At 40.1% G+C, this 288,358-nt stretch overlaps 3 protein-coding genes and 2 pseudogenes across 11 annotated transcripts; 2 read left to right on the forward strand and 3 right to left on the reverse strand.

The window, feature by feature from the left end:
- Positions 1 to 51,438: 51,438 nt before the first annotated feature.
- On the reverse strand, positions 51,439 to 52,006 carry LOC127682489 (60S ribosomal protein L17-like; annotated as a pseudogene).
- Positions 52,007 to 66,584: 14,578 nt separating this feature from the next.
- Pkn2 (protein kinase N2) lies at positions 66,585 to 168,086 on the forward strand. Of its 6 annotated transcripts, XM_052179047.1 has the most exons (23): positions 67,358 to 67,451; positions 91,756 to 91,892; positions 100,424 to 100,724; positions 120,885 to 121,039; positions 127,921 to 128,038; positions 129,371 to 129,516; positions 129,606 to 129,819; positions 137,778 to 137,963; positions 138,794 to 138,903; positions 148,324 to 148,467; positions 148,776 to 148,851; positions 149,530 to 149,704; positions 149,915 to 150,041; positions 150,479 to 150,609; positions 150,690 to 150,765; positions 150,843 to 150,934; positions 156,234 to 156,410; positions 158,726 to 158,788; positions 159,981 to 160,057; positions 160,815 to 160,957; positions 165,132 to 165,239; positions 165,441 to 165,521; positions 165,608 to 168,086. In XM_052179047.1, exons 3-23 carry the CDS (start codon positions 100,493 to 100,495, stop codon positions 165,809 to 165,811), a joined length of 2,835 nt encoding a protein of 944 aa, XP_052035007.1. In that variant the 5' UTR covers positions 67,358 to 67,451; positions 91,756 to 91,892; positions 100,424 to 100,492; the 3' UTR covers positions 165,812 to 168,086. The 6 variants fall into 6 exon arrangements, with proteins under 6 accessions (XP_052035009.1, XP_052035007.1, XP_052035005.1 ...); XM_052179049.1 differs by lacking the exons at positions 67,358 to 67,451; positions 91,756 to 91,892 and adding an exon at positions 66,585 to 66,662; XM_052179045.1 differs by lacking the exon at positions 91,756 to 91,892 and having other exon boundaries at positions 67,359 to 67,451.
- Positions 168,087 to 175,445: 7,359 nt separating this feature from the next.
- On the reverse strand, positions 175,446 to 198,952 carry Gtf2b (general transcription factor IIB). The gene is made up of 7 exons (XM_052179050.1): positions 198,847 to 198,952; positions 192,711 to 192,817; positions 180,163 to 180,296; positions 179,119 to 179,265; positions 178,861 to 178,990; positions 177,395 to 177,676; positions 175,446 to 175,848 (listed from the first exon to the last, which is right to left on the reverse strand). Exons 1-7 carry the CDS (start codon positions 198,861 to 198,863, stop codon positions 175,715 to 175,717), a joined length of 951 nt encoding a protein of 316 aa, XP_052035010.1. The 5' UTR covers positions 198,864 to 198,952; the 3' UTR covers positions 175,446 to 175,714.
- LOC127683841 (uncharacterized) lies at positions 189,992 to 190,085 on the forward strand (annotated as a pseudogene).
- A 20,473-nt stretch (positions 198,953 to 219,425) lies between the features above and the next one.
- On the reverse strand, positions 219,426 to 261,861 carry Kyat3 (kynurenine aminotransferase 3). Of its 4 annotated transcripts, none has more exons than XM_052179052.1 (14): positions 261,735 to 261,861; positions 256,259 to 256,358; positions 244,741 to 244,799; positions 243,692 to 243,836; positions 241,044 to 241,193; positions 239,143 to 239,229; positions 238,618 to 238,743; positions 238,407 to 238,527; positions 234,768 to 234,844; positions 233,271 to 233,360; positions 229,875 to 230,061; positions 226,709 to 226,782; positions 226,242 to 226,328; positions 219,426 to 219,619 (listed from the first exon to the last, which is right to left on the reverse strand). In XM_052179052.1, exons 2-14 carry the CDS (start codon positions 256,355 to 256,357, stop codon positions 219,557 to 219,559), a joined length of 1,365 nt encoding a protein of 454 aa, XP_052035012.1. In that variant the 5' UTR covers position 256,358; positions 261,735 to 261,861; the 3' UTR covers positions 219,426 to 219,556. The 4 variants fall into 4 exon arrangements, with proteins under 4 accessions (XP_052035012.1, XP_052035011.1, XP_052035014.1 ...); XM_052179051.1 differs by having other exon boundaries at positions 234,744 to 234,844; XM_052179054.1 differs by lacking the exon at positions 256,259 to 256,358 and having other exon boundaries at positions 234,744 to 234,844.
- Positions 261,862 to 288,358: the final 26,497 nt, after the last annotated feature.

Consider the following 288,358-nt stretch of genomic DNA (forward strand, 5'->3'; position numbering starts at 1 on the left):
ACTGGGATTGACTCTGAGGCTGGCGAAAGTGAGAGCTGGCGGGAGTGAGAGCCGCCAGGACTTGGTGCAGAGGCCTGGTGGGGCAGTACTCTTTCTTAATTATTTAACACTACTACTGTGAACACCTTAGATCATTTGTCTTAAATTTGGAGAGAAGTCACCAGAGTTAACCTACATTTCTGTTTTCTCTTAACCCCATCTATAACTTAACATACACATTTTCCAACATTAATACTTTAAATTTGAAGCTAAAACTTAGTAACAAAGAAACGTTGTCAACTTAGGGTGCGGATATGGCTCCAAAGGTGTCTTAGTCGGGGTTTCTATTCCTGTACAACACATCAGGACCAAGTAGCAAGTTGTGAATGAAAGGGTTGGTTCAGCTTACACTTCCACACTGCTGTTCATCACCAAAGGAAGTCAGGACTGGAACTCAAGCAGGTCAGGAAGCAGGAGCTGATGCAGAGGCCATGGAGGGATGTTTCTTTCTTTTATTTTATTTCTATTTTATTTTATTTATTTATTTATTTTGGTTTGGTTTTTTGAGACAGGGTTTCTCTATGTAGCCTTAGCTGTCCTGAAACACACTCTGTAGACCAAGCTGGCCTCAAACTTGGAAATCCACCTGCCTCTGCCTCCCAAGTGCTGGGATTAAAGGCATGTGCCACCACCGCCCAGCTTTTTTTTTTTTTTTTTTTTTTTTTTAAGGGATGTTTCTTACTGGCTTGCTCATATTGCTTTCTTATAGAACCCAAGACCTCCAGCCCAGGGATGGCACCACCAACAAGGGGCCCTCCCCCTTGATCACTAATTGAGAAAATGCCCCACAGCTGGATCTCATGGAGGCATTTCCTCTACTGAAGCTCCTTTATCTGTGATAACTCCAGCCTGTGTCAAGTTGACATACAAAACCAGCCAGTACAAAGGGTATCTCATTCTCTTCTCTGCGTTACGCATTGGCAGGGTACCCAGGCACAGATACTCTGGCTGTATCGTACTTCCCTCCTGGTCTGGGTGAGAAAGCTCAGAGATAAGCCTTGGAATTAGACTTGGAACGAAAAATTTTATTCTACCTCTCATAGTGTGACCTCAGACTTGGCCTTCAGTCAAAATAAGTTACAAATACTTAATGTTGGCATTCAAGTCCACTTAAATCAAGGTACAGCAGCATGCACCTGTAATCCTAATGATCCTGTAGGGAGAGGGGCGGCAGAAACAGGACACCCCCTGGAAGCTTGAGGGCCAGTTAGGGTGACAATTGCTATGACATAACACCATGACCGAAGCAACGTGGGGAGGAAAGGCTTTATTAGATTTACACTTCCACATTAATGTTTGTCACTGAAATAAATCAGGACAGGAACTCAAACATAGGGAACCTGGAGGCAGGAGCTGATGCACCGGGCATGGAAGGATGCTGCTTACTGGCTTGCTCCTGGTGGTTTGCTCAGCCTGATTTCTTACAGTACTCAGGGTCATCAGCCCAGGGCTGACCCATCCACAATATAATGTGCCCTCCCCTACTAATTAAGAAATTTCCCTACCTGCCTGTCTGCTTAAAGTTGTGTCTCCTGGAAGCATTTTCTCCACTGAGGGTCCCTCTTCTAAGGCGACTGTAGCTTGTGTCAAGTTAACATTAAACCAGCTAGCACAACTGGCCCCTTGTCAACTTGACAAACACATCATGGTTAAAGCCACAGCATTTCCTTTCTTGCTCATCCCCCAAATTAAACATCAGTGTTGATAGCAAAATATAAAATATTTTACAAACTTAAGAAAGTTTCACACTCTTCCACATTCAAACACTTTAATAATTCAGTGTCTTAAAATTCAAAGTCTCTGAACTGTGGGCTCCTATGAGATCAAAAGTAAGTTAAATATTTTCTTATTTCAAGTGGAAATAACCAGGGCACAGTCACAATCAAATCAAATCAAAACCAAATTTCAATAGTACATGACTCAATGTCCAATTATCTGGGATTCACTCTGGGGTCCTTTAAGGGGCTTAGGTCACTTCTCTGGCTCTGTCCTTTGCAAAACACACACACACACACACAACTTATATTATAACCTCTGGATGCCTTTACTCCAAGGTTGCTGCTGTTCTTGGTGGCTGACTCATGGTACTGGCATCTCGAAAATGCTGGTGTCTTCTGTTGCAACTGTGTTGCACTGCTACCAGTAGCCTCTCCTGGGCTCTCTTCAGGGACTATAACCCTCCCACACAGTGCTAAGCCTCAGCTGCTCTCCATGACCCCTTGACACCTTTAGAACCAGCACCACCTGGATGACTCTTACACTAGAAAATTTGGCTTCCAGCACAAGGTACAGCCCTGGCCACCTCTGGAACAGAGTTTCTGTTTTCTACTCCTCAGGAAATACTTCCCAGAAGATCTCACCTTAGTGATGTTGGTCTCTTCTTAATCACTAATTTCTCAGATACAGTACCAATTGTTCCAGTAAAGCAAAGGTTTCAGTTTAATGGTGCTGGTCTCTTGGTAATCATGGCTGACTCTCAGCCCCAGCTAACCAGAATCACAAAGTCTTAATTCAAAATATCAAAGGGCCAGGCTAAAGTCTCTTAACTTCCCTGTGAAACTTCACAAGGCCTCCATCAAAACAGCCCACTGCGCTTTCAACCCTCTGTGGCTTTTCTAGCCCTAAGATCCAAAGTCCTCTCCTATCCTAAAAATAACATGGGCAGGTCTTCCACAGCCAATATGGCACTACCCTGGTACCAACTTGTCTTGCTTAGGGTTACTACTGCTGTGATGAAACACTATGACCAAAGCAACTTGAGGAGGAAAGGCTTTATTTGGCTTACACTTCTATATCATGGTTCACCATGGAAGGAAGTCAGGACAGAAACACAAACTGGGCAGGAACCTGAAGGCAGAAGCCATGAAGGGGTGCTTTCTATTCCTTGTTTAGCCTACATGCTTATACAACTCAGGACCATCAGCCCAGGGATGGGATGGGCCCATCCACATCAATCACTAAGAAATTGCCCTTTAGGCTTGCCTGCAGCCTAACAGTATGGAGACATCTTCTCCGTTGAGCCTCCCTCCTCTCCAAAGACTCTAACTTGTGTCAAGTTGACATAAACTAGCCAGCACAACTGACCCCTTGTCAACTTGATACCTACATCACTACTAAGGCACAACCTTTCCCCCAATATCTCACATTAATATGAACATCATATTATAAAATATTCCAAAATTTGAAAGTCCCACAGTCTTTAAAAATTCAAACACTTAAAAGTTCAAAATCCATGGCTTCTTACTGTGTTGCCTTCACAAGCCTTAAGACGAGGGGAGGTACCTGACCTTGTTGCAACTTGATATCATGTTTGGTTGATAACCATGAAAGTCCTGCCCTTTTCTGAACAGAAATGGAGGAGGCACAGATGGGAAGGGAGTAGGTAGGGTTGGGGGACAAAATGGGGGTGAACTGCAGTTAGGATAAAATATATGAGAGACTAAATTAACAAATGAAAAATAAAGTTCAAAACCAGGGGCCAGGGAGATGGCCCAGTGGTTAAGGGCATTGGCTGCTCTTCCAGAGGGTTCAATACTCAGGACCCACGTGGTGGCTTACAACTGCCTATAACTCTAGTTCTAGGGCATCTGATACCCTCACCTGCAAGCAAAGCACCAATACACATAAAATATAATAAATAATTTTTGAAATTCAAAGCCTTTTTAAAATATTCAAACTTTCTCTTAAAACTCCAAAGTCTTTGTAAAAGCTCAAAATCTCTTTAAAAGTTTAAGTCTCTCAACTGTGGGTTCCTGTAAAATAAATCAATCAATCAATTAATTAATTAATTTCATGACTCAAAATGGAAGAACCAAGGCACCGTCACAATCTGAACACATTGTTATGACAAAGCAAACATGCACATGCATCTAAAGATATAGCACACTAGGTACCAAGCTTACCCAGCATACACAGTTCAACCTCCAGCACTTCTAAGGTAGGGATAAGAAGTTCAGAGTGATCCTCAAGTGTATAGGAAATTCAAGACCAGCCTAGGCTAGAGACCTTGTCTCAAAAAAATGCATGTACACAATAATACCATATAAACTATTGATACAAATATGATATGCTCCTATGTATACAATCCGATGTGACAAACTGAATCTCACGTGTTGTTTCAAAGTTCCCCTAAGAACTATATAAACAACAAAACCTTACAGTAAGGAAATGATGATAACAAATTAACCTAGTGATAATATTATCTATGGATTCCCTTATATGGTCAAGTCTTTCTCTGATTCATCCCTTTGCCTGTCCCTCAATTAGATGTCATTCTTTGGGATTGAAGCTGTGTACTAAGGGTGTGTCTGTTTTCCATCTAGAAGGATTAAAGGTATGTCGCATGTTTGCATTCCGGTCAGATCACACAGACCTAGGAGGTCTCTGGATGTAACCAGAGCAGCCATGTTGCTGGATTAAAATTCCTCTGCACCTCCTCATCAACTGACAATTAAGAAGTCCCTCCCAAACCAATCTGATGGTGACAATTATTCAGCTGAGACTCCACCTTCCCAGTTGTGTCTTGTCAACAAAGATCGATGAAGTACTGATACACAATTGCAGGATGCCTGATGCTCTGTAGTGTCCTTGCCTCAAATGCACAACCTCACTTCAATCATGAACAAACATGTACAAACAGAAAAAAAGAACATTCTGTAAGTAATGAATCAGTTCTCTTCAAGTATGAGGGTCATAAGAGCTTAAAAATGATCGGTGGTTAGAGGATAGAGAACACCAATGAAATAACTGCTCAACATATCCCGGGATCCGAGATCAGGGTTTTTTTTGTTTTTTTGTTTTTTATTATATGCTATGTATACTGTAGCTGTCTTCAGACACACCAGAAGAGGGCATCAGATCTCATTACGGATGGTTGTGAATTACCCTGTGTTTGCTGAGATTTGAACTCAGAACCTTCAAAAGAGCAGTCAGTGCTCTTAACCGCTGAGCTATCTCACTAGATCAGGTCTTAAAACGGGAAACAGAAATGAGTAGAAACTGCCAATGCTCAGTGCAAGTCTACCATTGAGCTGGCAGCACTGTACCTTGTTGATTTTCTGGTTCTTGTCCTTGTTCCAGGGTTATTAGGTGACACAAAATAGGCCTCTGCGTAACTGGCACACGGGAACTATTGGGTACTACTTTAACAGCGTCTGATAGTCTAAAATTAGTTCAAAATTAAAATGAAATAACAGACGAAAACAACTGAAAGGATTCTCTGAGTGAGACCCAAACCCCAGGAGTGAAAAGAACAGCGACAGCCACATACTCACAAAGGAACCGGAAGCACCGGCCGGGAGCAAACACATTAAAAACGAAAACAAGTTCTAGCACGGAAGGAAGTTAATCAAAGAAATGCATACAAGGATTCATCCTGGTCTTCGGACAGGCACATTCGATCCTGTACACCAGTCAGCATCGGAGAATGTGAAAAGAAAAGTCACAAAACCAACCTAAGGGGACGAAAATCAGTATAGGCCTCTTTAAGAGGAACCTTTAAAGTTTATGTGTGCATCCTTGACAAAGGTTTTTCCTCTTCTAACAATTAATTCTAATGAAATAAATAAGTCAAAATTACAGAGGTTGTTGTAAAAGCCTAATTGTGAAGGCTAATCATGAAATTTTTCAAATAAATGGGTAAATATTAATTATGATATGTGATATATTATACATTATACATTATATACTATATTATATATTTTATTATATATTCTATTTTTATTATATATTATATATTATGTGTTATATATTTTATTATATATTTTGATATATCCATATGTGAAAATATTTTCCAATGTTAAAACAATATACACATTTACAGTAATAAACACATATGATTGTTATGTGAGATACAAAACTATTCATGATAAACATCAATTACAGCACAAATTATGGTATGAAATATTTATGGTTAAGTACAAATTTGTTTAAAATGTGAGGGAAAATATAGTTTTGATTTATTATCTTTTTATTTCCCAAATTGTAACTTCTAGTATAAAATCAACACGTGATCTCTTTTCAATTAAATTTTTGAAGAACGGGTGTCTTATTTTGAGTTCATTTGTTTTTCAGGGATCTGGAATTCTGGGATGATGATCTCTTCTGCCTTTCTAAAGAGTGGAAAACTCCATGGCTGCACTTTCAGGACCCGCCACTAGGTGGTACACTGCTTCTCCAATGCAGGTTTCAGACATTTTAAACTTCCTGAGCAGAGCATTACTTATTGTGGTGACTCCAGACAATAACCAGCCCCACGCTTCTTTTTCTTTTGCATAAAAATCGTTTGCATTCCCTATAGTAATTATTAACTCAATGGCTGAGTTCACAGCTTTCTTACAGTAGACACTAAATATTTCTTGTACAAGTAAGAGACAAAAATCAAAGCAGCAAAATCCTGGTCAGTTGACAGCTTCACATTTTTGTCAGCTTCCTAAACAAAGTTAAACTGGTTTTTGTGAAGCCCCTTATTGCTCTACATTGTAAGTCTTCAAAAGGAAAGGGAGAGTCTCAGCATTCCCCAAACATATTTGATTCTGTGTGTGAGTGTGTGTGTGTGTGTGTGTGTGTGTGTGTGTGGTGTGTGTGTGTGTAAAATCTGTGGACTATTTAAATCTTTGAAGGAATGACATTCCAGTGAATCTTACCAAGGAAATTCTGCCCTCCTCACCTATCTACATAGCATAGTCACCTGAGATCCCCTGAAGGGTCAGCCTTCTTCCCTCCTGACTGCAGGCACATCTGTCCTGTGCCCATACTGCCTAGTGACATTAAGTCACAGCATGTCAATGACTATTATGCTGGCAGTGTGGCCCTGAACTTTACCCACAAATTCTTTGTGCCTAAAGCCCTTCTTTCTGAGCTGTGCTGGGGGTTCTTAAGTAGATCCTTTTCTTATCCATGCCTGATTGCCTCTGAACTAAACTCAACCAAGTATAAGAAGATATCCATTCTCCGGGCCCAGCTTGTGTGAGATAATAAAATTTCACATACCTGGGGAAGACTGCAAAATACAGCGGTGTGGGTTATCTCGAAGCTTGTCAAGGAAAACTTTGTAAATGTCCTCAGTATTTAAGAAAGACAGCAGGACTGACATGGTGGTACACACATTTGATCCGAGAACTTGAGAGGCAGGGGCAGGTGAATCTCTGAGTGTTCCAGGCCACCCTGGTCTACACAGCAAGCTCCAGGATAGTGGGGGTTATAGCGACAGGCTTTCTCTTTAAAAAAAAAAGAAAGAAAGAAAGAAAGAAAAAGAAAAAGAAAAGAGAAAGAAAGAAAGACAGAAAGAGAGAAAGAAAGAAAGGAAAGAAAAGAAAAGAAAAGAAAGAAAAAAAGAAAGAAAGAAAGAAAGAAAGAAAGAAAGAAAGAAAGAAAGAAAGAAAGAGAGAGAGAAAGAGATAAAGAAAGAAAGAAAATAAAAAAGAAAAGGAAAGGAAAGAAAAGGAAAGGAAAGGTCCAGACAGGCCACTATCCCTTACTGCACTGACATAGTCATAGTGATGCTTAGAAATAGTCTACAAAAGCAATTATCACTAAGTCCCTGTTATCTTCTCCACTAGCATGTGAGCCAGCTGGGACCAGGAGCAAAGTAAAGGTCATCTCAATCCCCCCAATAATTCGCATGGCACCCAGAACCCTATAGGCCTTATTAAGTAGTTAAGGGATGAACCATGCCACTAGTGAATGGACTAGTGTGCTTGTGTTGGTAAGATAACAGAATGAGTATATTAATTCCAAGGTCACATTTTAAACCTTGTTTTAACACGTGGTAATCACAAAAGGACTTCCTTATTTCCTCCGAACTGCCCACAAGCAGATTCTGTGGTTTAGATATAAAGAGGGTGGGAAAGTGCAGTGGTTTGAAATAACTTACATAATTTTTTGCTTATGCAAGCACTTTAAAACAACCCAATGAGGCTGAAATACCCACCCCACCCCACCCCCAGCCACTTGTTTTAAAGTGTTGTAAAGTAATACGTAAGCTCAAAGGATCCTTATAAAATACACATGAGATATGAGGGACACTGACATCACAGATGCCTTTGAAGATGCCAAACAACTTAAAAACAACAGCGTTTAAGTTCTCTGTGGGCCTGGTGCTTCTCCTAAGTGGAACTCTGTTTTTAACTTTGCTTTACTGCCATCTATATTTAACCACATACGGCTTGTTAAATAATAAATTCTGCAATGGAACCACCACGATGTAAACATAACATTTCCACCCCACCCCACCTTTCTCCCTTCCCACCTAAACTCAATCCTGTGGACTATATTTTTAAATATATGGTGCCCAAAAGAATACACACATACACACACACACACACACACACACACACACACACACACACACGCACGCACGCAAAGATAAACTCATTCAACTTCTTCAAATTACGTCATGAAACTAAAGGGCCAAGACCAATCAGGGTGTGATGTTTTTGCAGGGGGTCCGTGTACCTAAGCTGAGGCTCTTTGGTGCATAAGACAGCGAGAAGATTCAACATCCATCCATTCCCCCAGTGTTCTAACAAAACCTTTATTTGTTGTTAGCAGAAGGCAAAGTTACTCCACTAAAAGGCTAGACTTTCTAGCCCTCTTGGCAGGCAGAGATACCTAAAGATCTAAGAGATATAAGCACATGTCTGAAAGTAGGAGAAGAGAAATTCCTTAAAGAGAACACATGGGAAGCACGTTCTGTGTGCCCTTTGGACGTTTTCCCTGCATCTTTCAGTGCCGACAGAGTATCCGGCGCAGCAGCCGTTCACATTTGATGCAGCTTAAAGCCTACGTGGAGCTGCAAAGGTGTCGTGTGTGATGTACTCGCAGCCTCGCATGGCCACTGCTTCCTGGAGACTTTCTGTTCCGTATAAGAAGTATAAAGACTTTTCTTAAGTCATTATGATTTGGATTTCCTATTGCACACAGCCACATTGAAGTTCTATTTGATAAAGCAATAATCAGAGACATTTGCTCTGACATTATACCCAGTGACAATTCTCTGTTCCATGGACTCTAGCATAGAACATTGGTGCCAAAACTCAGTCACTAAGGCAAATCTCTTTCTAATAACACAGAGTAGGCTCCACCTAAATCTGTTATTTAGTGTGTTTAGGTGTTCATGATTCAGCCTGTTGGATAAGCGCTGCAGGGCAAACCCATACCACGACCTACTTCAATGTCCTTCACGTTGTATCGTATATGTATGGATCTATGTTAAGAAGCGTATGTCAATGCTTACAAGTACTTTTCAAAAGATTTGTCAAATCAAAACTCAGCAGATTGAGAGAAGGCATAGCCCAATTTCCTCTGCATTACACACAAGCAGGAAGGTCTACCTTTCACAGATGCTGACCCTCTGACAAAGTATATCGCCAAGAGTTATATACTCTAGTGAAGAAAATGCGCTCATTAGATGAGTCCTCTCCTCTATGTTTGAGACTTCAAACACTTAGGGTAGAGCACTGAGTGCCAAGGTTAACGTGAACTTGATTTCTATCAGTTGCCATGATCCCAGAAGAAAGTGGTATAGTGACAATTTGGTCATCTTCAATGCTAAAGAGCAGAAAGAACATCTCCTTCCTTAAGTGTATGGAAAGGATTTCTGTTCTTTTTAAACTCTGTTCAGGGCTGGAGAGGTGGCTCAACGGTTAAGAGCACTGACTGCTCTTCTGAAGGTCCTGAGTTCAATTCCCAGCAACCACCTGGTGGCTCACAACCATCTGTAATGGGATCCAATGCTCTCTTCCAGTGTGTCTGAAGAAAGCAACATAAATATAAAAAAGTAAAAAAAAAAAAATTAAATTAAAAAAACTCTGTTCAATTTATTTTGCATAATGTTAAAAATCTATAAGTCTCCAACTCCTTAGGATAAAGGTAGAGTGTTCTAAATTAGTTCTAAATGTGATATAGTGGAAAGATAAATGTTTAGGAATCACAGATACTGGTTCTAAGACTCACTAGTGATGTGACCCTGGGCAAGTCATTTAACCTCTTTGCACACCATGTCTTCTCTCTGAGAATATAGCACAGCAACAAGACATGCAGAGGGCCCATGAGGATCAAACAATAAAATGTCCGTGAGATGGTTCATAGGGTGAACACTATGCACACCAGCCTGCTGACCTGAGTTCAATCCCTGAAAACCATGTGAAGGTGGAAGGAGAGAAGCAAATCCACTAAGTTACTCTCTGACCTGTAGGCAGACTTTCAACCACTTTATGCGGTCCTTTTTCTATCACCCTTCTCCACCCATAATCCACCCTTCCTCCACCACCCCCATCAACAGGTAGGAGAGAAAGAAGGCTAGAGGGAAAAGGGGACATCAATTTTGTTAGACTACTTCCTGCTGATTAGCAGAGTTGAGTACCTTGGGTAAAGTTCTATCTTCCCTATCAGGATATCCTGTTTCTTGGTTATCTTACGGTTTCTATTCCTGCACAAAGCATCATGACCAAGAAGCAAGTTGGGGAGGAACGCTTATACTTCCACACTGCTGTTCATCACCAAGGAAGTCAGGACAGGAACTCAGGGTAGGAACCCGGAGGCAGGAGCTGATGCAGAGGCCATAGAGGGTGCTGCTTACTTGGCTTGCTTCCCCTGGCTTGCTCAGCTTGCTTTCTTATAGAACCCAGGACCACCAGGCCAGGGATGGTGCCACCCACATTGGACCCTCCCACCCTTGATCACTAATTGAGAAAATGCCTTACAGCTGGATCTCATGGAGGCATTTCCTCAAGGGAGGTTCCTTTTTCGGTGATGACTCCAGCCTGTGTCAAGTCGACACACAAAACCAGCCAGTACATTGGTCTCTTTGTGTACAACCACTTGATAAACCAAAACAACCACAACCACAACCACAATGGCAACAGCAATGGCAATGGTCATCACAACTGCTCTAGAGGCGCTAGCATTTATATACCCTCTCAGGAGTCCCCAGAGTTTCAAACCTCATACACTTGCAGAAACTATCTACAGCTGGCAGAATCACTCCCCTGCTAGAGGGCAGGGCAAATCAGAGTCAGCTGCTGTGGACAATCTAAAGCAACCCCATGTCCCACACCAGGGATTAAAATGATAACATATCCTGTAACATTTCTGCATTTTTAAAGAAACCAAAATTCTCATTACACTGACCACCTCGTATGCACCATTGCACATCATGCATACATAGTAATACTAAATATTTTTAAGGCCATGAAAATCAAAAGGATACCCGTGGTGAACAAAAGTCATTCTCTGCCTTCAAGTCATCATACTATAATGGATAAATGAGAACATGTATCGCAGTCTCAGTGGAAGACATTGAGAAGAAATATAAAGTAGGCGATGCAATCAGTATCATAACTGAAGATAGGGAATCAAAGGGCCAGTGAAGGGGGGTGGGGGTATTCAGGCTCGACATAAAGAGCATCGTTCTAGTTGAGTCTTGAATTAACTGAGAAGAGCCATGCAGATATCTGATAACACACAGGAGAATACTCTTTTTGTGTGCACACATACAAAAAGACAACTAAAAGGCCAAGGACTAGAAGCTAGAGAGGGTGTGGCCTAGGTGTGGCCTAGCAGGCACCAAGCAGGAGTCTAAAACATGTTTCCTTACTCTGGTGGAGTTTCCAGCTACCCACTTTGCCATGGAACTATAGCAGCTCATCCTCTGTTTCCTGACCGGGTGGCCATGTCTCATGCTCTGTGTCCTTGAGTCTCACACAATGTCTGCCCCCTTCCTCTCTCCCTACTTTAGCCTCATCCTAGATTCTCCACTACAAATATTTAATGTATTCTTCCAAATGTTTAACGTGTTCTTACTTTGAAGTTGATACATTCTGAGGGTTAGCTACATAGCAAGGGCTTTACAGAAAACTTTCTGAGTGTCTAACTTGATCCTCACGAAAATCCTAGGATATAGTTATGCTTTCGTTACAAATATGTGAACAGCTTTAAAGGTCAGTATCTTTCACGTGGCTAAAAGAAGCTGAGTTGGAACTCGAACCAAAGCTCCACCATATTCAGGCTCCTCGGATTAGCCACTACCTTCTGCTACCTCCGGTAAGGAAGGAAGGAGTGGGTGGGCACCAAGTCCCACCCCTACATAAGAGCCTATTAGCATTTGCTAGCCGCAGGGGTTTCGGGGAGGAAGAATCAGTTTCCCTTATAGGGATGAGCCTTGGTGTATCCACCACACTCAAGAGCAGGTCCCTGCACCCCAGAGTATTTGAACAATACAAATTGAGTTTGATGTTGTTATGGAGGGTTTATTTTTTTGTTTTTTAAGAACATGCAGTTACACATGTAGAGAAGTGGGTGTGGGTCTTGGAGGAGTTACAGGGGGTGGGTGTGAGCAAAATGCATAACATGGAAATCTCAGAGAATTAATAAAAAATACTCTTTGTAAAAAATCAGCGGGCTAATTGAATACGACTGACTTTCAAACTAATAAGATGGTGTGGGCTCCGTGAAGGGGCCAGGTACTTTGCATATATTGTTTTCAAAGGAACTGTGAGCTGCAGCTTTGATTAATTATATTAATTCCTGAATTTAGACGCAAACAGAAAGCTGTTTAATTCCTGGAGTCCTTTCATGTCCTGTTCAAGACTTCACTTGAAGCCCTGTGAAAAGCACTTTTAGAAGCTGAAATTTGTTTTCTTTCTAATCCCCTGGAGACCAATACAGTGAACTTTATCCTGTGGTGGTGATGAAGCTGCTGAAATCAGTCTTGATATAATTAGGGATCTATCTATCTATCTATCTATCTATCTACTTATTTATGGTCGGAGTCAAGCCCATGAACTGTAGCTAACACTGCCTATCTTCAAAGTGTTCCAGGGAAAGTTGGCAGCTTATACACAACTGTAACAAGAGAGAACAAGGAATATGACAGGCACGGGAGGCAAGCCAGTGTGCCTGGGACGGAGCACTGAGGAATTTCTACCGTCTTTGAGGCTTGCGTGATATTCTTGTCCATATTTTCAAAGAGACGTTTCTAATGAGCTACTTGGGATGAGAGACCTCAAGGGACATGTTCAAACTAAAAATGGTGGTTATTGAGCAAGAACTACATTCAGAAACAAAAGAACACTTTGTTTTCTTGAGCCCTTTCATGGAGTTGGATGCAGCCAAATTGCTCAGTATAATAGAGAGATGAGTATGCAGAGCCCGGGGTGGGAGGAAGGGAGGATCCAGGAAGAGTGTATGTGGGGGGTGAGGGTGGAGGGATGGAGACAAATACAAGCGTCCCTGGGGTACCACAGCTACAAAGGGACTTAAAACAGCAACAACAACAAAGTATCAAATACTTGTTAGTATACTGTGTGGCCAACTAACCCTATCCTCTCCCCTGTGGATCCCGTGACTCTCACTAAGACCTTTACAAAAGTCAACTTGTGAATGAGAGGAAAAGAACTAAGCCATGCAGGAGATCTATCTCCATGAGAGTAGAAAATTACAACCAGGGTTGCTCTGTGGAGAAGTCTGCTGCTGTCTGGCTGCAATAGTATATAGTGAAAAGTGAAAGAGAGACAAACAGTCCTAGGGAAGGAACAGGGTAATCCTATGAGGGGCAGTGAGAGCAATCTGAAACATTATGCAACTTCTCTTAGTGCAAATGGGCAACAGTTAAAAAGATTTGAAAAGAGGAATGACATCATCGGGTTATAATTTGAAATAATTACTTTGGCAACAATTAAGAGAACGGGCTGAGGAGGCAATGGAGAGATGGAAAGGAAGGAAGCAGCTTTGCAGCAATTCAGGAGAGAAGCCAGTGGCATGAACTGGTGAGCTGTGGAGACAGAGAGGAAGAGAGGAACACACCGTGTAGACACTTGGAAAAGCTAGCACTGAAAGGTCTCCGTTGGTTAAATACGGACCAGTGTTCTGATGTTATTAAAACTGTGGAGTTATCCAGACATGCACATCCTCACTGGTTACCACTCAGTGATAGAGTTCTTGCCTGTTTTGTGCAGGCCTGTAGGCCCAGGGTTCGAGTTCCAGGACCACAGAAGTAAAATTGTGTAAAATGTACAATATATGAAATGATATTGTATTCAATATCATATATACAGAGAGGGGGGATTGTGAGCAAAACATCCTGGCCTCTTTTGGACTAACAGGTTCCATGTGTTGCAGCTTTCCATGTTCAGCCAAGAAAATTTGGGGGAACAAAAATTCAGAGTTCACTCACCTTTCAGACACTGAGGTTGGGAGTAAGGACAGCACTTGGTTTCTGATTTGAAAGGGAAGGCATCGTTGAGGTGAGAAGGCAGGAACAGGCTCGGGGATAAATGGTAAGAAAACTGTGGAGTCCAGTTTTAGACAAGTTGGGTATCAGCAGCCTCCAGGATATAGAAGGCAGAAGAAATATCCAGAAAGCAGATTGACCTTTTTATCTTAACATTCAACTGTTCAAGAGCTAGCTTTAAAATAAAGTTTAGAAAGTTACGAGAGATTTTAAGGCTATGTATATGAATGGATAAGATTTCTCAGAGGTAATTTATGCAGAGAACGGAGAATTGGGGGTGGGGGTGATGAGACAAACCCTGGGAAACATCAATATTTACAACATACACAAAGTTTCTGAGAACAGTTATAATAGCAAAAGAAAAAAGCCTCCAAGAGAGTGCACAGTCTAAAAGTCAGGGCAAGACAATGTTTGAAGAAGCTAGCTAGGGTCAGAGTCCAGTGCTACAGACAGCTCAAGTAAGATAAAGAAGCTGAAAATTATCCCCTGGATTTAACAGCAAAGGGAGTCACTATTGATCTTTGTAAAGTCAGTTTTTGGAAAATGGTAGAGAGAAGTCAGACCAGACAATGAAAGTGAGTAAGAAAACAGAGATAAAGAAAAGATTTTCTTTTCCTCACTAAGTTTCAAAAGAACGGAGATGAAGAGAGATGTGAGAGCAAGGAAAAACATTTTATGATAGATATATTAGCACAAGTCCCCAAGGAAATGGAGCCTGGAGAAGATGCGGTAGAGATAGAGCCCAGGAAAGAGCATGAGAGGAGCATAAGAAAGGTGCTTACTCCCTGGTGCTCCTCACACACAAGCCAGCAGGTGCTCCTCAGTTGCATTGGAAGGCCTTTAGAAGGAGAACTTGAGCTGGGGGCGCAGCATAGTTGGTAGCGAGTGCTTGTATAGCACACATAAGGCCTTGGGTTCCATACTCAACTGTTCATAAAGCAGGCATGAGGGTGCAAATCTGCACTCCCAGCCCGCAGAATATGGGAGACAAGAGGAACAGAAGCTCCTGGACACTTGGCGTATTTGACAGTTGGTCTCAAAATAATTAAGTGAACATGTGGTGTGTGTGTGTGTGTGTGTGTGTGTGTGTGTGTGTGTGTATGTGTCTAGTGATAAGTAGGTAGGTAGGTAGGTAGGTAGATAGATAGATAGATACCACCTCTAATGGTTTGCATAAAGAAAATGGATTGAAAAGTTGCTATCTGCACAGCAGGGTAAAGATGGCCCTGGCTGGGAGGAGGGAATCTAGTGAGTCGCTCTGAGGGCAGAGGCCCCAAGACTGTGAGAGCAGAGAGGCAGGCAGGCTGACCAACTCAGATACCTCTCAGGCCCATTTCCAGGGCTTTGAATTGGTCCACCCCAACATTTACCCAATTGATAAACTGCTGGAATACATGAAGGGACTGGTCCTACAGATCCAAAACTACAGGATCTCCATGACACAGAGCAACAACAGGATATCCCACAGGAGTCCCAGTGAGATTCCAGTACTGATAGAGTAGCGGAAGCCAGAGGCCTCATACCAGACAAACAAGTCATTGCCATGGACATATGTGAGGCTGTGCTTCCTGTCCTGGGACCTGCTGTTTGAGGCTTAGCTCATGAGCAAGCATGAGTAATCTTACACTTCCAGGCTCTGTCCTCTGGCAATCATCAGGAAGTCAGAGTCCACAGTTATCTCAGTCCCCTGGCAACAGTGTACACACCTCTACTGCCCGATCATGCCCTGGTCTGTCAGTGTTTCTTTAGTAACCCTGAATAGATTCAGATTCAGCAGCCAGTCCCAGAAATCCCAAAGCCACTTCAGAAGGCTTATACTTAAACTTCCATCCCTCTAAAAACACTCTTGACATCAACTCTAAGCTATATTAGTCAAAATTGTCCAGAGAAAGAAACAGAATGTGTATATGTATGTATGCATACATATATGTATAGATGTGTATATATAAATGTATACATATATATCTTTATCTAAATATATATACACATGGTTATATGAAGTATGTGTATATGTTTGAATATAGATTATGCATGCATTCATTTGAATACAAGAGATGGAAAAGCTGACTTCCCAGGAAGTTTTCACTAACTTGAGAGTCAATATTTTTGTTCTATTTGGGAACAAAACTGATTGGGTGAGGGTATCTTACATTAAAAGGTATAATCTGTCCTTAAAATCTGTCTATAAAAATAAAGTCAGTCTTACTTTAAAATACCCTTATAGAAATTCCCACCATGATGTTTAAATATATATATATATTTATATATACGTATATATTAATATATACATGTATATATTTGTATATGTATATATTTGTATGCATATATTTATGTATGTATATACTTATATACATATATATTTATATATACATAACACACACACACACACACATATATATATATATATACATACTTTATTGCCAGTTCAGACTCACATATAAAATGAACCATCACAGAAAGTCACAGCAGAATGGCCTAATGATCTTAACAAACTACAACTGAATTGCCCAGGTTGTTCACATCAAATATACCTACGACCATACAGAGCATGAGGGAAAGGTCCCTCTGACAGACTCTGTGGCAAGTACAAGAAATAAATAAGTACAAGACAATGTATAAATGAAATCAAACATATGGAAGAAAATAATTTTTTTAAAAAAAATGAGTAAAATATATTTAGCCGAAATAGAGGAGATATAAATTATGAGTGCTATAAATAGCAATTGGTTGGTTTGAATCTCTAATTCTACACATTGGCTTTGAATTTACAATAAGAAAATTACAAACCTTGATGTGCCCAAGGTTTCTCTGTTTTCATACCTGTACCATCCTGGTGGAAGCATTAATAAGAAGGGAGATTGTGCCTGTCTGGGTGCAAGGTATACTAGAAATTTCTGTACCTTCCTCTCAGAGAAACTAAAATTTCTCTGAAAAATAAAGTCTTTAAAAATGACGGTGTATAAAAAATGTCTAAGCTGAGGGAAGACCTTGAGTGATTGTCTTCCCTCTCCCTATTTTAGACAGCATCACAATAATGTCATCCAGGCAGATGAAGAGCTATGGTATTTTGAAAACCTCTGGTGGAAAAGATGCTATGACCTCCCCAACATTAACAACTCTGGCTGTCAGGAAATTCTTCCATTTATAATCTAAGACTCTCACACTGGGGTTAAATCAGTTTTCACTCTGCAGAGTGGAATCTGTACTGAGAGCAGCTGGTCTTCAGTCTCTATGTAGAAACTCTTCATTTGCTGCTGCTGGAATGTAATCAGAATTTTCTGTGTAGTTTTGATTTGGTGTTTAACTTGAATCCTTGCCCGAGCTGGTTAAGCCTGGTTCTACGACCTCCCAATAAATTCACTCACACTCTCATGTGCACGCTCCCATTGCTTTGTAAGTCGCTACACCGGAGCGTGATCATAATTTAGAGTAATTACTCGTGTGCAGGACCACCTCCCAACACTTCCTCCTCCTGTCTTATCTGTGTGCCTATCTCTATCCCTGCCGTGTAATAGTTCCCAATAAATGACTGTCAAATGAGAGAAAGAATGAAATGGCATCCAGATAAACCACTTACTTTAGCCACGCAGAATTGTGGCTCTGTCACATAGGTTTCTTTCAATAATAAATACCAGCTCTACTTGTTTGAGTGAAGAGGGAGGATGCATTTGGAGATTTCAGGAATATCTTAGAGACTCTAAAGGAAAGTTAAACCCAGGCTGAGGGAAGTTAGGGCCCTGGATATTTTCTCCGAGGGAGGCTGAGGGCTTCCTTCCGACTTCTGTGATGTGCCTCAGGTAGCAGCCTGCCCAACAACACCGTCCAGTCTGGTGACCTTTCTGAACCAATTAGCCTAGGTCATAAGGAGGGATACAGGGGCTAACACGGAAATGGCTGTCAGGGCGAAGACTGGAAGAGAACAATGTTATATGTGTGCCATGGCTCTCCTTAGCAAAGAGAAACCAAGCACTGGAGGGCTACCAAAGAGATTGCACGCCACAAACAACAGCTACCCCCTGGGGCATACCACTGCTGGGTTCTTATGAGCCATCTGAAAGAACTTTGGAAGGAGAAGGGTATTCATTCAATTTTTGGAGAGTTTTTTCCCCTCAGACTTTATTCCTTGACGATTTCTCTTTAGGTCCTCTGGTACTAAGACTTAAGAATGTAAAAGCCTGTCTTGCTGAGCTGAAGGGTAAATTTCCTTTGAACTATGGATCAATGCTTGAGCTAATGACAAATATTATCACAAGATTTGTGGCAGTCGGAGAAATCCCCCTTTCTTAAATCCAGCACGATTCATATGTCTACTGGCAGTAGAAACACACCTGAAATGCTAAATGTAAGAAGCAAAAAGGAAACGGGATGTGAAGGTCCCAAGCCCCGTACCAACGCTCAGGTTGGTTTCCTCCCGAGGGCACAAGCCGTTAAGATACTGGAAACAGAGAGAAAAGTGATAAAACTTTGAAAGAAAAATAAATCCAACCGACTTTGAGTGGAGCCAAACTCTTTCATGGCTCTCTTTCTGTCTTATAATTGAGTTAAGTCACTTACAATGGATTAAAAATGGCCACAAAAAGTTATTTGCTCCTCTTTCTACTAAGAACAGTAATTGATTTCACCACGCCCTGACCTGGGCTGACATTGAGATTTTGTCTGGCTAAAAAAGGAAGGAATGCTCTAGGACCGAAATCTTAGACCTTGTGTACAGGGGGAAAATATATATATATGAAATCATGTGAAGGACCCCTGAATTTAGAGGAGTTTGGTGTTTCAAAGCAGGTAAAATAAACACTACTCTAATTCAGCAGCCTACTGCTTTTTATTTGGTTCCATTTTATGAAAAAAGTTGGGGGTCTGGGAAGGAGCTATGTGAATAAGAGCATTTGTAATACAAGCATGAAGACCTGAGTCCTCACACCCAACACAGAGGAAAATCTGGGTATAGCCACACAGGACTATAAATCCAGCACTATGGAGGTCAAAAATGTTGGGGCAAGGCAGCTGTCATCTGTTGTTGCAAATGATATTAATAACTCAATTTCTTCTTAATATGAGCCAGCCAACCCCACCCCACCCCCAATAACCAAGACAAAGTCCTATCGATTTATTTAATCAGCTTAGCACAATTACTGGACAATTATCCCTAATGCATTTTTTCTATATGATAGACGGGCTAATTCCCAGCTGTGCTCTCCGAGTAACTTGCTGTATGAGTCTTGCCTGGGCCTCTTGGTGCATCAGGCTGTCCACAAGAAGCACTTTTCCTGGCCACATGCTCACGGTTTGTTTCTTCTCTTGGTGGCTTTCTTTTTTTTCCTTCTTCCTTCTCCCTCTTCTGATTATTAGGGAGTTGGCTGGGGCATATAAAGAACTAATAGAGTTACTGATGCCGTTTACAACAGTCATCTCAGTTCCAGTGAGAGGCTCTGTCACAAGAGGACAAGGCAGAGAATAATGGAAGGAGATACCTCCTTCTCAGGTCTTTGTGTATGTGCTCTAGCACACACAAGTACGCATATACCACACACGTGCTTGAGTACATAGCCCAGTCAAAAATTTCTAAAGAGTGTAGTATACATCTATGTATAGGTACACAGGCATAGATATAAATACACACCATCAGATTTATAGGTGTGGTAAGTTTGATGTTTTGACATTTTGGATTAATATCCATACCTAGAATCTGGCTAAACCAGGACTGTTCTTCCACAGAATAAGATATTCAGGTGGTTTATGGAATCTTTAAAATGTAAGACCATTTTTCAAATTCTCACTCTCTCTCTCTCTCTCTCTCTCTCTCTCTCTCTGCATCATTTACTGAGAGAATTAAACTGATGTTTCATGTTTCCAGTCCCGTTCTCCTGAGTGAGTTCACTGAAAGTTAACTGGGTAGTTGAAATCTACGGACCATCTCCCCGGATGGGGAGACTTGGCTCTGCTCCACTTCATCTTCCTGACTTCCTGATTTGCAGATCTGTCACCAGCCCTGCTGTGAGATCTTCTTTATTCTGTGTTCCTTTTATCTTTACCCGGAGACTTTCAAGAATCCGTCTTTGTTCCTTCCATCTCCATAGTTACTTTGGTATTTGAATATTTTCCTATGTCTCCTCCTGCTACTGAGGAGTTTATGGATGCTTAGTTTGCATATAGAATGAGAACTGGGATGCTTAATAATTAGCGCGGAAGGCGGCCTCCAAATCCCCACCGCACCCCATATCATATACCCTTCTGTGCTCATTATTTTTACTGTTTTTGGTAATGTTCTGTTTCTCAAAGACTAAATGAGTCACAGTCTCTTGCCTTGAAAAATCATAGTCACTTTGTATAGCTCCATTGCTTTATTTATTTTTAATCTAATGCCTCTACTGTTCCTTTGTCAGGTTCCGGCTTCTGATTTTCGTTTCTCCCATGATAATTGTCCAGCTTTCTATATGGACAATTTACTCTACTCTCTCCCTTCATAGTCTAGCCTGTCTTCTTACCTCTGAAAGGAGATTGTAAGCACCCTGACCAACACAGGGGCAGCGGGGGTGGGGTGGGGGGACCTAAATTTTTTTTTTTTTTTTTTGGAACACAAGCTAAAACACATTAAAATTTTCTTCGATCCTTAGTATTTCTCTACACACCAGCACAGCCTGGATCCAGACGCCTCTATTCACATTCAGCACCTGCCATACAAAAGCCAGTAATGATGCCCTAAGATGAAGAGAGTGGGAGACGGGCGGGCTTCATGGAGAAAGTGGGACACTATTGACTAAACACATCAAAAGGAAATTCTTCCCATTCTTTTTACATGAAGTTTACATGGGCAGGGGGCGGGGATAAAGCCACGGGTTTGATTCCATGCATCCAAAAGCATTAGCTGAGCACCTGGGTAATGGCACTGACTTCTGCACACTTTAGCTTCCACTGTGTTTATGTCAACCTTACAGAAGCAAGAACTCAGATAATAAACAAGTTATTGGTGGGAGAGATTATAGGTAAAAATGGTATTTGTATATTGTCTATCAGCAAATGGTGTCTCAAAGAAGTTGAAAGTCTGACTTCTTCCTTTCCAATTTGTATCCCTTTGACCTCCTTATGTTGTCTAATTGCCCGAGCTAGTACCTCAAGTACAATATTGAAAAGATATGGAGAAAGGGGGCAGCCCTGTCTAGTCCCTGATTTCAGTGGGATTGCTTCAAGTTTCTCTCCATTTAGTTTGATGCTGGTTACCGGTTTGCTGTATATTGCTTTTACTATGTTTAGGTATGGGCCTTGAATTCCTGTTCTTTCCAAGACTTTAAGCATGAAAGGATGCTGATTTGCAGATGACATGATAGTCTACCTAAGTGACCCAAAAACTCCACTAGAGAACTCCTACAGCTGATAAACAACTTCAGCAAAGTGGCAGGTTATAAAATCAACTCAAGCAAATCAGTGGCCTTCCTATACTCAAAGGATAAGCAGGCTGAGAAAGAAATTAGGGAAATGGACCCCTTCACAATAGCCACAAACAGTATAAAGTATATTGGGGTGACTCTTACCAAACATGTGAAAGATCTGTATGACAAGAACTTCAAGACTCTGAAGAAGGAAATGGAAGAAGACCTCAAAAAATGGGAAAACCTCCCATGCTCATGGATCGGTAGAATCAATATAGTTAAAATGGCCATTTTGCCAAAAGTAATCTACAGATTCAATGCAATACCAATCAAAATCCCAACTCAATTCTTCACAGAGTTAGAAAGAGCAATTATCAAATTCATCTGGAATAACAAAAAACCCAGGATAGCTAAAACTATTCTCAGCAACAAAAGAAATTCTGGGGGAATCAGTATCCCTGACCTCAAGCAATACTACATAGCAATAGTGTTAAAAACTGCATGGTATTGCAGGAGGATCAATGGAACAGGATTGAAGATCCAGAAATGAACCCACATACCTATGGCCACTTGATCCTTGACAACGAGGCTGAAAACATCCAATGGAAAAAAGATAGCCTTTTCAACAAATGGTGCTGGTTCAACTGGAGGTCAGCATGCAGAAGAATGCGAATTGATCCATCCTTGTCTCCTTGTACTAAGCTCAAATCCAAATGGATCAAGGACCTCCACATAAAGCCAGACACTCTGAAGTTAATAGAAAAGAAACTGGGGAAGACCCTTGAGGACATCGGTACAGGGAGAAAGTTTCTGAACAGAACACCAATAGCGTATGCTCTAAGAGCAAGAATTGACAAATGGGACCTCATAAAATTACAAAGTTTCTGTAAGGCAAAGGACACCATCAAGAGAACAAATCGGCAACCAACAAATTGGGAAAAGATCTTCACCAATCCTACATCAGACAGAGGGCTAATATCCAATATATATAAAGAACTCAAGAAGTTAGACTCCAGAAAACCAAACAACCCTATTAAAAAATAGGGTACAGAGTTAAACAAAGAATTCTCACCTGAAGAACATAGGATGGCGGAGAAGCATCTTAAAAAATGCTCAACTTCATTAGTCATTAGGGAAATACAAATCAAAACAACCCTGAGATTTCACCTTACACCAGTCAGAATGGCTAAGATAAAAAATTCAGGAGACAGCAGGTGTTGGAGAGGGTGTGGAGAAAGAGGAACACTCCTCCACTGCTGGTGGGGTTGCAAATTGGTACAACCACTCTGGAAATCAGTCTGGCGGTTCCTCTGAAAACTGGGCACCCCACTTCCAGAAGATCCCGCTATACCACTCCTGGGCATATACCCAGAGGATTCCCCACCATGTAATAAGGATACATGCTCTACTATGTTCATAGCAGCCCTATTTATAATTGCCAGATGCTGGAAAGAACCCAGGTATCCCTCAACAGAAGAGTGGATGCAAAAAATGTGGTATATCTACACAATGGAGTACTATTCAGCCATTAGAAACAATGATTTCATGAAATTCTTAGGCAAATGGATGGACCTAGAGAACATCATACTAAGTGAAGTAACCCAGACTCAAAAGATGAATCATGGTATGCACTCACTAATAAGTGGATATTAACCTAGAAACCTGGATTACCCAAAACATAATCTACACATCAAATGAGGTACAAGAAGAGAGGAAGAGTGGCCCCTTGTTCTGGAAAGACTCAATGAAGCAGTATTCAGCAAAACCAGAACGGGGAAGTGGGAAGGGGTGGGTGGGAGGACAGGGGGAGAGAAGGGGGCTTACGGGACTTTCTGGGAGTGGGGGGGCTAGGAAAGGGGAAATCATTTGAAATATAAATAAAAAATATATTGAATAAAAAAAACCAAAAATAAAAAATAAAAAAAATAAAACAAAAAATAAAAATTTAAAAGGGAATGCAAATAAATAAAATAATTTAATTAAAAAATGAAATAGAATAAACAATCTTCCAGCTCCAAAAAAAAAAAAAAAAAAAAAAGAAGTTGAAAGTCCTGCCCGATCTGATGATCCTGGTTTCTGGACCCCACACTTCCACACTGTGGAAGACACTCCTCTACATCAAATTGCTTTCTTCTGGAGTTCCTTTCCAAGGCCAAGGGATATATTATATGAGAGTCCCTGACTCAGAAGGATTTACAAATCAGTGTTGGAGGGTTGGTGACATAGCTCAGTTGGTAGAGTCCTTGCCTGGTATGTGCCAGGGCCTGGGTTCTATCTCCAGCACTGAAAAACAAATTAGTTATGGAGACAAGCAAGACACATAAAAGCAAATAAAAAGACAATAATGGCAATTGGTGGCATTCGGAGTGCTGCCCTGTGCCAGGCATTGCTTGCCACACAGTGACTCACTCAGCCCTCTCAGCTGTCTTCCGAGAGGGGCATTACTCTTAGCCTTGAGGCAGGGATGAGGCCATGCAGGCGCAGGGAGATCTAGCCTCTTGCCTTCAGTCACCGAGCTAGGGAGTGACTTCAAATCTTCTGAATTCAAGGTGGAAATCAGCTGCCGGCCCCTCTGCCTGTGTTGGGTAACTGTGCTGTATCCTGCTACTTTTCTGGAAAACACTCTGTGGAAGACGGTCCATGTTCATGACCTAAGAAGAATGTTGGACTGTCCGGAAAACTCCTGTGAGGGTCAGAGTGGGAGGGAGAAGCATTTGTCTCTCACATACAAAACAAATGTAGAACAGAAATATGAGGTAAGATTGACCCAACTGGAAGGTGCTAAGACAACAGGAACTATACAATGAGGGAAAAGGAAGTCTTCCTGGTGTTGTCGGGACCTGACAATGAACCAGGCTAAGGGTGGCAAAAGACATCCTTCTGTGACATCGAGGGATCAAGTCGGATGTGTTAGATGTGAATTAAAGTATGACTCATCTACAATGAAATCTAAATCTGCACCCAGAAGGGAACCAGGAAAAAGCCCAAAGGCTATTTTTGGTAAGGGGCTGAAATTTTCAAAAATTTTCCTGTTATAAACAGAACAGTTTGGGGAGGGGCAATGCCAGACTTCAAAGCAGTAATCATAGCAACGATCAGCATCAACAGAGGAGTCTGAGGTCCTGTGGGGACACAAAGGCTGTAAGAGGGGGGGGGGGGGGCTAGGGGGGAGGATCAGGTAGGGGAGCATCTCAGGGCCCTCAGTGACTATCAAAATTTAGAAAAATTTCAGAGATGATGCAAAACCTCCAAGTTTATGAAAATAAAAAGAAATGATAGCATTTACAGAGAGAGTCAGGAAAGCTAACAGGGGGCATGCTCAAGTTTGCAGCACTGAATAGAGCGACTGGGTGGCACAAGTTGAAACATCACGAGTTGATCAACAAGCATTTGTTGAATCCCTATCTCCTGTTAAGGCAGTGTGCTAGATAGAGCCCAGGAGGGGACAGTGACAACAGGGCAGAATGTCTCTCACAGAGCCTGGGGTCGCACCTTATGCAGATGGAAAGAAAGTCCATTGAAAGGAAATGGTGGGAGTTACCATTACCACCAGGATTGCTAACCTCCCTCCCTCCCTTTCTTTTCTAGCTCCCTTTATATGTAACCTTCTAAGAGATTTGATTATTTCAATTTACTGCCTCACCTCAACAAAGGAATTACTATGTACAGTGGCTTTTCTGCATTTTTTAAAAAAAAACCAATATAGGAACCCCCAAAGACACAGGCAAAGATTGAAGGCAAACATTGGTTTGAGTTTATTAATGATAAGGATTATTAGAGTCCAGGGTCCTAGCCAGAGTACACTATCAAAAAAAAAAAAAAAAAAAAAAGAAAAGAAAAAGAAAAAGACTATTTTCGAACAACAATTTCTTCACTAGTGGGTAAGCTGAAGTGCCTTAGCTCTCAGTACTGACCACTAACCCCTGGGCTAGTGACAACTATTTGCAGCTCATATGTGTGCATGTCACTGAGCCTCAGGCTTACCTCCAGAGGATATCAACCAGTTTGGGCTGCTTTTATTATATAGGTAAGAGGTGCCCACGGCTGTTTGAAGTCCATGACCTATTTTGTGTCACCTGAGCAGGAGGCTTTTAAAGTCTTGAGGGAACATTTAATGTTCCTGTTTGGAATTCAGAGGTTACTAGAGCTTTCCTACTGCTCTTGAAATACCAGTTTGGGTGTGCTTGGTGTCTGGCCATATTTGGGGGTGACAGTTCTCAGAGTCCTTTACTGGGCCACACTGAACAATCTAACATTTCAGCAGCCTGTAGAAAAATTGGAGCCTACACGTCTCTGAGTTCAAGGTAAGTGGGGCCCATCTCCTTCAGATACAGTTCAGACCAATCTCACAAGGATACAGCCTAACTTACTCCTTCATCATTTCTATGTGGCCCTGTACTCGCTCGCCCTGGGGAAGTTCAGCAAAGTTGCCTAACAACAGCAGGAAACAGACCAAAGGACTATGGCCTATGGCTGCACTAGCTATGAAGGAGCTATCCTGTAAGGAAGCTCAGGCAAGAGACATTAGAACTAACACTTCGGGCAAGGAATTCAGACTTTTCTGATTCAGCTTCCTAAGTTGTAAATTGAAATGACTAGGCAACCAGCAATCCCACACTACTGGATATAATCAAAGGAAATGAAATCAATCAGAGTTTCAAAGAGACAGACACCTGGGTCCCCTTGTTGTGCTTCTTCTTTTTGTCAACCTGACAAAAATTGAATTATCAGGAAGAGGGAGTGTCAGGTGAAGAGCTGCCTTCATCAGAGAAGCTGGTAGGCAAGTCTATGGGGCATCTATCCCCACTCCCCCGATATTTTATTTTATTTTTGTGAGACAAGGTTTCTCTGTGTATCCCTGGCTGTCCTGGAGCTACCTGTGCAGAGCAGGCTGCCCTTGAACCCAGAGATCTGCCTGCCTCTGCCTTTCAAGTGCTGGGATTAAAGGTGTGCGCCACCACACCCAGCTGACCTTCTCTTGATTACTGACTGTTCTGAAAGGGCCCGGCACCCTGAGGGCATGCCTCCTCTGGGCGTGGTCCTGGATCGTGCCTGAAAGCAAACTGAGCAAACCCAGCGAGGCAAACCTGGGCTCCTCTGTGGTTCTGGTTAAGTCCCCACCTCCAGGTTCCTGCCTAGAGTTTCTGCCCTGATTTCCCTCAGTGATGAACTATTACCCAGAACTACAAGTTGAAATGAACCCTTTACTTTGTAAGTTGCTTTAGGTCAGAGTTCATCACAGCAACAAAACAAACTCTTAGTCACTGCAGTCAAGATACGGAATCAACCAGAGAGCTTATGAATTAAGCCAAACACACACACACACACACACACACACACACACACACACACACACACACACACACACGTTGCAGGAAATATTAAAAATATCCCGCCATCTCTCCTGCCCCATCAGGCCGCAACACCATGTCCCAGCAGAACGAGTTCTTGCCGCCCAGTTATTCTCTCCTAGCTAGCTCCCACAGCATCCGAGCCGTGAACCCTCGCGGCCATAAACCCTTGTAATCGGTGGACCCACATTCCGGTAACCAAGTAAACCAAAACTCTTAAAGCTTGATTAAACGATCAAATTTATGAACAAATAATATTACAATTGACAAGATGTTAATACAATAATTTTAGCGCCAATTGATAATGATAAAAGCATAGCTATGTGTGGCTAGTAAATGTCATACAGGTTCACACCCAGAAGCCATCTTTTTTTCGAGACAGGGTTTCTCTGTACAGCCCTGGCTGTCCTGGAGCTCACTTTGTAGACCAGGCTGGCTTCGAACTCAGAAATCCGTCTGCCTCTGCCTCTCAGAGTGCTGGGATTACAGGCGTGCGCCACCACCGCCCAGCTCAGAAGCCATCTTAGTTCTTCTCCTTCCCCCAACTCCTAGCTCCTCCTCCCTTTTCCTGTCCAATCACAGACCTTCCACTGCCCTAATGTGATTGGACAGGGAAAAGCTGCAAAACACAGACACACACACACACACACACACACACACACAAACAAAAGACTTGATGAAAATTGCAACAACAACACAATGACCCAGGAACATGATGTTAAATGAAATAGCCCAGGTATAGAGAGAGAAATGATCTCATAATCTCATATACAAAATCTAAAAAAAAATCGATCTTATGGAAGAAGAGAACAGATTTGGGAGCTGGAGGTGTAGGAGTAAAAGTCTAAAATTGTGCTCTAAGGATCCAAATTTTCTGTTAGATAGGAGGTTAAACTCAAAACACTTCCTGTACAACATGGTGGCTTCGGTCAACAGCAATGTATGAAGTTCTTAAAAATTATGGCAAGAGTAGGTTTTAGGGGCTGGTAGCAGAAAATAAAAGATAAATTGTTGTAGACAATACTTTTATGTATGGCCAGCTTGTTTTAGCCATCCCCATAAGTGATGTGTGTGCTGAAACACATATTAGCAAACCAGTAAATATATATAATTTTGTCTATTTTTTTTAAGTTAAGAAACTGACAGAAAACTGGTACAGTGGCATTTACCTGTATCCTCGGCATTTGGGAGGCTAACAGAAGAGGGTTGAAATCAAGCTATGTTGAGACTAGCCATGGGAAGGTCTGAACAAAAATTACAGCAAAATGTGTTGGTGGCAGTACATGATATGATAAATGAAAATATTGGTACAGGGCCTAGAATTTAGCAACTCACTTTAGTAGCTAAGTAAATGAAAATAACTATATTCGAAGGCAAACAGTCTTCAGATACAAACACAAGATGGGATTTACACAAATTTTTGCATGCATATTTATTAAGCATCTACTATTGGCCTAGTTCTGTGTAGAGTGTCAATATAAATGAATAATTCAGGTATGGGTGTGTATGCCTGTGCTCGCCACACTCAGGAAGCTGAGGCAGGATGGATGTGAGTTCAAGGCCAGCCTAGCCTAAACAGAATAAACATAGTTCATGGCCTTCCTTGAGGAATTCCCTGGTAAAAATGAGAAGGTATTAATAGGAAAATGGAGTTTCAGAAGAGGATGGTGCCATCTAAGAAGAAAAATTTGGATGTAAATGACTGGGAAGAGGCAAAAATAATTTTAAGATCAAGACAAGAAAAAAAAATGTGTCGTAAATGCCATTCAGAGGTGAGGGGGAAAAGAAGCTGCCCTGTCCTTAAATGTTTGTAAATTTGGATCCAGCACTTCATACTCCACAGGCTAATGAGGATCCACACATAACATTAGAACATCTAATCACTCACTACATAGCAGGCACTGTTCTGAGTTCTCAACACTCATTAGTTCATTTCATTTACAGGACAATGCTGGAGACAGGTTCTCAGATTTCTCTTCTACAAAGAAACAAAGGCTCACAGCGGGCCAGGATCTTCCCAATACTGGTCAACTATTAACCGGTGAAGCTAATTTTAGAATGAGGTGGTATAGTCTGTACACTGAAGTACTTTGTGATATGGTTAAAAGAATCTGTAACAAGAGGTCAGAAGAAAGACACCCAAGTGCCCACTAGGTTGAGCAAATATGTGATGGAGAGATGGGAAAGATGGAGTCTGTGCTGGAGAGATGGAGAGAAGGTGAAGCAGAGGGTGTCACACTCTGTGAAGAAAGGAGGAGCTGGAGAGTCCTTGGAAGTGAAGAACTGGTGGATGTGGGGAACCTGGACCATCTCCTGAGGTCAGCCTGCTGGTGAGGGCCAAGGCTGGGCCCATGGCTCTACTGTAGCTGTGGTCTATGGTGATACATCTGTGTCCCGTGATGCCTCCAAAGACCATCTGATGCTGACCGTCTGGGCTGCTGCCTGAGTCCATGTGGATATCTGGGGGGTGGGGCAGGGGGCGGTGTTATACTGATGCTGGAGGCCAAAATGCTTTTGAGTGGCCTATGCCGCCATCTGAGGCCATGGTAATATCGTGACCCAAGCAGCCACTGAGGCCATCTCTAGGGTTGTGGTCTTGCTGCTGCTGGGGTCTATATTGCTATCAGTGGCCAGCGCTAACATCAAAGGCCATGTGAATATCTATGGTCTAGGATGCCACATGTGGATGTCTGAGGGCCATGCTGCTGGGGAGAGGACATGCTGATCTAAGTGGTCTGTATTTTCACCTAAGGCCATGGAGACATCAAGACCCCCAAGGGGCCATGCCTGGGTCCACTATCCTATCATGGCTGGATCTGTGTTGATATCTGAGGTCCTTGTTACTACCAAAGGCCATGCAGATACCTCTGGTCTGGGCTGTCGTCTGAGGCCATATTGATGTCTGAGCACTGTGCTGAGGTGGCCCCACCCTTCTTTGGCCACCCTTGACAGCTGCAGCACTCCAGAGAGTGGGTACCACCTTTTATCCTCTGTGAGGTGGCATGGGTGAGGGAGAGATGCTCTGACCCTCTTGCCCTTTGTGGCCTGCAAGAGCTGAGCCCCGAGGTCACGAGAGGGGGAGAGCTCACCTGCCGCAGCACTCCACTTAGGGAAATGGTCATGTACCTTGCCTGGGCAGGACACTAGAGGTGGCCTTGGTGACAAGAGCAGGAGAGAGTCAGGCCTGAGGGTGTGAGCCAGGCTGCTGGCCAGCTATTGCATCGGGTGAGCCAGCCAGGGCAGTGCTAGAAAGCAGGCCCTACCCGTGTGGGTGCAGGAGAGCTGGCAGAATGACCACCTCACCTACCCTCCAGGCCCAGATCAAGGGCTTTGAGTTGACCCACTCCATCTACCCCATCGATGAACTGCTAGAGTGCGTTAAAGGGACATCCTTCAGATCCAAAACTGCAGGATCTCCACTATCCAGGGCAACACCAGGATAATCAAGAGGAATCCTTATAAGGATCCGGTATTGGTACTGGTAGTGTAGCAGAAGCCTTGAATTGGATCAACAACTCACTGCAAGGAACATTTGCAAGAAAAAAATGTGTAGACAAAAGGTATACCGTGTGACAGACTATTACACACTATAGCTTTCAGCAGTAGATTTTTTGTTATGCTTTTTTTTTTTCTTTTCGAGAAAAGGTTGCAAGGGGAGAGGGTAAATACAACAGGAAGGGGAGATGGGTGGGATTGCAGAGCATGATGTGAAATTAACACTCAACAAAAGGTAAAATATATGTATATAATACTGTTAAAAGTTTTGTTTTAAAAGCATCTGTGACCAGATGCCAGAAAGGAAAGGTATTTTTGTGGCAGAGAACCCCTCCAAGGACTATGAACACTGTGGTCTGATAGGCCTCATCCTGATCGCTGTGTATAAAACTGGACTCAGGGAGCCGTCTTTCTTGTCTATTCTGACAAGAGTTTGCTCTCAGGAGATACTAAAGCTCTGAGGCCCTGCGTAGGAAGCAAGCTAAGATGCAGCATGCTCTGGAGCAAGCACATCGCTTCTGTTCTCAAAGCGGAAGGAAGCCGAGTTGGGGAGTGAGAGACTGAGCTTTGAAATACCGTCATTCATGGGGGGTCTGGGTTGCTCTTGAAGAATCTTTTCCAGAATGAGAGAGCTTCCCTGAGGGAGGCAAGAGAGCTCAGTGACTCCTAATGGACACCTGACTACTTCTATACTTCAATTATTTATCCAGTAAACATCAAAGCAAAAGGCACACCTGAAACATCATCGGTGGTGAATGTGATGGACACACAAGTGTGCCAGTTTCAGCTGTTCTTCATATTAGGTCTGACTCAACCCCACAGCTCTGGGAGTAACCAGCATCCACAGGACACAGCTAAAAGGTGCTAGCCAGAATCTAGACTCAAGTAGCCCAGCTGCCCTATAGTGCCTGGTTACTGGCAACAATTTGCTATATTTAGTTAAGTGGCTAACCTTTATTTGTAAATATCTTTCTATGACAGATATTTAAGTATAAAACACGGAGCCTTTTCAGTTATTATTAAAGGCTGAGTAAAAATAAATGCAGAAGGTATGACCTCTCTATTAGCATTTTATTCACGTTATGTAGGAAGGCTCCAAACTTTCCTGTTTTTAGTATGATCTGTAAGTATATAGAGAACACACATACACACATACACTCACATACACACACATGCAACATACAAACACACACATGCACTCACATACACTCATGCACTCACACACACAAGCACACACACACACACACACACTGTAGATATCACTTTGATGCTTGTTCCTAGACTCAGGAGGGAAATGGTTATTTCAAATTTGAGTTTGTACAAATATATCCTTAAGTATATTTAAAGTCACTCAGTAGTGACATTTCACATGGGAATAATTTTCTGTTGAATTCAGAGACACAATAAATCTATTAAATACCTTTGTTCTTCTTAGTAAAAATAAAATCTTTAACATGAAAAAGATGAAATCATATAATGGTTTACCACTAGATGGAGCAACTAAATTTAAAAATTTTTTTTCACTCACAGCAAAACTTAGGATTTCATTTTGATTTTAGGTTACTTGTTTATGATTTTACGGTCCTCTTTGTTTTGTTTTTCTTTATGAGATGCTTGGAAGGATATCAGAATTTCTATTGGAAAAATATAATAAGATAACATCACAGTTTGTACATTAATGCCTATGAGTTTAAGGCTTTGCAAGAAGAAAGGAATCAAAACTGTAAGTAAATAAAAAGATTCACCTTAAAAACCTTGATACCATCCTCTCTACTGCCTTAATCTACCACTTTACAAGGTTGCCTATCCAGTCAAACCAAGCAAAAGTGACCTCTGACCTGCCAGAGCAAGTAGTGTGGAGTTCATGTGTATATGGCTTCCTGTGTGTTGTGTACAATTCCTGGTCAGAAAGAGCCAGGCCAGGTGTCTGTTAGTGTGTGCAGGAAGCCGCATCAGCTTAGTGATTCGACTCAGGTACAACTGGAAGGGGCGGGTTCTGGCCCAAGGCTGTTTTCTGTTCCTTTGAAAGCAGCAGCCACTGAGCTCTCATTTAGCAACTATGTGTGGAGCTGAGATCTCTTGCCTGACACACTTGAGGCCCTGGGTTCAATCTCCAGTGCTGGACAATACTAAGGAATAAGTAAATATGTCCTGAACACTCTACGCTCCATCCATTTCCATCCCGGCGGCCGAAGAGTTCACAGAATTAGGCCAGACCAATAAATCTCTGAAAGGTTCGCCATTCCACATTTCTGCTGTGGACAAAGGAGTGGGGGAAGGACAGCCAGAATGGATAAAGCTGAATTTGATGAGATAAAAGAGGACAGGATTTACTCACCACCGACTAGCAGTCACACCAGTTCCTGGACAGCAAAATGTTAGCCATCCTCTCTGTAACCCTAGAGAACAGCTCTGAAAACGTGCCCTGGACAATAGCAGCCTAAAGTAGCTACTGCCAGTTATATGCTTATATCCAGGCTGAGCCTATTTCCCCTGCTATTGCTATTCTAAAGACTAGAATTAAACAAGAATTGTTTTTATAAGATTCAAATTCTCTGTCTAGACTGATAATGGGAGTCAAGACCCCGTGAGTCAGAAGACCGCCGGGTAAGCATCCCGTTGGAAGAGACTGTTGCCTCACTGAAACTTTGTCCTGCCTGAATGACACACTGCGTTAACGCCCAGAACCCTTCTTTCCCAGCAGGCTTTCTGGCTAGACCTTCAAAGATCATTTGATTTCACCTTATCTAGAGTCTGAATAAGCTAGATTGTCTGGTTTTCAAGCCCCTTACTATGGCCAAAGTAACAATAGAGAGAAAGCATCACACACGGAAACAGTTTATTTTTATGGGTGCCTCATATTTATACATGTTGCTATGTGTTCACATTTGCACATGTTTGTGTGTGCATGTGTGTGGGGGTAACAGGTCAATGTCGGGTTGTCGTGTGTCTTTCTCATCACACTACATTTTTTATTGTTTTTTTTTTTTTTTTTTTTTTGAGACAGAGTCTCTCATGAACTCTGGAGCTTACTGATTTAGCTAGACTGGCTGACCAGCCAGTCCCAGGAATTTCCTGGTCTCCACCTCCCCAGTGCTGGGACTACAGATGTATGATTTTGCACACAGCTTTATTTTTTAAAGTATGTTTGTATTATCTTTTGAGAATGTCTTACCTGCATACAATATGCTCTTATGGTATTCACCCTTTGCCGTGTTCCCCTTAAGTCCTTCCAGAGTCTCCCATACTCCCCTCTGCTCCCAACTTCCTGTCCCCTTTCTTTTTTTATATCCCAGCAATCCAGCTTATACTGCCCATAGCTCATGGATGTGTGGTGATTCACTGGGGTGCGATTGACATACTAGGGGACACATGTGTAAAGAATCCTGAGACAGGAACTTGAGGCAGGAACTTGAGGCAGGAATCTAGAAGCAGAAGTCATGGAGGAATGGTACTTACTGGCTTTCTTATAAATTCCAGAACAGCAGTCCAGGGGTGGTACCACCCACATGGGCACTTGCATCCACATCAATCATTGATCAGGAAAATGCCTCACAGGAGACATTTTTCAGGAAGGACTCCCTCTTCTCAGCTAACTCTGGCTTGTGTTAGTTAATAAAGGAATCAATCCAGGGAACATTGGCACTATTTTTATTTACCCTTTTGAGGGCCATGCCGAGGCTACACAGCTCTAAAATGGCAAATCTGAGATCTCTGATCAAACATCCCTGCTCCAGACTCATGCTCAAGACTGCTAGCTTTGAGACAGAACAGCAGAAAAGGGACTGTAGCTAATCTGACAAAAGAAGATTTGCATGTGAAGCAGCTAGATACAGTTAGAGTTCACAACACCTGGGGACATTTGAAATATCAGAAAGTGTCTCTTTAATTATATATTTTCCAGATTTTTTTCAGGGTTTCAAATATGTGTTTCCATTTCCCTTGTTGAGATATAATTTTGCCCAATATTTTTCCTAATTTCCAATTCATAAAATAAAGTTATTGTACCTCAGTGGTAGAGTCCTGAGAGAACAGTCTAGCTCTGAGCAACTGAGAATCTGCTGAGAATGCACATTTGTCCTGCTGGGTAGGGCCATAGGCTCCAAGACCCCAAGGGCCATTAGGGCTCCTAATATGAGAGAGCACCCTTGTGTCTACCAACAGAAGTCTGGCACAGGAAACATTCTCTTGGATGGTCTCAGCTAAGGAGAAAGCTTAAAGAGCAGACATCATAAAAGTAGCAGGACTTGTGCGCCACCCTACTATCATTGGAGTTCCGGACCTGTGTGTGCCCGTGGCATACATGAGCTGGTTCTCAGAGCCGACAGTGCCATGTTTCAGATGAGAAAAGCAAAAGCTGTGATCAAATGGCCCTGCCTAAGACCCAGCATCGATGCCCTATCAGCTGGTTCTACTGACATCAGCATCCTGAGCCTACTTTTGGGAGTTCAGGTTACCTCTCCTTAAAAGATCGAGAAGGAGTGAGAAGAATGAGAAGGCTTTATTGGCTCCTGACACACTTTTGCAGGTGGGTCCAACCTGTAGGTGACATGCAGCTGAGGACAGCAATGAGTGCAGCCATCCACAAAATATTCTACTTACTTAAAACATTTATAAGATTTTCCAGTGAATTTTCTCGCAACCCAATTGTACACGTCTTGAGCATAACTTAATAGATGATAATTCCACGTTACAATGTGGAAAAGTTGACCACACTCAGGAGAGGAAGGTGTGAACGGTTCAGTCAGATAATGGTACCCAGGGAGCAGAGCTGGGACGAGCCTGGGTTCAGGTTTTTAAGATACTTGAAGCTAATCAATTTTAGGAGTGTCATTTAAGAAAAATCAAATATTTATGTATGAGGAAAAAGACATCACAACAAATTACAAGCACTTGGGAGGCTGAGATGGGAGGATTGCTTAAAGTTCAAAGCAAGCCTGGGCTGTGCATAGTAACACATCAAAACCAATTATAATATTTTTTACCATACATATTAGTCCTGTATTTTAGGACTGTAGTTAAATATGGAAAGTATAATATCTCTATTAAAAACTAGTTTTCTTGACAGGAAGTAAAATAAAACATTTACTCTTCCTCCCTCTTTTCCTTCCTCTTTTCCTTCCTTCCGTCCTTCCTTCCTTTGTCCATTAGTTCCTTCAGTTCTTTTTAAAAAACTATTCTGTATGTATTCATGCGTGTACACAACTGTCTTTGGTGTGCGCTCATTGAAGCCAACATTTATATCTACCTTTGGTCCCTTCCACGTTATTTTTTTGAGAGTGAGTCTCTCAAAGAACCTGAAGCTCACTGTTTCCGTTAGATTGGCTGGCCAGATAACCCCAAAGATGCCCCTGTCTCTGCCCTCCCTACCAAGCTCTGGAGTTACAAACACACTGTGCCATGCCCGACTTTTATGTAGGACCATGGAATCCAAACACACGTCCTGTACCTAAACAGCAACCACCTCACCCAGCGAACCATCTCTCCAGCCTCAAGTATTTTGAATCCGAAGTATAGCTGAAGCTGTGGAAGAAGCCAAGATGGGGAAAGAGGGGGTTCAGAAATTCACCCCCAAATAGCCTCCTAATACCCCCAGTGAGCAGACAGTTTCCGGTGCAGGTTGGGGAAGCAGTAGAAAGCTCAGTAAGGCGTAATTCTGTGAGTGAGATGAGGGCAATCACTTACGGAGCATGCTCCTACAAGGGGCCAGTGAGATACTGGAAGCCACCACCAGTGGCTATACCTGCAAAATAACGGGGGAACAGCAGGAATCCAGATGCTTCCAGGCAGTAGTGAGGAAGACCGGAGCTGTGGTACTACCCACAGGGCAAGCCTGCTCTCAGATACCGCAGGCCGGAAGTAAACATCCTAACAGGTGGCTTTCAAACACCGTTATTCCACACAGAGAAAACCCAGAACCAGCACTGCCAGCTGCGATGATTGAGTGTTCCACCTGATCACACACAGTGTGTCAGCTGTGGAATCAAAGGGACTTAAAATAGAATGTTGGCTCCCAGATTCAAAATGCCTTGGTCCTCATGAATCTTGCTTCCTCAAAACCCTAAAACGACACCCAATCCCTTTCACCTCCAGTTATCTCAGAAACACATTTTAGACATTATGATCCTTTGTTCATAAATAATCAAGAGAGCCGGGCAGTGGTGGTGCACGCCTTTAGTCCCAGCGTTTGTGAGGCAGAGGCAGGCATATTTCTGAGTTCAAGGCCAGCCTAGTCTACAGAATGAATTCGAGGATAGCCAGGGCTACACAGAGAAACCCTGTCTCAAAAAAAAAAATGATGATGATGATGATGATAATAATAATAATAATAATAAATACCTAGAATATATCTCTAAGAGAGAGAGAGCTTTTAAGCCAGATGTACACATCTTTAACCACAGTCCTTGGGACACGCAACAGATCCTGAGTTCAAGGTCATCCTGGACTGTATAATGAGATTCTAACTAAACAATAAACCGTGACAAAACTAAAATAAAAATGACCTCCAAACTAAACAACAAAGACCTTAATATAACGTTCATGACCATTCAATCACAACAAAGACCTTAATATAACGTTCATGACCATGCTATCACAACAAAGACCTTAATATAACGTTCATGACCATGCTATCACAACAAAGACCTTAATATAACACTCATGACCATGCTATCACTACCACACTCTTGGCGTGGATACTCTAGGAACTCTAAGAAATTGCTGGTCAAATTCTCCATTGATTGACACCAATAACTGAAAAGCCCACAAACAAAATGAAATTCAGATCCCCAAAGAGTAACTGTGAGAAGGCGGTGTGGAGACGTCAGTTTCACGCTGCCTGCGAACACCGGGGAGCAGATGGAGTCTGACCCCAAACCTCGATGTTCTTTCTGTTTACAAAATGGCCGGCTGGGTCCCCTCTTCATCATTGCCCATGTAGAGTACGTTATTTCATTTTTCTTGACTTTACTGTCTCAGTGTGAAACTGGAATAATGACCAATACTAATGATAGAATACTCTAACAATGCACAAGTTTATTAAGAATATTAAAAGAGGATAAACATGGCGTGCACCCACATGATGTGTAACCATCACTCAAGAATGTTACCTCTCTTTCTTGTTTGAATCACAAACTAATTTGCAGCCATGTTGCTATTTTTAATAGTGTATAATCCAGGCTCTAATTTTTCTCCCTCATGTATTTTCAACAATCTGGCAGAGAGAGTAGTTTAGGTTGAATGGACTCCAAGGCCCAGAGAGATTTATTATCTCGCCCAGAGTGCACAGCTGCTAAATGGCCGAGGCAGAGTTTGCATGGCGAGCTCCTGACTCCCCCTGTTCCTCTGAACCTGGGATATCCAGTGAAAGCTTAAGCTGTGCTTTTGACGTTGTGTTCAGAGAAAGGTTGATATATAACAGCCTCAAGAAAAAAACCTGCCAACCAGAATAGGTACTTTCTATAATTTTTTGAATAGAGAAAAAGGAGCTACTTCAAAAAATGTATTTTTAATTGTGCTATATAGTAGGAGCTTCAGCTTTCACACACACACACACACACACACACACACACACACACACCTGTTATCTCAACACCCAGGAGGAAGAGGCAGGAAGATTGCTGCAAGTACAAGGCTAGCCTGGACTACATAGACATCGCCAGTCTGCTTGGAACTGCAAAGTGAGACCCTGTCAAAGCAAAAGGAAGAAGAGAAGGAAGATGGGAAGGGGAGGGAGGGAGGAAAGAGGCAAGGGGAGGAGAAAGGAGGGAAAGAGAAGGAGAAGAGGCTGAGTATGATAGGTCTTTAAAAGAGGCTAAGGCAGCTGGGCAGTGGTGGCACATGCCTTTAATCCCAGCACTTGGGAGGCAGAGGCAGGAAGATTTCTGAGTTCAAGGCCAGCCTGGAAAAATTAAAAAAAAAAAAAAAAAGAAAGAAAGAAAGAAAAGAAAAAAGAAAGGAAAAAAAGAAAAGAAAAGAAAGACAAGAAAAGAAAAGAGGCTAAGGCAGGCAAATATCTGTGGGTTCAAGGCTAACCTGGACTACATAGGAATAGAGATATAGACTAACCAAGGTCCAGATAATAAAAGTCCATCTTAAAATAAAAATGAAGGGCTGGGGAGATGGCTCAGTGGTTAAGAACACCAACTGCTCTTCTGAAGGTCCTGAGTTCAAATCCCAGCAACCACATGGTGGCTCACAATCATCTATAATGAGATCTGATGCCCTCTTTTGGTGTGTCTGAAGATAGCAACAGTGTACTTACCTACAATAATAAATAAATAAATCTTAAAAAAAAATGAAAAGGATCCAATGTTTATTGGCTTTAAATGAACAATCACATGTAAGATCACAGTAGTTATACATTAGTGAACAAATGGTTTTTATTTTCTCATAAATAAGACTAGGACCCACCCACACCCTACCTACAAGAAACACTGTTTCGTGGCCAAATGTTCAGGGTAGAGTGTTCCTTTCATAACTGAGTGTGATTTGAGTGTTTCAAAAGCCAGAAGTCACAAAGCAGCTGTGTGGCTAGCAGCAGGTCCTGCCCTGGTGCACAGCTCTGGCCGCCAGTGTTGTTGATTAGCTCACACACTTTAGCACCTTCTGGGTGCCTGCTAAGCCTCTGCCACAAAGCGATGGGACTGGCTTCTCATCTCTAATTATCTTTGCACGGTCCTGCCTTTCTTCTCAAGATGTGTTTCTTGGGAGGGAGGGCGGGGTGGATATTTGTAGTTTGTTTGTATTTGGGTGAAAAGTCCTCCCTTAGATTTTTCTCTCAGATACCTGTGGAGCAAAAGTCAATGATCCGGGCCTGGTGTGTGGTATTCCCTGGGTCAACCTCGATGAGAAGATAAAAGTGGCTTTCTCAAACCTGTCTGACCATGGGTAACCATTAACTGTCAAGCAAGGGAGGAATTTCCCACGACCTCAGACTATCAGAGAAACCGAGGGGATAGGAGAAAGGAAAGGTGCCTGGAGCCCTGACAGGAATGACTCCAAACAACAACTAATGTTATCAAGAGGGAGCTGTGGGAGGGATCCCAAGAGGGAGCTGTGGGAGGGATCGCAGCAACTCAGGCAGGTGCCAGCTGGAGACCCTGAGGTCAACAAGGACAGCCGGAGGCCTGGGAGGAGGCTGGAAGCCTTTCTGGCCCAGAAAATTGAGAAGTAGGGTATAAACACCATAAGGAGGGCTTCCCTGTTTGTTTCTGTGTTAGAGACCCCACCACGACACCTCTCAAGTCTAAGAGCCACTACGTTAAGAGAAGCATGGAGGCTTCCAACCTAGGCGAAACAAGCATCATAAAGAGGAAGATGGTGGCTTTGTTTTGAAACAGGTTAGACGGTGGGATTACAGAAGGGATGCTAACAGAGAAGTAGCCAACAGGACACAGAACATCGGTCACGAGACAAGATGAATCCGGCTTAACCTGCGTTGTGACGTCCTGCCTCTGGCAGACGGCAGGTTTATTAATCATTAAAATGAGTTGGCTGTGAGGATGTCCAATTTCCTGTTCTGAAGGAATAATTTATGACTATTGAAATATACTTCCAGGTTTTATGGATATTGACAGCAAGGATCTCGGGTTATTTTTATTTTTTTTATTTATTTTTATTTATCTGTATGGGTGAGCTCTGGATGAGTGTATGCCCATGAAGGTCAGATTAGTGCATCAGATCCCAGGAAGCTGGAGTTGCAGGTGGTAAGGGCAGAACTCGGGCCCTCTGGGAGAGTAATAGCACTCTTGGCTACTGAGTCATCTCTCTATCTAACCACTCAGGCAAATTTTTAAGACGTTAGAGACTAAGTTATTCACAGCAGAGAAAATTAAGGAATGTACCTTACTCCAAAATGCAACGCAAAGGACTTTGAGGTAGGGCCGTTGAATAGCTAGGCAAGGTTACTTTTCGATGCACAGTGAAAGAGGGATCTGCCCTGTTTATAACTGGGAACCATCCACTGTGTTTATATTCATGTCTATGTGCTTATGGTATCTTTTAAAGGGCAGGAACAATCTGGAAAGAAAGCATAACAATGTTGAATCAAAAACAAAGTTGTCTCTTAACTCGCTCATGGCTAAGAAGCCCAACAGCTGAGAAAGGAGCCTCCAGAGTTTTCAATGATGCTCGCATAGGGGCGTAAGTTCACTTAAAAAAAAAACCTTTGAAATCAAGGTGCATGTGGTTAAGATTAGCAAAACAGATTAGGGGAGGGAAGGCACTAATGATGGATCAAGAGGTTTAGAGAGGTGGCTCAGTGGTTAAAGCACCCTCTTAACCACTCCAGAGGACCAAGCCAGCAGCCACACAAGGAGGCTCACAACCACCTCCCACTCCAGCTCCAGAGGACGCAGCAAGCACCTGCCTGTGCAATGGGAACATGCATTAAAGGACAGGGATGAGGAGCTGGAGCAACAGATCGGAGATTAAGGGTGTGCACTGCTCTTGCAAAGGATTCTAAGTCGGTTCCCATTGTGGATGGCTTGCATTGCCTGTAACTCCGGCTCCAGGCAATCTGACCCCTCTCATGTACATATATAGTCTCACATACTTGCATACACATAAACACATGACTTTAAAATTTATTCTAAAAGAGAAGAAGAATGAACGGGGTGTGGGAGTACATGCCTGTGTATTCCCAGTACTCAGGAGGCAGAGACAGGACAATCTCTGTGAACTCAAGACCAGTGTGGTCTCGTAGTGAGCTCCTGGACAGCCAGGTAAAGAGACCCTTCTCAAAAGAACAAAAAGAAGAGGAGGAGGAGAACGAGGAGGAGGACGAAGAGGAAGCCGAGGAAGGGAAGGAGGGAGGGAAAGAGGAGAGAGAGAGAGAGAGAGAGAGAGAGAGAGAGAGAGAGAGAGAGAGAGACATTAGGACCGACAGTGCCAAGTACTATAGCTGACTCAATTTTGACTCATGCTTCATTTCAAATTTTATACCTTTTTTCATAGTAAAACCAGAATATAGCCCTTGGAACTTAAAAAGTTAAAGTTGTGAGTCACGCAAAGGAATTGTAATTTGACAGGTACAGAGGGCCATTTGAGGAATGGTAAAATCTGATTTGCATATTAGAAATAATCTTCTGGGACCGGATAGTTTGGATCGTGCCTGCAGCTGTAAGGACCGTAGACACAGAGCTTTACCCAAGGCCAGAGTGTATCCCAGATGCCAGACATAGAGTTTTAAGATTTACTGTTTTTCCAGTTAAGTTTTGATCTTGCTTTCATCTGACTCTCACTATTTTCTTTGCTTTTGGAGTAGGATTGCTTATCTTCCACTACTGCATCTTAGATGTAGTAACTTCCTTTTCCTTTCCCGGGTGCTCCTAACTAACAGTTTGCCTTGAGTATCAGAGGAGAATTTGGACTTGTTTTTTGTTTGTTTGTTCATTGTGTCTTTGGTTTATTTGTTTGTTTTGAGCGCTATTGGAACAGTTGAGACTTTGGATGTGCTTAGGGGCAGACTTAATTCCTTTTGCATGGTAAGGCCAACAAGAAACCTTGGGTGCCTGAGGTGGAGTGCAGTAGTTTGGATTAGGAATATCAGTCATAACTCCATGTGTTAAAGACTTATTTTTGTTCTTACCTTGGCAATATTGAAAGGTAGTAGAACCTTTGAGAAACAGGACATGTAGGGCTTTCTAACACTGGGGCCATGTTCTCGGGGAGGACTGTAGGTTGTTAGTCTCTTTTGGCTTGTAGCCAACATGAAGGAAGCTCTGCTCCCATCATGAGCCATTGCTTTACCACAGGTCCAAAGGATGGGGCGAAGCAGGGATGGCAGGGCCTCTCAGGAGTCAGCTATATCAGGCTCCAACAGAAAGTGCTTGTTGGCATCCACAATTATGGATGCTTTCAGCCAACAACTGGACTGAGCACAGGGTCCCCAATGAAGACGCTAGAGAAAGGACCCAAGGAACTGAAGGAACTTTTGGCCCCATAGGAGGAACAACAGTATGAACCAAGCAGTACCCCCAGAGCTCCCAGGAACTAAACCACCAACCGAAGAGTACACATGGAGGGACTCATGGCTCCAGCTACATATGTAGCAGAGGATGGCCTTGTTGGATATCAAAGGGAGGAGAGTCCCTTGGTCCTGAGAAGGCTCGATGCTCCAGTGTAGGGGGATGCCAGGACAGGGAAGGTTGGTGAGCAGGAGGGGGGGATGGGGTAGAGTGTTTTTGGAGGGGAAACCAGGAAAGGGGATAACATTTGAAATGTAAATAAAGAAAATAATAAAAATAATAAAGTAAGAAAAAAAGAAAAATAGGGTGAAGCAAATACAGCCCTAAATGTTGGGCTAGTATGGACCCAAACAAGTCTTTCCTCTTTTTTGATTGGCAATAATAGAAAGACAAATATCATGGAGTGGTGGTGGGAGGGGTGCAGTACAGAAGGCATGAGAGAGAGGCCAATCTTTTACAAGGTTGTATTAGTTAGTTTTTGTCAACTCTACACAAACTAGAATCACCTTCGGAAAGCGAACCTCAATTGAGGACTTGTTTCTAAGAGAGTCGCTTGTGAGAATGAATGTCTGTGAGACTTTTTCTTGACTGATGGTTGATGTGCGAAGATCCAGACCACTCTGAGCAGTACTCATCGGCAGGCAGTCCTAAGGTGCATTTAAAGATCTGGGTAAGGGCTGGAGAGGTGGCTCAGCGGTTAAGAGCACTGACTGCTTTTCCAGAGGTCCTGAGTTCAATGGTGGCTCACAACCATCTGTAATAAGATCTGATGCCCTCTTCTGCTGTGTCTGAAGGCAGCTACAGTGTGCCGCTATGTCTGAAGGCAGCTACAGTGTGCTCATATAAATAAAATAAATAAATAAATCTTTTAAAAAATAAAATAAAAATCGGGATAAGCCACGGAAAGCAAATCAGTGAGCCGAGGTTGCTGCCTCTGCCCCCGCTTCGCTTTCTTGCCCAGATTTCCCTCAGTGATGAACTGAAACTGTTCCAGTGATGAACCTGGAACTGTTAAGATGAAACAAACCCTTTCCTCTCTAAGCTGCTTTAGGTCCATGTTTATCACAGCAACAGAAACCAAATGAATACAGAGGTTATTTCAGCCCAAGATCAGATGAGAAGCATCTAAGGGAAGCCCTAAGGCTGTGACAGGAGCGTTAAAAGGAAACCAATTGGTGTCTAAGATTCTTCTCATGGGTTTAACATAACTAGGGGACTAATTAGATGAGAAGAAAAACATGGAAGTAGAGACGCTGCTGAAAGTTATGACTGAATCAGACTTGCCGGCCATTAATGAAAACAGTATAGACCAAGAAGAGAATCAGGGAAAACAATAATGACATTAGTTGAAGATATTTGAGATTTGAAGTTGTTCATTAGAAATGTTGTTTCAAGGGCAAAGAAGTACCAGGAGGTACATACATAAGTAATATCCTACACAATGGAAGTTGGTGAATGAACATTTATGTGAAATGTTGGTTCTAAACCAGGTTCCGATAGAAATCATGAAGGCCCACAGGTAACTATGGCATTCAGTGATTTTTTTTTTTTAAATTCGGATGTGTAATCTAAGCTTACACATTTCACTATAAGCAGACTGCCTGAGACTGGCACCAATGGTTAAACTTCTGCGTCTAAGGCCATTCAATAAGCTTACTAGGATGAAGAGACATGGCCCACTCTTGAAGAGTCTGATTCAACGGATTGCTAGAGTGTTGAGGAATATGCACAGTTAGAAAGCAACCACAACTGGCTGTGGTGGGTGTGCAACTTCGAGCCTAGTGCTAGGGAGGCTAGGGGGAGTGACCAGGTCATCAGTCTAGACTCCACAGTAAAGCCCTGGTTCAGGAAGGAGGAGGAGGAAAGAAAAGAAAAGAGAAGAGAAGAGAAGAGAAGAGAAGAGAAGAGAAGAGAAGAAAAAGCAACTCCAGATGCTTGTTATACACAATAGAGTCCATAAAGTTCTTTCTTAATTGTGTGTGTATGTGTGTGTGTGTGTGTGTATGTGTGTTGTCCACAGAGGTTAGAAGACGGCATTGGATCTCTGTAGCTCGAGTTTAAAGCAGTTCTAAGCCAAATAGAGCTCAGATCTTCTGAAGAGCCCTTAACTGCTAGGCCATGTCTCTAGCCCCCAAGTTTTGTGGCATTCTTTTAGAAAATCTAAATCAAAGGAAGGACCAAAATAAGAGGTAGAACATTGCGTTGTGAATCTTGCTATCACAATGACTATCTTAAACTTCTCTCAGAATATTTTCTTTTAACTTAAAATTTAAACCTAGAAATTATTTCTCCAGAATAGTTCATAATATGTTTGTCCCTGGGCTTAACAGGAAAAACAAGAACAAAGAAAGGTAGAGCCAAAACCATCAGTGCGAAACAACCGGGTGCAAATGTTGACAATGGTCAGTTTTAAAGTCCAGTCATTATGCATTTTAGAGACAATCCTAAACTGACCATCAGAAATCCTACACTGTATAACATGAGCGTTGATGTTGGGCGAGGCCTTGTCCTTTCTGTTGATTGAACCCAGTGTGCCTTGTACTAGGTGAGCATTCCACCACTGAGCTACACTGCCAGCCCTTGTGCTCTGACGTCTCTAACTTGATCTGTGAACATTCTTCACTTGGCTTCCTTCCATTTTTTTTTTTCTCCTAGCGAAAGTCTCTCCATGGCCACAAGCAGCCCTGACCTGTGCATACTGGTTCTGTGAGATCTGTGGCTTCAAAGGTCATTTTATTTTTTTCTACCTCTAAGTTTAAAAGTCCCAGAAAAGCACAGAACATATTCTCACCTCAGACAAGCATTCTGAGTAGAATTATTGGCTAGAACTGCCTCACTAGTCTTCCTCAGTGACTAATGGGATAAAATTCTGTGTATGAGAGTTCCTGAATTTAGCTTCTCTAAAGAGGCTTGGTATGCAGGACATGGCATTGAATGCCTTTAATTCCAGCACTTGAGGAGGCACAGGCAGGCAGATTTCTGTGAGTTTGAGGCCAGCCTGGTATACATAGTGAGACCCTTTCTCAAAATAATTAAATAAAACCATTTTTTAAAGAATTTCATTGTGGGTATGGTAGCATATGTCTGCACTCCTAGCACTCCGGGGATTGTTGTTGGAGGCCAGTCTGAGATATAAAGTAGTATAGCCTTGTCTCAAACAAAACAAGAGTTGAGGAGCTGGAAGGACAACCCTATAGCAAACCAATAGCTCATCCCACTGTCTGTATTCTGCTGCATCTGCAGAGGTTTAAAATATATTCCACTCTAGAGGATGGGGGATGGCTTGGGGTAAAGTGCTTGTCAAGTGCAAGATTTGAATCTGAAACTGCGGGACCTACATAGAAACTGAATCTTTAGCATGACGTCCACGATCCCAGCACATCCCTATAGAGAGAGGGGAGGGAGAAGAATTCCGTAAGCTCATCAGCCTGTTAACCTGGCCTAGACAACAGAGAGATGAGGCCCTGACTCAAACAAGGTAGACTGTGAGGACTGATGCTTGAGGTTGCCAGGTAACCCTCTGACCTCCACGTGGCTGCCGAGCATCCATCTATCCCATTCAGACACATATACACCCACACATTCACAGGTCAAACACAAGCACACACACACTTCATTATTGAAAGGAGAGACTATCATTACACTGAATTAGGCCACAAGGAAGATTTGGATTCAAAATTTTTGTGCCTTAGAAGCCATTTTCCCCTTTTGAATCTATTTTTTTTTCGTCTGATAAGTGCATTATAAATACATCAAAGTGCTATTATGGGATTATATGAAATGGTGTGTCTAAAACTACTTTGAAAGTTGTAAAGATCCATAACTTGAGAGAGCTTTCATTCAGTGAGCCTAGAGGACCTGCTGTGGGTTGTGAACTCTCCAAGGTGATAGGGATGCAGACAGGACTACAATGGAATATTTTTTGCCCTCATATCTTACAGGTCCTTGTTAACAGTTATCCAGTACATAAATAGGCCCAGTACATCTTAACTTGCTAAATCTTTAAAATAGATCAAGTAGTTGAGAATCATGTCAGAGGTTATATTAGTTTAAGAAACATGGGGGATAGACTATATCTTATAGAAATGATAGTCAAAATTTGAGTGTAAAATGAACCACTTGAAGAAAATCTTCTGTTTTGCCACTATCATTTCATGACATTGTTTTTTATTCTGTTCACCTCTTAAACAAATGATTTCCTCTTTAGACAGGGAACAATGATGGCCCATCTGGCATCTTTCTGTAACCACAGTCCCGTGGCTTCTGAAGAGAATGCTTCTCATTTCTCTATGCACAGTTAAACCCGAACACAGCACCACTTCTTACCACCTCCCTCCCTCCCCTGCAATCTCATCTCTTTTTCCCAAAGAAATAAATTTTGAAGTTTAATCATGTTAGTTTTTATTTTTATCTTTTCTTGGTATAATTTTCTTATTAAACTATCTTATGCTCCTCAAGGTTCTTCTTTGAGAAGGAGCTGGTAAGGCTGAGACCTAAAAAATTATTTTATGACTCTTTAGCCATTATACTTAAAATGGTTCACCTTCATTTGTGTCAGTCTATCTGATTTCTCTAATGGTGATTTGAATTTCTACAAAGCATCTTGAACCACCTTTTCAAATAAACCTTACAGATTTAAAGGTGATTAAACTGTAACCTACAATAGATTTTTTGAGAACTACCTGTCAAAAGTATTTGCTTGCCTGTACAACATATTTGCATGTCAAATATATACATTTGTGGCCCAAACTGAGCATATTGTGTTAAGTTCCTACCTACGCCAGAGCTATGTAGAATTTCCAAACCTAGAGCTGCTTAGTGATCATGGTCTCCACTACTATGATGATACCTGCTATCTGTCATTTAGAGTTCTAACTCCCTAACACACTTTTCTTGAAATTCACTGACAGGTTTTATTTGTTCATTTCTTTCCACAACAAATATTTGTTGAAGGCCGATTCCATGCCAGGTGATGCCCTTGGGTGGGTGGGTGGGTGGTATAAAGTTAAATAAGGTAAATTCTTCATTGTCAAGGTTATTATAAAGCAATACAGAGGATGGAACCTAAAGATGAGTATAATATAAGATATATGGTGAACTTGGCAAGGATACGTTTCTCCAACTGCTTCTTCATTTGGGATTGTTTTGCTTGCCTACTTCATTAAACTGAAAGCTGTAGCTGGTCTTTGCTAACTTGTTCTTCTTTTTTCCACTAGTTATCCCCAGTTCCACCCCTATTGTTAGATAGGTGAGAAAGAAGGATAGAGGAGAGAGATCTATGAATATAAGTTTTCTTCTTATTTCTTCTTGAGCATGACTACTTACAAGCTACGACCAACTTCCCCAAATGGCCAACAACCACTCACCCCACCTCTCGAGATCCTAGCATTTATCTTCCCTGCGGAAAGTTTCCAGAATTCTAAACATTACACAACTACAGAAACAATCTGTTACTGGCAAAATCATGTCTCTGCTAGAACATGAGGCAGATCATAGCTGCTTTGGACAGTCTAAAGCAGCCCTACATCCCTACACTAGGATCAAGATGAAAGAACATTCTTATATTATTTCTGTGATTTTTAAAGAAACCAACATCCCAGAATTCTCATTAGAGAATAGTTTAATAAATATTGGTTTAGAAATGGCCACATAATCGTTTCAGAGTAGGTGAGGAACTTCTGAAGAATTTTTTAAAAGGAGGTATTATTATTTGTCTCACCAAAAGCTTATAAGTTAAAGGCTTGATTGCCAATCTCTAGTACTGATGGGAGATGATGACACTTGAAGAGGTGGGACCCTAAAGTGGGCATCTGTAGGTCAATGGAATTATATGTGTGAAGAAGGTTTGGGAAACCTAGGCCCTGTTTTCTCTCTCTCTCTCTTGATCCCTGGACTTGAGGAGAATGGGTTGCTCCTCTCACCCCGCTCCTCTCTCCCTCCCTCCTCTCTCCCTCCCTCTCTCCCTCCCTCCCTGACCATGAAGAAAGTACACTTGCTGCTCTCACTATGATATGTTGTTTTCATCATAGGCTCATGTGATCATGAACTACATCCTTCAACACTGTGAGCCAAGGTCAATTCTTTTAATGAATCCACTACCTTTCATGCTACCTAAGGATCACATGTAGAGCCATATACCTCATGCAAGTAGCACAACCCACCTTCCAACTCATTTCCTCATATCCCATGCCTTATTTTTATCCTTAGAAATTCTGACTGAAGTAATATGAAATCTCGAAGTAGTTTCAGCTGCCATTTTCCTGGTGGCTAAGGATGTAGAACATTTAAAAAAATTATTTCCTCCAGTATACCTACAAGGACCCTTGATCTCTGTTTGTAGCAACTTTTTTCATACTAGCCAGAAACTGGCTACCCACATGCCCCTCAGTTGAAGAATGGATGAAGAGAATGTGGTGTGTCTACACCACAATGGAATACTATTCGGCTATTAAAAATAAGGACGTCATGAAATTTGCAGGCAAATAAATGGAGCTAGAAAATCACATCCAGAAAGACACATACAATGTGAGCTCACTTATAAGTGGACATTAGCCATAAAGTATAGAATAACCATGCTACATCCCACAGACACAAAGAAACTAAATAATAAGGAGGGCCCAAGGGAGGATGCGTGACTCTCGCTCAGAAGGAAAAACAAAACAGTCAATGAGGTAGATGGAGAGAGGGAACTCAGTGGGAGAGGGGATGAGGAAAGGAATGAGAATCGTCATCAAGTATGGTGAGGGGGCCTGGAGAGGGCTGGGAGAGAGAATGGAGATTGGTGGGGGCCATCTCTGGGACTAGCTGGAGGCCTGGGATGGGGAAGGCTATAGTGAGTCTATGGAGGTGGCCCTAGATGCTGAGATTCCTACCATCAGGGGATGTAGAGACTGAAATGGCCACCTTCTGTAGCTGGGCACCAGGAAGAACTTCCAGTGGAGGGAGGGGTGACATTAAACCATTCAGAAAACCTTCAACCCCAAATTTGTCCTGTTTACAAAGATGTGCAGGGATAAAGATAGAGAGAGATCGAGGGAAAGGCCAACCATTGGGACCCATCCCATGTGAGACAGCCAACTCCTGGCACTATTGATAATACTATGCTCTGCTTGCAGACAGGAACCTAGTATAAATGTCCCCTGAGAGGCTTCATCCAGCTGTGGATGGAAACTGATGCAGAGACCCACAGCCAAACCTCAGGTGGAACTCAGGAGTCTTGGCGATGAGTGGGGATAGAACTGAGTAAGCCAGAGGAGTTAAAGACAGCACAAGAAGACCTACAGAGTCAACTCATCTGAGAAGGGCGAGTGATGGGATCTGTGCGGGTGGGCCTGGGAGGAGAGTAGGAAGATGGGGTAGCAATAGGGATGTAAAGTGAATAAATAAGTAAGTGAAAACAAAAACAAAAACAAAACTATTTCCCAGCCATTTGTATTTCTTACCATAGACTTTGCTCACAAATCCAGGTCTTTGTCTCCAGATACTCTAGGATTAAGTGTATGTACCACCATGTCTGATACACGCCCCAATTTTAATTGGGTTGACTACTTAGTGTTCAGGTTGGTTGTTGTTTTAGCTCTTTTTGTATTCTAGCTACTAGACCTTGTCAGATATATAGATGGTAAGGACATTTTTATCCCATCTAGCAGTCCATCCTTAAAGTAATAGTCTTTTAAATGCAGTGTTATTTGCAGTACAGAAGCTTTTTAACTTCATGAGGTCCCATTTGCCAATTGTTACTTTTAAGAACTGTGTAACTTGGGTTCTGTTCCAAAATTCCTTTCCTGGCCTGTGACTTGAAGTATATCTCCTGCTTTCACTCTTAATGTAATCATGCTCTAAGGTCTTAATGTTGAGGTCCTTGATCCATTTGAAGTAGAATTTTGCCCAGGATGAAAAACAAAGATCAGTCTTTATTCTACTGTATGTGTTTTCATCCAGTTTGGCTAGCACCATTTGCAAGAGATGCCGTTTTTCTCCAGTGCATATGTTTTGGCTTGCCAAAAACATACGGCTGTAAGAGTGTGGCTTCTTATATGAGACCTCAATTCTATTAAGTGGATCAATGTGATTCTATTCAAGAACATGCTTTATCACTACACTTCTACAATATAACTTGAAACCAGGGATGATGATACCTCCCAGTAGTGTTTTTATTGTTCAGGACAGCTTTGGTTATCTTGAGTCATTGTGTTTCCATACAAATTTTAAGTAATTTTTTTTCTGTAAAAAATGCATTGGAATTTCAAAGAGGATTGCATTGAAACTGTAGACTGCTTTTGGTAGGATGGACATTTACCTAGTATTGATCCTACCTATTCACGATTATAGGCTGTCTTTTCATCTTCTTAATTAATTTCTTTCTTCAGTGTCTTAAAAGGTTCTCTTGTTTGCTTGTTTTTGTACAAGTCTTTCACTTCTTTAAATTCATTACAAACATTTCTTTGGCCATTTTTAATGAGATTGTTTCTGATTTCTTGGTATGTTTTTTCCAGGTATATGGGAAGGCTTCTGATTTTTTTTAACTTTATATTCTACAGAATATAAAATATATAGGCATTTTCTGGTGTAGTCTTTATAAACTTTTATGTATAAATCATATCATTTACAAATGATGACACTTGGACTTTTTCCCTTCCTGTCTGTGCTTCCTTCATCCCTGTCTCTTGTCTTATTTTTCTAGATAAGACCATAAGCACTGTGTTAAAACAAAACACCCATACACATAAAATGAAAGGTTCCTAAAAAGTCTTGTAGGAGAATGATAGACTGAGTCTCAGCAAGAGTCAATGGAGTAGATTTCATAAGCTCTCCTATTGGGTCAGGGGATACTTAGCCCAAAATTAAGTGATCAGACTCATCGATCTTTTTCAGTATGCCCAGATGGCATCAATGGCTCCATAACAAATTCCTAATTGATTTTATATATTTTGCACTAGTAAAATTGGTAGGGTTTCTCATTTATTTATTTTAAATGGTATCTGCATTTATTTTATGCTGAATATATCCCTGGGTGATAAGGTTAGTTTCTTCAGTTTCTTCTGGGATACTGTTTTCTTCTCTGCAACCTCCTCTTCTGGCTTCGGGACAATTTGATCTTTTTCAGTGAACATCTCCTCAGTGTGACAGGTACTTCATGTATGGACTAATCTGGCCACGAGCTTCGTTGTAAGCTCATGGCCCATCAGAGGGGCTTGGTTCACTGGATATGGTCAATGCCGGAGAATCTACATTTAAACCCTTAATTTCAGGATTACTCTCTGCATTTTTAAGCATGGGCAGCAAACATTCAACACTCTTTTTGGACCACTGGCTCTTTGTCCAGCCCCAGCGTTTGGCCCGGGTGCACCTACAGATTCCTCCATTATATGGCTAGAAAGGCATACATGGCTTCCTTAAAGACACATCCTTCAGACACTAGAAGGCTTTCTGGATATACACACCCCTAGTGCCTGGGAAGTTTTCATCGGTGTTCTTAAAGTGAACACGAAGATTTTAACCTCTTGATTTACATGAATTGGTAGGGGTTTCTGGGTCAATGGAGTAGCAAATCATCTTCACAGGTCACCTCAGGCATTTGGGAAGAGGACAGAAGCTATAGGGACCTTAAAGAAAGCACAAAAGAGGACAAAAAAAGTGACAGTGGTTTATATTTGGCAATATCTTTTTCTTTTTTAAATTATCATATAACTGTATAAAATAGCGAATTTTATTAAGGCATTTTCTAGCATACATATCAGGTACTTCAATCTTACTGACCGTTCACAATCCTCTCATCCTGCTGAGCACTGCTACACAAAGCCTCCCTCTTCTCAAATATTCCCTTCCACTTCCATGTGTTATGTTTGTCTATGTTTTCTAGTTGAGATTCCACATAAGGGAGAAAATGTGCTATTTATTTTTCTGGCTTGTTTTGCTTGACAGGATGACCACTGGTTCTATCCATTTTCCTGAGAATGACATAATATCACCCTCCTTTGTGTTTGTGTACATTTTTTAATCCATCTACCTACCAAGGCTCACGTGCCTGGTTCCATAATTTGTCTATTATGTATAATGCCGCAGTAAACATGTGTTAGCAACCACTATTATATGTTGCCTTAGAGTCCTTTGGATGTAAACCTGGGATTGTTATGGTTACTGGGTCATTTGGTATTTAGTACAGCTATTTTTGGTTTTTTGAGCAACCTCCATTCTGATTTTCCATAGTGGCTACACAGTTTACATTTCCACCAAGAGTATAAAAGGGCAATCTTCTCCCTGTGATATCACCAGAATTTGTGCTTTTCTTGGTGCAGCCAAGGGTAAGAGGGTAACTCAGATCTTGGATAAGGATGTTGAATTCTTGTTTAAATATCTATTTTTATTTGTATTTCTCTTTCGAGAACTATGCCTACTTGATATAGTAATCCAATTACTGACTGGACAATTTGGGATATTTGGTGTTTGGGGTTCTTTAAATGGTCTAGATATTAATTTCTTGCATCAGGTGTGTTTGGGGAAGATTTTTCTCATTCTGCGGGCTGAGTCTTCATTTGGTCAGTTATGTCCTTTACTATACAGAAGTTTTTAATTTGACATTTATCCGCCAACACTTGCTCTAATTTCCTGAGTTACTGAAGTCACATTCACAAAGCCACAACCTATGTTGAGAACATGAAGCATTTCCTCCGCTTTTCCATTAACAGTCTCAATGTTTTAGGACTTGCATTTGAACCATTTTGAATCTACTTTAGCACAGGATGAGATATGAGGGCATGGGTTTAGTATTCTACATGCAAATATTTTTGATATTTATTTTTATTTCATGTGCATTGGTGGTGTTTTGCCTGCATGTATTTCTGTGTGATGGTGTTAGATCATGGAGTTACAGACAGGTGTGAGCTGCCACATTGGTGCTGGAAACAGCCCAAATCTCCTGGAAGAGTAGTAATTTCTCTTAACCACTGAACCATCTTTCCAGCCCCACAAAGACTTTTTAAAGCAGTATTTATTGTGGAGATTATCTTTTCTCCAACATAACATCTTTGCCAGTTTTGTCAAAAATCAGAGGCCTGTAGCTGGGAGCTCCTTTCTGAGCACTACATTCTGTTCTGTTCATCTACCTATCTGTTTTGTGCGAGGAGCACACTGTTTTATGACTATAGCTTCATAGTATAATCTGAGACTGGCACTGTTAGACTCCTTACACTGCCTTTTCTGTTTAAGATTACCTTGGCAACTTTCAGGACTTTTTGTGTTTCCATAAAGATTTCTAAGTGTTTTTTCTCTAGTTGTGTGAAAAAAATGACATTGATGTTTGGCGTAGTTTGAATATGCTTGGGCCAGGAAGTGGTACAATTTGGAAGTGTGGCCTTGTTGAAGAAAGTGTGTCACTGTGGGGGTAGGTTTTGAGAACCTCCTCCTAGCTGCCTGGATACCATGAATACTGTCTTTACCCTGCACATCTTCAATGCATTTCAGGTAATATCTGGTAATGATGTTGGATAGAGAACATGGAGAGGAGGGAGGGGCAGAAGGAAGACACAACTGTATACTGAGGAATCCATCTTGCCACTTACAGCAGAAACTGTTAATTTGTCCCCAAAACATTGCTACCAGAGACCATATCAGGATCACCGCAAATGCAGCAGGAATACTGAGAAAGCCCTGTATACCACACTCAACTCTCTCCCAGGAATGTCTTATCTTTCATCTATTAATACTGCCTTAGGCCAAGGATGTTCTTTATGAACTGTATGTGGAGAAGATATCAAGTCTTTAACACTTTGAATGAGCTTTAGTTTTTATAAGTCTTTATAGCTACTGGCTTCATTTACCTTTCAAAGAATAAATGAGCTGACTGCATGCATCATTATAGCTGGGGAAGTTAAGTTCTTTTGGCACTAAAGTGATAGGGAAGGCAAAAATTGAGATCAACTTTTGGCATGGTATCTAGGGCAAGTTAAGCATGTACTAATGAAAAATGATTCATTCAGAGATGTTAGACTATATCATGAATCAGTAGAAGAAAAAACATTTGAAGGTTAATGGGTTTAGAAATATGATTCAAAAGTAAAAAATAGAAGTGATGTAAAAACCTTAATAGGTTGTAAGAAATTATTCAATTTATTATTCTATTACTATGGTCACATCATGTCCAACCAAGGAGTTGAAACTGAAAAATCCTGCTAATAGGTGCTATTTAGGCAAATATAACTGGATTTGAGCATTGTGTCATTGTAATAAATGGCTCCTACATAGTGAGTCTTAACATGTTACAGACTCAATGTACATAACATCTTTACCAACAATTGACTTAAAATGCATATTTTTATCATTATGATAAACCTCTTTATCTTTCCCCTTTTTATTATTAAATATAGTGAAATTCAAAGTTGAATACAATTTGACACCAGAGATCATAAGACAGTTTATTGCTATAATCATTTTATTAACTCTATTAGACATTGTGTATTCTGAGGATCAAGTCAAAATGACATGACATGAATGTTTAGGTAAATAGTCACTCCAAATACAGATTTTTTGTTAGCATGGGGAAAATGTTGATAATATAGGTAAGCAAGTAAGCTATATTTCTGAAGAATTTAGAGTAAGACCAATATAACACAGAACAAAGCCAAAAGCATGCCAAATTCTGTGTGATATCCCTTAAAATGTTCTTACTGTCAATGGAATAGTGTCTACAACACTACAGATTTAGTAAAAACTCAATTTATAAGACTGATCATTTTTAATCTTTGTTTAAAAATAGCTCTTAGTTTCCATTCTTAGTACATAAAAAATAGAAAGTGTCTTTAGCAACTGAACTCATGAGGAAAATCTTGAATCTCTTGTCTGCAGTCCCACCTTCAAGTCAAGCAACTAAGTGTTCACATGGCTGGCAGCTAAATCGAAGTTGTGTAAACTGCTTCTGAGGTTGTTAGCAGATTGTTTTACAGCACAGTCTTAAACATGGTTCCAAATACATTGTGCTGATATCTTATAAGCCTCATTCTAGTGATGAAGGACAGTATTTGAATCCTCTACATATTTCTCTAAAGAAGGACTTTGGGAGGTTCTCCTGTGATGGGTAGCACACAAGGCAGCTGAGTATGGATTTCAAACTCTTTGCATATGTGTATATAGTTAGATACCTTAAATATAAAACATTTGGTGAGCAGCTTATAGTTAAACTGTTAAAGCAATACACAGATCATGTGAATTATCAGCATATAAAAATAAATATGCAAATGACTATAATACACTTTTCCAAAATAGCATCATTAATAGGGCATCTTTCATAAAAATCTTTATAAAGTGATGTACTTTAGGTTCTTTTATATTTTAGAAGTGCTTATAACTAGTGGTTTTTATTTTTAAATAGAAAAATGTCTTTCTAGGCATACCCGAATCCGTGAGATGTGTGCACACAATGAATGAGTACTTATAGCCTGGTTTATTGTAAATTAAAAATATCAATTAAATACGTTTTTATAAGGCATGTGATACTTATCAGCAACCTCTGATGATACTGAAAGCTCTGGGATACAAAGCCCAATGGGTTTCTTTTTTTCACTCAAGAAACTGTTAAGTCTATACAGAAATTCAACAGCCAATACAATTGGCTTCTATAAGGTGTGAGTTAATGCAACTGCACTAAAATATAGTACTCAGCAAAATTTATAAAATGAGTGAATAAACTATAAAAGTTAATTTTTTTAATTGGGTAGAGAATTTAAATATTTCAGAAAAATTCTATCAAGGGCAAGTTTGAGAAGTGGGAGCGTTTAACTACACAACTAAGACTGTACTCAGTAAAGATTAATTGTACCTGCTGTCCTCCACTCCCTTTAAAAATCAAACTAAGAAAACCTTTTTATTATGCTCAACAATGATATGGTTTGGGAATTTGGACAAGGCATAGGAAGGCTTGTTTGTCGCTTTCCTTGATGTCTACAGCTTCAAGTTGGAGGATTTAAGCAACTGAGAGCCAGACATGATGAGAACAGAGACCACTAGTGACAGGTTTACCAGCTTGCCTCAGCTATCGCGACTGCCACAGCATCCGTGCGAGCTCTCTCCTTGACGCATCATGTTCTTACAGAATGGTTCCTGGGTTCTAAGAAGGTTCCAGCCCAAGCACTCAGAACAGCTTTGTACTGCCACAATTAACTTATACTAGGTCCTAGAGAATCCTGTAGCTACTCATTTGGACTTAAAGAGCTTAAAAACTTGAATGCTTTGCTGATAGCAAAATCCACAGAATATATAGTGGGTACGCTTAATTGTCCATCATCAAAACCTCACCTTCTTGAGGAGGAGCTGTGGATAGGCCCATGGCATTTGCTCAGAGACTTTCCCCAGCTCCATCTGTAACTAGATATGATCAAGTGACTACCTTCTCACAATAGACTGGGAATGTCTATTTTTGAGTCTTACCCTCAAGACATTAGAACATTATTCCTCTCATAATTTTCTTCTCAGAAAGTAGGTCATGGAATTCCCTGTCCTGCTTTCAAATATGCAACTGCAAAGAATGCCGTAATGACTAGTGGCACAACAAGGATGTGAAGACTAAAGTCCTTACTGGTCTTCCAGGGCAGTCAGTCTGACCACACGCACTGTTCTGTGCAGTCCAATGCACAAATAAGTGTTTCATTACAAGAACAGAATTCTTTTAAATAGGTTATTTATGAAGAAACTAAATTTAACTAAACAAACAAACAAAAATCAAGTTCACAGTCCTTTCGGCTTGAAGTCCAAATGGCTTCACCTCTGTAATGAGGGTCACTCCTGGGCTGCACTGCCTCATGGTGGATAGTGACAGCAGCAAAGGGTGTCGGAGTAAGTGGTCACATGTTGTGAGGCCTAGTCTTAGTTGTCGCCTTGACCGCAACTGGATTAACCAAACCCCAAGTAGTTGAGTACACCTGCGAAGGATTTTTCTTAATTAAATCATTTGCAGTGGGAAGACCTACCCTAGATCCAAATCTTTTGAGGTAGTATGGTAGTTTGGTTGAAAATGGCCCTGATGGGTTATATATTTGCCTGCTTAGTATCCAGTTGGTGAAGTGTGGCCTTGTTGAAGTGTGTTGCTGTGGTTGGGGTTGGAGGTTTCAAACGTCTCCTCCAGGCCCAGTGTCTCCTGATCTGCTGGTGAATCAGGATGTAGTTCTCACCCACATCTCCAGCACAATACCTTCATGCTGCCATGCTCCCTCCCTCAATTAAATGCTTTCTTTTCTAAGAGGTGTGATGCCCCTTGACAGCACTAGAGCAGTCACTAAGACAGATGGGAAGACCCATCTTAGGTCTTGGCCATACCTTCTAGTGGCAGCCTAAAGAAAGGAAAAGAAGAACCCACTTCTTCAGGATTCCAAATGTACACTGAAGGCCAGCCTCCAGATGGGACAATTACTGGATTCTTGGACTTTGTTGGTAGAAAGTCATTGTTGGTCTAGCTAGGCCACAGCCTGTAAGTAAGCCAATCTAATAATCTCCTTCATATATATCACATGTAAATAATATATATTATATATGTGCATTCACACACACATTAGTTCTATTTCTCTAGAGAATGTATAACATACATATGTGAAGCTTGGAAGCAAAGCATGGTGAGGAGGGCGAAGCTTGTTTCTTCCACAGCAACCTCAAGAGAGTCAGGAAGTATCTCCCTGCCAGTAGGCAGATTCTTGAAAGGTTCCACAGCAGTTCCCAGTCATGCCATTTTAGGCAGGCTGCAAACGCCGCAAGCTTTGAGAGGACATAAGACCATCCAAACTGTAATCGGAGGAGAGGAGCACAGCCCTGGGTTCTTTCAGCCAGTGTCTTGGAGTCTGTTCCAACAGTTTCATTATACACATAGTAGCCTGGTGCTGAGGAGCCGACTGGAGGAAGTAAGTGTCCCAAGGTGCTCTTTGTCCTCAGCCCTCTGGGTGTTGTTCATGGTCAGTAGTTTTTGCACCTCTTCATCTGCACTGCCTTTTACAGTTGCTGTTTTGCTCTAAAGTAAGCACTGGTAAAATGGGCATGTTTTACGTAAGCATTCTCCTGCTCATGTTTCTTTTTCATTTTGACAAAGACAACTATTTTGTGTGTGTGTGTGTGTGTGTTTGTATTAACAACTACTCATGGGAAAAGCCCATGGCACTTGCTATGGTTTGAATATATATGGTTTAAGTGGGGTACAGCCCCACTTAAGACTCATGCTGGAATTTGGTTCCTACTATAACAGAGGATTTGGACATTGAGGGAATGACTGCTGGGTGTGGTGACACAAACTGATAACTCTACTCTGGAGACTGAAGCAGGATCGATTTTGAAGCTAGATTGGGCTGCATAATAAGACCTCAATAAATTAATATCTGAACAGGGAATAGAAGGGACTAGTGCCTTTCTCATGGGACAGGGTTAATTCTCATAGAACTGGATCACACAGCCCTACAGCAGGTCATCCTAACTTGGGCTGTGCTGGATAGTTTTATGTCTCCCTGACAATACACTAAAGTCATCTGAGAGGAGGGAACCTCAATTTAAAAAATTCTGAACTCTTATTTGGGGTTTCTACTGCTGCAACAAAAACACCATGACCCAAAAGCAAGTTAGAATGAGCTTAGTAAACTTAAACTTCTACAAAGCAAGTCATAACAGGAACTCAGGCAGGGAAGGAAGCTCAAGGCAGGAACTGATGCAGAGCCATGGAGAAATGCTGCACCCTGGCTTGTTTCACGGGGCCTGCTCTCTTATGGACCTCAGAACCACCAACCCAGGGATGGCACCTCCCACAATGGGTGGAGCCCTCCACCTCTGATCACTAAGAAAATGCCTTACAGCTGGACCTTAGGGAGTCATTTTTTCTCACTTGAAGCTCCTTTCTCTCTGATGACTATAGCTTATGTCCAGTTGACATAAAACCATCCAATAGAACTTCCATTTAGCTTGAACTATAGGCAAGCCTGTAGGACATTCTTTTAAGTAATGATTAATGTGGTATAAAGCCCAGTCCGTTGTGGGTGGTGTCATCCTTGGGCTGGTGGTCTTGAGTTCTATAAGCAGGCTGAGCAAGCCATGATAAGCCAGTAAGCAGCACCCCTCTATGGCCCTGTCCTGAGTTCTCTCAATGTTGGACTACAATGTGGAAATGTAAGCTGAATAAACACTTTCCTCAACTTGCTCTTTGGTCACAATGCTTCATAGCAACAATAGAAACCCCAAGAGAGTGTCCTTTTTGTGTCTTCTCTTTTCTATATAGGAATGTTTGACTTCTGCTTTTGTCTTTTTAGTTAAAGCAGCATGAGGTCTTCATTAGGTCCAGCCACTTGGATGTGGACTTCGCAATCTCCAGAACTATAAGATACAATCCGTCTCTACTTTATACCTTATCCAGCCTCAATCACTTCTTTATAGCAACAGAAAATGATTAAGACAGAATAGACAGTCAGAAGCTCTGGAAGCACAGAGATCTCATTTCCACTATTCACACAGAGTATTGCAAATCCAGTCATCAGAGGCAGCCCTACAGGTTAGCTATTCTCCAACTGTGGTTTGGGGGACTGCAAAAGATATATAAGGTCCAACCTACTTTTATAACAGTATTAGGATAGCAATTATCTTTTTCACCCTGATGGCATTTTTTCAGGGGGTGAGACTATTACTTTAAAGGTTAGATGTATGCCTATATATTCTTACATTTTCATACTTCTTTAGGGGGTTCAGCAGTTAAGAGCACTGACTGTTCTTGCAGAGGTCCTGAGTTCAATTCCCAGCAGCTACATGGTGGCTCACAACCATCTGTAATGGGATCCCCAATGCCCTCTTCTGGTGTGTCTGAAGACAGTGACAGTGGTAACAAAAGTAATCTAGGCTCTCTTCGTAGGATGAAAGCACTGACTGAAGGGCTTATCTTCTGACATCCCATCTGATGTTAGGATTCTGGGATATTAAAGTTAGGGTGGACATTCAGTTCCCAAGACAGGATAATGTTAAAAAACTTTACATATAAATTATGGTTTCCAGTTGTGTGCTTTTATGGATTCCTGAGTGTAAGAGCAAATAGGTTTCTGAATATATAGCTTAGGTTTTTTTGTGCCTTTTCTTGGGCTCTTTTCCTTTTGCTTATTTTGTCCATGTGCACTGTGTTAGATATTATCTTATTTTTTATATAATCATTATCTAGACATTGGTTTATGTAGATCAACATATCTAGAAGTTGGTTTGCTTTCTAATGACAGAAAGGGGTAGATTTCGATGGGAAGGAAGGTAAAGAACTGGGAAGAGTCGGGGCTGGGGGAACCATAATCTGGATGTCAAAAAAACAAAAAAATCTAGATAGTAAAAAACAAACAACAAAAACACTATTTTCAAATAAAATTTATTTTCAATAAAAGGAAAATTAATTGTAAAAACATAACTTTTATTTCCCAATTGTGGTTTAAACACCTTTCCACTACTTTAGACTTCAGTGACCATGTATCAAGGAAGAAAGTAGAATTTTCTGATATCTCTCTTAGGAGAACTTTTTATATACTTGGAAGAAATTTCCAAATAATTTTATTTGGGATAACCACTGAGCTCTCAGGATCTGAGAATGATAAAAATATGACAGGAAAAGGAGAGAGATTCCTTTGTTTCTGGAGGGTAGGAGAGAGGTGGACTCAGTGTGGAAAAGTGAAAGACATCAGAGCGTACAGTGTGACCTTTGTACACAGTGAACTTTGAGATGCTGGAGAAGTAGGTTGAGGATAATGGCCACGGACTGAGTTCCTGGTCCACAGCAATGTCAAGAAACACAGGCGGTGTGGAGGCTGCCATTATATGTGGGAAGAAGGGTAGCAAGCTGGTGAGGACAGCCTGCCAGAGCGCTGGAAACTAGAGTGGAAGGAAGAGGCTCTGACACTGAACACCCAAGGCAGGAATATCTCATTCTCGGGCTGGTGAGTTCCTGGCTAACGCTGTTATACATTCAGAAACATAGAGAAAAACAGTTATTTACTACTTGTGAAATACTATATTGGGCTATATAAAACACGCAGGCCTTTCTAGTGATTAAAGCCCAATAGAAGAGCTACATTATATACATTTTAAGTGCCTATAAAATGTGAAAACAAAGTACTGTGTGGCAAGGCTCCATCAGACATAGATGTAATTATTATTTATAATCTGTCCATGTGCTTGGGCCGGGATTTTTGGGAATGAGTGCCTGACAGTGAAGGAGTCTCTGGAAACAAAGGCTCCATCAGATAACCTGTGTTGCTGTGCTGCCATGCTGTGCCCGCCAGTCAGGCTGTGGTCACTCTTCACTGGGAGTTAGCCCCTTGACAATCCAGTTAGGTCAGTATAGGAACACATACACACACTACACATACACACACAAACACACAACACACACATGCACATATGCATGCATGCTCACATTCAAAGATTAATGAACTTCAAAGAACACCCAAGTAAATATAGCAATAGGACTTCCCTGAAGACTGGCAGACGCAGGGAACAAGCTTTGCGTTTCACCTCCCTTCCTGACAGACTCTCTCATCTCTGCTTCCGCTTGCACATCAGTTTATGCTCCTATTTTTTGCTGTTGCTTGAGGCAAGGTCTCGCTATGTAGCCCTGTCTGGCTTGTACTCAGAGTGCTCTGTCTGCCTCTGTCTGCAGTGTGCTGGGATTTTAAAAGCATGCACCACTCAGCCAGGCCCTCTTACCTATCAATAAAATGGGCATCTTTAAAAGCATTTTCACTGTTATGACTCTAGAAAGTACAACTTTGGAGGTGAAAAACTGAATTGACCTAGTTTTCTTCTTCAAACTTAATTCTCTTGCTTCGAAATTGTTGTTTCCCTCACCGTGTTCCAGCATGTCTATTAAAATGGGAAATTCCTGCTGCTGTTAGGATAAACAGGGGAATAGCTCAGTCATGAGGGTGTTTGCTCTGCAGGCATGAGAAACCTGTATCCCCGAGATCCCAGGTAAACAATGGGAATGCTGGGCTAGGGGTGTCAGAGGAAACAGGCAGATCCCTGGGGTTCATTGGCCAGCCAAGCTTGGTCAAGTTGCCTGAGTTTCAGGTGAGTAAGAAACCCTGTTTCAAAAAGGATGATGGCAGCTGAAGAAAGATTAACCTTTAACCTCTGTCCTTCATACACGTGTGTGCACCTACACAATTGTGTGTACACACAAATACACATTTTTTAAAAGAATATCTTGTCATCACCTTTCCTTCCTTAAGAACAGCCTTACAAAAATCATTCTTTTGTATACCCTCTGAGGATAACTGAGAAAAAGCTTGAGGTCCGGGACACAGAAGAGTTAAGTCAGCTGGAGTGACTGTGGCCAATAGGTTTGAGAATATCGCTCAGCCCTCAACTCCTGCCCTGGAAATCTCCCCACTGAGAAGACATCTCTGAAGCCATGGTGACTAAGCTTAATTTAGATCTTCCAGTAAACTGACTTGAGTGCTGAGGTCCATATACAATTGAATCTGCCTGGGAGTTTGAAGATGCTAGACTAGGGAGAAAGTACTACGGCTGGGATAACATTTCCTACCCTGTGATTCTAAAGCATATCTAATCTGTCTTCATGGAACTTGTTGCTTTGTGAAACAGATGTAATAATGAAAAGTTAAACTCAGGCTTACTTATTTCTCTTTTGTGGTTCCTGGATTGGCCCAGGGCCTTGCCAGTATCAGGCACATGCTGTACCACTGAGGTACACTGCCAGTCCCCTTTTAACTTTTAATTGGAGACAATCTTGCTAAATTGCCAAGCTGGCCTTGAACTTGCAGTCCTCTTTGCCCCAGCCTCCTGAGTTCTAGGATTACAGTCCTGTGCCACAGTGAGTTTTTGCCCAGGTTACTTTACACGAAGGTCAAGCAATCCTTTTCTGGATTCTTAGCACTTCAGCTAGGATAAATGTAGGCAAAAGAAGAAATGATAAAACAAACTCCAAGGACAGACAATAGAACCAAGTTTCCAGCTACTGAAAGGCCAGTCCAGCTACAACAAAGAGATGGGGCAGTGTGAGAGCTCATAGCTATCTCCCTCCATCAGGACAAGCTGGGCTATAGAGAGATTTGTCTCCTGCTGTATGCCCTCATGGCTCTGCTCCTTGTCATCTTCAGTTTGAACCCAGACCAACAGAGCAGCCGAAGGTCTGCATGCTGAGGAGTGAGGGCCTGGGTACAGAAGCCTCACGGAGAGGAACGCCACAAGCAGGGCTGAGTGAGTGAGTGAGTGAGTGAGTGAGCAGGGGATCCCATGCCGCACGAAGATTTAGTCCTGAGCTCTAGGGACCTATTGTCATTACTGTTTCCTCTCTAGACACTGCACAGACAGGTCATCTGATAGCTGTCTGTTTCAACAGGACTGAAAGAGCACAAAGTTAATTCTACCACAATTTCCCCTAAAACATTCTCTTATGGAAAGAGCATCAAAAAGAGGAAGACAGAGAAAGCATGATCTATATAGTCAGCAATTGAAACTGTGTGCTCTGCTCTATGTAAAGATCTTTAACATGTCTGTGAAAAATTGTAAAAGATGCTGTATAGTGAGTGAGACAAGCTAGGGATTTGGTGACTAAGAGACATTTAAATCCCCTCCTCTTTGTTTTTGTTAACGATAACCTAGAGACTACAAAGGTGTGAACTGGACCTAGGCTCTTCTGAGAACATTTATAAGCGGGGTGGAAACACACCGGACACACTTCTGTGTGAAAGCAATAAGCAATAAGCCTTTCTATTACAACTTTTTAAAGCATGTATCACGCTGATAAGTATGATTCACTTTCGAGTATCTCCCCCCATCCCCACCTCCACACACACAGAGACTGAGCTGGGTGGTAGCTTTTAGCCTAAGTTAATTTGCTTTTTTTTTTTTTTTTTTGGATTTTCGAGACAGGGTTTCTCTGTGTAGCCCTGGCTGTCCTGGAACTCACTCTGTACTGTGGACCAGGCTGGCCTCAAACTCAGAAATCTGCCAGCCTCTGCCTCCCAAGTGCTGGGATCAAACACGTGTACCACTCACTGCAGCCACCACCACTCTGCAGTTAACTTGCTTTTCAAACTGCATTCCTGAAGGGTTTCTGCCTCCCCTTTGTGTTGTATTAGTTTCCCAGCACAACTAATTTCAGAAATAATTCATATACTTTTAAAGACCCGTGCACTTGTTTGCACTTACAGATGATCTGTAGCATTAAAGTTATTATACTGGTTTTAACACTAGGACTATGAAAGATTGAAGTTTTTTCCTATGGTAACTATCTGAGGGTCATAATGCTCTTTGAATTCAGTTTATAAGGATTCTATTTTAAAGTACAGTGCAGATTAAAACCAGCCCAGGTGCCAAATGGAATGGACTTAGTTCTTTTGCTGTGTCACTTAGCAATAGTACCATTTTCTTCCAATTAGCTAAACTAGGGTTTATTATTTGACCTTACTGTAAGAGCTAAGCTACATGTTTGTTTCCTAGGTTCAAAATGCCATGCTGCTGAAATGTGAACATTTTCTCTTTATATCTAAGTTTGTTTTTCTAAAGAACACTCATTTTTTTCTTTTTATATTTGTTTTTCTAAAGAAATCTCATTGTATGTGTTTCTATTTGTCTAGCATCTATATAACCCTTACTGGACTGGAACTCATGTAGACCAGGCTGGCCACAAGCTCACAGACTTCTGCCAGCTTCTGCCTCTCAATTGCTGAGATTAAAGGAGTATACCATCACACCTGGCATTGCACAAATAATTCTTAATAGTTAATCACTTGTTATGTATATATGGAGTTTCTCATCTCTTTCCTGGAGAAAGGTAAAATATAAAAAAAGAAAAACACATCAGTAGGAATCTAGTGACCCACTTTAAATGATGTTTTGTTATGTATACTTTACAATAAAAACCATACTAGCATTATCTCCCCCCTACCACTTTGTACCTACCATTTAAAATTGTAATACAGTATTTTGGACACAACACTGCTTCCTCAAGAGGACTCCCCACTCACTTGTTATAGACTCTTTCTTAATCCTACTCATAACTCCAGGGTGTAACTCTGACTATTAGTTACTAGGGAAGGTAATTATATATCCTGGCCTTTCCAAATGTTGTTAGTTCCTTGTTGCTTCCTTGGTTAATAATCCTTCATGCTATTAGCAGGAGTCAAAAACGTTACTCACACTATAGTAAGTATAAAGACAAAGTGATGTGTCTCAGATTTACAGATCTGCCATTCTTGAAGCAAAGGTTAATAACAAGCCAATTCCAGCTCTATCAAAGTATTTCAAGTTCTGCAGTATGATGAAACTGGATGTATATTTATAAATATTTCACTTTAGCTATAATCAGTATCTAGAGTGAAACAGTATTTCTAAGACAAGGTTTGGTGAAGTAACAGTGTTTAGCCACTAAACGCATTTTAAAGTTGATTATGTAACTAATTGCTTTTTATTGTTTTTCAACCCAGGCTATTCATTAAACATATAAAAAGTAAAACTTTGGAAGTACAGACTGGAAAAATGTCACTCTATTGTGAGTTGGAGTCATAGAACTCTAGATTTTCAATGATTTCATGAGACTCTCGAGACAAATCTGCAGGAGCCTGCATCCATGTCACATGAAAGGTAAAGTGCTTCTCAGATTTGTAGCCACCCCACCTGGATCCTGCCATTTAACTCCTCATACTCACCTAAAGAGCCACCACCACTTTCTCCACATTGCTTTTAACCAGCTATATGCACTTAATCTTCAGAATCCCAAGTGAAGCGTAGACGGAGTGTCCACTCATTGATTAGACAAAAGCTACAGCTTAGAGTCTCTGTTGATACTTGTGATACATAGTGTTACTTGTAGCCTAATTTTTCACAAGTTACACTATGTTACTAAGTAGACTATGCAACTAAGTAGCTAGTTATGGTAGGCTACTAAGTAGTTAGCTCTCATTTATACCTCCCCAAGTAAACTCGGCTCTGGGTCCTTCCCAACGATGATTCTGCCTCATCTCTTTCCATTAAACTTAGTTAAAAAAAAAAAAAATCAGCAAATGACCTAATTCAACTTTGAGCTCAGTAGTTGGCTCGCCCCAACCACACAGGCCAGGGTAGCGCTCGAGGAAAAGGCAGCCAGTGGGCGGCTGCACTGAAAAGTTGTTGGCGCTCTAACCACGCCCACTTGTCCAAAGCGCCTCTTCCGCGCCGGTTTGGCTCGCGGTGCAGCTCACTGGTGGCGACGTCGCGCGAGCAAAAGGCAAGAGGGTGACTCGGTTCGGCCGGTGAGGGAGGGAGAGAGGGAGGAAGGGGCAGCACGGGGCGGGCGGGCTGGCGCCCGGACGCGGCTCCCCGAGAAGGGCAGGCCGAAGGTAGGCCCAACCCGCGGCCGCAGGCCAGACCTAGCGTTCGCGCTGAGCCGTTAAGCGCGGCCGCGGTGGGTGTGGCCTGCTCTCCTTCCCGCCTCCCGGCGACGCGAGCCCGGGCCTTTCGCCTCCTTGTCAACCCGGCCCGCCCACAGTCCGCTCCGCCCCGCCGCGCGCCAGGCCCCGGGGTCCCCGCCAACCCGGTCTTCCCAGAGCCCGCCCAGCTGGGGGCGGCGGCCGCAGCCGTCACGTGCGCCGGCAGCCGCCAAGTGCGGCCGCTTTTGCGACGCGGTGACAGCCAAATGGTGCGACAGGAGGAGCTGCCGCCGCGGCCGCTGCGCCCCGCACCGAGAGCTCCGAGGCGGCTCCCGGCGTCGCCCTGAGGGAGCGGCTGAGGGAACCGAGTCCGGCGGGCGGCGGCGGGCGGCGAGGGGGAGCCGCGCCGAAGGCCCTCGCTCCCCGCCGCTCTCCATGAGCCGGGCCGCCTGAGCCGCGCCTGCAACCGGGCCGCGCCTCCATGACTCCCTAGCTGCTGCTTTCTCTCCGCTCCTCACCCCCCGCCCGGCTCCCGTCCCGCCTTCTCCCTCGGCCGCGCCGCTGGCCGCCTTCAGGTGCGGAGTCCCGAGCGGAGCGCCATGGCGTCCAACCCCGACCTGGGGGAGATCCTCCTCACCGAGCTGCAGGTAAGGGCCGCGGCCCTGCGGGAGCGCCGCCCGGGGGACGCGGGGGAAGGCGGCCGCGGGGTAGGGGACGCTGCGCGGCGCGCCCCTGGCCCGCTAGGTGTGGAGACTCGCGGGGTGTCGGACCGGAGCGGCTTCTCCGCCCCGGGACCCGGTCTCCCACGCGCTCTCGGAGGCCACCGGGCGGAGGGACCCTGTCCCCGCGGGCGGGGCCGTGTGCTCGCTTGCTCGCTCGCTCGCTCGCCCGGGTCCCCTCCCGGTGTCACCGCCCCGCCCTCCCCCCCAACCCCGCTCCCTAACTCCTTTGAATGACTCCCAGGCTGTGGGCGGTTCCCTCCCCTTCCCCTCGGACCGCACAAAGAGCGCCCCCAGAACTCCAGCCCCGGAGGACTCGCTGCGAAGTGATGGCCTGCGCTGCCAGCCCCCTTCAGGTGACCGAGAGCCTGGAGCGCGTTCTGCGGCCCGGGTCTTTCTTCCCACTTTTCCTTTTTAACTCCAGGAGAGATAGGTGGTCTCTCCAACGACTCCCCCTGCTCACGTCCGGAAGTTCGGATATTGATGCTGCTTCCCCGCACCCCAGACTTTCATTTTCCCTCTGGTTTGGACACAAGAAATAGCTACAGGAGTTGTTTACAAGCCAGAGAACAGTTCATTAAGTGAAAACGTTAGGCAGCACATGTCCGCAGAAGATAACAAAGTAGATCCCGTAATTAATGTAGTCCGTGTCGAGGCAATATTATTCTTTCCTGTTTCCAGCTAAATATTTGGTGAAGTAAGCACGATTTTTGTTTTGAGATCTTTATGGAGTAGGAGACCTGTTGGTTATTTTTCATTACTTTTGAGTATTCAAGAGATGTTTACATCTTGATTAAAATTTTGTCTCTAAACTTGTATTGTTTTGTTTTAATATATTCAGATTTTGGCTACTCAAAGATTAGAGATGAGAATGGAGACACTTTTATTTCTTTTGGAAAAGTTTGGGCAGGTTTTTTTTTTTTAGCAACTTCATTAGAGGGTTGATTTTTTTTCTTTTATGACGATAAAATTACTAATTGCTTCAATGTGTAAATTTATTTTTGAATGTATTTCTTTCTAGATCCCATTATAAGCCTGGTATATTTGGGCAATCAGATGTAAGTTTAAACACATTGCTATGATATTTGCTAGATCTTAAACAAAAATTAGAGACTTAAGCAGGGTGCACTACTGCACTTGTGGAATCCTTTGGAAATGTAAAGTTGAATTTCCTGTCATTTGAAAATGTCAATATAACCTCTTAACTACAGTTAACTTTCAGTAAGCAGCTATTCACAACTCTCATTTGCTAACTGATTCTTACTGAAAAACTTACATGCTTCTAAAAGTAAGCATATACTTTTTGGTCTTAAGTTTTTTGGAAATAGTATATATTGTCTTATTTTGAAATATGAAAAGCACACGTTGATTTTGATAGAAGAAAATGACATTAAAATGGCAGTTTTTTTTTTATCAGTGGTGTTAGAATTATAAAGTAGTATTCTTGTATTTTCTGGGGGTTGGCATAGATGGCACTTATTTTGGCATTGTAACTGAAAGCATTTTTTATTATATTTATATTTAGTTATTAGTTATATTTAGGACCTTTTTGTTAGTAAGTCAATTTTAGCAGTAACAAGCAGTTAAAGAATGAAAAAAAAACCTTTAAATATGACAGTTTAAAAAGTGGAAACAAAAGAACACCCAATGCAGTTATGTTTTACAATAAAAGTATAGCTTCCTCTGAAAAGTAGGTTTTATTAAATGGTACTTTAATAATAACTTTTACATTGTCATTATATATCAAGGACATTTTTTGTTTATTGTATTCTCAGGTCTTTTTATTTATTTTTTTCTCCCCCGAGACAGGGTTTCTCTGTATAGTCCTGGCTGTCCTGAAACTCACTCTGTAGACCAGGCAGGCCTCAAACTCAGAAATCCGCCTGCCTCTGCCTCCCAAAGTGCTGGGATTACAGGCATGCACTACCACTGACCAGTTGTATTCTCAGTTCTAATAAAAGTTACTGCATTTAAAGTTTATTATGTTTTCTAAAATATTTATATTGTTCCCTATCATCACTTAAAATACATGATCATAAATATACACCTCATTTTTTCACTTATTTTGTTTAGTCATGAAAATTTATATTGACCTAATACTTGCCAAAATTTATTCAGAGAGTCATTTTTTTTAAAGCTTATTGTTTGAATGTATTTGGATGGAAAATTAGTTCTTAATGATTTTCTGTAAACACACTAAGTATTTAGCATGTAGCCAATTTTAAGCTGTATTTAATGGCTGAACACTTGTTACTTCACCATATCTTGTCTTAAGAATACTGTTTCACTCCAGATACTGATTATAATTTCAATGAAATATTTACTTATAAACATACATTCAGTTTTATTTTTAACCCTGTTGCAGAATTTGAAATACTTTGCTAGAGCTAGAATTGACTTGATAATAACCTTTGCTTCTAGAAAAACAAATTTGTAAACCTGAAACACATTATTTTGTCTTCATTCTTACTGTAATGTGTCTCTGAGCAATGTTTTTAACTCTTTAACTCTGCTAATAAGGTGGAGGCTTATTAAACAAGAAAGTGTTAATAGAGTATTCACTAACTTTATTAGCCTGAGACTTGAAGGCTTAAGGAAGAATATTTGTTATAATAAAAACAAAAATAGGCTGTTTAAAAATTTAAACAGTTTCTAGCTTTTATATAATAGTATTATAAATTGTTTTTATTTGATTCATAACAGGAAACTTACTTTTGTGAGGAAAACAAAAACAAAAAAAACCCTAAATTTTATTTCTAAGAAAACTGGGATTAATGAAAAGTGTTAAGAATTTCCAAATGGCTATTGAAGTAATTTTAGAGAACACAGAAGCAAATATTGAGTAGAAGAAACTATTTAAAATAATTATGTTGATATTGGTGATTCATCTTCATCAGTTCCTAAAGTGTTTGTTTGGGTAAAGGAAACTTATTCAAGAGAAAAGTTATGGTAGGTAGTTACCCTTAAATTACAGTTAATGTCAATTGAATATCTACCAAAACTGCTGAAGGATCTAAACATGACAAGATGTTTTTTTTTTCTTTTCTAGAATAGTACAAATAGCATTCGTACTAGTAGAGAGTTTTATGAAAGTGCAAATAGCATTATTGCTACATATCAGATATTGTTCTTAGGTATCTTTTATATCTATTTGATATTTCCAAAGATCTAGTAAGGTAAGATATGTTACTTTTATTTTATGAATTAGGGAACTAACCTCATGAGTATTAAGTTGTCAGGCATGGTGGCACATGTAACTAATTCCAGCACTCAGAAGGAGAAGCAAAGAGAGTGCTCTGAGTTCAAGGCCTGCCTGGTTTATTATAGTTAGTTCCAGGCTAGCCAGAGCTAAATAGTAAGATGCTGCCTCAAAAATAAAAAGAAACAGGAGAACAACCAGCTAACAAACAAGAATATTAAGTAAATTTCCCGTGGTTACAGTGTTAAATCTGAATTTGAACTCTGATCTATGTATTTCCTAGACTAAGTTGTCTCAGTTCTGTGAACTCATAAATGCTATGTATTTTTGTATGTCGGTTTCTAAAAATTGGTCCAATTGTTGATCAGCGGTAACTTTGATGTAAACTTTAAGATCCCACTGGAATCAGGAGCAGTGGTCTTTATTTGGTAGTGTATGATAGAGGCACAATTCCACAAAGTAACAATATAAACCACCTTCTCCACCTTTGCTTCACAGTGACTGTTTCTGATGTGAGACATGGGTTGATTTCTCAAGTTACTATTCATAGTTTAAGTTTTAAGTTTGTTCACAGCCTAGTTCAGTGTTGGTACTTAGAACGTGCTCGGAATATTAATAGGAAGGTTCATTTGTTACCTATAATGAGGACTGTCTTGATCATTTTATGAGAAATTTATTACAGTTATTGTTATACGCAGTTACAGTTAACCTTTGTATTCTTGGGTTCTTCATTCATGGGTTCAGCCAAATGTCTCTGCCTCCCAAGTGATGGGATCTGTGAGTTCGAGGTCAACCTGGTCTACGTAAAGTCTATGAAAGCCAGAGCTACATAGAAACTATTAATCTCAAAAGGGTGTGAAGGAGGGGGGAGGTGGCGGTGTCTGTGTGTCTATGTGAGTCTATGTGAAGAAATGGAAAGATGGCTCAGTGGTGTGGAGCACTGGCTGCTCTTCCAAAGGGTCCAGGTTCAGTTCCCAGCATCCACGTGGCAGCTCACAGATACCTCAAACTCCACCTCTGGGGGTTTGACACTCTCAGATATATATGTAGACAAAACACCAATGCACATATAGTCAAAATCAAAATAAGTTATTTTAAAAAAAAAAAAAAAAACAACTGCATCTGTACTGAGCATGCAGAAACTTTATTTTCTTGTCATTTCCCAAACAATAATAGCATTTGCATTTTACTAAAGGATATGTGTAGATGATATTACAAATACAATTGTTCCTTGAAGTCAATAGGGAATTTATTCCCTGCCACTCTAGATCTCAGGATTCTTAGATGCTTAAGTTTTGTATGTGAGATGGCATAGTATCTGCATATAACCTACAGTCTTCGCTTTTGCCTTCAGTCACCTGTAGATTATTTATAATTCCCAATACACACTTGCTAAACTACTGCATTATAAAGATGAACTGATACACAAGAATTACATTGGGTTGATAATAAAGTGTATCCATTTAAAAGATTTGCAACTCTACTTTGTTTGCCTAATTAGTTAAAGGTTTACTGGCTGGGCACATAGGCATTTTAATTTGTTGGAAAGAAATTATGATAGACTTTGGAATTTATTTTTGGCTGTAGAATATTTGCCACCTACATTGCTAAAGTGTGCTAAGTAGCATGCATTTTAATACATTAGCCCTTTTGTTTTTCCTGCCCTGTAGTTACAAAAGGATGATTATTTTGGCTGTTTCAGGGTTTTCATTGAATAAATTCTATGTAATTTTTTCTTTTATTAAGCTTCAGGCATACACACTACTGAATCATTAACTGTCTTAACAAGTACTCATGGACCACCGCTTTGCCTCCTCCAGTATCTACATATTGTTTTCCTCTCCTTGATCCCCAACTTCAACTCCTGTTGGGTCCAGATAGTCATCACCGAGAATAATGCGGGTTAGTCTCTTCCCCATGTGTAAGTTTATAAAATGTGTAATCCTAAAAGATGGGTCACTTACCTTAGTTTTTACATAATTGTGTTGCATATAATCTTGGGTTTCCACTTATATTAGATAAATTTATCCATGTATATTATTGTAGTCATTCAGTATAACTGCTATGTATTTAGTTGAGTGGATATATCTCATTGTTGAATATTTTAAGTATTTAACTCGTTAGTAATTTATTTTTTTGTTTTTCATATTTGTGAGTAAAGATATTATAGACTGTCTCTACATGTTTCCCATGTATGTCTGTGAAAGAGCTAAAAGTATATGTAGAGGCTCAGTTGCTGCTTTACAGTGTAGGTGTGAGACTTTTGGCATTAAGAGGCAATACTGAACTTCCAATGGAGTTATATGAAGTTGTGCTCATGTTAACAAATGCATACGACTAAAGTTCCTTCTCAACACTTGATATTGTCATTTTTAACTTTTACAAGTCAAAAGGCCATAATACATTGTCTCTTGGTGTTTCTGATTCTCATGTTAGAGAATATTTCCCTTATAAAACTTAACTTTTATTATTTTTAATCGTGTAGGTGTGTGTGTTTGTGGGTATATGCATTTGAACGCAGGTGCCGACTGAGGTCAGAGAGAAGCATTTGGTTCCTCTGGAGTTGAAGTTACAGATGGTTGTCAGCCTCTGACTTGGATGTTAGGGACAAAATTCATGTCCTCTGGAAGAGCAGCAAGAGTTCTTATCCACTGAGCCATCTCTCCAACACCCTTGGAGAATTTCTTTTGTCTTCTAGACGTTTCTATGTTTTCTTCAGTTGAATTCCTTTTCTTTTCTTTCCAATTTGTTCTTTTTTCTTTTTGATTTGTAAGATTTATTGTCTTTATGCTAAATATTTACATATTGTAAATATCTTCTCAGTTTTTAAATTGTTACTTTGAGTTTAGGGCATTGTTTCAGAGGAACAGTTTTATTTTGGGAAATATTAAGAATCATTATGATCAACAAGCAAGCTTGTGGTTATTATCTGTTGCGGGTTTGATTAAAAAAAAAAGCATAACACTATAGGTTGTATCTGGATTTGTTAACTTTCCAAATGAAAATCGCTAGGCAGTTGTATAAAATCTTATACATAGCATGTCACACATGCTAGGCACTTAAATGTTAGTTGACTTAGAGTAAATGTAAAAACAAGCAAATAAAAGTGTTTGAGTATTTTATCAACTCAGCTCTCCATTCCATTTTTCTTAAATTACTTAATATTGTTATTTGTTGTCATTAATATTTAATACTTATGTTTAGTGAATAGTATACCTGAAGTATATCATTTTGAATCAGTTATTCACATATTCACATATTCACATTTACTTCTGGAGTTGGTCAGATTTAATATTGAATAAAAAATGATATTCATTATCACAATTTACTAACTAACGTTTGTAAACTCAGAATCCTAACTGCAATTTTTCTTTCTTTCTTTCTTTTTTTTTTTTTGTTAAAGATTTATTTATTATTATATGTAAGTACACTGTAGCTGTTTTCAGACACACCAGAAGAGGGCATCAGATCTCATTACAGATGGTTGTGAGCCACCATGTGGTTGCTGGGATTCTAACTTAGGACCTTCGAAAGAACAGTTAGTGCTCTTAACCACTGAGCTGTCCCTCTAACAAATAGTCTCACAATCTTTCTTTCTTTCTTTTTCTTTCTTTCTTTCTTTCTTTCTTTCTTTCTTTCTTTCTTTCTTTCTTTCTTTCTTTCTTTCTTTCTTTCTGTCTGTCTGTCTGTCTGTCTTTCTTTCTTTCTTTCTTTTTTTCTTTCCTTCCTTCCTTCCCCTCCCCTCCCCTCCCCCTCCCCCCTCCTCTCTCTCTCTCTCTCTCTCTCTCTCTCTCTCTCTCATCTCTCTCTCTCTCTCTCTCTTCTTTCTTTCTTTCTTTCTTTCTTTCTTTCTTTCTTTCTTTCTTTCTTTCTTTCTTTCTTTCTTTTCGGTTTTTCTAAAACCAGGGGTTTCTCTGTATAGTCCTGGCTGTCCTGGAACTCACTTCCAGGCTGGGCTTGAACTCAGAAATCCGCCTGCTGCTTGCAGTTTTTCTAATTGTTCTGGTGTCCTTTGATGGTGAAAATTATTAATTTTTAACAAATTTAAATTTGTCCATTTTTCTTCTATCATAATTCTTCTAAGAAATTCCTTCTTGAACCCAATTCCTGGGTTTGAAGGACACTTACTCGTGTTTTCTAGTAAGAACTTATTTTTGAGACAGTCTCCCTAAGGAACCTAGTCTGGTATGTAAGAATTATGCCTGAAGTTATTCTTACTTGTTGTTTATTTATTCCTTGTAATATTAGTTTGTGCTTTATCATTTTATTCCCTAAAAACTTGTCTATTGACTTCCACAATATTCACCATTTATAGCTTAAGCTTTACATTTTCCTTAAGTCCAACCCATTCCTGTTCCTTTGTAATAAAGAAATTCCTTGTCTTGTCATTGTCTCTTGAGTGATGTATGGTAAGCTGTATTGCAGACCTACTCAACTTTTTCTCTTTAAACTCTGAGCTTGTCCTTCTCTCCCTGTACCTCATCTCTACCGCATCTTAAGGAGAAATTGTTTTTCCTTACTGTTCTTTTTCATTCTCTATAGCCTACACAAGCCTATGGCTAACTGGTTTGTGTGTGTGTGTATGTGAGAGAGAGACAGAGACAGAGACAGAGAGACAGAATCAGAGACAGACACAAGGTCCCCAGACTACTAAACAGGAAACTGAACACCTTCTTTACCTTCCTTCCCTGCTCCCCTTCTTTTCTTCTTTTTCTTTTCTTTCTTTTTTTTTCCCCCAAGACAGGGTTACTCTGTGTAGCCCTGGCTGTCCTGGAACTCACTCTGTAGACCAATCAGGCTGGCCTCGAACTCAGAAATCCGCCTTCCTCTGCCTCCCAAGTGCTGGGATTAAAGGTATGCGCCACCGCCGCCTGGCTTTTTCTTCTTTTTCTTGATTCCATGTTCTTTTATCTCTTTGACCTTCCAATTCAAATGCCAAGTAAGCCCATGGCTAACTGACCCAGTGTATATTGTACATTGGTTTCCAATGTTTTGAGCAAATCTGATTGGCTTTATTTACCTTGATCCATTTAGCTATGACACTTGGGGAATGGGATTATTTTAGAGATGGCAATTATTTTCTGAGAAGGGTATATAAGCTTCAAAAAAGTACATGTGTTTAAACTCAATAACTTTCTTTTGATTGTACAACAAAGTGAATCTTCCGTTTTCTGGTCCTTGTAAGTCCTTTTAGACCTTTCTCTCTGTCTTAAGCTAGGACATATTAAACTATTTGCATATGCATGAATCACATTTTTTTTTGTACTTTTGTGTCCGTATATATGATACTTTGAAAATACTAATGTCTATCTACATGAGTAGTATTTGCTAAATTGGGCAATCCTCTAACTCTACTACAAAACAGTTGTATTCATGTAGAATCAAAAAGTTTAGTCTTCCCACTTTCTCTCCTCCAGTTTGTCTTTCTCTTACCTCAACTTCCCAAGTACTAAGATTACAGGAATGTATCACCATACTTTTATAAATTAGTAAATTTAGTGAATTAGCCATTTAGCTTTTGTAACCATTTTCAAAGTAAGTTATTTCTAATTTTACAGGTCCTGTCCTTGAATATATCACGTGGTATAGTGGTCAGATGACATGTTACTACTGTTTTACTCACTTGATGTCCTTGCGCCTGACATACTACTTATGTTCAACAAATGCTCAAAATAAGTAATTGCTTTTAGTCTTCTGACCAATCCACCATATTTCTCTAAATTTTTAACATCTACTCTCCTTGTTGACTATGCTAGAAATCTGGTCTTTTTTATTAGTTACTATCTTAACTTCTGAAGTTAACTCTTATACTAACACTATTTTGAAATCGTTTACTTTTTCACCAATGTGGTGAAGAAGAAAATTCTGCTTCTACCCCTTTACTCTTTCAGCTACTCATAAGGTACCTGATATATAGTGGATGCAATTTTTCCCTCATCAGGTGTAATTTAATTAATTATATTATGTAATTAATAGTTTTAAGATAGTTTCATTTTGCAGGGTATGGTGGTAAATTCTCTAATCCTAACACTTAAAGGTGTAGCAAGGTATTTGGATTTGAGGATCAGCTCAGGCTACATGGTGAGACTCTATATTACACACTTGCCTAATATCTAGATAATTGATCATACTTAATAGATTAACTTTGTTACCCCTCCTTCTTTTGTCTTATAGAGGGAGAAGACAGGAAAAATAACTATCTTAACATGGAAATATTTCCATGACGATCTTAACTTAAAATAACAGCAAACTGAGTTTGTGTGCATGAATGGTTGAAATCTTTCTAGGATGAAGCATTCATTGAAAAATTTAACATGCTGACTTTATTTGTGCATTGTAAATACTGAACTGTACCACCACTTGAAGACTCTGTGGATCTGCTTAAATAAATTCATAGCCTGCTTTTTTGATTTCCCAGAGATTTTGAGATATTTTATCAATTTGAAGTAAGATTGTATAGCTAAAAAGTACAAAAGGTCCTATACATTTTTTTACTACAGAAAAAGGTTTGTGGCAATATTCTAAATTACTAAATAATATAAACTCTGTAAGTGAATATATTTGTTCTTTGTTGTGTAAATTATACTAAGTGCCCAGTTGGTTTCTTGTTTCCCATAATTGAATTTCCATTTTGTTTCACATAAGCTCTATTTTTGTACTTCAACATCAAGAGAGAATGTTCATTTTACTATAAATTTTTGTTCTAGTTTTGAGTTTTACTATGTTAAAACCTCAGAGAAACTTCACAAAATTTCTATACTTAGGGTGGTTTGCCCTTTTAAAATATTGTTTTAAAGGGATTGGAGAGATGACTCAGCAGTTAAGAGCATTTGTTGTTACTACCCACATAATGGCTCATAATTCCAGTGTCAGGGTATCCAGTACCCTCTTGTGATCTTCATGGTCAATAGATATGCAGTTGGTGCACATACAAATGCACGTACATATATATACATACCAGCAAAATACTCATAAAATAAATCTCTAGAGTAAACTAAACAAAGAATTGTCTTATACCTAATAGAGGATCTTAAATGTTACATATAAAGCATACACTTTGCTTTACCAAGTTGCTAAGGCTGGCACAGTGGTAGTCTTTGTTTTATTATGCTAATTATACTAGAGTTATTAAAAATAACCACTGGGATTGGTAATAAAATTTATTTTATACAAAATGAAGACAATCATGCGCAAAATATTAATAGTGATATGTTGCATTTATAATGACATATTTGTAGAATGTTCTTGAATTACAGTGTACTTGATGTGCATTTTTGCACATGATCTTTGTATTTGGTGACAGGTCTTTTTTGGAATTCACTATGTAGCCCAGGCAGGTTTTGAACTTGTATCTGTCCTCTTACCTCAGTCTTAAGTGTTTGGGTTTCAAGAGTGAGCCACTGGCTGTACTCTTAAACTGCCCTTTGTTAGGGTTAAGAGGTAATTAGGCCCAGTCTACAGGATTGTATATATCCAGTCAATGTCATCTTTAACCTGAATCTCAATCTGTAAAACCCTAGAATTTTCAAGGATATATATTCTAGTCTTGTTTATTTTTAGTTTTTCAAAATACCCAAAATGTGTAAAAATTTCAAAGATACTAAAAATGATTGTGAAAAATTAGGTTTTATCAAGAGAACTGAAAATGCATCTGTAAATTTGCCACCTAGTCATGGTAGTACTGAAGTCTTTGACATAGTAATATTAAAATTAAAATTATATTATCTTTATTTAGAGTTTATATAAAACTTTTTTTGTTTTGTTTGTTTTGTTTTTTGGTTTTTTGAGACAGAGTTTCTCTGTGTAGCCCTGTCCTGTCCTGGAACTCACTCTGTATACCAGGCTGCCCCCAAACTCAGAAATCCACCTGCCTCTACCTCCCAAGTGCTGGGATTAAAGGCATGTGCCACCACCGCCCAGCCTATATAAAACTTAAAAATCATTTGAAGAAGCTATTACAAATGAAGTTGGAAGATTTTTTTTATATATTTATAAATTAAATTATGTGTTACATAGTATACAGATTTGCAAAACAATTTGTCTCATGATTCTGGTAGCTGTTGGCTATGTACAGGACAGTTCCAGTGTTCTAACAGGGGATCCTCCAGGCTATGTCACAACACAGCTCAATTGTGATGGTAAAGAAGCAGAAAGAGAACTTGGGAAACCTCAGAAGGGGGAGCATATTTGAAGTAGACTAGTGTTCTAACAACCATCATCTCGTTAGTCACAGGACATAGAAGACCCACTCTTCATGACCTTGTTTATCCAACACAACCCACCAGATCTAAGTTTCCAGCACATGAACCTTTGGGACACAGTTCAAACTATAGCAGGGACAAGTATCTTTCGGTGATAAAGTGTTTTAAATTTAAAAATGATATTTTAAAGCCCAGGAGTAAATTTATTTTCACTTGACATCCAACAAGCTTTCCTAAACTATTTAAAAAATAATTTTGAGAATTTTTATAAGTGTGCAATGAAATATATCCACCCTCCATTTTCCCTTCCAGCATCCCAAATATCTCCCCATGTGCCCCTCTCCCAATTTGCAAGCCATTGCTTTTCTTTTTTTGGTAGTATCTAACACTCAGTGATTCTAGCCTTTCAGAATTAAATACAGAATAATAAGGAAAAGGATATTCTACATTATTTTCTTGTCAATGTTAATTTTATCCTGACAGATGCACTTTTTCTTGATGGTGTTATTTCCATTCTTACCCTCAACTTTTCCCTTCTATCATCTTTAAACCTGGGAGCCATGCTTTTTGTTGTGCCTTTCCACTAAAATTGTCTTTTAAGGAAAGAAAGTTATTGAGTGCAATTCATTTTTGTTTTTTGTTGTTCCTTTGTTTGTTTTTCCTTTTTTGTTTTTTGTTGTTCAGTATGTGACATGCTAAAGCCAGCTCTATTGCCATTGCCTAAAAACCAACAAAACAAAAAATAACCAAGCAGTAGGAAGTCCTCTGAAATTCAGCTTTGATTTTTATGTTATCTAGACTTGGACCTCCTGAAAAACCTCACTGTTCTGTCAGCAGAGCCTGGCACTTGATGATGTACAGCCTGTTACATCATCAGACTTCTGTAACTGTGTTTTTGTACATCTGACGTTTCTACCCATGAAAAGCACTTCATTTTCTTTGGTGACATTAGATTTTTGTTACATAGGCTGTCAGAAGTGCTTTGTCAGATTAGGAACCCAGGTGAGCCCCCTGAGTGGGTAAGGGCCAAATGTGAAGGCTTGAGACATTACTGTGCATTGTTGAAGATTTTATAGATGCTGAATATAAACCTCTTTAAATTGGTACAATAGTATACTTTTTATAATAATTAATGTGGCTTTTTGGAACTTTATACTTCATAAACATTTGAATTTTTTAAAAAAACTTTCATGTTGTGTTTTTAATCCCAGCACCCTGGAGACAGAGGCAAGCAACTTGGTGAGTCTGTGGCCATCTTGGTCCATGTGGGGAGTTCCAGGCCAACCGGGGGTGTAGTGTGAGACTATTTCTCAAAAATCCAAACCCCAGAAAACCCACTGTGTATATTTGCCCCAAAATATTATTTATTCTGTAAGGTTCTGTTTCAAAACTAATTTACTTTTTATTTTTATACTTTAGTAACTTTTTTGATAACTAGGACACTAACATAGACTAGGGCTTCAGGGTAAAAATATAATTAATATAACTTTTCCACCTGTATATCTTGTCTTCGAGAGAGATAACATGTAGAGCTGTCATCTCATGTTCTGGGTGTCTTGTGACTTGTTTGAGGCTGTTTGGTAGCTAACTTTATTTTTTATTGGTAAGATATAGCTAATGTGTAACTATTAACATTTAAATTAGTGGAATTTAATAAAAGTACTCCCACATTTAGCCAGTGGCTGTTATATTGGATAGCATCAATTTTGCTTATCATACAATATTTTATCATGGAAATTTTATAGAACTGTTCTAGAAAATTAATTTACATGCCAATTTAGATGAGACAAAAAAGTCCCTTATAGATTATATTTCTGCCTACCTTGAAGTAATGTATTAGTGTTGCTGGAAAATAAGTTATTCCACTTAAAAATGCTTTCCTAAGCCAGGTGGTGGTACCACACACCTTTAATGCCAGTACTCAGGAGGAAGAAACAGACTGATCTTTGTGAATATAAAGCTAGCTGGTCTACAGAGCTAGTCTCTGACAGTCAGTGCTACATTGAAACTGTATTAGAAAGCAAAATAAAACAAAACACAACAAACAAAAAATGCTTTCCTAGCCTGAGTCCTTATGATTTTATTTACAGTTCAGCTGAGAAGTGTCAATGTTGGCAGTTGGTTTATTGTTTTGTTATTTTGGTGTCTCAAGATGGGGTTTCTCTGTATAGCCTAAGTGTCCTGGAACTCACTCTTTAGATAGACAAGGCTGGCCTTGAACTCAGAAATCTGCCTGCCTCTGCCTCCTGAGCATTGGAACTAAAAAGGCATGCAAAACTACCATCTAGCTGAATATTATATAAATGTTAATGTGATACTTTCAGATGAGAAATAAATTATAGATATATTTGGGGTTTAGTATATTAAGATATAAATTTATGTATTCTTTAGTTTTGAAAAATAGAATGGATAGTATAGAAAAATAGTGAGTCTGAAGTCATTTTGTAGCCATTTTCTTGGCTAGATTCTTTGAGGAATTAACAGGATTCATTTTAGGTATGGAAAACATCAGGTAATTCGGATTTGTTTAGTGCTTTTCCCATATTGTTCTCTTAAAACAAGTTGTCTTAGAAATTGTGTGATTTGAGTATTTTTCTTGTCAAAGAGATTAAAGTGAAACATTTCTGGTGACAGCCCCAAATGTCATCTTGAGGGAAGTAGAAGAACAGACATATTTGTATCAGCAGGATTCTCTGAAATCATAGATTTGTTTGGTTTTTAATAATACTAGTTTGTTGACTTGTAAAATTAGTTTTAAAAGATCCTGCTAATTTTTTTTTAATTTGCTCACTATATTTTTTTATCGCTTTTAAAAAGTCTTTTTTGGGGTTAGAGAAATAGCTCAGCGGTTAAGTACACTTGTTCTTGCAGAGGACCTGGGTTTGGTTCCCAGCACCAACATGATCGTTCACAAACGTGTGTAACTCTAGTTCCAGGGGATCCAAAGGCACCAGCTAGCAATGTGGTGTGCAGACAGGGATGCAGGCAAAGCACAACCAAAATAAGATGGGTAAATAAAAATTTAAAAAAAAAACAAAACTCATAAACCAGAAGAATAAAATACCTTATTTCTAAGGATGATAGTGATTGTGTGTATGTGTGTGATAACTATCTTTTTTTTTTTTTTGAAGAGTAAATATGAGGAAATTGAACCAATCTCAGTTTTTGTCGCTCTGATGCATTTTCCCGTATTTTAACATGAGACTGACTTTGGGTCCATACCAACATATACTGACCTTGAGTGATATGTTTTTTTTTTTTCTAGTCACAAAGAAAAAGCTTCAGTTCATCTTTTAATTTTTTTTGAAAAATTCCTGACATTACAGAACTAAACTGAAATGTATTAATAATCCACTCTTACTTAACATTTCCATGACAAACAAAAATTCATATGTTTGTTTGAACCCCAGTCTTACACGTACTGGAAACCATATGATGAAATGAGCTACTTCACCATCCCTTCTGAGAACAATTTTAATAAGCAAAATACATGCTTTTAAGACTATTCTGTCCTCAGCATCCCACATTGAAAAACTATATAATAAAGGTTTATTACCTTAAGAAAAATTTAAAGAGGGGATAAAAATAGGAACAGAAAATTAAGTTTTGTTTTCCTATCTCCTTACCTTGGTGGTGGTGGTGGTGTGTGCGTGCATGCGTGGGCGTGCCTGTGTGTCTGTGTGTATCTGTCTGTAATATAATATCCTCTGCAGGGGATCTCTGGTTTTGTTGTAGTAGTTGGTCTAAGAAAAAATACTAGTTTACAGTCCAGTTCGTTATCCAAGTAGAAGCTTTGGTTTTTTAGTTTCTTAGAGTTCTTAGTTCTTAACTACAATTGAAATTAATGAGCTAATACTAATACTAGTATAGAGACACTATAATTAACTAACAGTAATACTAGTGTACAACAGTAATACTAGAGTGTACAGTAGAGGAAACATGATTTTTTAAATACAGTATATGTGGATATCTAGAAAAATCCCGTCTATAATGAAGAAAGATATATTTAAATGGAAACTGTCCATTCTTTATAGGTTTTGTTTTCCTGTAGACGTGCTAGAAAATAAACCTTTTGCTTTTGTATCAAGAAAAAGAAAAAAAAGAAAAAGAAATAATTGAAAAAGCAAATGCTGAACTCATTAAAATGTTTCTAACCCAGAATTTCATAGTTGGCTCTTTGAATATTAGCATTTTATCTGACTATGCTTGCAGCACTTTTTCTTTCTATATAAGCGAGAGTACATTTCACTCAGTAATTTAGAATACATGCTGTCTACCTTTTCCCTCAGACATGATAAAGTGTCATAAAATTAAAGTAGACCCATTATCATTTCACTTGTCCCCAGAGAAACTATTGCTATTCTCCAAAGTTGTATTGTTAGGAGTTGTGCATTTGAATGACTTAATTCCTTCCCAGGCAATGCCAACTAAACACCAAATGAAATGTTTTTTATTCAGAACTTTTATTTAAATAAAAAGAGCAATTAAGGGCTTCCATTGTTAAAAGAAAATACATACCTAAATGGAGCAAAAGAAACTTCATACCTAAGTGTGGATCCGTAAAGCACACCACGTATGGCTGAGAAAACATATCTGAAACAATTGCATTATGTAATAACTAATGTGTGAATCCCCATACAATATAGAGCTCGAGTCAGAATCCATAGGCAGGTCATCAACTGAAGGTAAGTTTGATGGATGCCTTACAGGAATGACAGTGACTGAGGAACTCTTTAAGTGCCTAGAAAAGTCAGTGAGTTGCAGCCACTCTTGATCTGTGGTCATTTGTTTCCATGTTACTGCTTCAAGACTGCTAAGCAAACAAGATGTGTTGGTAGAACTGCATTTACCATTATAGTGATTAGTTGTTATCAAATCAAATATTTGCTAGGCTCATACTCACACCTGTAATCCCTGCATTTGGGAGGCTGAGGTAGGAAGGTTGCTTTGAGCTTCAGGTCTGCCAAGGCATTGTAGTGAAATCCTGTCTCAAAGGAAAAATACATCCAAATACTTCATAGTACTTACCCTTGCCAGGTCTGCTATGTTAGAACTATTGTCTGTTGAAAGAAGTGGACTGGGCCATCAACCATTAGAACTGCATTGCTGAGCAGCAGTGCCTGTTGTGCTTGATAACCACTGAGCACACTTGTTAGCCACTTTAAATATAAAGCTAAATTACATAGACAGACATGATTGATACTGTGACCTAGACAGTGGCACTCTAGATTCTAAGTTCTCATGCTGAAACAATCATGAACAGCTACTGCTTATGATTTAAACAACAGGTTGGAGGGGTGACTTAAGTGGTTAAGAGCACTTGCTGGATATAAATGTTGTCCTTAGCATCACCATCAGGTGGCTCACACTGCCTGCATCTAGTTCCCAAGGATCTATTGCTGTTTTCTGCCCTCCATGGACACTGCATGCATGCACACATACTCATAAATTGAAAACATTTAAGTTACATATGTGAGGAGCAGTAAGTCCAAGGGCATGGGATAATGAGACCCACGTACGTGAAAGCAAGAAATGGAAAAGGGGGTTGTATTTTTTCTTTTTTTGAGGCAAAAAACAGCAACAAAGATATAAGGAATATACATTTTAAAAAACCGGCTGTGCTTTACTTTGTTCTCGCTTCCTCTGCTTGGTAGACTGCCTCGTTTCACCGCTGCTCCCCTCTGCGATGGCAGCTCAAGTTGAGCAGCTCCAAAGGAAGGCAATAGGACTCAGCAGAGTGGTGTTCATGTATGGCTGGGTTTTGTTTTATTAGTTTTCATCGGATGGGGATCTATTTAATATTTTTTTTTTGCTTTGTTCTTCAAATTCTGTTTAATCCTATAGCATTATTTTTACAATTTCTTAGGAATAAAAACTATGTTCTGTATAGCTTTTCAAAAGTAGGCTGGACATGGCGGTAGATCCCTTTAATCCCAGCACTTGGGAGGTGGATTTCTGAGTTTGAGGCCAGCCTGGTCTACAAAACAGAAGAGGGAATGGTTCAAAAACAGAAGAGAGAAACGCTGTCCTGAAAAAAACAAAAATCTAAAACAAAAAATCCAGAATTAGAAAGTCTGGCTAATGATCCAGTGCTATTCTGTGTAAAAATTGATTTATTGAAGATAAATGTGTTATTAAAATGTCTATAGTAGAGCGTTTAACTGATCATCTTATATAAAAATAAAATGACAGTTATTTCATGCATTACTATAAAATATATGGCACGTAAAAGTTGCATGATTTAAATTACTAATTTATTATTTTGTTAATTACTAAGTTACTAATTTATTAATTGGCTATTTTAATTATCACTGAATACCTTTTATGTATCATGCATATGTTGATTTTTAATTTACAATAAAAGTAAGAGGTATTTATTAATTTCTGTTACTGATTTTTTTTAAATGAGCTGGAGATATACCTCAGTTTTAAAAGCTAGGCTCATGACCAAATAATTATATAATACTTCTGTCTTCCTTCTGTCTTATTTATTAGTTTACTGTATAGATTGAATGAAATATAGCATTATTTATCCTATGTAATTGATATTAATGAACACTCTCACTATTGTTGCTGTCGTACTTTTTATTGCTGTGTTAAGACACCATGACCAAGGCTACAGTTAGAAGAAAAATAGTTTATTAGGGACTTGCTGTTGCAGAGAGGGAGGTTCTAACCATTGCGGTGGGGATGGGGTGGTGCCGTTTGCAGGCAGTCTTGGCACTGCAATGGTAACTGAGAGCTTATATTCTGACCCACAAACATGAGGCAGAGCTAACTGATAAATGCATGACTTTTGAAACCACCCCCAGGTGACACCACCTTCAACAAGGCCAGTCTTTCCCAAGCACTTCCACTAACTGCGGACCAAGCATTCAAATATATAAGGGCTATTCTCATTTAAACCACCACACTTGACCAGCAGTTCTCATCCATACAGAACTGCTGAATGATTCTTTTTAAAATCAGTAGTTATCTTTTAATTGATGATACAACAGTTACTTACATGTAATACTGTAAAACCTAAGGCATGTAAAAGTTTCATGATTTAAAGATTCAAGATTCACTGTTTTTATTAAGAATTATTTTAATTAGGACTTACTTTTTTGTTTGTTTGTTTGTTTTTTATTTTGGATTTGTTTTTTTCCGAGACAGGGTTTCTCTGTGTAGCCCTGGCTCTTCTGGAACTTACTCTGTAGACCAGGCTGGCCTCGAACTCAGAAATCCGCCTGCCTCTGCCTCTGCCTCCCAAGTGCTGGGATTACAGGGTGCGCCACCACTGCCCAGCTAGGACTTACTTTTTATGTATCATGTATTTGTTGCTTTTAATATGCAATAAAAAAGATATTTATTCATTTCTGTTACTGATTTTTATAATGAGGTACAGAGAGGTAAAGTTTTATGGCCATATTACATGATAAATTAGCCCAATTGGAATATAGAAATAGTTCTGTGTAAACCTAAGATAATATTCTTTGTTCTGATTTTTTATATTTTAAATGATAGTGGGAGTTTTCATATTTTGAAGTATTTTCTTCCATAAATGTGATTTGTAAAGTTCTGGAAAACATGGAGTATTAGTGTATAGGCCCATGACATTTGAGAAAAATGTCAATTTAGCTTGCTATCATTTTACAGCCATCAACATGAGACTTGGTGAGGTTCGGTGATTTGTCCACTAAATTTGTTTCATTTTTACCTAACAGTATTTGCCATAATTTAAAGGAGGTGAGTATTTATTTGGCTAACTATCCTGGAAGTTCTAGGCTCAGATCTGCTAGATGACAATTGTCAGGAGCATGTAACAGAACAAATTACTGGTCTTGTGTTTAGGAAACTACAGAAGAAACAGAAGGAAACTAAGGTTCCCCAGTGCCGACAGCGCATGTTGTCACTTACCAAAAGACCTTTCTGCTAGGTACATCTGCCAGTAGCATCATCTGAGTGATCAGGCCTTTGACACTTTGACAGACACGTAGCCAGACACTAGCACTAGAATAATTTTATTTTTTAATATTTTAAAAAATTTTATGCACAGCACAGTGGTGTTTTTCCTGCATGCATGTTTGTATAACTCTGAAACTGGAGTTACAGAGAGCCGTGAGCTACTCTGGAAGACCAGCCAGAGCCATCTGTTCAGTCCCAACACCTTGATTTTATTACTATGGAGAAAATATTAGTCTATAGTAAGTGACTTATAGATATGATGTGTATATATATATATATACACACACACACATCATATATACAATTGGTAAGCAGCAAACCACATGTTTAAATATGTAGTTAGACTTTTTGACATACTTTCATGATTGTGAAATTATCACTATAACCAATATAATAAAAATGTCCTTTACTCTAAAGAGTTTTTGCGTAATCATTTGTAATCCTATGTTCCCGCCATGATTTTCTTTCTCTCAGTTTCTGGCAACTTATGCTTTCTGTCTTTATCCATTCTTTTTGTATTTTCTAGAGTTTTCCTGTGTGTGTGTGTGGGGGGGGGATGATAAATGTAATATGTGCTTTGCTAGGGACCTGAAATTCATGCAACTACTGATTTAAGAATATACCATGTTCTTTGAGTATATTAATAATTTATTTTTTTATTGAGTAAGTTTTATTGTGTGGATTGTGCTGGGATTCATTTATCTCACTATTAATAGGCAGTGTAATTATTGGTAGATTTGGGATATTAATACAAGCTTTTTCAAAAACAACTTTATTTAATGTATGTGAGCACACTGTAGCTGTCTTCAGACATACCAGAAGGGGACATCAGATCCGGATGGTTGTGAGCCACCATGTGGTTGCTGGGTTGAACTTAGGACCTCTGGAACAGCAGTCAGTGCTTCTAACTGCTGAGCCATCTCTTCAGCCTTAATATAAACTTTTTATGTGAAGTTTATTGATTTATTGTGATAAAAATCAAAGTGACACTGTTTTCAGTATTTATCTAAGGAAATGTTTGTCTAAAGCATTTAGCAGCAATATATTTTTTAATTCATTTATACCTATATTGTAAATCTTTTTTGTGCTACGGTCATATATATTGGTTATAGTATTTTTCCTGCTACAAATTATGGCATGACCAAAACTTTTGTATTTTACTTATCCCTCTTTCCCCCAAACCCCACTTACACACACACACACACACACACACACACACACACACACACACACACTGAACTCAGTACCTTTATGTCTGCCTGATAGGCAAGTGCTGTACTGCTGAGCCAACTTCTCAGTCCTATATGTTTTCATTTTCAGTTTATTACATATCTAGATGGAATTGCAGGTTCTACAAAGCTAAATACTGTAAAGTTCATCTCATAATTACTGACAAACTGCCCTCTATACTATAGTTTCCTTTTTACAAGGTTATATATTAAAGATTTCCAAATACTTGGGTGAAAGGATGTACTGTTGATTGTATCTCCCTGATTATTACAGAGAATTGTTTTTTTCACTCACTTAATTCCTATTCTGGATTAATTTTGTATGAGTTACATAGTTCTATTTTCCTAGTCAAAATATTAAGGGAAGACAATTTGTTTGTTTTGGTTTGGTTTTTTGAGACAGGGTTTCTCTGTGTAGTCCTGGCTGTCCTGGAACTCACTCTGTAGACCAGGCTGGCCTTGAACTCAGATATCTGCCTGCCTCTGCCTCCCTAGTGCTTGGATTAAAAGCGTGCACCACCACTGCCTGGCGGGAAGACAATTTTTAATCTTAACATTATGTCAGAGCAGTAGATAATGACAGAAGTAACCTGTATAATTTAAAGTGTAAATGTTCTTTGGGGGGGTGTCATTGTTGCTGCACTTCTCTTTGGTGTTTGAAGAAAACCTTACTAATGTTCAGTAGCTTATTGGATATAATATTTACTATTCTGCCCTCTTCCCAAGTATATTGTGTATGTGTGTTTTCTTATGTGTGCTGGAAACTGAATCATAGGTTGTGTTCGTGCTAGGTAAACAGACTACCATAGAGCTACATTAGCCCTGGTTTTTGGTTCCCACCCAACACTTAAGGTCTACTTATACTCTGTACATACACAGTGGTGGCCTACTGGTTATTCTCTAATTCAGTTTGTGTGGTTGAGCCTGTTAAACCTGTACTTCTTGTATTTTGTGAATAAGAATAAGGAAACTAGTTGTGGGTATCAGCAGGTTCTCTATAGGCTTTTCTTGTTCAGCTTCACCTACAATGGAATGTGTCACATTGGAAACTTTATTCTGTTTAATGATACAGTATATCATAGCTCATGTGTGGCTTTTCTTTTGAGTATTGCTTATGGGAAAGTTGATAGGCTAGTGTGATTCTTTTTCTTGTTACTTCCATGTACGTTAATTTTATGTAACTATTCATTCATTTAAGCAATCCCTACAAACATATGCTATATTCAAAGTATTATTCTGAGGCTTGATCATATAATAAATAGCAACATATTTAAGAGTAATCACTATATTTTCTTTTCTCATGAAGATTAAAATATGACAGATAGTTGTTGAGTAATTAAATAATTAGGCAAGGATAGTAAGACTTGAAGACAACCACGGATCACACTTTTAAGAGCTGCTTGAAGTAGGATAGTGAAGGGGGGGAGTAAGCATACAGTCCAGATTTCCACTAAAGAGAAAAAACCCTGATTTCTGGTTTCAAAACACCATAATGTAAGCTTTTTTTTTTTTTTTTAAACAAAATGAGAATTGATATTGGAATATACATACCATTCTAAAAATGTCACTGAGAATAAAAATGACATAGGTTTATATAAATATTTGACTGAGTATAAATATTATGTTGAGACCTAAATTTATGATTTATTAGATTATATATTTTTTCCTTAAGTAGACTTAAAAAATTAACCTAGGTCTTAAATTGAGTAATGACAAATCTTAGAAAATATTTTCTTTGTACATTATTCCTTTGGCTGTAAGAATCTATAAAGATTTCTTGCAGAGAGAATGAAAAGTGGATAATGTAGTTATCTGGCTATTGATTGGATATTGAAGCGCAAAGGAAAGAAAGTATTAAAAGGTGATTCTAAAGGATTGACAATGAATGACTGAGGATTTTGCTATCAACAGAAATAAGGAGATTCGGAAAGACTGTTGAGGTGTTTGAGGCATGCTTGGTTAAAAATCAATAAAACGCTTATGTAATGAGGAATATGAAGGCAGCTAGAAATGAGAAACTGATTCAGGGCGGTGTGATGTACTCTAGGAAGTTGTTGGACAGTAGTGAACCATGCTGTTGATAAGTTAGCTGGAGTGTATAAATGTCAAATAATGAGGAACAGTTTGCCTGAAGGTGAAAGAAGGATGAAAGAAGGCTTCCTAGAAGTGGCCTGAGATTTAAATTCTCAAAATTCTAACAATTCTAAAATGTTAGAAAGAAGAAAGTTTTTCTGGGGCTCTCTTCATGTTGTCTTCTCCTCTTTGTTGTTTTTTATTGTTTTTGTGAAACAAGGTCTGTCATTTTAGCCATGGTCTGGCCTGGAACTCAGTCTATAGGCTGACCTTGAACCCTCAGAGATCGGATGCCCAAGTACTGGGATTAAAAGACATATGCCACCAGACTTAGCCTTACCCCATATTTTATACAAAATTTATTACGGAGGAAGTTCTTATAATATCACCCTGAATTCTATGATGTTCATACTTTTCACATTCTCTGCTCAATTTCTTAGTTATTTGAAATTGATATAGCTGAACTAGCACTATCTTAGAAAAGAAACAATTGAAGTATTTGAAAAATCCTACAATAAACAAACCAATGACAGACTATTACTATATTTTAGGTTTTTGCATTCAGAAAACCCATGTCTTAGTCACTGTACTAATGCTGTGAAGAGACACAGTGACCAAGGCAAGCTTTAGAAAAGAAAGCATTTGATTGGAGGCTTGCGAACAGTTTCAGAGGCATCTCTGTTGTCATCATGGTGAAGGCATGGAGACATTTGTGGCATTGAAGCAGTAGCTGAGAGCTACGTCCTGATCTACAGGCAGGGAGAGCCTGGGCTTGGCTTGGGCTTTTGAAACCTCAAAGTTCACCTCCAGTGACACAACAAGGTTAAACTTCCTAATCCTTCTAATCCTATCAAAGAGTTCTACTCCCTGGTGACTAAGCTCTCTGTATTTGATGCTGTGGGGGCCATTGTTATTCAAACTACCATACTTATACATTTAAAAAGAAATGCTTTAGATATTCCATATATGAGTGTTTTCTGTGTATGTATGTATACACTGTGCCTGGTGCCTGCAGAGAATGGTAGACACTGGATCTCCTGGAACTAGAGTTAGAGGTGGCTATGAGCTGGACCAAGCCTTGGGTTGTCTGTAAGAGCAACAAGTATTCTTAATGACTGAGCCAGCTCTCCAGCGGCCTCCTACTCTCTTCATCTACATTGAGGAGGAATATGCTTTCAATTATGATTATGTGACTACTAATAATGTTGTCAAAAACAAAGTAAGCTATAGTTTAAATTATTCAGAAAGTAATATGTATGATTTTTAAATGATTATTAAATTTAGGTATGTTATAAATTATTAATGACATTAACATGTAAAAGAAGGTAATTTAAGCATTACAAGTCAGAATCTGCTTAAGACTGTAGTTTCTGTTGACTGTTTCTGATATTCTTACTATTTTTAAAGCCTGTTTTCTTTTGTTTTTTATTTTAAAAAACTAATTGGTAGATTAGTAATGCCAAAAACCTTTTCTTTTTTCATTTCTCTGGTCAAAGAGCTGGGACTTCTTCTTGGGTTCTTTGTTCATTTGTCTCTCTTATTTGTCTGTTTCCATTTAATTTTTCCTTCCTTTGGCTTTGAAGGGAAAATCTGCCATAAAGAAACTGTGCAGAGAATTGACTCCTGCCGTCCTCATAACTGGAAGTCCCTGTTTAGCCGGCTTATCCCTTTCATCTCTCAGTGGCCTCGGGATTATTTGTTGTTTGGCTGGACTGACTTGGTAGGCGCAAAGATAACAATTTCTTCTTTTTAAGAACCAATGATATAATAATTCTGGCTTTTATTTTAGTTTAAGCAGGTACAGCTCTTCTGTCCCTCCTTTTAGATTAACTCCTAATTATTGCTCAAGTCTTAAAATAAATATTACTTCTACAGAGAGTCTAATATATCTTTCTTCAATCTTAACCTAAAATTTGAGTGTGTTTTTGACAAAATCCTTTTCTCTGCCTTGGTCTTTTCCTTTATTGTATACACATGGTTTTTACTTGTGACTTGTCTTTCCATTGGTTAATACTTAAATATAAAGGTTATGTTTTGTTTTGTTTTGTTCCCCCCCCCCCCCCCCCAGTCAGGGTTTCTCTGTATAGCCCTGGCTGTCCTGGAACTCACTCTGTAGACCAGGCTGGCCTTGAACTCAGAAATCCGCCTGCCTCTGCCTCCTAGAATGCTGGGATTATAGGCGTGTGCCACCACCGCCCGGCAAGGTTATGGTTTTCTAAAACGATTTTTATTGGATTAATTTGCAGAAAATGGATAGCTGTGTAACCACTATGCTCTTACTGAGTTCAATTTGTACTGCTATATATTAAAGGTGGTAGACAGTAGGAGCCAGATTTCTCACTGAGTAAGAATTTACATATTGGAAAAGGGAAAAGATTAAAATAATATTAGACATAATAATATAAAATAATAATAGACATGATCTACATAGTCATAGATTGAGCTATGTATATCACTGTGAACTTGTGCTTAGCTTACAGTGTAGATTCTTTTCACCATTCTATGTCAAGTGTCTAGGAATAGCATCTATTACATATATTTTAGTCAATATTTGTATATATATTTTATATTAAGTATTTGTCTTTTATTTTGGAGGAGGATTGTAGAGCTTATATTTTCATAAAGATGGTATGTGGGAAGATGTTAAGAAAACTAATATTGCATTGCTTGTTAATTTTTCTGTTATAGTAGTATTAACATCCCTTTTCTCAGTTGGTGATACTTCCATTGAGGTTCCACAAAGAGTTATTACTTACAATTAATGAGACTACTTAGAACCTGGATAAACCATAGCTTCACTCTCATGGGCCTTTTTTCTGCATACAAACATCCTGTGATTCTAAAAGAACATTAGGTTTTGTTCTGCTGGGGTGAGCTGAGTTCACTGATGCAGCTGTAGTCAGCTGGTAGCAAGCTGGAATGCCCACTGTGGGTTCAGTGGCATCTCAGGTATAATAGCTAGGACAACTGGGGTACTTGGTTCTTTTCTAAGTGAACTTTTTCCATGTGGCACCTCTCATTTTCCAGGGCTCCCTGCTCTTGCCAGCAGAAGAGCCTAAGTTTTATGTAACATTTAATAATCACAAATTTTGGTGATTCTTTGAGCCTTTGAGCCTTCTTAAGGCCAACCTTGAAAATTTCCTGAATGCCATGTTGCTGTTGCTTCTACACATACCTTTAGAAAGAGTAAGTTAAAGACTGTCCCAGAGACAGAATGTAAGGAAGGAGGGTAATGCCATTTGTATTACTGTATTGTCCCTTTGTGACGGCTTTGCTGTGTTTTTCTTAACACGGCTCCATTATTTTGTTGCCAAATTCTTCCCTGGATTTTCATTTAATCATAGTAAAAGTTAAAGACTTAAATCAGTAGATCAGGTCCCTCCTGTGTGTTTTCCGATAGTCAAATCAGTATTTATGATGCTGAAGAAAAGAAACCATCATAAATTATTTGTGTGGAGGGATGTAAATTAATACACTTGGCATACCAGTCAATATGAATATTGAAAGTAGAATATCCATATGATGAAGGTGTGCCTCTGAGTACATATAGCTGAAGGATTTTAGATCAACATAGAGCAGTGAACATCATAAACCATAAAGGCCAACAGTAGCTAACTTATAGTCAACACAGATGTTTATAAGTAGATAAATGGACAAAAAATGCAGAATATATACATAGTAGGGTTTTACTGAAGCTGCAAAGAAGAATTAAATTATGTTATTTGCAAGAAAGTGGATAGAAGAAATTCTCATGTTAAGTGAAATAAGGTACACCCAGAAAGACAAATCTGGTGTTTTCTCTCATAATACCAAATCTAGATAAAAGAAGCACCTATGCACGCATATGCCAAACCTGTAAGACTTGAAATAGAGTTGGGACTATTTAGAAGAGGAAGGGGATAGAGCCAAGGGAAGACAGTGTAAGGTTGTGTACTAGACGAATTAGGATAGCTGGGACTTCTGATTGTGAATGCATCACGTTTTTCATTGTGTTACATTCTACCTCGGGCTTCTGTTAACCATGTAGCCTGCATTTTTGGGAAGGTTTTGGAGCTGGTTTTCTTGTGTTTCTTCTTAGCTAAATTGAACACTTAAAAAAAACAGTGTCAGTTTTATCTTTATATTTTCACTATTGAATACTGTTTTTAATAAGTAGTTAAAAGTTAAAATATAGGAAAACCAAACCCCTATTTTCTGTATTAGCAAACTGGGAAGGGGGAAGGTTGTGGGATACCATGGTTGTTTGATAGTTCCTAATAGGGCTACTGTTTGAACGGATGTTGTATTCGTAGTTGAGATCATGCTTCTGACGTATAAAAGGATAGGCTAGGGTGAAATAAGAGAGGAAGTCCTGTGTTTGCCAGGGTCCCTGACTCAAAGCTGTAATGCAAATCAGTTAGGTTAAGGGTTAGTTCAAATATAGTAAATGAGTATTCCAAAGGGCCAGTCCTAAGGTACAGAAGAAAAGAGCCCTGAAGTCAAAAGACCAATGTGCTGAACCCAGCCAGGATTTCCTCAAACTCCAGTCAAGAGGATTAGGCCAAATGGTCTTTTATAAATTCTTGGAGCCAAGACAGTATGTAAGTCATGGCATTCAGTGTTTTCATGGGTATTTTAACATTTCTTGGCATCTGTCAAGTCAGACTGTTTTATATTTCTGAAATACAGAAAATTTAACAGCCTTGTCACTTCTCTGGGAACTTTGCCAGTAAGGAGTAAACATCCTTTCCTGTCTCCTCTTAAATGAAGTACTTGGTCACAAATAACAGTCTTAGTAGTCTTCATTTTGTTTTTCATATTTGGTCCTGCTCTTTTTTACAGTGTTTCATTAATTGTGTTGTGAATTTGTTGAAATATAGTAATTGAAACTGTCAATTTATGTTTTAGGCTAAACCCAGAACTTTTTGTTTTATAAAGTATATATTTGATAAATACAGCTTTTAAAAAACAAACCAGCACATTTTTATTTTCATTAGAAAATCCTGGCTGGCATATGATATGACTTACTTAAGAAAGAATGTATAGTTTCATCTCTTAGAGAAGAAATGTGTTGAATATAAAAACCTGGTAATGATTATAATGTAATTTATAATATAATATAAACTTATTACCATTATAAACTTAAACTTGTCAGAATTGAAATAAAGTGAATGTAGCTTTTGGTTTCTTCTAAATGCTTTTATTAGGCAGGCTAAGAGAATAGAAAAAAATTGTTTCCAAAACCAGAGAGCATATATAAAATTTGGATGAACAGATTAAAAATACCTGTTATATTTTGATCCAGAGATAATTATGACTATTTCAATATCTTTTTCTCTTATGTTAAACATAACATTTGAAATTAAACTGTATATACTTAGCAATATGCCAAGTTAGATATACTATTGTGACAGGGTTAATGAAATCCATAAATAAGAGAAATTTATTTATTCTGTAAGCTTTTGTGATGACACTTAAGTACCATCCTGATTGTTTTTTACTGATGAAGATAAATTCTTTTATAGTTGTGTTTTTAGCTAATGATAATTACTATTTATTTTCTTCTGTTATATTTCTACATCAAAAATTGTAGGTTTCTATTTATATTAATGACTTTCTATTAAGGCTATTAATCTTAGAGCTGTGTATAGTCAGTATCTGTCAGATGCTATACTAATCATCTTTCTAGTCTATTACTTAACCTATTTGCTTATTTTTTTAATTTATTTTGCTTCCTTTGAACATCCTTGTAGCTTTTTCCTTGGCTATTATTCATTTAGTTGTTTTTATTGTTCTACCAATTAAAACCTCCTTATTTAAATTACATCATTTTCAGCTTCAGTATTAGTCAGTGGGATTAATAATGAAAACATTGTTAAAACAATTTTGGTCAATCATTTGGTAATGTTGGACTTAGATTAGTAGTTTTTAAAAAAAAAAAACACTTGAGTCTTTGCAAAGCAAAATAAAATTAGAATGTAAGCAGCGAGTTTTAGGTGCTTTTGACTAGAATGAAATGGCTAAACATGCAAGTTCAGTGATAAAAGGTATAGGCCCTCTTTATGTGCCCTCAGTGATGGTGGGTGATCTGCACAGCTGATACTTTAGCCTAATCTTTAAAATTAGCTCATGGACTCAATTTTTTTCTCTTCCTCTCATACTTTGAGAGCATACTAATGAATATAAAAGGGGCTTTGCGACTTTGTTTTTTACAGTGTGGTTGTAGGAATCAAATCGAGGATGCCAGACAACTCCCTTCCACTTTGCTTTTCTAGATAAGGTCTCCCCATGTAACCCAGGTAGGCCTTAAACTGCTGGCAGGCCAGTTAGTCTCCATTTTTCTGTCTTTTCTCCCAGGTCCTGGGATAATAGGCATATTCCCCATTACACTGCGCTTCTTAGAAAGACAAAACAAGTGTCAACTTTGGGAGGCAGCATGACATTTTATGGAGTTAAAAATAGTTCTGAACTAGTGGATAAAAGCGTGAAGCTAGTAATTAAATAGGTATAGTGAGTTCTCCCTGAACAGAAAATACTAAGGCAGAAGTTACACTAAGGATTTTCTACTGATTATCTACTATTTTTCAGTAGCTAATTTAGTTTATTCAGGTTATAAGTATTATTTCATTGCCTAGAAATGGTGCCTAGCATTATAATTGATTTTGGGGTTTGGGGATAGTATCATATCAAAGTTTAGCTGATTGAATACCTTATTTTGGTTCTTGTAAATGCAAGAAAATGGGAATAAAAATATAGTTAGTAAAATGTCAGTTCTATGGAAAGAAGAGAAAGCCAACCTGCTATCAGTCACAGTTTGTACCTGACTTTGCAACAATGGAATTGCCTCTGAACTTTGGGGGATTATATTTTTGTCAGAAAGACAGAAGCATGCATTCTTTGGAGAGAGGCGGGGGTGGGAGTATGGGGAGAGAATGCGTGTGTGTATGTACAAATTATTTTAAGTGACAAATCTTTTTTTCTTTCTTAATTTTTTTTTTTTTTTTGAAAAAGTTTTATCTGTCAAATAAAAGCCTGCCCTCATACCCCTCTAGTCTTTGGAATGATCAGATAACAAAAGGGATGATTATTTAAACACGATCCCTACTACAACACACAGGAGAGTCATTTAACTCCTAGGGGAGAATATGGGCAGGAAATTCTTTCCCAGGAAAGGTTGTCATGAACTTTGAAACAAAAAATTACCCAGGCCAAGAAGGAACTTGGAAGAAATAGTTGGAGGCAGAGAGGTGGTATATCCCAAAGGTAGAGAGCATGCATGTGGTGGAGCCGAGAAAAATGGTCTCTCAAAGTAATTTCCCATAACTTGTTAATGTTGGAGTTTGGAGAATAATTTGAAAAGAAATGAGTTGAAGTAATAATAATAAGCAAGGGCCTTCAAAGAATCAACATCAAATATGTGAGATGTTTTTATTTTTATTTTAACAGCCTTTAAAGTTGTTATATAAATGTTATATCTTTGTTTCAATTATAGTATTACTGTATACCATGACTGAGTTGTTAAAACACAAATATTAAGATAATTGGGCCTTATAATTTACTACAGAACTATTGGACATTTTTTTTGGCCTACAAAGAATGAGGAAAAAAATGACTAAAATAATAAGTATACCATGAACCACGAAATTTTAAGGGACTTGTGGCTTATTGCATAATATTAATTTAAGAACATATTAAAGTAATTTCTGAGATATTATTTGGTGAGCGTAAACAAATTTAAATAAAAATACCTAGTGGATTAAAGTCTTTTTTCACCTAAAGTATTTCTTGCCTCAGTCTACTTTACAAAGACTGTACAGTAGGAATTTCTTGTTCATTGGCAGTTGTCATGTGACTAGTGCTTTCAGTACCCAACCTACAGTGAATTGAAACGATGAGACGCACATTGGATGGTAAATGTTGAAGGACCTGGAGATGTGGGACAGTGGTGGAGTGCTTGGCTAGCATGTGAAGCACCTTGAGTTATTACCAGCACTCACTGTGAGTGAGTGAGTGAGTGAGTGAGTGAGTGAGTGAGTGAGTGAGTGAATGGATACTGAAAAACTTCAACAGTATTTTAGACCAGGAAGAAGACCATTCTAAATACACTTAGACAAAAATAAGAAACTTAAAGCCAATACGCATATTCCAAGAATTAGATGAGGTATGATGCATGGGGTATAGAATAGATATTGCATAGGCATGCATGTAAAGGTTTTCTGTTTGGTTTTTTGTTTGTTTTTGATAGCATGTTTTGTCAGAATGTCAAGGAGATCTTATGTTGAGAATGTTAGAAAAAAATTAATAGAAGTCAGCTCCTTATCTTTTTGTTGTTGTTGTTGTTGTTTTTGGTTTTGGTTTTGGTTTGGTTTGGTTTATTTTTTTCGAGACAGGGTTTCTTTGTGTAGCCCTGGCTATCCTGGAACTCACTCTGTAGACCAGGCTGGCCTCGAACTCAGAAATCCGCCTGCCTCTGCCTCCCAAGTGCTAGGATTAAAGGCGTGCGCCACCACTGCCCCAGCTCCTTCATCTTTTATATAAGATGCTACCATTAGCCCATCTTTCCTCCACCTTTAGATGCTACATATTTTTATTAGAGCTTAAACATTGGTTGTAAATGTAATATACCAAAAATTTAAATAGGATGTACTTATATCTACATGTAGTGTGGCTCATCTAAAGTTTCTTATTTTTGTCTAAGTGTATTTAGAATGGTCTTCTTCCTGGTCTAAAATACTGTTGAAGTTTTTCAGTATCCATTCATTCACTCACTCACTCATTCAATTGTTTACTCACTCATTCAATCGTTCACTCACTCACTCACTCACTCACTCACTCACTCACTCACTCACTCACAGTGAGTGCTGGTAATAACTCAAGGTGCTTCGCATGCTAGCCAAGCACTCCACCACTGTCCCACATCTCCAGGTCCTTCAACATTTACCATCCAATGTGAGTCTCATCATTTCAGAGGCACACAAACATCCTGTACAGTGAAATACCTCTTTTCCATCTCATCTAAAAACCCAGCTTTTCTCAAAGGAAACCACTATATTGATTGCCCTCAGAATTTAAAAATATTCAAAGCAATGCTGTTAAACTAATATTCGTTATCATTAGTCTAATTAGATGAATAAAAAGTAGCTAAACTGTAATTTTGGCTGATTTACATGTAGTTTGGATTTACTTAGCTGATGTTACATTTCAAGAAGAATAATTATATGGGTTCTATCTTAGCTTTTAAGACAATTTAAAGTTATGTTCTGTTAATGATGTTTTTGTGTTGGCAAGTAAGCTTACCTGATAAGATAGTTAGCCATGAAATATATGAATAGAATTCTGATTATTATCTTCAGAAGCCTAATACATATGGTAATATGGAAGGTACTTAGTTTGTTTTGCTATTTTATTTTCATGTGATTTTTTTATAGAGGAGACTATTATTTACCTTTAGAATTTAGGTTTTTTGTTTTGTTTTGTTTTGTTTTGTTTTGTTTTTTTGAGACAGGTTTTCTATGCGTAGCCCTGGCTGTCCTGGAACTCACTCTGTAGACCAGGCTGGCCTCGAACTCAAAAATTCGCCTGCCTCTGCCTCCCAAGTGCTGGGATTAAAAGCGTGTGCCATCACTGCCCAGCTAGTAATTTCTTATTAAGTGATTAATGAGTCAAAATTATACTTGAAGTTTCTCTTAGAATGTCTTGAACTACCAAATATTTCTGTAAGGCCACATGTATACATACATAAAATTACAATACACCTACATACAGAGACATCACAGGGTTGTGTAAAGATGGTTAAATTGTCAATCACAAATTATAAACTCTGGGCAAGTTATTTAATCTTTTAAAAGTTGATTTATTTGTCTACAAAATCAAAATAAAAGATTAAATAACTTGCCCAGAGTTTATGTATGTAGCTAGGTTTTTTAAGATATAGTCTTGCTATATATACCAAACTGGCCCTGAACCTTGTAATCCTTCTGCCTCAGCTTCCCTTTGGGATTAAAGATATGAAGGAAGCATCATGCCTAGGTCACTTTAAGTGTATTTGTCAAATAATATCACTTAGTAAATAGATAGGATATTTGAACTTACGGTTCCATATGATTTTAACACAGTAGTGTTTCCTATTAAAGAGAAAGTTAAACTTAATTCAGTTAATAAATAATCTCTTCAAGATACAAACTTGTCCTTAATGTTGCACATTTGCTTTTCTAGACTCCATTATTATATACTTGTTTACTTAGTTTTCATTTACTTATTTATTTATTTTAGGGAGATTCCAGAACTCTTCCATTTTCTGAGAACGTGAGTGCTGTTCAGAAATTAGACTTTTCCGATACAATGGTGCAACAGAAATTGGACGACATCAAGGATCGAATAAAGAGAGAAATAAGGAAAGAGCTGAAAATCAAAGAAGGAGCTGAAAACCTGAGGAAAGTTACAACTGATAAGAAAAATTTGGCTTATGTAGACAACATTTTGAAAAAGTCAAATAAAAAACTAGAAGAATTACATCACAAGCTACAAGAATTAAATGCACACATCGTTGTATCAGATCCAGAGGACTCTGCAGGTATTGTACTCTGTTGGCTGTTTCTGTGATGTATTAATAGGATAGACATCCTTCCAGAGAATTCTGTTTTATGATCGTAGTTTTTAGCTGTTGGAAAAGTACAGAGAACATTTTCTATGTGGTTAGGGTCTTGTTTCCATACTGTTTAGGTTAGTGAGTTTGTGAATATGAAAACTGAAACATTTACTTAGAGATAAGTAACTGTTGTATATATCCTTAGCGAGTAGGACAGGACTTGGAGTTATTTTCTAGTATTCTTTTGTACTGAGTCAGCCTCTTACTCTTAACCTTATGATCAGTAGCAAAGTGGACCGGGATGATTCAAAAGTGAAAAATTCATTCCATGGGTCCAACAAGATGGCTTAGAGAGGAAGGGTGCTTGTTCCTTAGCCTGAGTTCTGGAGCCTGAAGACTTGAGACCTTTTAGTTCCCAGTAACCACATAATGGAAGGACTGATTTTTTTCTGACTTCATTTACCTCCTCCCAAATAAATAAATGTGAAAGAAAGATGTGTTCTCTGAAAATGTATGCTAAAGATTTTTCAGCCATTAACCAGACTTATCACCTTGGCGCTTTGTGCGCTGTGAACCTGGATTAAGCACTTGAACTCACAGGCACATTGCTTAATAAGAACAAAAGTCAAAACAAAACAAAATCTCAAACATTACCTTTTACTTTTCTGTAAGTATAAACAATAAGAGGGAAATGCAACTCATGGTTCCAAAAAGACCTTTTTGTTTTTTAGTTGGAGGGAGAATGTTGAGACAGAATTTCTCTCTGTAATCCTAGCTTGGATACAGAACTCAGTCTGTATCCAAGCTGGTATCAAAATCAGTCTGTGCCTCCGGAGTGCATGTGCCACTTTCCCTCACCCCCAGCTCCATTTTTTTTTTTTAAACCAACAGATATTAGACGTTTTCTCAGTAGTACGAGAAGTGAAGATAGGAAAACTGCCTGCCTCCTTCAGACTAAAGGCAGTATTGCTTTTTTATTGTATAGCTTTTCAAGAAAAATTTAAGTAAATTAAACTCTATAATTCTTTCATTGGCAGAAAGAAAACAAAGGAGAAATCACTTATAAAAAGTAAAACACTAGTATCAGAGATTTTAGACAAACATGTCATTAGCTAGTAAGATATACTAGATGTAAAACAGTCTAAAAAGTGTCAGAAAATATAGTATTTAGTGTTTTTCATTTACTTAATTGTTGTATATATGAAAGAACTCTTATTTGGAGGTTTGTATATAGATTTCAACCATGTGCAAGAACTTAATCTTAAAATAACATAAATAATAGGAAACTAGTCCTTGTTTCACAACTGAAACAGTCAACAAAGGTGTGAATTAATTTGCTCAAAATGGTCAAACTAGTTATACAACACTTTCTATTTCTACTCCTCAGCTAGGAGTCTCTTACCCATAAATTTAGTAATTATATTATAAATGGAAACATGTATTATGAAAATTCCGTTTTTAGTAGTAGTGTTTTATAAACGAAGATAGTCTGTTGTATTTGGATCTCTGCCAAGTCCTACATGTCTTGAGTATTGCGTCTTTAGAATTCCAAAATAAGAAACTGCTAGAGCTTTAAACTCTATTTAGAGAAAGCATTTTTTCTTCATAGAATGTTGAGAACTGCCTTGTGATTCATTCAAATATGAATGTTTTAGTAACATAAAATGTGGCCCATTTGGTTTCTCTAGTCCCCTTTAAAAAATTAATATTAGTAGAATAACAACCCCATATAAATGAATGTGTGAGTGTTACATATACATTAAAATAGATGATTTGATTTTTTTTTTTTTAACAAATGTATGTAATGTATCTAGGGTGATGTCACTATGTCAGAAAGCTCCATCACTTCAGTGATTCCATTCCTTACTGTCCCAGTCAGTTCCCACTCAGTCCTTGGCCCTAGAATCCACTAGTGTACTTTCTTCACTTAACATCACATGGTTTAGAGTATTGACCATTTCTTTAGACATTTATTTAAAACAGATAAACAAACAAAAAAACCCTTTAAGTTCTACTGTCAAATTCATGGGCTCCCTCCGAGGCCAAGTTGATAACATTGTGAAACCTTCTCTGACTGTTTGTTCTTTTCCTCTCTGTGCTTCTTTGTTCGTGTATTGTTTTATTGTAATTTATTTCCATCCACGTTTATCCCTCACTAAATTGTGTGCCCCTTGAAGGTTCACATATTTCCTCATGTTCTGCAGGGTTATTATAGAAACTGGGACATAGCAGCATATAATTGTGTCTATTAGAAATGTTTAAAACCCACCAAATCGAAATTGCACCTTCATTTTTGTAATTATTATGAAAGCATATTTTGTCATTTCACTTTAAACATTAAGGTAGAGGATAAGCCTAAAATTAAGTTTTAGGATAAAACCAAAACTATTTTCTACTGATAATGTTTTATTTGTTTGTTTGGTGGCTTTTTTTAATGTTTACTATTTACTTTCTAGATAATTGGAGACCAAATGTATAAGATGTCAGTTTGTGCTTTGATTGTTTGATACTTTAGTGTGTTGGAACAAACTTTTGTAATTTTTTTTAAAATCCTCATTTAGTGTGTGTGTGTATGTGTTCATTCAGCATAGGTGTATACAAACATATAAATGGAGGCTGGAAAAGACAGCTTTGTGTGTCAATCCTTGCCTTTTACCGTGCCTGGTACAGGATCTTGGATTTTTTATTGCTGTGTATATACAGCCGGCTAGCTGGCTAGCAAATCTGAGGTTTCTCCTGTCTGCCTCCTGTCTCCCTATATGTATGAGAATCCTCCCACTAGGATTGCAGATGTTGTATTACCATGTCTGACGTTTATGTGGTCCTGGGGATCTGAACTCTAGCTGTCCTGCTTGCACTGAGCTTCACCTCAGCCTAGAGGCTTCTACCTCATTTACCTCTGAAAGTCAGGGTTACACACTTGCCATAGCACATATATGGAGGCCAGAAGAGACAGCTTTGTGTGCCAATCCTTGGCATTTGCCTTACTTAGTGCAGGATCTTTTATTGTTTACTGCAATGTACAGTAAACAGTTTTACCTATTTGTAAAGTAAGGACTTTTATCGGGTGGACTTCTTAATTATATTATGCTGAAATCTTGTTTATTTTAAAGGCTTGGACATTTGGGGGCTGTTATTAAAAATTAAGGTGTTCATTTGCTGTTCCAAGTTACATGAAATGAGTATTTGCTGTTCATGCCCAGAATTTCTTAATCTTCCATTCATTTTCCATATACTTTAAAATATAGTATAAAAACTATCTCAGTAATTGCATTAAAGCAAATGATAAAATTCAACCTTTTTCATGATAAAAATTTAACAAATTAGAGGTAGTAAGAATTGTACTCAACATACTCAAGCTCACATATACATGCATGTATGAGAGATAGTCTCACAGTTCCTATCACATTAATGGTAATTAATTGAAAGCCTTTTCTAGAATGTCAGAAGCAAGACAGGTTAGCCACCACTCTTAGGGTTCTCATAATTTAAGTACTAGAAGTCCTCACCAGAACAATTAAGGAGGAAAGGAACTAAAACACAACTAGATAATAAAGAAGAAATTAATTATGTGTCTCTGCTTGCTGACAGCATTATTTTGTACATAGAGACTTCCAACTAACTCCCCAAAATTCCCCTCAAAAAGCTGTTAGAATTTATAATGAAATTTAGTAAAGTTTTAGAATATAGAATTTGTAGCATTTCATTACATTTATAGTATGATAAGTAGAAAGGGGAAAAATACCCACAGAAGGAGATACAAAGACAAAAGGTTGAGCAGAGTCTAAGGGAAAGACCCTCCAGAGAGACTACCCACCCAGGAATCCATCTTATATACAGGTACAAAACCCAAACACTATTGTGGATGCCCACAAGTGCTGGCTGACTGGAGCCGGATATAGCTATCACCTGGAAGGCTTTCCTAGTGCATGACAAATACAGAGGGGGACACTCTCAGCCAGCCATTAAACTGAGCACAGGGTCTCCAATGGTGGAGCTAGAGAAAGGACCCAAGGAGCTGAAGGGGTTTGCAGCACCACAGGCGGAACAACAATATGAGACACCCAGTACTCCCAGAGCTCCCAGGGACAAAATCATCAACCAAAGAGTACACATGGAGTTACCCATGGCTCCAGACATATCGGCAGCAGAGGATGGCCTTGTTAGACACCAAAGGGAGGAGAGGCCCTTGGTCCTGGAAAGACTTGATGCCATAGTGTAGGGGAATACCAGGACAGGAAAGGGGGGGAAGGGTTGATTGGGGAAGGGGAGATGGCTTATGGGACTTTCAGGGGAGAGGGGAGCCAGGAATGGGGACAACATTTGAAATGTAAATAAAGAATATATCTAATAAAAAAAAGAAAAGAAAAAATAATAAAAAAAATAGTATGATAAATGAAAATGAAATTTTAAAAAGTCCTACTTATTAATAGTATAAAATTTCACATATTTAGGACTTAATCTAACCAAGGAAATGAACCATACAATACAAATTGTTAAATATTAGCTTAAGAAATTTAAGTGCCATAAATCAGAGGGAAAATGTCCTATGTTCATAGGTAAAATAATTAGTATTGTAAGTAATGTAGTGCAGGCCTATAAACTCTTCTATCTTAGAAGGCTGAGACAGGAGGATTGTAAGTTCAAGGTCTACCTGGTCAACAAAGTGAATTTAAGGCCTTCCCCGATTAAGTTAGTGGGACCATATCTGAGTAGAGGATTAAGGGTATAACACAGAGGTGAAGGCTTTGCCTAGCATGCTAGAGTCTTTAGAAGATATAAAATAATAATAGTAAAATGTCCATACTAGTGAAAGAAATCTATAGATGTAATGGAGTCTCTGACAAAAATCTTAATATTCTTTTATTAGTAATAAGTAGGATGTGCATTCTTATGTACATGTATGTATATAAACCACATGTATAGAGGTCAGAAGACAGGTTTCAGGAATGCTTCTCTCCATCCATTGTAAGTTATGGGATCAGACTCAGGTCCTTACCTTGCATGGTAAGCACCTTCATCTTTTGTGTCAGTTTGCCAGCCTTCAATATCATTTCTCACAGAGAAAATAATAAAAAAAAAAAATCTGTAAAACTTGTGTGAAGCACAAAAGACCATTTAGAAAAGAAGAACATCTAGAAGTATCATATTACTGGCTTTCAAAGTATATTTTAAAGCTATATTAACTAAAACAGCATGATATTGGCATAAAACAGACATTAACTAATAGAGTAAAATGGCCCAGAAATAAGTCTACACATTTATTGTCAATTTTGGCAAAAGTGTTAGGAATGAATGGTCAACAGAGAAGGCCTCTTTAATAAATAGTTTAGAAAACTGGATATCTGTATGTGGAAAATAAAAATTGACACATAATGAACCCTTACATTGAATCACTTAAAAATGGATTAAAGACTTAAGTATAAGGTTTGATGCCATAAGCTATAAGAGGCAAACTAGAAGAGAATATTCATGTCCTTGGCCTGAGAAGGGCCTTCTTGAAAAATAGATAAATACGATTGCAATAAATTTTAAAAGTTTTAACATGTGCCGGATGGTGGTGGCGTACGCCTTTAATCCCAGCACTTGGGAGGCAGAGGCAGGTGGATTTCTGAGTTTGAGGCCAGCCTGGTCTACAGGGTGAGTTCCAGGACAGCCAGGGCTACAAAGAGAAACCCTGTCTCGAAAAACCACAAAAAAAAAAAAAAAAAAAAAAAAAAAGTTTTAACATGTCAAACGGAACAACAGATTGAAGACTCAAGACACAGGTTACAGAAACTATATGCCAATTATATATTAAGATATTATTCAAGAAACAAGAAACTCAGACTACCAATAAAGAAAATACTACCCTAGTTTTGGGGGGTTTTAAATTTTCATTTATTTATTTATTTATCTATTTATTTATTTTTATTTTTATTTTTACTTACTTGCTTTACATCCTGCTCCCTGTTCCCCTCCCACAATCCATTCCCAACTCCTCTGGAAAGGTGGGGGCCCCCTTGGGTATGCCCCTACCCTGACACTGCAAGGCTGGAAGCTTCCTCTCCTAGAGAGCTGTAGGTGTGGTTCACTGATAGTGTAAGATTCTGGGCTCTACCCTACACCACAAATATGGGCAGGAAATTAAAAACCAAAACCAACCAACCAAACCAAAAACCCCAACTAAACAAACCCTAATAATAAAAGCACTTCTTAGAAGAAAGGAAAAATGAATTGCTTAATAGCTAATCATTGGAGAACTGTAACTGAAAAACATGGAGAGATATTTCTTCCCATCTCTTAGATGGGTTATTTATTTAGAAGTTGAAGGATACATGTTGGCAAGGATGTGGAGAGGAGGAAGTCTGTGTGTTCTTAGTGCGGTTGCAACTTAGTAGAACTAATATGGGAAATAGTATGAAGGTTTCTCATAAACAAAAGATAGAAAAAGCCTCTCAGTGGTAAGAGTGTGAGGAAGCCCCCACTCCATCTGTACCACTACAAACACAAGCAGAACAATTGCCATATGATTTCGTAATCTATCTTCTGCATATTTGTTCAAAGGAATTGATATTAAGAGATGGTGCACATGCCCCCATGCTCCTTGTAATAGTTTTTACCATAGCTATGCTGTGCAAACAATTGAAGTTATTAACAAATGGGTTAAAAATAGGGTTTCAATCTGAGAAACCCTATTGGTAGAGCTCTTTCCTTCTAAGCACAAGGTTCTAAACTCAATCCTTAGTACCACCACTCCCTCACATGGTTTTATATACCATTAAGTCATCAAATGGCTGGAAGCTGTCATTTGAAACATAGATTAACCTAGTGGGCATTATTGTAAGTCAAACAAGCTATAAAGAAGAGACAAGTACTATATAAGATTATTTGTATAGTAATTTAAAAACATCAACTCAGAAATAGAGCACAAAGAGCTATTTAATTAGCCTATTTTGGACATTCCTGGTATATACCTGAAAGATTACACCGTACACAATAATTATTCACCAATTAAAAATATAATGCTTTTTAAAAGGAGATTCTCAGTTTACAAAGAGAATAATTTTATGGAATGTTATTTTTAGCACACATAGAAATTGGGAGTGTATGGTTAGTTGAGACTAAATGTACCTTACATCTATGTAAGATGGAGCCTCAGTTAAGAATTAGCACCCGATTCAAAAGGATCTATTTAGGAAAGAACTATTTCTGAGGCTTAGTCTTTTAAATGAAACATTCTTAAAGAAGAGATTAAGAAAATGATGCCAGGCTTTTTGGTGCCCAGTTAGATACCAGAGACAGGAGGATCAGGGGTTCAGGCCAGCCTCAGTTAGGCTGCATAGTGTGTTGCAGACCAGCTAGTGCTACACAGTGAAGCTCTGTCTCAAAACCCACAACAAACCCTACAACATATGTCAACCAGGGTGTTATAAGCCTTAATTCCAGCACTTGGGAGGCCTAGGCCCTATCTCAAAAAAACAAAACCAAACAAACACAGCATGTTTTAAGTTCCCTGTTTTCATCTACTAAAAATTATTTATTGTGTTGTATGAGGAGAGGGGGTTTGAGGTGCACAAGCTACATGTTCCAGGGATTGATTTCTGATTAAGCTTGACAACTTTATCCACTGAGCTAATGCCCTGACCCACGTTTTTCATCTGAAGTCATTTTTCTATCTTCTCATATCCTCAGAATACAGTGAGTAATTACAATTATTAATCTAGTGATTATTTTCTTTAATATCTAGTATATATGAGAGGTTTTTTTGTTATTTTTGTAAGCAAGTAACAAAATTGAGGTTTGTGTTTTTTCAAGAGAAAATTAATCTTACCATTTTGATGACTAAAGTATAATTTATTAAACCATTTTTGGATCAATAGAAGTGTAAATTTAATTTTGCTGCTATCATAAATGTGGCATGAAAATTAAAATGGAATTTTATATGTTGTATAGTATAAAGGATGAATCTATGAAATAGTTTGTTATATATTGCTTAGTATTCCTACTATCTAGTGCGTTCATCACTTTTGAGCAAACTTTGAATTGTAAGCTTGCTAAGGGTGACTATGTGACTAGTAGCAAATCACTTTTTTCCATCCCTGGATTTGATTCTTGTTTGCCATAAGCATACAACTAAATGATGTGTAGATCCTTAATATTTGAATTCTTGGGCTAAAGAGATGGCTCAGCGGTTAAGAGCACTGACTGCTCTTCTGAAGGTCCTGAGTTCAAATTCTAGCAATCACATGGTGGCTTACAACCATCCATAAAAGAGATCTGACGCCCTCTTCTGGTGTGTCTGAAGACAACTACAGTGTACTTACATATAACAATAAATAAATCTTTAAAAAAATTGAATTCTTGTTAAAAATTATTTTTTATCTTTTTATTTAATGTATATGAATGTTTTGTCCACATGCATATGTGCACCGTGTGCATGCCTTGTGCCCAAGGAGGACAGAAAAGGGCATATAGTTGGTGGCCCTCCATTCAAGTCCTGGGAACTGAACCTGGGTCTTCAGCAAGAAGCAGCTGCTCTTAACCACTGAGTCATCTCTTTAGCTCCATTACTTGAATTTTTTTGATGTAATTTAAAAAAAAATGCTAATAAGGTAAATGCTTGTTGGGGGAGTGATTTATTTGTTTCCTTGTTGTTTGCTTTTGCTTTTGCTTTTGCTTTACCATCCTGGTAGTTAACAGATTGTGGACATACCATAACATAGACTTCTTGAGAAGGAAGTCTCAAAAGAGAATCACTGAATTCAGTTGTGTAGCAGCAATCCTGGAGCAGAAGAAAAGAATGTCTTTATCCGCCACCCCAATTCCTCCCAAAACTTCACTACTGCAAAGTCTTGTAGTTACTCTTCTCCCCAAGTCCATATTCAATGGTAACTATGAATAGTTTTACTTTTAGCAGTTTTACTTCATTATAAAAATAGAAATGAAGTATGTAGTCTTTAGAAACTAAAGTTAGCCTATTGCCTTTGAGAGTTATCCAAGACGTATGTAAGTATCAATATTTGTAAAATTCTTCTGAGTAGTCAGTTGTATTGATGTATCACGTTTTATTTATTCACCAATCATATTGGAGTTACTGTTCTGTTTTAGGCAGTAGTCAACCAAATTGCTATAAATATTCATGAATGGTATTTTGTAGAAGTAAAAGTTTTCGCTTCACTTTAATAAAGGCCTAGGACTAAGATTGCAAAGGTATGTGCTATAGTGTCTTTAAATGTGAAATGCCAAAGTATTTTTCAGAGAGGCCATATTATGTTTTCTTCTCACCAGCAATGCATGGGAATTCTATAATACCACATGCTCTCCAGTCTGATGTGTATAATGGTTAACAGTGTACCTTGTTATACTTAAAGACTTGAAGCAGGATAAAGAAAAGTTTAAGGAGAATTTAAAAAGCAGCTGCATATGTCTTAGGCTCTGAATATATATAGAATAAAGTCTCCTTTCCTAGGAGGTGCTGTGCACTACTATCAGACAATAAAATACAACATAGGAGCGAATCTGAACAAATATTGCTACCAGTGTTGTTTCACCTTAATCAAAAGCTGTTGCACCCAACAGTCCTACCCATGTCCATTGCTTGTAATACATTAAGAAACCTAACCTGAGTTGACATTGGTTTATTAAATATTTAAGCAAAATTTACTCAGTTGATAGCATTTGAAAAAGGTTACCTTAACTATACAAAATAAAAAAGCTCCATTATGTTTTGAGTAGGTTTCAGGTGATTTTAAAAGATAAGTCTCCCCGTAGGTAGGAAAGTTGGACTTCCTAGGAGAAATATAAGCTGGTAGTTAACATGACAGGACTCTGGAGCACTTTTGTTTTTAAGCCATCAGTTTATGAATACCAAATGAAAACTAAAACGTTGGTCAGTGAATAGTACTTAGTGACTTGTAGACTTGTAGATAGACACTTAAAATGGATAAGTGAATAGTGCGTCTATATAATATTACTTTTATTAATTTAGATTTGCCTAGGCTTCCTTCAACTGTCTTTCCTCCCAACTGTTTTAAATGAAGTAAATAGCTTTGGTCCCATTAAGCAGACACTCTGGCTATACAAATGCGCCTTTATGGATTTTTGAGCCTATAGCCAACTAGCTATAAATGAAGACAAAGGTAATCTGTGATCTGAGTAGTCATCCAGCTAGGTCAGTATATTGCTGTATGGTTGCACACCACTTAGATGACTTTCAGACCTTGTTTTCATTATTTATTAAAAAGAAAAAGAAGCTAGGCAGTATGTTCCTCCCTGGGGTGTTTGTGAACAAGATGTTTTAATAGAGTGTAGGTCAAGCATGAGGTACCTAAGCTCACATGATCAGAATGTAAAACCTCTCTAGATGTAGGTAAAAATCGTAAGAAAAGTTTCTGACACGAGGAAGAAAAGACTCAATGTCAACCATATTTCTAATCTCAAAAACATCAAGGTGGCCTGGAAAGATGCCTAAGAGCACTTGATGCTTTTGCAGAAGATCTGGACTCAGTTCCTAGCACACACAGAGTAGGTTATAGCTATTTGTAACTGCAGTTCCAAGGGGTCAAATGCCCACTTCTGGCCTCAGCAGATATAGGCACTGCATGCTTGTGGTAGACTTATATACATGCAGACAAAAACACATTCCACATGAAATAAAAGTAAATATTTTTAAGAGGACAGTTAGGGAAATGATTGATCTAAAAATAATGCTAGTTCCTGTGCTTTAAACCTTTAATATATCTTTGAAGCATTTATTCAGTTGTGGTTTTATCAAAAAATATTAAAAGTTCCAGAAGCCAGTCAGCAACGTGGCTCAGTGGGCTAAAGGCTGTCCACCTCATTTAATGGCCTGGCTATCCCCATGACACCTATGGTGGAAGGAGAGAACTGACTCCTATGCATAGTCCTCCAATGTCTGCATCCACACCATGATACCTGTGCACATGTTGCACATGCATTACAAATGTGATTTAAAAAGAAAAAGCACTCGAAGCAGCTTATCTGATGTACTGCAGATTTGTGGTGAGAGAGGGTGATAACAAACCAGTTATTGGTTCTGACCTTTAGACTTCCATCTCTAGGCAATCTTTTAACCGTGTTGTATTTTCTGGTAACTTCCAAGGTTACCAGATATGTTAGCCAGTCTGTGTTCTTTGAACTGTACTGATGGTCTGTGGACAGAAGGGTGTCCTGATGCCTTTCCCTTTTATCATGTCTAAAGTTGAAAAGTCTTTGCCTATGTTGTCTATCTTGTTAACGACATTATCCCAGTGGCTCGTAATTAAACCTTGACTTTAAGTATGAGCATCATCCTGGCTACCTTCACTTTCCCATTCAGGACACAAAGGCCTGATTATATTTTATAACAGCTATTATCTGTATCTTTTCTTGACAGCCAGATTTTCTTCATTCTAACTTAAATTGCTGGTAGCTTTATTTTTAACCCAGATTCACTGGGGAGTTGGGTTTTTGTTGATTGGGTTGGTTTGGCTTATTTGCTTCCATCCTTGTATTTTTTTTTTTTTTCATTTTGTTTTGTTTTTCTTTTTTGGGGGGGGGGAGGGGCAGGATCTTGTAGCCCAGGCTGGCCTCAAGCTTGCTGCAAGATAACAGTGACCTTAGGCTCCTGAGTGCTGGGATTATAAATTCATCCTGATACTGATTCCATCCTGTTATTTGTTTCCTTATTTCATGAGTCTCTATCCTCTGTGTATTCATTTGTATATAGTGCAAATTTATAATATGTCCGAGATTCCCTGGTGCCTGAATCATGCTACTTCAGTTTCTTTTTTTTTTTTAAACTGGGTATTTTATTTTATTTTATTTTGAAGATTTATTTATTTGTTCTATGTATATAGGTACACTGTATGTCAGATACACAAGAAGAGGGCATCAGATCTCATTACAGATGGTTGTGAGCCACCATGTGGTTGCTGGGATTTGAGCTCAGGATCTCTGCAAGAGCAGTCAGTGCTCTTAATCGCTGAGCCATCTCTCTAGCCCCCGTTACTTCAGTTTCTGCTGTTAATCCCAAATCCAATTTTTTCCTGTAATAGTTATGTTTACCTTGTCTTTTTTACCTCCTTATACTTGCTCACACGTTTTTGTGCAGAGGTTTTATATACCCAGTGCAATTCCCTTGGAGAAACTATTTTCCTTTTTGAATGGTTAATTAGAGATCCCGTCTCAGAGTTGAGAGCTCATGTCTACTTCCCCTCTCAGTACTGGGACTCAGTCTGGTTTGGACTTGTGTTGACCTTATACATTTTATACTTTTCATTTTTATGTATTTGCTATGTTTATTTCATATTGCATATAACATACATGAAGTTTCTTGAAAATGTATTCTTTGAAGATTTCATATAAATAAACAATATAATATCAGTGTTCACTCCCCTCCTCCTCAAGGATTCCTTTTCCTTTTTTCTTACTCCTCCTTTCTTCTTCAACCAGAAAATAATTAATGCTACATATTTTGTGTTCATGCATGTGAAACCATCCACTGGAGCATGCCACACCAAAGAAGGATGAGTGTCTGTCAACTGCCAATAACCCTCAGTTGAAACAGGGCCGCACGGATGCCTCTACCATCTCTGTTGGAACTTTGGTGGGTTTGATCTTGTGGAGGTGACTACAGCTCTTTTGTGAGTCTTATGTGCAGCAGCTATGCCATACCCAGCACACAGCATTTCCACAGCAAGGCTCTATCTCTAGTGTGGTGTTCCCTGAGTATTGCAGGGTGGGCATTAGTTGATAAAGATTTCCCATTTAGGAACTGGAGAGATGATGCTTCAGAGATGGTGGTAAGAGCATTCTGCTAAACAATGAATTCATGAAATTCTTAGGCAAATGGATGGAGCTAGAGAATATCATACTAAGTGAGGTAACCCAGACTCAAAAGGTGAATCATGGTATGCACTCACTAATAAGTGGATATTAACCTAGAAAACTGGAATACCCAAAACATAATCCACACATCAAATGAGGTACAAGAAGAAAGGAGGAGTGGCCCCTGGTTCTGGAAAGACTCAGTGAAACAGTATTCAGCAAAACCAGAACGGGGAAGTGGGAAGGGGTGGGTGGGAGGACAGGGGAAGAGAAGGGGGCTTACGGGACTTTTGGGGAGTGGGGGGGCTAGAAAAGGGGAAATCATTTGAAATGTAAATAAATTATATCGAATAAAAAAAAAAAAGAGCATTCTGCTTTTCCAAAGGGCCTGAGTGTGGGTCCCAGCACCCATGTTAGGTTGCTCACAGCTGCCTGTAACTCCAGGTTTCAGGGGACCCAGCATCTTCTGAATTCTGCAGGCACAAACAGTCAATCACATATTCATACACAGACAAACATGTGCATATAATTCAGAATAAATCTTTCAAGATGTCCCATTTAGAGCTGAGCACTTAAGTCAGTAAGTGAAGTCTTTACCAGGCTAATTCCACAGACATTTTTCTTATTTGTGGCTTCTTCACTTGAGCTTTGTGTGTTTTTAACTGTATTAGAACTTTGTGTTAATACTTGTTGAATTGCAGCTTCAGTATGTCAGTTTTTACTTTATTTTATGGCTATATTTATCCATATGTCTGATGAATTGGAATAAAATATGTCTTATCTGTAGTCTGTCTTTAAGGTGAGAGTTTTGTGATTGTATGGAATATCTCATTACCATTTTTTACTTTCTTTATATTTATATAATGCTCTAGATACATTATGGTTTAGGTCTCTTGTAAACAGCATATAGTAAGATTTGAGTGTGTATCTGTGTGTATACATGCAATCAGGAAACAACTTCAGATGTCATTGCTTTTGAGAGAAGGTCTCTCATTGATTTAGAACTCACCAGGTAGTCTCTGACAATTATCCAGAAAACCCAGAGACTCATCACTCTCTGCCTCTTGTGTGCTGGGATTACAATCATGTGTCACTACACCTGGCCTGGCCTTTTATTTGGATACTAGTGGTCAAGTTCATGTTCTTGAGCTTGTAGGCAAGTGCTTTATTGGTACAGCTGTCTACTCAGCTTAGATTTGATTTTATTTTTTCAGTCAACTCTTTGCTGCTTGACCGTATCAATTATATTTAAATGACTACTGTTGTATTTATATTTGTTTTTTGTTTTGTTTTGTTTTGGATATTTTGAGACAGGGTTTCTCTATATAGCCCTGGCTGTCCTGGAACTTAGTCTGTAGATCAGCCTGGCCTCAAACTCAGAAATCCGCCGGCCTCTGCCTCCCAGAGTGCTGGGATTACAGGCGTGCGCCACCACCGCCCAGCGTATGTATGTTTGTAATAAAATACCTTTATTATTTTAACATTTGCTTTCTTCTCCTTTAAAAGTCAATTACTTTGTAGGTAGTCATTTATGTAGGAGGTACAACATTTATACTTAGCAAAATCTATACTGATAATTACTAGTACCTGTCCCCAGTCACCTTCCCTCTCCATTCATATATATCTACTATATCTACTTAGAGTTGATTGACAATCCTGAATCTATGTATTGTTAGCGCTCGCTGGTCCTACAAACTTTGCCTCCATATTTTCAATGCTAGCCTAATTTTTATTTGTCTGATATACTGTTAATCTCATCTGTTATAGTAAGTAAGACCAAGTACTAGTACCTAAGATGTTTAGAGTCTGCAGGAAAACTGAATTGAAAACAGATCATTGTAATAGTGTATATAAGATTTCAATCAAGGGAAGAATATATGTGTCCAGTTAGACTGAGGGATATTAGTGAATGTTTCCTAGAAAAACTGATGCTTATTCTAATAGTAGTATGGAAAAATGCTTTTCATTTTTCAGAAGCAGCTGGAATTTTTACTTAACATCAAACTTGGCCTGGAAAATAGTAGTGGTAGGTTAGCTTAGAGCTCCACAGCATAGGTCTTTAGAGCCCAGTTGCTGATTTAGGCATTTACCTGATAGATAGCCATTTAAAAATATTTCTGTGAAAGAATTAGTCCTGCCCACTATCCATCTTAAAACACAGCAATTTATATTAGTGTTCATAAAGACATTTCATTGAGGGGGCTGGAGAGATGGCTCAGTGGTTAAGAGCACTGACTGCTCTTCCGAAGGTCCTGAGTTCAAATCCCAGCAACCACATGGTGGCTCACAACCATCTGTAATGGGATCCGGTGTCCTCTTCTGGTGTGTCTGAGGACAACGATAGTGTATTCATATAAATAAAGTAAATCTTTAAAAAAAAAAAAAAGACATTTCTTTGAGCTATGTCTATTGCTGTTTATTTATATAACTTAAAAAAATAAAACATCTTGATGTACAATCATTCAACCAAATTTATTGACCTTGTATATGTTTTGAAATAGAGTAATGATGTTTAGAAGATTAGATGGGTGCATGATTTCTTATGATAGCCCCAAATTATTTTATTTATTAGTTATTTTTTTTTGATAAGTTTAACAATTGATGCATGGCTTGGTCATAATAATGGGGCTACCTTTAAGTGGAAAAGTGTATGTTAAAATCAGGCATGGTATTGCACGAGTAAAACTAGGACTTACGAGTTTCAGGTTGCTCTGGCTATGTAGTGAATTCCAGTGCATAGGGAGGCTCTGTTCCAAGCTAATATATTAACATTTTTTTCTTATAACTTAAAAGGCAGTCTTAGAATAATTTTTTTCATCTCAAGCAATTATTTTTTTAATTTCCTTTACAATTTTACTCTTACTACATTTATTTATGTCATGTATACACACTTACGAGGGTGCTTGTGTTGAGGTCAGAGGACAACTTCCGAGAGCTGTGTTTTCTTTCTATCATGTGGGTAGATCCTAGGCATTGGTCACAGAGGTCATCAAGCTGATGCAATGACCTTATACTCATTGAATTATCTCACCAATCCAAAGTGAATATTAATGAAGACTTTTTGTAAACACAATTTTGAAATATTAACAAGTACACTGGAAACAATTTGTTTTCTGATGTTGTGACTTATCAGAAATCTATAAAGGCAAAATGAGAAAGTAGCAAGTAGGAAAGCGTCCACATACCCTCACTCGTTTGTGTGTGTGTGTGTGTGTGTGTGCACACGTGTGTGTTTTAAAGTAGGGTCTCTAGCCCATACTGACCTCAGCATCACTGTGATCCTCCTGCCTGAGCAGCTGAATTGCTGGAAGTTAGGCATGAAAAACCATACCTAGCTATTCTCTAGGGAGAGAGAGTGGGGGAGGGGAAGGAAAGGAGAGGGGAAATCCATCATATGAAGCATATCAAAAGATGGCACTTGCATTTGTGATCTGTGCAAAGTACTTCTCAGAGTTCTGTAAAGATGGAATGGAGGGGACTATCAGCTACTTAGCTGACCTTTGAAACCCTTAGTGTCTTTAAGTATTGCTCTTCATAATAACTACAACACATCTGTGTTAAGTCTGCAGTCATAGCCATACCAATAATTAACAGCAACCACTTTAGCCCTACAATATGGAATCTAGAGCTCTGGCTCACCTGTTTTTTCCTGTGCTTCTGTGGTCCTTCAGACTGAAGAGAGTGTATGATATTTCTTTAATTTTACATACAGTAAATATTTCAGAGTTATAATCGACTAGCAGTAATAGGCAAGGATTTAATATACAGCATCTCTACCAAAACATAATAAAGTTTTGTATACATGTTTCTAAAGGCAAAGAACTTTATTACATAATCATACAAATCATATTGTTGTTAGTCAGCCCTAACAACCAGGAATTCATCTCGTGATACAACTTGTATCCCCACCATCTTTTATCCACTGAATCTCTGGCCCATGTGGAAACAGGAAGAGGACAGCTTTCATTTCATGTAAAGGCAAATGTTTAGACAGGGATCATTTCTCCCCTCATCCCAGGCTAAACACCATCCGCTGTTTTACAAACAACACATTCCTGTTCTCTCTTCAGCAGAGGCTTTGTACTTTCTATATACTTTAGTTCTTTTTAAAATGTGCTTTTATGGTAATTATGCCCTAAATCTGTGTGACTTGGGGTTTTTATACAACCTTTGTATCACCTATGTAAAAAGGGAAGTAGAAAAAATGTTTTTAAAACTATACTTTAGATTTTAATATTATAACCTCAGTGGAGTTTATTTTCTACAGTAACTGTGGCCAGTTAATAGTTATTAAATATTTACTATGCACCACACCCTTCTCAGGTCATTATACATAGCTCATTTAATTTTCACAATAATCTTTGAGGCACATGCTGTTTTCATTACAGATGAGGAACATGAGACACAGCCATTCATAATTTTCCTGTGTTAGTGTTTGAGCTGGATCTCAATATATAAAGTAATGCACATCTAAGTGCTCTTATTTTCTTTTTCTTTCCTTTGAGACAGGGTTTCTTTCTCTGGGTATCCCCTGGCTGTCCTGAAACTTGCTCTGTAAAAGTCACCCCAGGCTGACTTTTAACTCAGTGATCTGCCTGCCTCTGCCTCCTGCGGGCTGGGGCTAAAGGTATGTGTGCCCACAAACTGGGTATGGCGGTTCACACCTTTAATCTCAGCAAAACAGGAAGCAGAGGCAAGCAGATCTCTTTGAGTTTAAGGCCAGTCTTGAATAGTGAGTTCCAAAACAGCCAGGGCTTTTAGGGAGAAACCCTATCTGTGAAAAGTGTGTGCCCTCATACCTAGTTATCACTCTTATCCCTATGCTCCTTATGGTCAACAATTCCTGTGAGCCAACCTAAAAACCTAGGTGCATTTTATATCATTTTTCTATAAGACTGTGTCATGTTTAAGATGATTTTGGTTAATTCAGTTAAAATAGCAGTCTTTCCTGAAGTGAATTCTAGCTAATAACTTGGTGGCCTTGTCTGAGTCTTGAAACAGATAATATCTGTCTAAAGGGTTACTTAAGAATGTAACATACTCATGTAACACATGATTATACTGTTGTGTTCTTAAATATCCGTACATATACAGAGTTTGGTATAGTTACACATAATATAACACAAAAATTAGTAAGGTAGAGGTCAAAACAGAACTGATTAGGTTCAAATTTGGTTTTGCCATCATAGCAGTAATACATGGGACATATTTCTTAATCTCTTTGTGTCCTGGTTTTCTTATTTATAATATGAGTGTGATAGTTGGACTGCTTATGAAGGTTGACATTGCTGCTTGTTTATCATTTATACTTATTACACTTGTTATTTGGATGATTTGGTATATGGGTGCTGGCGAGCATGTGGCAGCATGCATGTGGAGGGCAGAGGACAGACAGCTTGTAGGAGTCAGTTCTCTCCTCCCATCATGCAGCTCTTAGAGATCAAACACAGACATCAGCTATCACAGTATCTTAGTCTCCATATTCTCAGAGTGTAAAAGCGGTTTCATTAGTTCTTGTATCTAGTAAATTGTATTTAAATGTTTGGGGTTTTTCTGTTTTCTGAGGCAGGGTCTTGCTATGCAGTCCAAGCCGGCCTTGAACTTATTGTTTCTATCTCCTGATAGTTACAGGTATGACTTACCATGTCTGGCCTAGTTGTTTGTCCTGGATATGTAAGAAACCAGTGACCTTTGATTTGAACATTTAGAGACATTGTCAAGTTATTAGAAGTCAAACAAAGTCACTTTTAAAGTAATTTATATTTTGTTTTTAATTTAAATATAAGCAACATAGTATTCTGTACAATACACGGTAGACATAAATGTTTGGTCTCTTTATCTCTAACCTATCACAATTTGATATCAATGAATATCCTTGAACAATTTCTATTATAGTTAAGTCTCTTGCAGTATAAAAGGGTGTGAACATTTTTATTGAATATATTATTCATTTACATTTCAAATATTATACCCCTTCCCAGTTTCCCCCTCCCCGAAAACCCCCAACCCATCCTCCCACCCCCTGCCTCCAAAAATATGCTCTTCCACCCAACTCACTCCCACATCCCCCACTCGATTTCCCCACACTGGGGCCTCTATTGAGCCTTCACAGGACCAAGGACCTCTCCTCCCCCTGATGCCCAACAAGGCATTTCTCTGCCACTCTTTTGGCTGGAACCATGTGCACCCCTTGGTTGATGGCTTAGTCTCTGGGAGCCCTGGGGTGTCTGGTTGTCTGATGTCATAGTTCTTCCCATGGGGCTGCAACACCCCTCCTCAGCCCCCACAACTCCTTCATTGTGAACCTCCTCGCCCTCAGTCCAATGGTTGGCTGCTAGTATTTGCCTCTGTATCTGTAAGGCTCTGGTGGGGCCACTCCAAAAGACACCCATAACAGGCTCCTATAAGTATGCACTTTTTGTCATCCATTGTAGATTTGGGGTTTGGTGACTGCTTATAGGATGAATCCCCAGGTAGGACAGTCTCTGGGTAGCCTTTCCTTCAGTCTCTGCTCCACACTTTGCCTCCATAGTTGTTCCTGTGAATATTTTGTCCCCTTTCTCCAAGGAACCACCCCCCCCCCCTTTTTGGTCTTCCTTCTTCTTGAGCTTCTTGTGGTCTGTGAATTGTAACATGTTTATTTTGAGCTTTTGGGCTAATATCGGGTGTGAACATTTTTATCCTTAATTCATCAGTACTTAATGTTAGTACATTGTAAAACTCATACTAAGTTCTGTTTGCAGAGAATTACCAGGGTATAATATGTATAATATTTGGATATTTTATTCTCATCAATAATGGGACAAGGGAGAATTTAATTACTTAATAGAATAGTTAGCTTGTGTAATGATATAGTTAAAGTGTAGTAGTATTTGAAAAACTTGGGTAGGCAAACTCGTCTTGCCACAGACTGGTTCCAAATTCACAGAATAGCCCACACTGGCCTTAATCATGTAATGATCCTTTGGACTCAGCCTCCTATGTGTCGGGATTGTATTATGCCAGGCCCCAAGTGTCACTTCAGTAGAGAGTAAGCTGAATTAAGGTAGTTCCTTTGCTCGAGTTGGTTGAATTCTTTATTGTCTATTAGCATAAGGCAATTTCATTTAAGTGACTTGAAACTCATTTCAAACTCTTGTTATTCTTTGAATATATTAATTTACACATTATGTTTTCAATGATAAATTTTATTAATGTATATCAATTGTATAATATAATGTTTTATTGTGCCATTTTCACACATGCAGATAACATATTTTGGTCCGATTCACCCTGACATCCCAGTTTTAAGCAACAGTTGATTCTAGTAACAATCACGTGATATTTTATAAACAGATTGTCCGAGGACTCCAGATACTCCAAATAGTGACTCTCGTAATTCTACTAGCAACAATAGATTGATGGCCTTACAGAAACAACTGGATATAGAACTTAAAGTAAAGCAAGGTGCAGAGAACATGATTCAGATGTACTCAAATGGCTCTTCAAAGGTAAGGGAATCAATGTTTGTATGTTCCGTATAGATGAGTTTGCCTACCTCCTAAAGTTTCATTTGTTGTCCCAGGATCAGAAATAAGAGTAACTTGACTGTCATTGTCAGCCTTTCAGAGTGCTGGACTTGGTTCATCTGGCAGTCCAAGCTCCCTCGTAATGTCAGCAGGTGACTGCTGCTCCACAGCTCTCCTGCTGTACTAGGAGGTCTTTCCAGTCCAGGGCGAGCTCCACTTTCACGTGGTTATGGTTTTGGTTGGGAAGTGTAGAGTTTTAGTGATCCTGAGACAATTTTAGCTGCAAAGTTGGAAAATATAGACAAAAAAATAGAAATGTTTTTAAAACAATAGTATAAAAATTGTGTATTCTCTCAAAACCTAGTTAATGGATAAGGAACATGGAGTTCTCTGTATTTGTAACTTTTTTATAAACCTAAAATTATACCAAAACAAAAAGATTATTTACAAAAAAATCTAGGCTAAAATGGGTTTTCCAACCAAGCCCGCTCTGGGAAAGGAAGGGCAAGTTAAAGCCGACATACTGGCGTTGCTTGTGCGACTGGTTTACCATTGTACATTCTTGAGACTGTTACTGTAGCTACCATTTGCAGTCAGTGTTGAGGGAGCAGTTCATAATGAGAACATGTACTTGCAGATATACTGTGGCAAGGGATCTCTGAGCCATATTCCAACATAAGGTTCCATAGATTGTATGATTCTGAAAATCTGAGGTGCACTTATTATAAACTCTATTCTGAAAATCTGAGGTGCACTTATTATAAACTCTACGTATCTAATCTCAGGTTATTCTAAACATTCTTATCTCTGAACATCAGTGTTTCTTCATTTTCCAAACTTAGGTGGTCTGTGTGTTATTTTTGTGTATGGTGTGTATGTGTTCAGGCATGTATGTGTGTGTGTGTGTTATTTTTGTATATGGTGTGTATGTATTTAGACATGCATGCCACAGCCTGATGGTGGCAGTCACAAGACTACTGTAGGAATTAGCTCTTAGCACGCACCATGGGAATTTCAGGGATCAAACTTGGGTCATCAGGTTTTGGCAGCAGATATCCTTATACACCAAACCCTCTCTCTGCCCCAGTATTTTTATTTGTGTGTTTTTCTATACATACATGCATGTATATATAACATATGGATGTATACATATGCATGTATATATACATATATATGTATCCATATATTAGGTATTCAAATTTCAAAATAAAAGCTCTTTGCTATTTATTGTTGTTCTAATTTGGAAAGAATGTGAAGCAAGAGGGAAAGGATCACTTCTTAATGTCTTGCTGCCCATGCTAAAAATAAACAAAGAATATGTGTATAAGTAAGATTTTAAGTTTAATCATGAAAATTAGCTAGATTAACAACATTTAAAAAACTTAGTGGAGTATGCTTCTAATGCTCAACAGATAGCTCATTGGCGACAGGACTCCATGAGCATTTTAGTCACACACCTGTCTATTGACTGGCCTACCTTGTTAGAGCCACCAAACCTTATAAGGATTTATGTTTACAGAGGCTGTGTCTTGCCTCAAAGATGACAATTCATGTCTCTCTGTTTTCTGGTTATTACATTTCTATACACCCTATCTTCTATAGTGTTCCTTGGTGATATAGATGTCTTAGTTAGGAATAAGCACTCAACTGCCACTTGCTCTCGGCATTTTTAGGAACCACAGATCTCTGCATTCACCAAGTCTTTTCTTATTAATGCTTTATTGATATAGTGTCTCACTATCTGGACATGCTGCTTCAGATCCACAATCCTACCCAAGTACTGGGTTATAGACATTTGCTAATCTGTCTAGCATGGTTTTATTCTTGGCCTTTACTATTGGAAAGTTTTTTATTTTTATCAAAGTTTTTATGAAATGTTCTACTACATGATGGCAAGCATTTTAAAATTAAATTGAGTCAGTTAGTGCTTTCTATCATAAGATTTTTTTAAAGTCTCAAATTGATGGATTAATTTGAGGGGTTTAAAACCCCTTTAAAGTTAAAGTGTGGATAAAAGGACCGTCACTTCCATTGTATTATACTAGTTGTCTTTAAGACCTGTAAGACTAAGGACGAACTGATAAAAATTTAAGTGTTATGAAAATACTAAAATCAAAGAAGTACATGGATAAATTATGAAAATCATAGGTCCAAACTAAACAGATCTGTGAGCATAGTGCTAAGACAGATATTTAATATTGCAGTAGCTTTTGAATTTTAATTAGGAAATCACTTAATTATTGGTACTTAGTTAGAAGACCAAAGCCTATTAGCAGCTGCTGTAGTCTCCAAGACCGTCTTAACATGTTTCTTCTGTCTAGACATAATCTTAACTGTTAACTTCTCAAAGGATCAAAATACATTTTTATGAGATTAGCGATGAAATTGAGTTGAAATTATATAGAGTATTGAGAGGATCTAGTTTAATACTCATGGTAGGTTCTGGGATATAAGCTTTCAGAAAACTTGTCTTTAAAAAAGCAATAGCATGTATAAATAATTGGAAATAATAATAGTGGCTTTTGCAAGTGGCTGCAAACCTGAAGAAGATTCACTGAAGTGCCATAACAAATCATTTATGTCTTTACAGAGGAGTTTGAAAAGCAATTTGATACTTAAAAACTAAATTCAGCAAAGCTTGGTAGCCCATGCCTATAATTCCAACACTTAGGACACCGAGACCGGAAGAGCATTTCTATAATGCCAGCACCGGCAGTGTAATGAAACTGTCTCCACAAAGAAAGAGTAACTATTTTGTCTGATGGTGGTGTGTGTGAGCAGCCTGGTTAAGTCACTGTGGTTGTCGTTAGGCGTATAACACAAATTAGTAGCATATTTTTTAACCTAATTTAATTGAGAGTAAATAGATTTCGCTCTTTGTGTGCATGATGTACATATGCATGTGTGCATGTGAGGAGGCCAGAAGTTTAAGTGGTCTGCTTTTATAGGGTCAGCTTAAATGATTCCTGATGTCTTGAAGCAGCAACAAAAGTAAAGGAGATAGAATCAAGCTATTGGTATAGAAAGTAAGCTACAAATATGATAGAAAAGTTAAGATATTAATGGGCTCAATTATTTCATAGTTATATTTGTACGATATATGTTATCCCAGCATGGCTTTACCAAAACAATATTTTAAAATTTCACTTTTTAATTCATCTATCCATCTATCTATCTATTTGAGGCAGTTTCTCACTATGCAGCTATGGGTGGCTGGAACTTGCTGTGTTGTCTAGGCCTTGAACTCACACAGATCTGTTTGTCTCATGTTCTAAGTGCTGGGATTAAAGGCATGCACTACCATGACTTGTCAAATGTTTCTTATTATGCAAAGAATAATGAATACTTGTCCAGCCTTGATATGAGGGTTTTTGCTTTGTCTTATTGCATCTTGTTTTGTTGTATTCAGTTGTTGGGTTGTTGTCTCTTGGGGGCGTTCTCTTTTCTGAATGGAAACAGAGAGAGAGGATCTGAAAGAGAGGGGAGGTAGCCTTGGGGAGTTAGGAGGAGTGTAGGGAAGGGAAATTGTTCAGGATGTATTATGTGAGAGAAGAATCTGTTCTCTCTCTCTCTCTTTCCCCCTCCCCCTTCCCCCTTCCCCCTCCTCTTCCCCTCCTCTTCCCCTCCTCTTCCCCCTCTGTGTCTGTGTGTAAACATACATACTTTCATTTATTTATTTATTTACGTTACATTTCACTACCTTCCTCCCCGAGTCAAAATCCTTCCTCATCCTCCATCCTGCTCCCCCTTCTCCCCACTGAGTATTCACCCACACCAGCACATCAAGTCTCTGTGAAGCTAGGGGTATCCTTTCCCTCTGAAGGAGACAAGGCAGCACAGCTAGAAGAACAGGCAACAACTTTTGGGATAGCCCCGCTTCCGTTGTTTGGGACCCACATGAAGACCAAGCTGCACCTCTGCTACATCTGTATGAGAAGGCCTAGGTTCAGCCCATGTATGTTCTTTGGTTTGTGGTTAAGTTTCTGAGAGCCTCAAGAGTTCTGAAATTAGTTGATGTGGTTGGTGTTCTGTGGAGGCTGCAATCCTTCCTCCTTTAAGTTCAAAATGTTCAAAAATAAGTTTCTATGGCAAACCCTAATAAATATGAAAATCTTCCCAAAGGCTTTATCAATATAAAAGTCAGCAGTTACCAAGTATGTAAACTAGCCTGTATACCCTGAGTCAACTTTATCCATTGCTTTCTACATAGTTAGATATTCAATAAAAATCCATTGAATTTTTAAAAGAACAAAACTGACAACAAAAATTTATTAAATACTGGGAAGCCTAAAACTGGTATGTAGTAACTATACACTCCTAAAGATGGTAGGTGGTGTCCAAAGTTAGTTTTAAAAGGCTCTGTACACTGTGACATTTGTATAGCTCTTCTAAAAACAATCTGGGCGGGAAGTTCATTTGGTTTTAAAAGGAAGTATAAGTGTTTTCCTGTGTATTAAAATAGTTTACAGAGCCTCTGGACTGAGAACATAGGTTGGTTGGTTCAGTGCTTGCAGGGCATGCACACAATCCTCTTTCAGTCCCTAGCACTGCATAAACCAGGCATGTTGGAGACAAAGATTAGAGACTCAAGGCCATCCTCAGTTACATAATGAGTCTGATGTCAGCCTTGGATAGATAAGAAGCTGTCTCTCTTGGGGTGAGAGGGAGAAGGGAGGTAGAAAGAAAACAAACTATTATCATAGTGATAAAATAATGAAGGTAATGGCTTTATTGAAAAGCATAGTATTACATAGTTTTCTTACTAGTGATAATATTACATTTAAAGTTGAGATACTGAACCATTCTTTTGTTGCCCTAAAATATTTTTAACTGTAATTACGTAGTGGGCGGTATAATTTTAGTATTATCTAACACTGAAGCTCTGTATTCAGAGAGCTGTATCTCCATTTACAGTCTGGAAGAAACTAACAGCTTTCAGAAAGTGGTTATTTTCTCACATGAGACAGTTTGATTCATGTCAGATTAAATTATGAGTTTTTAGAGCAAACATGTTCTTAACAAGAAGCAAAAGAAAAGGAAAAATGTTTTCCCTGTTTCATGTTATTTTGTCTAATTTAATGAACACAAATACTATGTCTGATTAGTATTTGCCCATGTATTTGACACTCTCTGAACTTGTAACTCAAATGTAAAGATTTACATTTATTGTTTTAGTTATATGGATATGTATGCGGGCATACGCATGAGAGTCCAGGAGCCCACAGAGGCAAGGGGGAGGTAATGGGTGCCCGGAACTGGAGTGAGCTGCCCAGCATAGTGCTGGGCATTGAACTCTGGTGCTCTGTAAAGTAGCATGCTCTTAACTGCTGGGCAGTCTCTCCAGTCATTAACTTAAAATGTTTGAAGCTTCATTACTAAGGTAAACATTAAATACTGTGCTTCTGATTTTAAGAATTATTGTTCATACAAAAGGAACATTTAACTTCTTTGGCTTAAAATAGTCATGAGGAAAATAGAAATTTTGAATTTTTAAAAACATTACTAATACTTAAGAGTACCTGATGAATGGATAAGTTGTAAGATACACATGCAACATGCAATGAAATAATATGCTAACTTTAAAAGGGAGATACACACACACACCACCACCACCACCACCTACCACCACACCCACACATACATACATAGACACACACCACCATCACCACCACCACCACCACCACCACCAACAACAACAACAACAATATATTTTAACTTTTCACTTGGCATGGTGATGTATGCTTTTATTCCCAGCACTTGGGAGGCAGAGACAGGTCAAACTCAGATCTCTGAGTTTGAAGCCACCCTGATCTATCTACAGAGTAAGTTCCAGGGTCCAGGGCAGCTAGGCCTACATAGAGAAACTCTATATCAAGAAACCAAATTAAATAAATAATTTTTAATTTTAAATGGTGACATTTTTATAATTGTAATATACCTAAACTTGGCTTCATGCCAAGTGAAATTTGCTAGGTTCAGAAAGAAAAATGCTGTATGATTTCATTTGTATGTGGGCCCTTGAAAAGAAAGTTGAATAAATAGAACCCTTGTACTAGGGCAAGGTGAGGGTAGAAATGGGAATAAGTGTGTCCCAGGCTACAATTTTTAGGGCAGATGAATAGGTTTATAGAAATTTCAAATATAGCTTGAAATCTAGTTAATATTACATATTGTGCAACAGGGTTTAGCTCAGTGCTGAATAAGATTCAGTATCGCAGAATTAGTAATAGTGTGTACTGAAAAATTTGTTAGACGTATAACTTTTAGGTTCCTTTAGGACACATACACAAAAAGCATACATAGAAGAGGATTATGGATATATTACTGTGCTTATAATGGTCATTTTGGTATATTTATATATGAATCAAATATTTTGTACCTCTCAAATACATACATAGCTGAAGATGTAGCTGAGTGAATGGTAGAATACTCACCTATTATGGATAAGACCCTGTATTCAGTCCCCAGCAATGTGATCAGTCAGTCAATTAATCAGTAAGATTCATTTATTTTCTCTCAAGTTATCTGAACCAGTAAAGTTTCTTTTTTTCTGTAATACTTTAAAGTATTGGTGGCGTATGTGCCTCTGTGTGTGTGTATGTGTGTGTGTTTAAGATTATTTATTAGAAGCTGGACATGGTGGCACATATCTTTTAATTCCACCACTTCAGAGGCATCAGCTGTTGAGTCTCTGTTCCAGGCCAACAAAGGCTCCATATAGTAATTCTTTATCTCATAAAACCAAACATTATTATTAGATTGTGCATAGTTCATTTAACCCTTTCAATTATTAGGTTAGCAATTGATCTTTTCAGAATATAAGAAAGTTATCCTTTTCTCTGCTTTCCTTTTCATTTTGATAGGATCGGAAACTCCATGGTACAGCCCAGCAACTGCTCCAGGATAGCAGGACAAAAATAGAAGTCATCCGAATGCAGATTCTTCAGGCTGTCCAGACCAACGAGCTGGCTTTTGATAATGGTGATGCAGTACACTTAAATTGTTTTGTCTTTGGCAAGCATAGGGTGCTAAAAAAATGTCATTACAAAAGAGGCAGCTGCGGCTAGAGAATCGCTTACCAGTTAAAAGCACTTGTTTCTCTTGCAGAGCACATACCAGCACATACCATCACATACCAGCACATACCATCTCATAACCGTCTCTAGCTCCCAGTCCGAGGGATTCAAGACCCTTTCTGTCTGTGCAGACACCATTCATGCATGTGGTGCAAATACATATATGCAAGCAAAAAAAAAAAAAAGCACATAAAATTGAAAAAAATCTTTAAAAACATAAAACAAAACTTTTAAAAAGGGAAAAGAGACAAATCACTCAGGTTAAAGAGGAAGAAAAGTTTCAATTTGGGAGGTTGGTTTTGTTTCCTTTTACCTGGGATGGTTGCTATCTGCCCTTTGTTTTTCATATGTAGAAATATTTCTTAATTTCAGTAATGCTTCAAGAAGTGGGTAGCTATTTAAACGTATTTCTTTGTTTAGCATTTTTCTTCTTCTTTTTTTTTATTCCAATGGGACGCTTGAGCTAGTTGTTAAAAGTAGAGGCAGAAATTACAATTGTCTTTCAGTATCTTCAGATTGGTTTCAAGTCTCCAGTGTATTCCCAACTCTATGGATGCTGAGGTCACAGTGGAATAAATCGTGGTATCTGCAGAAAGTATCTGTGCATCCTCTCATATCCTTTCAAGTCATCTGTGGATTGCTTATCATGACTAGTGCAATGTAAACATGATATGAATAGGGCTGTGGTGGCGCACACCTTTAATCCCAGCACTTGGGAGACAGAGGCAGGCCGATTTCTGAGTTCGAGGTCAGCCTGGTCTACAGATTGAGTTCCAGGACAGCCAAGTCTACACAGAGAAACCCTGTATTGACAAACAACAAAACAAAACAAAACAAAAAAACAAACAAAGAATAGTTGTACTATTTAGGAAATATTGACGAGAGCAAAAGTCTTGCATTACCAGTCCAGACACTGTTTTCCTTCAAACCTTTTGTCCCAGGGCTGGTTTAGTCCCTCATTGGAGCTTCCTAGTATGGAAATGTATTGTGTTTCCATCTCATTAAGTTCTACATAGCAATGTCTTCAGGTCTAAAGCCTTTGACAGATGTGTGATTTAGATGTATAATGGCTGGCTAAAACAGCATTCTATATTTCAGCCTTTTATTTCTTAGTACTATTGTGCTTATTGAATTAACTAAGTTCATGTCAATAATTCATTTATTTCTCCTGATTTTTTTAATCACCAGATTAAATTGATTCAATTAATAAGTACATTTTCTTTCTTTTTACTCCTAGCAAAACCTGTGATAAGCCCTCTTGAGCTTCGGATGGAAGAATTAAGACATCATTTTAGGATAGAATTTGCAGTAGCCGAAGGTGCAAAGAATGTCATGAAATTACTTGGCTCAGGAAAAGTAACAGACAGAAAAGCGCTTTCAGAAGTAATTTTAAAAACATTTTTTAGCTGTTGAATATGTTACTTGAAGAGTAGCTTGGCTTAAATGACAACAATATCTCTTTCCCTAACAAGGCACAAGCAAGATTTAATGAATCAAGTCAGAAGTTGGACCTTTTAAAGTATTCACTAGAGCAAAGGTTGAATGAACTCCCCAAGAATCACCCCAAAAGCAGTGTCGTCATCGAGGAGCTTTCGCTTGTTGCGTCGCCAACTCTGAGTCCACGGCAGAGCATGCTGTCCACACAGAACCAGTACAGCACACTGTCCAAGCCAGCAGCACTGACTGGTGCGTAGCATGGAACTCGTGTTTTTGTTTATATCAGAGTATGGAGCAATAGTTGGAGTCAGAGGCATGTGTACAGCACTCTCCAATTACATTTTATGTTCATATAGTAAACTTCATTATTTTCTGGGGCTGATGGTACAGCATATAAACTTAGCTACGTGGGATACTGAAGCAGAAAGTAGTTACAAGTTCAAGGCTTACCTGGACAGCTTAGTAAAACTGCTGTCTAAAAATAAAAATTAAGTGGTAGGAATGTAACTCAGTGGAAAAGTGCTTGCTTAACATACACAAGGATTCAAGCTCTGAAAGAGTTTATTCTAAGAGGCTTGTAATATAAGGTACAACCATTATTACCACTGTCAAGTTCTAGAACCTTTTCATCATGCCTAAAGAAAACCAGGGTTCATTCAGTGCCACTCTTCTTCCTGGGTCCCAGCACACTTGGGTTCTTGTCTTAATGCATTTGTCTTTTCTAGAGATTTTATGAAAATGGGATTATATACCCTGAGGCCTTCCCTATCTGGCTTATTTTACCAAGCACATTTATTCATCTTTTGACTGAATGAGGTCCATGTTATCATTTCGTAGCATGTTCTGTTTTTTCATTTGTAAGGATACTTAGGTTCTTTTTTTAACCAGCGGGATATTGTGAATAATACCTCTGTAAACATTTCTTTTTTGAACACCTGTTTTCAATCTAGAAGGACACATATCTAGGAATGAGCTTGCTAGGTCATAAGATTCTTTTGTATTTAAAATTTGAACAGTCATCAAACTTTGACAGATGTTATACAATTTAACATTCTCCAAAACAATGCATGTTGAGGTCTCTGCATTCTCATAAACACTTGTCATTTCCTTTGCTGTTTTTGGTTTTCAAATTATTATAGCTATGCTAGTAGGGCCATTATTGAAAAAGAGCTAGAGATTTCTGGCTGGTTTTCTGAAGCTGTCTCTATTTCTTCTTTCAGTTCTGTATGTGTTTGTTTCACAGTTTTTGGCTCTCTTGTATCTATGCATATAATTGTTATATCTTCCTCATGAATTGACTTCTTTTTGTCTTTTTTTTAAAAAAGTACTGATAACAAGTCTGACTTATCTGATATTAAGTAAGACATCTCTAGACTCCCCTGTGGTTACTATGTGAAGCAAATATCTGTTTCTGTATTAATGAAATGTATATTTGGATATAACATGATCTTTGTGATAAGGTGGAATTTGATCATTTTAATACCTTATATCAGTGTCTTATAACTATATAGTTTTAACCATTTATTTTTATAATAACTGCCAATAATATATAATAAATTCTAATGCTAATTATTGGAAATTATGTTAAATTTTATAAGTTTATTCTATATTCTTGCCTTTACTTCATACATACAATTCTAAGACAGTTTCTAGGTCATCTGTACTTCTACAGATGACTGCAGATTCTCGGAGCCTTAGGCTCCGTTCCCTGAGACACTGCACCAAACTCATGGGGACTGTATGTACGATTGCAGCTTTATCATAAAGGAGACAAACTAGATTCAGACAAATACCATGTTTTATCTTGTATGGGGAGCATAGATTTAAGAGTATGTTGTATGTGTGTAAGAGATAAAACCAAAAAAGAGGATCATGAGAATGGATGAAGAGCTCTTAAAAGAGGGTAGAAAGGGAAGAGGGAAGAATGAAAGCTAAGTATTAAAGCAGAAGAGGGGAGTGAAGGGCCAGGAAGCATGGGGAGGTGGGTGAGTGAGCGAGTGAGCAGTGAGCGTGAAGTACAGTGACACAGCGAGTGAGCAGTGAGCGTGAAGTACAGTGAGAATGCCAGAATGAAGCTCATTAGTATGCTAACCTAAAAACATTAAAGACATTGGGGGAGAGGGAGTAGGATGAGCCAAAGGCAAAATGCAAGAACTTGGCGGGTCTTCAACATGGCACTCTCTGGTTCTTAGGGTTAGTGTCTTTCACCACCTAGGCAGTTCTCTTGAGCTTTAGATGTCCTCGTGTTTATTGGTACTTTTATTATGTGGGTGTGATTGAATGAATCATTACCATGTGAGGGAAATTGCCCTGCATAGGAGGTCAGGACATGAGTCTCAGATGACTCAACGTCCCAACCCCTAATATTATGATTGGTCTTTCTAAGAATGTCTTCCTCCCTCATGAAGCTATCTAGAGACTTACTGTGTGTCACCTTGTTAGCATAAACTCCAGTGTGGTTTGAGGCACCACCTTGAATAACAGAGATGTCTATACTGACAATAGTTCAAAGGGGCTAGATTTCCCTCCCATAAAATAAGGGTAAAAACCTCCTGGATACAACAAAGGTGCTTACTAGAGAATGAGACCAGCTTGTGCAAAGATGAGACCCCTGTCTCAGACCATAAATGAGAGCCTGTGAGATGATTTATTTTACAAGATGTCCTTGAGCACATGCATGCTATGGTATACAAGCACATACATGCATGCATACATGCATGTACACACGATCATACAATCTATCAGTTAATGTAATTTAAAATTTTTCTAAACAAAACATTTGCCTCTCCCATTTTGCTGTTTGGTCTACAAATATTTTTTCTATGATATGAACTCCTTGTAGATTTTTCTAATCTTATTCTCTCATTTGTCTTTTAATTAGTTTTAGTTAATAACCTGGTATTCTTAGAAACATTATAATAGGCACATACAGCATTTGTACAAGTACTAGAATAGATTCTTCATAAGCCCAATTTCTGTATACTTACCATTTCCCTACTATCAACATCTTAAACTACACTGGCACAGATGTGTTTAGATTTACAGTTTCCCCATCTTTTTCTCATTTGTGTTTTAGGGGTATAATGTTTTGATGCAGTCACTCAGTATCCCAAGATGGCACAGGAATTATGATAATACTTTTGCATAGTAGAGTTATGGCATGAATCACAGAGTTTTTTAATTGGTGAGTTTTAATCAGATCATCATTATGATCTGAGGTCCATAGTATATAATAGCTCACTCTGTGTGGATATCTTCCCAGTGTTAGATGACAGTGAATATCTGCTTTTATATTTCCCTTTTGTATCTTGTCAGTCCATCTTGTCTCTAATCTACAAGCCTGGCAGGCAGCCCCTCATCTTTTTTTCTTTTTTCCTAATGATTTTGTTCCTTTCCTTTCTCCCAGGTTCTGGGACCATAGATAATTTACCACCACTCCCAGCTACAGGTGGTCTTTTTCTAAGATGTCATACTTTTTTCTTTTTTTCTTTTTTTGGTTTTTCAAGACAGGTTTTCTCTGTGTAGCTCCAGCTGTGCTGGAACTCACTCTGTAGACCAGGCTGGCCTTGAACTCAGAAATCCACCTGCCTCTGCCTCCCAGAGTGCTGGGATTAAAGGCCTGCACCACCACTGCCTGGCTCAGGATGTCAAACTTTGAGTTATAAAATGTGTAGCCTTTCTAAAGGTGCATTGCTGTGTGTGCATGAGTTCTTGTGTATATGTGCATGCACTCCTTTGTATATGAATGTGAGTGGGTGCATGCTTACATGTCTTTAATATCCTATAGAAATTGCTCTATACAAGTGCAACTTCCCCTTCTTTCTGCTGTTTTACATTATGTCTTTGTACATGATTTGCTTATTAAGAGGTTACGATGTTTTTAGGTATTTGTCTTAAATCACAAGCGAAATTTCAGAAGGAATTATAAACCAGAAACTCCTGGTATTTGCCTTAGTATGTGCTGCGTGTGTCATTTGTGTCACCTCTTCACTGCTGTTGTCTTTGGTTCTTTTAGCTTGTGTCTTTTCACAGAAATGTAAACAGTTTTCCTTAATTTTTCTTCCTAGCAGGTTTCATGGTGAATACTGCTTTGGATTTTGTTTTTATGGGGGAAATCTATTTGTTGTGCATTATAGTTTTGTTTTCTAAGAATTTATTGACATTTTTCTTTCAGCATGGTGGTGCATGCTAGTAATCCCAACCCTGGAGGCAGGAAGATAAGGGTTCCAGATCAGGCTAGGCCACATAGAAGACCCTCATTTTCAAACAGCGATAGCTGTTTCAATACTGAATTAGGAAAAAGGATTTACCTGTTCAAATAGAATTCATAGCTACCGCTTATGAATACATTTCATTCTTAGATTCACTTGTGTTATATTTTTGTAGGTTTATGAAGGTGAAGAATGTAGTTTTACCCTATTTTTAGTATGGATCTAAGCAATTGTAATTATGCCAGCTCATAAAAGAATGAAACCTCTAGATATTTTAATAAAGATCTTAACTCTCTCTGGATTTTTTTTTCCCCTAAATGAAAGCAGGTGGTAAGCATTGTCATGTCCTGATATGTGGAAATTACTGAAATATTTAATAAGCCACCAGGATTTGAAGAAGTAACCAGATGCTTCCAGTTTCCCCAGGATAACTTTTACAGCTGAGTATTTGCACTGGAAATAAGGAAAGTTTGCTATTACAACAACAATACAAATAAAACACAAGCACAACAAGTCATTCCTTTAAAACTAAAATAAAAAGCATAGCCACTTTGCTTAAGCTTGTCTTGTTGCTACACAGCCTAACAAACTTGGGGAAAAAAAGGAAACTGGTCTCTTTCCCACCTTAGAAAGTTTGTTACTGCCTTGTTCAGTGGGATTCACCCATCTTAAGTATACAGGCTAATGACTTTTTAATAAATACATATCTTTGAACCATAATGACCAGTACTCACTTTTTAAGACAGTATTACAGGAGTGTTTTAGACATCAGATATACATACTGAATGCAATTTTGCGCTTGTTTCCAATAAGAAAATTCCTGTTCTCCTAATCTCTATTCTTTTATATATAGTGTTATTTTCTTCTTGCTGCCTATAGTATTTTCTGTTTATCACATTTTGAAAAATTAAAATGTAAAAAGAATTTACAATTCTTTGATTTGGTATTCATGAGCTTCTTGTGCTTATAATGTTCATAAAATTTTGAGAGCTTTAAGCCACTTTTTAAAAATACCTATTTGTTTCCTTTTTGTTTGCTTTTTATCAGAAGTGTCAGTTAAACTTCCCTGGTTCTAAGTTAAATCATAATTTACATATAGGTAGTACTTTTCCCTTGTGTCTTAATCCTTTCTGATGCTGTTGTCTTTAACTCAGGCAACCTTTTCTTTTGCCGTGCTCAAACAGCCACCAATTCCATCCGGTGCATAGTTTTTAAATTTTAGACAAATATTCTTTCTGTCTCTAGAAATTTTGTACTTCGGAGCTTTTTCATTTCTTCCTTGTCTCTGTTCAACCTTTGAACATATGGAATTTAGACGTAATTATGTTAATGTTCTTGTCTGCTAACAGTAACATTTAATTCAGGTTTCTTAACTCATCATGTGTTAAATTTTAATGTAGTAATACAAAGCAAACTCACATGATAATCTTTGATTGGCTAGCAGACATTGCAGAGTTTGCCTTGCTGAGTGCAGCTACATAGGAAGAGTTTGATCTTATATGTATAATTTTGTAGGGTCTGCTATGTACAAGAATGCCATTTGGGAGTAATTACCTTTTACTATTGCAACAAAAATCTTTATGAATACTCCCAATAGTGTGCTGTGAATAAAAGTTTTTTCAGTTGTGGTTGGTAGAATCACTGTTGCTACTTGTATATAGAGAATATTGTTCTTTCTAGTCTTTTTTTATTGTTTCCTTCCCTGCCTCTTCTTCCCTGTCTTCATTCGAAGATGGGGACTGGCTAGTACCTGAGTGAGTGAGTGAGTGTGATAGAAGGGAACCTGGACACCTAAGGAGTCTCTAGCTGTCTTGTTCTCCTGGAGATCTGGATGTTCTAGAATGTCTTGGGACTGTCATAGGAGTAGCCTTATGGCTTGTTTCTCATCCTTCAGGGACCACTGACCCTCACTGCCTGTGACCTGGTATCTTTTAAAACTTGCATAGTTTGGCTTGATTAGTTGGTGTAGTTTTGTTTTGTTTTTTTCTTTCTTTTTGTTTTGTCTAATTGTTTTAGTTTGAATTGGGAAGCTTTGATCCTACTTCTTATTTAGAAATGTAAGTTTTGCAGTCTCTCTTTAGTAACCAAAAAGCTATAAATATTTATAAAATAAAATGAGAGTATCTATTGTCTTTTTAATTCTACTATGATTATGATCATCAAAGGGGGGTGTTAGCATCCAAGTTGTAAAAAAATAAAAAATATAAAATTAATAATTAATAATTAAAATATATATATATATATATTCACCTGTTCTTAACTAGAAGCATCACTCCAATATAGTTTATTAAGCATCTGTTAAGAATAGATAGCTTCCTCAGCTCTTTTTATTTCATATATATTAAATGCCTTTAGAATCTTTTGTACAGTCCAGTCTTTACCCTCTCCAGGTCTGCCCTCCAACAGTTCCTCATCCCATTCCTCCTGCCTCCCCCAAGAATGTCCCCCATCCCCCCCCCCCATCCCTACCCCACCTTGCCAGGCTTCCCCACTCCCCAGGGCCTCAAGTGTCTAGATGGGTAGGTGCATCTTCTCTCACTGAGGCCAGGCCAGGCAGTCCTCTGCTGTCTATGTGTTGGGGGCCTCACATCAGTTTGTTTATGCTGCCTGGCTGGTGGCTCAGTGTCTGAGAGATCTCTGGGGTCCAGGTCAGTTGACACTGCTGGTCCTCCTACGGGGTCACCCTCCTCCTCAGCTTCTTCCAGCTTTTCCACAATTCAGCCACAGGGGTCTCAGCTTCTTTCCATTGGTTGAGTGCTGGTATTTGCCTCTGACTCTTTCAGTTGCTTGTTGGGCCTCTGGGAGGGCAGCCATGCTAGGCTCCTGTCTGCAAGCCCACTACAGTATCAATAACACTGTCAGGCCCAGCTGCATTCCTTTGAGCTGGATCCCAATTTGGGCTTGTCACTGGACCTCCTTTCTCTCAGGCTTCTCCATTTTTGTCCCTGCAGTTCCTTCAGACAGGAACAATTCAGAGGTTTTGTCTGTGTGATGGCAACCCCATCTTTATATGTTTTGGTGGTGGTGTTTTTATATACATGCAGGCTACTCACTTAGAGGACACAGAGGGCATCAGATATTCCTGAACTGTAGTTAAAAACAGTTGTTTGCTACATTGTGAGTGCTGGGACTTGAATCTTGGTCCCCTGAAAGAAAAATAAGTCTCTTAACTCCTGGGCTATCTGTTCAGCCCTAAGGCAGCATTTTGAATTATAAGTTTAGTCCAAGCAGTGACAAAGCCCTGCGTCCAAATAGCTTTACTCACAATTCTTTGTCTTGATTTGAACACCTTTATTATTCATTTTTCTTAGAAAATTAGTTATTTTATTATTAATTATAACCAACTTGACTATCCTGCCAGAAAGGAAAAATAAAATGGTGATTTTACTTTTTAAGTAGAACAGGAATGGTTTGTTTATGCACAAAACACAGTACTTTTCTGTGTACTCTATAACTAGTACTATGTAACCATTAAGCACAACTGTTATTCCCTCTCAGAATTCTTTGTATCTAATCCACATGCTAATATTTAACTTTATTTTTCCCTCGTGTCCTCTTGCCATGTAATTAAATAATCTTTGATTATAAAAGGAATATTTTTATATGTGTTTTATGTAACTTACATTGTGCCCTAGAGTTAGCTTTGGTATTGTTCTTCTGTGGTTGTTTTCTTCTCCTGTGATATCCAGGCTGGACTAGAAGGCTCTGTGACTCAGGTTATCCCCAAATCCTCTCAAGTTCTAAAGTAACAGGTATATCCTACTAATCTGACTGCTGCTGGTTTTTCTTGTAAAAAAAAAAAATGTTGCAGTTGACATAATTAAGGATTTTCAGTTGTTTAGGTAAAGAAGGGTGGTACATTCCTCACAGATCCTCTGTACAAGGAGTTTTTGTTATTTTAGCAAATCATCCTCTTTTTCCTCTTTCTGAATAGATAACAGACATGGCTTTGTAAATTACAATTGTTGTTCTTATTGCATATTTGTGTATTAACAGGTACTTTGGAAGTTCGTCTGATGGGGTGCCAAGATATCCTAGAGAATGTACCTGGACGGTCCAAAGCAACCTCCATAGCACTGCCCGGGTGGAGTCCAAGTGACAACAGATCATCTTTTATGAGCAGAACTAGTAAAAGTAAAAGTGGAAGTAGTCGCAACCTCCTGAAAACCGATGACTTGTCCAGTTCAGTAACCATGCTTTTTAAAATCATGCCACACATTAAAGGGCTTTATCATGGAGACAGGCAAAAATGGGAAGTGTCCAAATAGGACCAAAAGATTTCAATTGCTATTATTTTAAATTTTTTTAAATTTATAATAGGAAACAAAAAAACAACACATTTTACTCTGTTGAAAATAGGTGAGACTACATGATAAATAAAAACATTTGAAGGAATGAAGTCCTGAATATCACTCTTTTTACTAAAATGAAGAGATATAGACACTGAGATTTTTCCTCCTGGTAGACTTCATCTTAATTATTTTAATGGTTTGGTGACCATTAAAAAACTGAACTTGTTTATGGATGAAATATGTGCTGGGGTAGTGGGTCAGTGTTGGGAAAAGCAAAAGTAAGAGATGTCGAGGAACACCTTATATATTGATAAAGCAGGCTTAAGCATACAGCTTGGAGGGGAAATAGACAGCAGGTCAGCATTCTGGAGAGTAGCTCTCTTTTGTTCAGAGGGGAAATGGATGAACATAAAAAATCATTTGAGGCAGTAAGTTCTCTCCCTGTAAACACAGGAGCAGTCTGTAGATGACTAACGTAGATGCACGTAGAAGTAGGGTAGGCAATGCGCTCTTAAATACACAAAATATCACTTAACGTTTATTTTTATCAAAACCAAAAGATAATTTAGCTGATACTAAAGAAAGCCAACTAAAATAGACAGTTCAATATTGATTATGAAAAATCCTTTTCAAAGATTCTTGTTTCTTCATGCTATAAAATAGTGATAATTATCTTTTAACAGTTTAAAGTTTTTAACCAAATTACAATTGTAATTACAGATGATGTTTGTGCTGTTTTGAAGCTAGATAATACTGTGGTTGGTCAAACTAGCTGGAAGCCCATTTCCAATCAGTCGTGGGACCAGAAGTTTACACTGGAACTAGACAGGGTAAGATGAGGACTTCTTACTTGAAAACAGTATAATTTTTATTTATTGGAAGACTTTAAGAAGTTTTGTTATTTTATTTTGTTTTGAGACAGGGTCTCACTAAATGCCCAGACAAGCATGGACCTCACTATGTAGACCAGGCTGGCCTCTAACTCCAAGATCTTAAGGGATTATAAGCATATGCCACCACAGCAAACCCAAGAAGTTTATAAAGTTAAAAGCTATGTTCCTCGTCTGAGGGATTGTATATAAAGTTGTCTTTAAGATATAGGTGCATATCTGACTTCTACAAATAGCTGTAGTGTACAATAATTTGAAAATGTGTAGTTTATATCAACTAGAAATGTCGCAGTGGTGAAATCATGTATTACAATATGTGTATGTGCTTCGGCCTTGTTTTGTATTCTTTTTATCTGTGTCACCTCAGCTGGTTCAGTCTCAGTGTTCCTTCCTCATCCTGTGCTTGGACTACAGCAGCCGCCACTGCTGTGCTCAGCCATTGAATAATATTCAATCTGTTTACTGCAGTGGTGCTTCTGTCATTTTGAACAGAGCTCTTACACTTCATTTTCCAGCTCCCAATGTGTCATAATGTCTCTCACAAATTATATAAATAACTAGAATTTAGGCTGTGTCTATATAACAAACAGAAGGCAGCACAGTACATTCCAATCTGCAAAGAATTTTATTTTATATTTAAATCTATCCAATAGTCTAGGAGAAAAATTCTCAGCCTTTATAGTATTTTGAGCTAAAATAAAGTAATAGATTTTACTACTTAATATGGAGATCAGTGGTGTCTATGATATTTTAAAGTTTTTGGTAGCTGTGGAAGTGCTGCCAGTTACCTCTAGCTTCTATCTGTAAGGTGTTTTCCTAATTTATATGACCTATTTTCAAGTAAACATCCTGGTTCGGACTTATATTGTCTCAAAATTATATCTGCCAGTTAACTTTTACAGATATACATGTTCACTATTTTACTAATCTCACTAATCTCTGTACCTGGGCACCAGTCTGATCTTCAGCAAATGCTTACATCCTAGAATCTATTCTCAGTTCAGAATCATTCAGTTATTATACTCATATTTAATCAAATATTTATTGATTACTGTTGCATCCCATGACTTCCAGGTGCAGATTGACAATGAACAGCATAAACAAGTCTCTCAGGTTCCCTTAAGAATTGTGTACTTCATTGGCTTTTCAGTATCTATCTCATTAGTTGTAGGCTTTACTATAGAACATAGCTATCTGTAATAGTTGCTACCTCATTTTTAAGACATAGCTTTATTCCCGTGATTCCATCTTAAAAGATTAAAACTTTGCTAGACCAAGGTGTTTGTGCTTTATGGTAGCATGCATGGAAAATTCATATAAAGAAACCTTACCTTAGGATTTATGTGAAGAATAAATGTGAGGGAGAAGAGATAAAGGGCATGAACATTGATAGGTAATCAGTTCAAGAGATAGAACCATAAGGCACGAAGAGATGTGAAGCAAATTATAGGAGTAGGAATAGAAGAAAATGTATGTGGAAAATGAAAGGCAAAGTGGATCTATCCACAGTAAGGAATTAGAAAAGAAAATGTTATCACAATAGTTTGAAAATAATTATTTTGGAGAAGGATAAGTTCTAGAGTTCCTCTGGTTAGAGATCAGAAGTCAGTTTCATCCATGTGTAAGACCATTCTTTGTGTTTATACTGATCAGCTTATATGTGCCAGGCATTTATAACTATCTCCGTATAGTTTACGGAGATGCATAGCTGCACGGTAACTCACAGGCTTATGTATTCACTGATTTTATATTCTATGCCAAGCATCATCTTCAGTGCTGGAAGTAATTAGTAAAAACAGTCCTGTAGAAAAAGAAGATAAATAGTAAATAGAGTTTAAAAGCTGCACAGAAGTGAGGGAATAGAACTGTATTATAGGGGGTCAGAAGTGACTGAAAAGAGCTATATAACAAGGGATCAGAAGTGAACTGTATTACAGGATCAGAAGTAAGAGACTCTTGTACACAAAGGAAATTATAGTTAACCTGAGACCTGGTGTGGGAAAAAGGAGACACATTGCTAAGATCCAAAGAGTATTCTTAAAAAAGAAAACTAATAATTCCCTAACACAGGTGGAAGCTTGGTGTGTTGCCAGCAAAGCAAACAAACAAACCCCTGTGAGATAGAGGTGTGGTGTGAGGTAAAACTGCAGAGGCAGAGAGGTGCCACATTACCAGTTAGTTAGAGGCTATGAGGTAGAAGAAAGTAAGAGATCATTTTGTTGTTGCTGTTGTCTTTGTTTTGTCTTGTTGGATGTTTTGTTTTGTTTTGCTTTGCTTTGGACAGGATCTCACTTGTATCTCAATTTGATCTCAGACATGTACTCTTCTGGCCTCAGATTGCCAAGCAGTGCAATCTCTCCCAAACAGAATCATTTTTCTGTAGCCTTAGTGAGGCTTTGAGATAAGGCTGTTGATTTGAATCTAAATGGAAAATATTGTTTGAGTGATGAGAAACTAAATAGCTGATGTTCTTCTCCCTCTCTCAAACAAGTTTTTCTTGTAGTCTTGGATGTACTGCCTCTGCCTCCCAAGTGCATGTACCACCATGCCCAGCCAAATCTCATCATCTTTTATTTCAAAGTCTACTTAACATAAACAAAATTCTATTGTAGAAATGTCATGCTTTGTGGAATGATCATAAGGAAACCTTTTTTTTTTTTTTTTTTTTTTTTTTTTTTTGTCTTTTTGAGACAGGGTTTCTCTGTGTAGCCCTGGCTGTCCTGGCCTCGAACTCAGAAATCCTCCTGCCTCTCCCTCCCAAGTGCTGGGATTAAAGATGTGCACCACCACCGCCCTGCGATCATAAGGAAACTTAACAAAGAGGCTAAGGATATGGGTCAGGTTGCTAAGCATTTGACTAGCACAAGTGTTTAAGAATATTAAAGGCTAGGAAGATGACTCAGCTGTGAAGAGTGCAACCTACTCTTAGAGACCACGCAAGTTTTGTTTCCAATACCCAGGTGACGCAGCACAAATATTTGTAGTTTCCAATTTCAGAGGATCTGACACCCTCTTTTGACCTCTACAGGTATTCTTCTGTGCACATGTGGCAGATACACACACACACACACATACACACACATACACAAAGAGGTGGGGGAGACCATCAGATCCCAGAATCTTTATTCCTCATACCATTTGCTAAATTTTTTATATTTTGGTTTTAGGTAAAAAAGTGTTCTGAAATCTTATTTCACTTCTTATCCCTCCTGTCACCTATATTAACCTCATTTTTTGTCACTACTGATTTTTATTGCATGTGTTCACGTTCTTCCCATTGTTAAAAAAAAAGTGGGTTTTTTTGTTGCTGTTGTTATTTTTGTTGTTGTTGTTTTTTCTTTTGGCTCTTCCTAGTTCTTTGGTAGGTTTCTCTTTAATAGACAAAGATTTGAAAAAGGTATTCATGCTCACACACTAAACTGAAGTTTCTATTGTTGCTGTAAGTTTATAAAAAGATGTGTAGTGTCCTGTATAATCCTCAGTAATCTTATAAGATGTGTACAGTTATTCTAACTGTTTTAGAGATGAGTGTGATTTTGAGTCTTTAAGTCACTTTCACAGACCCCACAGCAAAAAAGTGGCAGAATTTATACAAATTTTTTCACAGAGCCAAGTCTTTCTTAGGGGAAGGCCTGTGTTCTTTTTCACTGTAATTAGTTAACTTGTTCTATATCTGCTCATCATTTTGCTAGAATAGATTTTCCTAATTGCAGATTACAGTAATAATAATAAAAATTAACATGTTCTGAGATTAACTTATGTCTTTATTCCTATAATTCTCTCCAAATGGTTGATACTGTTGGGCATATTTTATAGCTGAGCAAACCAAAGCCCAGAGTAGCTACAGTGACCTGTCCGAGTTTCTAAGAATGTATAGTGTGGAGCTAAGTTGGAACCTATTTATTATCCAAATGTTTACTGAGTTTGTATGCACAGATAATTAGTTCTAGTGCCCTTGTTTTTAAGTGATTGTATTTGCCCAATATGATTTAGTCCATGTACTTTCCTCTTATATGTATTATTTAGTGCTAGCCTGTAGCTTTCAGCATAAAGATGTAATTTCTTTTCAGATCAAGCAAAGCTCTCATGGGCTGTGTCTACCCTTTTATCCTTATTTTCCCAATAATAGTATAAAACTATTTGAAAACAAGACAATTAATTAGGTTACTCATCTTTTTCTCCACCATATAAGATATTTTATGTTGATATTCACAAGTATTAATAGGGTAAATAGGAATAATTTATGCAAAAGCAATTATGAAAACTAAAATAAAATAGTTACTGGAAAGATGGTTCAGTAGGTGAGAATGCTTCCTGCTCTCTAAGGCATGTGAGTTTGGCTGCCAGCGCCACATTCGGCTGCTCACAACCACCTGTACCTTCAGTTCCAGGGGATCCTTCAACTTTTGTCTCTGAGGGCACCTACATACATGTGCTTACATGAACACATGTACACACATGCTCATGAATAAAAGTAAGAGTTAAGATTTATTTCTATATAAACACCTAAAGCAGGTTCTCTCAGCCTTTATGGTTTTTATTTCAGTTCATCATAGCTTGTAGATACATTATTGATACACCGATTCATAAATAGATTCCTGATAAGCCCACAGCAGCTCTGTGGAGGAGCAGCAAATTTGATTTGAAATGTCTCATTTCTTACATATTTTATCACAGCTCATTTAGATAACCTGATTTAATTCTCCATGTCACATATGTTATTAGAAAATAATTACTCTAAGTCATTGTTAAGACATTTTGAAATATCTTTTCTATCTCTCTAGTCTTTAAATTTATACTTAGCACTATTACTCATTACTATAGGAGAAATGAAAAAATTAGAAGTATTTCTTGTATTAAACATCCTAAGATTGACATGTTAAAAAAATAAATCATTTGTGGCAAAATAAAAAAGCTTCAAATTGTTTCTTGGAATCATAAAGCTGAATTATACTCAACATGAGCTTGAATCCATTCTGAAGCTAGATGAGGATGTAACCACGCTGGGTAAGCAGAGTAGACAGAGAGTCTGAGAATGCAAAGCTGATGTGTACCTGTTCACAGAAATAGGAACCGTGTCTGAAAGCCTGCGTGGTACTGGATATCCAGATAGGCAGAGTTCTGAATGAATGAAAGCATGGATGGCCGGAAGCAGAGAATAAAGTGTGATTGGTCCTCGGGAAGAATAACTAATAGAACTTCATAAGAGTGGAGAATATAATGTTTAAAGTTGAGGATGAGTTTGAAGATGAGTTGAGGATAAGGCTCTATGACAGAGCTAAAAAAGTTATGCGGATTATAACATGAGAGTTTTTAAAAAATTATGACAGGTCAAGACACATGGACAGAACAAGAAGGCCAACACACTAAGTTCAGAATGAAGGAGTAGGGAAGCCATTGTTTGAATTCTCCAGAGTCAGTTATAATTATGAACTTCAGATTTGAGAGTTAAAGTTTATGGCAGAATGAGTAGGATGCCTACCTCTTAAGCAGAGAGAAGGCTGGAGTTGGTTGGAGCAGCTTTTTGACAAATGGATGTCATAGCCTTGATAGAGGGAGGGAGTTGGACTATCATGAGGTGAAAACCAGTAGGAAAGTCTACCCACTGGTTTTGTTTGGGAAGTAGATTCCGGTTTAGAAGTGGGAGCAGCAAGTGTACAACAGAAAAGTAAGTTTGAAATAAAAGGGAGACTGGGGGGTGAATGCGTGAAGTGAGGCGGGGAAGTCACACTGACTCACAGTCCTGCAGCGCTTCCTAGTTGAGTGCAGTGTCCACCTGCTTCCATCCCATCCTTCTGTGGCAGGATGTCAAGCCTAAATCCTGTCCTTAGAGTGTCTGATTGACAGAGAACCCTACATTTTCCTCATAAAATCACTAAAGAACAATAAATAGATAACTGTTTATATGCATTCCTGTCGAATTTTCACTATTTCTTATCTCATGAATTTCAAAAACTAAATACTTTTTAACTTTAGTGTAAATTAATCATTTTCCTTTCCCCACTTTTTCTTTTTAGTAGGGGAAATTCATTCTCCTTAACTTGTAGCTCTCAAACTTTCCCAGTTTCGTGTTCCAGTCTTTTTTTCTTCATGGTGTATCTATAGGTCAAAACATAAAAATAAACAACTCTCCCACAGTTGTCTTCATTAGGAAGTGCTGGATGGAGGCATCTGTGTACACTCGGGGCTGGGGTAGGAGAGTTCAGGGATAGCCTGGGATATGCACAGTAAGACCTGTCGCAGATACAAAATGGTAATGTTGGTATTTATGTCCTAGAAAGTCAGTATTGGAGGCACAAGTGTTAAATGCTTTTATTTAGCTTTTATTTAATTACAAGTAATAAATAGCATGTCTCTGTATATTGTTCAAAATATAGTTTTCCAAAGTTTAGAATCAAGTGAACCCACATGAATATTTGTGTTTTTGTTTTTGTTGGAAATTGAGTGTGGAAAAGCTCTCATGGGCCCCTCAGCAGCAAAGGGGCTCCTGAGCACTGGACTTCTCAGTGAGTCATCCAGGAGTGTGCCCTTCCTCAAGCCAATTCCTCTGTGTTAGATGTGCATCATTGTTTTTAAGTTGTAATATAGTAAGTCCGTTTACACTTCTACCTCAGCTATACAGACAACTGACTCAGTGCCGCTTGTCTTTTTCTGATTATATTTATCTGTCTTCTAGCCACACAGATCCCCTATTTGTACTCTGCAGTTTTCTTTAATTCTAAATTCAAATTCACAACAAAGCAAAGTGAAGCAGGAGCTGCTATAGTCACCCCTATTGCCAGTTAGTATATAACTCAGATTCTATTGCCTAGCCCTTTTGAATTGTACTTTTTCTCTATCCAGATTACACTTTTCCTGTCATTTAAAATTTCTTGTAAGCCTTTGTTCTACAGAACTTGCCTGTGGTTTACTTTCCAGACAGCCGTGGCATCTCTTTATCTAGAAGCTGTCGTTCTGTTTGGTGCTTTGCAACTCAAATTCTGTCTCTAGCCAACTTTCCTAAATGACAATGGATGTTAGAGGTTAAAGAAACCTGACAGTTCATGACATAAATTATAATGAGAGTGTATCTGGGTCATAGATAACCTCTGTTTGTGAAGAGTGTTCACAAGGAACAGTACAAAGTAACAAAAAGTAAAGGTTCTTGTCTCTGAAGCCTTGCACAACTCCTAGAGACTTATCTTAGCTCTGTGACTTCACATTCCATACCAGAGCTCAGATTTCTAACTTTTTTCAGTTTGACATACAGAGTAGACACAGGGGAGAGAGAAATCAGTTAGTGAGCTAGTTTTAATAGATTTCCAAGAATGGATAACTAAAAAGGAAGTGATTGGGTCTGTCTTCCACACAGTTCCACCGCTTCATCCCTGTGAAGAACAGTGACTCCATCACTGGCATTTGTGCCCCTTCAGTCTGATTTATCTGTAACCCTCTGCCTCAGACATCTTCTTGATTCTTAACATGTCTTCCTCCTCAAAATAGTGGAGGAAGGGAGATGGCACTAGACCTCCATTCCCCTGATTTTGAAAAAAAAAAAAATCTACATTACCAATCCTCAGCATATTCTTCCAGTTTATTTCTAGAAAGTACTTCAAGATATTTCAACTTTGTGTACGTATGTGCATGCAGAGATGCAGGTGTCCCAGGTGTATGAATCTATGAATATCATGCAGATACCAGAAGGGAAGGTCAGGGAGCCTGTTCTATCAGATTCCACCTATTCTTTAGAGACAGGATTTGTCACTAAACGTGGAGTTCATCATATTTTAGTCAGGCTGCCTGGCAAGTGGGCCCGTCAGTTGTCCTGTTAGCCCTTCCCAACCTTAGAACTGCAGTTAGCCAGTTACGGGCTCCCTCAGCCACACTTGACAGCTCAGTGCTTTGTGCTGCAGGGCATGGGCTCTTACCACTGAGCCATTTTCTCCAGCCCCTAAAATACTTACACTTATAATGAATGGAATATAGATAGTATTAGTAATAAATTATGAATATACCACTGGTAATCTTAAATTACTTATATTCTCATGATCTTAATTCCAAGGTATTTTTGCCATACTAATTACAAGTCAGAAATAAGGTGAAGTCCTGGAATCATATCAGAAGTTTTATTTTCTGATTCTTTCCTTTGCTGGCAGTGAAGTCTGTATTAGCCAGACTTTGTCACTATGACAAAACACATGAGAAAAACCATCTCAAAGGAGGAAAAGTTATACTTTATAGTTTCAGAGTTTGGAATTACAGTCATTTTCTCAAGTTGTTTTTAGACTCAGCCATGAGATACACATTATAATGGAAGCACATGAAAGAAGATGGCTCCTTACCTCCCAACAGCCAGAAGTAAAGAAAGGAAGGATGGGATGCCAAAATACCTTTCAGTTGTGCACCGCCAGTAGTCTCCTTCCCTGCTAAAGCCCTACCTCCTAAAGTTTCATCTACTTCCCAAAAGTTCTACTATCACCTGGGATAAACCTTCAGCATACTGGGCAGGGATGCTAGGGATGATTGACACTTAAGGCTGTGTGATAATAGTACATCTGCAGGTTGTTTTGATTTATGTTTATTTCATGTTGCAGTTTTATAAATATTTTCTCATTTTCATCAACTAGTTTTATAATTTAAGGTCAAAATCTATTATGTATACTAGGAACTTATACATAATAAGGTGCTTATTTTCACAAATTGAAAATCTTTATATAAAAGAAATAATTTATTGTAGAACCTAAAGGCAAATACATTTATATCACATTGTGGGCAATCTGCATAATTTCTAAAAATAAAACAGTAGAAGAGTCTGGTATTTTCTAATTAAAATGTACATAAATTATAACATTGCAGAAATTAGTTCATGACTTGATTCCAACTTATAAACTATTGTCTAAGGTATATTTAATAATAAGTTGTTAAAATTTAAGTATGCTTTCTCATATAAACATTATTTCTGATGAGCACAGTATATTATCTTGTGTGGCCCAAAAGTGGGTCAAAGACACAGGTTTTCTGAGGCATGCAGTGAGACATCTTAGCAGCAGGCCACCAGGCAATGGAATGTGAAAAAGAAAAAGCTAAAAGATTGAGGTTCTAAATGGAAGAGAAGTTTCTGTGATTATTGATTATTCTCATTGTGGGTTCTGGCCTTGAAATGCATTAGCAGAGATTGTCTGAATATAAATTTAAGTTAAAACTGGTCAAAGTAATGCATAATTAAAAACATTACAAAGTTTTGTTTTAAATAGTGTGATTTTGGTGTGTAATTTGTTTATTGTATTTGTATTTCATATATTTTGTGATATTTTATTCAAGTGTGTGTCCAATGATGTCTTTTCTGTTTGTTTGTTTTTGTTTTTCTTTTAATTATCTTAGTCACGTGAACTGGAAATTTCAGTTTATTGGCGTGATTGGCGATCTCTGTGTGCTGTAAAATTTCTGAGGTTAGAAGATTTTTTAGACAACCAGCGGCATGGCATGTGTCTCTATTTGGAACCACAGGGTACTTTGTTTGCAGAGGTAATACATGTATTTTATTAATGTGCATAACCTCAGTAGAAATTATATGTGTTTTCAGCAAGGTGTAGAAATGACAAGAGTGTTAGGCTGAGAGGCAGATATATTGAGCTCTTGACTGCTCTGCTGCATAAGGGCGTGACCTTGAGAAAACTCTCCTCTCTAGGTCTGTGTTCTTTTACCTGGAAAAGGAAGGGGTTGGACTGATTGTAGCTAAGATGCCCTTAAGTCCTCCAGCTTAGAAATCTAGTAGATGTAGTGAAACAGAGTCCTTACAGTGTTGATGTCAATTTGTATTTTCTTTATTGTAGGTTACTTTTTTTAATCCAGTTATTGAAAGACGACCAAAACTCCAAAGACAAAAGAAAATTTTTTCAAAACAACAAGGTAATTACTAAGGATCAAGCACAGTATTATGTATAGAAAAATGCAGCTGTCAATTTGAAAGTAATTGTGGTTTCTTTCTCCTTAGTTGTTCATTTCTAACACATTTTAAAGGAGGATTTAATTTAAACACATCCTTCAGAAGAATAACAAAACTGGGACTTGGGTGCAGTCCCATGCCTTTGTTTTGTTTTCAGTCTAGTAGACTATGTGACCTCAAACTGTACTGTCTTTAAGGATGACGTAAAATGATTCCCCTGCCTCTGTCTCCCAAGTGCTTGGATTATGGGCATATACCACTATGCCTGATTTTTTACTGAATTTCACTAATAATCAACTTACAACTGTCTTATCATCTCACATCTACTCTGCTTTCTGAGCTTATTTGAAGCAAACTCATATATCATTAAGACCTGTTGTTATTATAGATAACTTAAACTTTAACCACATGTAATACTAGAGTTAAGAAAGAATTCAAACTCTTGATCTATTTTTAAAAACTATTTGTGTTATTTACACTTGCTTTTAATAGAAAACAACATAGTTAAAAACTAGATTTTAAGTTACAAGTTTGTTCTTAATAAATTATAAACTGATGAATTATGGATTTTTCTAATTATGTCTTTCAGTAATGTATAAAGAAATTACTTATCCTGCTTTCGTTATTCACTATGTCTACAGGCAAAACATTTCTCAGAGCTCCTCAAATGAATATTAATATTGCCACTTGGGGAAGGCTAGTAAGACGAGCTATTCCCACTGTAAATCATTCTGGCACATTCAGCCCTCAGACTCCTGTGCCCGCTACAGTGCCAGTGGTTGATGCACGCATTCCTGAGCTAGTTCCTCCAGCCAGGTACGTGTCCTAGAAGACTTCAGTATAGTTTACATATTGTTGTGATGTCTAACTTGTGTTTTAGTGCTTGTGTTCAGTCCCAGTCTTCCCAAGTAGAATTGCAAAACAGTTTCTCCTTATTTAAAAGAAGTTAGTTTGCTTTTATTTTGCAGTTACTTAAAAACAAAGACTTTGATTGCAGCGTTGGTAAATTGCTTTGTCTTTTATAAGTGATTCTACAGTAACCAAATTGGACTTTGATCTTGAACCCGAACCTCCTCCAGCCCCACCTCGAGCTTCTTCCCTTGGAGAGATAGATGAATCTTCTGAATTGAGAGTTTTGGATATACCTGAACAGGCAAGGCATCCTAAACCTTCCTTGTACAATTTCTTCTTAAACTAAAACCATTATGGTGGCTAAAGTGTATATTTCAATTAAAATTTTCAGTTTGAAGTAGAATTTATGGTTTTTCTGGTTCCTTTATGTTTGTATTTTATGAGTAAATTTTCTCAGGTAGATGAAATTGATAGGAGATAGACCATTCTTCCTGTTAGAACACTGCTATCATTGGCCTCTGTATTCTCAGAGACCAAAAGGAATGCAATGGGGTGCAGACATTAGTAGAAAACAATTGCTTGCGGGAGGGGAAGCTGTTTGTTTGCTTGTTTAAAAATAAGAACAAATGAGCCAATCTGAAACTTTTTCTCAAATACTTTTGGAATTATTTCTCTGACTTTTATTAAATCATTGTTTACTGAAGAGCCCTAGTTTAATGAGCACTTGATATTTTACAGGGTTCAGAAACTGTTTTCAATATTGAGAATGACAGAAATAACATGCGTCCAAAGTCCAAATCTGAATATGAGCTTAATATTCCTGACTCAGGCCGAAGCAGCTGGGGTGTGGGAGAGCTTGAGGACAAGAGGTGAGGCACGAGCAGGCGCGGCTTGGCAGCGGCGTTTGTGGTTGAGTTGATGGTCTCATCTTTAATCCTTGCCTTTGCAGATCTCAGCAGAGGTTTCAGTTCAGTCTACAAGACTTCCGGTGCTGTGCTGTCTTGGGGAGAGGACACTTCGGAAAGGTAATCTGTCAGCACTTTAGAAGAACATATAGGATTAGAAGTTCAAACAGAGCTCAGTTATTTTATTCCTATTTCAGGTGCTGTTGGCGGAATATAAACACACAAATGAAATGTTTGCGATAAAAGCCTTAAAGAAAGGAGACATTGTGGCACGAGATGAAGTAGACAGGTCAGTTTTTAAAAATGAAGTTTTACCTTGAGGTTAGAGATTAAGAGAGTAGACAGCAGTAGATTTGAGTTCCTAGAAATATTTGATGGTGCTAAATTTATATTCTGTGGCAGAAATGTATTAAATGCTGTTTTTCTTTTCAGTCACTTCTTTCCCTTCATTCAGGTTTGTTGATATCAAGTAAAGACAGGGAAATGTTTAAACTAATTCCATTAAATTTTAATAAGTCACAATGTTTATAAAGTATTAAAATAGAACTGTTACTGATTTGTGACTTAGTAAAACTAAACACATTTTAGTCTGTGAAGCTGATAAAATGTCATTTCCTGATAATCTACAAGTAACTCAGTGGTTAACATAGTCTGCTTTTTGAAATATACCTTTATGGATTTTTCCCTTTTATGTATTAAAAGTGACAGGTTATTGGGGAAAAGATTGTTGTAGGGGTGACTGGGAAAAGGGGGAGTGAGCAGGATGTAAAGTGAATAAATAAGTAAAACATTAAATTTTTAAAAATACAGTTATTTACTGTATATATATGCAGAGGCATATGTCATACATGTTGAGACCAAAACAACGCATCGCCATGTGAGTCCTGGGGATCAGATCCGAGTTGTCTGACTTCTCAGCAAGTACCTTTTCCTGCTGAGCCATCTTGCTCGGCCTCCTTTTGTGGGTTCTTCTTAAAATCCATTCCTTTTATTCTCTTTTCTTCCCCCCCCTCCCCCTACAGTCATGGTCTCCCTACATACTCTGTCCTAAAACTCAGACTGGCCTCGAGAGATCCACCTGCTCCTGTCCCATTAGTTCTGGGTTCAAACGTTTGCACCCTAATGCCCAGCTTAAATTCCGTCATCATTACTCCTGTCCTTGTGTATGGGTATTTTTTTCTGCACCATGTGCTTGCAGTGAATAAGTAGAGTATATTGGATCCCTTGGGACATGAGTCATAGACAGTTGTCAGCTGCCATAGGTGACAAGAATTGAACCTGAGTCCTTTGGGAAACAGTGTACTTAATGACTGAGCCATTTCTTTCAGTTCTCCACTTAGTGATTTTGTTTTTGGGTTTTTTTTTTTAAGTATGGAGTCTTAACCTTCCAAAGAGTTTAATAATGGTTATTATCATGGATACATCTTTATATGGGTATTAAAATGCAAGGACTTTAGGGATAAAAGATTCAAATTCAAGCATATATTTTAATATGATTCACACACACATACGGAATTATTTTATGAAAATGACATGTTTATCAGAAAGGCTTTCATGTGATATTTTAGTAGTATTTTTTTTAGACTACTAAGAATCTTCATAGAAAGTAGTCCTGGAGAGACTGGACAGATGGCTCAGCTGTGAAGAACACTTGTTTGTCTTACCAGAGGACCCAGGTTAGATTGCCAAGCCCCACATTAGGCAGCCCTGCTGGTAACTCCAGGAGTCTGCCTTTCTTCACGTCCACAAGCCTCTGGACACACATAGTGCATATAAACTCACAAAAGTACACACCTGCACCTGAAAAATAGTAACTGCATCTTCTTAAAAATAGATAGGACTCATTTGTTTTCTAAGCCAATATGAAACTAGTTATTATGAGCATCCATAATCTAAAGAAAAGTCTAATTGCTGAAAATCTAAACTTTTTAACTGAAGATGTGATGCCAAAATCCACAAATATTTCATACACAATTTATTGTAAAATTACTTTTAGATTTTCAATATAAAGGTATATTGAAAGCATAAATGAATTTTATATTGAGACCTGGGACCCATTGCTCTTGCTATCTCCTTACCTGTGATCAGAAACAGCTCTGTCCTCAAGCACTTGAAAGTGTATTTAATCTATACTGTTGTGTTATCCTGATGGCATATAGATTTTGCTATATTGTTACTATTTTGAACCAGATCCTTGTAAAAAGATGATTTCTAATTGACCCAAGGGGAATAATCCTAATGCCACAAATCCAAAAATATAGGTCAGAGGCTAGAACCAGAGCCAAATTCTAGGCTGTTACCACCTGGTGAAATTGAACCTAGCTTTAAATAAAAATTGACAAGTGATCCAAATTATTTCAGTTTTAAACTTTTCTAGTTTTGGGTAACATGGAAACATCTCAAATATAAAAACCAAAAATGAGATTCGGAAATGCTAAATAAAGCACACTCTTGGAGAAATTTAGGGAAGGTAGTACAAAAAAGGTAATCTTAAAATGTTGTCATGTCTAGAACTCATGAAAAAGAATCCATTCAAAAAAAAAAAGAAATGGGCCAGTTGGAGCTGGGGAGATGACTCAGTGGTTAAGAGCACTCGCAAGCTGCTCTTCAGAGGAGCGGGGTTTATCTATCTGCAGCACCCGCCTGCATGGTGGCTCACAACTGTCTGTTACTTCAGTTCCAGGGCCTCCAACGCCCTCACATAGGCATACACATGAGCAAAAACCAATGCCCATAAAATAAATGATTTTTTAAAGAAAAAAGCTAGTATATATTTTAAATGATATATAACTTGAAAGTATGACTAGAAAATAACTCAAACTAGTTATAACTAAGTAGAATCCTTTACATTTACTTGGAAGTTTTTCCTTGTAATAATTCTATCAAGTTCTTTGTTACTCCATGTTACTTTTTCTTTGTCGTTATTGTTCCTGTTTGGGGGAGGACAAAGTCTATGTGGCCTAGGCTGGCCTGCAGCATGCAGTTGTCCTGCCTTCCGGTGCAGAGGCTAACGGAGTGTGCCAGGCGTTCAGTTGTGCGCCTCAAGCTGCACTCCATTGATCACGGGTCTCTACATTTGTTCTGTTACCTGGGTTATATTATTTTTATATAATTTTGCTTTGAAATGTGCCACTTTGCATAGATTATAATAAAATGCAAGTTGGTTTCTTTAAATTAACATAGATTTCCGATGAAAACCAAAGTCTTATCTACCATTCAGTTTTCCTACCACTGCACTGACCCTCACTCCCCTCTCCCACCGCAGGCAGTGCTGTGACTGCTTACTCCGGCTCTTATCAAGTGATAGTAAATATAACAGTGGGACCAGAAATTGTTCTGGGTGTTTTCAATTTTGTTTTGTTTTGTATAGTATGTATGCGTGTGTTTGTGTGTCTCTGTGTATGTGTGTCTTACAAAGTTTTTCAGGTTATATGGGGTTCAATCCTAAAACTTTAGTTTCATTAATAGTTTGGTTCTCTACTAAGATTTGTTTATTTCTTTCATATTTCTTAAAAATTGATATAAACATTATTCTTTTATATCTTTTTAGTGACTAAACTCTGAACAAAACTAGTCACTTAGGCAAATAAGACATAAGAAAGCATTTTTAGTAAAGGAGGTTAGATAAGTTTAATCTAAAAATAAACATTACACACAATAGCAGTTTATTAGAATATCATTATATACTGATAGATCTAGGGCTAGGCTTGTGTCTGTCTGTTTGTCTGTCTCTCTCTCTCTCTCTCTGTGTGTGTGTGTGTGTGTGTGTGTGTGTGTGTGTGTTAAGGATAAATTGGATTTATACTGTTCTATAGCAGTTGAAGGATACAGAATTTAAAGTTTGAGGAGCTAACTAGATGGCTCAGTGGGTAAAAGTGCTTGCCAGCTTATCTGGCAACTGACAGCCTGAGTTTATCCTTGGGACCTGGCGGAAGGAGACAGCCACCTCTCACAAGATGCCCTCTGATGACTACATACATGTATGCAGTAGGACATGTACCAGCACACACTCAAATACACAAAACATACATGAATGTAATTAGAAATATCCAAGTTTGAATAAGGTTGAATTGTTGTGTATTTTATGTTTTCAAGTCATTAATAATGTAATGATACTCAGAGAAAATACTTCATCTTTATGAGGGGCAGATTGGGGTTTTTTTGGTTGGTTGGTTGGTTGGTTTTTTGAGACAGGTCTCTCTGCATAGCCATCCATGGCTGTCATGAAACAACTCACTATACAAACCAAGCTGCCTTCAACCCTATAGAGATCTGGCTGGCTCTATGTCCCAAGTGCTGTGATTAAAGACATATGTCATCACACCTGGCAGCTTTATCATTTTTAAAAATGCCCAAGATGAAATAATAGTACTATATGTTTCTGTTTGTTTTTTGGTTTTGGTTTTGGTTTTTTGAGACAGGGTTTCTCTGTGTAGCCCTAGCTGTCCTGGAATTCACTCTGTAGACCAGGCTGGCCTCAAACTCAGAAATCCACCTGCCTCTGCCTCCCAGAGTGCTGGGATTACAGGTGTGCGCCACCACCCTCTGACTTTAAGCTCTTATGTTCCAGTCATTAGACTCAAGTAGCTGGTCACCCACTTGAGATATCACACTGGCTTTGACTTCTTAATTTTAAAATAAAAGTATTAAAGCTTTTTAAAAAGAATATCAATTTTTTTATTCACTAGAAATGAAGCTTGTTTAGTATTAGAAATTTACATTATTTCTTAGCAAGGTTTATCTATTGGCCCTTATTTTGATCAGGTACTAAGAGTTCGTAAGCTAACTCATGCTTCATTTGAATAAGACTTGACATAGTTTTCTTTTACTTTGAGTTATAAGATTAATATAGTAAATACTTCCAGGAACAGGAAGACTCTTTCTGCTTTTGCTGTTTCGGCAGCATAAATGTTCCACATTCAGGGAGCTTTGCCGTGTTCCTTTTAAGAATTCATCCTGTTGTTACAGACTTGTTGTGGACATTTCTATGAGAGCACAGAAAATCGTGTGGTTCTCAAAGGGTTTCGTTTTGAAATATGTTGTTGAATTCTGTTTTCCAGTGAGTCTTCTAGATTAAATTTTTATAAGTAGATCAGTGTCTCTCAGCATCCCATTTTATGAGATAAAAATTTTAATACTCTAGATGATAAATTATAAATGCTGTCCTTGAAATTACCATGGTCACGAACTTTACGTACTGGGTTGCCTTAAGTAAATAACTAATAACTAGTTATGACTAGATATAAAATAACTATAGAAATAAGTAATTAACTCTAAAACTAGTTATGACTAGTTATAAAAAAACTATAGAAATTGTAGTTAATATAAATTTCCATTTATAGTAATGTAATGTAATTTACATTAACTATAATTTCTAGCCCCATTTGTTCCAGGCATTTATATTCATGTAATTTGTATAATCTTTAAGTTTTGCTATGAATATTTTAATTTTTACTAATATATTTTCAGTTACCATTATATATCAAATAGAACATTCTTAAAATATTTCAAAAGACAATTTTATAATTTTTAAATTTATAAAAGTTTGAAATTTTATTTCAAGTTTTGGTAATTGTTTTTTCTTACAGCCTGATGTGTGAAAAAAGAATTTTTGAGACTGTGAATAGTGTCAGGCATCCGTTTCTAGTGAACCTTTTCGCATGTTTCCAAACAAAAGAGCACGTTTGCTTTGTAATGGAGTATGCTGCTGGTGGCGACCTGATGATGCACATCCATACTGATGTCTTCTCAGAACCCAGGGCCGTGTGAGTATTGGGCATCCGCCTCACTTGCCCACTTCTGCCTTTCTGGGACTAAAAAGAGCTAGAATTTTAGATCCTTGATTCTTCCCTAATAAGAGTATAAACCCTGTAAGAAATATTAGAATTTCTGATTTTTTTGCTGAATGTATTTTTATGTTTAGATTCTATATTGTCCTTGTTAAAAATTTAATGAGTTACCATTATTTGATACTTGATCATTTAGATATAACTGAGGTTATGTTTAAATTATTTTTTATTAGCTTTCCCCCTACAGAATGGTATCCTAGGATACTAACTTTAAAGGTATATTATACTCTGGGCTAGAGAGATGGTCTAGCAATTAAAGAGCACTGGCTGCTCTTCCTAGAGTTCCTGAGTTCAATTCCCAGTATCCACATGGTGGCTCACAAAGATCTGTGATGAGATCCAATGCCCTCTTCTGGTGTGTCTGAAGACAGCTACAGTGTACTCACATACATAAAATAAATAAATCTTAAAAAAAAAAAAAAGTAAATTATGCTCAAAGTACAACGAATTTTTAAAATATAGAAAACTTGGTATATCCTATTTTTTAAAATATTTATATGTATTTTAAAAGGGATAAGTCTGTACTTACCATATTTCTCAAAGAATGTTAAAAAAATAGTAATGTTTGAGTGTTCATTGCACAAAATGCTTGAAGCCAGAAGTTAGACTTTTGGTTCTTCAGATTTTAAAATTTACCCAAGTATCTCAAGTCCCCAATCACAAAATTCTCCCAATTCTGTACCTTACCCACCCTCCCCCAAGATCTTCCTATGCTATCCAAGCTCTCCTTAAAATTGGTATGTATCCTAGACTGGCCTCAAAAGTCATAACTATCATCCTCCCAAATTTTAGGATTGTAGGTGTGTACCACTACACCCAACCCTTAAGCTTTCTGAATGTTGTGATAGAGCCTTTCATATTTCAGATTTGGGGGTTAGGGATGATCACCCTGTATTCATAGTGCCTCTAAAGTTAGCTTATTCAAGCATTTTAGATTGTTGTTCTAATTCTATATCATTTTACATAGAGGAAACCTAGAAAAGTTCTCCCATACATCCTGCACTAGTCTCTTCCCTAGTCACCCAGCTATTGATAGTACCCAGCTCTGGACCAGTTTTTCATTTGTAAGGCTCATAAAAATCTCAACTAGCATCTCAAGTTGCTTTTCCTCTCTGTTTCTACCATCTCCCAGGACTGCTACTCTTCCAGCCCTCCTCATCTTAGTAGCAAACTTATCCTCTCTGATGTTCACGCCAGACTACAGAGTGCCATTATCGGTTCTCTTGCCCTCACCTATAGCATACATACCTCTAGGAAATCCAGTCAGCTCTCTCCACAGTAGTCCACAATCATTAAAATAGAAAACCCCAAAGGAGCCATATTGGGTTTTACTTTTGAATTACCATCTTGTTTATTATATCAGCTGACATTCTTAAGGCAGTTTGACTTTCACAGTTGATTTTCCATGTAAGTGTTAGAGGTGTGTAGACAGCTTTAAGTTTTCAGATAAGAATACAGGAATTAATTCTAATGCATAGTAAAGGATTTTAAAAGCAAGTTGAACAGTGATAGGTCACTAATGATTCTTTTTTTTAGAAAATATTTAATACTTTAAAAGTTTTGTTTTATTTTTTGTGTGAGTGCCTACATGTATGTATGTGCACTACATGCAGTGCCCATAAAAAGCAGACGATGGAGTAAGATCTCTTTAGGTACTTGAAATTTTTAAGGTAGAGGACACAGTCAGACCCTCTGTTCAGGAGATGGTCACCGGAGGATCCTGTGACTTTAGGCAGACTGAATTACATATATAGTACCTTTATTGAAAAAAAGCATAGAAAAATATATTAAGTGGATATTTATTTACCTAGATGACAATTACTTGTATGTTTGGTTTTTATTTCAAAAAAGCTCTTTTTAGCTTGTTATCTGCTCTGCTTCCCTGACTCCTCTCCTGTGCATTAGCCACAGATTTTGTACTAGTTGTCAAGCTAGCAGCGTCCGTGCCACTGTTGTTTTCCTCTCAGAGAAAGTTGCTGCTTTGTTACCCTTTCTTCATTGATATCGCACACTGTAATCCCTCCTTCAGAGCCCAGCCACAAGTCTTCTCTTGGAACCTCAGTGCATCTACCAGGCCAAATGAATCTCACTCAGTGCTATAACTATAATTTTCTCAGTTTTAAAATCCATCTCCAATAGCACAGTATATTGTAGATAGTAGGAATAAAGAAGTATAAAAGGGTTCAAGAGCAGTAAAGTTTATTAAACATTTGATTTAATTATTTCAACAGATTTTATGCAGCGTGTGTAGTTCTTGGGTTGCAATACTTACATGAACACAAAATTGTTTATAGGTAAGTGTATTTTTTTTTGTTTATAATAGCTGACATACATGTGGATAAAATTCAAGATAACTAACAATGATGTTTTGTACTTAACCAACTTTTTTAGCTTTCTCCTACATGTGATAAGTGGATCCTACCCCAACATGCAGATTGTGTGATGGAATTCTTGGTTTGTGACCCTCTACTCATTTCCTAATTGAAGTAGTGAATGCATGAGTTGGACTGTAGTGACACATTCACCAGTAGTATTCATCTAGTGATTACATTTAGCTGTCTACTGCACAAAGTTCTATAGACCAGTTACCACACAGAGAGACACAGATTGTGACAGAGTGTAAAGTGCCAGGCCACTCCTTTACAGTGTCAGGGAGTGTGGGCTGAGCATATGGTAGAGCAGCTGTGATGTGTGAAGCCTGGTTTTGATAGCCAGCACAGTAAGATATAAGTATGTAAGTAAAAAGTGTATGGTGGTTTGGCCCATTATATCTGGGCACTGGCTGCTTAAACTGCAGAGCATTGTGCCAGCATCTGGTCCTGCACACATTGAGTAGTGCTGCTCTGAAAACAATCTTATTATGAGGAAGCCAGTCAGAAGACTGAGTCTGTAAATAGTGGTATATTGTAGTGTCTGACTGTTTTTAAAATAAAGATTTCCTCATGGTTCTGCTTACTTAATAAAAAAATATTTTAAACTAGCTTCATTTGTAATTGATTAGCTTTCTGTTTATTTTAAATTATAGTATTAAAAATTAAATCTTGGCCAGGAATGGTGGTGCACACCTTTAATCCCAGGAAGGTGAATCTCTGAGTTTGAGGCCGGCCTGGTCTACAGAGTGAGTTCCAGGACAGCCAGGCTACACAGAGAAACCGTGCCTCCAGAAACAAACATTAGCTTAAATTCTTTCATGTGTGTCATCAAAACTTCAAATTGTAATTAGGTCTGATTATTCTAGATAAAAATTTAAACTTGAATAAAAGGTATTTAAACCGATTTCTACATTTAAAGAGATAAAATATTCTCATCTATATAACAAGAAAAAAATTACTTGAAAATTATACTACTATACAAAAAGGAGAGCATCTCCAGCCATAACTTGGAAAAAACATTTCTTAGAAGACAAAATTAGGCTCCTCTTGAAAATAAAAATTAGGTTTTGAACTATGCTTTACTGATTTATTTTCATGTTTCCATCTTGAACAGAGATTTGAAGTTGGATAACTTGTTGTTAGATACAGAAGGCTTTGTGAAAATTGCTGACTTTGGTCTTTGCAAAGAAGGTAATTGGGCTTTATAAATTCCTTTTCTAATAGATTACTGTTCCTTTGTGCTTTGGTCATTTTCAAATTTGTATATGAAAACAGTGTACTTTTTAATTTTAATTTATTCCACTACAACATTTGGATTGCTATGTGTACCAGTAACCACCGAAGACTGTCCTGTGCATATAAATGCCTCTGCTCCAGAGACTGCAGTGCGACGCAGGGTTTCTCTCCGCATGGCTGACACTGTCTGCCAGAGCTCTAAGAAACACTAAGACCGGCTTGTTGATTGAGATTGTGCAGAATGAAGGACATGTGTCTAGTGACTTCGCCAGGCTTAGAACTATTAACATCTTAAATTGGAAAAAATAGATGGAACTATCTCAAGATTGTTTACTATATACTCAGAATTAAATAAGACAGTTCAAATGGAAGATCACAGGAGAATGTATAAGATCAGTGTATAAATAAGATAGTATTCTCTTTATACTTAATGTTATAGCTAATATATGTTTCTCCTCTATATACTAGTAGTTTTATTTTATTATTATTAACTCTGCTTCCTTAGTACATAAGCACAGTTCTTAGATATGTTTGTACTAGTGGATGTTTAATGGGTTTGATGGGTGAAACAATTTTGCTAAGTCTCAGTATGCTCGAGTTAGATCACCACATTCAGCAATGTCAGTTTTTTTTTTCCTAAGCACATCTTCTAATTTTCATGGCTAGTTTTTTTTTTCTCCCTCTTGCTAACACTTGAATTTATCTTCTTCAGGAATGGGGTATGGAGATAGGACAAGCACATTTTGCGGTACTCCTGAATTTCTTGCCCCAGAAGTACTAACAGAAACATCATACACGAGGGCTGTAGATTGGTGGGGCCTTGGCGTACTTATATATGAAATGCTCGTTGGAGAGGTAAGCAGCAGGAAATTGGAGAGTGAAAAGATAGATGATTATAAAGACATGTACATATATTCATGCATAAGAAGGAACTCAGTTTTATAAATATCATAGAGTGGTAATGATTGGCTGTGTTTCTACAATATCTTTACTAGCCTAGTTTAGATTTTTATATGATAGATGGACTGCATTGTGAATGTCCTCAAATAGCTTCTTATATTTAAATGTTGTGACATGGTTATGTTTTGTGATTAGTTATCAGTTAACAGAACTGATATTTTGTACAGTAGACTGATAAAAATATACCTTACAGGAGGTATGGTGGTATACATCTGTATCTTTCCGTGTTTGGGGACTATATGAATTTGAGACAAATGTGGCAAAAACACCTTGTCATTGAATTAATGTACAATGAATGAATGAATGAATGAATGAATAAATGAATCTGAATCCATAAAGAAAAGTCCGCTGTACATATACCAGAAATAAATGTGATCTTCAAAAAAAATAGCAGCGTTGGAGTGCTAAGCAGTTAAGAGTGCATATTGTGGTTGCAGAGGACCCCAGTTTCACTCCCAGCACCCTATTCTGAGAGCTCCCAACCACCTGTAACTCCACAGGCATTTGTCCTCAAGGAACTTATCCCAGACAGGCCCACATGTGCATAACTAAAATACTTTTACAAACCATGCATGGTGGCATTGGAAAGGCAGAGGCAAGAAATGTCTGAGTTTGAGGCCAGCCTGGTCTACAAAGTGAATTCCAGGTCAACCAGGTCAGCTATATAAGAGAAACACTGTCTTGAAAAACAAACAAACCTACCTTTTACAGCCCACTTTTTAAACAGTAGGGAAGAATTGGCTATCAACACTTTCCCCATTTTCTGTATATTAACAAAATTAATTTTTGAGGATAACTGAATTGTATATAGAAATGTTTACAATTTGTGAAATAGGAAGTAAATGAAAATGATAAGGGGCCTAATTTGTTTTATGAATTGCTAAGAATTATAATAGAAATGGACTGTAGATGAGTATTTTTTTTTTTTTGACAAGGTAGCTGAAACCTTTCTTGAGAGAGATTTATAACTTGTTCGAAATTCTGGATTATTCTGGGGTTTCTCATTGCCAACCAACCTTCCTTGGATATGAATCATGAATCACTTAGCAGCTGGATAAGGGAACATCCTTTCTTAGTGTCAGATGTTCTGAAGTTTTAACCTGTGTGTTGCTTACTGGCATTTAGCCATAATGAACATATCCACGTAGTGGATAGCCCCTTTAGTGTTGGACTAGATTCTCTAGAAAAGGAAGGAGGGAATGACTCATTAAAGGGCTGTGTATTTAGTACATATTAGCTTTTTAATTTGCATCTATTTTATTAAATACAAAGTGGTCAATAACATATCATAGAGCACTTGTGAGGTAGGATTGGGATTTTTTTGTTCTTGACAATTTTTAGAACCTGTTTGTACTTTACGATCAGACATGTAACCAATCTAATCTCATTTATTTTCCTAAGACATGAGATCCAGATTGAATTTTTCACTTCTATTTAGAAAAGCTGCTATAGGTATTTGGAATGGAAAAAATTGATTTAGCCTTAATATACACATTGGTCTTACTTTCTAAGGTGTCAGAAGACTCATGATACTGTTGCTGGAGTCTGGCATACTTAAACTCTGTCTCCATTCCACTTTTGAAAAGAAATGTTTCTGTTGCCATATTTTTAAATGTTACATTTACGTAAGTCTAAGATTTAATTCTGATCCAAAATTATGTACTTCGTTAAAATTCACTTTCTCCCTACAATAGTGGTGCACACCTTTATCCCACCCCTCAGGAGCAGATGCAGGGGGAATCTTTGTGAGTTTGAGGCCAACCTGGTCTACATAGTGATCAGGACAGTCAGAACTATATAGAGAGATCCTGTTTCTAACCCCACCTCACACTCTAAACTATGTTAGAAATAACATGCAGAAAGTACTGTTGTAGATCTTGTTGAACTAATAGGCTATTGATTTTTGACTTCTGTTCAAGCTACTGGCTTAACAAATAAGAGAGGAAGTTCCTGCTTCATAGTTTTTAAAAGGGCTTCTAATTGGTTGTTTTAAACACACCCGGAAGGTATTGTTATTCCATTATATTTGCCTTTTAATTCCATTTATCTTTAGTGCCTCCACAGGAAGATAATTAGGAAAGGAATTAAAACCCATTGATCTGCATTATAGTTTTATAGTATTATTGAGGCTTCAATGATAATTTTTTTTTAAACTTATTGCTTTTTGGAGAATTTCACATTATGCACTCAGTCCAACTCATCTCCCTGTCCCCTCATATCCTCCCTTCACCCGGGCAGCATCCCCTGCAACAGAAAAAATAATGTTATTGTGGAAGCTGTGTAGCACGTCACAGTGTGTCCTACACTATACCCTTTGTACACACTTCTTTGCTGGCAGATAGATGTTAATTGCAATGACTCATTTCCCTGATACAAGGCCTCTGGCTTCTGCTACTCTATCAGTACTGGAACCTCACTTGGGCTTCTCCAGGATATCCTGTTATTGCCGTGTGTCCTGGAGCTCCTGTAGTTTTGGAGCTATGGAACTGGCCCCTTGATGCACTCCAGCAGTTCATCAATGGGGTACATGTTGGGGTGGGCCAGTTCAAAGCCCCCTGGCTCTCCCACGCTCATGCTGGCTCTCCTGCTCTCACACCCTTCAGGCATGCGTGCATGTAAACACACATACACACACACACACACACACACACTTCCAGCAGCTCTACCCTGCTGCCCAAGTAGGGTGCAAGGCCTGATTTCCTGAGTGCTGCAGCTGGTAAGGGACATGGCCAGTTTTCTCACTCTCATGACTGGGGCCCAGCTCTCCTCCCTGCCATAGATGGGAGGTGTGGGGGCATCTATGCCACCACCTGGCAGATAGGAGACAGCCAGCTAGCTCTCCCATAATCACGCCTTTTGGACAGCTCACCCTCACATTCAGAACCAGCTCTCTAGCTTTCCTGCTCTGATGACAGCTGGGCCAGCTCTCCTGCCTGCCATTGGTGGCATGGGATAAGAAGTGGGGGACATCTTTTTTCACCCATACCACTCCAGCCTATGTACAAGGCCAGGACCATATCATGGTCACAGGTTGCACCACCAGCAACTGACATCAGGCCATTCCTTACTACTCTTAAGGAACCAGTTCTGTCTCTCTTTATTTGGGTCTCTGAGTGTCTGGGGCCATCTCATGAATCCTTTGACACCCCTTCACACCCACTCATGCATTGGACATGAGCTGCCTGCCACTCCTCCCCTGCCTCACTACTATACAGCACCAGATTAGACATCTCAGACTAGCTTCCTGTCCATGCACCGTGGCACCAGATCGAGGGTCATCTGTATCAGCCTCCCTCCTGCAGCTGGTGGGATCTTCTTGTCTCCTGCTAGCTCCTAGTCTATTGAGGCCGGCACAGCACAGGACTGATGGTCATCTTTTTCCCAGAAAATATAAGGCTACTACTGATCATTCAGATGTTTCTAGGTCAGAACTCTGCTCTGCCACCTTTGGATGCACATGTAGACGTGGGTATGCCTGCATCTGTGGTGCTTCCAGTGGCAGGGTTTGCTTGTTTGTGTGTTTCTGTTCTTTGTTTAGCTGTTGAAAGTGTGGATTGGCTAAAATGTTTTTTTTTTTTTCCCCATTGGGACATCCTCTCCATTCTTGTGGAGAGGGTTGAAATAGGGTTTCACAATGTAGCCCATGTTGACCTGGATTCAACTGTGGTCCTCCTACTTGAGTTTCCCAAGTGTTTGCCTGATAGTTATGAGCCACCGTGCTCAGCTCGAAATCACAGCTTCTTATAGTGTTTGTTTGAAACATGACCTCATGTAGCCCAGAGAGAGCACAGGCTACTTACACTATGTAGCAGGGACCAGTCTTGAACTTCTCATCCTCCTGCCTTTGTCTTTCAAGTGTTGGGATGGCAGGCTTATACCACCACTCCTGGAGACTGAACCCACGCTTCACACCTTGGGCTGGCTCTAACTGAGCTCCTCTCCAGGTCCCATTTTGTTTCTCATTGCCGGAGTCTTGGTTCTCCTTTGAATATAGGATGTTTTACTGTCTTAGGACTTTTATATTTAGTTCTTATTTCTTAATTATTTCTTACTATCTTATTTTGTCTAGTCTCCCTTTCCTGGTGATGATGAAGAGGAGGTTTTTGACAGTATTGTAAATGACGAAGTAAGGTATCCAAGGTTCTTATCTACAGAAGCCATTTCCATAATGAGAAGGGTAAGAAATTAGAATCAAGAGGTTTTTTTTTTTTTTTTAAATTTAAACTTAAGCTTTGTGTTGAAAAGAATTTCCCAGTTGAATTTCAGAAGTTATTTTTAATTCATGCTTTAGACAAATGTAAACAAAACATTCTAAGTCTTTGAAAGTAGTGGAACTGTTAGTGAAACATATTTTATTGGTTTCATCTTAACTTCCTAGCTGTTGAGGAGAAATCCTGAACGGCGCCTGGGAGCTGGTGAGAAAGATGCAGAGGATGTAAAGAAGCATCCATTTTTCCGGGTAAGTGTAAAAGGTCAAAGGTTTTATGAAAAGTGAGTGATTGGGAAGAGGACACTAAGCTGGCTGGCTTGTCTTTTGTGATCTAGCTAACCGACTGGAGTGCTCTGATGGACAAAAAGGTAAAGCCGCCATTCGTCCCTACCATCAGAGGACGGGAAGATGTTAGTAACTTTGATGATGAATTTACCTCAGAAGCACCTATGCTGACTCCACCTCGAGAACCAAGGATACTCCTGGAAGAGGAGCAGGAGATGTTCCGCGATTTTGACTACATCGCTGATTGGTGTTGAGTTTCTGGACATTGTGAGAACAAGTGGACTAACCAACCTCTTGAACAGCAGCCCTGCCTTTGCTTTCTGTGCCACCAGGAGCTTCTGAGGTTATATAAAGCACATGAAGATGTGGTTACAGTACTGTTTTATACCTTGATGTTTTCAACGTAAATCTGAACACTGGAAGCAGTTTCATGGAGTTTAGGCTGAGTGAACATTGGCCTTGGAAATCCATTACAAATAAATACTTTTACATCAATACTCTATTTTTAAAAAGAAGAAGAACCACTCTTTTATAGTCCTCATCTTTGCCTTAGGCCTGCCTTAAGTGGAAGGAAGATTAATCACTTAACTATATTTTACAAAAGAAAAAAATAGGGCTTTGGATGCTATTGCTGGTCATATAAAAAGTGATTCTGTTTGACTAAGGCAATTATTTTTTAAGAAATCACTATAATATGAAAAAAATGTGTCAGTTTGTACACCTTTGGTGGCTTGATTTAAAGGAAAAAATGAGAATGTATTGATGTCTAGTTTGATGAATTTTCTATATTTATCAGGAGAACACTTTATTGCCTTAACTTTACCAACCATGTAGCAGAGCCTCATAGCTTTCCAGCAGAGCTACCTGCCAAATGACCTTTGTTTATTAAACAGTGCTGCAAAAAGATAGGAACATCAGCATTTCCTTAACATTAGCAATGAGGACTTCTGAGCAGCTGGAACCAACATACCATGCTAACTGTGTGCATTCCCAAAGTCAAGGCTCCATGGAGGATGTTCAGCAGGTCCTCCAAAGTCAGTGAACCCGAGTAACCCTTTTCATATGCATTCTACACGGATTTCAACCTAGACATCTTGTTCCTGTGTCTGCTGTAGATGGGAACTCTATCTTTGTTAAACCATAGAGATTATCATGGTATACATGCTGTGAACATGTCTATGTACAAGTTGTAATGTATTCTGTGTTGTAGGCATATTATTTAATTTCACCACGTCATCACTTTTGTACAGTGGCCAAGCAGACACCTCCAACCCCAGCATTTCCAGTAAGCGCATTTGTACATTTAGGCCGCTGGATCCAGATTTTATATTGGCAGTTACTGAGGGCAAAAGCAATATATTGTAACAGAATGTATAAATATTTTTGATAAAACAGTCTATATTTTATAAAAAGTTATTATAACACTAAAGCTGTACCTCAAAAGACTCACAAATAATTTGATCAAATACTCTACACATCCTCAGAGGATCCGTTGGTGGCTTTTTATCGCTCTTATCATATACCTTTTTGCAAATCATGACCTTCACTGGGCTGGAATTTTTCTAGGTATTTGTTTGTTTTTACTTTTTTTCTCCTAGCCTATCACTCCAATGTTCTCCCTCAGTTCAGTAATATCATTGATAACTCTGTGCTTAGCATGTTAGGGCCATGATACCTCAGGAACAGCAAATTGGTAACTAACCACACTTGAATTAACCATGTAATCACAGTGAGCTCATCTCTTATAATTTTCCAAATCTGGGTCAATGAGAAACAGGAAAGTACACAAATACGTAAAGAGTTGAGCTTGGGACAGCTTTGCTGAGATGCATTGGCCTGTTATTATTGTACTCTGAGAGTGATTAAAATTGTCCAGAATTTCTATTACCTTCCAAATTCATTATTATTTTTCTCCCAAGATCCTTTGGAAGAAAATTTTCTAAAAAGAGGAGCAGTATGTTGCTGTAAATTGCTTTAAAATGCCAGTTAATTGCCTTTGAAAAGAACAATAGAAAAAATATCATAATTGTCTAGCTTTAATTTGAAGTGTTAACACGGTCTGAAAATAAAACACTAACTACTTTTGAGGTACAGTCTGCATACCTTTGTTGGTTCTGAAATATGCATAGAAAGCAACGATTCAAATGGGCTTTTAGCAGTAAAAACTGAGAGTTATATACACAATGTACAAAAAATTTTTTTAATTGAAGTCAATCACTAAAAAAATTTAGGGGTCAGGGCATAGTCACACAATTATGCTGAAAAAAAGCACTCATTTTTCTGTAGTTTAAAATATATATATATATATTTTAGCCAGATTTTAAATTTTACGAGTGTAAATAGATTTTGCTATTACTGTATGTGTATTGACTGCTCAAGCACTTTGTAAGGAAAGCAGATACTTTAGAATGGTACCCTATGCATCCAAATGAAATGTGCCTTTACGTCATTCTAAGAAAAAGGGGGTTTTGCAGTCATAAATTACCACAAATGCACAAATTAAAGTTTAAAATAGATTGAAATTTGTAACTTTGGCTTTAAGTTTTCATTCCTTTAGAATTGTCCTTGTGTTAAAATAGTTGGCTAAAAATGTTTGGTCAAGGTCTTGAGAAGATTACTTTTTAGTTAGCTTTCTTTTTATCCTAAGAAGGAAGGCACATTGTTCACTTCACTTGGAATAGTGGGGAGATTTCATATTCTAGTTCTGTATTCTGTAGCTTCTTTCAGCCATGCATAGAATGCCCACTGTCACTAGATACCAAGACCAGGAATGTTGTCAGGAGGAGAGAAGCAATGAAGTTTTCAAGACTAAGACGCAAATATGCTAATGGTAAAGTGTAAGCAGTGGTGACATGGGAGCTTCCTCAGTTAGAGCAGTGGTTCTCTCGGGGCGGTGTCAAATGACTACTTCATAGGAGCTGTATATCAGATGCTTATATTGCAATTTATAATAGCAAAATTACAGTTATGAAGTAGCAACAAGATAATGTTATGGTTGAGGGTCACCACACCATTTGGAACTGTACCAAAGGGCTGAAACATTAGGAACTTTGAAAACCACTGTGTTAGAGGATAACATTCTAGTATTGAATCTGACATTTGAGAAAATTGGCAAATTAATAAAGCAGAATGCTAGTCATTTTGTAGAATTACATTTTAAAAAGTATAATATTTTAGAAATGTTTCTTTGGGGTGTAATGAACATTGTTATTATATGCTGGTCTAATCAAAACTGACTTCTACACTCAAATCTGACAAGATTGTTTAAGTACTGCCTATCTTCCCAGAGCAGCTAAGTAAGGAAAACCCCAAGGGGAAGAAAACAGTTTCATATGGTCATGTACAAGATTAAAGGTAAGTACCTAGATAACTTGGAAGTCTAAATGTCTGATGCCATGCTATTCAGATCCTTACTAGGTGGAATCCCTAAGACACGGGAAACACTCAAGCATTATTGGTTTATTAAAGGTAAGAATAATTTTGGCAGCCCATTATACCCAAACATGGAGACCATGCTAAAACCCTGGTATATGTATGCATATATCCTGGTGATGTATACATATAGCTCCTAATACTCAGGCATTATTGGGAGTGAAGACGGCTGCAAGTATGAGGCAACTTTGAGGTCTGCCAGCCAGCACTACATTGTGTCATTCTACCTCCTAAAATAAACCTGACATGACATTGCATTAAAAATAAATAAATTCAGTCTAGGAGGAGATTTGAACCTCAAGAGTTTTTAATAATGAAAAGAGATGTTTTGGGCTATGAAATAGACATAACCTAAATAAAATAGGGGAGTATACCTATTTTTTACCTATTAATAGTAAATGTACTGGATCAAACATGACCAAGTCAGAGTCAGCAACCTCTGATATCTATACTGCTGCATTAGCAAATTGGGCTCATTCTAGGATTGCAAGTGTGGTTTATTACTAGGAAGTCTATAAGGCTACTTGCCATATTAATAGATTAAAGGGGGAAAGTGATAAATTAGAGATCTCATTCTTTTTTTTTTTTTAAGCAAAAGAAGTTTTCCTAAACTGACAGTGTCTGTTAAAAACATAGACAAATATTACATCATCCTCTACATCAACAGTTCTCAGCCTGTGGGTCTAGATCTCTTTAGGGGGTCAAACAACTATTTCACAGGGGCTGCATATCAGATGTTTATATTGCGATTTATAACGGCAATGTTACAGATATGAAATAGCAACAAAAATAATGTTATGGCTGGAGGTCACCACAATGTGTACTGTATTAAAGAGTCACAGGGTTAGGAAGGTTGAGAGCCACTGGTCTACATCCTATGAGGAAACATTTTAAGTTGGGGACTAAAGCAAGGACACCTGTCATCATTATTGTACTGTTTATGTGAGTACTCAAAAAGGGAACAAAGTCACCATTCTTTCCAGATCGATGTGGTTGTCTGCTTGGCAAACGCCAGAGGCCTGAGCATGTGACTCAGCTGTTAAAGCACTGTTCTAGCATGCTCAGTCCCCTCACCTCCAGGCAGGTCCACCCGCATATAGACTTAAAGGCCAGCACAGGACACTTGAGGACCTGGAGGAGTAGGTCCTTAAGTGTCTAGGGAGAAGCTAGACAGGAGGAAAATCTCAGGATTAAAATTTGCTAACAGTAATGATTTATTCAAGGTGTCATATGTCAGCATAACATCAAGATAAAAAATAACCTAGAAAAAAAAACTACAACAGCAGCAAAAACAGTTACCTGTAAGTTACAAAAACCCTTTATTGGGAGACATTAAAGCAATCTAAGGACATACTTATTTATAGTATGATGTTTCTCTCAGATTAGTTTAGATTTTGTGCACAACTCCAGTCAGAATCCCAGTAGATTTTTGTGGATCTTTACAAGCCCATGTTACCTGGAAGTGTAAAGGATATGCAATAGACTATGATGAACTTCCACATACATGATTTCTCTTGAAACTTGGCAATCATACTGAAAATTAGCAAGAAAAATGGTCCTCATTCTGCTACTGAACCACTAATGTAAGCTTGGACCGTGTCGGGGTTGGGATAGAAAATGGCCCTGTGGGCTCATATATGAACACTTGGGCCACCAGCTAATATGATGGTGCAGTTTTGAGAGGTTGTGGGTCGTCATTCTAAGATCAGGCCTTGCAGGGTAAAGTGTGTCACCGTCTCAGGTATTAAGGTTTATTGCCCCTCCCAGTCAGCCTCAATGTTTCCTGGCTACCCCATGATAGAACCTGCTGCTTTAGCCTCTTACAAACTGCTTCCTACCTTACAGACTCATGTAAGTGACCTTGTACTAAGTATTTTGTCACAGTGACAACTCCAAAGGTTTCAACTTGCTAGGAGTGTGTGAACATTTCATCCTCAGGTTTGCATCCATCAACTTTTTAACATTTTAGTCTTCAATGTTGAGCCTACATAGACCAGTGGCCTAGCCACTTGGTCTGTCTCTTTCTGGAGTTATTCTTGAGATCCTCTAAAGATAGAGGAGGCCTTCACAGTTTAACTAACCATGTATTTGGTGACCTTGAAAATCTTTTAGAGACATCATTGAATGTCTACCATCTGCAGGACACAATCTGGTGTCCTCAGAAAACAGTAGACTCAAAGTTGAAGCTAAAATGAAGCCAAAACTCCAGCCCCATTGCATAGTGAAATATAGATGGATGTGCAAAAATAAAACAGAAGCTGGATGCACAGATTTTACTTACTGGGTTAAATATTAGAGGACATGAAGGCCATTGTTGAGTCTTCCAGTATCAGCTATAAAATCAAAAGGAACTCCAGATGTACTGAGTGAGACTGTTAAGGGGACTCTGAGGACTCAGGCCGACAGCTAGCTGACTTGGCACCTTCAGTGAAGCTTTAATGTAATCGGCAAGTGTTTGCCTGAGACTCCCTAGACTTCAGAGTATGGAACAAATGGAGTTCACTGAAAGCACTAGTTTGGGTTTGAGTGGCTTTAATTCTGTTGACTTTGTTGGTTTAAAACAGTATATTTTTGGCATGAACATGCATGAAGTTTAGCACATTATCCAAAAGTATTTTGCATGCATACCAGCAGTCTTTCTGAAGTGCTTTAAAACTAAGCATCCCATCAAATAAGGCTCTGAGAGAAGCAGGCTGCAGACCAAGGAAGGCATAAGAATTGTTCTGCAGAGAAAGGCCTTTGTGACACTGTTATGTCTGACATTGTTCCTTACATACGCCCCTGAAGCTACTGGGATATTTTAGTGCCAGCTCCTAAGATATGTATAATGTCCTGAGAGTTTTCTCCTGATTCTTGCCATGGGCAACCAACCATATGATTAGACGGTAGAACTCCAACCCTAAGACCTGATATCCCCTGATGCCTGGCAAGGGGAGAAGTGCTGAGAGCTGTGGATACCAATGTAATTATCAGTTAGCTTACTTAAGAACTGCTGTAAAAGCTTAAAGGGCTATCATCTCACCACATGGAAGGTGAGGTAAAAGAGTTTCAAGTTCCAGGCTCCATAGAGTGACCCTGATCAGAAAACCCAAGTCCCACAGCTCAAAGTGCAGTTAAGAATGTGATAGCTGACACCGAAGGTTCCTGGAACAAAGTGTCCCAAGAGGGTCTGGTATTCTGCCCTTCCACATGCCTTGACCAGCAGACTGTTTACCTCTGCCCTTTTATTAAAATAAAAAATGGTAAACATGCTTTCCTGGGCTCTGCCTATAGCAAATTAATGAAGTGAGAGCTTCAGTTTTCAGCCAGCTGCCATCAGGATAGCAAACTTGCATCTGAACGTGTGGCTGTTTTGAACATATATTCCAGATACTACCTCTAGGTAGATAAGGTTGAAATTTTTTCCTAAGCAATTTCTATTTAGGAATTTTACTTGGTATGTAGGGAAACTGACATACACACAAGGAATCAAAGTGATTGGTTTGTGAGGGGAAAACATATATCTTCTTAAAATCTGTCAAAAGCTTCCAGAAACTACTTTAAAGGCCACTCCTCCACCACAGACCCTGAACGGGTACTGAGGGAGTATGTGAAAGACAAGGGTCTCTCTGATAGGAGATCAACTGATAATGTCCTTATTGCAATGGTGCACAGCCCTGAGGCATATGTGTAGGGATCTGGGGTGGGTAGAACATACGGATGTCTTGAGGGAGGTCAGGATGTCTTTCCGTAGCTCCACAAATGGTAGATGAGATTAAAATCCAGCATCAGGAAAAGTCAGGGCCACTGACAATTGGAAATATTAGCATGGGGCATAGAAGCCTTTTGCTTGGATTAGGACCAGATGGATACAAGGCTGACCCCTTTAGTAGTTAATTATGATAATTAAAGTAAATCTCACACCTGTGATAGAAAATTAGCACAGGCCCCAAAGACAGCCAAGAATAACTTGTATTTGCTGCTGTGAACACAAAGGCATACTATCCAGAGGCATTGAGTTAGTTGCAGGAGTTTTTAGCTTGCAAAAATAACAAAGGAAATTTCAAGCTATTAACTCGTCACTCAGCTGATAAAAGTAAACTTTTTTTGCATGTATGTGGTGTGCTACACATTTTTGCTCATATGTATGCAGGCATACATGGAAATGCATGTACAAGATCAAGGTTGATTTCAGGTGACTCTTGACCACTCTCCACCTTATATGTTGAGGCACACTCTCCTGGCTGAACTCGGAGTTCATCTGTTTCTGCTTGCCTGCTTAGCCAACTCTTGGGGATTTAGGGTGGCCTCTCACATCCCCCAAAGTTGCATGTGTGTTCTGTATAGCAAAACTCACTTTTGTAAAGACAGACAGGTTTTCCTCCTTTTCTCCAATCCCTCAGACTACACTGTTTCTATCAAGAGACCTCATACCCATTTCAGCTACTAAGTGAATATGAACAGACCTATTAATTACTAGAGGCTTTTCTGACATTAAATGTGGAGAGGACCAGTGTGACAGGGCAGGACCAGGGAGAGGTTCCTCCATCTTGCATCCTGGCTGTGACCATTTCAGGTTTAACTTAAATTTGATCTCCTTGAGAAGCCCATGGAAAATCACCCAACTCTATTCTAGGAACCCTTGGTCAAGATGCCCCAGCTGACTTAGCTTCTGTTAAACTGCCCGATTGTCTAGAACCCCCTCCAGCTAACCTCTCAAGCTTCTGTAAAAGTGCTTACATACTCAGTCACCCCCTACTCCCTGCAGTGACCTACTGGAATATCAGGGCATGGTTTCTGCCTTCAAAACCCTTACGCTGTGTAAATCGGTGAAGACACCAGTACCCCTGAATACCTGAGTGGTATCTCAGCCAACTGCAGTAGAGACTGAATTGGCTATAAACACACACAACTCCTGAAAGTACACTCCTGAAACTGACAACCAAGTACTTGAACTCAGTAATAACAAACTAGCAGTGAAGGTGGCATCCAGTGCTTTTAGGCAGGTGAGATATGCTCACATTAGGTAAAATATATACAGAATAGATTTGCTTTACCTGTACAAAAAGTATCCCATGCTAAGTTCACTAATTACCAACTTGCTAAAATATAACTAAACATACTAAATTCAGGTTTTAAGGATGATCATCTTGGAGTAAGGGTCCACACAAATGATTTTTCAAACCCTTTCCGGAGCATGTAGTAATAGTTTTGATCTTGCCACACTGAACAAGTACTGGCCTGTGCACAATGCCAAGCGTGAGTAGTTTTGGGATCAAACTCAGGCCTGCCCCTACTCACTCAGAATGGACTGTTCCTTCTTAAGTTGGTATCCAGACCTCAACCACATAGGTTTTAGTTCTTTTACTTCAACCTCAATCCTAAATGTATCCTATAATCTCTGATTTCTAACCACACTTTTCTAATTAACATTTCCACACCTGGAAAAAGCCTAGAATGTCCTATTGCTACAACTGCATTAGCTGGTAGGGTAGAATCTAGTGATTACAAGCACACATGCTATGCATTTACTACAGCATGTAGCTGCTCCCCAGCCCTTGATGAAGCCAACAGAACAAAACAGCTGAAGGATACGAAATTTTAAACTTAATGGGGGTTCTATTTTCTAGTTCTCCTGAGGACTGACCTTAATAATTGCCAAAGCCACACTTCTAAAACCTAGTTGTGGCTGCAGATTGCAGTTGTCTCAATTGGGACCTGCACTTGGACTGAAGACTTCCAGGGTCTGTTTCTTTGTGTTTAACCTAGCTTTGTGCAATACCATGCAAGCACCCCATGTTTCACCTAAGGAAGAAATACTGGTCTTCTTGGTCCTTTCCTGTGTTCCTTCTATGAACAGCAGACTGGCAGTAGAGGTACAAGTCGTCTGTGGACTGCAACCTGCAGTCAACATTAGTGATATCTAAGAGGAAAGTTATCCATTCCAACTTACAAAAAAAAATTAAAAAAGTTGAAAAGAAAAATTTCATTTTCTCATCTATTGCTTACGTAAGAGACCTTAAACACTAACATGTAAAATACTTTGAATATCATTGATGATGTGGGCTAAATTTCTAAACAGTCTGAGGGTCCAGTAATTGTGTCATACAAGTTCCAATAACATAAGAACCAGAAACAAGCTGGTTCTGTGAAATGATTTTTGAACATTACAAATTTAATCTGTTGTCTGCTAATTTTACTACCCTTCTGACTGAGCTTAGTGAAGACAGCTTTCATAGCTCACAGACTGATGTGCATCACTCCACAGCCTCTTCTGTGGGGGCTCGAAGTGCTCTCCCACTGTCGTGGGTTGGAGACACTAACGATGGCTCTAAAGCTTCTGCTATTCTGTGACTCCTAGAGTTGAAACTAAATATAAAAATGATGGGAACCAAGACACTCTCAACTATATTTCCTGTAATTATATAAAGGATTTATAATTATATATTATAAATTTCATAATAGTATAACAAAAACTTTGGTTTTAAATTTTTATTTGAGAATTACATATTTCAATATTTCCAAAATACTGTTTCCTAGATCACTAAAAAAGAAAGCAGATTCAGTAAGAAATTTAAGTCATTAAATATGTTGCACTAGTATATACATACAGAAGACTAAGCAATAATATTTAGCTCTGGAATGCGTACCATCTCCTTTTTCCTCATTAAAGGCTCAACCTGCATTGTGTGGCTATGTACAAAGTTCCATGTACATTAAGAGTGTGACACTTAAGTTATCTCAGTTTATAGTTGGGGTAATTTGTCCACTGGGGTGTCAAACTTGAAGTCTGAGGGGAAGAGATCTGGAGCCCGAGGGTAGATCAGTCTGTAGGACTGTCGGATTGTAACATCAGCAACACCAGCAATATCCCCAATTTCTAAAAGACAAAAAACAAGACATTCAATTTATCTGCTCCACCTCTTTCCTATACCAAGATGAAAAACCACCCTCCAATTTCACTTTCTAAGATTGATAAGGGAAATATAATCTAAGAGGTATAAGCAGGAGTCAAAGTCAATGTAAACAGTAACATGATGGGTCTCTTTAAAGGCATATTAAAGTACTGGAGGACATATGTTGCAGGATATTAGATCCCACTGTGAACTCAGAGATTGTGAACTGTCTCTAACTGCAGAATGGCTCAGTCCTTGACCCTAGAGCTTTCTGTTTACTGTAATCAAGTACCTGTGGTGTGACACAGGGCTACCTAAATAAAGTCAATCTTAGGTCAAGAGCCGGAGCAGGTAGGCAGCTAAAGGCGTTGACAGGAATACATGGGAGTGTATGTAAGACAGCATGCGTGGAGGAGCCTTTTCCTTCTGGGATATCAGTGGAGGAGGAGGGGCAGCTGGGTGTTTTCTCTGCCTCCCTGAACTAGCAGGTTTTCACCACAGCACCTGGCTCCTGAGTCCTTTGGTAAAACTAAACAGATATATGTGAAGTAACCTAAGGCATGTCCCTGTTTGACAAGATTCTCTTCCTTTTGTCGGGTCCTCTTTCAGGGCTGAGACAGTACACCATGTACAAAGCCTGGGTTTATCCCAAGCACAGCATACAAATCATCCTCAGCTACATGGCAAGGTAAGGTCAGCTTGGACTGGATGAGACCTCACCTTAGAACAAAAACCATACAAATGGGGAAGGGCCATGAGGCCCATCCCTCCCTGACAGTGACTGATGATAATTCTCTTCAGTGATGTAACTGTTAGGGAGCTCTGCTCATTCCCTGCACAAGCTAGAAAAACCCATCCTTCCTCCAACCCTTTCCACACAGAAAATACTCGGGGGTTAACATGTCATTGATTTTCACTCATGAGTGCCCCCCACCCCCCGGTTTTTGACCATGTATGACCACAATCCCAGCTCCTAGCTGAGATGTCATCACTCCGCCTAACGCTATAAACCACACCTCCCCACCCCCCCACTAACCTGGATATGTTACTTCACTGACCTCTCCACCTGTCAGATGGGTAAACCCACCCCTGAGCTGCCTCCTAATAAACCTACCTTTATCTGCTGTTAATCTGGTCTAATCTGGCCTGTATCTGCATCACCCAGTGAGAGTAACCACTGATAAGCTGTGCATTCGCCAGTAAATAGACCCCTTCACAAAAGACAAAATTAAATAATTTGGAATAGGAGACTTGTACTCAAGGCTCTGCCTCTAAATAATCACTATATGCAAACTACTGTATTTTCTTCAGGTACTTTGCTTTTGTTCTGAGGTGCTGGGAATAAAAACTAGGCTCTCAAGCACACTAAGCACTCTCTTGGTACGTAGGACTATATCCGATCCCTTTTCCTTATGGGTTAATGCTTCTTCAAGGATCTGAGTAGTTAGCCTCTCTATGGGAGATCTGAGGAAAGCCCCTACACTCCCAGCTTTGCCATCTCACTGGCTGGTGTCGTAATGAAGATCCTACCTTTCTGTGTTCGCTTCTCAGCTGACGCTTGGGAGGCCATGTAAATAGCTGCTGCGGCCACAGAGATCGGGCTCCTGCCAGGAACCAAGTCCAGCTCCACAGCCTTGCGGGCTATGTGTGTGGCTGCCATCTGCACTTGCTTGGGGAGGCAAAGATTGGAGCAGAACCTGGACATGAAGTCCCCAGTTGTGATCAAATCCACGCTGGTTTCCAAAGCTTTCAAAATCAGTTTAAAACAGCGGCCAATTTCTTTCTTAGAGATTCGAGACACAGCACATATTTCTAAAAGAAAAAAATATTTTTAAAAGATTTGTAAATTCATTTTATAATTTATTTTTTTATTATAAAAATAAATATTCTGGTTGTTAAAAAAAAAAATCAATCAAGGCTTAAAGATTTGGCCCTAAATCTTCTCAGCAATACTTCCATAGAGCTTGTTTATTCAAAATTTCTTGGTTTACATTTTTACCACACTTTGGACTGTATTCTTTCAAAATACAAACTTATCTAGTTCAATTTATACAAATAAGTTTCTCCAAGTAATCAGCTTCTCTGACCTCCTTGTAAGGAATGTTCTAAGCAGAAGACAGAAAATACACAAGCTGAAGAAGGCAAGTAAGTGCATGTGTGTGACTTCAGCTGTCTTCATGCTGTCACTGCATAGGCTAAACTGAGCTGTTACAGCCAAAAAGACATGTAATAGTCACCCCTCTTACTGAGACACAGGGAAGCTTATGAAAGATGCTCGCTGCATATGGAGAATAGAGTCCCAACTTGGACCTGGTCAGTGAAGGGCAGTAAGAGTATCACAGCAACACTGGAGGAATCTGTCCTGTGCCTGAGTAAACACAAGCATGACAAAGCACTAGACTCAAAGTCCTTGTTTTGCACAAAACTGCAAACACTAAGCCTCAAAAACAAACAAACAAACAAAAAGCCCAAAAAACTAATTCCTCTGACCCCCTCAAGTGTGAGACCTGTGCTGGCCATCATTTTCATCACTGGCTACAGATGTTACTTCAAAAGCCTCTGCAGCATATGATGTAAGGCCTTCAAGCCCCATAAAACAGTCAGCTGTGGGGCTGGAGAAATGGCTCAGCAGTTAAGAGCACTGGTTGCTGTTCCAGAGGTCCTGAGTTCAACTCCCAAGAACTCTCTGTAATAGGATCTGATGCCCTCTTCTGGTGTATCTCAAGACAGCTACAATGCACTCATATACAAAAAACAAATAATTTAAAACAAAAAACACCAAACCCAGTCAGCTGTACTATGGCCTTCCAGGGATTAAAATGATGCTACCTGCAAAAGCAGCTTACAAAGAACATAGCAAAGAAAACGGTCTTGGACACTTCCTGTCAAAGAGCATACAGAGCCACCAGCAAACAGCATGTACATGGATCAAGAGTACTAGCCCTTAACCATCGAAGCTGCCTGCCTGAGCTCTACTTGGGACAAGTGAAGCCTACCTTTAAATGTCCTGGGAACGCCTTCTTGTCTGCAGGCGATGTACAGACAAGCAGAGGCTATCGCGTCATTAGCTCTTCCCTTCAGGCTCTTCTGCTCATACACTTGCTTGAATAAATTATTTGTCCGATCCTTCAAAGCAGAGAAACTAAGGTCAAGTCTAGGCCATTTAATTACTTATAGTATCAAAATTTTATGTGTTCATTAAATTATGCAAAGCAAATGTCAGAATAGCTTAAAGGAGGTAGACAAGAACTTACAACTATATTGCGAGGGAGGTTGATTCTGTCCGCCATGGTGGTGATTTCTTTGAATGCGTTCATCATCGCTCTGTCAGAACTACTCATTGTTCTCCGGTTCTGATACTTAGAATTGCCAAACTCATCAAAACTTGCAGCTCCTGTACCCTATAAAACAAAGATTGAACCTTCCTCAACATTTTTGGAAAATTTGGACAGACAGTATCTATGAAAATGTAATGTGCACATTCTGATTCCATATGCCCTGGGAGTCTGTCCAGTGGAGCTGAGGACTCAAACAGAACCTTCCTTAGATCATGCTTTGAAGAAGTTGGTTTCCCAGACACTTACTTACATCTTAATTGTTCAAGAACACAGAAAATGGAAGTATATGCTGTGTTACAGTTTTACTACTGCACAATCTTGTTTATTTCTTTGAGACAGGGTCTCACTATATAGCCCTATAAATGGCCACATATCCTGGAGAGATTCCAGGCTTAGCCTACTGCATGAAGAAAGCTCTAGGACTGCAGTGTTTGTGACTATGGTGGGGTATGGCCTTTGGTAGAATCATTACTTGGGTCTATCACTAATTCTCTATCTGAGGTAAAGAGATGTTCATGTTGGATCTTCTCAGAAAAATTCTTAATACAACCAGTACAAAGATGGTAACATTGTTTTATAATAATGTGTATATAGGTGTTTGCCTGTGTGTGTCTATGTACAAGTGCATGACTGATGCCAAGGGAAACTAAAGGGATCCCCTAGAACTGCAGTTACAGTTTGTGAGCCTCACTGTGGGTGCTGGAAATTTAACCCAAGTCTTCCAGAGGAGCAGCCAATGCTCTTAATCCCAGCCCAAGTCTGTAAGTTTGATTATAAGACTGTAATTTGTTCTTCCCTTCATGATGGAAAAAAAAGTTGGCAGACTTTCACTATACTAACACTGGTGAATTTTATTTCCAAGTCAAGAATCTCCTCTGTGTGACACTTTTGCAAAAATCCTAACTTTCTAGATCTTTAGCTAGTCTCCCCTTGACATTTCCTGCTAAGTGGAATTCTTACCTTGCCAATCATAGTGGACAAATCTCCATCACTCAGAAGAGGATTCTGAGAGTCTCCAACTCGAGATGGGTCTTTTGTTGCTTTGTCATTGCTAAAAGTTCTCCATTCAGATCCCACATCAATAACCCGGTCCCCTAAGAAGGTAAGCACACAGTTACTCACCTAGCCAGAGGACCCAGCTCCCCAGGCTGGCTAATGGTTAGCATCCTTTTTTCTTTTTTTCTTTTTTTTTTTTTTTTTTTGGTTTTTTGGATTTGGTTTTTTCGAGACAGGGTTTCTCTGTATAGCCTTAGCTGTCCTGGAACTCACTCTGTAGACCAGGCTGGCCTCGAACTCAGAAACTGACCTGCCTCTGCCTCCCAGAGTGCTGAGATTACAGGTGTGCACCACCACCGCCCGGCAATGGTTAGCATTCTAATATGGCCACTTGGACACCTTGCCTTCCACGTCTGCTCTGAAGCATTTACCAACTTTTCCAGTCCAATAATGAGCTATGTAAACAGTATGCTATCATTTTATTCATATACCAAAACTTACAAGAAAAAATTTAGTTAAAAAATAGCAAAAAGAAAAAGCTAGTATGGTAGTCTATACCTATAATCCTAGCATTTGGGAGGCTGAGGCATAATAGAGAAATCAAATGTGACTACATATACATAGGAAGACTTTGCCTCAAAGATAAAGCAAAATAATAAACGTATTCTTATGTGATACAAGGAAAAATAATGAAGCCAGGTATGATGATGCAAGCCTTTTCTCCTAGCACTTAGGTGGAGGAAGCAGGCATGAATTCCAGGTTTTGTCTCAAAAAAACAAAGACAGACAAAGAGATGAGGGAAGAGAAGAATTCAGAATAAAATTTTAAAGGCAAAATTTAAAAAGGCAGACAGACATACTTTTCAAGAACAGAGGCTGTGGCTAGGTATGTGATATCAAAGCACACAGCAAGAATAGGGCTCATTGGCCTTGCTTTAGCAGAAAGAGCTGCATGTCTGGAAACATCTTTGAAGCAAACAGAGATAACATTGAACAGTGGAACACATGCTGATCAGTGTGCCCACAGTAGTTGTCATTCAATACCCAGAGCTATCTCTCTATCTCTCTATCTCTCTCTCTCTATCTATCTATCTATCTATCTATCTATCTATCTATCTATCTATCTGCCTGCACAGGTACCTCTTTCACTGGTGCTTCACAAACGAGGTTAATTGGCCAAAGATCACACAGCATGAAATGTGTATCAGATTCCAACTTACTCCACTGAACTCTTTCAATGAATTCTACCACAGGACAGTTGAAAACTCATCATGTTCATCTCTGCCAGCCACTATAGTGGACAGTCAATGAATACGATGATTACAACTATGAGATCAAGCTGCTGCTTAGCTTTGGAAATTTTAATTAAGAAAATTTAGATGGAGGGATTTCCATTTCCAGGGGTGATAAGAAAGGTGTTCTTCTGCCTTTAGACTGTGAACCTTAGATATGGTTCAGCAGTTAAGAGTACATCGATTTCACCAGTGGACCTAAATTTGGTTCTCAGCACCCACACCTATAACCAGCTCTAGAAGCTCCTCTCCCCGCCCCCACAGGAACTCATCGACTGCTACAGACATATATAAATAGTTTAAAATAAAAATCTTAATTTTTAATTACATCTCCTTATTTTGAATGTGTGTAAGGGTGCATATATCATACATGCAGAGAGGTTAGAGGACAATTCTCTCTACTATGTGGTATCAGGTGGGTGACTTAAGTTTGTCAGGCTTGGTGGGAATTACTCTCATCTGCTGAGTCATCCTGATGGCCCCAATTATTTTATTTTTATTTTATTTTTTGTTTGTTTGTTTTATGAGACAGGATTTCTCTGTATAGCCCTGGCTGTCCTGGCACTCACTCTGTAGACCAGGCTGGCCTCAAACTCAGAAATCGACCTGCCTCTGCCTCCCAGAGTGCTGGGATTAAAGACGTGCGCCACCACCGCCTGGCCCAATTATTTATTTTACTTATTTATTTTTTTTATTGGATATATTCCTTATTTACATTTCAAGTGATTTCCCCTTTTCTGGGTGCCCACTCCCCGCAAGTCCCATAAGCCCTCTTCCCTCCCCCTGTTCCTCCATCTACTCCTTCCTACTTCCCTGTTCTAGTATTCCCCTATACTATTGCACTGAGTCTTTCCAGAACCAGAGGCCACTCCTCCGTTCTTCTTGGACAGCATTTGATGCGTGGATTATTTCTTGGGTATTCCAGTTTTCTAGGTTAATATCTACTTATCAGTGAGTGCATACCATGATTGATCTTTTGAGACTGGTTTACCTCACTTAGTATGATGTTCTCCAGCTCCATTTGTCTAAGAATTTCATGAATTCATTGTTTCTAATGGCTGAATAGTACTCCATTGTATAAATATACCACATTTTTTGTATCCATTCTTCCACTGAGGGACACTTGGGTTCTTTCCAGCTTCTGGCTACCACAAATAGGGCTGCTATGAACATAGTGGATCATGTGTCTTTATTGCACGCTGGGGAATCCTCTCGGTATATGCCCAGGAGTGGTATAGCAGGGTCCTCAGGAAGTGTCATGCCCAGTTTTCTGAGGAACCGCCAGACTGCTTTCCAAAGTGGTTGTACCATCTTACAATCCCACCAGCAGTGGAGGAGTGCTCCTCTTTCTCCACATCCTCACCAACACCTGCTGTCTCCTGAGTTTTTGACCTTAGCCATTCTGACTGGTGTGAGATGAAATCTCAGGGTTGTTTTGATTTGCATTTCACTAATGATTAATGATGTTGAACATTTCTTAAGGTGTTTCTCAGCCCTCCGAAGTTCTTCAGGTGAAAATTCTTTGTTTAGCTCCGTACCCCACTTTTTAATGGGGTTATTTAGTTCTCTGGGTTCTACCTTCTTGAGTTCTTTGTATATATTAGATATTAGCCCTCTGTCAGATCTAGGGTTGGTGAAGATCCTTTCCCAATCTGTTGGTTGACATTTTGTCCTTTTGACAGTGTCCTTTGCCTTACAAAAACTTTGTAATTTTATGAGGTCCCATCTGTCAATTCTTGATCTTAGAGCGTAAGCTATTGGTGTTCTATTCAGGAACTTTTCCCTTGTGCCCATGTCCTCAAGGGTCTTCCCCAGTTTCTTTTCTATTAGTTTCAGTGTGTCAGGTTTTATGTGGAGGTCCTTGATACATTTGTACTTGAGCTTAGTACAAGGAGATAAGAATGGATCGATGCTCATTCTTCTGCATGCTGACCTCCAATTGAACCAGCACCATTTGTTGAAAAGACTATCTTTTTTTTCCACTGGATGCTTTCAGCTCCTTTGTCGAAGATCAAGTGACCATAGGTGTGTGGGTTCATTTCTGGGTCTTCAATCCTATTCCATTGATCCGCTTGTCTGACATTGTACCAATACCATGCACTTTTTATCATTATTGCTCAGTAGTAAAATTTGAGGTCTGGGATACTGAATCCCCCTGAAGTTCTTTTACTGTTGAGAATAGTTTTAACTATCCTGGGTCTTTTGTTATTCCAGATGAATTTGAGCATTGCTCTTTCTAGCTCTATGAAGAACTGGGTTGGGATTTTGATGGGGATTGCATTGAATCTGTAGATTGCCTTTGGCAAGATGGCCATTTTAACTATATTAATCCTGCCAATCCGCGAGCATTGAAGATTTTTCCATTTTCTGAGATCTTCTTTGATTTCCTTCTTCAGAGACCTGAAGTTCTTGTCATATAGGTCATTCACTTGTTTGGTTAGAGTCATCCCAAGATACTTTATGCTGTTTGTGACTATTGTGAAGGGTGTCATTTCCCTAATTTCTTTCTCAGTCTGCTAATCCTTTGAGTATATAAAGGCTACTGATTTGCTTGAGTTGATTTTGTAGCCAGACACTAAGCTGTAGGAGTTTTCTAGTAGGGTTTTTTTTTTTTGGTCATTTAAGTATACTATCATATCATCTGCAAATAGTGATAGTTTGACTTCTTCCTTTGCAATTTGTATCCCTTTGAACTCCTTATGTTGTCTAATTGCTCTAGCTAGGACTTCAAGAACTATATTGAAAAGATATGGAGGGGGGGGGGAGCCTTGTCTAGTCCCTGATTTTAGTGGGATTGCTTCAAGTTTCTCTCCATTTAGTTTGATGTTGGAAAAGGTACCATGAGGTGTTGAGAAAAAGGTATATTCTTTTGCTTTGGGATGAAAAGTTCTATATATATATATCTGTTAAATCCAAGTGGCCCAAAGCTTCAATTAGTTTCACTGTCTCCCTGTACAGTTTCTGTTTTCCTGATCGGTCCATTGATGAGAGTGGAGTGTTGAAGTCACCCACAATTATTGTGTTAGGTGCAATGTGTGCTTTGAGCTTTAGTAAAGTTTCTTTCATGAATGAGGGCACCCTTGTATTTGGAGCATAGATGTTCAGGATTGAGAGTTCTTGTTGGATTTTTCCTTTGACCAGCAAGAAGTGACCTTCCATGTCTCTTTTGATGACATTAGGTTGAAAGTCAATTTTATCTGATATTAGAATGGCAACTCCGACTTGTTTCCTGAGACCATTTGCTTGTAGAATTGTCTTCCAGCCTTTTACTCTAAGGTAGTTTTTTGTCTTTGACACTGAGGTGTGTTTCCTGTATGCAGCAAAATGTAGGGTCCTGTTTATGTAACCAGTCTGTTAGTCTATGTCTTTTTATTGGGGAATTGAGTCCATTGATGTTAAGAGATATTAAGGAGTAGTGGTTATTGCTTCCTATCATTTTTGATGTTAATTTTATACTTGTGTGGTTATCTTCTTTTGGGTTTGATGAAAGAAGCTTAATATCCTGCTTTTCCAGGGTATAGTTTCCCTCGTTGTAATGGTGTTTCCCCCCCTATTATCCTTTGTAGGGCTGGGTTTGTGGAAAGATATTGTGTAAATTTGGTTTTGTCATGGAATATCTTGGTTTCTCCATCTATAGTGATTGAGAGTTTCGCTTGTTATAGTAGTCTTGGCTGGCATTTGTGTTCTCTTACAGTCTGCATGAGCTCCGCCCAGGATCTTCTAGCTTTCATGGTCTCTGGTGAGAAGTCTGGTGTAATTCTGATAGGTCTCCCTTTATATGTTACTTGCCCTTTTTCTCTTACTGCCCTAAGTATTCTCTCTTTGTTTAGTACATTTGGGGTTTTGATTATGATGTGACGGGAGGTATTTCTGTTCTGGTCCAGTCTGTTTGGAGTTCTGTAGGCTTCTTGTATATTCATGGGCATCTCTTTAGGTTAGGGAAGTTTTCTTCCATAATTTTGTTGAAGATATTTGCTGGCCCTTTTAAGTTGTAAATCTTCACTCTCATCAATGCCTATGATCCTTAGATTTTGCTTTCTCATTGTGTCCTGGATTTCCTGGATGTTTTGGGTTACAAGCTTTTTGCATTTTGCATTTTCTTTGACTGTTGAGTACATTGTTTCTATGGTACCTCCAGCATCTCAGATTCTTTCTTCTATCTCTTGTATTCTGTTGTTGATATTTGCATCTATGGTCCCTGATTTCTTCCCAAGGTTTTCTATCTCCAAAGTTGTGCTTTGTGCTTTCTTAGTTGTTTCTACTTCTGTTTTTAGATCCTGGAAGTTTTTGCTCAGTTCTGTCATTTGCTTGTTTGTGTCTTCCTCTAATTCTTTGAGAGATTTTTGTGTTCCTTCTTTCATGACTTCTGCCTGTTGATCAAAGTTCTTTTGTATTTTTTTAAGTGATTTTTGCATTTCCTCCTTATTGGCTACAAACTTCTGACTCATATTGTCCTGAATTTCTTTAAGTGATTTTTGTGTTTCCCTTGTAAGAGCTTCTAGCTTTTGATCATTTTTCTCCTGAATTTCTTTAAGAGGTTTATTTATGTCCTTCATGTGTTCCTCTAACAGCATCCTTACCAGTGCTTTTAAATCCAACTCTTGTTTTTCTGGTGTGTTGGGGTATCCAGGACTTGATATTGTTGGAGAATTGGGTTCAGATGCTGCCATAATGCCTTGGTTTCTGTTAGTAACGTTCCTACGCTTGCCTTTAGCCATCTAGTTCTCACTGGTGTTAGATGGTCTTAATGTCACTCACTGGTGCTTCAACCTACTGTGGACCTTTAGGGCTATTTCTGCGACACTGGATGACTGGGTTTCCTCTGGCACAGATTACTGATATGCTGCCTTCCTCTTTTGTGCCTTTGGAGCCCTGCTCAGTCTTGCCTCAAGAAATGTTATACTTGGGTTGTCAAGGTGAACCAGGTGTTCTCAGACTGCTCTGTTATGGAGCAAAGATGTTGTGGGGAGGGGGTCACTCCCTCTATTGATTCTCACGTAGGACACAGGCCCCACGACCGACCAGCTTGCAGATAAACTGCCTATGTTCTCAGGTCCTGGGCACAGGAAGACCCCTGGAGATTTGCACCCCCAGAGATCTTAAGCTCAGGATAATACAGTACCTAGCGATGTTTTTCTGCCCTGTCAGGCCACGAGATAGCCACAGGAAGTTGCTCCCTCTGCTGCTCTCCGCACAGGACACAGGCCCCATGACCTACCAGCTGGGAGATGAACCACCTGTGTGTTCAGGTCCTGGGTGCAGGCAGCCCTCTGGCAGTTTGCACCCCCAGAGATCTTTAGCTTGGGGTGATACAGTACCTAGTGATGCTTTTCTGCCCCAGCAGGCAACGAATATGGCCGCTGGGATTCTCTTCTTCTGCTGCTCTCCAGGCAGGACACAGGCCACACGCCCAGCAGACTGGCAGACAAATCGCCTATGTGCTCAGTTCTTGGGTGCAGGCAGACCCCCTGGCGGTTTGCACTCCCAGAGATCTAAAGCTCGGAGTGATACAGTACCTAGTGATGCTCTTCTGCTCTGGCAGGCAGTGAATATGGCCGAGAGAATTCTCTCCCTCTGCTGCTCTCCAGGCAGGACACAGGCCCCATGCCCGGAGGTCTGGCAGACGAACCGCCTATGTGCTCAGTTCCTGGGTGCAGGCAGACCCCTGGCGGTTTGCACCCCCAGAGATCTAAACCTCGGGGTGATACAGTACCTAGTGACACTCTTCTGCTCCGGCAGGCAGCGAATCCAATTATTTTATTTTTATACCTTATTTCTTTAGTTTGAGTTGCCCCAGTAACTTCAAATTTTAAATGTTGTAAAGGTTAAATGAGTAAAGTTCTTAAAAGCAGCTGGAAGTCCTTGTTGTCTACTTATTGCTACAAAAACTAAGACCCTGGCAGATGGTCTCTCCACTTCCAGGGGTGATAAGAGAGGTTTTTCTGCCCTTAGGCTGTAAAACCTCAGGCTACTCAGTAATAAGGAGAATGGGGGGAATATATCATTTTAGTGCAAAACATGCCAAATCTTTTACATAACACAGTAATTAGCATATATACAGAATAGCAATTATAATCTAAACCTAGTGATGTACTTTAAGAAAGTACATAAACATATAAAGGAATGGTGTGCTAATGAAGGCTTCTATAAATTCCATTTTCTTTGAACTTCAGAGAACATGAGAGTAACCAACATATTGCCTGGACAATCACATCTGAGTGAGAAAGACCAATGTTTGAGGTGTCCCCACCTATCATGTCCATATGCACTGAGAATAAGCAGAGAAGGTGGGGCAAAGACCCCAGTGACAGGGCATGTTAGCCGCCAGCATGAACATGGCTCCAAGGAAGGGCGAGGTTAAATGAGAGAGTACTATGTCCTTTCAGAGTCAGTGAGACCAATTTTCCTAGTCAGCAAAATCAAAACAAAAACAGGCAGGAACATGAGGCCTTTACCCCAAAGTACCAAATCTGAAAAGGTAAAAAGGTCAAATGTCATTTACATATATGTAGTTAGTTGTATGTAAAGTAAGTACACATAATTTTTTGTCAAGCATTCAGGGCTTTAGTGGCCTAGTATATAGAATAAACAGGAAAGCCCAGCAATGGGCTCTTAGGTACATTTTTCTAATATGTAGACTTATTTAAGTGACTCAGTCAAGAATCTGTGCCTTATACTAATACTCCCTTTTAAACAAAACTGCTCCCAGCAGCATTTACAAGAATCACATTTATAAGAGCACAGCATGAACTATAACTACTCCAAAAAATCATGCATATAAGTAAATGATAGGCAGGAAAAAAATCTGAATATATAAATGTATTGCCACTTAAAATCCAAATGAGGCAGTATTATAAAAGTTTCCCTGGAAAAAAACTGCAGTCCAGAAAACTGCAAATCCTTGTTTTCAAGGAGAAAGTGATACAAAATAGCCCTAATGTTTAGATACTGTGATCTGATTAAGAAGAAACGCGTGTGCGCATGTGTGTGTAATCAACCTTTGAGAGCAAGAAGCCTACTCCCTAAGTATCCTAGAAACAAAAACATTCCAACTTTCCCCTCTTAAACTGCATATTGATTTTTGTAAACTTAAACAGATAACTGTCAACAGTAGCACTGACATGGACATAAACTATCAGTGTGGCCATCTCTATCCCTAGCAAGACCTTACTGCTTTACTCCACGTCCACAGAGAAGTCCTCCCAGCATTGCAGGGTAGAATCCATGATGATGAGTGGAATCTAAAGAGCACTTCACATAAACGAAGATATACAGAAATATCACCTATGTATTTTTGAGAAGCAATTGAGAATAACCATGGAACTCACTCTTCTCTAGTTCACATCTCTCTAGCACCTACCTTTGACCTGGCAACGGAATTTTAGAAGAAAAGGTCAATATATATCATTTCTTTTTCTCATCTACTTGTCTTATGTTATTTTTAAAAAGATGAATTTAACTTTAGTCCTAAACATGATATGACATTAACTGGAAGTGGAACTGCTAATTTAAGCAATACTAATGTGAAATCCCAGCTTACAAGGCAGGCCATTCAGTCTCTCCAGCAGAGTTGATGTTTGAACAATGTTTAAACAAGCTAGGCATTCACTCTACCACTCAGCTACACTCCCTAGTCTCAACTGTATCTTCTAATGGATAACTGAAAATTTAATAACTTGTTGATTATAAATCAACATTCAAACAATGTACAAAGTTAAATTTTATGAACAAACTGATGCCCTAGATATTGTACTGCCATCTACTGTTGACGTTCTCCAGTGGACACAATCCCACTATTAAAATGTAGTTGGGGGCAGGGACTGCTACACAATGGTTTGATTGACCAATTTTATGAACAGAAAGCTCTGCCTTATTGGCCTACTTAGTCACCACACATCTTAAAAGGCAATGTAAGGGTCGGGTGTGGCAATATACTCATCCAGTCCCACTAAGGAGACTGAGGAGGCAGATCTGAGGGACAGGCCAGGCAGGGCTATTAAGGAGATGGCTCCAATGCCATAAGGCCTTGCTCCATAGACACGAGGACCTAAGTTCAGATTGTGAGTGGCCATTTAAAAAGTTCAGCATGGTCACATCCTTGAAAACCATGTGCAAGGGAGGATGGGAGGAAAGGAGGGGATCCCCGAGGCTTGCAATAGCAAACAAGCTCTAGGTTCACTGAGAGACCCTGTCTTAAGGGGATAAGTTGAAAAATAGAGGACTTACCCTCTGTCCTCTGCAAGCTTACAAGCACATGTACACACATACACACCATAACAAACATGAATCAGTGATAAAATCATAGCACTTCTACGTATTTTATATAGCTCTACTGAAAGTCAAACAGATGATCAGGACTCACTGATTGTTACACAATCTAGTCTCATGCCAAGGTGGAATGCATTTCTCCAGTCCCTGATCTGAGTGGTGCTTTCTTGGCCAATCCTAGTGTACTCTGGCTGGCTGGCTTGGCTCTACTTTCAACACTCTCTCAAAAACAAGTGCAGCACATGCACTAAAAGTGAAAGACAGTAAGGGTTAGCATGGCCCCTGTGCAAGGATGAAACCCAAATTTGTGAAGTGTTCCATATTTTTTAAAAGGGTCAGGAAATTGAACGGAGGTGTGTAGCTAGAGGTCAGGCATGGCCCCCAGTTGAAGCATGGGGCCAACCACACATCTCAAAAATATTAACCCAGAACTGTTCCTGTCTAAAGGAAACGCAGGGACAAAAGCAGAGCACAGACTGAGGAAAGGCCATCCAGAGACTGCCGCACCTAGGGATCCATCCCATCTGCAGACACCAAACTCAGACACTATTACTAATGCCAAGAAGTGCTTGCTGACAGGAGCCTGGTATGGCTGTCCCCTGAAAGGTTCTGCCAGAGTCTGACCAATACAGAGTCAGATGCTCTCAGCCAACCATCAGACTGAACACTGGGACCCCAATGGAGAAGTTAGAGAAAGGACTGAGGAGCTGAAGGGGTTTGCAGCTCCATAGGAGGAACAACAATATCAAACAACCAGACCTCCCCCTCCCTCCCCCCAGATCTCCCAGGGACTAAGCCACCAACCAAAGAGTACACATGGAGGGACGCATGGCTCCAGCTGAATATGTAGTAGAGGACGGCCTTATCTGAAATCAATGGAGGGGAGGCCCTTGATCCCATGGAGACTAGATGCCTCACCGTAGGGGAATGCTAGGGCAGTGTAGTAGGAGTGGGTGGGTGGGGGAGAATCCTCATAGAAGCAGGAGGGAACGGGATGAGATAGGGGGTTTGCAAAGGTAAAACTGGGAAAAGGGATAGCATATGAAATGTAAATAAATAACCAATTTAAAAAAATCCTTGCATTCCTGATTTCCCCCTTTTAAATCAAATATCAAATAAAAACCGTGACTACTCTGAAGTAACACCATACCTATTTTATTTATTTTTTTATTAAGAAATTTTGCTGTGCTGGGCGGTGGTGGCACACCTTTAATCCTACCACTTGGGAGGCAGAGGCAGGCAGATTTCTGAGTCGAGACCAGCCTTGTCTACAAAGAGAGTTCCAGGACAGTCAGGGCTACACAGAGAAACCCTGTCTCGAAAAAAAAAACAATAAATAAATAAATATAAAAAACCATCCCATGTTAACTCTTTTCGGACCACTGTCTTCCTGAGTTTATGTTCTGAAGAGTGCTTACCACGGCCATGTCTGAATTGTCTACGGTCACCACATAGTTAAAGCATCTCTGCACAATAAGGGCACTACTTTACCTCTTTAACAAACTAATTGCTCCACTCTACCTTAAGAAGGTGACATTGGTCCAAGATAGTAATAAACACTATAAAAACATTACAACATGGCAACTTGTGTACCACTGAAATACCCACCGAGTTCCTCCACAACTAAAGTTTACAGTGCAACTGAGCATCAGAGCCAGGCAACAAGAGCAGGCCTGTGGTGACTGCTGCACTAGTGAGCAGTTTAGGGGATATGAAACACGTTGGGGTTAGTCTGCTGCTGCTACAGATTCAAATGCTAAACCATGAGGAGGAGATCCTCACCTACACCAAGTGATGATTTATAACTTTGCTCCCCAAGTTAACTGGTCGATAAAAGGCTGATGCCTGTAACTGGGCAATATATAGAGGTAGGAGGGTTTTCAGTCACCTGGCTTGAAAAAGTTATTATTTCAATTGTTCTCATCCACTTGAAAGTATAAAACCCAACTTTTATCATGAAAGCCCTGGTGAGAACAAGTGTCAGCTGTGCGCTGACCCCAGAAACAATGGATCTCAAATTAATTCTATATGTTCTAAAATTCCCACTGTAAGCTAATCCATCGGGGGAAGTCTTAAATACTCAATGTAGTAAAAACAAACAACAACTTCCCAGTGTGGTTTGCAGTAAGCAGCCTTCCTGAGTGAATGATGTTAAATAAGACAATTGCACAGACCAGGCTACCGGTGTTTGTTACAGTTCCAAGGCTAATAGCAAGTTCATGCCTAAGTGACTCCAACTGCTCAAAGGTGGGAATACAGCTCAGTGAGAGTGCTTGCCTAACCTGGAAGGGCCTGTGGGACAAATCTTCACTTTTGCTTCTGTTATCTGGGAATGCTCAACAAGTCTAAGTTTTGTGTGAGTCTAAGTCTCTTCTGTGTATCCAAATCAGGGAGCAAATAAGCATAGGACTGTGGTAATTGAACCACTGGACTATCACAGTGCTAGGCAAGCAGGTAGCTATATCCTCAGACCTAAAAGCAAAATTTTAAGATGTGACATTTGAACTAGATAAATCTAGATAATGATGCCATATGTATTAACAAATCTTTTTTTAATAAGTCACAGGAAGAGGCTCAATATTACAACTCTGAAATCCACCGTAAGAACATACAAGTGGCACAAAAGTTGGGTATTTATTAGTTATTTGAGTATCAATCTCTCACACATGCCTTCCACTTCCATTTCAAGGTAAGCGCACAAGCACTGTTGGTCTTTCCATTTCATTTTGGTAAGTTTCCACCTACATTACGTAACACACAGTGCTTACATACATGCAATGCTACATAGGATCTCTGGACAATCTTACTCATTTCTATTTCTTTTTTACTTTATCATAACTGTGACTTATGTGTGTGGGCTGGGGACTGTCAAAATGTATTCATTAAAACTTTGAAAACTGTACAAAACCAAAGTACTATACAACTTAAATTAAAACCTTAATAGCTACTTACCGACAACTAGGCCGCACTCGGGACAGATCATATCACCAGCCCTGTAGTCCTCGACTAAAATTGCATCTGGATGATTCGGACACGTGACTCTTGGGAGAGCATCCAAACTGCATGGAAAACAAAAACAAATTTTATATTTCCCAGATAATATGAAACAAGTCTTAATTGTTTTCTGGTAATAGGCAAGGTACAGACTTCAAAACTCTTGATTAGTATTATAATAACTTAAGATACCCCATACCATTTACATAAATTACCTGGTTTGTGCTTTTTATTTCTTGTTAGAAAATAACAGTGTTTTCCTGTGCTAGCCCCCTTACTGCAGATTCAGCATGACACACTAAAGCCAACACATGTTTACATAAAAGACAATTAGGTCTGACAGGCAGGCAGGTGTGGCTGTGCTGACCTTAAGGGCTGATGACTTAGTCCAGTCCAAAAATGAGGTTTGCCTTTAAAAAGTATGTTTTGCTGACACATGCCTATAGTCCCAGCACTTTAGGCTGCAGTAAGATTCTTTGAGCCCAGGACTTTTCAGATCAGCCCAGACAAAAGAAAGATATCTTTACAAGTTAAAAATAACCATACATAGAAGGAAACTAGATCCCTATATCTTACCCTGCACAAACATCAATTTAAAATGGATCACAGACCTTCATATAAGATCTGAAGTTTGGGGCAGGAGAGGTGGCTCAGAGGTTCAGAGTATTTAGTGTTCTTCCAGAAGACCTGGGTTCAGTTCCCAGCACTTACATGGTTACTTACAACCACTTGTAACTCCAGTTCCACGGGATCTGATACCTTCTTCTGGCCTCTGAGGTTACCAAGAACACACTCAGACGCATAAAATAGTATTTGAGAAAAAAAAAAAAAGCAATGAAGATCTGTGTAAAATAGTCTTTGAAGAAAACTCGCAATGAAGATCTGAGACTCTGAAAGCACTAACTGAAAACAAACAGGTAAAACCACTTCAAAACATCAATATGGGAAGGACTGTCTTAAAAGTATTCCGACCACACAGGATATAATCCCAAGAACTGAAAAGAGTGACTGAGTGAAAAAATTAACCAGCATCGCTACAGCAAAAGACACAACTGGCAGATTGAAGCAACTACACTACAGGAGGCAAGTCTCTGCCAGTGACATAGGAGGATTACTATCCAGAGTCTCCACAAACTCCAAACACTGAGGACCAAAAAACTACCCCATCAACAACTGGACTAACAGAAAGACAGTTCTCTAAAGGTGACATACAAATGGCCAATAAATATTTGAAAATGCATTCTGTATCTCTAGCTACTGGAGAAATGAAATGACAACTGCTCGTTTATCTCATTCCAGACAGAATGGCCATCACCTAGGAAACAACAAACAAGATGGCAGATGAGGGAAAGAAGGATTTTCACACACTGCTGATGGGAAGGTCAACTGTGGTGGCCACCATGGAAATCACAATGGACTTTCCTCAAAAGACAAAGCGAGTGCTTCCAAGCTCAGGAGACAGAAGTGCTTGCTGCCAGGCCTGATGGCTTAAGTTTAGCCCCTGGGACTTTTAAAATGTGAGGGGTTTTTTAATTTTTTTTTTCTGTTTAGTGTGGTCCCCCTTTCTTACAAACAGTAACCAGATCTCTCAACTCCCTGCCTGCCCTCCTCCCAGTTCCCAGCCCAGCCCAGTCCCTTTCAAGGTTTCTTCCAACTGGTTCTCCTTTAGTCCCCAACAGTCTGCTTAAACAATCCCAATACTAGCAGCTCCACACTCTAACAACCGGTCTAGTCTATCTGCACAGCTCAGTTCCTCGGGCTCAGCTCTCACAACCTGCCTTCACTTTTCCCTCCTCAAGCCCAATCCTCTTTCTCAGCCTCAGGTGGCTTTTTCATATCCTCTCCTGTTCTCAGAAATCCAAGAGGCAACCAACACTGAAGGTCATAGGGTCAAGCAGTTCTAACAGCTAGAAATTCTTAAAGGGCCAGTTGACTAACAACTGGGGTGGGGGGGAGGTCCTTTAAAGGGCTAGGTGCACAAGATAAATCATACCTCAGGGACTCAGGTGGTGGAGGGAGAAAACCAACTCCCATAAGTCATCCTCTAACCAGGCTGGAGAAAGCAGAATCCCACAAGTTGTCCTGACTCATACCTTGGCACATGCCCTTCCCCCCAATAAATAAATACTATATAATTTTTAAAACCAAAACTATCTAAGACTACTCAATTCCTGGGCAGACACCTGAAGGTTCTAAGTGAACACACCACAGATACTCACACACCCATGTTTATGCATAGTAATAATACAGCTTATCAAATGGAATCAGCGTGGCGTAAAGGAAATGTGGAACATACACAGCCTGAAAGACTGAAATTGTACGAAAATAGATGCAGCTGGAAAGCTGATTAAGTGAATAAGCCAGAATCACTAAAACAAAGGCAGCAATCTTCTCTCCTGTGTGGAGTTTGTTGTATTAAAGTTTACATGTGTGCATACACATATGCACATGTTACATGTTGATATAGGATCTGATAAAAAGGTGCCGAAAAGAGAAAAGGATGTGATTTTAGGGAGGGAGGAAAGAGGAAGAGAGAGGGCAGAAGGAAACACTATTTGGGAGAAGTGAACCAAACAGAAGGTAGAGGTTAGGATAAGTGACTAATAAGGTGTAATGACACTTAAAACCAAAACTATGAAATGTAATAATGAGATCCATTATAGCATGTTAATCTAAGATTTATGATTAGTAACATTAACACTTTTCTTTCTTTTTTTGAGTCCTTTTGGCCTCAAACTCAGTATACAGCCCAGGCTGATGTCAAACTAGGAGCAATGAATCCTCTTGCCTCAACCTCCTGAAGTGGTGAAATCTCAGGGATGTGCCACAGGCCCAGCTCATATTAATAACTTTCTTATTTATTTTCAACAATAAAAGTTTGAGGAAGTTGATTAATCTTAAATGATTAGAGAAAACAAGCTTTTAATTGTAACAAAGATTCTTTGCCAAAACTTATTATTTCTCAAAAGGATAAGTCCCCTTTTAAAATTCACTTACATGATACAGTAAATGTTTATATATTATAATCATCAAAAGCACACACCTAAAACACAAAATGAATTGTTCTTATAGTTAATTATGCTTCTGTGGTTTCCCATCAAGTTTCTCCTGCTAGCTAGTATGATTCAGAATGTTTTAACATCTACATTGCGATTTATTCATTTATTTTTAAGGATATACTTATTTTTTGTTTAATATGTGCTTTTTCTGCATGTGTGTAGGTGTACTGCCTGAATGTTTAGTTCCCAGGGATACCCTGCAATTACAGCTATCATGTGGGTACAGGTCTTCTGCAGAAGCAACAAGTGCTCTTCACCAAAGTCTCTCCAGCTCCCTAACTACCAACAACTAAGTTACATGGAAAACTGATTTTTAAAAAATTTACTTAAAAACCACCAGATTTATTTACTTAATTAAAAGATATCCTAGAGCCAGGCGGTGGTGGCGCATGCCTTTAATCCCAGCACTTGGGAGGCAGAGGCAAGCAGGATTTCTGAGTTCGAGGCCAGCCTGGTCTACAGAGTGAGTTCCAGGACAACCAGGGTTACACAGAGAAACCCTGTCTTGAAAAACCAAAAAACAAACAATCAAACAAACAAAACATATCCTGGAGTCTTCTTATTGAAAAAGTTGGAGGGCAGAAATTGCTTTATACTTCTTGTTCTGTACATTTTTTAGAAAAAAATAAATCATGAAAAATAAAATTAAGTACTTCATAAAAAAAGCTGCAGAAATAAAAGAAAATGTTAGCAGACTAAGAGTAGCTTTCAATAAACAAAGCAGGAAATTAACCCTGTCTCAAAAACAAAACAAAACAAAACAAAAACAGCAGTTAAATAGGCAGACAGACAGACAGACAGATAAAATATTAGGTCAAGGGGCTTAGCAGATTACTATACATAGGAGTTCCACGAGAGCTTACACTACAGTCTCAAAAACACAAGTAGGTAAAGAGGCTGGGAATGTAGCTTAGTGGGAAAATGCTAGCCTAGTATATATAATTCCTGATTTCAATCCCTAGCATTTAAAAGAGGGAAACATGAAAATATTTGCAGTGTATTTAAATGATTCTGTCTTAAATATTATTTATCCATATTATTTAAGTATGAATATTTTGGCCAGGCGGGGGTGGTGCACGCCTGTGATCCCAGCACTTGGGAGGCAGAGGCGGGCGGATTTCTAAGTTCCGAGGCCAGCCTGGTCTACAGAGTGAGGACAGCCAGGGCTACACAGAGAAACCCTGGTTCGAAAATACAAAATCCAAAAAAAACAAGAAAAGGGAAAAAAAAGGATGAATATTTTGTCTGTGTGTCTATCTGTGAAGCATGAATATAACTTAGTGCCTACAGAGACAGAAGAGAAACCCTGGAATTGGAGTCAGAGGTCATGAATTGCCATGTGGGTGCTGGATACTGAACCCAGATCTTCTGGAAAAGCAGCCAGTGTGCCTAACCATGGAGCCCTTCCCCCAGTCACATATATATTTTGAATGCTCATCTGAAAGATAGGCACTATCTTCATTTTAGAGATTGTGGTCAAAAAGTTAATTACAGAAATCAGAATAAGTAATGGGCATCAATCTGGACACCAGCTAGTCCCAATGCTTAGTAACTCCGTACCACCCTCAAGGACAAACTCTCAGGCAAGAATCTAACACTGACTTCTCTCTATTCACACTGGTGGAAAAGCTTGATAGTAAGAGGAATGGCAGATTTAGAAGCTGGCTGGGGGCTGGGCACATCAGCAATCCCGCAGCTCTCAAGGTGTAGACAGGAAGATTTTAGACCAGTAACTCAAAAACAAAAATTGCCTGTCCAGAAAAAAATAAACAAATTTCAAGCCTTTTTTTAGGTGAAGAAAAGTTTAAAATCTGTAACCAGAGATTTTACTCTGTGTACTATTTAAACACTACAACCTGTGTTTCAAGAATATAGGAGTTCCTTTTCCACACGATGATAAGCTGCGCCCACGCATGAGCACATCAGCTTCCATGTCAGCCATGGGAAACTTCAACAGTATTTGGGGAAGCTGAAGGTTCCCATCTCTACAAGGAAGCCTTACCTGACAAAACCACACCCAGATGGAATGATTAAATCATAACTAATCTAATTAAATCATAAAATCAGTAAACAAGAGTGCCCATGGCTTCCACGCAAGACATTGACGAGGCTTCCTATGCCCACCCCCCACTTTTTATAATAAACAGCAGACTTGGCGGATCCCAGAAAGGGCCGATGCTTCTGTAAATAATGGCTTCCCGTGGTGACGTTTATCAATTCCACACATAGTAACCACCTCAGAAAAAGAGTGCCAAACGAGCAGAACTTAATTTGATACTGTCAGTACACTCTGTGTTACTGAGTGTACACTAGAGACCAGTGGAATGATAACCAGAATAGGTATACTAGGCGCTCGAAAGGTCAACACGCTGGCGTGACTCAGTTTACACATATGCCAGTATACTAACATCTACCTCATAGTGGTTACAAGAAATATAATTAGGGTCTGCAAAGCATTTTGCAGGTCACAAGATTAAAGGCTGTCTCTGCGGTCACAACACGCATTTCCTGTAGGTATTAAGTACACTACGTCTTAAAAATATATGTAAAATGACTTCCAGCATATGTAATTAATTTTCTGCAGACAACATCTCCTTCGGAGTACTCAATGGTACTTTTCGGGGTGGGGACAGGGGGTCTTTTAGGAGAATGAATCAAGTCTCCCTATGTGCTTTCATTTCCACTTCAGGGGGTCACTGGGCTGGCGACCCTTTTCCACCAGACAACCAATGCTGACGTTTTCTCAACTTTGCGGCTGTCAGATCGACAGAGACCTGGAACGTCGCTTCCCCAGCTCTTTGGAAAGGAGGTTTCAGACCCTCAGACTAGATGGGCCGTGAGGGAGAAAATACACAAAAAAACATTAACAAAGACAACTGAAGGGTCCGGAGACGGAGGCCGGGGCCGTGCGGATCCGCAGGGACGAACCCGGGCGGCGATGACTCAGGCGGGTAAGAGACACCCGCGGCGGCCTTCTGGAGGAGCCTCGGCCCCGCGACACCCTGCTCCACTGGCTCCGAGGCCGTTGCACTTACCGGCTGGTCGACGCCATCTTCGCGGCTCCGCCAACAGCTCGGCCCGAAGCAGGAAGCAGCACTGGCTCTTAGACGCCCCGAGCCGGGTATTTATGCGCGACTCACTCGCGCGCACTCCGCGCGGCTACGGGTCGGGAGGAAGGCCAAAAAGTGTTCGCTCCTTGGCGACGCGGTCATGTACTTCCTGGTTTTCTTTGCTGGGTGGCTCTCAGCTGCTGGTTGATAGGCAAGACTTCAAAGCTTGGCTGTTAGCACACACCTTTAATCTCAGGAGGCAGAGGCTGAAGGATCTCTGTGACTTTAGGGGGAGCCTGGTCTACACAGGGAGTCCAGAACAGCCAGGACTGAGGGAGGAACGGGAGGAAGCCGGAGAGAGACAGAGACACAGAGATCTCAAACAAATCAAAGCAAAAATCCAACCCAAGAAGACTCAGAATGAGCTGCGTCAGAACTAGCTCTCAAACAGAGCAAATTAAAATGGGATGGGAGAGCCGGGCAGTGGTGGTGCACTTTAATCCCAGCACTTGGGAGGCAGAGGCAGGTGGATTTCTGAGTTCGAGGCCAGCCTGGTCTACAAAGTGAGTTCCAGGACAGCCAGGGCTACACAGAGAAACCCTGTCTCAAAAAAAAAAAAAAAAAAAAAAAAAAAAAAGGGATGGCAGTCGCTTCGGATGTACTTTCCTGCATTCCTTCACCAAGAAGGTAGGAGGATCTGGAGTGAAACTGCATCTCAAACAAACCACCTTTAAACAAACAAACAAACAAACAAACAAACAAAATAACCAACATACAAGGAAACCAGGTCTGTTGAAAGGGGCAAAGCCCTCACATCAAACCACTCCTTTATTTTCAAATCAGTTTTCCCTATTTGAATGTCTCATTTGCCCTGACCAAGGAATTTGGAATAAAAAAGAGAAATTAGTTGTTGTCTTCAGGAGCATGTATCCTTTCAAGCTCTGTCGTTGACTAACAAGATTCAAAGTTTCAGAGTCCTCTATCTCAAGAGTGTAAGGCTAGAGGGTATCTGGCTCACAACCCCTTCTAGAATTGCAAGAGATCTGAAAGACCTGTGATAGCAATATATGTTGTGAGGCAGAGAACCTGGCCCTGCTATGACCAATGTCTTTCCCCAGTAGTCATTGGAGATGTGACTGAAAGCAGAATATAGAAAATGTAATAAAACAGCTAACAACTGTACAAGGGTCCAGATGTATTAATTCGCTAAACTTGAATCTACATGGAAATAAGGCAGGTCTTGTGGTTCGTCCCTGTAATTCTGGCACTTAGGATGCAGGGGTGGGAGGCCCAGAATCCCACGCCAGCCTGACCTACAGAGTGAGACCCCTCTCAGCTCCCGCCCTCTTACCTTAAGGCAATAATGCTACTTTTTTGTAAATAAACCATTCCCGACAAAGTCTGCATTAAGGTAACTTCAAGGCAGGTATCTTCCACTGAGATGAAAACTCAGTGAGCATTTTATTTGCTAATGGAAATCAAATGCCACTAAGCAGACATTGGTTGAAGTGGGAATTTCTGGTTTTGTTGGAGACTACGTTGTTTCATGTGATGGTTTTCTGGGAACTGTATTATGTTTTGCTGAGAACAGACATGGGGTGTTTTTTCTGGAAGCTGCCTAGTGAAGGGGCATGCACTGTTTTGCTGGAGTGGATGCGTGAGAGAACACGTGATGAATGGAAAGAGTATAAGAACAGCCTAACAGACAATGGGCAAGCGCTCTTGACTTGGTTCGCCTTGCACTCTTTGCTGGTCTTCCTTAGGCTTTGCTGAGTCTGGTCTTCACTGATGACGCTTGCATTGGTTCACCTTGCTTTCTTCTCTGACCTTAGCTTGTTGTGACTTCATAGAGAGAAATGTACCAGAGAACTTCTGGTGGTGTTCCACTTGCTTCTTCCTGCCTCTGTGGACTTGTGCTGATAGGCAGAGCCTCAAGGTTTTCTCTGGATCTAGCGGCTGCTACTGATTCATGTTTGATGTTTGCCATATGAACTGGACTGCTGCTGCTTATTTGGTGTTTTGTTAGTGTACTGGACTGCTAACAACGAAGATTTGAATTGCTCCAAAGAACCATTTCTGATCTTGTCCACAGCCCCTATTTCCTATTACCCTTTCTTTTCCCCTAACTCTGGTGGGTGGTAGACTAGAACAGAGGTTGAAGTCTTTTTTCTTTTTTTAATTTTTAATTTTTTTGGCTTTTCAAGATAGGGTTTGTCTGTATAGATCCAGCTGTCCTGGAACTCACTCTGTAGACAAGGCTAGCCTTGAACTCAGAAATCTGCCTGCCTCTCCTTCCCAAGTGCTGGGATTAAAGGCATGTGCCACCTCTGTCCAGTGGTTGAACTCTTAAAGAACCATAATTAAAGTAGGTTTTGAAAACTCTAAGCCTACCCATTCTTTTCTGTTTTTTATTGTTTTTATTTTGTTGTTATTGTTGTTTTTTGTTTTGTTTTGTTTTAAGACAGGGTATCTCTGTGAATCCTTGGTTGTCCTAGAACTCTGTAGACCAGGCTGGCCTCTGAATCAGAAATCTACCTGCCTCTGCCTCCCAAGCATTGGGATTAAAGGAGTATTCCCACTGCTCTCCGGCTCTCAGCCATGGTTTTCTTGAACAGACTAGAAACTACTAGCTTCCTTTGAAAGAACAAGAGGTGCTGTTAATGTAGATCATTTGGTAGACTGCCAAGAATACATGAAGGTATGGGTTCAATCCCTAGCGCTGCAAGGAACAGGTGTGATAGTGCAGACTGTACTGTTACCACACAGGCAGGAGGAGAATGAGCTCAGGGGGTTGTCTCTGGGTATGAGTTTGAGGCCAGCCTGGTCTATGGGAACGCCTCTCTGCGGTAAGCACACGATGCCTGGAATACCTGGCTCTAGGAGACTGCTGTACACATGGCCTTTGACTCTGTTTTGAGGGAGGAGAGTGACTGCAGCACCTGGTTTCTTTCCACAGTGTGAGAATGTATTGAATAGCAATAAATGAGCAAGGGTCAGTGGTTTCCATGGCCGCAGTTCAGGAGTCATTTAATCCAGCTAGTTTTCATTGGGCTGAGGAATGCAGCTTCTCTTATTCCAACCCCAGCTACTGAAGTTAACGATCCTGCCACTCTACTAATTATCTCTGTACATCTATGTGCATATGTGTGGCTTAGACAATCAGCACCTTCAAGCAGCCACTCAGAGTTTATAAGGCTTTAGAAGTAGTCTGAGAGAGAGAGAGAGTCTGTGTTAATATCAAAGCAGACATGAGACTTGAGGAAGTTGAAGCTGGATCTGCTCCAGTCAGGATTTGAGGATAAAGTTGGAGGGTTTCCTGACTTATACAGCAGATATCAGATGATAGGTTGGGGTGTGGCCATGATATCCATATGTTAGTTGTCTCTTGCCTTATGTGGTCCACATAAGGGTTGTACTCTTTCCTGGGTCTAGAGTGTCCGGGAAGTTCTTAGGGTGTGTTTCCTAGATAAGATTTTAATACACCTATGTGCCCCTATAGTCTCAATTCAACCCATAAATGTATGGAGTAGCTCCTTTTTATACTCCAAGGAACAAGTCATTGATCATTCTGTGTTGCCTGGGTAGTTTACAGATCCACCCAGGGGTTGTTTATACCCATTCACCTCTATCAAAATAGAGTCAAAAGTAGTCTGTGAAACGGAGTCTCCAAGGGTAAGGCACAGCCTAAGAAAACACTGTTAACCCAATTATAACGTAATTCCGAGTAGGCCATAGACACTGTCTCAAAAACATTAAAATAAATAATTAATTTTTAAAAGTATGGATTGCACCTATGGGGAGCCCCCCCACGCCCACCCCTAGCAGTGGACGCCAACACAAAATAACCCAAAGGTATTTTTTTAGAGGTTTTTGTTTGATTAGTTGTTTTGGTTTTGTGTGTTTTGGCTTCATATTGCTTTGATAGAGCTTTTTCCCCCTCTGGTCTTTTGCCTTTTGCTTGTATATTATGTTTTCAATTTTGAGTTTTTATGTGTATATGCGTGTGTATCTTTTTTTTTGTAATTTCCCCCCTTTTAGTTTATTTTTTTTTTATCTTTTTTTGTTGTTTTTTGTTTGGTTTGGCTTTGGTTTTTTTGAGACAGGATTTCTCTGTGTAGCCCTGGCTGTCCTGGAACTCACTTTGTACACCAGGCTAGCCTTGAACTCAGAAGTGCTGGGATTACAGACGTGCCACCTGCCTGGCTTATCATTGTCTTTTTTAATTTGCTTATTTTATTCTCTCTCCCTCTCCCCATGTCTCTCTGTCTCTCTGTCTCTGTCTCTGTCTCTCTCTGTCTCTTTCTCTCTCTCTCTCTGTCTATCTATCTATCTCCCTCAGACGACTTCTCCCTGTCACAAAACTCTAATTATGTAGACTAAATTAGCTGGAATTCACAGAGATCCACCTGTCCCTGTCTCCCAAATGCTCAGATTAAAGCTGTGCACTACCCACATTGGGCTGTTTGTTTTCTTAAGAGATCGAGGGAGAGGGGGGGGGAGGGAGGGAGGGAAGGCTTGTAATTGGAAGGGTGGGAAGATCTTGGAGATGAGTGAAGGGAAATGATGATCAGAATATATTGTATGAAAAATAACTTTACTTTTTTTTAAAAAAAAAAAGCATGAGATAGTCACTAAAATCTGGGTGTGGAATGGGGGGGGGGAATTACCCCACCTCTTTCCGTCATTGTGTTAGTTCCAAATTAAAAATCAGACTATGCTTTAGTGGGATGTTTTCTACACCCCCCCCCTAAGGTTTGGGGGAGTTCAAAAATTATCATAACACATTTTACTTGTGACAAGGGCAAAGGGTTCGTGGGCGCTCCACCACACCCACTAGTGTTTCCACAGAGAGCGTCTGAGGCAGTGAGCGGGAGGAAAGAGGGCGGCAGGGCATATTCTGAGGACTAAATAAATACACAGTGCATTCATAGAGGTGCTTTCACAGCTGAGAGCCAGCGCTTGTGGAGGGAAGAAGCCATTAAGGAAACAGTTGCCTGAGGGAGAGGCTGAGGCTGAGCTTGGCAGCCTTTCCCCGCCCACCTTCAGTGTCTGTCATTCCTAGCAGCCTTGCAATGATTCCTTTGTTGGTTGGTGGAGCAGTTTGTAAAATCTTATCAACATAGTAGCATCACCCTGTTTTGAGTTGACAGAACTGGAACTCATGTAGACCAGGCTGGATTCCAACTCAGAGCTTTGCCTGCCTCTGCCTCCTAAGTGCAGGAATTAAAGGCTGTAGCCACAACTGCCCAGCTTGTGTCTAGATTTTATTTCTGAACTTGAGTTTAAGACCACACATAATAAACTGAGTTTTATCACCTAGAAATTAGTGACTCTGCTGGGCAGTGATGGCACATGCCTTTAATCCCAGCACTTGGGAGGCAGAGGCAGGTGGATTTCTGAGTTTGAGGCCAGCCTGGTCTACAGAGTGAGTTCCAGGACAGCCAGGGCAGCACAGAGAAACCCTGTCTGGAAAAACCAAAGAAGAAGAAGAAGAAGAAGAAGAAGAAGAAGAAGAAGAAGAAGAAGAAGAAGAAGAAGAAGAAGAAGAAGAAGAAGAAGAAGAGAAGAAGAAGAAGAAGAAGAAGAAGAAGAAGAAGAAGAAGAAGAAGAAGAAGAAGAAGAAGAAGAAGAAGAAGAGAAGGAGGAGGAGGAAGAGGAGGAGGAGGAGGAGGAGAAGGAGGAGGAAGAAGAGGAAGAAGAAGAAAAGAAAAGAAAAAAGAAAAGAAAAGAAATCAGTGACTCAGACTAGTTTGACTACAATTTCTGGTGATAATTAAATGTTTATGTAAATTAATATGCAAGACAATTACATTATTTCTAAATTAATGTTTTGATATTTTAAATATTTTTAAAGATGTATTTATTATATTTATATGAGTGCACTGTAGCTCTTTTTAGACACACCAGCAGAGGGCATCATATTCTATTACAGGCAGTTGTGAGCCACCATGTGGTTGCGGGGGAATTGAACTCAGGACCTCTGGATGAGCAGTCAGAGCTCCTAACCACTGAGCCATCTCTCCAGCTCCTAGATTGTTTTTTTTTTTTTCTTTTTTTTGGGGGGGGGGGGAGTTAAGGGTTTATCCAGCTTATACTTCTGCATTCCATCACAAAAGGAAGTCAGGACTGGAACTCAAGTAGGTCAGGAAGCAGGAGCTGATGCAGAGGCCATGGAGGGATGTTTCTTTCTTTTTTTTTTTTTTTTCTTTTCTTTTTTTTTTATTTGATATAATTTTTTATTTACATTTCAAATGATTTCCCCTTTTCTAGCTCCCCACTCCCCGAAAGTCCCATAAGCCCCTTTCTCTTCCCCTGTCCTCCCACCCACCCCTTCCCACTTCCCCGTTCTGGTTTTGCCGAATACTGCTTCACTGAGTCTTTCCAGAACCAGGGGCCACTCCTCCTTTCTTCTTGTACCTCATTTGATGTGTGGATTATGTTTTGGGTATTCCAGTTTTCTAGGTTAATATCCACTTATTAGTGAGTGCATACCATGATTCACCTTTTGAGTCTGGGTTACCTCACTTAGTATGATGTTCTCTAGCTCCATCCATTTGCCTAAGAATTTCATGAATTCATTGTTTCAAATGGCTGAATAGTACTCCATTGTGTAGATATACCACATTTTTTGCATCCACTCTTCCTAGATTGTTTTTTTGAGAGGTCTTATTATATAACCCAAGCTGAGCCTAGTCCTCACTGTGTAGCCCCGAGTGTCCTTGAACTTTTGGAGATCCTCTTGTCTCTGCCTCTCCAGTGCTGGGATTAAAGCCTTAAGCCACACACAGCTCTGGCAAGCTTTTCTGACAGTTCATAGCATGTATCTCATACCCTCACTGTACAGAACACCGATACAGAAATGTCTGTTTTGAAGGGAATATTGCCTAAGATGATAATCTTGCTTTATCAAGGGCTGGCAAGCATTTGTTAGGAAATTCTTAGGCATCCGCTTTTGAATGAGGACGGGCAGATGTCCAGCCAGCTTCCAGGACGAGGGGCTTCTTCCTCTTGAGGGCCTCATCAGCTTTCCTTCTGTTGGACTTTAAAGTTACTGTACCTTGGGAAATGCAAATGATATTTGTAGAAATGTCCATTATCTTTTTGAATCCTTAATACGGTCTATGAAGCCTGATTTTAAGGAGGAGACGACACGATAACAGAGAAAACAGATTCGTAATGGTAGCAACCAGCCTGATAGAATTTACTGTGTGCCAGGAACTGTATAAAGCTGTAGGGACATTGTCTCATTACGTCTTCAACAACTCTCTGTGAGTTGTCCCCCTTTATAGATATAGGATTTGAAGTATAAAATTGTTAAGTAACAGTTAGGCGGTGGTGACGCATGCCTTTAATCCCAACACTTGGGAAGCAGAGGCAGGCAGATTTCTGAGTTTGAGGCCAGCTTGGTCTACAGAGTGAGTTTCAGGACATTCAGAGCTATACAGAGAAACCCTGTCTTGAAAAAAACAAAAACACACAAACAAACAAACAAAAAGTTAAGTAACCTTCCTGAAGTCCCACAACTTGTAAATGGCAAAACTGGGATTAGAATCCCCACAAACTGGCTTTAGAAAACAGACATTGGACCAAAATTTAGATCCTTAGAGTTGAAGATCTGTAAAAGTAACCTTTATTCGCTTGATAGAGTTGTCATTTCAGAGGCTTGCTGCCTCTGTCTACTAACCTAAGCCTAGTCGTGGAAGCTTATAGTCCCTAGGTCTACAGTGTTTTATGTTCTGAGACTTTATTTTTAAAAAAAAGACTTATTTTTATTCATATGAGTACACTGCAGCTGTCTTCAGACACACACTACAAGAGGGCATCAGACCCCATTACAGATGGTTGTAAGCCACTATGTGCTTGCTGGGAATTGAACTCAGGACTTCTGGAAGAGCAGTCAATGCTCTTGACCACTGAGCCATCTCTCCAGCCCCTAGGCTCTGAGACTTATTTCCAATTAAGCTCACCCCTTCCTAGTTTTTTTCTGATGTCTGGCTGGCTGGTTCAACTCACCTGTTCTGGCTCAATCTCCATGCTCAGTTGGCTTTTCTCTCGGCCTCTGAATCGCTCTGCTTGACCTCACACTAACTCTAGCAATCGGTTCTAATCTTCCGGCTCCTTCTCATTCTCTGGCTCATTCTGTCTTCACCTGGGTCTCACTTGTTCTCTTTTCAATCTGTCTCTGTGAAACTCCTGGTAGAGCTGCCTGCTTCTCCATCTCTACTGCTCTACTCTTCCTCTCAACTCTACTGCACTGCTCTCCAGGAACTCTCCTGTATCCTTGTCTGCACTCTCTTCTTCCTGGGCTGGCTGTCTCTCCATTAAGTAGCGTCCCTTTCCTCTCTCTTCTCATGAGAGTTGGGCAGATCTCATTCTGTCAAATCTTTCCCCGATTCATCACTTTGTCTGCCACTCACTTTCATATATGATATGGACATCTCTTTCAAACATGGGTGCTTCTTCCTACAAACTAATGTTTACCTCCTTTGTTTTTTGATTAAAGGTGAATACTAAGGGCTTAACCACATCCTAACTAGAAACAGGTTCAAATATCTTGTAACAAAGATTCAGAGATTAAGTTAATCAAAGCATTCCCCCCAGCCATCAGATGCTCTTGGTTTTAGGAGGCAGCTGTAATCCAAAATACTCTCTCCAGTTGTTGTTGTCAGGCTAAGTGCTCTCTTATCTGAAATGTTCCTGGCTCATATTTCACTGATAAGTGTTCTTGCATATGTGGTATTGAATTTTCTTACTCTGTTTGGTTGTTGATTGGTTGGAAACCTCATTCGTGGCTTGTTCTCCATTGGAGAATAAACCCAGCTTTTCATTGTGAAAAGCCTCCAACTTTCCCAAAGACTAGGTGATCACAGGCAGACTAAGTGTTATGGGCTTATAACTAAGAATCATCCCTGCTGCATGTCCTCCAACAGAATCAGAGGGGAAGATTCCGGAAATGAAAGCACTTTTTACGTCAGTGTTCATAGAAGAGTAGTTTTCTTTGGACCCTTTAAATGGTTGTGATAAAAACAACTGATTTTCAAGAAGATATTTTGCATTAAGGATGCTGTGGAGAGTACATGGAGTCCCGAGAGAATGTGTATTACTGACATGAGTGAGCATGGTTGGCTCATACTCTAAAGACTCAGGGGAATGGCAAAGCCTTCCTGTCTAAGTACTAATGCAGCCACTGTATGCACACAGCACCAACTGCTACTTCCTCTCTGCCAAGATGCACCCTGACTGAGAAGACCTCAACTGAAATTAGGAAGTTCCACAGATAGACCTTCTACTGAGATTAGCAACTCTCCCAACACCCTGCCCCCCCCCCCCATACAGACCCTCCTACTGAGATTTGGTAGTCCCCCTACAACCCCCTACTGAGATTAGACTTTCTCCCCACGGATACCTCCTACTGAGTTTAGCTAATTAACATCCTAGTTGGGGAGTTTCTAGGAAATTATTGGTCCTACTCCTCAAAGCCATCAGATGTCAGCTTTTCTATACACATGTCACTTTCCCCCCAATACCCTAGCCTAATTCCTAAGCCTTGCAGGTCAAAGCATTGTGGAACTTCAAAAAATGTTACTGCCCTGTTTACTGTTCTTTTCTGTATCTTTTGTTTGTTACTTGGTTTTGTTTTCAGACAGGGTCTCCATATAGCCTTGGCTATTCATTATGTAGACCAGACTGGCCTGGAACTCACAGAGATCTGCTTTACCACTTCCTCCCAAGTGCTGGGATAGAAGTATGCACCCCCCACACCCTGCCTTGTCTTCTATATCTTGAAGTTCATATTTTTCTCAATAAGTCTCCAGCTTTATAACAATAAAATCGTGAACAATTTGAATGGAGAGACTCTAGTTTCCTCCAAATCTTTTAAAGTACATTTGTTTAGTCTAGATGGCACTTGCTCTTACAATCTTACCCAAGAATGAAGCAATCAGCGGACGAGCAGCTGAAAGAGAGGTTAGCTTGGAACTGTTTGTCCCAGTGCCCATTAAGAAAGACTTCCTTCTTTTGGTTGCAGAGTCTCTTACTCCTGTAAATAACCTCCTCTCAGAGTTGAAATTCTTCTGCCTCTGTCTCCTGTGTCCTGGGATTGCAGCCACCACTATTGGCCTGTTTGTTAAAGACTATATTTAAAAAAGAAAGAAACAACTGAAAACATTTGTTTTATTGTTTTTAATTATGTGCCCCTGTGTAATGGTGAGCTGCAGTTACCCTTGAAAGCCCGAAGAGGTTGCTGGATCCTTGGACCTGGAGTTAGGGTTGTGGGCTGCTTGATGTGTGTTGTACTGGGAACTCAGCAAGAGCAGCCAGTTCCTCTTTACCACTGAACCATCTTTTGAGGCCGGAGACTGAATTTTAATATTAGAAGCTACTGTGTCCAGAAAACCCCACACTAAAAAGCTTTGTTCTGTGTGACTACCTAGTTCCAAATACTCTCATATTATTAAAAACCCAAAACTCCAAAGGTGTTGAAGTATGCCCGCAGGGTGTGACTGCGGTGCCATTTCTTTCCTTCCTGCCGTCACTGCTCACAGAATTCCAAATTGACTTGGAGAGACTCCAAAAACAGATTTATCTGTTAAAGCGCCTCAGGCCAGTAATCCCTCTGAGAACTGGAGTGAGGGAATGGAACTAGGAGATACTGTATTCACAGAGATGCCCTGTGCAATGTTATCCACATTTGCACAAAACCTACCCGCACAATAAATGCTCAGAGTAGGGTGCTTGTAACTTTCGCTGTGATGTTCTAAATCAGGAAGCAGTTTTATGATTGGATTAGGAAGCGGTGTGCATCCCGGTGCACTTGAGTGATTAAAGCCAATCTGTGTCGCAAGGACCATTTTCTAAGCAATGTGTTCCTGAGGCTGATTCTGTTCTGTCAGCTGCTAGAAAGTAAAAGCAGTAACCGATAGCGTGCCGGAGCATCTTTGTCTCCTTGTGACTGATCCATCTGCAGAAAGCAGACACCCAATGAATACAGATTTATGTGATACTCATAAACTGAAAGGTTGTATTTTAAAATGCAACTACTCGGAGGGCATAGGAGATGCCCTCAGCCAGGGAAGAAGAGCCTGCCGAGCAAGCCTGAGGGCCTGAGTTCGAATCCCCAAGGCACATGTGAAAAAGCCAACTGTCTTAGTCAGGGTTTTACTGCTGTGAACAAACACCAGACACAGTGACCAAGGCAAGTCTTATAAAAGACAGCATTTAATTGGGACTGGCTTACAGGTGCAGAGCTTCAGTGCATTATCAACAAGGCAGAAGCATGGCATCATCCAGGCAGGCGTGGTACAGGAGGAGCTGAGAGTTAGTTCTACATCTTCATCTGAAGGAAGCCAGGAACTGACTGAGCATGCTCAGGCAGCAAGGAGGAAGATCTCCAACCCACCCAAGTGATACACTTCCTCTAATAAGGTCACACCTTCTAATAGTGACACTCCCTGGGACTAGCATATGCAAACCATCACACCAACCCCGGCACAGTTGTCTCTAACCTTTGGGCAGAGGAACAGAGACACACTGCATGTAGCCCTGGAGCTGGCTGACAGGCCTGCCTAGCCATTTGGTCAGTGCTGGGTTCAGTGAGAGACCATGTGCCTCCTAAAAGGTAGGGTGGAGAGTGATCCAAGGGAGCACATACATGCACACAGGTCCCCCTTCCACATGTGTGCATTACACATGCAATGTTTTAAGAAATACCTACACTGTTCTTTACAATAATGAAGAAAAATCAATGTGGTTTTGCTGGTGAGATTCTCCATTATATCGAGCCCACTGTGCCCACTTTCTTCCTTAGTGCTTCCCTCCCACTATATGCAATTTTCTATTATGTCCGCTCACCTCTGGGTCATCTGTTCTACTTCAGTCTTTTCACAACACAATTTAATTTTGAAGTGCTCTGATAAATACTCATTCTGAACACGCCCACTCCTCCTTGGGTTATGGTAAACTCCAGCTACAGTCTTTCAGAATTTCAGAACACTGTTCCGGAGTCATGTGATACAAGCTACATACACCTCAGCTTAATAAGAATTTAGCTTGGGCTTGCTTTCAAACAACTAAAGTGGACTGTGATGGATCGATCATTCCTTCAAGCACTTTTTATTGGGAACTGAAAAAAAAATGGATTTAGAGCTGGATACAAACCTACAGTCTCCACACTTGAGGAAGCTTTGGGCCTGACCTATATAGCAGCACCCTAGCTTAATGTCTTTGAGCTGAATCTAATAATACGCAAATACATATTAAGCATACCCAGTATGAATATCTGAGTACTGATTTATTCCAAAATCCAAATGATGTTAAGTCTTATTAGTATATCACCAGCAGAACGTTTCACAATAAGACTTTGTTATATCATGAATATAACTATTTTAAACATATAAAATTAGACTATGTGTATACGGTATATATAAAACTAAAGGATGTGTTTAAAATTGGATCCCATCCTAAAGATACATCATTATGTATATACAAACATTCCCAATTTTAAAAAAATCAAAATGCAAGTATGATCCCAAACATTTTGTATGATGGGCAGTCAACTATGCTTCTCTGTTTAATTGTTTAACATATAAATTGAAGGAGAGATTACACAACTTGAGACAACTCATCAGGCATTGTAGACAGCTGCTCTCACTTCCTGAAAATTTAAAACTCTAAGCACAAGGAAGATTGTATTAATATTTATACATGACCTCATGTCTGATTTTCATAATCTAAATTCAGCAGAATGCATCCATATTGTCCTATAATGCACCACACTGTGTGTGCTGCGTTCCATTCGGTCATATTTCATTCACACAAACAGATCTTGTTCGTTTATTCAGGTTTTTTTTCAAGCAACAGAATTAAGCCAAAATCTTTGACTAGATGCTATAGTCTATTTACCCCCATTGATAACAGATGAAATGTTCCCTCCAGTTCTTCGTTATCACAACCAATGCCATCAGGAACATCTTTGACACGATCTATGTCAGACACTGATCTACCAGTGTAGCCAGGACCTCAGAGGCCAGATTCATATTACATTTTGTTCACTGTTGTAACATGATCCTTAGAAATGGAACCGTTTCCTCTGATGATAGTATTCTAGAACATGCATTTCCCCAGACTTGGGCAACACCAGCTGAGGCATCCTGTCAGTATCACTTTAAATTGGAAACGGAACTCTGACTAGAAATATTCACTTAGCAGGCAAAAGCAAGATGGCTGGACTACTCCCCTCTTTACTTTTCTGCATGGCTTTGCTGGTTTGTACTCTATTTATTCCTACCAGTAAGAATGCAAAAACATTGCAAACAATGCCTTTCCATACCTGACTCATCAGTTTCTCTGTGCCTTCCCTGTTCTGTTTTTCTCCTTAGCTTACTAACGACTGTATGTTTAACCTGCCTGTTTGTCACCCTGTTCCCATCTTTGGAATGTGGGTTGTAAATGGTACTAATTTTGTTTCTTTTGCTTGCCACCAGTATTCGCAGCAGCAACAGCTTATACATAGGACTGATGACCACGGTAGGCTTGCAATCATTGTTTGTCAATTAAATAAGCTGTGATAGGCAACCACTCTACCGCTGAGCAGTATCCTCACCCAAATAAACTGGTTTTAAAACTAAAGCGCATCAGTACAAGAGTAAAGAAAAGTAAAATTCCTTCCTCACATCCTGTTCAGCGCTGCTGGTCACAACTCCTGCTTCCTTTCCCAAAGCTAACTCTGTGCAGTTTTATAACTGTGTGTTTTCATATAAATTATTATAGCAAAATTGTACATCACAGTAGATACAGAAAATGCCATGAATTTAGTTTTATATAGTTATTTGTTTAAGATAACTTTTTAAAAATCTAAATTATAAGATAATTATTCTGTGTTTCTTTCCCTTAATATATCTTAGAGATAATTTCATGGCCATGCAGAAAGCTTCTCTCTTTAAAAAATAGTTTTTATTTTAGTTTTGATTATATGTACATGTGGATTTTCATGTTTGAGTATTTGCAGGATGGTGCAGATACCGGCAGAGGCCAGAAGAGTATGTCAGGTCTACTGGAGATGGATTTGCAGGTGGTTGTACGCCACCTGACAGGTGCTGGTAAAGCAAACCCTGGTCCTTTAAAAGCAGCATTCATTCCTAATCCTGAGCCATCTCTCAGTTCTCGCTCCTTCTTAACTTCTGTTTTGCCTTGACACCGTTTCGATGTACAATAATTTAACCCTTCTTAGAGTGATGAACAGTTAGTGTCTGACCATTCTTGGCTTTTGTTCCTCTTGACCCTCTTATCACTGTCTCAAAAGTTTTGAATAATTCTGGGGTGTGCCGCCAAGTTCAGCTTCCATTCCTGACTTCTCAAATAGCAAAAATAAATAAATAAATAAACAGATAAATAAATAAATATAAAATAAAAATAAAAAATAACAAATTACTACTACTACTACTACTACAAGTACAACAACTACTACTACTACTACTACTACTACTACCATTAGTTGTTGATTTGTTTTGGCAACATCGTCTCACTATTTAGCTCTGGCTAGCCATGAACACACAGAAATCTGCCTGCTTCTGCCTCCTGGGATTAAAAATTGATACTGCACCAATCACTCAAAACAGCAAATGCTATGCTTCTGCATGAGGATGAGGATGCGAATCTGAACTGAATGGATTATGCAGTGGAGGCCTCTGGAATCTAATTATTTGGAGCTTCAGGACCATGTGCAACTTCAGGCTGTCTTCCCGGACTCTTTCCACAGGTCCCACGTTATGGATTTGCTGGAGACCTAAGGCTTAGGACATGAACAGAGATACTTCAAAAACCTAAGTAAAATGACTCGGAAACATGCTAGTTGTGTATGAAATTTTAGGAACAAGCTTTAGCATTTTAGTAAAGCATTAATAAGTGAAAGACAGGAGTCAAACAGAGGTAAGGTCAAAACAATAACAGTGGTGTTCTGATGGCCAAATCCAAGTGGCCAAAATTTATTTATTTAAGAAACAGGATTTGCCTACCATGTGCTAGAACCTGCTCAATCCCTCTCCTGGAACTTGTTTTTGGGGAGGGAGAGATAGACATTTAAACAGGAAAAACATGGTATAAACTAGATGGCATTAGGTGCTCAGGAGAGAAATAGGGGAGGCTGGATGAGAGAGCAAGAATTATTTCTACACATTGATTGACCAATAGATTGATTGACTTAAAGATGAGATCTCACCATATTGCCCAAGTCGGTCTCAAATGTGGTTTTGTTTTTTACCTCAACCACTGAAGTAGCTAGAAGGAAGTGCACAGGCCCACCACATCCAGTCAGGAGTTACAGCTTTGGGTGGAAGATCAGGTCCTCTCCAAGGAAAGAATTTAATAATGATCTAAGGCAGTCAGGCAGCCTAGGGTAAGACATTCCAGGACAGGGAATTGCAAGTGCACTGTAATAAACTGGAGCTTGGCCAGTCTCCAGGGACACACAAGGAGGTCAGGGTGGCGAGACTGCATCAAGGGCAGGGAAGACATGATGAGGTAAGGGGATATACAGGGGAAACAAGGAACAAATTGGCTTCCAAAATGAACAAGACAATCAATGTAAATGTTTTTAAGGTTTATTTTTATGTGTGTGTGAATGCCCACAGTGGCCAGCAAGGACACTGGATTTCCTGGAGGTGGAATGATGTGAGCTGCCAATATGGATTCTGGGAATGGGGTGCGGCTCCTCTAGAAAAGCGCTGTGTGCCTGTACCTTCTGAGGGGAGAAGTCTAGGAAAAGAGTTTTCGTGAGAGTTTTATTTTTTCACTCACCCCGTTGTATACCAGATTGTGTCATGGTTTCTAAAAGTAGAGTTGTTGTGAATTAACATAGGAATCTATGCATAAAGAAAGCTATGTGTTGGAACCTGTAGCTCTGAGGTTTCAGCCTGAGTTGCATGTTTGCTGAGTTAGTAGACAACTAATGAGAGTGTACAAAAACACCACTTCTGCTTCCAATACTACTTATGTGTTGCGGATGGACTGGGTGCTGTTCTTGTGAACCATTACCCTAATGAATAAAAGAGCCAATCACTGGGAGAGTAGGCGGGACTTCCGGGACAGGAAGAGAAGAAGGAGGAGGGAGTCAGGCCCTTTGTGGCAGGGATGGTGTGAGGACAAGGTGTAACTACGAGGGTCTCAGGGTTTCAATGGAAGATCCATTAGGATCAGGATTTTAGTTGCTGCTCCCAGCATGGAGTTACTGGTCGTTTCTGAACTAAGTTTGTGTTGAGTTTTCCTTCACGCAGTGGCTCGTCTGGGTTCAAGAGTGAAAGGTACAGTGGCCAAGTGTGGGTTTGTATGGGGGATTTGAAGCACAGGGTTGGCATGGTAGCGACCCACCAGTGGGAACCTAGTGAGCTGGGGGTGGAGAGACCATGGAACTGAGTGAGAGTTTCCACGAGATAAGAACTAGTGGGCCAGACAGCCAGGACTGAGAGTAGCAGGTCACACAGCCTGGGGACTTGCTGGGATTTTTTTTAAAAAAAATTTCCAACAACACTCATGTAATATTTCTTTTACAGTTGCTGAGTGTGAATGTAAGGGAGGTAATGTCAGTCTAACATGGTGAAGTTAATATTGATTAGAAAATCTAGTTATCACTACAATTTATTTTTGATATATGCCACGATAGCTGTTTTTAATTGTAAGGATGGAGTAATTAGCTGTTTTCTCAGAGCAGCAATACAATGAAGTTCTCGTGTCTCAGAAATGTGGTTGAAATTTCTGTTTTGTTTCGTTCACCACTAGGGCTTCTCTGCCTAGGAAGCCCCTTGTCTTATTTGGGTATAGTTTTTCCACTTAAAATGTTTGGTAATTGTGCATTTACATAGTTGCTTTTATTGGAATAGGGGGAATCCTTGAGTTTAACAAGATTGGCTGTAACTTGCCCTTCTCTCCTACATCCTCACAATCCCAACCATCCTCCTTGGAGTCTGACAGGCACCCACTGAGGGACTGCTCACTCTTGGCCTCTGACCAATAGATCTTCTCAGACAGCAATACTTTCACAGAAAACAGAAAGTGCTACATTTGGTTAAACAAAGGTTTATTTATCTTGTGCATTACAAAGTCCATTGGTGGGTGCCTTGCTTGGTTTGCCTCCAGGGCCCCAAGCCCTTTCCATTGTCCACCTTCGTTCTGACTGCAACGTCCACTCCTTTACTGGCATTAAAGCTGTCTCCGGGATTCTGGTGTATGCTGAAGACCAGCTGAGACATCCAGGCTTATTGGCTGAACAACTACTGGATCCTTGGACTTTCCATTGAGAGACATCCATTGTTGGACTAGCTGAATCACAGAAATAAATCTATTCCTCTCCCCCCTCTCCCCCTCCCTCTCCCTTTTTACCCCTCCCCTCCCCTACCTCTCCCTCTCCCTTTTCTCCCTCCTCCTCCCTCCCCCTCCCCCTCTCTTCCCCTTCTCCCTGTCTCTGTCTCTCTGTCTCAGTCTCTATGTCTCTCTCTGTTTCTCCTATCTTTAGCTCCTTAATTTTACACCTTAAATGTAGTGTGAAGGAATGGAGATGCAGAAGCCATCTTGCAATCTTAAAACAACCAGAACGAGGGTCAAAGTCTACTAAGGAGTAACAAGTGCTGGTGTGTGTGTCTGTGTGTGTGTGTGCGTGCACACGTGCGCGCTCAAGTGCACACTCATGTACACACACACACACACACACACACACATGTGCAGAGCTTAAGCATGGGGGGCTTCAAAGCTCACCTCTACCGTGATACACTTCCTCAAATAGGCCACACCTCCTACAATAAGGCCACACTTCCAATCATGTAATTCCCCGTGGATAAGTCATTCAAAGACAGGAATCTATGGGAGGACAAACCTATTCAAACCACCTCAGATCGTGAGACAGCCACAGAAATGAGAATTGAGGGGTGTTGGGCACAGACACACATGGAATTCCTCAGACAGTTCTAGGCTGGAAATGGGTTTGAGATTCACTAATGCAGAGTAAGTGGATTTATTTAGGAAAAAAAAAAGCAGAAAACAGGGTGTAGATCAAAATACTGATGGTCAATGATCAAAAGAGCTGAGATCAGCCAGACAGGTAATAACAACTTAACACCATGTGTCATGTCATAGGAGCAAGGAGGCTGGGGGTAGGGGGGTCCCTAGTGGTAAATACTGGGGTAAAGGCAGAAGGGAACTGGGAATTTCTCCATCGATAATGACTATAGCTTGTGTTAAGTTGACATAAAACCAGCCAGCACAGGAATTAAGAGTCTTTGCTGGAGAACCAAGCTGCTAAGTGTAAGCCAGAGAATCAGTCAGAGCCTAACCTGATCCTACTTCCAAGTCTCAAGTTTCTGAAGAACCCCTTGTCAGCCTCTGACTGAGGCAACCAGCATCCCACCCCCCAATGTTCTTAAGATCTCCACAAGCTCGCTCTTCTCCTCAGTCTAGTTCTAAGTTCCCTCCATAAAACCCACCCCAGCACGCACCAAAATGGCAACTTGCTGCTGGACCCTCTGTTTCTGCTCCGTCCTCATGTAGCCTTCCCGCATAGGCTGACACCAGCGCACACCCCTTTCGCTGGTGTTTTAGTTTATCCTGGAGAGGGTAGGGATCTAAACAACTACCCTACTAATGGAAGACAAGGCAGATGGGGAAGAGAGGGAAGGACAGAGGAGAGACCAAGAAGCAAGGAGGAATTCTGCCCCCAGGAGGAAGAGATAAGAGCAGAAGAAAGAATACCATAAAGACATATATAAGATGGAAGAGGCGTGGATACAGTCCACTTGTGAGGGGTCAGCCGAAAATAAAGACTCGAGAAACAGATGGCCATGGGTCTCTGAGAGTGTGATGAGAACTATGATCAGAGCATGGGCAGAGATGGGAGCCCTGGCCAATCCAGGGCCAGTAAAAAACCTCCCCACATTCTCTGAAAGGTGATGGGCAAAAGTTTCCCGAGAGGTCTGTAAGCAATGTAACAGCTGTCTCCTGGTGTTTTAAGCCTTACTATTTTCTTTTTCTTTCGGTCTGGGATTCGAAGTCATTTTCAGGTGTAAGTTTTCCTTTTGAGACTTGAATCCAGTTTTAGAACCAACAACCTCCCCTACTCCTTCACATCCCCAGAAGGTTCAGGAATGACCTTTGCTCCTATAGACGAAGAAAGGACGGACAAATGCTGAGCCAGGGATATATGTCACAGGCAATTTCTCTCTGTCCTTTTGTTTCTCCCACAAGCAGGTGGACCCTGCTGTGACTGGTTGTGGTGCTGGTAGTGGGCTGTGACCTGGGAAGAGAAGGGAGTGGATTGTCTTTCTTATCACAGACTATGCTAGCGATCGCTGCTGTGGCAGCAGGCGGAGAAGGCTCACTGGGGAATGGCTCACTGCGGTGTCTATCAAGGGTGAAGGATGTGAGCTCCCAGCTGCTGGTGCATGCCTGCTGGCACTCAGCAGCCCAGGTGCAGGCACAGAACTTCAACCCCAGGGTGGAGTTCTTACTTTTGGCAAACTAGGCAAGTTCAAACAAGGCAGTAAGTCAGTGTCCCGGCCAGAAGCGAAGCTTGGGCAGGAAATGAGTGCAGTTAAGGGGCCTGACAGGAATCGCACCGAGAGCCCGGTGAACTACAGCAGAGGTGATCACACTGTGGATCTCTGTAAACATCACCTGGGAAGGGCCAGATCCCGAGATTATTCAGTATGTCTCCATGGAAGAACCAGAATCTCTGTTTTTAAAAGACTCTTAGTTGACGCTGACTTAAGAGGGCTATGGACCAGTTTCTGGGAAACATCAGGTTTGGAGTTGTAGAAAATTTAAATAGGAGCTGAGAGGAACGGAGGCATAGGCGGGGAGGAAAGGAGGGAGGGGGATGGAGAGAGAAAGAGAACACGGCCACCAATGCATGCGCTAGAGGACAGTTGGTTATATACAGAGAGGATGTGTTTACTAACTCAAAGGTGAACCTGCCCTGAGTGATGACAGTTTCGAGGTGTGGCCAAGGGAGTGGGTGGCTCAGGCGGAGCAGAGGTGAACAGCAGCAGAGGCAACAAGGTCAAGGATGGACCACACGGGCCGCCCATGTGGACCTTGAAGCCACGCAAGTCACAGCGGCCCTTGGAAGAGTAAAGCAAAGCCAGGAGCAAAGTTCAGTGTCCTCGGGAGCGAGCTATAGGCTAGCACAGCTGGCTGTGCCTAGCAGGACTGCGAGGCGAGACTGGTCAACCTCGGGTGTGGGTGTTCATAGCTTGCCCGGCTTTCTACGGAACGAGCCAGTAATCCTCAGAGACGAGCTTCAGATGAAGTATGTGCTGGTTAGGCTGCTTTCATTTGTTGAGAGTCTCATATAACCCAGGATGACCCCCAGCATAGAACGTCACTGTGGATGGCTTCGAACTCCTGCCTCCACCTCCCAAGTGCTGGACTGGCAGGCCATGCTGCACCTGGTGCAGTAGCTACGATTTCTGCTTCTACTCATGAGAAAATACAATACGGAGAAGTTGACTCTCCCACAATTACAGTGGCTTAATGTATTCCAAACAAACAAAACCTGAGTGTACTGAACGTTGTTAGGAATGGGGTTAACTCTGGAGACAATGGAAATGTTTATTTCAAGGTTTGTTCTGATACGTGTTTCTTTTTAGTGCCCACGAGGTGGCAGCACTGAGTAGCAAGTCCTTGCAGGAAGATGGACCTGGCACACCAGCAACAGTCAAAGCTTCTGGCTGTTCCAACCCCTGAAGATTTCTTCGGCAGCATCCAGTGTGCTGTCTTTCTAGAAATAAAACAATTGCATCGTTACATATCATTACAAATTCAAAATATTTCAGTATTTAAACATAGAAGGCATAGCTGTGTGCTTGTAGCACACAACCTTTAGAAAAACTCATTGAAGATATAAACCATACTAGCAATACCCCAAAACTTAGATAATGTCTAGTCTTATGTGAAGAAGCAATGTCACAGTAAAAACAAAACTGTGGAAACTAGAAGGGGAGGGGTGAGAGGGTGGCTCAGTGGTTAATGGTACTGTTTCTGCAGAGAAATCATGTTCCCAGCATCCCGGGTGAGTGGCTCACAAAACTTCCTAAAACTCCAGCTCCAGGGGATCTGATGACCTCTCCTGTTGTACATGAGTGTACACACACACACACACACACACACACACACACAAAACACACACATTTAAAAAAGTAAACAAAAACTAGAAAACTGAAAACAGCCATTCAATCAAGTATAATCAGAGAGTCAGGTGAGTCCAGAGGTGACTATATAGAAAAATAACAGCCAAGCCCTTCCTGCTTTCCCCTAGCAATCGCCCCCATTCTCCAAGACAACCTCTCCTAGCAGTTCTTAGGTTTAGTTGCAATGTCTGTCACTAAAATCCAATCTTATCTCAGGCTACGGCTTCCTTATCTGTGAGCTCTGTGTCCACTACAGTTTGCCTCTGATAAGGAAAACAGTTCATTCTGAACAATACTCTAGGAACAGCCACTATGATTACAGAACAGTAATCCTCTTAGCTTTTCAATAGGCCATGCATGCTTATGAAATACAATTAAACAGAAGAGCAAATGATGAAGATCTAGTCTTGTGTTTTTCTCCTTTCCCTCTCTGCTGGCCTCCCTCCCTCCCTCCCTCTTCTTTTTCTACTAAAATGGGTAGGCAGGAAAGCCAGCTACTGGGGCTGAGAGCAGCGGATTTCCACAGTTAGAACTGGAAGCCTAGAATAGGATGTGTAGCCAGGGCAGCTGCTGTCCCTGCGGGTGCGGGCAGGGGCAGTGCTGACTTGACACTGGGAAGCACCTGCCATGGGGTGAGAGCCAGGAAGTGAGATCAGAGAATGCCTAGCATGGGGTACAGACCGAGAGGAAAGCACCTCTGAGGTAGAAGAGTCCAGTGCGAGGTGACAACAGTGACCACATGGGGACAGTAGCAGCAGTTGGGCTCAAAATGTCAAAATGTTTTGGTAGGGTCATCCACGGAGAGATTGTGTGTGTGTGTGTGTGTGTGTGTGTGAGAGAGAGAGAGAGAGAGAGAGAGAGAGACAGAGACAGAGACAGAGACAGAGACAAAGAGACAGAGACAGAGAGAGAGGGGAGAGGGAGAAGGGAGAGGGAGGGAAGGAGGGAGAGAGAGAGACACAGAGACAGAGAGAAACTAGCCAGAGATCCATCACATACTGAGGTATTAAGCAATTCAATGATGGGAACCAGGTTTCACCCTTGAAGAAGGGCAAATACAAACATAGAAATGGAAAAAATACTATGATAGTTTTCAATAAATTCGGATACAAATAAACACAGCTGTAAATATGCATGCAATCAATCATGTCTACCCAAGGGTTCTGCTTCTCAGCCAATTGATGACTGAAAATATGCAAGAGAAGAAATTACATCTGAACGGAACATGCACATATTTCTTTTTCTTGTTATGATTCAAAAACAATACACTCTAATGTCTATTTGGATGGCGTTGCATTGTATTAGATTATAAATAACCTAAAGATGATTTAAGGTATACAGAAAGATGTGCATACATTATACAAAAATAGTATGACATTTATATAAGGCACTCGAATATCTTGGGGTTTCGTAAATACAGATTTGTGAGGGAATGCGATTAATCACCCCTCGATGCAGAGGTATGACTGACACATGACTCTGCATGTATCTGAATGCATTTACATATCCTCTATCTCTGCTGGAAGGGCCTAGGAACAACAACACACAACAGCAGTGAACACTCTCAGTATCTAAATCTTGGTTTCAAGGTAACACACTGCTCTCGGACCAGAGAGATGGCCCAGAGATCAGATCAAGGGCACTTGTTCTCCATGAGGGCCCAGGTTGGCTCTTAAGCACCTATACAGTGGTTCACAACTATTTTAACTCTACTTCCAGGAGACTTGAAACCCCACACACATAGTGCACAGACATACATGCAGGCAAAATACCTGTATACACAAAAGAGAATAAGAACCCCGAAACATCACTCTACCCCCTACCCTCACCCACAAAGTTTTACTCTAAAAGGAACCAGACTTATTGGGAATGGCTGGTCCCAGATTAATAAAATGATCCTTTCGTAAAAAGTTAAGAAAATGTTCCAAAATGCTGGTGACACATGAAAAGAAACAGAAGCCACCTTAAAGGGGCCCATAGTGGACCAATTCTGGAGACATTTAACTCTAAAATAGGTGACAATGATAAATTACAACTCATCAATTAAAACAGAAATCTATAAGCTTTTACTGCTACTGACAGATAAGTAAAATAAAGTTTCTTGGTGAGAGATGGAATCCTACAACTTCAAAGCAATTCCTTCAAAATAGTTACTAAATTTAAAAGAAAGCTCTGACCTAATAATAGACACAGGCAAACTCCACCTCAATGAAGTACTTGAAATTAACGGTAGCAGGCAAACTAAAGTGGTTTCCTACCACAGAAACGGGTCAAAGTGGAGAGCCTTTCCTTATAGTAATTGCATTAGGTTTCTCTGTGGACCCTGGCTGTGTGACCCAAGCCGGTTGGTCTCAAACCCAGTCTCCCTCTGCCTGGGATTAAAGGCATGCACCACCACCTCCGTGCTTGGCTGCTGAGTTTCACAGAGCATCCAGGCAGTGAATGTTAAAAGCGAGGATCTATCTAACATGACAACTAAAGGCAACACCTAGTTCTGGCCTTGACAGACAGACAGAATGACCTGATTCAGGTCAGTGCCTCAGCTTGCTTGTTCTGAGGATTTTACAGGGACAATTGGTGAGATTCGGACCGGAAATTCAGTCCCGTGAACTTACAGATCTTTATCAGGGAGGACGTGGGCAGTGCTTGAAAACAGATTCGGACTGGGGCTGAGTTGTAGATGGGATGACAATTTGTCAAGGTTAAGTCCAGTCCACGGTGCTGAGGGTGGTGTTGTGTGGCTTTGGAATGTCTTTGTTGGTGGGGAACACACAATGAAATATTTGGGGAATGATGGGTTATGATTAGCCGTTAAGTAGATACTCTGAGATGGTCTTTTAGAAATTATAAAAACATGTTGATTACACTTCAAATATTTAAGTCTTTCTGAGACTCTAGTACTCCCTCTCTATAAAACTCCCTCTGTCACCGGGCAGTGCTGTCCTACACCTTTAATCCCAGCACTTGGAAGGCAGAGGCAGGGGGATTTCTGAGTTTGAGGCCAGGTCTACAGAGTGAGTTCCAGGACAACCAGGGCTACACAGAGAAACCCTGTCTCAGAGAGAGAGAGAGAGAGAGAGAGAGAGAGAGAGAGAGAGAGAGAGAGAGAGAGAGAGAGAGAGAGAGAGAGAGAAAGGAACCCCCTTGAACTCAGACATTTGCCTGTCTCTGCCTCCTGAGTAGGGGATTAAAGCCTGTGCCGCCACTGCCTGGCTTTAGAATTTTGCCTTTTGTGTGTACGCATAAGGGCGTGAAATGTGTACACACATGTGTCTGAGTGTGAATTTGTGTGAGGTGTGTGTGGAAGTCAGAGGAAAACCTTGAGTATTGGCTTTAACCTTCCGCGTCCTCTGAGGTGCGGTCTTGTGGTTGTCTAGGACTGTCTCTCTGCCGCTCGGTTTGCTGTAGGGTTGCTAGCGTGAGGAACTGGACCAGCTTTGCGTGGGTATTGGAATCCCAACTCCGGGTTCTCCAGGTGCTGTTATCACGGAGCCATCTTCCCAGCCCTTCGATGATGTAGTTTTTAGGTCAGCCAGCCTCCCACGTGCTTCCTCTCGGCCACTCTCTTTCCTTGCCCAGAGGCAGCCCTGGGATCTTATTCTAGATCCTTCCTGAGCCATTCCAAGCACTTCGCTAAAGGAAGCATGCCTGCGAATACAGCTGTACAATTATTTGGAGTTCTATTTCTACCTTCACTTGGTATCCTTTAGCGTTTCTAGAGTTACCGTAATCTCAATACCTTTATTCTCCTCTGGATCCCATTTCATCTTCCTGCACCACCACACCCTACCCTTCCTAAGCTTCAAAATCTTGCCCTCAACGTACTGTCTTAAGCATTTAGAACTTCAAATGCCACAGTCTGTAACTCTTCCACGGCACGGTTCATTCCCCTCACCCCCAGGAATCCTCTGAAGACTGTTTTGCTCCCGTGTCTTTCCTTTTGCTGTATGATGTCCTTTGAAGATGTGTATCTCATTCATTTATGGTTGCAAACAATTTCTGACTGAATGCCTCTGTAAGTCCTCCCTGCCGGTGCAGACACTGCTCCTATTGATCCGAGCAGCCATCGCTTTGCTCTTAACCACTAAGCCATCTCTCCAGTCCTGTGAATTTACAGATCTTTATCAGGGAGGACGTGGGCAGTGCTTGAAGACAGCAGAGAGTCTCTCTTGTCCATCACAAGTTTAAGGCACCTTTAATGTAGGAGTCAGGCAACTGGGAACGAATTACACAGCCTGGGGACCTTTCCTCCAGATTGTTTCAACTCAACTTTTGGCAACACTGTCAGATCAATAAGGAAATCCATAGCTCAAGCGCGCTCACCTTCCCATGCAGCTTGAGAGCGTTTGCAGGACTGCAGACCTGTGCCCTTCCCCCTCTGCCTGAATAGCCGAATTCCCGCTGTTCTTGGTACCCGGACTGTTCTTGAGACACAGAGCCTTTCTGGGTATCCTCTGTAACTCTACCACTCCCTTTACGCTACTTGGCAACCATTCCCACATGCTGGGGGTAATTTGTGAAATCATGTTACAACTCTCCTGAGTTATTTCCAAGGAGAGAAAAGGGTAGGGCCGTGTTTACTGGTTTAAAACTGAACCATTTATTTGTTTTATTTATTTATTTATTTATTTATTTATTTATTTATTTTCAAGACAGGGTTTCTCTGGGTAGCTCTGGCTGCCTTGGAACTTATTTTGTAGACCAGGCTGGGATTAGAGGCGTGGCTATCACGCCCAGCTAAAACTGAAGTCTTAAGGTTGCTCTTCCCCTTCTGTTAATTATGTTTGTATTTTCAGTAGTATGTTTATAAAGATGGCCTCTGGTTTATGGTGGCTCCATTGTTTATTTTTTTAATTTTATGATGACATATTTATTAGCAGCTATGCTTTTGATATGGGGGGGCAGGGAGCTGGTGATATACAGGAACATACTCTCTACAATGCGGGGCTGTATGTAACAAGGGGCCTCGTGATTCAAAGGGAAATGGCTGCTGCCCCTGATTGTGCTACATTGCCAAAGCTACACTGTTCAGTGGTGTGGACATGGTAAGCACATTTTCAACATACAGTATTTTTAACAATGTTTTCATTGTTAGTGGAGAAATACTTGGAGCCATATCTTTTAAGACGGACATTATAATGCTATGCTTTATTAACCTTACTTTTTCTTTTTACATCCCACATGTTGCCCCCTCTCCTTTTACACTCCAGTCAATCACATATTCACATTGTTCCATTGTAAATACTTAGATTCTATTCGTTGGTAAGTCTTCCATAATTTGTTGATAGGTTATCTCAAAAGGTAAAAAATAGTATTTATGTTATGTTAAATAACCTATGGATGAGCATAGCCATGACATTTGGTGTACAGATGGTATGTGCACATTTTGCATGTGTGTGGATACATGTGTGTGCATATCTGTAGAGGCCTGAAATGGACATTGGAGGTCTTCCTTGACTGCTCATGTTTATATATTGAAACAGGGTCAGGCTAGAGAGATGACTCAGCAGGTAAGAGCTCTGACTGCTCTTCCGATGGTCCTGAGTTCAAATCCCAGCTCTTCTGGGGTGATAGCTACAGTGTACTTAAATACAATAAATAAATAAATCTTTAAAAAAAGGAAACAGGGTCTCTCATGAAATTCAGAGCTCACCATCTATGGACTAGTCTAGCAGTCCGCTTGGTCTGGGGATCCAGCCTCTGTTTCCTGACTTCCAGGCCTTTGTCCTGCCTAACTGGCTTTTATGCTGGGTCTGGGAATCTAAACCCTGGTCCTCCTGCTTACTAGGCCAGTGCTGTATCTACTGAGCCACTCCCCAGTCCAGGATAACCTCTCTCTTGAGAGTCTTCTGGTACAGGAGTCATGGTGATGATTTCCCTCAGCTAGGACTATGTTGGTTCCCCTCAAAAGAGGCTGAATCAAGGATGGTGGCTCCCAACACCTGAAGACTGAGGCAGGAGGACTGTCATGAGTCTGAGGACAGCCTGGCTATAGAGTAAGACCCTGTCTCAAGAAGCCATAGGTAAATGAACAAACTAAAAGAACCAGCCAGCAGAAGGCTGAATACCGACTTATTGTCATCTCCACGGCAGCAAGTCAAATTTTAAACGTGTCACTCAGCATTTCATTTTTAGAAATACAAAAAACAGATTGCTTTGTAAATTGGAATAAAAGTATTATAAATGCATATTTGTGGGAATGCAGAAACTTACTTTAATAAAGCAAAACCGCACCAACTTCTCAAACTGTGGTTTTGACTTGGAGTCGCAGAATGCAGAAACAGGAATGGCTGACAATTTCTGAAAAACACACAAGGTGGTGCCATGGGAAAGCGTAACACATTCCAAATGTCACTTCCGGGCCACAGACGTTAGAAACATACCGCTGATGGGCATAGTGATTTTTAAGAGGGAGAAAGTATTTTTAAAATCCCTCAAAAAGTTCAAGTGGACTCTTGAATTAAAGCTAGAATTAGAACAGTTTGAGGCTAGCCTGGTCTACATAGCAAGTTTCAGGCATGCCAAGGGTACACAGTGAGACTGTTTCAACAAAACTAAGCTAAACCAAACATTTTAAAATAAAAAGGAGAAGAAACCAAGCTAGAGTTTAGTGCCTTTCAAAGCACATCCGTAAGATGCTTGGTAAGCTAACTGTAAAGGGGCACAGGGGAGGTCAGTACCTTGTTTTTCGTCATCCACTTCACAAACTTGTAGTCATAAGGCTCATCACTCTTCACATCAGAGAGGTCAGCACCTACAACCACAGGCAAAGGTGGGTGGGGGAAGAGCTGTATCTGAGACAACAAAGGTGTCACTTAAGCCTGCCAAGGTTCGCATTTTCTCCTGACTCACGCGGGTTTAACCTAGAACTTTCCAGAGGTTACTCATATACCATGCTGGAGTCTCACACTATGTGAGGAAATTGACTGACAACCTGACTTGGGTCCTGGGAACTGAACTCCCAGTCCTCTGCAAGAGCCATACATGCTCTTAAACACGGAGCCATCTCTCCTCCCTAAACCCCTGTCTGCCTTTATTTTTAAGCTGCCATCAGATGAAAATTTAAATTTTTAATCTATCTATAGGAAAGTGGAGAACCAAATTCTAATATAGGGAACAATTCACATACGGTAAATTAAATTTTGCTCATGTGAGAACTTGAGATGTTAATATTTTGCCTGTATCCTAAAGAAGGGATATTGTCCCATCTCAACAATAAAAGAAAAGGTTTTCCATCTAAATCCTCCTGGCTCTTGCTTGGCCACACTATATCCAGATCTAAGACACAGCTAGTACAGGGTGCAGGATGGATGGACTTAGGCAACATAGGAAGGGTGCTTCAGGCAGTAAGCTAAGCCCACTGCTGTCTTGTGAGGGTTAACAGCTCATGGTAAGGACCCTTCTTTAGAGTTCACTGTCTGGGGATAACTGGATCCAGGAGTGCCATTTCACAGGTGCCCACCTGTTTTCTTTTTGAATAAATTCAGGTGGAAAATCTTATAGATTTGCAATTGCAAGGCTCCCTTAGAGCCACAGGGGCATCTCATTCTAAACCATGGGAGGGAAGCTATGGGAGTCCCTCCTATGGGAGGGAAACTCAGGATCACAAGGGTAAGAGTGTGTTCTGGGTAAAGGTGTATAAAGGCCTCCCCGCAGCCTCATCAAGGTAGGGCCAGAGCTGTGACCTCCAGCCTCAGTTACAAGAAAATCTAGCTTCTCACTTCTATAAAACCTGTGATAATGAAATGAATTAGTAATGTCTAATGCTAGTGTACTACACAAGGGCGTAGTATGTGAATATAAAGATTAGAGAGCCTCCCCCATTCTCAGGAGTTCACCTCACTTTCTCTTAATAAATCTACGTTCATGCTAACACAAAAAAGTTAACATACAACTATTCATATTTTACATGAAATTGAATTTCCTTTTATTCCTTTTAAGCTTCTAAAATTTAGCATAAGTGAGAAAGTTCAGTTTTTCACGTTCAGTTGCAGATAAAGTTACTATAGTTTAAAGTATTGAAAACTATATCAGGGTAATCATAATTTACCAATACAGGATACTCAAGGGTTTATTATTTATAATATTTTTAAAATATTAAAGAAACATATATTTTATGTAAAACTGTTAGAACACGGTCAAAGGAATGCTGCACAGTGAACAATGCTTTGGGGAACTGTGGGAGAGATTCCAGGAGACAGGCAGAGGGGAGGATCTTATACCTTGTTCCCTTGCTTTGTTTTTGGATATGATTTCATGAGCCCCATGACAAACATTTACACTAAATTTATAAGACATGTTTATTCTTTTTAGATGTCAGAACACAGCTACATCACATACTCTGGTGACAGGACATTCTGAGTGCTGTCCCCAGTGTACCCTGAATCTGGATATGGCTGTCTGTCTTGCTTTCATGGTTTCCCAGAGACGATCTATAATACAAGCCAGGCAGTTGTGTTTAAATTGGCCTGTCCTGAGAAAGTTCTGGGAAAGGGCTGCTCTGTTAATATTTAGAATGTGCTTACTGATATTTATTTATGCATTTTTCTGAACTCAGCCTTCTTTGGATCAATGTTTTCTTTGTTACATTCATGTATAAAAGCACACTGAAACTGAGGTAAGATTGTCTACAACATTTGACTGGAGTCTATCCCATTCTTTAAGGTCTTCAGATCCCTGGTCTCACAGACAGATCTGCATAGGTTGTCAAAGGTCAACAAGTGTAATGGAAAACATCATTGTGTTTCCAACTTGAAAATGTGTTGGTGGCAAGTCAGGATTATTTATATCAACACCTTCGGGTAACAGAGACCCATCTGTACGAGGGTTGGCAAGATGGCTCAGGGGGTCAAGGCAAGTCTGATGATCTGAGTTCAACGCCCCCCTCCACCCCCAGATCCCAGATGATAGGAGAGAAGTGATTCATTCCCAACAGTTGTCCTCTGACCTTCACACATGAGCCTCCTCTGACGGCCCCATGCACCAGTGTAAAATAAATAAATAAATCCATGGTTTTTTTTTTTTTTTTTTTTGGAGAAAGAGCTATAAAGATTCCAGCTGTATGACTGTCAGAAATTATTTAAGGTTTTCTGAGCCTTCCTGATCTTCCTTCAAAGATGGCGCTAACATGCTTTCTTGAATTGTGTATTTGAGTGCTTCCCTCCCTCTCTCCCCCCTTTACAACATTCATTTCTGTACCTTTGAAAAATAGCAGGTATTTCCTTATAGCTTCACAATTTCTAGAAACTTCCATTTTCCTACCAAATAGCATTTAGAAAAGTGACTAAATAAGTAAATAAATAAATAGCCGGGCAGTGGTGGTGCACGCCTTTAATCCTAGCACTTGGGAGGCAGAGCGGCAGGTGAATTTCTGAGTTCAAAGCCAGCCTGGTCTACAGAGTCGGTTCTAGGACAGCCAGGGCTATACAGAAAAACCCTTCTCAAAACAACAACAACAACAACAACAACAACAACAACAAAACCAAACTACTACTACTACTACTACTACTACTAATGTTAATAAATAGGAAACCTTCAGGTGAACTATTACAAGTGTACTGTTTCACAGTCAGAATTTCCTGCTCAACACTGGCACACCATAAGAACAGTTCTGTAACTGAACATCTAGAGCAACACTGATCCAACAACCTTTTATCAGCAGAGCGGAAAATTCAGGCAAAGGTCCTGAAAGGAAATCGAATTGTTGGAAGTGTTGGCGATGTGAAAACACATTCCCTTCTAGAGATAAGATGCAGCCCTGCTTTGGCTCCTTTCCTCGTGCCTCTCTCCTATCATTTCAAACCTAAGTGTCTGAAGCTCTGAAATAAATAGAGAGGCTCCACAAACCTAATGAAGACACATCCGCGATGATGAAGTAACCCCCGTCAGGAACAATGGGTTCCAGGCCAATGCTGTTAAGCAAATGGGCCATCCGATCTCTCTTTACTTCCAATTCCTTTGGCAGAGAATTAAAGTAACACTCTGGGTCATTCATGCGCTTGATATCGATCCAAAAAGCCTCCGCCAAGGCTGCCTGCATGTGAAGAGAGGATGCCAGTTACAACTTGATTGTCTGGGAGAATAAATAAAGATTTATTTATTCACAGATCACAGTAAGATCTGTGTCAAGAGGTCACTCAGTAAATTACAGCCAGCTTCCGGTGACCTATTCAGTTCAACAGGTGAATGGAGGAAGGAGCTTTTTGTGTAAACATTTAGCTCTAATGTGACAAAGAGAGGAAGACACAAAAATCCCAACCAAAAAAAAAAGAGGTGTTATGCAAAGATGGTGTACTTGGTAACAGGAAGACATGAAGTGTTTTCTAATGAGGTAAGCTGTGGTCCAGCTTGCTAAGTCTCAGTCAAAGAATGGTCAGACAGGTGAAGATGGAGTCAATTTTTCCTGTTAGCAAAGATGAAGGCACAGGAGGAAATTAAAACCAGCCTGCTATATTGACAGGCAAACCCAAGTTCCCCATTCCTCGGAAGAAATACTGAAACCATTCTGATCCTAAGAAGTGAATGTATCTAGAGACAAATCTCTAGGACCTGTGGGCACCTCCTCCAGAACTGCTGACAAAGAAGAGAGAATGTAACAAAGGAAACCAGACTGTAAAGAGGAAAGGACTTAGAGTTCATGTTCCCTGCACTCCATTTGGAGAATTCTTAGACTCCAAGGAATAGGCATTACTCCCAATGTCTTTGGCTTGTAGAGTGATTAGGTCCAGGAGACTTGGCCCCAGGAATGTTACCAGAACCATTCCATCATGGGAAAACAGAACAGAAGAGAGACACCCGTGAGGTAGCAGGTCCCTTTCTCACATGGCTTCTGGCATGGTCAGGATCTGAGTCGTTCTAGTGTTTCCAATTATGAGAAATAAATTCCTTTTCTATCTTTTTGTCTTTCTTTCTTTTAAGATTAATTAATTAATTAACTTATGTGTATGAGTATGCTATCTGCATGTACACTTGCATGCCAGAAGAGGGTATCATGGAGTTGCAGGGAATCGAACTCAGGACCTCTAGAAGAGTAACTAGTGCTCTTAACCACTGAGCCATCACTCCAGCCCCTAAATTCCTTTTCTGTATTAGCTATTCAGTCTCTAGTACTTTGTTACAACTTTCACAGACTAAGTCAGTAAGACTCAGGCATGTGACTGAGAAACATGGCAGGTCAGGGTGATAAAATCAAGTCACAGTCAGAGCAGACATAAAGCACACAGATCTGCCAAGCAGAGGGTGAGACTCTTGGCCGGTCAAGTGAGCCGGATTGCTTCCGGCATTGGGGATAGAATGGTTAACAACAGTGCTGGCTTTCATAATTAGTGCAGACTGAAGGGTGGGTGAGGAGGTGAGGTAGAAAGGCCAGGAAAGAAAATCTGTAGCAAAAGACAGAGCATAACAAGGTGTGTGTGGGGGGGCGGGGGGTCAAGATCACACAAAAGTCTTTGTGGCAGGAGAATTTAGCAACGAGACAGAATTCTTTAACACTAGGAAATCAGCATCCAGTTTCCAAACACAGCTGTCTGAGGGCATTTCTCTGCAATGCAGAATAAGATGCTTCAGGAAATGCTATAGAAGTTCAGCTGTACCTTTGAGTGATTTGTTCCTTTACTCTAGAAGTGAAAGGCCCTGGAAAACCCAAGGAACCTAGACACAAACATTTGTGCCAAGTGTACCCGGGCTCCCTCTTCTCCTCAAGCTTGTTTGCGCTGCCCAGTGGAGGGCACCACTGACTTAATCTTCCAACTACGTCCAGGGTCCCATCAGTTCTGCCGTCCTCAGCTCCGTTCAGTCCTCTGCTATGTCTCTCCAGTAACTCCTCTCCTACCTTCTCCCTCCAGAAAACCCAGACTCCTGTCAATAACATACATTCAAAACTGCCAAGGCTTCCCACGTCTCAATTGGTTGCATTACGATTGTCTCTGTCACAGGGCTCTTCTCTTAGGTTAACCAGCGCTCAGATGGCGTCTTCTCCTTGGAGCTAGTCCAATATGACATCATGTCCTCTCCAACCTGGGTCCTTACGTCTCCCTTCCTTCCATCTTTTCTTTGCATCTATCAAGTCTAACATAATATTGTTTAAAAGTATCTCTATTATTATGTCTCCTGACTCGGTATTAAGCTATGTGAGTGCAGTGGTTTTTTCTCGGTAAAATCTCGAATCTCCAGTCAATCTTAGTTGAAATGAGTGAATGTCTTTATTTTGAGGTGATAAAATGAAATTAAAATATAATAAAGCAAACCTTCAGAAATACTCTTTATCATAGGAGAATCACTAAAAATAATGGAAATTTTTCCTATTGGGTAGACAGACAGCTTGGATGAGAAACATTCAATCAGGTTTAATGTAGCCAATGCATTTACTCCCTTGTGCTTTTGCTCCCTTCTAGAAGTAGAATACTGGCTTAGTTTATTTGGGGTATTCAGAGAAGGATGATAAATAGATCTGTTTCTAGAAATGTATGCAAAAATAGCAACAGTCTAACAAAGCCATACATTAAGGACCAGAAATAGTGTTACTGGCCTGTGTTCCCACAGAAGAAATAGTGGTACTGGCCTGTGCTCCCACAGCCTGGGAGGTTGAGGCAGGGCATTGTCTTAGAGAAAAAGATTAACCCGGTGGAAAGGGTCTGCTGTCAACTGTCAGCCAGTTCTACCTACACAGGCAGCAACTAGCTGGTTTCTTCTGGATCATCTAAGGAGGTGTCCTACTTCTCTTCCACAAAATACAGTATAAATTAGAATACATATATATTGCCATGCATTTTGCTTTTCTAATAATTTCACAATATATTCTGGAAATCTTCCTGAAGAGTTATATTGTTTAATCTGTCTGCTTTCCACGGGGCCTTGGTTTGTTGTCCAATCCTGCTTTAAAGTCTCTCTCTCTCTGTGTGGCTCAGACTAGCCTTGAACTCATGATCTTCCTGACTGAAGCCTCAGGAGCTAAGATGACAGACCTGCATCACCACACCCAGGGACTTTCTCATTTCTTTGAAATAGCAATTGCAGTACAAAGAACATCAGTGCATCAGAGTTGTCTGTCTCTTAAAATACACTATCCTGTGTGGTAAGAGGAACTTTTAAAATGTGATATAAGTTATGCAGTTTGAAATTAGGATGTATCCAAAGGCTACGTGTCTGCTCCAAAATTCCCAAAGTGTATTATTAGAAGGGCTCGCTCATGAAGAGGCCATCTGATCTGCGCTCGCGCACGAGTGCATAAAGGCTAGCACTTACCTGTAAAGGTGTTGCACAAGTGTATAAACTGTTTTGCTGAACAGTCTGTAAATGTTTTATCAGGTGACCAGGGCCAATGCTCCAGCCCAGCTGGGAAGGGAAGACACAAAACCAGATTTCAAATCATCTAACAGTATATATCATATCTAAGAGAGCCATTAGTGTAAATGACAAATACAGGCAATTCAGAAATGTCCCTAGGAGGAAAGTGGGGTAGTAGTTGTTGTTTTAAAGTTCGCAGCTCTGCCCTCGTCCCTCAGCCTGCCTTCTGAAGGTAAACAGAAGCTAGGATCACTGTGAGTCCCTCCCCTTGCTGATCTGCCACGTCTGATACTCAGGAAGAATAAAAGCAGCAGTCACACTGGCATGAAGTCTGGGCACAAGTGTCTCTGCATGGCAGCTCAGACGACTCCTCCACAAGTAAGGCACATGGATCTTAAGCTCTCCTGGCCTCCGGAGAGCTGTGTCTCAGGCCCAGCTAGTATCAATAAGACTGAATGAGAACTGAATGTTATCTGGGGATTATTTGTTGTTTCATGAGATGGTATCTCCTGTAGCCCAGGCTAGTCTTGAACTCACAAAATAGCTGGAGATGACCCTGGGTTCCTGATTTTCTTGCCTCCACTCCCAAGGGCTCAGGATTATGGCTTTGGCCACCACACCTGGATGAAGGTAACAGTTCAGTGGTTGGTGCATGGGGCTGAAGGTGGGTTCCCTGCCCTGGTTTCCGTTTATTAGCAGTGTGATCTCAGACAAGACAGTAAAGATTCCTATGACTTAGTTTTATAATCTGCAAAATAGGGATAATAACCACGCCCACTTTATACTGTGCTCAGAAGAATGAACAAAAGTAGCATGCATAAAACCACCCAATGTTTGGGCCACAGTTAGAATCATAGTATATTAGTCAGTCTTATTTTATTCCTTTCATATGTAAATATTCTTTGTAAAGAAAATGTATCATTAGTTGGCCACTCATAAGAATAAAAATTGCTTGATTTTTCTTTCTTTTAAGAAATTACTTCTTTCTCAGAAAGGATGAAACGTGGGGGGTGGGGATGGGTGCTAGGGTTCAGAGGGTAAAAACTTGCTTGCTACCAAGCAAGCAAGGACCCAAGTTCAATCTCATAGATCCACACTTTGGAAGGAAAGAATTGACTTCTATACACTGCCCTGTGACCCCATGGCACACATTCCCCTGCTCCCAAATAAATACATATAATTAAAACTTAAAGGTTGAAGCTCAACACAGGAGTTTATCAAACCAGTAAATACAGAAAGGATCATTAACTATAAAACCCCATGTACATGATGTATGCATTTACAATGCAAAATGTGCTACAGAAATTCAAGCGTTGGCCTGTTTTTAAGCACCTGATTTTTCTGCAGGGTATTGGGGCTGAAGCCAAGGCTGACACCTGCAAACTATGTGCTCGACCATTGAGCCCCAGCCCAGGTGCCCCTCTCTCTCACCTTCCAGGCGCCCCTCTCTCTCACCTTCCAGCCGGTCACACTGAAGGTCTTGCCAGCACTTCCTATTGTTACTGTTCTCTCCCACATCCCTGGAAGAGTGGCTTAAAAGAAAAGAAAACTAAGTAAGTGGCTATATATCTCCTCTCCAATTAGGTTTTATCAAATATAATCTAAAAACACAAGGCAGATAACATGAACTCAAACATAAAAACAGATATATTACATAGTATTCTTAGAGGAGTTATTTCAGTATTTTTTTTGATAATTCAAATTTAAGCTCATATTTAGCGAAAACTGTTGTAGTGCATTTCAGTGTTGGACCAATATGCAGACATGCACAGTTTCATCACTTTATCTATGTCTGTCCGTTGGTCCGTCGATCCATCCATCCATCCACCTATGTTTCTATTTTATCTTGTGGGGTTACCTGTGCCCCTGCACAGGATGTGTGGACATCAGATAGTCAGCTTTTGGGAACGTGTTCTCTCTTGTTTCTACCAGGTGGCCCCGGGGATTAGACTGAGGTCACCTCAGGGCTAGCCACAAATGCCTTTAGGTGCAGAACCATCAGGTCTACTCAGATTTAGCAGTTTTACAAGGCAAAGCCATTTCTGAGGTAGCATCGAGACCAGTAGGACAGCTTAGGTGTCAGCTGTCACGGAAGCTGGGGCAGGCACTCAGTGTCTGGCGCTAGTCATGACTGCAACACTAAGCAGATAATTTTCCTGGACAGTACTGGGGATCGAACCTGGAACCTCTCATGTGCTAGGCATGTGCTCTACCACCAAGCACTCCTTTCTAGGTCTGTTTCTCCCCACGCCTGAGAACAATCGTTCCTGATGTGTAACCTCACTGGAAGCGTTTAAGGAAGTTGAACCTACAGATGCCAGGTTATCTATGTTTGCTTTGCCTACAATTTACCTAAATTTACCATTTAAGGTATGCAGTCTACTGTACAAACATCACTGCCTTTAATTTTGGCACTTTTTTTTTCAACCAGAGTCAAGGAGCCTCTTGACTGATACCTTCCAAAGTCTCACTTCACAGTTGCCCATCCAATTCCTGTTAGTAGCTACCAGAGAGCAGAGGAAACAAACAAGGCAGGAGCACGGGAATTAGGCACCAAGGTGGCAGCGGTGGCAGTGTGCTGAGGTGGGGGCAGATAGGAAGCCTTAGGCAATGGTGACAGCCAGGGAGCCAGGGTTGGGTTGGCTTGGCTATGATTTGGAACACCACATCAGCTTAGGCACGCAGAGGGGGAGGGCAGGCAGAGAGGGGGAGGGCAGGCATTCTGGCTATGGTAAGAAGGGTAATCACAGTATTTTTTTAAAAAATGAGCTAAGTCATTTAATGAATATTTTAACCATATTAGCCTGCATGGCATGAAAGGAAAAGAAATGTAAATATTAGTGATTTAGAATATTAATGAAGTTTGGGTTAGAGAGGAAGGTTCTTTGTGATGGCTAAAATATCTGTTTTGCTACTGGAAGATATCTGAGCCAAGAACATCTCATCCTATAAGAGTAAATTCTACTACCATTTTCTTCCTCCCCCTCTACCTCTTATCGTGATAGTATCTCACTGTGGGGTTTGGGCTAGCCTGCAACTGGTTATGTACACTAGGCTGGTCTTGAACTCACAGAGCTCTACCTGTCTTTGCCTTCTGAGTGCTAGGATTAAAGGTGTGCGTCTCCACACCTAGCTCACTACCACTTTCTTTTCATTTTTAGTTTTTTAGTTTTATTTTTTATACGTATGAAAGCAGGAGGCATTGGCTGCACACCCATGCTTCAGGGTAAACAAACTGCATTTTCTAAAAAAATTACACAGAAAATTCAAATTATTTTTGCATTACTTTAATTTTATAAGCCATTGCAACAATGAAAGCAAGTCTGAGTTAAGAATATGTCTTAAGATGACTTGGTAGGTAACAGTACTTGCTGGGAGAGCCTGACTACCTGAGTTATGTCTCTGTATCTCAGAAGGGTGATAGAAGGGTGGAAGGAGAGACCAGACTCCAGAGTTGTCTGTGACGCCAACACAATATGAAGTTTTAAGAAGTCCTGTATATCTTTATCAAATAACATCAGTTCTACTGTCCTCTGTGTGGAAATGGCACACTCCTGTTGGTCGGTCAGCACGGCGGTCCCTTGGGTGGAACTCTGGTCCTCAGACTTGTCAACAAGCACCCTCCCTGTTGAACTATCTTGCTGATCCACAGCACTTGATTTTTAAAGGCTGGTTGAATTTCAAACTGGGAAATAATTCAAATGACCAAAGACAGGTCATCAACAGGATGAACCACGGTGGGTTCTGACACAATATGGACACATAATAACACTCAGCTGTGCAATGAACATCTTGAACTACAAATTCTCTGTTTATATACTTGCACTGACAAACATCAGTCCTCTTCCGTGGATATAGTTGCCACCAATATTTGGATGACTGTTAAATAGTGTGTTCCTTCCTACTCTGATCCTGGTTATTAAGCCTGCAATTCCACTTCTCTCCAGATGGGGCCGCCCCAGGGTGCTAGAGACACTTGGCTAAAGCTTACAACACAAACTGTGTCTGGGTAAGTCATGGTGCTGCTTGGTAACCCAGGCTGGATGGAGAAGCATTCTTGGGTGTTTCCTTCTCACATCAGCTGCTGATATCAAGCTCTGTAGTTTATGCCTCTCTCTACCCAGGCTAGTCTTGAACTTGAGACCCTCCTGCTTCTGACTTAGGAGTGGTATGCTTACAGGTGTGTGTCACCATGCTTGTCTGGAGTTTCCATTTCTTAACAGTCGATATGCATCACCTAAACTGGCAGACACATTTTGCTTCTGACCATCACCCAAAACTGACTTTTACTTTTTTTTTTTTCAGTCACAGAACCAATTCCTTTGCCTGTAGTTCCCCAAGTATAATTACTGTCACTCTGAGGACAAGGTAATATACAGAAGTTTGAAAAGACACCTTGGATTTTCTTCTGCATGATTTTTGTAAGCCTCTGGCAGTAGCTGCCACTTATCTGATTTTGAAAATTACATATCACTTAACAAGAGGATCTAGTAAATGAATATTAATTACCGAGTCAAAAAAAAAAAACCCTCAAATGCATTTGCTGTGACAGCTTTGTTATAGAGCTAGGAATATAACTTGGATTTAAAACTATTATGTTATGCATATGGTGTTTTGCCTGACTTTGTGTCTGTGCACCAAAGTGTTACAGTTGAGAGCTTGGTCCACCCCAGATAATACTGTGGGATTTGGGAGAGATAGCCCAGTAGCAATTGCAAAATCACACTGAGTACAGAATAGGAACAGCTTGCCATTCTACAATTCCTTGCTGTTGTTTAGAAACTCCTTCAGCACAAACAATCATGAACCTCATCATTAAAAGTCCTGTGCCAGGCAGGGTCTACACACCGAGGAACAGCAGGATTCTTGTTAAGGCGCCAAAGACAGGCAAAAGACCTACTCTGCTGGTGCCCCTGCTTTGTAATGTGATCCCAAGTCCTTTCCCTCACTTGAATATTTGTCCCTCAAGCTGAACCTTAATCCCTCAAGCATGATCCACCTAAATACAGAGACCCATCACAGGATCCTTTCCAATCAGTTGTTCAGCACGTGACCAAACACATCCAGACCAGAGGCTCTTGTCATCATCAGTACCTATCTTTATGTGCTTGTGTCCGGTATAGACAAGCCATTCATAGACCTCATCGCTGATGCACAGAGTGTCGTGCTTGATGCAGAGGTCGGCGATGACTTGCAGCTCCTCTCTGGTATACACCTACACACGTTAAAGGAAAGGGCACAGCAATTACTCTACACACGAGAGAACAGCGGCTCCCAGCCTGTGCAAGCAGAGAGGCCCGCTCACCTTGCCGATGGGGTTGTGCGGAGTATTTAATATAATGGCTTTCGTTTTGGAACTGAATTTACTTTCCAGTTCCTGAGGGTCGAATGTCCAGTCAGAACTGGTCCACTTCATCCTGTCAGTACGCCTCTAGGTATGAAGAATAAGATGTGATTCATGCTTCCTGTCTTACAGACAACCCAGTAAAGGAAAAAGACTTAAGACAGACCTGACAAAGGTAACCAAATAAATGATTTACAAAGAACACACACACACACACAAATAATTAGGCTCTAATTCAACCTCTAGAACCCTGAGGACCCAGACCTTATGTCCACACTGGCTAAAGGAAACAGTGAACTCCCGTTGCTCTTTCCCACAAGCCAGCTGTAACTATGGTCAACGGGAGACACAAAGACTGATGAAAGAGTCTATGAGTCACCTTAGTTACTGTAGTCGTTATTTTCAAAAGACTTAGATACGTCTTCAGTGACAAAGTAATTGGTATTTTACAGCATTCTTGAAGCCCATAGATGACAGGGGACTTACAGATCTCAGGGGAATAAACACAGGCACTGCTCCCGCCATCCTCACCATGGGCTCATAACAGTCGTAAAAGGGCACCATAATTATCACCTGAGATAAAAGCAAATAACACAGCATATCAGCCAGCAATTCTCATGAATTTTAGCGAGGCACTGTGCAAGTGACAGAATACCGGAATACAGCAACGGAAAGACAGGTCTGGTCTTTGTGGAGCTAATGCCTTAGTGCAGAGGACCCCAGATATAAAGGCACCCAGGGAGTCAAAGCTGGAGTTCTTGGTCTTTCAGAAAACCTACAGATGGACTTACAGTGAGGACATTCCAAACTGTCATATATTACAGGTGCCCACCCACACACAGATTTATCTGGGGCCTAGACTGCTCATCATGCTCTCAAACAGATGTTATAACCCAAACCAGTAAGGACTTTTTTCTTTCTTTCTTTTTTTTTTTTGTTTTGTATTTCAAGTTACAAACTACAAGGTAGGATATCCTTGATATATCAGACAGTGATAGAAGCCAGATTTTGGAATGACTCTGCAATACTTTCTAGAATGGAGTGCTAACTTTAAAAGTGTCTTGGGAGTAGTCATGTGGATGGGGGGAGGGACAAGGTGGATGTTGTTGTTCTTGTGTGATGCCCACAGCATACCCCCGAGGTGTGTGGTATCTGGCACCTGTCTCTGTCCTAGTCTTTAGATCAGACTGCTTGACTCTCAAACTCTCCTCCAACTGCCCTTGCTGCAGGTTCAGGTTGAGCAGCTGTTCTGATCTGCTGCCTGCGGACCTGAACTAGGACCTTTTTCTGTCTTTACCTTTATTTCTCTGTGGTGGTTTGAGTGAGAATAGCCTCACAGTCTCCTACGTTCAAATGATTGGTCTCCAGTTTGCAGAACTGTTTGGGAAGGATGAGGAGGTGTGGCCTTGTTGGAGGAGGTGTGTCGGTGGGGTTTCAAAAGTCCACACCATTCCACTTGGCTTTCTGTGTCTATACACTTTTTGAATACACTTATTTGCTGTGCATATGCTTCTTATGTTCATTGTGGTGCACATATGGGATTCCGAAGACAACTTGTTAGCCAGCGTCAACTCTAATTCCAGCACATGGGTTTTAGAGATCAGACTCAGGTTGTCCAGCTTTGCAGAAAATGGTTTTACCCAGTAAGCCACCTCGCCAGCTCATGCTTATTTATCTTTTAAAAACTTAGCTCGATTTCATGAAAATGAAGTACAAGTCTAATTTTCACTCATGCTAATGTCTACCTGAGGGGTCACTGAATTTTAGAATTATTTTCTTACCTTTGCACATAGAAATAACAGTGTTACATTTATGTCTGTAGTTCTTTATTTTTAGATAGTCAGTTGCATAAATTCATATGGTTGCTACCCCTAGATAAAAGAATATACACATTTCACAAATACACACAGATTAATGCTTCTATTGAGCCTGTGTGTGGGGGAATAGGGGCTGCATGCCAGCCACAAATAAAGTTAGTGTTCACCCTGGGCAAGAGAATGACCTGTCTCGAAAACAACCACAAGCAAACTAACAACTAGCTAACTAAGATCACCACCAAGTGGACAAATCTCACAGACATAATTATAAATGAAATGGATAAAGAAGCTTGAGAGCCTGAAAGGCGTGAGTCCGACTTCTCTGAGGTGCAGAATGCAGAACAGCGGTTAACTCTGGGCGAGCACACCCTCAGGAAGGAATCCACCAGGTGCGGCTCCTTACGTGTGCTATGGTTATGTGGCGCTTTAACCCACTCTACATTTAAGGCTTGCTAGCTTTACTGCAGCTTTATCACATGACTTCATGTGATGGATTTACATGGATTGAATGATTGAAACGTTCCCAACATGCGACAGAAGCACAGGGGATGACAATGCTCACACACTTACTTCATCGCCTGGATCCACCAGTCCTTGGATGGAGTTGTAGAGAGAGCCATATCCCCCCACTGTCACAAGGATTTCTTCGTTTGGATCAATTGGATGTTGATAAATCTTTCCATACAAGCAGGATAGAGCTTTCACAAGTGCCGGATGGCCCTGTTGTATGAAAGATTAGGACAAAATGAAAACCCACCTTGAAATTCACTATGAAAACTACTTGTTTGATGTAAAACTACTTTTAAATTTGGGTTTAATACCTAGTATTATCCTTAAGTGTGTATTTTTTTAAGAAAAGATTTTCATTTTACATGTATGGGTGTTTCGCCTACGTGTGTATGTGCACCGAGTGAGTGTAGTTAGTAGAGGCCAGATGAGGGTGTTGATTCCCTGGACCTGACATCACATTACAGGCAGGTGTTAGCCACCCTGTAGGTGCTGGGAATTGAACCCAGGTCAAGAGCATCAAGTGCTCTTAATCACCAAGTGGCTCCAGCCTAATCTGCAAAGTGGCAATAAACTTCAAAAGCTTTTGCATTTTGAGGGCTTCTCTATGAATGGCTATGAAAAGTTGCAGCTGATGAAGAGTGTTTACAAAAGAGAAGGTTTGGGAACACAGGATTTGCCCTGGGTTCAACCCATATTCTGAAATAAGCCATTCATACTTTAGCTAATATGTAATAATTGCATATACACAAGGGGTGGTGATACATCACCACAAGACCACAGTTTATAGATAAAATCAGTAATTAGCATTTTCCTTTAGCCCCTCTGGGAAGCTTCAAGCTTCTCTCTTCTATTGTAGTCTCCAAATATACAACAGGTTATGGTGAATTATAATTCCTCTTTGTGATGCAGAAGATGAGGATTTTCCCTAACATCTGGCTGGGTCTCTGTATCTGTTATTAATCTCCCTCCCTGTCTCTCTTCCCAGTTGTTATTCCAAGCCTCTAGCAATTACTCTTCAACTCTCATCTACCATTCCATCTACATTTTACAGCTTTAACGTATGAGACAAAACATTCAGCATTTGTCCCTCGGTGTCTTCCTCAGTATTCCAGTTAACACGATGTTTGCCACTTCCGTCCACTGTGCTGTGGATGTCTGGTTTTCATCCTATCCATGGCAGAATAGGCTCCCACAGAAGGTGCCATATTTTCTCCCGCTCTTCTGTTGAGGGTCAGACACCTAGACGCATTCAGTATCTTAGCTACAGTGACCAGCACTTCAGTAAACAAGGGTGACGGTGTCTATGACATGATGACTTCATTCCCTTTGGATACAAATCCACACATTTCTATGTGTGCTGCTCCTTTATTTTTTTTTTGACATTTATTTATTGTGTGTTTTGGGAGATTGGTATGGAGATTGTGTACACTGTACACATTGTAGAGATGAACACATTGCACATCTCTAATGGAGCTTAGAGAACTACTGGAGAACTCATGGATCAAACTCAGGTTTTCAGCTCTGACACCTGCCTTCCCCCACTGACCTAGTTTGCTGGTCCTGCTTGTACTTCCTTTTGTGACATGTGCACAATAATATCAAGAGTAAAGAAAAGATTTCCCCCCTCTGTTTTCTTTGTCATGCTTTGCTTTTTAAATAATGACCATCTGGACTGGGATGAGGTGATTTCTTGTGGCTTTATTTACATTTCCCTGATGATTAGTAATGATAAGCACATTTTTTTCTATGGTTACCTGTGCTTTGGGAGCCTTATTAAAAAAAAAATATATCGTATCCCAATATCTTGATCTTTCCCCTTATATTTTCTTCTACAACTGCCATAGTGTGGGGTCTGAAATGGGGGCTTATAGAGACGTCAGTTAGTGAGTGTGATAGCTACTTGCTTGTCAATTTGACACAAACTCGAGTCATTTGGGAGGGGGAACCTCAAGTAAGAAAATGCCAGTTCCCAGACTGGCTTATCGCAAGCCCTCGTGGTGTTTTTTTGTGATTGATGATTGATGTACAAGGGCCCAGCTCACTGTGGGCAGTGCCATCCCTGGGATGTTGGTTCTGGGTGTTATAAGAAAGCGGCTGGGCAAGCCATGAGGAGCAAGCCAGTAAGCAGTCAGTAACACAGTGAGACCATGAAACCCCCGTGACAGTCCTGCTGTTTCCCCTGCACAGCAATGCTCTCCCATCCCCATAGCAATGCTCTGTGTGGACCGCTTGGACTTTGAACTATGGTTCAAAGTTCATCTTAATCTAAGAAATGTCTGGATACCTGGGCATTTCAGCACAGAAGACAGATAGGGTTAGAGAGGCTAGAAGAAGCAAGCATGTAGTTAGAGACAGGGTTCTTTACGAAGCCAATGCTAAGGCTACATGAGTGTTAATGAGATAGCAAAGATGCTTTGAGAGAATATTTTCCCTTCCCGTGATGTCCTGAGATCTCATTTTAGAACAGTAGTCAATGAACATCCAAAATGGGACTGTGAAATTCCTGGAAATTAGAGAAGGCTCATCCTAAGAGGTAAGGGCTAGGGGCTCCTGAGTTTCCAGGTTAAGACAGTTGATCCTAGAAAGTCAATTTCCTTTAAGGAAGGGGGGGTGTTTACACACACACACACATACACACACACACACACACACACACACACACCAGCATGATGTATCAGTGTATCCCCACATGGCCCTAATAGACTCACAAAGCCCCTTGTGTATTGATTCAGGTTATCAACAAATGCAGCCTTTGATAATTCTTCTTTTACATATGAAGGAGGGGATATATCTGGAAAGCCTTGTCCAAGATTCACAACAGAAGGATCTGCAGCCAACTTAGTAAATTCAACCCTAATTCAAAACAAAACAAAACAAAAACAAAATAAAACAACCACAAAGACCAGGAAGTACTATAATTCATATGTTCTCATCATAGAACCCAAACCCAATGAGTTCTTAACAAAAATATTACTACCCACAAGGGGAATTTATCTAGCAAATGGTGATTGAACTGATAATCTCAACTTCCTTAGATAAGTCAATTCAGGGACATTCATATTTCAGGGACATAAAACACACATATACATACCAATATATGGTTATATGTATGTATATGCAATCATATATACATATATTTATGGAGGGAGCTGTTATTAGTTTATCTTGTTTTTGCTTTTTTGAGCCAGGGTTTCATTGTATAACGGCTCTGGCTGTCCTAGAACTTGGCTTTGCAGACCAGGCTAGTCTTGAAGTCATAGACATCTGCATAACTTTGCCGTCTTAGAGCTGGAATTAAAGGCATGTGTCACCATGCCTTGTTTAATTTTTCATGTCAACTGCTAAAAGGAGAACTAATAAGAGAAACTATAATCCCGGTAAATGCCCATAATCCCAACACTGGGGAGTCTGAGGCAAGAGGATCAAGAGTTTGAGGCCAACCTGGGCTACATGCATAGCAAGGTCTTACTTCAAGAAAAAAAAAAAAACAAAGAAAAGGAAATGGTTTGTTGTAAATTTCACAAAAGCATCAGCCAAACTTAGTTTTAGATTTTTCGCTACCGTATATTCAGTGCTAGCCCAGAGGGTAGCACATTCGCCAAATGAGTGAAGCAGCATATGGGTGGGTGGCTAGCTTCCTCTGTTTAATTGTAATGGTGAATTTTTAATGGTTTCTTTACTGAACTGCAGGTGAAGTTAAGAATCCAACTTAAGACCCCACAAGAAAGCTTTACCACACACCCTCTAAGACACTTACCACACATTCTGATCTAGGCCTTCGATTCGTTTGGCGTTTTTGAATCTCGAAGCCATTTTCTGAAAGATATATTGAAAATTTCTTTTAATTATTGGGTCAAAACTCAAAGAGGTCAGTAAACAATGGATTGCTCTCCCTTTTCCCTGTTTCGCTGTAAACACTAGCACGAGATGAAGTTTTAGAACCCCAGGCGGCGTCCAACCCATCTCTACTGCCCCTCAGAATCATTTCCCTTGTGGATCTCACATCTTTACAGTCTCGGCCAAGGACGAGGCCATCCCAGCACGAATTGCTAACCAAGCTAAAGGCATGAAACACACTCGAGAGCTCAGTAATGACATCAAAGGAAAAAGTTTCAAGAGAAACTTGAGCCCTGCTACGAAGCTTGCGGAAAGTATTATGCATCTAGAATTCTGTACGGACGTCCCTCCTATGGCCTACAGGAACAGCTCAATAAATGGTTTTAAAATCCTAAATTGTTTAAATGGTTTAAACAATGGGTTTAAAATAAATGATTTAAAATAATGGGTTACAGATAATGCTAGGTGACATTAGGAAGCAATGCGTATGTGCCTGGCAGTGTTCTGTGTGCTTTACATAATTATTTTTGTTAACATTCATAACAGCCCTATGTAACATTATGAATTCCACTTATTGAAATAACAAAGTGGGGGTACCATGAAGATGGAGATGGAAAACACGTTTCACATCTGGTAAGTTCATAAAGCCATCTGAATTCAGCCCCTGATCTGTCTCTATGGCACATACTTACATATCTTCTACAGTCTTTCACATACAAAGGCTTTCTAAAAACACGGTTGGAAGCTTCTGCTGAAAACAGTTGTCATCCCTACCAGGTCTACTGTCTTAGTCTGGATTTTTATTTTTTGTATAAAACATCATGAAGCAAGTTGGTGAGGAAAGGAAAGTGTAAACTTCCTTACACTTCCACACGCTGTTCATCACCAAAGGAAGTCAGGACTGGAACTCTGGAAGGTCAGGAAGCAGGAGCTGATGCAGAGGCCACGGAGGGATGTTACTTACCAGCTTGGTATCTCTATCTTGTTCAGCTTGTTTTTTTATAGAATCCAGGACTGCCAGCCCAGGGAAGGCACCACCCACAAGGGGCCCTCCCACCCTTGATCACTAATTGAGAAAATGCCCCACAGCTGGATCTCATGGAGGCATTTCTTCAACTGAAACTCTTTTCTCTGTGTTAACTCCAGCCTGTGTCAAGGTGACACACAAAACCAGCAGTACATCTACTTACACCAGCAAGCAAGCTAAGCCCGTAGTAGGAAAATGCTGGAAGTTATAGTTATCATACCATACATAACATTTCAGTTCTTTCCATTCAAAAGCTGCATTTTGACGCTCTCTCAGAAATACTGAATTAACTTTAAGTTCACTGTTTTAGCGGGCTGGTGGAAATAAGAAAAGCGATGGATAGCATTTTTGCAAGGAATTTTATAATAGAATATTAAAGCAATTTTAATTCAATCTGGGAAAAAGATAATGATAATGGCTATTAAATAAATCATTGTTCCCGTTCTATTTCCAATAACAATACCAAAGAAATAGCTTTCTCAGCCTCCTATTGGTAATCTTGGAAACTCCACTGAAGGAAATCACAAGCAAATCCTCTGGAGGCCAACAAGCTTCAGGAACGGCATTTTGATGAGGTCCCACCTGAACATAATGCTACTCTAGAGAATATGATTATAAAACTCAAAAGACTCAGAAGGCCGGAGAAAGAGATTTTTATCAAAGGCCTTTCCGATTTTTCTGAAACAATGTTGAGAACATAATGATTCACCCAGCAGGTGATCAGAAATGCAAAGCAGATTCAGAAGCCAGACAGTGGCTTGGGAGGCAGAGGCAGGCGGATTTCTGAGTTTGAGGCTAGTCTAGTCTACCGCATGAGTTCCAGGACAGCCAGGGCTACACAGAGAAACCCTGTAATTAAAAAAAAAAACCCACAAACAAACAAGCAAATGAACAAAAGATGTCAGCATAGGGATGGCTCAGTGGGTAAAGCCCACTGTGGTGGAAACCTGCTGACCTGAGCTAAGATCCCAAGCTCCCATATAGAAGTTGGGCTCACACATGGCTCATAACTCTGAGACTGGGGGGCAGAGATAGCAAGATCTCAGGGGTTGCCTGAGTCCGACAGTCCACCTCAAACACTGAGCTTCGGACCAATCAAGGGAGAAACCATGCCTAAAAACAAGGTAGAGAGCTACTTAGGTAGAGAGATAGCCAGCATTGACACTGGGCCTCCAGTCTCCACATGCATTGCTCCCCAACAAACAGAAAAGAAAAAAAAAACCACTATGGAGTGCAGTCGACAACACAGCCACAAAGTACAGCTGAATTCCAAATTTATTTATTTGAGGTCAAGAGGCACATCTCTACTCACTTTTAGTCAAAGTCTGTGTCTATGTCAGCCACTTCCTGCAGCTGCCACTGCCTCTCCTCCATCTTAGTGCCTTGCTTCACCCATTCAACACTCTCAACGATGCATGTTCTTTCTTATTCTGCATGTAACCTTTCCTCGGCTAAGACCATCTTTCTACATCTGCACCCCAGCCTCACTATAGAGCAATGGTTTCAACCTTCCTAATGCCAAGACCCATTGATAATGTAACATATATATCTGAAATGCAGGATAATTGATATGTGACCCTTGTGAAAGGGTCATTTGGCCCCACAGGTTGAGAACGGCACTACAGACTTCCCCAAGAATCTTCCCTTGCCTGAATTCCGTGTTGCAAATAAGATTGTGCCAGGTAGCACTGAGTTCTGAATAGTCACAAACATAACAGCAAGCCTTTCTTTTGCCTAGAAAGCATCTATTTTCCCTTCCCTGTGGGCGAGAGTGCTTCTGTTAAGGAGGAAAGCTCTGTACTCCATGCGGTCACTGGCCCTCACCGAGCAGCCTGCCCTGCACTTGGCCAGCTCGGGTTCCATCTGCCACCTTTGATATTCAAGTTGGACTTTGTTTCCTGCCCTCCCTACATCCAGGCCCAGTACTATGTATTCCTGTTAAAGACATAGTCTTCGCCAGGATTTTGTTCCCACCTTCATTCCCTTGTATGGCCTTGGATTATGAAAATTTGTGCTCTGCTGTGTCAGTCAACTTTCTCAATAGAGTAAGAACCAATAGAAGGCGTGAGGTTTACGTCCAGGACTTGGCCGCGCAGCTGCGGGCAGGGCTGGGAAATCTGTGATGAGCAGAGGAGACATCAGGAGAAAGCCTGCACCACAGCTCGGATCTGAAGTCTCCATTCTTATTTCCTAGGAGGGCCACTCAGTTTCTTTTCTCCAAAGACATCAATAGAGCAAACCTCATCCATGTTAGAGCTGCTAATTCCACCAATTACCCTCTAGTTTCATCTAAAAACCACCGTCACAGAATACCCGCACTGGTGTTTGAACTGGTACTTGGGTACTTTGGTATCCGTTAGCCAAGTCAATAACATCAGAGGCCATGATAGAGCTCTATGCTGGGCACATGGTGAGTTTTCAACAAATATATGATGAATGAAAAAGTTCACTCACATTATAGTGTCAAGTGAAGTTAGGCACTTGTGTCAATCAGCGTGTCAAGTTAATTTATGTCAAGTTATAAATAAAAGAGCACAACATTCTCATATTCTCTCTCTCTCTCTCTCTCTCTCTCTCTCTCTCTCTCTCTGAGGATAATGGGGGAGTTGGTCCTTCCTTTTTCTGAGACAGGGCCTTGTGTTTGCTTCTGTCTATCCTTCACTAGCTTCTAAGTATCTGGTGAATTCTCCTGTCTCAGCTTCCCATCCTTCTAACCAAGGGCTGGGATGAAGCATCGTGTTCAGCTTTGTGTGGGTTTGGGTTTTGGAGTGCATGTCCTCACACTTGTATGACAAGTGCCTTAATCCCAATTTCTAGCCCCGATACAGCAACTAATAGCGTAAGATTATAAAGGTTTTCCCTTTTGCTCATATGACATATGCACAGAACCTCAACTGCTGCTTTGCTCTGTGTCACTGTCATCCTGAGACAAGGACTAGCCTCTACCAAGAACACTACCTACTTTAAGTCAAAAGGGTCTTGGAGGCTCCTGCTTGAATATTTATGCATATTGCTTCCATTTATACATTTGGTCAAAGTTATTTCATGGCTGAGCTAAGGAGCCGGGTTATGTGACTGTCCATCAGGGGGAGCAGTAAGTACTTTCAGAAACAATTAAATAAAGGCAGGATCAGACAGGCCAGTCTTATGGATTGAATCTGGTGCTCCCCAGTTACATATAGACTGAGGCCATAACTCTCTATACTCAGAGTTTGGATATAGAAATAGGATCCCTGGGGACTGGAGAGATGGCTCAGTAGCTAAGAGCACTGAGTGTCCTTCTAGAAGTTTTTATTTAATCCCAGAACCCACATGGAAGATTTTTGTCTGTATCTCCAGTTCCAGAGATCTGACACCCTCTTCTGGGCAGTATCAGTGCATGTGGTACATAGACATGCATGCATGCAAAACACTCAGATGCATAAATTTATAATAGAGATACAACTGTCTTAAAAAAAAGATCTAGGTGCATCGCATATGCTACAGTTTAGATGAGGCCATTAGGGGTGACTCACATATACTTTGATGCATGGGTTCCTCACTTAAGGGGACATCTGGGCACCCTGTGTGAACGTCATGACAGAGGCTGCAGGCATGACTCTGAATCAGGAATGCCAAAAACCCCAGGAAATCACTGAAAAGCCAGGGAACATAAGATGCTTCCTTCTTTCAGTAGGATGAACTGTCTCTGTTAAAGTGGTGTCAGTCTTTTGCCCTCCAAAGGCAGTGAAGAGAAGAAAACAAAACGAAGCAACCCCCCCCCCCCCCCCCGTTTCGTAAGCACTTGCTTTGCTCAAGCACCGGGGATGTCAGTTGACTAGTGAGAAGTAGGTAAGAAGCCACCGATCATTCAGAGAGGTTAGGTTGGAATGCTGCAGGTCCAGAGCCCAATTACGATTTTTCTCAGGTTGTTTTCAGGCCCCTTAGGAGACTCAGTGTCTGTTCTAATGTATTTGTGACTAACACACAAAACCCTTTGAACTGTATTCACTTAGTAGATCACTAGCTTTGCCAACCAAAAGGCTGTGTCATAGATTAGAAGAGAGACCTTCCAACACACACAAGCACACGCACACACACACACACACACACACACACACACACACAGGCACGCATGCACCTTGCTTTAACCTCCTAACCTAATGTCTTCACCAACGAATTTTAAAAGTGGCTTGATTTATGACTATCTTTGTTCATTACCACAAACGCTCCATCAGACTGTTACCACACTGAAACATGGAATTTGGGGGCACCTGTGCTCCTGAACCATGACAACTCATATTTGGCTCCGGAATAAGCAAGCAATCTCCCTCCTCTATGACAAACGTAGTAAGAACACCAGAGTCAGTTGCAGAGGTAGATAATGGTTGTGTAAAACTTTCTTAGAGAGCATCTAAAGGCCTGGTGTGATTTTTGAACACAGCTAAACACGTGGAGTGCGCTTTTTCATCAGTTCGATTTCAGGTGTCCAGTCTCAAGCTGTCACAAAGCTGCCATTGAAATCACCAGCTACTTAATCTTCCCTCAGCTTGAAGCGAAGGCTGCCTTTCCAGAGCTTCAACACAAGGTGGCGAGTTTATCAAAGATAAGGAGAAGAGGCAGCAAGGCTAGTACCCAAGATGAAAGGAATTACAAGCTAGGAGCCCAATACGTCGAAGTTACAGTTGTACACATTTTTAAGGGCTTAACCCACAGGATTTAATGCTTGTAGGCAGGACGAGACAGGCACAGAAAAAGCCTCACAAACAAGGGGATGAAGCCAAGGAAATAAATCCAGACAGTAGGAGTCATTAATCAAGTCTTTACACAGTGGAGCCAAGGGGACTGGAGGGCGAGTGAGGCCTAAAATAGAAAAGGCAGAGCTGTATATGGTGTATACCTCTGTATTCCTCTAGAAGAAGCCTGACTACTCCTCCTCCTCCTCCTCCTCCCACCACCACCACCACCACCACACACACACACACACACACACACACACACACACACACACGGAATTGTATATTTTTTGTTTTTTGTTTTGTTTTTGTTTTTTGAGACAGGGTTTCTCTGAATAGCCCTGACTGTCCTGGAGCTCACTCTGTAGACCAGGCTGGCCTTAAACTCAGAAATCCACCTGCCTCTGCCTCCCAAGTGCTGGGATTACAGGCGTGTGCCACCACAGCCCGGCTCCAGAATTGTATTTTTATTTTACTTATTTATATATATGTTGATGTTCCAATGCCCACAGCCACAGCACTTAGCACTTTTTCATTCCTTAGCATCAATAATACCTCTTAATGTCTCTCTTTTTGTTTAAAACACACTGGAAACCCTATACCGTCTCTCAACCTATGCTGTGGCTTCTTTTGTGAAGTACACAGTTGTTGCTCAGGACTGCCCAGGGCATTACCAAGGGTGGAGCTTTCCCCAGGACATCAGATGTCCACAACAACCCAAAGCTCTCAGATCTCTTATTCACATGAGACACAGACTCGATCTGCATGGCTTTTGGTGTAAAGGAGAATGAAAAGGTTTGTGCTACAGCTGAAAGTGCAGAGAGACTTTCCAGCTCACAGGGAAGAGACCCCGAGCCCCACGGGTTTGCTTCATCTCTGCTCCTACCTACTCCACTTTCCTTCCTGTGAGATGAAATACACCCCCAACCCCAAATTCACTATCACAGAGGGACATTAATCCCCTGGAATCACCAGGGAAATGAAAACTAAAATCAGGCGACATCATAATGAATCCATTAAGATGTCTGTGGACAGCAAGTGTTGCCAGCAGGGATGTGGGCAACTGGATACTGCTCCAGCCGCAGGGGTGGAAAGGGGTCCAGGCGGTTTGGCAAATGTTCTGGCAGTGACCTAAAAATTAAACATAATTTAAATGTAGGTAAAAATAAACCATACATCTCACTGTAAGGTGTTGACAAGAGAACGAAAAACTCATCTAATAAATCGATGTACAGGGACCCTTCACACAGTTTATTCACAAAAATCTAAACCTAGAAACAACCCAAAGCTTCTCAAAGGGGGAAAAGAAAAGGAAGCAGTGGCAAATCCATACCCTGAAGTAGTACTCCACACCAAGGAGGAAGCTGCCACCGATGTGCTACACTTAAATCATTGTATATAAAGAAAGAAAACCTATAAGCAAAAGGCTATAGGACATATTCCTATTTATATAAAATACAAAAAAATGAACTAATCCTTAACGACAAAGAACAAATCAAAGGATTGGGTTCTATCTCAGTGGAGGAGTGTTTGCTTTGAGTGTGCAGGCTCTGGGTTCAAATTACAGCACCACAAGGTAAGGCATGAACTACAGATGAACAAGGCCTGTTGTCAGGGTGATGGAGATGCTATGTGGTTGCTTGTGGCTGGTTTTTCATGATACCTCCCTCCAGCAAACGTTCATTAGGCTGGCATTCTTCACTGTAGTGTGTTGTACATAGACAGATCCGATTTGAAAGGGTTGTCAGGATGTTCTGAAACCATACTTCCTTTCTCTCTCTAGAAAGCATTCCTCAAGCAAAGATTAGCAAAATTATCTGGCAGATTTCTTCCAAGACAGGAGCTACATAGTCAGGAAACCAGGTGGATTACTTTCTTTGGCCACTAGATGGCAGCACAAATACAGACGGTTCCAGCCAGGATGGAAAAACTGAATGTTAAATTCAGCCGGACCTCTGAACTAAGATTTAAGAATAAGGCAATTACACCAGATGCAAAGGTCTGAGAATTTAACTGAAACTTCTAAGCAACACATATTCGGTTTCTCTATTTTATACATAATTATTTCTAAGCTGGATTTGGTGGCTCAGTCCTGTAATCCTACAGTGCTGGAGGCTGGAGATAAAGGATCATTACAAAGTTGAGGTCAGCTGGTCTATGTAGTGCCTGTCTCAAATAAGCAGAGGGGCAGGCATGGTGAGGTATACCTCTAACCCAAGAACTTGAGAGGCGAAGGCAGGAGAGAGCCAACCTGAGCTACCTAGAAAGTTTTAGGTCAGGCTCGGGTACAGGAAACCCCGTCTGAAAAACCAAACCAAACCGAACAAACCAGCCAAAAAATGAATATTTTGAATGTGATGTGTTCAACAGCTCTTGACCGAACACGTGAGTGATCCTGACTCTCTGAGAGATGGTGTGTTAGAGGAAAACCTTACACACACCTCAACAGGAAGCCAGGCACGGCCCCAGAACACCGTCATCACAGGACGGATCCTAGGAGAGCAGGGGTGTGAGCTATGCTGTACCCTCCTAAACTGACGGCAAACAGGTATCTATCAAAGTCGGTTGCTGCAGTTTTGGCTGACCACAGCCTGTGAGGACAGTGGTTTGTTTGCCTTTCCCTGCATTGCTCATTTCATACACACCTGTGCCCGTTGGCGTCTCCGAACTCATGGCAGCTGGGGACACAGCTTCTCCAGCAAGTCTGATGTCCAGTATCAAAAATCGGAGGCTGGGGGTGGGGGTGTGTGGGTTGCAGACTGGCAGGCTATGCGGTGCTACACACCCGCTACCCCAGTGCTCACTGTTAACCTCTGCGTCTCACCTAACACCCACATGACTATCAGACAACGCTCCTAAACTGAACCCGTAACCTGAGTGAACCCCAGTCTCTACCAACCCAGAAGCTAATAGTGAGATGGCACCCGAATTCCACAGGTAACCAAAAAAAAAATGGCAGGTCTGTTTCCCCTTCTTGATGACCTAACTGATGGTCATCGCTATATGGGATAAATGCATTGATCATGACTATAAAAGTTCACACACCCTGTCTCCTGATGGAACAAGCCATCCAGCGCAGCTTGAATCTATGTTCTGGGGCCAGCCACAGAATCCACTCGTATTTGACTCAAGGTAAAGCCATTTTCTTATCCCTCCTTTCTTCTTTCCCTTGGTCTCTCCAGAATCTGGAGTTGAGTCAACATTTCTGAACTCCTAGGTTCAAGTGGCTCCTTCCTGACTCAGAGCTGGGGTAGCTGGGACTACTGATGGCTTCTGTCTTCCAATTTCTAGTGACGACAGCTGCTTTATAGCAAGCAGCCCGGCTGGTACAGGACCCTCTGATGCTCTGCATGTCTCACTGCAGTTTTCCAAGCACCATACAACCTACTTTTTCATTCTCGGATGGGATTTAACTTTTTATCTGCCTGATAATTTTATGACTTATTTTCTCTGTCTCTGTCTGTCTCTCTGTCTCTGTCTCTTTCTCTCTCTCTCTCTGTGTGTGTGTGTAACTGCATGCAGATGCCTGTGGAGGTTAGGAAAGGGTGTAAGATCCCTGATGGGTGATGGGAGTTGGGAATGCTCTAACTGAATTCCCAGCCCTGTACAAGAGGAGCAAGTGTTCCTAGGCTGAACCACCTCCGTAGACTCCCACGCCCTCCACCTTGCTGTGATTTTGTGCAAAGCCTTTGATGAATGGTAGGAGTGTTTTGTGACCTGGTCACCCTTCAAATGGCAGCTGTTACAAATTAAACCTAGGGTCAACACATACTCAGTTATTTGATTGCTGCGGAGGGGGAGGTAGTGAACTGAATATCCAATAATTTTCAGGCTTGACTCTTGTTGGTGATTTTTGCCTGAGATGTAGATGAGATTCACAAACATGTTTTCTAAGAATACATAAGGATCAGCATATCTTTGTAGCTCTAATTTTTTAAAAACGATTTATTATTTATGTATGTAAATACACATGGACAGTCGTTTGTTTGATGTCTTAGACACATCAGAGAGGGCACTGGGTCCCATTGCAGATGGTTGTGAGTTACCATGTGGTTGCTGGGAATTGAACTCAGGACCGTTGGAAGAGCAGCTAGTGCTTTTAACCACTGGGCTATCTCTCCAGCTCCAGCTTTAATTTTTAAAAGTTCTATTGTTAATGATTCTTTCTAAATGTTTTAACCTCTCTTCTAGCTCACCACCTATCAGAGGTAGTGGAAAAAAGGACACAGAGGTGGGATGGGAGAACTGGACCTGTTTAGAAAGGTTCTTTGGAGCAACCCTGGTCTGTGTTGTCTGGAAATCACCAGTCGAATTACAGGTTAACAATGGCAGCTCGATCCACTCACAACTACTTCATGGATTCACCAATACTCTACTTCAATAGAGTAGGGATAGCAAACAGTAATCAGCAATGCTGATACTACCTAGCAGAGACACCCAGGCCTCAGCCTCAACAGGAGGGACCAGGGCCAAGATTAATTAATGCCTGGAGAAATTCTTGGCCATGCCTCTCTTAACAAATCAAAGATCAGCAAAGACTTGAGACCAACAAGGATTGTAGAGCTAACTCTAGAAGAAGCCTAGCTCAGCCTTTGCCATTGTCTGTCAATCCCTTTTTATATTCCCTTTAAATATCACGTGCCCTCCGTGGGTCTTGCCTCAGCACATGCGTCTGTCTGTCTGTCTCAGCTGACATCACTGTCAATCAGCACTGATTCTCAGTCAACTGAACCCATTCTTTCGGGAGAGGTCGCAAGTGCTTTGCAAAAAATCTGTACTTGGCAGGAGAGTCTGATGCAATCTTACTGTAAGCTTCCTTGATAACTGTCACATTCCAGAAGTCTCCAGCCCAAGGGCTAACTGAGTCACTGCCGCCTTTGGTTCATCTCTCTGCTGGCAGTAGTAGAGCTTGCAAGGATGCCCACAATGGGCTACCCCAGGGTAATCTCTCTGAGGCTATCTCCCGCCTACTTCCCATGCCACTCAGTGCTCCATCCTGTAGTGTGGCTCTCTTTCTGGGTTTGTTTGCTCTTCCAGGGCATTCCCTTGCTTTACAGTCAGTTCTATTAGACCAGTGGCTCTCAACCCTCCTAATGCTGTGACTCTTCAATACAATTCCTCATGTTGTAGTAACTCCCAGCCATAAAATTATGTTTGTTGCTACTTCATAACTGTAATTTTGCTGTTATGAGATATTATATAACCATCTGATATGCAGGATATCAGATGTCATTCCTGTGAAAAGCTCATAACCCACAGCTTGAGAAACACTGATTTAGGTGTACTGGAGGACATGAACCTGTACTTTTGTACTTTTGGTCACAGTGATAGCCTTTGCTAAACAAAATGGACTCCCGCCCCCTTCAGCATGACAGAGCCAGGCACAGTGAGGAAGGTACCTGACCTTGGGCAAGTGAATAAGCCTATCGCAGTTTCTCATTTGGAACATAGAGAAACTCATATTCAAGCTCAGACTTTGTGATCATAGAATAAGAATGCTCACCACGATGAGCCACGACCAGCAGGTAGGTGCTCAAAGAACCAGAGTTCTGGCCAGTGATGAGACACCCTCCCTCAGCCCACATCACAGAATTATTCCTTCCACCAAGATATTAAAAGTCCCTGGGAAATTGCATAGTTGTTAACCAACACGAGAAAATACATGCAATAATGTGTCTGTGACAAGCAATACCTACGGCAGAAGTGGCGAGGCCGAGGACTTTCGAAGAGTAAATGGTCTTTATGGGCTTTGCTCTGCAGCCAAGGGAGAAGAGTCTCCTCTGGGCCAAAAGCATGCTAGAGAAAAGAGACATTGAAAGAGGAGTCAACGAGTGTTCACTGCACCGCTGCAAGACACCTGTGGGTGGCCGAGATAACAAAAGTTTATATAAATCTTAAATGCGGATGAGGGGGATTTATATATATACATATATATACACACATATATATATACACACATATATGCATATATATACTCATTATATATATATAATGAAAAATGATTCAGATTTCTTCCCCCTCACTATGCTATGTTGTATTAAGACTTCCAAGTTCAGAACAATAAACATTAAACAGTGCTAACAATGAGTGGGGACTCCTAGGACAACTTGTGGGGACTCACGTCTCTCCTGTAACCACGTGAGTTCTAGAGAACCAACTCAGGCTGTCAAGCCTGACAGCAAACATATTTACCGGCAGAGCCATCTCATCAGCTGGGAACACATTTTGGCAACTACACTAGCTTTCCTCTCTGCCTCCTTTCCTTTTGGATTCCCTTTCTATTATATATTATTCATTCTGCAATCATTCTAATGCTCTTCTTTATCTTATAGAGACCCTCACTCAAACTTTAGGTGGAGAGAGTCCAAACTGGAGATCTCCTCAGGTCCTACCAGAGTCCAACCTTGGCTTGGAGAGGGGCTCTGGGTGAAGGGGCATCTTGGAGCTGCAGAAAAAACTCGCAATCAAATTGTGAGTCCAAGCTAGTGGCCTGTGCTCTGCTGGAGACAGCTTTCCAGACTGCTTCTTTCTCTTTGTTTAACTTTCTTGCTTTCTCTGGAGATTTGCAGACAGCAATCTCTCTCTCTCTCTCTCTCTCTCTCTCTCTCCTGCTTGAGACAGCTCTCCAAGCTGTTCTCTGTTGTTAGTTTAGAAACATTTCTGGAACTATCTTGCAGATCAGAAGCCTAGTCTCTTATTTTGCATATGGATCCAGCCATTTTCTCCAGGTTTCCTTTGGATTATCTTATGAATCAGCATCGGCTGATACCAGCCCCTTAATTCTTAGGAGACAGCAAACCAGCAAACACACATTTTCTTTTCTTTTAACCTTGTCTAAGGGTTCAGAAATCTGTCTGACTCGGTTAAGCACAGCAGATAAACTAGCTGGGTTGGAGCCCATCCTGAAATTACCATCTCTACCACACCTGGGACTAATCTTGCTCTGTCCCAGGCTGACCTTGAACTCAGGAAACTCCCAACCTTTGTATTTTTCTGACAAGCTGGCTCATTAATGCAGCTGCCTTTGTTTCTTTAGATTCTTGAAGCCCCTCATAATTCATATTGTATCCTTACACTTTGCAAAGTTGAGAAATTATGTATTTTTGAACTCTTGTTTTTAGAGTTATTTTCCATAGCCCTAAGGGCTGTCCTGAAGGTCCCAACATTTATCATTTTGCTAATATGTTAGCCGCACCTCTGCCTCCTGGACTTAGTGCCATTTGATTATCATGGAATCATTAACAGGGAGGACATTCCTTAAAGGAGGAGTGTAAAATATGTGCATTATTATACCAAAAAGCCTTATGACCACCAAGGCAGCCATTGACACTCATGGAGGCCCACATCCACTGGCCCTGTCCCAGTGGAAGGAACCATATTATTCTGTCCCCAGTGAGGCTATGCTGGACCTGGTAGGGTCTCTCCCCCAAGGATCTTGGGGAACCCTGAGGAAGAGGAGGAGGAAGAACTGTAGGAGCCAGAGGGGTTGAGAACACCAGGAGAACACAGCCTACAGACATCAACTAAGTAGGGATCATAGAGAACTTCGCCTTGTGTGCTGAGCATAGTGTCCTTGGTAATCCTAGCAGCTGTAAGAGTAAAGTGGGAAGATCATGTTTGTGGCTAGTCTGGGCTAGCAAGACTGTCTCAAAATACTGAAGTGACCAGGATGCAACTCAGTGGTAGAGTGCTTGCCTAGCACAAGCAAAGTCTTGTGTTTAATCCCAGCACCTTAAAAACAAAAGAAAAACCCTAAAGGCACCTCCTGTGAATTCCCATAGAATATGCCCATAGCTTACTATTCATTGCATTCCCCTTTGGTGCTCCAGTATTTTTAAATAAATACTGGTTTTCTTTTGATATCTCTCCTCCTCAGATCCATTGATGTTTTATTGAGATTGATAGTACTTAAGTCATTTTACATGGAGATTTGTGAAAATATCCTAAATTAAATTATAACGTTTTTAGGCCAGGTATGGTGACACTCCTTTGACCCCAGTGCTCTGGAGGCAGAGGTGGGTGGGTCTCTGTGAATTCAAGCCCAGCCTGATCTACAGCGTGAGATCCTGTCTCAACAATAACTAACTTTTAGAAGTTTAAATATCCAGAATAGACCATTTTAGGAACTAGTGAAATTTTAGTTGTGGTCATCTGGGTAACAGTCAGTAGTAGTAAAAGGGCAATTGATAAGCTGGGCCCAGGGGACTGTCTGCAAAGCCAGCTGCTCCAAAGACTGAAAATGGAGTGTCAGAGAATCCATCCCTCAGCTCCCTAAATTTTTGAGAGGAGGTCTAAGGATGTCCAGGCTGGCCTTGAACTTTCTGTGTAGCTGGAATTGCAGGCATGTGCCACAGGACAGCTGGCTTCTTCACATAGGTCCTTCATAAATGGAAAGTGGGCTGGAGAGATGGCTCAGCAGTTAAGAGCACTGACTGCTCTTCCAGAGGTCCTGAGTTCAATTCCCAGCAACCACATGGTGGCTCACAGCCTCCTGTAATAGAATCTGATGCCCTCCTCTGGTGTGTCTAAAGACAACAATGTACTCATATACAATAAATAAATAAATAAATAAATAAATAAGTAAATAAATAAATATTTATAAAAAGAAGATAAATGAGAAGCTATGAATCTTAAGTTATTTTTGGAGATGGGTTTCCCGGACGACTATTTCAACAGTCTCCAGTAACACAAGAACTCATTGGGAATTGCTTCTGTACCCTGTAGGGAAATCATTTGTCTCAGGAAAATGCAGGGAGATCCGTGCAATGAACCTTCATGACTGTTCTGTTACTTAGAACTGGAAAGAATTCCCAGCAAACAGAACTCGTCATCCATTAGCTTTTATTCTCAGACCGAGTATGTAAGGCAGATGTACCAATAAGTGGTGTTTCTCCTAACCCTCCATCAAATCTTAGACTGGGAAGGAGGGGTGGGGCGTGGCTCACTGGGTGAAGCACTTGCTGTGCATGCACACACTGGGACTTGAGATTTGCATACCTCATGACAAGTCTTGCCTATGCAAATGCTGATGCTTCCCCTGTAAAAGGGATTGTGTGTTCCTGGATTCCTTCAAACCGAGGGCCATGCATAGGCTAGGCAAGGCTCTCTAGTTGTCTTAGCTATGTCCCCAGTTCTTATTTTAATTCGTTCCTTGGGCAAACTAAACTGTTTCCAACTCCTTATGCAGCCTCAGACTAGTCCTGACTCCACCTTTGGCCTGCTAAGTAGCTGCTAATAGGTGTAGGTAGACCCCTTGGTTTTTGACTTGGGAAACACTACTTTGAGAATTAAATAAAGTGTGTTCCCAACTTGCTAGAATTAATCAACCTTTTCCATCCTTTTATTGCCACGTTGGCTTATTGGCTTTTCAATCATCAAGGGGGCAAACCCACCTTATTCAGTTACAGATTCTGAGCCTGGGAAGCAAGCTAGTTTCCCTATTCATTTATTTATTTTTGAGACAAGGTCTTATGTACCCCAGGCTATCCTCAAGGTGAAGATGACCTTGAACTCCAGATCCTCTGGCCTTCACCTCCCAAATGGGATTACGAGCCTGAGTCACTACATCTCCATGGCTTTTGATTTTTAAATAAATGTGTTTTCTGCGTGAATGCAATTAACACTGTATATTGACATTCACTGATAAGATAAACTGATACATTCAAATGTCATGAAATTAGAAGAAAAAAGGTAGTTGGCTTTTGGTTTCTCTCTAAGCACAAGGGTCGGTGAAGAAAACCAGAGAGATGCGAATCAGGGTGACCCAGCCAATCTAATCATGGCATAGAGTATATAAAATATGAAACCTATGTCAGATACACACAGATCAACAGAAAAATAAAACCACCAATTTATCACCTCTAGGGTGGACTGATTGAGAAGGAAGACTCTGGGCAACCTAGAGAGTAAAAGTTGAATTTTTTTTAAAAAAAAGTTGATGAATTACTGAAGGAAAACCACAAATCCTAAAGGTAGGCAAAACATTCAAAACTCAGTTTAAACATGGTTAAAGTTTAGTGTTCTGAATTTACTAATTCAGACTAGCAAGTTACAAACCTGACTCATATGAGGTATACATACATAAAGAATAGAGTGTTAGTAATTTGAAAAGAAGTCCAGAATCTTCAGAACTATCAGACTATCAGAGACAACCCCTCAAAGGCCTGGTGCTAACAAGCAGGTCCCGTTGGTTTTCACCACACGCCATACCTGTTAGACCGCTTCTAGAATGTTTATAAAGTTCGCTAATTGCAACAGAGGGGGGTGAACAGGGTTCCAGTTGGCAAAGTACAAAGAGGCGTTCAAGGCCGTATGAAGAGATGTCGCGTGAAAAAATACAGTCAAGTTCATCAGCATAGGAGTTAAGAGGCATCGCTCAAAACAGGCTTTAACGCCGTGTGAAAAGCGGGATTTTGTGTAATCATACATTTCTCACAAGAGAAGCTGTATGGCCGCCTGATGCAGGAATTAGGATATAGCCACCTACTATCCAATCAGATGGTGTAGCCGAGCCTTAAGGTGGACCGCGGAATGGAGGGCGAGAGGCTCAGACCTGCAGGAATGCTAAACCTTCAGACACCACCGATTGCTGTTTTTGAAAAGTTCGGAACAGATAAGCTCAAGCAAGCTTCTGGTTTAACTGCTTTAGTTTCCCTTATTAACCTTGAAATTTCCCTTTACCCGGGCTCTGGAGGCAGCTCAGTCAGTAGGGAGGAAGCTTTGGGTTCGAGCCCAGGCACTGAATAAACCCAGCAGCGGTGGTGCACACCTCTAATCTTAGCACTGGGTGTGGGTGTGTGGGTCGGGGGTGTGGGAGTGGAAATAGGAGGATTAAAAAGTTCCTTTGCTACACAACTACTTCGAGGACAAGAGACTGTCTAAAAAAACAAACACGAAAATCTATCACGGATGAACTGAAGTCAGTATTGCCCTGGCAAGAGGGCGCTCTAAATACCTCAAACCACACAATCAAGAGTAAAAGGGACTAGGGTGGGCTTTTCTCCAAAGAAAAGCCTGTCAACTCCAAGGTAAACCCCACAATCTCCGCTGCGGTCCGACCACCAGCCTCCTACAGGCGCTTCTCCAGCTCGCCGACCTCCCTTTGGCTCCCGGCTCGGCAAACTCTGTACGGCCCCAGGCCGGGTCAAGGCGCACCGCGTCCCGCCCACTTACGTCGTTCTCCCGGTTCGGATGCACCCCTGGCCTTAGTCAGGAGATCGCTAGGTGTCGCAGGGGTCCTTGGCGAAAAGCACTCGAGGATCCAGATGCTGAGTGCAGCAGGAACCCTCAAGAAGGTAAAGGGGGCGGGGTGGAGGCGGTGCCCTGACTCTGGTCGGGGATTGGCTCGGGCAGAGGGGCTAAGGGTACGGATTGGCTGTGGAGTTCTCCAATCCTGCAGCGCACTGTGCGAGTCCCGGCTAAGGGACGGGACGTGGCTTTGAGTAACGCGGATAAAATGGAAGTGTGTGACTGTCTGGGAGCAGGACTGATTTTAAATCTCCGCTGCGTGAATTCGGAGCAGGTTCTAGGTGAAAGACTTGAAGATGCTTAAGAGGCCGACCCGTGCAATGAGCAACAGGGCTTGTGGGTGTCTATTTGTCCCCTCTGATGGGGCGAGAGGAGGGAGAAGGCGTGTTCCCCTCGGAACTGTAAAGTGATGCCGGCGGGACCTAAAGGGCGGAGGAAGCGACCGTGAAGCGAAGCGGGAAGACACTGAGGAGGAAACCCGGACTAGGGAATGGATGAGCTGGAGGCACTGCTTGGGGGCGGGGCCGGGGCGGGAAAGGCGAGGTGAGTTTCTGTTAAGAGCATAGCTTGGGTGTTAGATTTTCTTCCTTTTGCGTTTAAAGGTGTTGGAGGTCATGAGAGTGGCTGAACGCTGTACTTGGGCCCGTAGGGAAGAGCAAAAGCAGGCGGGATTGGTTGGATGCCCTGTCCTGCCACAGTGAGCCAGCCGCTTCTGTGTTTTGCCATGAACAGTAAATGAGCTCATTGTAAGCAAGGGCACAGGGAGGCTGCCGAGCTGACCGACCCAAAGGAGGGAAGAAGATATGGGGGGAGGGAGAGAATAGCTAGAGGGTTTTGGAAAGTTCAAAGCAGTTATGGCTCCCTCTATGGGAAGAGAGCAGAGGGGCAGACTGGCAAGGGCTGTCTCTCTTGAGAGCAGAGGGAATAGCGGGAAAAACCTTGTGAGTTAGAAAGAAAAACCGCTGGCTGCAGATGTGTGTGTTTGTGCGCGCGCGTGTATGTGTCCTGTGAGTTGGAACAGCCTGGAAGTTTAGGTAGAAGGGGAGGAGGGTCTGAGAGCTCTGTGGCTTTGGTAGGCACCCTGTATCTCAATAGTCAAGTGCCTTTTCCTGGCAGTCAGACGGTTTCAGAGGACCCTAATGAATGAGGGTGAACTTTTGTCTCTCCCTGCAATTCTACAGTGGAGCTTGAGGTGAGACAAGGCTTCATTTTGAACCAAGTCAGTGGGCCTGCCCATTTTTGGGATTCTTGGGACTTTTTCCCTTTGGACCTAAAACTCATGAAGATTTGGAATGGCTTTACCTGCAGTTGGTGTTCTGTTGATGCTGCTGATGGTGCACTGGGGAGCATCACAGTTGATTCTCAAGGTTTTAAAGTGGCTGCTCTGTCCCTTTTCTTTCTCTTCTCTCTCTTTCACATACAACCATTACAGTAGGCTGCTAGTTTCTCCTTTTGAAACATAGGATATGTTTCATGAGTGCTGTGTTCCCAGTTTCTGATATAATTAAACTGTTCACATGATGGCCGGCCGGCCACCTTTGTCGTCTCTCTTTGACTTGTGGTTTCCTTGCTGGCTAGAATGTCATTTTGGTGGCTGAACCTCTTGGAGCAAAACATGGAATCTACAAGTTGAAGTTATTCTGTTTTTTGTTTGTTTGACCTTTTGTTTTTAAGATAGGATCTCACTGTGCAACCCTGTTTTTACTACTTAGCCCATTGCCAGGAACTCAGACACCCTTCTGCTCCAGCCTGTAGAGTGCCAAAGGATACAGGCATGCAAATCCTTGCTCGGCCTGTAAGCTGTAAACCATTGCTCCCCAGCTAGGCAATGATAGTGATCTTGGCAGTAGTTTAAATGTTTCAGAAGCCTTAACAGAAAGTGTGCATTTGCCTACAAAAAGGTTGCAAAGGATACTCTGTATCTTTCTGTCTCCATCCACATCTATTTGCTGGATTGAATGCAGTTTAGCTGCTAGCACTTGCAATTTTGAAACTGTTGTTTCAAAAGGGAGAATGAATTTTGACTTTACAGATCATTATGGTAGGGAAAGTGATTGAAGATATGGGGTGTATATGTAAATGATAATCATCAAAACTGTCCTTGGGTTAAGTTCAACATAGCCTTCCAGATGTAGGATCACTGCACAGCTCCCAGCTAAGTGTCTGAACTCGTGAACACAGGCAAGCTTCTGCTGGGTGAGAACTGCTCGTTGATGAGGTGTTGATTTCCTCTCTGTGACTTTGCCTCGGGAACTCCTGGTTCACATCCGTAAGGGTGCATGCAAACTTTCAAGGGATGCTAACAGGCTGAAGATTCTCAGCTCCGGGGATTGTCCATGAAGGTTTTCCTCTTGCTCCCTCTGTCTGTCCCACTGTGTAGAGTCACTGTTTCAGGCTATTTGCACACTAGGGCCCTGAGGCAGTGTTAGTATACTGGCCAACTCAGGTTCTCTGAGCCCTTAAAGATGGATGGCGATGAAACACTTTGTGTAAAGTAACCAGAGCAAGAGGATAAATGAGCATCAAACGTCTGACATGCCCTTGTAATGTGCAGTAATCCAGCTGCAAACACTTAAGGAGAAGCATCGGAAAAGCAGTCAGGATGAGCTAGCTCTCGGGTTTAAAGCTTTGCATGTAGCATTTACTATGTCTCACTAACCCGTTTCGGCTCTGATGGTGCTATGGCCAACAACAACAACAACAACAACAACATAAAAAAAGCCCAGTTCTAGGGAAAAGGATAGGAGAACATGGCATTAAATGTTAACATCCACAGGTAGTAATGAAAGTGGTAACCACTAGATGGCGTATACTGCTGTCTGAATTTTATGTGTATAATTAGTGCTTTGGGTCAGGTAACACTGCTTGCTGAGTTAGAGACACATCACCAAAGATGTGTTTAGATTGTGTTTTACTTAGGATTTTACTGCTGTGAAGAGAAACCATGACCAAGGCAACTCTTATAAAGGAAAACATTTAATTGGGACTGGCTTACAGGTTCAGAGGTTCAGTTCATTATCAAGTCATGGCAGCATGCAGGCAGATGTAGGGCTGGAGGAGCTGAGAATTCTACATCTTCATCCAAAGGCATACAGGAGGAGACTTCCAGGCAACTAGGATGAGGGTATTAAAGCCAATGTCCACAGTGACACATGTTTACAACAAGGTCATACCTCCTAACAGTGCCCCTCCCTGGGCCAAGTATGTACAGACCACTGCAGATGGATTCATCACTCTTTGACTCTACCTGTCTCTCCCTGCCCCCCTATTTTGTATTCCTTTCTTGCTTCTTTTTTCTCTACTGCTTGTCTGGTCAGGGAGATGTGACAACCCATGGTACTAGGGCAGCTCCTCTGTAGATCAGAAAGAGTCACCCCTGTCTTCTAGGGCATTTAGCTTTTTATGAATATGTGTTTATTATCTTTATTCACTATTAGTCAGTTACCTACTCCCGATTTTTAAAATTTATTTATTTAGTCTATGTGTAAGAATGGTTGGCCTGCATGCATGTATGTGTATCATGCGCATGTCTGGTATCCATGGAGGTCTGAAGCAGGCATTAGATCCTGTGGAGCAGGAATAGGAAATGGTTGTAAGGCACCTCATGGGTGCCAGGACTCAAACCTAGGTCTTCTGGAAGAACAGCCAGTGTGCTTAACTACTGAACCATCTATCTACCCCTACTTCCCAATTTATGTTGGTGTTCAACAGAGTTCTGAATAAATAATCCCTGTAGCATAGGTGATTGTGGTTGTCTATGTGATCTTACCTAACTTTCTAGGGAGAGACTGTTTCTGACATAAGCTGGGAAGATCTCTGTAATAAAATGTGGGAAAGTGTGTTGGTCATTTCTTTGCAGATTTGCAGCTAAATATTTCACTTTTTCTCTAGTTATTATGAATTTTGATTTCTAGTTGTTCATGACTTGTATATAGAAATTATTGAAGTTTATTTTTTGTTTGTTGACTGAGATGGTTAGGGTCTTGTGTGTGTGTGTGTGTGTGTATAAAATGTGTGGTGGATGTGTTTCCAGTGAGCATGTACAGGTGTGTATGTGTGGATATGGAGGCCAGATGTCAACAATGTATATTTATTTGACACCACCTCAATTCCTGAGACAGACTTTTTCATTAAATTTGGATTTACATAACTGGCTAGAATGGCTGGCCAGTAATCTCCACGTGCTTGTCTGTCTTTGTTGCATCTTCCCCAGAATTGGGATTGTAGCTGTGTGCTCTCTTTCCCACTCGAGTGTGCATGTTGGGGAACTAAACTCAGGTCCTCATGCTTCGATGGCAAGCACGTTACTAACTTAAGCATCTTCCAATCCCTGCGATCTAATATTGGCATCTTGACAGGATCTAGAGTCACTGGAGAGACAAGCGTCTGGATATGGCTTTATTAAGGCAGTCGATATGCGTAGACCCACCCTAAGTGAGAGTCACACCATCCTTAGGCTGAGGAACCAAATTGCAAAAGAGGCAAACCCTGAGTAGCTGCACCCATTCATCTCTCTTTGCCTGTTGACTGCAGATGTAATGCAATGTAACCAGCCACACTGCCATACATTTCCCTATCAATCCCTATCAATTCGACTGAACCCCATAATTGAGTGCTAAAATAAACCATTCATCCTCTTTTTCTCCCCTGTTCCTACCAATACCCTCCGCCCCTCCTTTTTGAGACAGAGTCTCATTATGTAGCCTTGGCTGGCCCTAGAACTTGTGTAGACCAGGATGGCCTTGACTCAGAGATATGGGTGCCTCTTCCTTCCAAGTACTGTGATTAAAGGCTCTATCACCATGTCCAGCTCTGGTGGTTTGAACAGGACTTGTGTTTGAATGCTTGGCCCGGAAGGGAGTGGTGCTGCTTAGGAAATGTGGCCTTGCTGGAGTGGCTGTGACCTTGTTGGAGGAAGTGTGTCACCCTGGGAGCAGAGTTTGAGGTCCTCTATGCTCACGCTACACCCAGTGTGGCACACAGCCTCCTGCTGCCCGGAAATCAAGATGTAGTGCTCTCAGCTCTTTCTCCAGCAACATGTCTGCTACATGTTTCAATATTTTTCACCATGACAATAATGAACTAAACCTCTGAAACTGTACCCTAATTAAATGTTTTCCTTTATAAGAGCTGCTGTGGTCCTGGTGTCTCTCCTAACAATACAATCTTTTATTTGTTTATTTTTTTTTACATCCTACTCACTGCTCCCCCTTTCAGTCACCCCCTCCCACAATTCTTACCCTATGCCCCTCCTTTTCCCCTCTGAGCCCACTGGGTATCCTCTTGCCCCCAAGACCCTGGCACTTCAAGTCTCTGCAAGGCTAGGTGCTTCCTCATCCCCTGAGGACAGACAATCCAGTCCAGCTAGTAGAATATATACCACATACAGGCAATAGATTTTGGGATAGCCTTTGTTCCAGGTGTTCAGGACCCACATGAAGGCCAAGCTGCATATCTGCTACATGTGAGACCTAGGTCCAGCCTGTGTATGTTCTTTGTTTGGTGGTCCAGACACTAAGTTGACTCCATTGGTCTTCCTGTGGAGTTCCTATCCCTTTGGGGGCCCAAACTCCTTCCTCCTATTCTTTCATAACAGTCCCCAAGCTCCATTCAGTGTTTGGCTGTAGGTGTCTATATCTAGTCAGCTGCTGGGTGAAGCCTCTCAGAGGACAACATGCTCTTGCCTGAAAGGATAACAGAGTATCATTAACAGTGTCCTGGATTAGTGCTTGCCCATTGGTGGTCTCAAGTTGGGCTGGTTATTGGTTGGCCATTCCCTCAGTCGCTGCTCCCTTCCCCATGCCTGCATTTCTTTTAGACAGGATAAATTTTGGGTTGAAAGCTTTGTGGATGGGTTGGCATCTTTATCAATCCACTAGGGTTCCTGCCTGGAACAGGAGGTGGCCTCTTTAGGTCCCATATCCCCAATGCAGCAATAAAATCTTAAGACACCAGATAAGCTTTCTTTTCTTAAACTGTTTCTGCTAAGTGTCTTGTCGCATCAAGGAGAAAAGTAACTAACAGGTTGGCCTTGTGTCTTATGGCCTTGGGAAAATCACTGATTCATTGTAAGAATTAATTGTAAAAATAATACACAGATTCCCTGGGATTTTCACACAAAAGCACACTGACAGCAAACAAAGGCAGCTTCATTTTATCCTTCCTTATTCCCAGGCCTGTAGGATCTTTCCTTGTGGTACTGTATGCCATAGTTAGAGTTTCGTTGCTGTGAAGAGACACCATGACTGCAGCACCTCTCCTAAAGGAAGCCATTTCATTGGGGCTGGCTTACAGTTCAGAGGTTTAGTGATGGGGAGTTGGAAAAGATAAAAATCAATGAAAAGCAGTGAGTGTGTGTGCTATCAAGAGAGGCACAACCAGAGATGTGATGGAGGCAACAGGTGACAGATAAGGCTGAGGGATCTCCTAAGCTAAGGGCAACAACAATGGAGACCAAAATAAGAAAATGTTCACTTTCTGAATTGGACCTCTTTGAGGACCCCATCACACATTGTCTATCACATATTTGTTATGTAGTGGCACTCAGCCCCACCCACATAACCTCATCATAGAGGAAGGCATGGTGCTCTACACTGGCTGTCTTAGTAGTTTGAATGATAATGGACCTCCATAGGCTTATTAAAAATGGCATTATTTGAAAAGGTTAAGACCTGTGACCTTGTCGGAGGAGGTATGGCCTTGTTGGAGGAAATGTGTTACTGAGGAAGCAGAGGGGGCTTCGAGGTTTCAGAAACACAAGCCAGGCTCAGTGCTTTTCTCTCTTCTTGTTGCCTGCCAATCCAGATACAAAACTCTCATCTCCTCCAGCACCATGTCTAGCTGTGTGCCGCCATGCTTTCCGCTGTGCTCATAATGGACTAAACCTCTGAACGCTACATCTTGATTTCCGGGGAGCAGGAGGCTGTGTGCCACACTGGGTGTAGCGTGAGCATAGAGGACCTCAAACTCTGCCCCCAGGGTGACACACTTCCTCCAACAAGGTCACAGCCACTCCAGCAAGGCCACATTTCCTAAGCAGCACCACTCCCTTCCGGGCCAAGCATTCAGACACAAGTCCTGTTCAAACCACCAGAGCTGGACATGGTGATAGAGCCTTTAATCACAGTACTTGGAAGGAAGAGGCACCCATATCTCTGAGTCAAGGCCATCCTGGTCTACACAAGTTCTAGGGCCAGCCAAGGCTACATAATGAGACTCTGTCTCAAAAAGGGGGGGGGTATTGGTAGGAATAGGAGAGAAAAAGAGGAGGAATGGTTTATTTTAGCACTCAATTATGGGGTTCAGTCGAATTGATAGGGATTGATAGGGAAATGTATGGCAGTGTGGCTGGTTACATTGCACTACATCTGCAGTCAACAGGCAAAGAGAGATGAATGGGCAAGTGGAGAGACAGAGATAATAAATTGTCAAGGGCATGCTTTTCCAGAAGGGAGATAGTAACGTGTAACAATTGTGCCAAGAAGGCAAGTTATAAAGTAACAAACTGTGTGTGTGTTTGTGTGTTTGTGTGTTTGTGTGTTTGTGTGTGTGTGTGTGTGTGTGTGTGTATGTCTTTTAGTTGCAGGTTCAAGAGAAGCTGGAGAGGGACTGGTAGCACAACCTACTTCTGGAGCAAAGGCAGGTAGAACAAAAGGGAAGAGGGTGGGAGCTGGTAGCTCCACAGGTCCCAGAGCAAAAGGCTACATAAAGCTACCCACTACAGCAAATGAACCAGGCAGCTACCCACTACAGCAAATGAACCAGGCAGCTACCCACTACAGCAAATGAACCAGGCAGCTACCCACTACAGCAAATGAACCAGGCAGCTACCCACTATAGCAAATGAACAAGGCATCAAGTACATTTAAAAACAACATATCAAGTCCTATGTGGTTGGCAGAGCACAGCACTTGTGGTAATCCTTTTTTTAAAAAATTATCAGCAACTCCAAGGCTTATTATTGGAAAGTTTTAAGTGATCCCAGAAAACAGAAATATCATTAAGCCATCATCTTTTTTTCTTGATACCAGACTCTTGCTCATCGCCAAACTCTATTTGGATTGCAGGTATAATGACCTCCTTTAGGAAGTAGAATATTTGGGTCAAATTTAGTTTTTGATGGCTTCCATGGAGGAGACCACCTTTTACCACTAATATTATGTAACCACTTCTCTGAGCCTTGTTTTTTAACCATTTCTTTCTCTTTCATGATCCATGTTTTTTTCCCTCTATTGACCAAATCATGTCTCCTTCCAGGTCACACTGTCCCTTCTGTGATCATGCAGGACCCAGCAAGTTTACTCCTCTTAGGTGTGCCTGCTTTGTTCTAGAGCTTCCAGCTGTTGAATTGTTAGTATGAGATCTCTCTAATTTCTTTATCTAGTCACTTTGTGCTATGAAATTTCCTCATAGCACAGCTATCATTTTGTTCCATAAGTTTGGGGATGTTGTGCATTCATTTTCATTGAATTCTAGGAAGCCTAAAAATTTCTTTATTTCTTCCTTGACTCAGTGCTTATTCAGTATAGAATTGTAATGAGTCTGTAACCTGTTATTTCTGTTGTTTAAATCAAGCTTAAGTCAGTGGTGGTCTGATAGGATGCAGGAGTTTATTTCATTTTTTTTCCCATTGGTTGAGACTTGCATCATGAAAGTATGTGGTTAGTTTTGGAGAAAGTACTGTGAAGTGCTGAGAAGAAATTATATTCTTTGTATTTGGGTGCAATGTTCTTTGGATGTTGTTAGATCCATTTGGCTTATAACATCTGTTAGCTCCAGTATTTCTCAGTTTAGTTTTTGTCAGGATAACCTGTCTGATGGTGAGAGTGAGGTATTGAAATCTTCCACTATTAATGTGTAAACATCAACATGTGATTTAAACCTTATTAATGTTTCTTTTATACATGTGGGTGCCCTTGAATTTGAGACATAGACATTAAAAATTAGGATATTATGTTGTTGAATTTTTTCCTTTGATGAGCATGTAGTATCCTTTTTTTCCCCTTTTACTGTCTTCCATTTATTTAGTCTAGGGACTGCAGTCATGGTATGATGCCAGTCATATATTTTTTTTCCCTGTTTGGAGCATTGGGATTTTTTTTAATTAATCATGCCATTCGTTTACATCTCAAATGATTTCCCACTTCTTAGTTACGCCTTCACCAACCCCTCATCCCCCCTCCACATCTCCCCCCTTCCCCTTCCCTTTCCCTGTATAAGAGTTCCCCCACTCTCCCACCCCACTGTTCCAGCATTCCTTTATGCTGGGGCTTCAAACCTCCTGAGACCATTGCTGTCAAGCAAGGCCATCCTCTACTAAATATGTATCTGGAGCCATGGATCCCTCCAGTTATATTCCTTGGTTTGTCTAAGACTCTGGGAGAACTGGGTGGTCAGGTCAGCCTATGTTGTTCTACCAATAGTGTTTCAATCCCCTCCATTCAATCCTCCTTCCACCAGCTCTCCACCAGATTCTCTGAGCTCAGTCTGATGATTGGTTCTGAGAAGCATTTTTTATACATCTACATCTGCATTGGCCAGTTGCTGGCCAGACCTCCCAAGGAACTGCCATACTAAGTTCCTGTCAGCAAGCACCTCTTGTCCTGCAGACATGATGGGTGGGGAAGTCTGTGGTGGGCCCTTCTTTCAGTCTCTGTTACATTTTTTGTCCTTGTTCTTCTTTTGGACAGGAACATTTCTGGGTTACAAAGTTTGAGATGGGTGTGTGGCCCCATTCCTAGATCAGGGGCCATGCCTATCTACTGGAGGTGGTCTCAAAAGGTTCAATCTCCCCATTCTCTGCACATTTTGGTTAAAGTCATCCCCATTGGGTCCTGGGTGCCTCACATTACCTGGTGTCTAGGACCCCCCAGTGCCTATCCCCAGTTCCTCATCCCTCACTGCTACATATTTTTGTTCAATTTCCCGACCCTCTGTACCTCTCTGATATCTCCTCCAGTTCCTGATACTGCCTTCCTTATTTCCTTTTCCTCTTCTCTCCCTCCAAGGTCCCCCTCACCCTCTACCTCCCACAATCATCATGTTCCCCTCTAAATGCAGAACTGAAGCATCCACACCCTGGTCTTCCTTCTGTGGTCTGTTGGTTGCTTCATGGGCATTGTGAGCTTTTGTGCTAATATCCACTTGTTAATGAGTACATACCATGTGTGTTGTTTTGTGTCTGTTACCTCACTCGGGATATTTTCTAGATCCATCCATTTGCCTGCGAATTTCAAGAAGTCATTGTTTTTAATCTCTGCATAGTACTCCATTGTGTATATGCACCACATTTTCTGTATTCATTCTTCTGTCGAGAGACATATGGATTGTTTACAGCTCTGGCTATTATAAATAAGGCTGCTATGAACATAGTGGAGCATGTGTCCTTGTTATTTGTTGGAGAATCTTTTGGGTATATACCCAGGAGTGGAATAGCTGGGTCCTCAGGGAGAACAATTTCCAATTTTCTCAGGAACTGCCAGACTGATTTCCAAAGTGGTTTTATCAACTTGCAGTACTATGAGCAATGGAGGAGTATTCCTCTTCCTCCACATCCTCGCCAACATCTGCTGCCACTTGCGTTTTTTTCTTTTTTTTTTTTTATTAGATAGTTGCTTTATTTACATTGTAGATGATATCCCCTTTCCTTGTTTCCCCTCTGAAAACCCCCTATCCTATCTCCCCTCTCCTGCTTACCCCCACTAACTTTCCTGACCTGGCATTCCCCTACTCTGGGGCATCGAGCCTTCACAGGACCAATGACCTCTCCTCTCATTGATGTTTGAAAAGGCCTCTGCTACATATGTAGCTGGAGCCATGGATCCCTCCATGTGTACTCTTTTGTTGGTGGTTTAGTCCCTGGGAGCTCTGGTAGTACTTGTTGGCACATATTATTGTTCCTCTTAACCTCTTCAGTTCCTTGGATCCTTTCTCTAGCTCCTCCACTAGGGATGTTATGTTCAGTCCATTGGTTGTCTGTGAGCCATGGGCATTTTGATTCCCCTTCTAAGAAGGACCAGCTTATCCACATGTTGGTCTTCCTTCTTTTTGAGCTTCATGTGGTCCGTGAATTGTATCTTGGGTATTCTGAGCTTTTGGGCTAATATCCACTTATCAGTGAGTGCATACCACCATATGTGTTCTTTTGTGATTGGGTTACCTTACTCAGGATGACACTTTCTAGTTCCATCCATTTGCCTAAGAATTTCAAGAATTCATTGTTTTTAATAGCCTAGTAGTACATCATTGTGTAAATATAACACATTTTCTGTATCCATTCCTCTGCTGAGGGACATCTGGGTTCTTTCCAGCTTCTGGCTATTATAAATAAGGCTGCTATGAACATAGTGGAGCATGTGTTCTTATTACATGTTGGAGCATCTTTTGGGTATATGCCCAAGGGTGCTCAGGTAGAACTATGTCCAATTTTCTGAGGAACCACCATACTGATTTTCAGAGTGGTTTTACCAGCTTGCAATTCCACCAGCAATGGAGGAGTGTTCTTCTTTCTCCGAATCCTTTCCAGCATCTTCTAGCCCCTGAGTTTTTGATCTTAGTCATTTGGACTGGTATGAAGTGGATTCTCAGGGTTGTTTTGATTTGCATTTCCTTTATGATTAAGGATGTTGAACATGTCTTTAGGTATTTCTCATCCATCTGATATTCCTCAGTTGAGAAATCTTTGTTTAGCTCTGTATCCCATTTTTGATAGGGTTATTTGTTTCTCTGGAGTCTATCTTCTCCACTTCTTTGTATATATTGAACATTAGCCCTTTGTCAGATGTAGGATTGGTAAAGATCCTTTCCCAGTCTGTTGGTTGCCGTTTTGTTCTATTAACAGTATCCTTTGCCTTACAGAAGCTTTACAATTTTATGAGGTCCCATTTGTCAATTCTTGATCTTAGAACAAAGCCTATTGGTGTTCTGTTAGGACATTTTCCCTGTGCCCATGTACTCCAAGCTCTTCCCAACTTTCTTTTCTATTAGATTCAGAGTATCTGGTTTTATGAGGAGGTCCCTGATCCACTTGGACTTGACCTTTGTACAGGGAGATATGAATGAATCAATTTGCATTCTTCTTGTTGACTGCCAGTTGAACCAACACCATTTGTTGAAACTGCTGTCTTTTTTCCACTGGATGATTTTAGCTACTTTGTCAAAGATCAAGTGACCATAGGTGTGTGGGTTCACTTTTGGGTCTTCAATTCTATTCCATTAATCTACCTTCCTGTCATTGTGCCAATACCATGCAGTTTTTATCATGATTGCTCTGTAGTTTAGCTTGAGGTCAGGGATGGTGATTCTGCCTGTGGTTCTTTTATTGTTGTGAATAGTTTTTGCTATCCTGTTTTTTTTTTTTTAATCTTTTCAGATAAATTTGGAAATTGCTCTTTCTAACTCCATGAAGAATTAGAGTTGGAATTTTGAGGGGATTGCATTGAATCTATAGATTGCTTTAGGCAACATGGCAGTTTTTACTATATTAACCCTGCCAATCCATGATCATGGGAGATCTTTCTATCTTCTGAGATCTTCTTCGATTTCTTTCTTCAGAGACTTGAAGTTCTTGTCATACAGATCTTTCACCTGCTTGGTTAGAGTCACACCAAGGTATTTTATATTATTTGTGACTATTGTGAAGGGTGTCGTTTTCCTAATTTCTTTCTCAGCCTCTTTATCCTTTGAGTATAGGAATGCTACTGATTTCTTTGAGTTAATTTTGTATCCAGCCACTTTGCTGAGTTGTTTGTCAGGTTTAGGAATTCTCTGGTGGAATTTTTTGGGGTCGCTTAAGTATACTTTCATATCATCTGCAAATAGTGATACTTTGACTTCTTCCTTTCAAATTTGAATCCCTTTGACCTCCTTTTGTCATCTAATTGTTCTGGCTAGGACTTCGAATACTATATTGAACAGGTAGGGAGAGAGGGGACAGCCTTTTCTAGTTCCTGATTTCAGTGGGATTGCTTCAAGTTTCTCTCCATTTGGTTTGATGTTGGCTACTGGTTTGCTGTATATTGCTTTTACTATGTTTAGGTATGGGCCTTGAATTCTCTGATCTTTCTAAGACTTTTATCATGAAGGGGTGTGGATTTTTGTCAAATACTCTCTTAGTATTTAATGGAATGATCATGTGGGGTTTTTTGTGAGTTTGTTTATATAGTGGATTACATTGATGTATTTCTGTATATTGAACCATCCCTGCATCCCTGCGATGAAGCCTACTTGAGTGTGGTGGATGATCATTTTGATGCATTCTCAGATTTGGTTGGGAAGAATTTTATTGAGTATTTTTGCATTGATATTCAGAAGGGAAATTGGTCTGAAGTTTTCTTTCTTTGTTGGGTCTTTGTGTGATTTAGGCATCAGAGTAATTGTGGCTTCATAGAATGAACTGGGATGTGTTCTGTTTCTAATTTGTGGAATAATTTGAAGAGTATTGGTATTAGGTCTTCTTTGAAGGACTGATAGAAGCCTGCATTAAACTCCTCTGGTCCTGGGCTTATTTTGTTTTGGAGACTACTGATGACTGCTTCTATTTCTTTAGGAGTTATGGGACTGTTTAGATCATTTATCTGATTCTGATTTAACGTTGGTACCTGGTATCTGTCTAGAAAATTGTTCATTTCTTCTAGATTTTCCAGGTTTATTGAGTTTAGGCTTCTGTAGTAGGATCTGATGGTTTTTTGAATTTCCTCATACTGCCTCTGTGCCTTCTAGTTAATTTGACTAAGGGTTTATCTGTCTTGTTGTTTTTTTTTTTTTTTTTCTTTTTTTTCAAAGAACCAGCTCCTGGTTTGGTTGATTCTTTATATAGTTCTTTTTGTTTCTACTTGGCTGATTTCAGCCCTGAGCTTGATTATTTCCTGCCATCCACTCCTCTTGAGAATATTTGCTTCTTTTTGTTCTAGAGTTTTCAGATGTTCTGTCAAGCTGCTAGTGTATGCTTTTACAGTTTCTTTTTGGAGCCACTCAGAGCCATGTACTCTCCTCTTAGCACTGCTTTCATTGTGTCCCATAAAGTTCGGGTATGTTGTGCCTTCATATTCATTAAATTCTAAAAAAAATTCTTTAATTTCATTCTTTATTTCTTTTTTTAATCAAGTTGTCATTGAGTAGAATGTTGTTAATTTCCATGTGTATGTGGACTTTCTATTGTTTTTGTTTTATTATTGTATTGTTATTGAAGACCAGCCTCAGTCCATGGTGATCTAATAAGGTGCATGGGATTATTTCAATCTTCTTCTATCTGTTGAGGCCTGTTTTATTACTGAGTATATGGTCAATTTTGGAGAAAGTTCTGTGAGGTGCTAAGAAGGTATATTCTTTTGTTTTAGGATAAAATTTTCTATAGATATATGTTAAATCAATTTGGTTCATACCTTCTGTTAGTTTTACCATTGATGAGAGTGGGTTGTTGAATTCTCCCACTATTATTGTGTGAGATGCAATGTGTGCTTTGAGCTTTAGTGAAGTTTCTTTTATGAATATGGGTGCCCTTGCATTTGGAACATCGGGTGTTCAGAATTGAGGATTTACCTTGGTAGATCTTTTCTTGGATAAGTATGAAGAGTCCTTCCCTAACTGCTTTTAATAACTTTAGGTTGAAAGTCGATTTTATTCGAAAAAAAGAATGGCTACTCCAGCTTCTTTCTGGAAAATTGTTTTCCAGACTTTTTTTTTTTTTGTTTAAAATTTTTTTTATTCGATATATTTTTTATTTACATTTCAAATGATTTCCCCTTTTCTAGCCCCCCCCACTCCCCGAAAGTCAGACTTTTACTCTGAGGTAGTGTCTATCTTTATACCTGAGGTGTGTTTCCTGTATTCAACAAAATATTGGGTCCTGTTTAAGTATCCAGTCTGTTATTCTATGTCTTTTTCCTGGAAAATGAGGTCATTGATATTAAGAGATATTAAAAAAAAAGTAACTGTTGCTTGCTGTTATTTTTGTTATTACAGGTGAACTTATGTTTATGTGGCACTCTTCTTTTTGATTGGTTAAAAGATGATTTTCTTGCCTTTTCTAGGGTGTAGTTTCCCTCCTTTTGTTGGTGTTCTCGATTCCATTTATTATCCTTGGAAGGGCTGGATTTGTGGGAAGATATTGTGTAAATTTGATTTGCCGTGGAATACCTGGTTTCTTCATCTATGGCAATTGAAAGTTTTGTTGGGTATAGTAGCTTGGGTTGGAATTTTTATTCTCTTAGGGTGTGTATGATATCTGCCCAGGATCTTCTAGCTTTCATAGTCTCTGGAGAGAAGTTTGGTATAATTCTGATAGGTCTGACTTTATATGTTACTTGACCTCTTCCCTTACTGCTTTTGATATTCTTTCTTTGTTTATTGCATTGGTATTTTGATTAATATGTGATAGGAGGAATTTCTCTTCTGGTGCAGTCTGTTTGGAGTTCTGTAGGTTTCTTGTATGTTCATGGGCATCTCTTTCTTGAGGTTAGGGAAGTTTTCTTCTATAATTTTGTTGAAGTCATTTATTGGACCTTTAAGCTGGAAATCTTCACTCTCTTCCATACTTATAATCCTTAGATTTGGTCTCATTGTGTCCTGGATTTTCTGGATGTTTTGGGTTAGGAGCTTTTTGCATTTTTCATTTTCTTTGACTGCTGTGTCAATGTTTTCTATGGTATCTTCAGTACCTGAGCTTCTCTTTTCTATCTCTTGTATTCTGTTGGTGATGCTTGCATCTATGACTCCTGAGTTTTTACTGGGATTTCTTTCTCCAGAGTTATTTTCCCTTGTGATTTCTTTATTGTTTCTAGTACCATTTTTAGATCCTGGATGGTTTTGTTCAATTCCTTTACCTGTTTGGTTGTTTTTTCTTTAAAGGCCTTTATTCTTTAAAGGCCTTCTGTGTTTCCTCTTTAAGGATTTCTACCTGCTTACCTGTGTTCTGTATTTCTTTAAGGGGAGTTATTTATGTCCTTCTTGAAGTCTTCTATCAGAATCATGATCTGTGATTATAAATCCAAATCTTGCCTTTCTAGTGTGTTGGGCTATCCAGGACTTGCTGTTGTGGGTTTGGATGTTGCCATGTTGTCTTGGTTTCTGTTGGTAATGTTCTTGCATTTGCCTTTTGCCATCTAGTTATCTTTAGTGTTTGTTGGTCCTGCTGTCACCGGCTGGAGCTTGTCCCTTCTTTGGGCCTATAAGCCTGTCTCAGCACTCCTAGGAGACCAGCTCTCCCCTAGCAAAGAGGGCTGTGGAACATCCCAGCTCCTAGATGCATATGGAGCCTAGAAGTACCCAGTCCTAGCTGCTTTGCTACTCCTGTGTTCCCTGCGCTCCTGGCCTTACCTGCCTTTGACTGTTATTGGAGAGAAAAATGGGTTTTTGAATAAGCCATTCTGATTGGTATAAGGTGGAATCTCAGGGTCATTTTGATTTGCATTTTCCTGATGACTAAGGATATCGAACATTCATTTAAGTGCTTTTCAGCCATTTGAGATTCCTTGGTTGAGAATTCTGTATTTAGCTTTGTACTCCACTTTTTAATAGGGTTATTTGGTTCTCTGGAGTCTACCTTCTTGAGTTCTTTGTATATATTGAATATTATCCCTCTGGTTGGTCTGGCTTATCTATCTTGTTGATTTTCTCAAAGAACCAACTCCTAGTTTTGTTAATTCTTTGTACAGTTCTTTTTGTTTCTGCTTGCTTGATTTCCACCCTGAGTTTGATTATTGCCTGCCATCTACTCCTCTTTGGTGTATTTGTTTCTTTTTGTTCTAGAGCTTTCAGATGAACTGTTAAGCTGCTAGTGTATGATCTCTCCAATTTCTTTATGGAAGCACTCAGAGCTGTGAGTTTTCCTCTTAGCACTGCTTTCATTGTGTCCTATAAGTTTGGATATGTTGTACCTTCAATTTCATTGAATTCTAAAAAGTCTGCAACTTCTTTATTTCTTCCATGACCAAGTAAGTCATTATTGAGTAGATAGTTGTTCAGCTTCCACATATATGTGGACTTTCTGTTGTTTTCATTGCTATTGAAGAACAACCTTAGTCTGTGATGGTCCAATAGAATATGGAGGAATAATTCAATGTTTTTTTTTTTTTATTGGTTGAGGTTTGTTTTGTGTGCACATGTATGGTCGATTTTTGAGAAGGTACCATGAAGTGCTGAGAAGAAAGTTCATTCTTTGTTTTAGTGTGAAATGTTCTTTAAATACCTATTAAATCCATTTGGTTCCTAACTTCTTTTACTTTCACTGTGTCTCTGTTTAGCTTCTGTTTCCCCAATCTATCCATTGGTGAGAATGGGGTGTTGAAATCTCCCTCTATTATTGTGAGAAATTCAATATGTGCTTTGTGCTATAGTAATTTTTCTTTTACAAATGTGGGTGCCCTTGCATTTAGGGCATAGATGTTTAGAATTAGGAGTTCACATGGTAGATTTTTCCTTTGATGAGTATGTAGTATCAATCCCCATCTTTTTTGATAACTTTGGGTCGAAAGTCTTTATTCTTGGATATTAGAATGGCTACTCCATTCTAATGGAGAAATTTGCTTGGAATTTTTCCCATCCTTTTACTTTGAGGTAATTTCTGTCTCTGTGTCTGAGGTGCTTCCTGTATGCTTTAAAATGTATCTGTATCCAATCTGTTAGTCTATGCTTTTTAAATGGTGACTGGAATACATTGAGGTTGAGGGATATTAGGGACCAATGATTGTTGGTTTCTGCAATTTTTGTTGTTTGAGGTAGAATTATGTTATTTGTTTCTCTTCTTTTGTTTTGTGTGTGTGTGAGTGTGTGTGTGTGTGTGTGTGTGTGTGTGTGTGTGTGTGAAAAGATTGATTTCTTGCTTTTTCTTGGGTATAGTTTCACTCTTGGTGTTAGACTTTTCCTTCTATTTTCCTTTGTAGGGCTGGATTAGTGGCAAGATATTGTTTAAATTTGGTTTTTTCTTGGAACACCTTGGTTTCTTTATCTATGGTAATTGCAAATTTGGTGGGTATAGTAGCGTGGGCTGGCATTTTTGTTCTCTTAGGGTCTGTCTGACATCTGCCCTGGTCCTTTTGGCTTTTAGCGTCTCTATTGAGAAGTCTGGTGTAATTCTTATAGGTCTGCCTTTATATGTTACTTGACTTTTTCCCTTACTGCTTTTGTTATTTTCTTTGTTCTGAGCACTTGGTGTTTTAATTATTATGTGAGGAGAGGAATTTCTTTTCTGGTCCCATCTGCTTGGTCTTCTGTAGGCTTCTTTATGTTTATGGGTATTTCTTCCCTTAGGTTAGGAAAATTTTTCTTCTATAATTTTGTTGAAGATGTTTGCTGCCCTTTGAGTTGGGAATCTTCACTCTCTTCTATACCTATGATTCTCAGGTTCTGTCTTTTCATTGTGTCCTGGATTTCTTAAATGTTTTCAGATAGGAGCTTTTTGCTTTTTGCATTTTCCTTGACTGTTGTCTTGATGTCTTCTATTGTATCTTCTGCTGCTGAGATTCTCTCTTTTATCTTTTTTTTGTATTCTGTTGGTGATGCCTGCATCTGTGACTCCTGTTCTCTTTCCTAGGTTTTCCATCTCTAGGGCTATCTCCCTTTGAGTTTTCGTTAATGGTTCTATTTTTATTTTTTGATTCTGGATGGTTTCATTCAATTCCTTCACTTGTTTGTGTTCTCCTGCATTTCTTTGAGGGACTTATGTGTTTCCTCTTTAAGGGGTTCTACTTGTTTACTTGTGTTCTCCTGTATTTCTTTAAGGGAGTTATTTACACCCTTCTTAAAGTCCTCTATCATCTTTATGAAATGAGAGTTTACATCTTTGCCAGGCTGTTCTGATGCAGGCCCACTTACCTTTGGAAGGAGACCCGGCTAGTTGGGGTGTGACCATGGGCCCATTTCAGTACAGGACCTTATACATGTTGAAGGAAGCAACCCAGCTATAAGGGGTTGAGTCTTTGATGCAGTGTGGCAGCTGGAAGCACTGGGAGGCCTGTTCCATTGCTCCACCACAGCAGGCCCATGATTTAAAACTTTATTATAGAAAATTTGGGGGAAAGAAAAGAGATAGAAAAGTTAAAAGGGAAAGAAGAGATAGAGAGGTTAGAGCCAGCCATGGCTATGTGGAAAGAGAATGGGGAGAGAGAGGGAGAAGAGGGGCAAGGAACCAGGGAAGGAGCATGGGCAAGAGAAGGGTGAGAAAGACAAAGGAGAGGTCAATGTACTCCTTTTATAGTGGACCAGGCTACCTGGCTATTGCCAGATAACTGTGGGGTGGGGAAACCTGGCTGTAGCCAAGTGACTGTGGGGGTGGAGTCTAGCCAGAGAACACCAGGGGCCTGGGGTATAGCCCTACATGAATGATGGCCACAGGGTTATGTCTAACACATCTGAATCTTGCTTGATAGGTTTGAGTATCCAGGACATGATGTGCTGGGAGAACTGGGCTCTGATGTTGTCAAGTCAAATTGATTTCTGTCACCTATGTTCTTATGCTTGTCTCTCCCCATCTGGTTATCTCTGGTGTTATCTGGCCTCCCTGTCTCTGATTGGAGCCTCTCCTTTCTGTGATCCTGTGATCCTGTGAACCTGGATGTGTCAGAATACCTGGGGAGTTGAGCTGCAATTGTGGGGAGGGCTGTGTGGGATTGGGTCCAGTTATGTGGCTCTGCTCCTGGCACAGGTGGGAATTGGAAGGCCACAGTATCTTTTCTAATTCCCCTTATTTAATTTTGGTTTGAAATCTGTTTTGCAAGATATTAGAATGGCTATATCAGCTTGTGTCTTCAGTTCATTTGCTTGAAAAATCTTTTTCCAGCCATTTACAGTGAGATATTGTCTATTTGTTTTTTGCTGAAGAATATTTCTTGCACGTAGCCAAAGGATGGATCCTGTTTTTACATTCATTCTTTTAATCTGTGTCTTCTTATTTGGGAATTGATTCCATTGATAATGAGAAATATTAATGACCAACAATTGACAAGTTGCGAGTTTGTGTTTGTTTGTTTGCTGTTAATGGTGGTGGTGGTGTGTGTTTGTGTGTGTGTGTGTGTGTTCACCCTCTTTTGGTTTTTGTGCTATGAGAATATTTATTTCATGAGCTTTTATGGGTCTAGTTAATCTCCTTGAGTGGGATATTTCCTTCTAGAACCTTCTGTAGTGCTGGGTTTGTGGATAGGTATTGTTTAAATTTGACTTTATCATGGGATATCTTGTGGTTGAGTAGAGGGTCTCTACTCAAGTAGGTGGCTAGATTCTGGAGGCCCTTGTGGCCTTAGTTAGCAGCTGGACTTCTGGCAACTATGGTGGTCTCTAAAGCATGGAGTCTTTGTCCCAGTTGTGGAATTGGATTGGGATATTAGGAAGACAGGAGTAGTGATAGGGACAGCGGGCACTGATATGATGAGAGAATGGAGGAGTTACCTACTTGAACTTTTAGCAACATGCAGGATCTCTTGTAGAGACCACACTGAAGTCTTAAGATGACAAAAGACTGATCTCCAAAAATAGCTACATAAAAATTCTGACATGGCACAAATGAACAATAAAACATTGTAAGAGCAGTATTAGTCTTCTCTTGCTCCCTCAATCTCTCATTACTGTACAATGACCTTTTGGTATTAACAGTTCTTCAAGTCACTGCTACAGGCAATGTTCACAGTTGTTCCCTGCGGCAGTCATAGTAATGCAAGTCAACTAAGGCTCATTAGGATTAATAATGATGAAATGCTTTGACTGAATAGGAACAAGAACATAAATATGCATCATTCTCCTGAAATACTCTTGTGACACAATGTAACCCAGCAGCAAACACTGAGGGAGACGCACTGGAAGTGAAGTGGGGAGGATAAAACACTATTAATATGATGCTCATGTGTAAAGCTTTGCTGTAGCATTTACTGTGTGGCAAGATGCATTTTAGACTCTGATGGTGCTGTAGTCAACAGCAAAAGCAAGAAAAAGAACAACGATAACAACATAAAAAAAGATATTTCTCATATGCACAATAAACAACACTTATAGTTTGTAATGAAAGTTATGGACACTAGATGGCACACTTGACTCTCTCTTTCTCTCTCTCTGTCTCTCTCTGTGTGTTTACATTTTAACCATTTTTTATTAGATATTTGCTATATGTACATTTCAAATGTTAACCCCTTTCCAGGTGACCCCCACCAAATACCCCCATCCCATTTATCCTCCCTCTGCTCATTCCCCCGCTCCAATTTCCTGACATGCATCCCCCTATTCTGGGGTATCAAGCCTTCATAAGCCCAATGGCCTCTCCTCTCATTGCTCTCTGAAATGGTCCTGTCTTCTTCAGCTACATATGTAGCTGGAGTCATGGGTCCCTCCATGTGTACTCTATGAATCTAATTGGTGCTTTGAATCAAGTAATGCTGTTGAGCTGGAGACACATCAATCACTAAAGAATGATTCCTTTGGATAGCTTTAGTAGGTTTTCACTCTTCTTATCTCTTGCCTTCTATTTTTAATTCTTTTCTTTTTCTCTACTGCTTGTCTGTTCAGGAAATGTGGTTAAGACATGCTAAGGAAATGTGATAGCATGGTACATGGAGTCTCCCCTCTCTTCCTAGGGAATTTTCTGTGAATGTATATTATCTTTATTCACTATTTGACAGTTATCTATTCCATATTCTTTGAAACGTCTTTCTTTTTTCTGTGTAAGAATGTTTGGCCTACATGTTTGTATATGTATAATGTACATGGGTGATCCCCATGAAGGTCTGAAGGAGCATCAGATGCCATAGAACTGGAGAAGAAAATGGTTGTAAGGCACCTCATGGGTGCTGGGACTCAAACCTACGTCTTCTGGAATATCAGCCAGTGTGCTTAACTACTGAACCATCTATCTAGCCCCCACTTCCCAGTTCATGTTGCTGTTCAACCAAGTTCTGAATAAATAATCCCCATAGCATAGGCAATTGTGGTTGTCTATGTGATCATACCTAACGTTCTAGGAAGACTGTTTCTGACTTAAGCTGGAAATATCTCTGTAATAAAATATGAGAGAGTGTGTTAGGTAATTTTTAGGATCTCCTGTCCTCTGTACCTTTATCTACAGGGGATAGGATCCTGGGGTGTGTATAGGAACAGCAGACTAGTGTTTGACAGTGTGAATTTGCTGCCACATTTCTTCTGTCTCCTATAACTACCCACAATTACATCAAATGGGTTACCTGGAAGGGAAGCTGGGAATGTATGGGAAGGCAGGAAAAGAGATGGAGACCAAGACAACACCTGCTATTCCAGGTCTCAAAGTTTAATGGAGGACTTCAAATATATAGTCAGTGGAAAAACCTTCCTCCAAAGGCTGGAAGCTTCTCAGCAGAACTGGTTCAGTTGCTCTACAGGTGGCAAGTGTTTCTCAGGAAACTGCAAGTCCTTGAAGAACAATGGGCTTCACCATGGTCTGAACACTCCACCCTAGGTGGAGGGGATTATAGCTAACCCAAGAGTTCCGGCTCAAAGGCTGGGAGAGCAACTTCATATTGGTCCATGGTAAGTTCCTGCCAGATGGCATGGCACCTCCTCAATAGGGCTCTCTAAATCTCCTCCCTTTTTATTAGTTTTAAGATGAGAAGGTAACAACCAAGTGGACAGTCATCCATTAAAGCAAGGTGGGCATTAACCACAGGGGGTAAGTAATGACCTGGTCCTTCTAAATCTTTTATGGTGTCTTTTTATGGAGGAGAGGGTTTAGGCTTCCTTCTCATTTGTTATTCTATGGAACACCTTTAAACACCAACATCTATGTAACCAGGTTTGTATCACAGGGGACTCAGAGGCAGAAAACATGGCCCTCCCCTTGCAGTGCTTTGTCTTGCACCTCCCATTGTGCCCATGTCTGCTTCTAAGCACACACACATAGATCTGAGTTCTATGTAACTCTCATAAGAGGTCCACTTGTATAGGTTTTGATGTCAGGGAGTCGATTTATTGCCAAACACCCTGCAAGTGTCTTTAACAGACCTGCCAGATTTCAGTCCCTGAGCCTGAGTGGAGACAACCAATCTGCTTAAAATATAAGGTAAGGAATTAGAAGTGAAACAGATTTAATTTGCAAATTAGCAACTTTCAAACACAAGGCCTGACTTCCCAGTGTGGGGGAAGTGACTTTGTGAATAAACAAAGATACTGTTTTTTTTCAGGAAAGCACCAGATAAGCTGACTGAAAAAGTCTTTTAACCATCCTTAGTGATTGGAATTGTACTTACTAGAAGATCCAGGATCTGTGTCCACTTGAGGAACCAATCTTTCTGGCAGCCATTGGACTCTGTCTTCTTTTTGTGAAAAAATGCAAACAGACCCTCTTCCCCATATTAAAACAGGGTCTGGACCATTCCATCTGTTAGTTAAAGGGTCCCGCCATTCAGCCATGGCATGAGAATTGGAAGTGACTACATGCCAGTGGCGATCTGCTGCAGACTGACCTTTAGAATCAGTTTGCAAAAAATTCAAAAAAAAAAAAAAAAGGAAAAAAAAAAGCAAGATGTGCCCTTGGTGATCTTGGAAGGTATAATTCTCCCTTTTTTGTCTTTAAAAGTCAATTTTTCAGAGTGTGATGTGCATGCTCAACAATTCTTTGGCCCATTGGGTTATAAGAAATTCCAGTTTTATGTTTAATACTGAATTCTTTACAAAATGATATAAAGTTGTTGCCTGTATAAGCTGACCCATTTTCTGTCTTAATGACTTTAGGTAATCCCATAGTACTGAAGGCTTGCAAACAATGATCAATTACATTTCTAGAAGCCTCTCCCATGTGCAGAAAAGCAAACAGGAATCCTGAAGAAGTGTCAATACAAACATGTGTATATTTTACTTTTCCAAATTCTGCATAATGAGTTACATCCATTTGCCAAATATGATTGGGCATAAAGCCTCGTGGGTTAACCCATAAATGAGGAATTGAAGATAATGTAAGATAGTTAGGGCATTGTTTCACAATCATTCTCATGCTTGCTCCTTAGTGATCTTATGTCAGAGTCTTAAGGTATGGCTAGAAAGATGAAACTTATTATTATCACTTTTAGCCAACTCAACAGGATCTGAAACTAAGGCTTTTCCTATTAGAACTCTATCAATGCAATCATTGCCTGAAGTTAAAGGTCCAGTAAGACTGGAGTGGGCTGTATATGGCCAATATAAAAGGAATTAGCTTCTTTTTGTTCCAGGGCTTTCAGGTGTGCTGTTAAGATGCTGGTGTATGCTCTCTCCAGTTTCTTTTTGGAGGCACTCAGGCCTATGAGTTTTCCTCTTAGCACTGCTTTCATTGTGTCCAATAAATTTGGGTATGTTGTGCCTTCATTTTTATTAAATTCTATTAAGTCTTTGATTTCTTTCTTTCTTTTTTTATTTTTTTGGATTTTTTTTTTTTTTCGAGACAGGGTTTCTCTGTATATCCCTGGCTGTCCTGGAACTCACTCCATAGACCAGGCTGGCCTCGAACTCAGAAATCCGCCTGCCTCTGCCTCCCAGAGTGCTGGGATTACAGGCGTGCGCCACCACCGCCCAGCTTGATTTCTTTATATCTTCCTTATCCAAGGTATCATTGAGTATTGTTCAGCTTCCATGTGTATGTGGGCTTTCTGTTGTTTTTGTTGCTATTGAAAACCACTCTTAATCCATAGTGATCTGATAGGAGGCATGGGATTAGTTCAGTCTTCTTATATCTGTTGAGATCTGTCTTGTGACCAATTATATGGTCGATTTTGGAAAGGTACCATGAAGTGCTGAGAGAAAGGTATATTATTTTGCTTTAGGATAAAATGTTCTATATTTATCTGTTAAATCCAATTGGTCCAAAGTTTCACTTAACTTCATGGTGTCCCTTTTTAGTTTCTGTTTTCCCGATCGGTCCATTGAGGAGAGTGGAGTGTTGAAGTCACCCAAAATTATTGTGTTAGGTGCAATGTATGCTTTGAGGTTTACTAAAGTTTCTTTTATGAATGGGGGTGCCCTTGCATTTGGAGGATAAATGTTCAGAATAGAGAATTCTTCTTGGTGGATTTTTCCTTTGACCAGTAAGAAGTGTCCTTCTGTGTCCCTTTTGATGACTTTAGGTTGAAAGTCAATTTTATCTGATATTAGAATGGCTACTCAGGCTTGTTTCCTGAGACCATTTGCTTGTAAATTTGTTTTCCTGCCTTTTACTCTGAGGTAGTATTTGTCTTTGACACTGAGGTATGATTCCTGTATACAGCAAAATGTAGGGTCCTTTTTATGTATCCAGTCTGTTAGTCTATGTCTTTTTATTGGGGAATTGAGTCCGTTGATGTTGAGATATTAAGGAATAGTGATTATTACTTCCTGTTATTTTTGATGTTAATTTTATGTTTGAGTGGTTATCTTCTTTTGGGTTTCATGAAAGTAGGTTAATATCTTACTTTTTCCAGGGTGTAGTTTCCCTCCTTGTATTGGCATTTTCCACTTGTTATCTTTTGTAGGGCTGGGTTTGTGGAAAGATATTGTATAAATTTGGTTTTATCATGGAATATCTTGGTTTCTCCATCTATGGTTATTGAGAGTTTTGCTGGGTATAATAAGATCTGCCCAGTATCTTCTACCTTTCATGGTCTCTGGTGGGAAGTCTGGTGTAATTCTGATAGGTCTTCCTTTATAAATTACTTGGCCTTTTTCTCTTACTGCCTTTAATATTCTTTCTTTGTTTAGTACTTTTGGGGTTTTGATTATTATGGGATGGGAGGTGTTTCTGTTCTGGTCCAGTCTCTTTGGAGTTCTGTGGGTTTCTTATATATTCATGGGCATCTCTATTGTTAGGTTAGGAAAGTTTTCTTCCAGAATTTTGTTGAAGATATTTGCTGGCCCTTTAAGTTGTAAATCTTCACTCTCATCTATGCCTATAATCCTTAGATTTGGTCTTCTCATTGTGCCCTGGACTTCCTGGATGTTTTGGGTTACAAACTTTTTGCATTTTGCATTTTCTTTGACTCTTGAGTCAATGGTTTCTATGGTATCTTCAGCATATGAAATTCTTCTCTCTCTTGTATTCTGTTGTTGATATTTGCATCTGTGACCCCTGGTTTCTTCCCAAGGTTTTCTATCTCCAAAGTTGTCTCCCTTTGTGATTTCTTAGTTGTTTCTACTTAAGTTTTTAGATCCTGGATTGCTTTGCTCAATTCCTTCACTTATTTCTTTGTGTTTTCCTGTAATTCTTTAAGAGATTTTTGTGTTTCCTCTTTCATGATTTCTGCCTGTTGACCTAAGTTCTCCTGTATTTCTTTAAGTGATTTTTGCATTTCCTCTTTATTGGCTTCTATCTGCTGTCCCATATTCTCTTGAATTTCTTTAAATGATATTTGTGTTTCCCTTGTAAGGGCTTCTAACTTTTGATCCATTTTCTGTATTTCTTTAAGAGATTTGTTTATGCCCTTCTTGTTTTCCTCTAATAGCAGCATGACCAGTAATTTTAAATCCAAATCTTGTTTTCCTGGTGTGTTGGGTGTCCAGGACTTGCTGTTGTTGGAGAATTGCATTCAGATGTTGCCATATTGCCTTGATTTCTTTTTTTTCTTTTGTTTTAACTTTAAAAAAGCATAAAAAGACTT

The sequence above is a fragment of the Apodemus sylvaticus genome, chromosome 4, assembly GCF_947179515.1.
Source record: "Apodemus sylvaticus chromosome 4, mApoSyl1.1, whole genome shotgun sequence".
NCBI lineage: Eukaryota > Metazoa > Chordata > Mammalia > Rodentia > Muridae > Apodemus > Apodemus sylvaticus.

Coding starts and splice junctions, on each gene's coding strand:
- Pkn2 (XM_052179045.1), top strand. CDS start 67,404: ATGGCGTCCAACCCCGACCTGGGGGAGATCCTCCTCACCGAGCTGCAG. Junction 100,725..120,884: donor AGATCCAGAGGACTCTGCAG/GTATTGTACTCT, acceptor TTTTATAAACAG/ATTGTCCGAGGACTCCAGAT. Junction 129,517..129,605: donor ACAGAAAAGCGCTTTCAGAA/GTAATTTTAAAA, acceptor TTCCCTAACAAG/GCACAAGCAAGATTTAATGA.
- Gtf2b (XM_052179050.1), bottom strand. Junction 180,297..192,710: donor CGAGTGCGGCCTAGTTGTCG/GTAAGTAGCTAT, acceptor TTACCTTCTTAG/GGGACCGGGTTATTGATGTG. Junction 175,849..177,394: donor TGAGAAGCGAACACAGAAAG/GTAGGATCTTCA, acceptor TTTGTCTTTTAG/AAATTGGGGATATTGCTGGT.
- Kyat3 (XM_052179051.1), bottom strand. CDS start 256,357: ATGCTTTTGGCCCAGAGGAGACTCTTCTCCCTTGGCTGCAGAGCAAAG. Junction 239,230..241,043: donor TGGTGGATCCAGGCGATGAA/GTAAGTGTGTGA, acceptor CTTTTATCTCAG/GTGATAATTATGGTGCCCTT. Junction 238,744..239,142: donor TGTTTATTCCCCTGAGATCT/GTAAGTCCCCTG, acceptor CTTCATACCTAG/AGGCGTACTGACAGGATGAA.